A 272,373-nucleotide genomic window follows, 5' to 3' on the forward strand; every position below is an offset into this window, starting at 1 on the left:
ATCTACTGTGATGTTGTATATATGAAGATCAAAATACTACTAGAGCAATGATACTAAATGAATTTCCTGTTTGCTTCAGTGGAGTCTTCATTCAAATTTTGCGACATGACTACTAATGGTTAATACAGGGGAAATATTTAGGGGGTTGCTCCCCCAGAGCAAGAGCTCCCCTAAAAAGAAAAAATACCCCTCAAAACACCCCCCCCCCCGCCCTTAAGGGGGCATCCCTGATTAATGTTATTGTTTTATGGTACCTTCTTTAACACTGAGTAAGGAAAGTACCTTAGTTTTATGGGAACATTCTTTAACAATGGATTTTATATTTAATCGTTTAATATTGAAAGTAAATGAAGTTTACTGTTTTTTGCCAATTACTTTTTCTTAAGAACAAATATGGTGACGCAAAGGTTATTTTCTGTCTGTTCCTTTTTGGCATCTTTATTATGTTGTCTTTTCTTTGATTCGTTTATCTTTCTTTCAGGTTTTTTCTTTTTTTTTCTTCCGTCCATATCTTTGGTCTTCTTTCCATAATTTTTCTTTTTCTTTTCTTCTAATGTTGCCTGAAGATGAAGCTTGTATGGGGAACCCGTCAAAATGACGGTTTTTCCTTTTCTCTTGTCCTCTTTCGGCTGCAACTTGCTCTCAGTGTATGGGAGTAGTACCCGGTTTTGCCCCGCACATACAGCTTCCATAAAAAAAATGCCGTCATATGACTATACAGGACGCTACAAACAATTACTTAAAATGATAATGAAGGTAATTAAATGTTGTACAAAGACAGCTATATGCCTTTACTGTTGCAGAAGCAGGATTGTAGTATAATCGGTCTTGTTTTGTTCAAAAATTTTAAGAAAAAACTACTCAAACAGAATTTTCGACACAGAAACGAAAGAAGCGAATCTAGTGCGTTCTAATTTAATGGCCACTGCTTTTTCATCAAGGTGGAAGGTAATTCCTCTCTTGTCTACGTGATTGCAGCGCTTACAGGGGCTAGAAGGGGGTACCCGGTTTGCTCCCGACTTCCCTGTTTTACCCCACTTTCCCCTACTTATATCAATTTTTATGCACAACATGCATGAAGAAAACATAAAATAATTTCGTGTTCTGTTTATAAAGAAGAACTGGCTATGATAGTCTTTTGGCGGTCATTAAAAATTTTTCTCTGTAATTCTTTGCAGAGCATTAACGCATCCATGATCACTTGCGTCATTTCCATGATAGAATCTTCCTTCACTAACAAATCAGAAAAATGATTTCTATTGTCTAGGAATGGCTCAAAATTTTCAATGTGAACGTTTTGGTTGTTTGTCACCGAAGTCGTTATCCTCGTTGGCTTTGTCCTCCTTTGTCACTCTTAAAAGCTCTTCTTCGGTGAGTTCTGAACTGTATGAGTTTAATAACTTTACTTCTGGAAACAGCTCTGTAACCAATCGCATAAAATTTCTCCGGGGGCCCGAGTTCGGTTATTAGCACGCCAAAATGCAGTTTATTACTTGTAATCTGCAATCTTTAGGAGTTTGTATTTTGAAAGAAGGGAAAATTTTATCTGTTTGCATTGCTGCATCCACGTAAAACCGAAACTCATCCTCGTAAAATAAAATAAAGGTGTCAAATCTTAAACCGCGTATAATCGAAAACCCCTTAAAATAAACCCGCGTAAAACAAAGGTCTACTGTACATTTAATTTACTGATTTTCTACATAAGTAATAAATACATTAGTTAAACTATAATTGAAATCAACAGGCGGCGCAGTGAAAAATCAAACATCCCTATGCGTGAGAATTAAATATTATTCAAGATAAGATTCTCCATCGAAAAAGCACCGTTCATGCCAAAACCACGTGACCTGTGACAGCTGACGAAAGCTGGTCTACGTAGCCACAACGTATGAAATTTAAATTTTCTTAGATTTCTCCGGGACCCCTCATTAGAGTCAAACAAAATTAACATGGGACCATCTGGAAAGTATACCCTTCCAAACAAAAAAAGAATTTTTCAAATCGTTCCAGTATTCTTGGAGTAATACGAAAACATACATAAAAAGCCGCAAGACGAAATCATGACCTCTTTTTTTTTTTTAAGTCGGTTGAAAACGAAAGATAGTATGTTCTATATGAACTTATTCGGAATATATTTTTCATTTAATTTTTTTCTACATACGTTTGCAATATTGTTTAACTTTAAAAGCTTAGATGTGGCAATCATGAATCATTATTTTATAAATCGTATCTAACTTCATATAAGAGTTTCTTACGCCAAATACTTTTAAACGAACTCATTTAGAATATGCTTTTCACTTTCAATTTGCCTTCTTTGAAAAAAATAACTTTCTTTTTAATATCGCTATTTTTTATTTTGCATTTAGCCATAACAACCATACCTTTATTACCGCATCCATATTACTATTTCTTTATACGCCTTGTATTGCCTAATTTAGAAAGCTACTAGTCAGAATATGACGGCTGCAGATTTCTTCTCCATTCCATTTGTAGAAACAAGAAACCCTGTTCTATCGCAAATCTTGCGAAAAATATAATTTGAATTCAAATGAATGCCAGGGCTGGATGCCGGATTTTTTGAGCAATCACGATTGCTTATTGCTTTCATTTGACTGTTTTGATGTCCTATGATTTTATTTTCCCGCCGAATTTTATATCCCCCCCCCTCTGCAGCATCACTGTCGACCGGCCGCCTCACGATGCTGCTGCTCCAGCGAAAACCGTCTCCCCGTTGCGTCAATATCCTACACTTACACGCATACATACACGCACGTACACACACAAACACATACACACACATACATACACCTACGCACACATATATACACCTACGCACACATACATACACCCTGTGCACATACACATGCACACACAAACACATACATACACACGCATACATACAGACACATACACATACACACACAACTACCCACACAATTATGCCTGAATACAGACCCAAACACATATGCTTACGCACACATACACATTGCCCCCCCCCCACACACACACAAACCCTCATACACACAACTACCCACATACTCATACTTGCACACAGATACAAACACACATGCCTACACACATACACATACCCCCTACGCACAAACACATATAACCCCCCCCCACACACACATAAACACACACGCCTACATACACACACATTCATGATTGCGAAAAACATAATTTGAATTCAAGAGGTCAAAATTCAAATTAATTTTTTTTTCCTTTCTTTTTTTTTTTTTTCGTCATCCGTCCTCCTCTGTGTTCTGTGTTGGTATTCACAATACATAAAGAAAACTGATCAAACGTATCTCCATTAGATGGGAGTGTCACTTTGACTTATTCCATTTTTCTCGGTAACCACGCCATGCTCTATTTTTAGAACGCACGTGACAGATTTCTCGGATGATGCAGATTCGCGAAGGAAGTTCATTGGTTTCCTACGCAGAGGGATGAAACGTTTTATCCACAGTTATTCATCTTGAGAACTTGATTTACAGCAGCTAGCATCCAGATTGGTATGGAATATTACTAAACGAATTTGGTTATTGTGCAGCTCAAATAATTACTTGCATTCGAAATAAAGAAAACATATAGGATAACACCCCCAGTAATTCGCAGGTCACCAGTGATTGGCACTTCCAACAAAAATGTCATAAAATAAGATTCGTATCGAATCTTTTTAAAGTAGAAGGCTATGTATCAACTGAATGTACATTTATTTTAAAGATTGTAACTTGAATTCATATTACTAAATGGTAGCGTGCATAGAAAAGAGAAACAATTGTGGCTTTGTGTCGAATCAGCCATTTTTGTTGCAAAAGCTTCTTCTCCGGCTTAAGGGAAGCATGCACATCAATTTATTAAAATCTGACTTAAAATTCATTTTAAATTTTATTTGTCGAAAGTTTTGTTTAGTTGAAAGGTGTTACTTTGAGTGGGTAGAAATATATTTTTGTCCCTTCTTGGATTTTTGAAATAATGATGGATGCCATTTAGTGGTGCTTCAATTTTGCTAATCTCCAGTAATTGGCACATGTGCCTATAAACACAAATGTTTTGTGCAATATGTCACTAGTTGCATCTTTGATGCTTTTGCAGCAACTATATTACATGGGTTCTACTATTGATTTGAATCCTACAGAATATACTGTTAAATTTTTAAGAGAAACAATAAAAAACAAATATGTTTGGCCATCAGTCAGATATGGTCCCTTAGAATCCTCGGCTCAATGTTCCTTTTTTGTGGAAACAGCTTTAAATCGTAAAATCGAAACTGCATACCGACTAATGAAACAGAAATAATCTCGATATTTTTTCCATGTAACACTCCAAACTTATTTTTATTTCTCTAAAATACTTTTTCAACGTCAAGATGTGTGATTTAGCATTAATTAAAGCAAAATTACCTACTTTAAATTAACATTAATTATGTTTCTTATGATGATAAAATTTGTATGTGATCTAAAAGTGAAAAATAAAGTGAATAAGCGAAAATCACTCATCCCTCCCCCCCCCCCCCCCCCCTCCCGATGTAAAATAAACACATTCTTAAACTAAAATGACTAAAAACTCTTTAAAAACGAAAAACAATTCTTTGCAATTTGAAATTTTTCGCCAAATAAAAAAAATACAATAAATTACATTAACAGTATCTTTAAAATGTAAACAAATGATTGCGCAACTCTATTGTTTATAGCCTAAGTCGCCAAGCCACCACGTTACAACCGATCTGTTGTTTTACAACCGATCTCACTGATCGTACAACCGATCAGTGAGAGAAGCCAACTCCGATCGATTAGTGGTCCGATCTTTTAAACCAAAACTTTTTAAGTTTCATGTATTGCCTAATTTGTTCTTTCCACCAAAGATAAAGATCTTCCACGTCACTGATCTTTTGTGCACAGAACTACCCTGTTGTAATTTATCTGGACGAAAATAAAATTTGTTTCATCTTTAAATTCAATCACCTTTTCCTTGAATAATGTACTGATTAGTTTGATAATCCTTAAAGTATTCTTGACATTGGTGCCCAAAACTCAGATGGATTTGAGCCGAGAAACAAATGTTGCTAGGTACGGTACTTTCTGATCATTTGGTTAGGAAAACTTAAAGCACCGATCCCCCCCGGTCACATGGTTCAACTACGACGACAAAATAACGTTTTGCGTGAACCTTGCAGTACTTTACTTTAAAATATATCTCGGGACCTAAAATCGCTGCTTTCAAGAAATGTGAAGGCTTCACTCTCAATCTTTCTACGTTTTATTCTATTCTCAATTGACATACCACAGTAAGAAATTTCATTACAAAAAGCAGAACTGGCTTTCTTATTGTCCTTTGGCAACGGGTTAAATATTTATTTCAGTTCTCGCTCAACAATAGGTTAAAATAAATATTAATCATTTGGGAGATATAACCATCCGATGCTTAAATTAATTAGTTAATTAACAAAAACGTTTCCATCCATCGCGCTTCGAAACCATGCTTGCCACAACTTAATTAGACACAAAAAATTTGATCAAAATCGGTCCAGCCGTTTAAAAGCCTTATGGTGACAAACGTACGCACAGAAGATTTTTATATATTAAGATTTTTATAAAAATATCATTTCAAATATTTTTAATTTTAGTGAACGAAATACATGCACAGATGTGCATTCTTTAATGCAAAAATATTTGCAAGTGAATATTTTTTTTTCGAAGTAATGAAAACAGAGGTAAGTTTAAGGACAAACTCTTAAAGTGCCAATAACTGGGGTCGTTACCCTAGTTGACACTCAATTTTACGAACCTCTAATTTACGAACAGAAGTAATTTTACGAACTATTCGTCGTTCCCGAAAAATCTCAAGTTAATCCCCTATTTTTTGGGGGGGTGGGGAGAACCCAAATTGATGTGCTTTAGATGATCTGTTTGCACGATTTGGTAGCGTATGTGTGTTATCCGGTTGCAATAATGAGCAATAATTTTTTAGCTTTTACACACATCTTTCACATAAACAGTAATCGTTTTCAGTTATTGTATAAATGTATACAAGTATTACGGATTTTTTTTAAAGCTATTTCATGCACTAATATCTTTTTAATCTATTTTTCGGACAATTCGTGGAATTCGCTTATCTGTAGTTATCGTGCCACCCTATTCATGAAGTGTTGAACACATAAATTAAAACTTGAAAGTGAAGATAAAAACAAATCATATACCTAAACAATAATTATTTCACAGTAAAACCTTGACGTCGGAGTCGGAGTCCATCTCGTTTTGGGGAAAAAGAGTCAGATTCGGGAGTCGAAGGGTTGTAATTCAAAGACTCGGAGACGGAATAGGTCATTTTCCCTCAAAACCCGCAATTCTGTCAATATTTGTGGAGTGGGACTTATTTTGGAATAAAGAGTCGGATTCGAAGACTCCGAGTATAAAACTCTAAGAGTTGGAAACAGCCATTTTGCCTTCAAGTCTAAATATTTACCAAAGCTACGAAGTCGGAGTTTGACTAATTTTTGGGTACAGGAGTCGGAGTCTGAGTCGACTGCCCAAAAAATTCTAGGAGTCGGAGTCGGGAGTTGGTCATCAAGAACTATTTCCAACAAAATTCATTTGAAGTAAATCCACTCTGCCACCTTATTCCATGGATAATGGGAAGTTTACTGTATATTCCTCCGTAGATACTAATATTAATATATTTTTAACATTTGTAAAGGTAGCTGAAGCAAAAAAGATTTAAAAACGTGGACGTCGAATGATGTACGTCAAATATAAATCAGTCAAGTAATTTTATTTACTACGAGCTTCTAAAGATAGTAGTGAAATTCTTCATAAGGCGAACTCTTGGGCAAAAAAAATATTTTATAGATGTTTAGGGACTGCAATACCGGACTGAAAACTCAATACTAGTATTCAGTATTTTTAAAACGTGATATCGGGATACCTGTATTTGAAATGTTCTCAAAAAATGCTTGAAAACATTGTTTCGCTGCCATATTTCATAGTTTTATACAAAAAAAAAGAAAACAAAAGAAAACGTTTTGTGAAAAATATAAAATGAAGGAACAAATGTCATAATAAACGAGCTGATGTGTGCATCACATAACTTCCTTTTACTCCAACTTAATGTCATTTTCTCATTATTGGCAGTTTTAATATGATTCAATAGTTTACTCTAAATAACCAACAGTAGCCAAATTAAAACCAGATTTTTAAAAAAAAATCGTCAAATTTTCAATGAGTTGCCGACAAAACTTAGCGACCCCAAGACTGGCGATATATCGCCAAGTGTCCGCCAAATTATAACACCACTTGAGTTTACATCGAAATTAACAATGATTTCCCCCGAAAAAGGGGCAAAAGACCCTTTTGGAGCATCCGAATGCAACCGAAAAGGAAGGTGCACAACTAGACCCCATTAGGAGGTTATGTACCAAATTTCATGTTTCTAGGACATTCCGTTCCTTAGTCATGTGACATACACACACACATACACACATACGCACATACATACGTACATACAGACGTCACAAGAAAACTCGTTGAAATTAACTCGGGGATCGTCAAACGGGATATTTCGGGTGTCTGTACGTTCCTAGGCACATATCCACGTGTGATCGGGTTGAAAAAAAAACCTCAACATTCATTTGGGGGTGAGCAAAATGGAAATTAAGGCCGATTTTTGGGTGAAAATTTTTTCAAGAATACAATACTCCTTTTTTTTTTGTAAAAGGAAGTAAAAATCAGTTATAGTAAAGAAAGTAATACATCTATTGATTTGTCTCTAAGCCTGGAACTCATTGTAGAGCTCAACTTTTCACAGTTGAAATTACTGTTCTTGAATTCACGCAGGTCGTTGTCACTGCTAACAATGCGGATACATCTCTTCTAATTGTCGAGAAGACCTTTATCTTCAAGAAATTCAGCACCCCCCCCCCCATGTCCATTTACCTTGTCGTGATGGGGGGCTTGCGGTGTGGTGAGTTCGGGGTGAGCTCTTCGGCGGAGTAGTGACCCCCAGTTGCTCTAACAGAATATCGGCGGGAGGGGATTTTTTTCCCTTCCTTCCCTTATCGCACTTACCAAATTCGGACGAAAACCCCTAAGCCAAGTTGTGTTAACCGTGCCGATGGCTGCTTGGTACACTTCTCCCCTTGTGCGGAGCGTCAGAAAGACTCGTTCAACTCTGCAAAATTTTTCATAATCAAAAGAAACGAAAACCTAACATTCACTGCTGTATCCCATTCTTAATTAACAAAGCTTTAATAAATCTTATCAGTGAGTTCCAATCAGTAAAAAAACTACGCACTGGCGAATGATTAGTAGAAATTAAACCCCTAAACAAGTAGAACACATACTAGACATAAAACAATTAAGCTCATATCTTTGTATAGTTACAGTTCACTCAACTTTTAACTTTTCTCCGGGAATCATTTCAGAGCCAGACCTTTTATTTACATCAGAGAAGGAAGCTCTAGAGGAAATGAAAGATCAACACGTAAGTGGAGTGCAGAGGATCACTATCAAACGCAACGGCGAAATGCAGAAAACGAAACATATCATTCTGACTTTTAGTACGTCTATCCTCCCTTCACTTGTCAAAGCTGGTTATCTCTCTTGCCCAGTGAGACCTTACATTCCAAGTCCACTACAGTGTTTTAAATGCCAGCGTTTTGAACATTCCAAGCTGTCATGCCGTGGTACAGGATCGTGTGCCAGATGTGCTGAGCCCGGCCACGACAGCAATGAATGCAAAAAGGAATTTAAATGCGTCAACTGCAAAGGAGACCATCCCTCTTACTCTAGAAAGTGCCCTAAATGGCTTTCCGAAAAGGAAATACTAGTTATCAAAACCACTCAAAAAATATTATACCCAGATGCGAGAAAAATTGTCCAAACTCGTACACCTACAGCTGGACTTTCATATTCTGATGCTGTAAAAAAAGTATTCAACTTTACAAGCACACAGACTGATCCTCCAGTAAACACAATAACCAATAATAAATTACCTAACACACCTAAATCAACAAGTAAACAGTGACCGACATTATCTTAAAAGCAGCGAACGTTGCTATACCAAGAACCATTAAAGACAGGATCAAATTTCCTAAACCTTGGTGGAACTTTGATTGTCAGGAGGCTCATAAGAAGTAAAAAAGAGCATGGAACACAGTTTGTCGTTATCCGACCACACAAAACCTTGTAGCACTTAAACGAGCTCGTGCCGAAGCTCCAGAAAAGCCGAAAAAGCCAGCGGGGCTCGTGCCAGGTTTATGTCAGCACCATCCAAGACAGTATGGGGGAAAATGAAAAAAATCGCTGGCAACTACAATACATCTTTTGCTCCCATTCTAAAGAAAAATGGCCAACTTTTATCTGACCACAAAGTAGTGGCTGACTGCATGGGGATTCATTTGGCAAAAGTCTCCAACGCAAATCACTATTGCTCAAACTTTTTAACTATCAAATCCCATAAGAAACAAAGAGTTCTAGATTTTAATTCAAATATTTTTAATCAATGCAACACAAAATTTACTAAGAGGCGCAAATTTTGAACACCAATTTCTCCTTTTGAAATCAGGTGCAGATACCACTTTTGCGCTTAGCACGGCAGTATAGCTCTCACTAGCTGCCTATGTAAAGTAATGGAGCGAATGGTCAACGCAAGACTCATGTGCATTCTGGAGTAGCAACATTTGCTATCTTCATATCAAAGTGGATTCAAGCGTGGCAGATGCACGTTTGACAACCTGCTGCTTCTTGAAACATCAGTAAGAGAAGCATTTCTTAAACGAAAACATCTTGTGAGCGTTTCTTCGACATAGAAAAAGCATATGACCGTACCTGGAGGTATGGGATCCTCAAAACCCTGCACGAGTATGGGTTGCGAGGTAACTTCCCCATCCTTATCTCTAATTTTTTAAGAGATAGAACTTTTCGCTTACGTGTCAAGTCTGTTTTGTCGGATACCTTCATTCAAGAAGAAGGAGTTCCCCAGGGAAGTGTACTACGCGTAACGCTTTTCATAATAGCAATCAATAGCTTAATCGAACAACTGCCTCCTGCTGTCAAGGGTACCATGTTCGCTGATGATTTTCAAATTTATTTCTCCTCATAAGTATCATTGAAAGACAACTTCAAATAGCTATTAATAAAATATCAAAATGGGTGGAAGAAAATGGTTTCACTTTTTCTGCGAGAAAAAAATATGTAAATATCAAGCTTTCGTACTTATGTGTGTAAGTTGTGCTGATTTTCATCTGTTGTTGGCAGTTTTGGTGTCAATTGTCAATAGAGTTTAGAAAATGCCGCAGAGATGTCGTTTACCCGATTCGTTAAGGTGGAAGGCAGTTAAGTGGATGGAAATGGAGTTGTCGGAAGCTAATGCTGCTAGACGTCTCAATCTGCCTCGTAGTGTTGTTCAGCGACTTTAGGAGCGATACTAATCAGAAGATTCTCTGTCCAGAAGACCTGTTGCTGGCCAATTATAAGCTACAACACTTGCAGAAGAACGTTTCCTAGTTCTTTCGACCCGAAGGAGAAGAACCACTACTGTGCCGCAGCTCGTCGCAGACCACTTTGAGCATCAGGAAGAAGAATTTCTGCTACTACGGTGCAAAATCGTCTTCACAATGCAGGTCTCTATGCAAAACGACCAGTTGTGTGTGTTCCCCTCAACGGACCACAGCAAAGAATCCGCTTATGTAGGCAAGATAACATGTTTAATGGACCCAGCAGCAATGGGCTTCTGTGCTGCTCACAGACAAGTCCAGATTTACACTGGAGAGTGATTCAGGGAGTCTGGTGATCTGGAACGAACGGCGCAATAGATACCATCAATCCAACGCTGTTGAAAGACCACAATTTTAGAGGTGGTGAAATCATGGTTTGGGCAGGGATTTCGCTTGGTGGTCATACTGACCTGCATGTGTCCCATGGAGAAACTGACTTGTCTGAGATATCGGGATGAGATCCTTGATCTGTATGTCCGCCCATATGCTGGTGCTATTGGTAATGACTTCATTCTGATGAATTAGAATGCAGGACCTCACCGAGCTTGGATTGTTGAGGAGTATCTTGAGGATCACGGTTTAGGAGGAATGGAATTGCTAGCTCAATCTCTAGACCTGAATCCGATAGAACATCTTTGGGAGTATCTTGGCAGACAGGTTGATGCTTTAAATCCTCCTTCAAGGTCGTTACATGAGCTGTAACAAGTCTTACTCTGTGTCTGCTCTTCGCTTCCTATTCCGGTGTCCGACAACTTAATAAACAGCATGGAAAATCAAAAATAAAATCAACCCTCTCATTAATGTTGTGAAAGTGACTCATGTGTACGCCAACCTCACTTGAATCCTAAATTACCTCAAAAAATTGTATTTACTTCATTTCATCTTGGATTTCATATATTCTAGTAATGAGCTGTTCAAAATAAAGCTTTGAATAGTTGAGTTATATTTCGTGTGTGAAACTATCTAGATTTTTCCTTATTTACTTGCTTTCAGCTATTCATATCAGCTCCAATTTCCAATTAGATTGCTTGTATTAAGCACGTACGGAGGGGGGGTGACCTGATGTCAGTCTTCAAAGGGGCTGCAGATTCTGAAAGTTTGAGAACCCCTGTTCTACATCATTAACATCATCTTACACTATCCATTAAAACATAAGCAAAAGCAAATTTACATCAGAACGAAAAGAATAAGGGTACTTAACATTTAAAGAGGAAGTGTCTTCTTAAGATAAAAATAAGCAGAATCACACACTAGGATGATGGGCAAACCATTTAAAATAAAATGACTCATTACTACTTAATAAAACGTACTTACAACTTCATTGTTGTTGGATGATAGTTGGGGGCAGGTGAAGGAATGTGGGAATGCATCATATCCGATTTCGAGTTATACATATTTTATTTATATGCAGTTTTATGTTCTTCTGGCCAACTACTGGAGCCTGGTCGTCTACTGGAGCACTTACCCTACATGGTTTGCCCAAAATTTCGATAAATTTCGTATGAATGTAACTAATTTATTATATTTTCAAGAATTGAATAGAAAGAAATATAGAAAAAATATCGTGGTATATAGTAAAAGCTATTCGTACTAAGCTGTTTACCACCTGTTTCTTCTCTTAAATTTTCAATTTAAATTTTATTGTCTACTTTAGAATTAACCTAAATATAGCGGTATTAAGATTAACCGTAGTGTTTGATTTTTTTTTATCAAGAAATCAAATACTCATTTTATTTCATTCTTTTTAGTGAGAAACAAGCTTGTAGAAAAAATCTTTAGATTAGAAAAAAAAAAATTTTATTTAGAAAGTTTTCCATTCAAAATTTCTTTGAGGTGACTCATCTTGAATTTTGAGCCACATTTACCAGTTGCTTACCCTTATTAAAAACAAACTAGAAAAAGTATTCACTTTCTTTGCAATATAAACGCGTTGCACATAAAGAGAGAACAGCTTGTATTTGCCGTTAATCTGCTCTAAGTGTTGCAAGTTTACTTGCTCAAATTTAAAAGATTTTGAAAAGGTGTAGTAAAAAACATTTTTAAGCTGATGACTTAACTTTCATCAAAGAAAGCTTCGAAAACCAATATTATTCGAGAAGTTTCAAATGCCCGAAAATCACAAGCATAAGAATGCTTGCTTAAGTTCAGCCTCGAAATTAGTTTGCTAGCTTAATTAACAAAATTAACATTATAACTAATAATATTTTTCATTGTTCTTAGTAACAATTAAAAAGCGGAATGGGCAGATCTTACGATAGTCGGTGGAGTTTGTGCAAAAACATTTCACTTCCGGATACCAGCATGAAATTTTGTACAGCACTTATGTTCATATAAGAGAGCAAAAAAACGCCGGGAGGCAATCGATTGGAGGTCAAAACCCCCTGTGGTGACGTCATCAAAATGGCCGCCATGTATCGGTTAATACGTCGGTTTAACTGCTTAAAACTCCATAATAGGTCATATTTTTGTAAAATTCAAATACATTATCTGAAAGTCGTTTAAAAAAGCTCTTCAACAGAGCTTAGTTTTATTTTCCACTAACGGTACCCGCACGGCTTTGCTCGTAGTAGAAAAATTAAAAGGTCATTTCATTCACCTGTATATTTACAAACAATGAATGATGAATTTTTCCCCAATTTGCGATGTTAATTTGCTCGGCCATTTTACGGTTCCTTCCTTCCTCAGTTGCACGACAGCCCTGGGTTGGCCCTGGCCTTCTTAACATTTTTTATGTTACCGTTCCACGTTATGATAATTTTGTAATTTACTCGTCCACGATATGATAATTTGCTCGGTAAAATGTTCTTAAAATTGAAAAAGAAAAAGAACAAAATCGAATTTTCGAAAAATCGCTTCGAGGTGCACACCCCCATGCTACAAACAAATTCTCTGCCACATTTCATGAAAATCGGCCGAACAGTTTAGGTGCTATGCTCGTCACAGAGAGACATCCGGACAGATATCCCGACAGATATAAAGACAAACTTTGAGCTTTATTATTAGTAAAGAAGACAAATAGTTTAATAATTATTACAGTATCAACGTGAAAATTGATAGGAAAACAATGACTTTCCTGTGTTCTGCAATATTGGAGTAAAACTTTTACTGTAATACCTGCATTATAAAAGAACCTTCCCAGTTTCATTAAATTTAAATTTGCATTTCATGTTCAAAATGGATCGAGAACTTAATTATTAATGCTATCGTATAATAAAACAATTTTGTTAAAATGCTTACATTTTAAACATATAAGAGAAATAGACGAAAATTACATATTTTAATAACAAAGAAAAAGTAGCTGTTATAACGAAAACAGTAATAAGTTTTTTTTAAGGAACGTTTTACGTATTGCACTAACCCTCACAACTACAAAGAAGTGTACAATTCAGACCTGATCTGACGCATCGACAGCGTGTAGACAACTCTTTGCACTTGCATGATATAAGTTCCTGTAATTTCTGCATGGTTATTTTGGGGTGTGCATACCAAAGAGGTTCAAATTCTTCACCGATTTTTTTCCATCCCCACTGATATGGATCCAAGAGCTGAAAATTTTGCTGAAGACATTTTGTCCGTAGTAAACACTGCAATATTGTTCTCTTAAGGTGATGCAGAAAAACGTTGCTAGATGCTGGAATACAATCAACTGGTCTGTTTTGCTGGGTGAAGAAAATTCTCTTAGCCTCATTTACGGTTTCCATTGAGCTTGTTGAATGATGCGTCAAGACTACGAAGCGCTGAATAAGTAGAAAATGCTCATCTTCTTCATTAATGCTCTCAGGTACTTTAGTATAGTACAAAAAAACTTTGTCAACATCTCTAATTGCCATCCACATTTTCCATGCAGTACCTAGTTTTACCAATGCTGGCAAAACTAGACACCGTGTGCTCATGTAAAGGGATGGGAAAAAGGTAGAAGATCTGTAACACCTTGTGGAACTTTAAGGTGCAAAACGTGAATGGGAAGATACCGTAGATATTTTCCACTTCCATACTCCACACATAGCTCTTGCAGTTTCGGAACTCGGAACATAGCAATCACTACATCATCACTGTCAACAGTTTTCACGGTGATCTTTACATGACACAAGTATTCTATTGCATGCTGCACATAGAGGAATAGCCTCGCACCGGCTTCTTCGTGGGATACGGGAAACATGGTTTCAAAATTGTTCTTGACTGAAGCAATTGCAGTGTCTTTGTACGAGCATACAACCTGCTTCCCATCTCGTAGATCCATCTTCACGAGATTTTCTGCCAAAAATTCGAAAAGCTCCACTTTATTTTTATCTTTCGCAAGAAATTTAGTAAATGACTTCGGTATCAAAACATTGGATTTAATACTTATTCTTGGTCCAGATCCTCTCCATTGTCTCGTGTTGCTTTTCAAACTTCCTTTTGAATACCGGTCAAAAACCAAATCTACCCTATGAACACTTTTTCGTCTCATTAATATGCACGGCTTCATAATCTGATCGCAGTATTATAGGACAGTTCGAGCAGACAGAGGAACAAGCATGTGAATCAGTGCAGCACCATCAATGAACAATTTAGTTCCGGAATAGCCGTCAAAACCAGTCCAGTTGATTGAACGATACAAGAAACTACGCCGGACTTTTTTCTTGATTTCCTAAATTTGCCAAGATTGGATATAGAAGGTAGACACGAGCTGTTTTCATGAGAAAAAAAATTCTTTTACATCCATTTGAATTGGTTGGCAGGCAACATATAGCTTAGCAAAAAGAGTGCTGCCCCTCCTCAAATTAACAATGTTTTTCTTGTCTTTGGACTGAACAGAAATATTTTTCTGCTCATCAAGAGGAGATTGTTTCTTTTAATAACATCATGTATGGATAATTTTCTTAACACTAAGCGATCTTCTACAAATGTATTGAATTGACTTGCGTTAACATCACAGCAATGGCACTTTCTTCCGAGAGAATAATTTTGTTGCTGTTTACTGTAGGTAAATCGTCATCTTCGAAAGGATTCCCGTGTTCTTCAAATGTTTCAACTAGGCTGGAAACATGAATTTCATACCGAATAAAAAAGCTTCTAGAATCTTCATGTATCTAGTATCTAGCTTTTCAGTAGTGACGTCAGACTTTTGGCTCTGATTTTCTTCAAACTCCCCAATCAGGCACACAACTTCCGGTCCAGCAACCATCCATTGTATTAATGACGCCTCAGGACTTAAACGTGATAGATTAGTTGATGATTTTTAAATTAATTTGTTGTTTTGCTCATGCAAATGGTCGTGTGCCATCCTGGAAAATTTCCTCTCAGTTTTGGAGCCAGATATATTTTTCCTATGAAACTCTTGAAAAATAGCTGGATGCATCTCTACTGCTTCAAATTGCACAGAAATACTGAAGACCATCGGGCATAATTTGTATGATCAAACCAAACATCCATGGACATATGTTCTCAAGAGCGACAGTAAAGTCTGAGAAATTTCCTTGACGAATAGTACGCATCAGATTTAAAAGTATGCATTCTAGCTCCACGGTGATCTTTCAGTAAACTGAGGCGATTCTTCTGATCTTCGCTTAACCCAGTCTGTATATATTTTGTTTATATCTCTTTTCGATTTTGAAACGCTTTCTCTAACAGAACTTGGAAAGTGGTTACTGCAAAATCGTGAGCGTGTCGACTTCACTTCACATGCGAAACTTTTTGTGTTCTTTCTGCTCTTCCTGATGTTGTAACATGAACTTCTACTAGGAGTTCAGTTTATCCACTTCCTTCAATTCATGTACCTATTGCAGATAAAACAGCCATTTCTATATGTGAAGACCACCTAACATGACCAACATTTTATCTTCGCCATACTCATTCAGCATAGCCCACTGAATAGATTTTAGCAGGGGTAGATGGGATCTAGATTACAAACATTCTATTCAGTAAATATTTTACTTTTTCAAAAGCACATGAAAGAAATGATTGCAAGCTATGTTAGTATTTTGAGGTCAACATGGACCAAATGAAGGAGAAAAATTTATTCTAAAAAATATTGAGAGTTTTAAATACGTTTTGTTTATTGTAAAGGACGTAAAGGAATGAATACAAGTTATATATATATATATATATATATATATATATATATATATATATATATATATATATATATATATATATATATATATATATATATATATATATATATATATATATATATATATGAGAATTTTAATGCTAGATGGAACCAACAATTGAAGTTATCGATTTCAATCCGTATAATAGAATTATATGACTCACCTTAATTTGATATTATTTGCTACAGCATTAACCAGTCAAATATTCAGTTATTGAAAATTATATCTGAATAATAAACATATCACTATGGAATTAATTATTGCTGAGAACAGCAGAACTGGAAAGAAACGAGCTAGGCGGACTACAATCCAAAGTTACAGCTTGTTGGCGGGGAAAAAATCGAGTAGTCGTTCTGATTTTTGCCGCTAGACGGCAAACGTTCGCACTTGCAGGAGAAGTGAATTATTGTGTGACAATACATCTATGTATTTAATCCGATAAGGAATTTTTAATTAAAAGTTTCAGAGCGGGTTAGATGAGGTGAAACAGTTGGAATAATTCAATGAGAATGCACCCCCCTCCCGCCTCATGTAGTTACGTTTTTGCAGTGAAATTTTTAAAACTATTTACTAAGGGGGGGGGGAGGAGAGAGAACAAATGCATATTTTTATAGTTTATTTTAGAGCTTTTATTTAGTGTACCTATTTTTTACGGAAGAATGATTTCTAATGGCGTTTTGAGCAGTTAAACGAAACTTTTCACCTTTTCACGACGGAAATTTGGATGACCGAAATTTTAATAACTCTAAAACTACTTGTCTTAAGAGGAAAAATCAATCTCTGTTAAATAGATCTTTTAAAGCTCTTTCAGATGATACACATTCATATCACAATATACATATCTATAATGTAGTTCTAAGCAGTCAAACGTACGTACTCACCTTTCCAGACGGCCATTTTGATGACGTTAATTGTAATAACTCTTAAACAATTAGTGATAGGAAAAAAATCCAATCACTATTAAATAGCTCTTTTAAAGCGCTTTTAAATGATATACTTTAATATCGCAATATTAAGATCCATAATAGAGTTTTAAGCAGTTAAACTAACGTACTTCTCTTAATAAGGCGGCCATTTTGATGACGTCATCACAGGGGGTTCATGACCTCTGATCAAATGCCTCCCGGCGGATTTTTGTTCTTAGATATGTACATAAGCATTGTGCAAAATTTCAGACTGGTATCCGGAAGTGAAATGTTTTGGGTATTTTTGTCACAAACTCCACGGACTACGAGAGAGAAAGAAACTCTTAAGAAATAGTCTTTAATAATAACAATAAGAATGCGGCCTACGATAAAAAGTTATTCGAAGAGTTGGTAGATGTCAAATGCAGCATTATCCAGCTAATTCACTTGTACTTCATGCCCAGAAAATAGGCAGCATTGTTTTTGCATTATTGCGGTAAAAATATAATAAATAAATAAAACTTTAAACCCCATAGGACAGAACAAGTATAGCGATTAGATATAATTCACTTGCACTTCATTTCTGTAAAACGAGTTATGCCGCAGTTGTACTATTATGAAAGAAAACAAACTTTACAGTGTTTGCTTAAAACTGAACATCGAATTCAGATGATGGAAGTTAAAACTGCTGATATTTTTTTAAGATAAAATATGTCAAAGTGTATAAACATTTGCCATTTATATTTTCAGCCATTAAGCTTCCACTAATTAGGGAATGGGGTTGTTTCTTTCAGTCAAAAGCACCTTCAGTCACTGAAATTGATTGAATAAGCAAAAAAATAGCATGGAGTGAGAAAAAACTTTCATTTTCCCAATTATTCTTTCGCGTTTCCACGTTATGGTAATCAAAAAGCGAATTAAATATTGCGCGCTACGCTTAACATCAAACATATCGTTGCCAATACACGTGAGTAAAGATGCGAATTAAATATTTGGCTCTGTGAATGGCAACACTGAATGGCATTTCATCATTTGTGGTGTCACACGACAGAAACATAAACAATGAAAGCACGCCGTTTTAATTATTTTTTTAAAAATATTAAACTTAGTTAAATTATTTAAAGAATGGTCAGATCCTATGTTTTTAAGCATGCTCTTTCAGAAAAAAATATACTTTTAAAATTTTTGAAACGACCCCATTTTGCAACAGAAGTTGCTCTGCTCCCGCTAAAATATTCGTTTGGTCAGTTTTCCCACGTGCGACTGGCGTTGCCGAGGAATCCACCTTGGCGTAGCAACACGCTGTTCTTCTACTCGACTCAAGTTGATGTCGCGAGGGGCAGGTGATAACCCAACCTAAAACACTGGTTTCCTAGGAGCGAGTCGCCGATCTTAAACGTCGCTCCTCGCCATGACGCTGAAATCAAAAGTCAAGTGGATTCCAGCGTGACCATTCACGACGTCGATTTAGCTCTTGCGCGCATGCGCAGAAGAATCAAGTTTTCCCCCACGGTGTGGAGCAACGCCGACGGTCATCGTATTCGCTCCTAGGAAACCAAGGCTATTTTTAGCTACCGTCGTGTCTCTCTATGGCATCGGAACTCCTAAACGCATGAACCAAAAAAAATTTTTAATTAAAGATATTCAATTAAAGAATTACTTGGTCGAGAGTTTCTTAGCTAGAAGTGTCCAGCCTACGGCCCGTGAAACATATCTGGCCCTTTGTCACAATTTTTCTCCTTGAAAAGTTACTTGATTAAAGGTGTCTTAGGACCTTAGCTATGATTTTTTTCAGTCGGCTTATTTTCTTTTTTACTTCCTTCTAAATAGTAAAGGAAGTATGTATTAGCGAAAAAAAATTCACTCAAATATCGACCTAAATTTCCATTTTGCTCAATCCCGAATGAATGCTGAGATGTTTTTTCGACCCGAACACAAGTGCATACATACCTAAAACGTATGCACGTCTGAAATATCCATTTTGACGATCCCCTAGTTAATTACCACGAGCTTTCTCGTGAAGTTCGTATGTACGCATGTATGTATGTCACATAACTCACAAACGGTATGCCGTAGAAAGTTGAAATTTGGTATGTAGAATCCAAGTGGGGTCTAGTTGTGCACTTCCCCTTTTGGTTGCATTTAGATGTTCCAAAAAGAGTCTTTCACACTTTTTTGGGGGAATATTAGTGTTAATTTCAATGCAAACTTCTGTAAAACGCTTTTTTGCATCGGTTCGAGACAATAGCACTAGATTATCGCAGCAACTGTGCTTGCATGGATTGAGTTCATTGTGCTTTCTGTTTAAAAATTACGTGTTGTTTGTTCATATTTAAGCAGAGTAACAAATGAATAAGGTGAAAATATTTTTAAAGTCCTTGCGCACTCCAAGACACTATTATCATTAAATTGACGTAAAAGGAAGTCATGTGATGCACATATCAGTTCGTTTAACATTTAATATAATTTTAGTTCTCTCTGCAGCAACACATGTCTAACATTATTTCCAGGCGAGTAACTCTTCTCTTCTTGCTTCTTTGCAGCCACTCTGGTGATCATGATCAGCGCCATGCCAGCGGTGGCCGTCCGCCGGGAACGGAAGAAACAACGAGCGGCGGCGGCGGCGTCGTTGGCGGGGAGTCGGCGAGGCAGCCTCTCGTCCCTCCCGTCTCCCTCCACCCGCTCTTCCAGCCTCCTCTCCTCGCCGCTCTCGGTGCCCGGCAACTACTACAACTACTTCAGCAGCCAGCGGCCGCGACGACCCTCCTCCTCCTCCGCACCCGCCCTCCACACGCCGCCGCCCGCGCCGGCGTCATCGGCCGGCGCTCCCCCGCCCTCCCGGCGGCCGAGCGCCAGCGTGTCCACCATCTCCAGCGCCGCCAGCAACTACGTCAGCGCCCTGCACCGGGTGCACGAGCGCCAGATGGAGACGCGCCGCGAGCGCGCCCGCTTCCTCGTGTACACCGGCTCCGTGCTGATGGCGAGCGGCGCCGCGCTCGTCGTCATCGGACTGGCGGCGCGCGCAGCCGCCGCGCAGACCGTCGGCGCGCTTTTCCTGTGCCTCGGCGCCGCCTCCTGCCTGGTGCGCGTCTTCTGCCTCGCGCCGCGAGAGGAGCTGCCGCTCGTGAAGCGCGCCCGCGCCGTCTCGGGCCAGTCCATCTACGTGCCCTCGTCCTCGGCGCACCCGAGCGCCGCCACGACGCCCGGCACGGACGACTCCTCGACCACCTCCTCGTACTACTTCTCGGCGGTGCCCATGCACCGCGTGCCCCCACTCCTCTCGCCGGAGACCCCGCCGGCCCCTCCGCCGCTGCAACCACCCCCGCCGGTGGTGGTGCCTGGGGTGCACGGGGCGGTGGGCAGCCACAGAAGCAACCCCTCGAGTCTGTTGACGCCGATGAGTCTTAACAGCATTCCGGAAATGCAAGTCTTGATCACCGATGACAGTCAAAGGTACTGAGGCCCCTCCATTCCCCGATATGCGCGCGCCGCGGTCACCTGCTCACACCACCCTGTGCGCCATTTGCTCCTTCCCTTTCAAACACCACTGCTCTTGGGGGGGTTTTTATTTTTAATTCTCGAGCCAAAAAATAAATAAATAATTCCCGAAACAGGCTGTTTTTAATGCCTTAAATGTCACTATTTTTTTGCGGAAAAGAAATAAGAAAAAAAGTGAGTGATACAATATAGTTGAAGTATGAATGGTACTTGAAGATTAAAATACTATCCATTTTATTCGGAGATGACTTAATAACAGTTTCTGTACATTTTGAGGGCATTATTTTTGGTAGTTTAATAATTTTCGCAGCATATTTTTCAATAAAGAGTTTTCATTTCTTTGACGCCCGTACTTAATGTTTGATTGGTTCGCTGCTCACTGCGATGAAGATACCTGTTGTACATCGAAATTTATTAGACGATGAAAACTGATTGAAAATTAAGTTTATATTCATTTATATTTTGCTATATTCCGTAGAATGGTTAGAGGCATATTGATAATATTTAAGCTATATAAATTTTATTATTATTTTTTTAATGAATCTTTTAAGCTGTAACTCTGCTAGAAGAAATTAAGCTAATTTTTTTTTCTGATTAAAATATGGAACATAAAAACTTTTTTTTTAATTTATTTCCCATTCTTGCATTTTACTTTTGTTTTACTTTTTCTTTTGATCACAAATACAGTAATATTTATCTTCGTATGTATTGTTGATGATTTGAGTGCATGATTCCAATTCGTAGTTAAAAATTGGCGCTCTTCAGTGTTGAATTTACTACTAACTTATGTTGAACTATAGTCAAGATTTTCTTAATGTTTTATTATGACGTTTGTAATTTATGTTCTATAATTTGTAAGGTTTTTAACTTTACTTTATTTTATTTTGCTTACTGTTATGTATGTGTATTTTGTTTTGTTAATAAATCTTATCTATCTAAATAGTCAAAAAAGCCCTAACCATTTCTTTACTAAGTAAGGTGTTATGAAAGGAAATGAGTAAAGTAAAATAGCCACCAAACTACAATAGAGAGGATTGAAATTCAAGTGTTTTTTTCTTTATACCGTTCGAAAACTTATTTAAAATTTTCTATTATGTATTCACTCATTTGCATGTCAATATTTCAATATTGTTTTTACGAAATTCAGTTTATTTCTTTATTAAATCAAAATTTCGGGAAAAGTTTTGTCAGCTAAATGAAATTTATTAGAAACAGTTTACATGTATATATTTTTTAATCTTCCATACAGGAATAGTAGTAATTTCCATTCTTTCCAACAAAATTGTCCTTTCAACCTCTAATTTTATTTCGAGAAAGAGAAAAACACATGTTCTGATTTATTTGCGTTTCAAAAAACGTAGAGAGCAATATGGTATTTTTTTATTTTTTAAATTTATGTTTTTCGAAAAATGCTCAGAAAATCCTAATTTAATTCAATTAATATCTTTGCGACTTTGTGATGCATGTTCCGAAAAAGGTTCTAACTATATGGCTAAGTAATAATGAGAAATAAATTACCTTACCAAAATTCATTTATTGTAAATTTATGTTATTTCTCCCCTAACATTTTTCTTCTAAAATAACTATATTCCACTACTTTTTAGTAGTTTTATTACAGATAAAACTACATTAGTACAAAACCTTTAAAAGGAAAATGAATAAATTTACACGTTCTTAATTTTATTCCAAACAGCCTGGTTTACAGTGAAATTTGCTATTATAATGTTTAATATTCATTTTTCCAATCTTTTAACTTAGTTTTCATGACAGCATTTAGGGTTGAGGTGGAAAACTTTACGTTTGGTGCTATTAGATACATCGAATACTCCGTAGAAATTGCACGCGTGAAAACATGCTTTTATACGTGAATTTTGAAACAGCACGTGAAAACATGCATGGACACGCGAGGTTAGAATGAGTTCTAGAATTTTCGCGATTGAAAGGCGCGAGCAGATGACAGACAAACGATTTTTCGTCATTGTCCTTTCTTTCTTTTACTTTTTTCTTGGACAGAAATTTCTGACAAGTGAAATATTGCCTGAATATGTGTGGAGCAATTTTAAATGATAATTTTAAATATATTCATTAAACATTTATCTTCTAAGAACGTTATTTCAATAATTAGTAATTATGAAACTTCCGTAGTTAATAAATATTTTTCATAAAAACAAAAATTAACAGAGTGCAAAAAACTTAGGACAATACACACAGTTTATTACAATCCTTTGTCTATTATTTGGAACCATATTTGCAACTAAATTTAAGAAATAATTTAAGCTCCTTTCATCATCTAAAACGTCGAACATTTTCCTTCACTAAAATTTAATTTTTATTGAAAACAATTCATTTTAAGCAGTTCTTCACTTCAGTTCCCCAAACATGATTTACAGATGTCTCGCAGAAAATGAGCATGGTGGCTGTTACGCTAGCATATTGGAAAGTGCGCATCGGCTTCGATAGGCAGTAGAAACTCAGAAGCCGTAACGTACTAATTAAACAAATCTGCTCGCTGTGAGTGTGACAACTGAACACTTTTTAGAGATATTTTGTTTTCTTCATAGGCATCAGGATAGGCGTTAGTAAGAATAGATAAACAATTTTTCATTTGATGCACGAATTCAATATTTGGGTTTTACCTTTTTGATAGACGTTGCTGTTTCTACGTAAATTACTAGAATTTCCCATTGGCTGTATCAAATTTTTTTCTTATTACGGTATGAAGCCCATTCTTAGCAGTTTTGAATCAATACCAATTTTTATCTGAGATCCTATTTAAAAGTGTCTTAAAATTCTCAGATAACCGCGTATGTGCAACTTTGCGTGCTTGCTAAACACAAAAAGGGTTAGATTTTTTTAAAGAGAATTCTCTTGAAGTCATATTTTGTTAGGATGTAATGCAAGGCCTGTGCTAGTGCAGAAAATTTCTTGTGCAAAAATTAAACCTGCAATAAGTTCGGGTCTGTCATTTAAATCACTTTTTTATTCACTTCTCAAGGCACAAGATTCCAGCGAGATATCACCAGACGGTATTTCGAAAATATTTTTATTAATACACTGTAAAAAAAAACTGTAAATTTTGAAGAAGTTATCCGTATTTTTTACAGAAAAAAACTGTTCGTAATAAAATACAGGATTTCTCTGTTTTTTTTGAATCTGTAACCGGTTATACTTTGTTTTTCTTCGAATCTTCGAAATTTCGCCCGCGTGTTTGGATTTTGGTTCTCGTGCTCGAGTTTTTGATCTTATATTTATTTAAAGCGAGTAAGTCTTAAATCGTTTGCAACTTCCATTTCATTGCATCCTAATCAATATTTTATTATTATGTTTTTTTGTCATCTGTGACAGAGGCATATTCGGAAATTTACCTTTGTATACATGCATTTCGTAGTAGTATAGTAAATATTGAAATGATTTATGAAAGTATAGTTTCATTTTTTTAATCTTCATAAATCAGCTTGAATAAATAATAAAAATACGGAAGATTTCTGTAAAATAAACGGAAGAAAACTGGCGTCCTGGCTGACAGTTTTTTTCTGTAAATTTTACGGATTTTTTTTACAGTGTAGTTACGATATGGTCAAAGTGCATTTGTCCTGCAATAAAGAATACTATTCACGTTACTAGTGAAAGAAAAATGTGGTAACTCAAGCTTTTTTGACGGAATATTACTCATCATCACACCTACTTTCGCTAACTTTTTTTTTACCCATTATTGTTCTGCTGATATTACAGGCATTGTATTTTATCCTTGTATTCCGCTAAAAAGTATGTTACAGCTGTGGGAATATTCTATAGCCTCCACAAATTCCTTGCATTTTAAAATTATTTTTTATTTTTTTAAATATTTTATAGATCAACTCTATGTTAGTTATTCCTCTTGAATGATTTAAAAAAAAAATTTTTATCATTTTATGTAAACTAAAGAAGCATTGCAAAATCGAAAATGATTTTCACACACGCCATCTGTATTGGGACCAAATGATATCATTTATTTTAATAATAAATATTATATTATTTTGCTTCAATATTTGCAGTTATAATATTTTTAAAAATTAGTTTTATGTATCTTGTATGAATTCAATGTAACGCAACATTTCACATTTCGTCATAATGCACTGCTTTATTTATTTTTTTAAATGTCAGTTGCTTTAGAGAACAATGCTTCATGAATTTTTTTAATAACAACCATTTTATTCCATTACTGCATTTATGCTTCTGCGTTTTTCTAGCAAATTAAAGTTACACAGCTATGTAGTTATTCCAACCTTTCGGTAGAAGAAATAGAGTAAACATAAAAATGCGGAAAAATCAAAAAAAATGTTCGTTTAGTTATTCCTATTCAGTAAAGAATCAATAAAATGTGTGTACATAACATAATGAACTTAAGGTCCGTGATTAATCAGAGCCTATACGGGGACGTCCACACATGGAGTCGTGATTTCAGGGAGCAGGGTGGTTCATGAAACTGACAATTGTCATAAAAGGGAGTAATAAATAGTTTTTTATTTTACTTAAGATCAAACTTTTGAAAAATATCGCCATTTATCAAACAAGCACAACAAAACAATAACATCTAATAAGGTGTAATTTTTATCAAAATAAACACTAAGATAATTTTTATTCATCCTTTATTGCACTGAATCTGAAAGCGTGAGAAGGCAAAGATTAAAACTTAAAGCTGTTCTGTAACACTTACCATACAGTGGCGTAGCCAAGGGAGTCCAGGGGATCTGGACTCTGCCCGAAACGAAAAACCAAAATTCAAAAATCAAAAGGTCCATTTCACACACATAGTTGCACAGTACACGAAAACTCGATTTCGAATACATGCAATTGTATGTTTTTTCTACTCCTGGTAAAATATAAGAAAACTTAAATTTGAAAAAACATTTTTTGTTTTCTTTTTTCACTAGGAAAAACTAAATTATTTCACAAAAAATGATATTACGACAAAATACATTTACAATATAGATCCTGTAAAAGCAACTTCAAAGGCAAAACAGCTTTTGTTAAAACGAGCTGATGTGTGCATCACATGACTTCCTTTTACTCCAATTTAATGACAATAGTGCCTTGGAGCAAATAAACACTTTAAGTATTTTTACCCCAAGTTTGTTGCGATCCGAAGCAAAAAAAAGTTTTATACAGATTAATTTTCCCAATATTGGACATTCTAATGTAATTCAGGGGCGGCAAATAGGGGGGTCAAGAGGGGGCGGTTGCACCCCCAAATCTTTTGAGCAGAATGATAGAAAATAGGTGAATTCAATTTATGTAAGTCGGAAATCCATGTTCATTAAAAAAAAGTCTCCTGGTTTTCAGTAGCTATTTGATGAAACTCGACACATTCCTTGACTAGAAAAAGTGTTTTTCGTTATTGGGATGATGACTTAGAAATTCATGAAACATTTTCTGGCCTTTTCTGAACATAGAAAATGGATAGAGAACCATGGTTAATTTTAACTAAAGAAGACATTTCTTCAAATAGGCTAAATATTTCATACTTGCGTGCCCAGTGTAACGATGGTATGTCCAATATGAGAGGCTCGTGCAAAGTGGTGTTGCTACATGATTTTCAGAAGAAAATTCCTTGATATTTTACAATCACTTTTACCCTCATTTTTTAAGTGTATATTTATTTAATGAGTGTTCATCGCTTTCTTCTGCTAGAAACACGTTTCAGCTGCTCAATGCATTATATGTTTTCATAGAACCTTATTAAAAATGCATGTGATTATTGGATTAAAAAAAAACATATCAACAAATACCTTTTTTTGGGACTCTATAATTATGCAATCTCGGAGTGACACAAGTTGGTCTTCAAGAGTTAAAACCATAAATACATTTCTCTATAACTTCAAAGCAGCGATTCGACGACTGGAAGAATTATTTCATTCGTGATAAAGCTCATGCTCTTTAGCATATATGACTACGTTAGAATTTTTATTCAATTTCTTTGTATTGAGGAAAGTTTTTGAAAAATGTTTTACTATATCAAAACATCTTCAATCCGCTACCCTTAATTTTTGGACTATTCAAGCCACAGTTCAATCTAACAATTGATATGTGCACCATACTACCATACTTCAATCGACAATTGAAACTGAAAATAAGATTTTTTATATAGATATATATTTCAACCTAGCGTGAAACTTTTCAAAAAAAATTCTTCCTCCGAGCCAATTTTAAAAAAGCGAAAAAAAAAAAATCCACATGATGATGTCAAGTCAAACCTTAATTTTTTAATATTTTGTATAAAGTAATAGATTCAGTTTCGAATGAAATTAACACAAGATTTGATGATAATTATTTTTCTGTATGGTCAGCTCTATATTATCTGGATTGGATTTTGAAGACAAAAAAAAATTGTTTCAATTATGAGTATTCAATTTTTAGCATAAGGCAAGAAAAATTACAAGCACTATACCGACAGACCGGTTATCACATCCAGAGACTGCAGTTTGGTCCTTGTTATGAACTCATCATTCTGGAATAGTGAATAATTGAGCTCGAGGCAGATGACATCTCCTTGAAGCCGAGAGCGCCGATGAAACTAGATTATTCAATGATGAAAAATTAAGCCCCTCACAATTTTTGAAGTTGCCTGGGTGGTTTTGAAGAGCTAGATGTAAAAAATGTTTTCATACATAACTTTGTTACTTCAATTATTTTTAAACTATTCCTATCAACTCAGTCAGTGGAGAAAGATTTTTTTATGTCTCAGGAGGTTAGAGAATTATTTTCGAAGGATAATGGGCAAAAAATTCAAGCGAAGTCATATATGCTAAAAGGCATGAGCTTTCTCACCATCTTTTCTATTTAGCTGTACTGGCAAAACAGCACGACACTGGGCACTGATTAGTAACACGATTCCCTGCTCTTCCGAATTTCAAAAAACATACATTAAAACTTTTCCAAAAGGTATAAAAACTTTAGTATCAAGATGTTTTGCATGATAACTTATTAGAAAGTTAATCAAAATTTTAATAGTTTCTAAACACTAATTTTTATTCATATTAAACCGATTTTATGACTACTTCCTGTTAGCTAATTTGCGTTTGGGACCGCACTGTGGTAATACCTATTTCAGAAACTCGACCCCCCAAATAAAATGCTGAAATGTCGCCCCTGATGTAATTCAATTCTCTCTAAATATTGCCAATAGTGGCCAAAATGAAATCGGATTTTTTAAAAAAAAGTCAAATATGTCGCCAAGTTGGCGACATTACTTGGTGACTAAAAGCTTGGCGATATATCGCCAAGTGTTTGCCAAATTGTAACACCACTTGAGTTTGCATTGAAATTAACAATGATTTCCCCCCAAAAAAAGTGTAATAGACCCCCTTTGAAACATCCAATTGCAATCAAAAGGGGAGGTGAACAACTAGACTCCACTAGGAGTCTACATACCAAATTTCAACTTTCTAGGACATACCGGTTTTCAGTTATGCGAGATACAGACGCACATACACACACACGCACATACGCACATCTATACGTACATTCGAACGTCACGAGAAAACTTGTTGTAATTTCCTCGGGGATCGTCAAAATGGATATTTCGGCGTGTCTATACGTTCTTGGGCATATATCCACGTGTGGTCGGGTTGAAAAAAAATTTCAATATTCATTCGGGGGTGAACAAAATGAAAATTAAGGCCGATTTTTGGGTGAAATTTTGTTCACGAATACAATACTTCCTTTATTTCGTAAAAGGAAGTAAAAAGATTGGAGTGAAAACGTTTAAGGACGAAAAATATTAGTTTGTTATAGGATTTTAACCAAAATCGGATTTGAGGTCATCTGCTATTGAGTTGGGTTTTTTCGTTTTAAAAAACATTACATATAATCAAACATCTTCCGAAATGAAATACTGGTTATTCCACCGTTGCCATAAATGGTTCTTTTCCGTATTGGCATAAGAACAACGACTTAAATGTAGGTATAAGCTTATAAAGATATACTAATGGTGGAAAGCAGAATGACAACTATTTTTCATATGCACGTTCGAATATACTTATTTTGGTTTTTCGACAGCACAAGTGAGTACCGTGATATCTACAAAATGAACATTGTACTTTATTAAGTGTACAATGTAATGCGAAAAGCACGTTTTAGTTCCTTACAAAATCTTTTTCACTTTTATATTTTTAGTCAGTTATAAAAATTCAATACTTTAATTACAGTTATAAGTTTTAGTTAACTATTTTCTTCTTCTGCTTAAGTAAAACGTTTTTTAAGGCCTATTAAATCCTTAATGCGTTATCAGAAAAATTTACTATCTTAGGATTTACCTTATTTTTGAAAAAAAGAAGGGGGCGGGCAATATGTACACACATTTCATTTGCTTCAAGTTAAACTGAATTGATAAAATGCAGCTGTTATATTGAATTTAAAAGTTACTTTTTCAGAAAATCAGTTAGCCAGAGGAAAGAAAATAAGAAGGGATTGTCATATTTTTCTAAGTACACAGACTTGTTTATCGCTTCTGCCTTATGTTTATCTAAAGATACCAGTTTATCACGTTATGCATTAAATAATTTACTCTAGTTTATTTGTTTTAAAAAAGTGATATTTGTTGCGCTCTGCAGATTGCTGCATAATCCCGCCAAATATCTATGGCTGGCGCCAGTCCTGATCTATTCGAATAGTAATAATGAACTATTTGTCAAACTTGAGTCGCACATCAAGTTATAACTGAGTGTAGGTGAATTGAACCGGTAGGACGAGGATTCTGCTATTTGTCAGTTGTACATATTTAAAAACAATAAAGAAAATACATCTTCTGTATACAAGGAACAGATAAAACTTTCTCTAGTTTTTTAGAGAGAAATTTTTCATTCAGTAGCTAGGGTAGTAGTAGGTGAATTATCAAAAGGTTGCTGATGTTCAGAATGCTAAAACAAAGAACTGGTCGCCATCTTGGTTTTTAATCTTGAAATACACACACAAAAAAAAACATATTACTTTTCCACCACTGTAGGTGCCAAAGCTGCAATCCATCGCCAATTCGTGAAAGGATGGTGTGTGGATTACTGCAAATTATTTTATTGTTACAGTGTCCGTTCCACGGACAGTTGTGTTAATCATTGATGTATCAATGCGTATTGAAAATTTGTATGCATAGAAAGCATTTTTAGAGAGGTAGTTTTTGTTTCAAGTATTCAATGGTGATTCTTAGTCACAGTATACTGGTACATTATGGTATTTTAAGAGTCATGCATTTAAAAAATATATGTATGTATTCCCAAAAAGAAGTTATATGTGTTTCTGATTTCTGATTATAATATATTTGTATGTAATGAAATATCAGAGCAATAACTTGAAAATGATTTTCATATTATGTAGCTTGTGCTGTAAAACTGTAAATAATTTTATCTTACCGATGGTTTGATATGCATACAGGAAAGGTTCTGCGTGTAAATATCTGTAAAAAACGCTCATGAGAATTTTTAATGAGTATAAATTTTTGCCAAAACTGTTGCCACTTCCTATGTAAAATATAACTATATATTATTAAGGAAAAGGCGTTGATACTTTTAATACATGTGTGAGGCATTTGATGAGAGACAATTTCGTATTAATTAAAATTGTAAAAATGGGGCTGTCAGAAAATAATCTAATGTTTCAGGAACCATTTAAAAGAAGGAAATGAGTCATCAATCAGTTTTTTTTTTTTTTTTTGACAAATTGATCATCAAACTGCATGAATTCGCTATAAAAAATCGTCAATAGTATCAATGCTAGACAGATTACTCATCAGAGCTGTGCCCAAATGAATAATTTAACTCCCTTAACATTGCGAAAAGTTAATTTTGCCACAACAACATAACAACTCAAGGGACACTTTAGAAAATTGTGAGAAGCGAATTTTCTACAAATTTACAATTCTTTCACAATAACATAACAACTCGAGGGGCACTTTAGAATATTGAGGGGAATTTTCTCCAAATTTACAATTCTGGCACAATAACATAGCAACGCTAGGGGGACTTTTGAAAACTGCGTGAGTTTTCTCCGAATTTAAATTTAGCTAAACACACGAATTCTAGGCAACCTATTCTGCCAACTGAGATGTCGATTGAAATTTAAATATGGCAAGCCCTTGAACATTGCGGATTTTTGTTTCAATTTAGTGAAGTTTCATAACTTCCATTTTCTCCCTACTCAACAAACTGGTTGCAAAATATCTGACAATTTCAGCCATAGATCTAGTAAAAAATTATTTTGCCATGTCATTTCTATTATTTGTGCTTTCCAAAAAGGAAGACCAATATTCCTTTTAAACTAGGGATTCATGACCTTTGACAATCAATTTGACAAGAGAACGCAAGTAATTAATGTGGAGACCAATACAGTTAACCTGTTAAGAGTTTGTGGTACTGAATTGAGCGTGTAATCATCAAAAACATAAACGTTGATTGTTTTGTATAAAGTTGCCAATTGTTGTTAGTGTTGTTATGTTTTAAATATTTATTGTTTGTAGATAAGCTGCTAAACAGTAGTTGCTGCTTGCTGTATGCCATGTTCTGTTGTTGATAGATATATAACATGTAAATGTAAAACAACTACATGTGTTAAGTATTTTCATTGTGTTTCATGAAGTTTTGCAAGAAAGAATAATTAGCACAACTTAAAGACGACAGATTTGTGCTGCTGTTATCTAATCTAGAGTGCAGAGCATTACAGGAAACTATTCAGAAAATAATTGTTAGTTTGATTTTTCCTATAGTTTTCATTTTTTAAAAACGTTCTGTAAAATATCAATACATTAGCAGAAGTGACTAAATCTTATCCAAGTATGGATAAGATGTAGTTACTTTTTGGTTCATTCTATAATAGCAATAACGTAAAAGTATGATAAAAGTTTTTTTTCCCCAAAACTGTTCGTGATTATGGGTAACTCTTCAAACAGTTTTAGTGAATCACTCTTATTGAAATCACTTTTTTCTTTTTAAAAATATGTACTGTTCCATACATTGTTTCCAGTTCTATTGTTTAAGGTAGGCGAACACACTAATTTTCGAAAAAAATATATTTTGAAACTTTGAGAAATTTCGAGACCCCAGTGTTATTTCTAAATCCGCAATTGTTTTTTAAATCGATTAGTTATAGAGAAAACTAGAACAAATTTACTAAACTCAAATGCACTGCTGCTTATAACTGAAATTTACTTTTTCTTTCTTTATTTTCTTCTAACCAAGTTTTAAAAGTTTTTATTTACGCCAACAGCTCTAGCAAAAAAAGTATTCACTCTAAAGATTAGAAACTTAGCAAAACTGGTAATTGAACATATAACTGGGATATAAACCTCGAAAAATTAATGTACATGAAATATGTGGTTTTGAAATAATGATCAATTAAACTTAGGAGGCAAAAAGCATGGTTTTCGGGGGAATTTTTCCAATATTTACCCATAAAACCTGTTTTTAGTAAATTATTTCCAAATTGGAGGGTCATATCACTCTCTGGTATCTGGTAACGAAGAGATCGACACAAAAAATTTTTAAATTATGAAAAGGTGTATGCACAGAAAGTGTTAAAGGCAAGTTTTAATCGTTCCTAATTTTGTATAGTGATCATTAAATTATAAATGGCGTCATGTTCCATGCAAATCATTATCGAATATTTTAACTTCAATTTAGTACCTGATGATGAAATGACTTCGTCTTTAAGTTGGCTAACTTATTCAAAAGAAATTTCGATATGTTCCAGTTTTATTTCAGATGAAATCAACATTTTATTCTTCAGATTAATTAATTTAAAAAAAGGTTTTAAACTCTGCATGGAAATTGCTTTTGATGATTTAAAATGTGAATCATGTCTTGAACTGTTTTGTCATTTTATTCGGCAAAAATGTAGCATTAACGGGTTTCTTTGTTTGATTTGTGTGCATCTAAGAGCATATTTTATAAATATTTTAATACAAAATTATCAAAACTATGGTTAGTTACTTCAAGAAAAAGGAACAACAATTTCACAATACAATTACATTTTTGTTTTTCAGTAAAGTGTAGCTAAAATAAATTAAGTTCACGGAATTGTATCATCAGGATGTTCAAACTATTTTTGAAAGCAAAAGTTTTCCATTAGTCTTTCTGTTTAGTAACTTATTTGTTTAGAACATCTTACTTCGTAGGACCACCAGTTGGCAATACTACTATTATCATGTTTAAACATTATTCAAAATTTATATACAAAAAATATTTATTGATCATTTCAATTTTCTTAAATAATTATATCTAATATTATTATAAACATAAATTTTTCTCAGCAACAGTTTTTGCATTTTTTTGAAAATCTAGTTTTTAGGAAACCCAATGCTTTAATCAAAATTAAAGCATTTTGCTTAGAAGAATAAAGAAGATATTTATCCATTATAAGGCGCTTTCAATTGAAATTCAAAAATCTTCGTTCAAAAAACTTTTCGTCAATGTCATTGTAAAAATATTTTCATGAAAAATGCATCTAAACGAGCAGACTGAATGTGAATACTTAAAACAATAATTTCTCAAAAATTAACAAGGTATTCGTGATAAAATATTACATTACATTTTTCAAGTTTGTCAATCATTTGGAGTTTTTGAAAACCAAACATAGCCATTTTAGTACCTTGTTTTTGCTGTTAACTGAACATTATTAGTTAAAGAAAACTCCTTTTTGTTTGGGTTATGCTTAATAAGCAAAAATTGATTTAAAATGAAAGATCGCGACCAATATAATGAATAGTTAAGATCGAATGCGTACGTTTTTTCTAACCATATTAATTTCATAAATGTATGTAAATTTACGAGTAGTGAGGGTGGATGAGACGTTTAACGAACTCAAAGATGGTTGACAAATGGTAATAATTGAACTTCACCGTCTGAAAATAGAATGCAACTGTTTCTGAAATCCGAAATTTTATTCTGGTTGACAACAAAATCCGGTTTAAATAAGGTATTTTGGTTTATATTTGTTCCATAATGTATATTATTGACGCCCAAATTCAGAAGGTTTTGATAAACGATTAGAATTCAATATTTGTTTGACATGGGGGAGGGGGGATCTACTTTTTTTTTTTTTTTAATTTTAGCCGTTTTAGTTTCAACAGTTTGTATTAAAACAAATACTCTTAACGGTAGAGTAAAAAGATTGAGAAGGGGAAAAAAAAGTTTGGCTGTGTCATGTTTACTGTAAAATTAAAACAAATGTTGCCAAATTTAAATTTCAAATACAGGCAGTACAAAAGAAATTACTTCTGATTCTATTTAAACAAGTACTCCTCCAGAAGTTTGCTGAATGCGTTTTGATAGGGGATTATTTATTCTACGGTTAAGTATTTAATAAAAATAGAATCTATGACACATATGTCGCTTAACTATCCTCAATTTATCAGGAAAATATTCTTCTCTTTATTTACCTAGAGACACATAGTCTAAAGTTTATCTCTAAAGTTCAGTTCTGGCTTTAACTTCATAATTCTTTTCACACCAAACCAACGGGACTGATATTCTAATCCCTACGTGTGGTTTGCATCTACCTTTTAAAATTTTCAGACAATTCATGAGATATCAATCAGTAATAAACTATGCATTCCAAGTATGTAGTAATTCATCTGTAACAATAAAAAAAAAACTTTCATTAAAATCGGTTTAACAGTATACGTATTTAAATTTAGATTAAATAATTTCGATATTTCTCGTTCACTAAATTTACGGTCTTTTCCATTTTATACCATTACACAATGGTTATTAGAATGTTCTTCCACTTGCAGTGGTACTCTTGAGCTGTTCGTTGAAAGTGATAATGTGTACTTTTCTATTACATGAGATGTCACACTTTGAAAACCAAGCAATAATGTAATAAAGGTTTGCGACTTAAGAAGGTATTTAAATATTCGCACAATCACATTTTAAAATTATTTCACTCTATTTACTACGCATCGCACAAATCATCATCCACTATTTTGTATTTAAATTAATTTTATCTCATTCACAGCAAACTTTTTTATGAAGAAGGTTGCGTTTGTTGATCGACTGGTAGCTTACCGGTCGGTTGATCACATGACAAATTATGACGTCAGCTCCAAAGCTTTAGCATGCGCTGATGACATTAGCTGTCATTTGATCAACCGAACGGTAGCGACCGGTCGAGGTCCACGAACGTAGCTTATAGTTTTTCTACACAAAAAGCATAAACGATGCTCATGGTAATTGTTTCAAAGATAAAGGGAATTTTCGGGAAAGGGGCTTTAGCAAGCAGAAGCTCAAGCGATCATCGTATCACAAAAAACCACGATGCTTTAATAAATTCACAAGAGAAAAGATTTAAAAAAAATATATATTTTTTTAAGCACTAACAATAGGAAATAAGAATTTAAATTGGCAAAATAAAAAAAATAATAATCTTTTGGTATTACTTACTCTTATACTATTGCTAATCATAATTGTTTCCGTATATTGAACATCTGCGTCTTAGGAATAATGATGCTATCAAAAATTACGATTAGAGTTAGGGAAGATTTCTAAAACTCATCATTATTTTTTATTAATTTTTTTTTCTGTTTTGTTTTTTGTTTTAAATTTTCTTAAAGAAATTTTATGATTGAAAATTTAACTTATAAGGGTCAACGTTAAAGCGGTTAACTCTGGCCGTTTATTTGTATTATATTACAAATTTCAAAACGAGATCTGCTTGTTTCTTTTTCACTCAAATAGATGAAAAAATTATTTTGAAAAATAAAATACGTAAGTTAGCTATTGAAATTTTAAAATAAAGAAAATACAAAAAATGATCATTGCAATTATACCAAAAACAAAAGTCACTTTATCATGTTTCTTACATTTAATGATTTAGAAAATACAGATGGAGTAAATGAGTTGAATATGCAATTTTTTTAAGCTAAGTAAATAGCTTTTTTTAAACTTTCAGAATACTGTTAATAAATATTATCAAAATTTCTTATAGTACAGGTTAAGCAATACAGAAAAGCACGAAAACTTTTGATGAAACTGTGTATTCAAAACTTTATAACATAAAAATCAAATGGCATTTAAGCATCATTTTAATGATGCTGTAACGTTCAATTCATTAGAAAAAGAAATTCATAACTTACAAGAAGTGCAGTAAGAATTTTTCATTCCGTAGGTGAAAATTTATGTTATTTTATTCATTCTGCTTTTTAAAAAATCCAATGAGGAGATTAATTAAAAAATCCAGAGAGAGGACGAAGAAAATAAAAGTAAATATTAATGCACGATAGTCGTCGTCTCTTAGCTTAATGTCTCTGTTCTACTTGATACTTGAAAAAAACTTCCTGCATTGACGCATTACGTAATACAAGGTGATGGCAGTTAAGGAAACATGCAAAACAAAGATGTAAACAAGCAGCAGATCCAAAGCATTTAATCACTTTTTGGCAAAACTTCTGTACAAGCAATATTTAAAGTTCTAACAGATAGAAATAAACAAAACACCTCGCTAAATTATTTTTCAAATACAACGGACTACGAATACCGTAGGACTCTTTATGTAGTATTGATTTAAAACTATCTAAGTTATGGAACAGTTCGCATCAAAATATGTGTGCGTAAAATCATAAATTTCTCAGAGTTTAGCATTAAAAACGCATTGACTATTTCCTTCATAATTTGTTCACCATTTTTTGCAAGCTATGATTTGTGTTCTGCCCGCCAGTCATCACAGTAGCAAGTACTGCTTGACAAAAACTATCCAGCACAAAGCGTTGTGAGTACCGCTGCCGGAGGGTGGTCCCAATTTACGTGTTGTCAGTTGAAACGAGGAGAGTCGGAAAGCCGACGCTGTTAGTTCATGTTCACTTGTGAACAGTGTTAGAGTTTATTTCTTTATCGACATGTCCACGATATTCATTATTGTTGCATAGAAATAAATTTACTGTTTTTATAACAATAAATATGTGTTGATATTTCTTTCTGTGTCTCATATCTTATTACTACAAACATGACTTTCAAAACTACCATACAAAACTGAATAGGTAGGGGAAACTAGAGACACTTGACCCAAATTTTGGTTTTTCATTTTTGAGCAATAACGATTGCTTATTGCTTTCATTTATTTGACCGTCCTTGATGTCAAGTTCATTTTTCAGAAGGACCAGGGGCCTCTGCAGCACCGCCATCCACCGGAGAACGGAGCTAATCCTCTGGTCCTAGCCTCCACTAGCAGCACTGTCCACCGGAATCCCCTCCTCTAGGCGGTGGCATCCATGTCCTGCATACACACACTCCTACATACAAACAAGTCCTTACACACACACACACACGTAACCGCCCAGGAGGAGGGGCAGGCTTGGGAGGACAGGAGCCGTTTCTAGAAACAATAGCCTCCAATGAGTAGGGTCCTGTCGCAACTCGTGATTGAGAAAAACATAATTCGAATTCAAAGTGTCAGAATTCAAATTAGATATATAAACACAGCACTCACGAACGCTAATTATTTTCATTTGACCGAGTTTGATGTCCGTGACTTTTTCAACCTCCACCGTCCTCTGCAGACGCGACTCCTCCCGGTAGTCGCTGCTCGTGGTCGATAGCGTCCATGTACTAGACACACGCATACACACACAGGCGCCTTTACACACACAAACACGCCAACGTGCATACACACAGATCTACTCACACACACAAGCTTACACATAAGCAACTATAACACGTAACCGCACAAGGGGAGGGACAAGAGCCTTTTCTAGAAACAATATCACTGATGAGTAGGATCCTGTCGCAACTCGTGATTGCGAAAAACACAATTTAAATTCAAAATTTTAGAAATCAATTGTTGTTTTTTTTTTTTTTTTTTTTTTTTTTTTTGTAGAATAGTTTGAACGTAATAAAAAATATTCCAAAATAGTTTGCCATTTTTTACACTGTTATGGCTAAAAATAATAGCATAATTCCAAGTAGAAATGGTGCAAAATAATTACATTCATCAAGTCCGCAAACTGGTCAAGTGTCCCTAGAGCTAGGGTGTCTTCACCCAACACTTAGGGAGACATGACCCCCCCCCCCCTCATAAATGGAAGAAGAATAATAGCTATATAAATCAAAAACTCAGGTTTGATGGTGTTTTTTGTTGAAATAAGAGATACTTGAAGTGAATATACAAAATGTTCGCTCTTTAGGCGAAGTGTTACACATGTTTTTTTTTAATTATTCAGCTGGAGAGCCGAAGTCGGATTCAAAACTTTATCAGATCAGACCTAAGCAATATTTCAGTTATTTTACTTAGTAACACCTCATTGAGCTTAATATTTGTTAAATAAAAACAATTTTTTAGACCAAAATATTATATATTATAGTTATTCATTAAAAAAAAAAACCTGGCCTTCATATTGACAACATTAAAGTCATTGCATGAATAAAAGCAAATCATTAGGCCTAAATGACAATAGATTATCTATTCAAAAATAAAAATTCATTGAAAAAACATCAAATTTAACAAACATTTCAAAATAGTCCTTTGATCAAGTCTCCCGTTCTTAGCATGGGTCAAAGCTCCCTAGTTAGCTTTCTTTTGTTTACCTTAAATTCTTAGCAACTTAGATTAAAGTTAATTAAAACTGTTCATATCAAAGTGACTAAAGCATGCATACTTTTAAAATTCATTTCCCTCAAAACTGGAGGATAAAATCTAAAAAGTTCCAAAATTTTCAAACTTTACTTTTTAGGTGCAGTATCATTTAACACTCTGAATTTCTTGAAAACCACTAACAATTTTGAAATGGCTTGCCCTGCAAAATACTGTTGTGTGACTGGTCGACCGCAATAATATGACTAAAATTTTTTCCCCTAAATATCTTTTTTCATGGACAAAATCATAATGGATCAAGTCCCCCTGTCAAACCTCTCTAATTTCCCCGAATTGTAAAAACAGTTTTTGAGCTGTAAAAAAGTACGTTTTTTATGTTTGATAAAGTAAGCCTACAATAGTTTTATTCAATTTAAAAAAAAATACATTTTTAATCGTTGCCAAACAAATTTCGAACCTAAATTTTATAAATATCTTGAACTCTATGTTTAAAGTTACATTTTTCAATCATACATGATCCATTTGTTTCATACTTAATATTAATTAAATTATTATTATTTATATTTGAGGAAAATTTTTAGGAGAAATTAGTAAACATTTGTAGCAGCGTAACTTTCACAAAACACTATTCTGTATGCTTAAGATTAATAGAGGAAAAGGTGTAAATATGGGCACCCTCTTTTGTTTTTGATTTAAAATTACTTTTGATTCGAAAAAAATGTAGATTTTTGTCTTTCATAAACAATTACAGAAATGTTTTTTTTTTTATTCAAAGTTACTTTTAATTCGAAAAAATGTATATTTTTGTCTTTCATAAACAATTACAGAAAGTATCCTATATGTGAAAAGGCGTAAAAATGATTGATATCAATGATTTCATTTCAAAAGTGGCGACTTACAAAAAGCTTTTAAAACAGCATCAGAAGAAATGGGGTATAAATATGGGCACCCTTCAAAAAAGTCACCAAAAACAGTTTTAAAAAAAATTTAAAAAAAAACAGAACAAAACTATACAAGATTGTAGAGAACGTGTCTTTATTATAGATATATATACACACAATGGAAAAATATTTACAGAAATCGCAAACATGACCGGTTCTTTCTCAGCTTCAGCACAGTCTAACTGTGCCCCATTTGACACACTTAGGGCACGCATTTCACCCACAACTCCTCTCGAGTGTCTTCAAGGAACTTACCCTCCCGAAAGATGCAAGTTGCATCGCTTGAGATATAACTCTTGTGGGTTTAAAAGAAGATGCGGTATAGCTATGTGCACCTTTTTAATGGGGGTACATATTAACATCAAATGCATCTAAGAACGGTGGACACTATCACATTGAACATAAAAGCGTGCGTGCCTGACTAAAGGCATGCTTCAAAAAGTAGCTTAACATCTCCGCTTTCCAGTTTTCACTCTGAAATTGGTTTAAACCAAGCATAAGAACATGAAAAGAAAACGATTCCACATACCTCTAAAAAGTTTGCCGTCTAAAAAAACATCAGTTTGCACAAGAACTCAAGCTGCATCCACACTGATTGAAAGAATGTTTCCAACTGATCTCTGCTATCTTATATTAGTAAATGGCAAAATATACAGTCCTCACCGCCAGTCTTCAGTAGCCCTTTATCTACTAGATAGGGGTGCTAGTTTTTACACCTTTTTCTCTAACTATAGTCTTTTCTAGGGTATAAACCAGAGCTTAATTTGCATAGGAACTCACGGAAGTTCAGTCCAGTGCACTTCTGTTCAATTTTCAAATTTTTACGTTTTAGTCGAAACTTAGGTTTTGTTTGCCTTTTTATCGTCTATTGCACTTCAGTTTTATGATACAAGCTTGCTTATTTGGATTTCACAGAAAAGAAAACACGGAAAAAACGTGAAATTCTAACCCATTATTGTTCGCATGGAATCCAAAACGCGTTTCTTCAAACATCTCGAAAACTCATAGGTACAGATTCTGCGCTTTTCCTTCCGACTACAGTAGAGGACTTCTGCACTTTTTTTTTTTTTTTTGGTAGAAGTTAAGCCCTGGAATAGACTATGCTCATAGCAATAAATCTAATGAAGCTGAAGAAGTTAAAATTACAATACATTTCAAAAAACATGAAAAAAAATGCAGTCGATTTAGGCTAAAAGAAGCAGACATGATAGTCGTTTGTTTCCTGTAAAACGTCATCTCAGGTCCGCAGTTAGGTATCAGAGCACCCGCGTGCAAAACAGAATATGTCGCCCCCTCCACATAACAGGCTGGTTCACCAAAAAAGTGGGGGGGGGGGCGTAGCAAGATGTTTGATAAAGGTAGAGCACTTGACTTGCATGGCAGGGCACTTCATAAGATTACTTTAATGGGGGTAGGGGCATGACTTTGGGGGCCTAAATTTTGTCCCGCAACGTGGTATACATAGCGGATCCAGCGTTTTGTTTTGGAGGAAAAGTCACTGTCAGAAGATGATCACAGAAATCAGGAAGTTTGCAAAATATATAAAGAGAAAGAGAATTAGTCAATGTAATATTCGTTTAGAAATTGAGAGATTTTTTTTTTTCGAATTACAGTTCTAAAAACCTAGTTATAGAAAAGCCTTGGTAAAATTAGAGAGAAAGGAGGTTCGAAGGACATAGAATAGAACTTTTTCGAAATCAAAGTCCTACAAAATATTTGCAAACCATCTTCTTTTAACGTTTAGGAAGAATATGGTTCAGGAACGTTTTCCTAGTAATTCTTTGAAACTGAAGTTCCGAAAAAAAAAGACGACCTGAGGGCTCAGGCGATCTGCCAGAATTTTTTTAAAAATTCAGATCCTTAAAATACAATTTAGGACCTTGTTGACATTAGGAAAAGAATGGGATTCAAAAGTATCGTCCAAAAATATTCAAAACTGAAGTTCTGAAAAAGTAATCTAAGACAATCTTTGGAAAGAGAAAGTTCTTAGACTTTCCACGGGAAATTTTTGAAATTAGTCTTAAAAACGCAATTGTATGCTAAAACTAGGAACAATAAAAGAAATGATAGCATTTAGGGGCCCTTAATTAGCCCGGGCAATTTCTAGATATTGAAAGTGCCAAAATGGAAATCTAAACCATCTTCCAGATGTTAGAAGATGGAGAAGGAAAGTTAGGAGTCTTGGGTATACTCTCCCGGAACTTTTTTGTAACTCAAGTCTTAAAAACGTAATTGTAGACCAACTTACTAACTTTGAAGATGTTTGTGAAAAAGATGGGGTTTAGGTTAGGGTCAAGACCATCTTTCAGAATATTTTTGAAATTGGACTCACTCTTAAAAAATGCAATTGTATTCACCTTTGGTGACGTTACGGGAAGGGATGTTGATCGGTACACTCCTCTGAAAACTTGAAACAATCAAAATTCCTAAAACACAATTGCAGTCCATCTTAGGCACTGTTGGTCGAGTGATGGGTGAGCTCTTCCCTGGAGTTTTGGAAGAAACTGAGGTTCTAAATGCGCAATCGTAGATCATATTGGTGACGTAGAAGCAAGAAAACATTAGGTTCTGACTGCCTCCTCCCTTCCCCTTTTCTAGGAAAAAAAAATACACACATATATATATATATATATATATATATATATATATATATATATATATATATATATATATATATATATTAGGGTGATCCTTATTTATATATGGGAAAAAAAAAATTTCGGAATTCAACAAGTGACGCCCCCTAGTTTTGTGACACTATAATAAAAAGTAATCGGTGCAAAATTTGAATTTGATCGGTCAATAATAACACATGCCCCTAGGACGTTAAACTTTAACACTTTTGATAATTTTCACACAAATCTTCGAGTTTTTACTTCAGACCCTGTACATCGTTTCTCCTAGGCTTGCAAAATATTTTTACAGCGAGGGTAGCACTAAAATTAATCTTTTTAATTACTTCATATCGTCTAAAGGTTTTACATTGAATAAGAATGAAATATTGCTTTAGGAACTTTACCTTAATCGTACACTTTTCTCTATTTATCTCAATCCTGTGCATTTTTTTCCCGATAGTCTTGGAGTGTCTGTAAAATCCTAGATTGCTTTTGTGACTCATATTTGGCAAATTGATTGTGAAATTCTTCGATTAATTGTGCTCCTCTTTCACTTGTATCATTCACAACTTTTGGTGTTTGTAACTTATCAAACATTTTTACTGACTTGTATTTGATTCTATAAAGAAGAAAATCTTTAGGGTCTGGTGGGGTAAAGTGGTCATAAAATCGTAGGTTTTCAACTTAGGTGGATAATAAATACAATAAATTCTTTAAATACTTCAACTTTTTTTGTTATTATTTTACATTGCATTATTAAAGAACACGTACATTGAATTTCAGGAAAAAAAATATTGATTTTAAATAGTTTTATAACATTTTCATTTCCCTTTGTATTTATGACCACTTTACCCCATGGGGTGGGGGAAAGTGGTCATAGCATGGGGTAAAGTGGTCATAGTTAAAAAACTACAAAACTGTTACACATAACCTTATTATTTGTATATTTTGGTTATTTTTATAGTTACAAGTATATGTACGAGTATATGCGGGTATGCACGAGTATATACGTGTCGTTTAAAAAAGAGTAAACATGTTCATATATGAATAAATACATGTATACATCAGATACATGCATGCATGTGCCTACTCGAGTATATTCGTGTATACACGAGCGTATAAGCATGTATACGTGATTGCCTACAGGAGTGTATACGTGTCTACACGAGTATATACGAGTCACGTGTATATGCGAGTATATACGCGCAAAACGAACATCATTTGCGTGTTTGCACATGTATCTCGAGTATATATGTGCATACCTGAGTTTCTGAGTATATACGTGTATAGTCGACGTATGTACGCATATATAAGTGTACATAGATACACTACTGGCCATTAAAATTGCTACACCAAGAAGAAATTGCCAGAATGAAACTAAATTTTACATACGTGATAATAAAATTGACATTAGAAAGTGATTACAAAATTAAAGCAAATTGATCATTTATGGTTGGAAAAATCTCGAATAAATGGAGGTTTAAGTACCCTGTTAAGCCACCTCTAGCGTGAATGTACGATGTACTTGAAGCGAAACAATCGGGCATTGAGACATAAGAGTCTCCTACGATATCCTGCGTCATCTCGTACCACAGTTGCTGTAAACGTGCCACTCATTCGATCAAACTCATACGTGTTAGCACTCACGACGGGGCTCCCAGGAACCATTTTTTAACATGACAATGCTCGGTCAAACACAGCAAGGGTGTAAAGGGATTTCCTCTTCCGCATTATCACTTTCTCTGGTCTGCGTGATGCTCTGGTCTGCGATTTGTGACTTGTCACAAATTGAGCATATCTGGGATCACTTGAGACGGTAAATTGGACAGCCTGTAAATTTGATCAAATTAGTGGCGCGTTTACAGCAACTGTGGTACGAGAAGACGTAAGACATCGTACGAAACTGCTGTACCTCAATGCTCGACCGTATCGGTTCTTAAATTCCAACTAGAGGTGGCGCAACAGGCTACTTAAACCTCCATTCATGTGAGATTTTTCCAGTAATAAATGATCATTTTGCTTTCATTTTATAATCGTTTTCTAGTGTCAATGTTGCCATCACGTGTGCAAAATTTTGTTTCATTCAGATTATTCCTTCTTGGTGTAGCAATTTTAAACGGTCAGTGGTGTACTTACATGCATATACGGGTATACACGAGTTAATTCGTGGATATATCCAGTGCGTGTTTGGTACGTGCCTACTCACGTATATATATATATATGTGGAAACAAGAGTATATACTTATGCTTACGTGTAAACACGATTATATACTTGTTAGACGTATATACGTACATTTACGTGTAAAACATCAGTACATGTATCCACGTATATCTACGAGTATATCCGCTAATATACATGTATGCTTACATAGTGAATCCAAGATCTTGGGCAAAATCTAAGGGGTGTGAAAGGGGAGGATAAGAAGCAAAGAATCGTAAGGAACTTATGGTCGTTGACGCGCTACATGCACACAAAGCCAGAAATCGATGGAATGAAAACAGGTCACAAATTTGTTATACAAAGATGATTTTACCCGACATTTTAGTTTTTAAGAAATATTTAGACAGTTGTTAAAAAGTAAGGCCTGTAGTATCTCTAATACACGCATCGCAACAAAGGCGCAGCGACTGATGAAAGTTTTTCAAGAGTCTCGTAATTGCAACAGAGTGATTACGACGCATGTATTACAGATGCCGGCCGCAAGTTTCATCAATGACTTTAAAACTCTCTTAAGTTCGTTGTGTAAAATTGTCTTTTTTGTAATAAATTTGTGACCTGTTTTGCATTCATTAGTTTCTGGCTTTGCGTGCATGTAGCGCGTCAGCGTTGAGTTTGTGGCCATATGTTTCTTATGTGATTCTTACTTCTTATCCTCCTCTCTAACACCTTTTAAAAATTTGCCCAAGAGTTTAAAACTCACCCTGCATGCATGTATATCATATGCTAGTATGTAAGTGTCAGCTCGAGTATGTACGTGTATATACGTCGTGTCTATCTGAGTATATAAGTGTTCGTATATGTACGAGTATAAGCGGGTATATACGTGTATAGTCGAATGTATATCTGTATAGATAAAAAATACTACGAGATACCCAAATACGTGTTTATTGGTGCATTTATGTGAATACGTATATATACGTGCCTACACGAGTATATGCGTATGCATGCGCATATACTCATATATTTAACCTTGTTTACTGTAAAAACAATACATATTAAGTGAAATTAATATTTAATTGATACCTGCCTTATACTTAAAGATTAAGTGATTTTAAAAGAACAATATTCGTTAAGCCTAATATTATGACCACTTTACCCCATCTTACTAAAATTGTTCTAAAAAATTATTCAAAAGAGATTCAGCTAACTGCTAACGAGTATGAGTTCTTGAGACATGTAGGAAGCTTCCTGCGCAGTCAATCTGTTCATAATTCTAACAAACAAAATTTCCCAAGGAAGTTAAAAAAGGTGTTTATATTTTTAAAAAATTCATAATCACTCAAAATATTTTTTTTTACCAAATAAAATTTTGCCAGTTGTAAAATTTTGTATTCAAAATGTAGTTTCTAACTGCACTACTCTAAAATAAAATTTTCACATTCATTCGAACATTTATTTTTAAGGTATAGCCATTTATTTGAATTATGACCACTTTACCCCATTGACCACTTTCCCCCACCAGACCCTACTAAGAAAGTATTCCAAATCATCTACTGTTATTTGAAATTTTTTATACAGTCATCAGACACGTCTTCCTATTCATCAAGCATTTTTTTGAAGAAGTCTTTTCCTATCTTCAAAGTTAATTCCTTCATCCAATACGGACAAAGCTACTAGTTCATCCCCTAAGTACCATAAGTGATTTATGAATTTTTCAATCACTGCTTCTGCTGAATGTTTGTCATCATTTTGTATGCTGCAGGTTTTTTAGACACTAGACATATTAATTTAAAAGGCCTAGAATGGGTTGCTGCGAAAAACTATATCTTCATACAACATTTAACTGTAAAACAGCATTTACGAGCACTCTCTTCATTTAGTGTCAATTTAAATTGCTTCTTAAATATATAAATTTTCAAACAAGAAATTTCTTTTGCCACCCCTCTGGGTCAGGGATAAGCTCCAGGTTTCCGAAAACATATCCCTGTAGGAGGGAGGATTTCACCAAGAAATATTATTACACGTTATGAGAATTCCCTGTAATATTTCTTAATTCCGCTTTCTATGAACAATAATAAGTCATCAAGTTCTTCTTTTAGAATTTAAGTGGTATGTGTAATTTTTGAATTTTAAAACGCTTAAATAATGGAATATCGAATCTAGAACTAAGAAAGGCAAGAACTTCTTTAAAGACACTCTGCAGTACGATTTCAAGTGCATGATGATAGCAATACAAATGCAATATATCACCGTTCAGCTTTTGCTCTAAAAAATTACATGCACAATTTATACGGCCGGTGTTGTCAGCCGCTGCATAAAACACTACAGCTTGAACAGTTAGCAATAAAGAGCAATCATCTAAGATATCATATACAACTGAAGAAATATCTCAGAAATTCTGAGTAGCTGTTCAACATTGGAACCTGAAGCTATCATGGTAAGCCTATCGTCGTTTTTTTCCAGTTACATCAGAATGTAGCTTTGTATCCCAGGGAATAACTAAAAAATCTAAATTTAAATTCATGAAATCTGATTTTACCTCGCGAAGATTTTCTCTTGCTCTCTTAAGGGATGTACGATTGATCATAAGGTTATTTCGATTTGAATTTATGCATCTACAGAGGCTGTCCATAAATGAGCAGCATCTTTGTCCCTAATATTTCATTTGTCTAACATTGATGAAATGCGAGCAGATCTCAATAGTTGTCAAGCTTTTTAGCGTTGTGGTAGACCAGATATAGAAAAAAGGTTCAACAGGTTAGGGTGGATACCCATTTCGGTTTCTAAATCTTGCGAATTGCAAGAGGAATTTGATGCTAATAAAGGACTATGTACTGAAATAGAAAGCAGTTTAAAGTATATATTTTTACATTATTCCGATCTGGAACTTCTTTTTAAATTTAAATTTTAGATATGGAAAATAGAATTTATTTTTATGGTAGGGTAATCGAGGATTTTTCAAAATTTAAATTATAAGAATGCATAATCATTTAAGTATATAACTAAAGAACAGCTAATTAAAATATAATTGTCATTACTTATATTTATAGCATGGAAACCTAGTGACCCTATTTGCCACACCTATTACATACACAGAAAATTTTCTGAATCAACACCCCCAAAAACCTGGAGGAGGCAATTTGTTGTTGTCAAAAATCATTCATTAATGGCCTAGGCCATTCATTAATGGCCTTCAGAATCCCTTGTGTCCATCTTGGTGGAAAGAAATGTTCCCCTGCCGCTTGGTTTGAAACGAGCGCGAATAGCGTTATGCCTGTCCCAAGGCCATTGGTGTACATGTACCCTATGTAATATGTAAAATTTTACAGAATGAAAGTGAGAGAATGGTTGGTCTGGAAGTAGCAACATCTATTGAGGTTCAAAATTACTTTAAATATGAAACCTAGGAATATTTTTACATAAAAATGAGAAAATCCGCAATTTTTTCTTTAAAACTCAAAAAAGGGGGCCCTAGGGGCACGTGTTAATATTCATGGATTGACTTAAAATTTTGCATGGATCATTTATTTGTATAATGGAACAAATTGAGGGGGCGTCGGGTAAAATATCTACAACTTCAAAAATAAGGACCAACCTAATATATATATATATATATATATATATATATATATATATATATATATATATATATATATATATATATATATATATATATATATATATATATATATATATATATATATATATATATATATATATATATATATATATATATTAAAGTGGTCCTTATTTACATGGGAAAAAAAAATTTCGGAATTCAACAAGTGACGCCCCCTAGTTTTGTGACACTATGATAAAAAGTAATCGGTGCAAAATTTGAACTCGATCGGTCAATAATAACACGTGCCCCTAGGCCGTTGAACTTTAACACTTTTGATAATTTTCCCACAAATCTTCGAGTTTTTACTTCAGACCCAGTACATTGTTTCTCCTAGGTTTGCAAAATATTTTTTACAGCGAGGTAGCACTAAAATTAATCTTTTTAATTACTTCATATCGTCCAAAGATTTTACATTGAATAAGAATGAAATAGTGCTTTAGAAACCTTACCTTAATTGTACATTTTTCTCAATGTATCTCAATCGTGTGCATTTTTTTTCCGATAGTCTTGGATTGTCTGTAAAATACTAAATTGCTTTTGAGACTCATATTTGGTAAATTGATTGTGAAATTCTTCGATTAATTGTGCTCCTCTTTCAGTTGTATCATTCGCAACTTTCAGCATTTTAACTATATCTCTTCCCTTTAAATAGCTTCCTTCATTTTGCCATGAATCAGGATCAAATAGGAAAACATCTTTTGGTGTTTGTAACTTATCAAACAGTTTTAATGACTTGTGATTGATTCTATAAAGAGGAAGATCTTTACTAAGAAAGTATTCCAAATCATCTACTGTTATCTGAAATTTTTTACACAGTCATCAGACACGTCTTCCTATTCAGCAAGCATTTTTTGAAGTACTCTTTTCCTATCTTCCAAGTTAATTCCTTCATCCAATACGGACAAAGCTACTAGTTCATCCCCTAAGTACCAGAAGTGATTGATGAGTTTTTCAATCACTGCTTCTGCTGCATGTTTGTCATCATTTTGAACGCTGCAGGTTTTTTAGACACTACACTTTATATCAATTTAAAAGGTCTAGAATGGGTTGCTGCGAAAAACTATATCTTCATACAACATTTAACTGTAAAACAGCATTTACGGGCAATCTTTTCATGTAAAGTCAATATAAATTGTTTCCTAAATATATAAATATTCAAACAATAAATTCCTTTTGCCACCCATCTGGCTAACAGATAAGCTCCAGTTTGACGAAAACATATCTCTGTAGGAGGGAGGACTACACCAAGAAATATTATTACACATTATGAGAATTCTCTATAATATTTCTTAATTCCGCTTTCTACGAACAATAATATGTCATCAAATTCTTCTTTTAGAATTTAAGTGGTATGTGCACTTTTTGAATTTTGAAGCGCTTAAATAATGGAATATCGAGTCTAGAACTAAGAAAGGCAAGAACTTCTTTAAAGACACTCTGCAGTACGATTTCAAGTGCATGATGATAGCAATACAAATGCAATATATCACCGTTCAGCTTTTACTCTAAAAAATTACATGCACAATTTATATGGCTGGTATTGTAAACCGCTGTACAAAACACTAAAGCTTGAACAGTTAGCAATAAAGAGCAATCATCTAAGATATCATACACAACTGAAGAAATATCTTTGAAATTCTTAGTAGCTGTTCAACATTGGAACCTGAAGCTATCATGGTAAGCCTATCGGCGTTTTTTTTTTTTTTTTCCAGTTACATCTGGATGTAGCTTTGTATCCCAGGGAATAACTAAAAAATGTAAATTTAAATTCATGAAATCGGATTTTACCTCTCGAAGTTTTTCTCTTGCTCTCTTAAGGGATGTACGATTGATCATAAGGTTATTTCGATTTGAATTTACTGCATCTACATAGGCTGTTAATAAATGAGCAGCATCTTTGTCCCTAATATGGCATTTGTCTAACATTGATGAAATGCGAGCAGATCTCAATAGTTGTCAAGCTTGTTTGCGTTGTGGTAAACCAGATATAGAAAAAAGGTTCAACAGGTTAGGATAGATACCCATTTTGGATTCTAAATGTTGTCAATTGCAAGAGGAATTTGACGATAATAAAGGACTATGTACTGAAATAGAAGACAGTTTAAAGTATAGATTTTTACATTATTCCGATCAGGAATTTTTTCAAATTTATATTTTAGATATGGAAAATAGAGTTTATTTTTATGGTAGGGTAATCGAGGGTTTTTCAAAATTTAAATTATAAGAATGCATAAACATTTAAGTATATAACTAAAGCACAGCAAATTAAAATATAATTATCATTACTTATATTTATTACATGGAAACCTGGTGACCCTATTTGCCACACCTATTATATACACGGAAAATTTTCTAAACCAACACCTCCAAAGCCTGAAGGAGGCAATTTGTTGTTGTCAAAAATCATTCATTAATGGCCTAGACCATTCATTAATGGCCTTTAGAATCCCTTGTGTCCATCTTTGTGGAAAGAAATGTTTCCCTACAGCTTGGTTTGAAACGAGCGCGAATAGCGGTATGCCTGTCCCAAGGCCATTGGAGTACATGTACCCTATGTAATATGTAAAATTTTACAGAATGAAAGAGAGAGAATGGTTGGTCTGGAAGTAGCAACATCTACTGAGGTTCAAAATTACTTTAAATATGAAACCTAGGAATACTTTTACATAAAAATGAGAAAATCCGCAATTTTTTCTTCGAAACTCAAAAAAGGGGGCCCTAGGGGCACGTGTTAATATTAATGGATTGACTTAAAATTTTGCATGGATCATTTATTTGTACAATGGAACAAATTGAGGGGGCGTCGCGTAAAATATCTGCAACTTCAAAAATAAGGACCACCCTAATATATATATATATATATATATATATATATATATATATATATATATATATATATATATATATATATATATATATATATATATATATATATATATTGTTACAAATTCTGTAAATAGTAATTATTGTAGGAACGTAACCTGTAAATAGTTTCCCGTAATGAATATACAACCCCTTTTTCATTCGGCTAAAGTATACGACCCCTATTTTCTTTCTTTTCATTGATAACGGTCTACTACTTTACAGAAGCGTGTGGAATATTTGAGAAATTTCTTTTCGGTGTATTTAAGCCGTTAGCGATGGATAAACAGTCAGTTTCGATTGAGGATTTCGAACCGAGAGCATTTTGCTCTGTTTATAGCGAGGCATTTCGCTGTGTTGTTTTCGTATTTGGAAGTAAATACGTGTGTAAACGTTGAGTTTACGGTGTTGTGTGATAATTGCTTAATTGCTGCTGAATAATTTAGCAGTTGTTGAAGATCTTTCCTGTACATAGTGTAAATAAATTTCCTGTGTTTTTATCAAGAACTGTGTCATCCTTTCAAGAAAGTGGAAGTCGCACCGAAACCGTTACAATTTGGCGCCCAACGTGGGGCTTCTGCTGGACTTTCTTGGAGTAAGTGTGACTTTGGACATTTTTTTCATAAAGACTTTTTGAATTTGGACTTTATTTTTATGGTGATTACTCGCGCAATGGATGAACAATTAAAACAACTTCTTGACGCAATCAACTCTGTAAAAAATGATATGGCGACTAACCAAGAACAATTAAAAAATGAATTGGCGACTAACCAAGAACAGTTAAATAGTGATTTAACTGCTAAAATTACTACAAGTCAAAATGAAATAAAAAGTGACCTAACGTCGATGAAAACCATGATGGAGAATCAACTAACCGCCATGGGAGATAAAGTTGATGCTCTGGAAGAAAAATTTGATACTGTGGAAGAGCGTATCGCCAATGTGGAAAATAAGTTGGAAGAAGAAGACAAGAAATTTACTTCATTTAAAGAAGAAATAATTAAAGACATGGAAAGGAGATTGGCGACCGCGAAAAACAGCTCTGTACAGTTTTGCGCTCCCACATCTGTTGCTCGACCGTCCATTAAACTGGCCACATTTGATGGGAAAAGTTCGTGGCAGAAGTACAAGACCCAATTCATGATAGTGGCGGAAGCGAACGGATGGGACTCTGCTACCAAGGCCTGCCATCTTGCAGCATCCCTGAGAGGTGGCGCAGCGGACATTCTCAAGACCCTTCCGGACAGCCAGCGCCTGGATTTCGCCGCCCTCACAACTGCGTTGGAGCTTCGCTTCGGTGAGAAGTGCCAGAAAGATTTCAGCCGACTCCAGTTGAAGTCCCGTTTCCAGAAAACTGGGGAAACCCTGCAAGAGCTTGCGGCGGACATCGAGAGACTGTCTCATCTTGCTTTTTACGACTGCCCTGCGGATGTTCGAGACAACCTGGCACTCAACTACTACATCGACGGGGTTCGAGATCCGGAAATCCAGAAAGCTCTACGGATGGCGGATGTCAAAGACCTGAATTCTGCCGTTGTGTATGCGATGAGATACGAGGCCGCCCAAGAAGCAACCCGTGTGGATCGCCATCTAATCCGGACTCAGGAAGCTGATGAGTCTGATTCCAGGTCGTCCCACCTCGCTGAACTTGAGAGACAACTCGGTGACTTGACAAGACATTTGAGCAGCATAACAGCCCAAAAGAAACAAGAGCAGAAGTGCTGGAAGTGCGGTAGTGAAGGACACCTGCGAAGGAGTTGTCCGGCTCGCCAAGCTACGCGAGGGAAGGAAATCACCACCACTAGAGCTCTGCAGATTTCCTCTTCTAGTAGTGGCAGTGATGGACTTTTCATTTACGCACATGTAAATGGGAACCCCTGCAGACTGATTGTTGACACTGGAGCCAATGTGACAATCATTAGGACAGATGTGGCTCGTGAATTTGGATTGAAACTGCTGTGGACATCGCCACGCGTAAGTCTCCAGACTGTGACTGGTGACAAAATCGAGATTGACGGTAAAGTGGACTTGGAAATAGTGTTTGGGAATGCCACCTACCATCATACGGCATTCGTCGCTAATATCACGGACCCCTTCATTCTCGGATTGGACTTTTTGAAGAAATATGACTTCACTCTCGACTTCAAGACTAATGATCTGCACTCGATGAGAGAGGACATAGCCGTTTTCCCTGCAGAAAGTGATGTAAAATCCGCTCATCAAATAATAGCCCAAACAGATTTATCGATTCCCTCAAGGTCAGAATCATTAATACCTGGCTCCCTTGAAGAAAGCAATAGTTTTCGATTTGGACTCATTGAATACCCTAACCTAAGCAATAGCCTAAAAGGAGTGCTGGTAGCATCTACGCTTGTGGACCTTTCTAAGGATGTGATTCCTGTTAGAGTCGCCAACGTGAGTGAAAGGCCAAGGAATATCCGAAAAGGTGAAGTGTTGGCAACTTGTACTCCAGTAAACTGCATCATTAGAAGAATCAATTCCCCCGAGACTGTGTCTTCCGAGTCCTTGACATCGAAGTTAATTGGGAGTGCACCCTTATCGAAAGATCAAAGAACTGCTGCGGAACAATTGGTGGATGACTTCAAGCATCTGTTTTCATCTACATCGGAGGATGTTGGCCGTACGAATTTAACGCAGCATAGGATCTACACTGGAGAACACCCCCCTATTAAACAGCATCCAAGACGACTACCGTTCGCCAAGAAGGAAGAGGTTGAGACCCTCCTGAAAGAGATGAAGGAGAATGATGTAATCGAACCGTCATCCAGTCCTTGGGCCTCTCCCATCGTCTTGGTCCGAAAGAAAGATGGCTCCACCAGATTTTGTGTCGATTACCGACGACTGAATGAAATCACCAAGAAAGACAGTTACCCTCTTCCACGGATAGACGATACCTTGGACACTCTTTCCGGACACAAGTGGTTTTCGACCCTGGACTTGAAGAGCGGCTACTGGCAGGTTGAGATACACTCTGAGGACCGAGAGAAGACAGCGTTTACAACTGGACAAGGCTTATGGCAGTTTAAAGTGATGCCCTTCGGCCTCTGCAATGCACCAGCTACGTTCGAGCGTCTTATGGAGACAGTGTTAAGAGGACTCTCTTACGAATCCTGTCTGGTCTACTTAGACGATATCATCATCGTGGGACGCAGCTTCGAAGAACATCTGGCAAATCTTAGGAAGGTGCTGCAAAAGCTTAAGGAAGCCAATCTGAAGTTAAGCCCGTCCAAATGTAATTTGTTCCGCCGGGAAGTGAACTACCTTGGTCACATCATCTCTTCTGAGGGTGTACAAACCGATCCAGAGAAGGTATCTGCGGTCAGGAGTTGGAGTCGTCCCGAAAACATCCATCAGTTGCGAAGTTTCCTGGGGCTCTGCACGTACTACAGGAAGTTTGTGAAGGGTTTTTCCAACATTGCACGACCTTTGCATAAGCTGACGGAGAGCAAGCAAAAGTTTGAATGGTCCAAAGAATGCGAAGATGCATTTCTACGACTGAAGGAGGCTTTAACGTCAACGCCTATCCTCGCCTATCCTCAGCCTGAAAAATCCTTCATCCTGGACACTGATGCGAGCTACGAGGGAATTGGAGCTGTTTTATCCCAAGAAATTGACGGAAATGAACATGTCATCGCTTACTGGAGCAAATGCTTATCAAAGTCGGAGCGAAATTACTGCGTCACCAGAAAGGAGTTACTGGCCATACTGGCTGAAAGCTGTAGAACACTTCCATCATTACCTCTACGGCCGAAAATTTCTGCTTCGGACAGATCATGCCTCGTTAACTTGGCTTTTGAACTTCAAGAATCCAGAAGGCCAGATAGCCAGATGGATACAGCGGCTCCAGGAATATGACATGGAGATCAAGCATCGAAAAGGGTTATCTCACGGTAATGCTGACGCTTTATCAAGGAGACCCTGTCCTGAGAACTGCCACTATTGTTCCCGAATCGAGAAACAGTATGGAACGACTAGCCCTACCGCCTATCAGGTGACAGTGACTCCAACATCATCAGAACCTGATCCATGGAGTGATGACCAAGTTCGAAAAGATCAACTTGAAGACCCCGACATAAAACCAATTTTAGAGTTCATGGAAAGTGACAGTCGACGCCCTAGCTGGCAGGACGTTTCCATCTTCAGTCCTGCAACAAAAAGATACTGGGCTTTATGGAATTCGCTCCATTTACGGAACGGCGTGCTACACCGAAAATGGGAATCTGACGACGGCAAAACATCTAGGTGGCAGTTACTACTTCCCCGATCAAGGATTTCAAATGTTCTGAAAGAAATACATAGTAGTGCGACTGGAGGACATTTTGGTGTCTTGAAAACCCTCAATAAAGTTCGGGAACGCTTCTTCTGGAGCAAGGCGAAGGATGACGTGGAGAAGTGGTGCCATTCTTGTGACGCCTGTGCTGCTCGTAAAGGACCGAAGAAAAGAAGCAGAGGGAAGCTACATCTGTACAACGTTGGAGCTCCTTTCGAACGAATTGGGATCGACATCCTGGGTCCTCTACCAAGAACTGTTGATGGGAACAAATACATTCTTGTTTCCATCGACTACTTCACCAAATGGCCGGAAGCATATCCCATTCCAGATCAAGAGGCTACCACCGTAGCAGAGACTCTAGTCCAACATTGGATCTCGAGATATGGAACCCCTTTGCAGATTCATTCCGATCAAGGGAGGAATTTCATCTCTGCTGTGTTTAAGGGCCTATGTAAAATTTTCGGAATTGAGAAAACTAGGACAACACCACTACACCCACAATCGGACGGCATGGTGGAGAGATTTAACCGCACAATCCTAAATAATCTCTCGCTTATGGTATCCAGAAATCAACAGGATTGGGACAAGAAGCTACCTTTGTTCCTGCTGGCCTACCGCAGTGCTGTCCACGAGACTACCGGATATGCCCCATCTCAGATGCTCTTCGGACGAGAGCTTCGGCTACCTTGTGATCTCGTCTTCGGTCGTCCTCCGAATGCGCCTGCATCGCCTGAGGAGTACATCCAGGATCTCCAGGCCCGGTTGGAAGACGTTCATAACTTCGCACGAGAGCGAATCAACATCGCGGCGGAGAAGATGAAGACCCGATACGACACAAGGTCTACTGGACATGAATTCAACGAAGGCGACAAGGTTTGGTTATGGAATCCCATCCGACGGAAAGGTCTGTCACCCAAATTGCAGTCGCATTGGGATGGACCCTACAAAGTCCTTAACCGACTAAATGACGTCGTAGTGAGGATCCAAAAATCACCTAATGCAAAACCTAGGGTTGTACATTATGATCGGTTAGCCCCATACTATGGCCATAGTTCATGAGTATTACGTAAACAACCATGGTTGATAACATAAAAGTTGTAGATAATTTTTGCTTTTAATGTTTAGTAATATTTCTTGTTATTATTGTGTTTTCTGTATCTGTTAGTTATTAATTAATGTGTATATTTGTAAACTTGTGATAGAAGTTTGGCACCCTTTCTGGGGATTGTACTGCCCGGACGTGCAGTCCTTAGGAAGGGGGCAATGTTACAAATTCTGTAAATAGTAATTATTGTAGGAACGTAACCTGTAAATAGTTTCCCGTAATGAATATACAACCCCTTTTTCATTCGGCTAAAGTATACGACCCCTATTTTCTTTCTTTTCATTGATAACGGTCTACTACTTTACAGAAGCGTGTGGAATATTTGAGAAATTTCTTTTCGGTGTATTTAAGCCGTTAGCGATGGATAAACAGTCAGTTTCGATTGAGGATTTCGAACCGAGAGCATTTTGCTCTGTTTATAGCGAGGCATTTCGCTGTGTTGTTTTCGTATTTGGAAGTAAATACGTGTGTAAACGTTGAGTTTACGGTGTTGTGTGATAATTGCTTAATTGCTGATGAATAATTTAGCAGTTGTTGAAGATCTTTCCTGTACATAGTGTAAATAAATTTCCTGTGTTTTTATCAAGAACTGTGTCATCCTTTCAAGAAAGTGGAAGTCGCACCGAATCCGTAACAATATATATATATATATATATATATATATATATATATATATATATATAATATATATATATATATATATATATATATATATATATATATATATATATATATATTCAATTTTAAATGAAAAAAAATTTGGGGACCCTTTGACGTGGCAAAGGAAAAAGAAATACCAGTTACGAGCTCTAAGAGGAACATCCTAAGTTACTTGGCGAAAAAAAATGTTTAAACCTAAAAGTTTGTTTCTGAACTTAGAAAAAACGATCTGCAATGAAATTCAGAACGATGAGTCTGAATTCGGCACCCCTTTTTCGTGGTACCAAAAAAGGAGCTACTGGTTACGAGCTTCCATAGATAGATCCTAAATTTTTTGGCGAACAAACATACATGCTTGATTCTTAACTTTGGGGGAAAAAAATTGCAATGAGATTCAGAACGATAAGTCTAAATTTGGCGCCCCTTTAGCATGGCGAAGGAACGTACTAGTTACAAGCTCCTCACAGGAATATCCTAAGTTTGTTTTTTGGAGAAAAAATTGTTTAACACACTTAATGCTTGTTTCTTAACTTTGGGGGAAAAATCTGCAATGAAATTCCGAACGATGAGGCTGAATTTGGCGTCACTTTAGCGAGGTGCTAAAGTTGCACGCCCGCTTACGACGGGCCTTATATCAACTAAAAACAAAGTCTACAAAATTTCCAAAAATATGAAAAACACTTTTGATATGTTTTGTGACAGCTAAACTGACAGAAAAATTAGTTTTGAGAAAACACGATTTGTAAAGCAAGGGCAATGTATTTCATTCGGAGAGTATTTTCGTTATTAAGAATAAAATATAAAAGAATGAGTAATTAGTTTAAATATATTAAATGAGATACAAAAGCAGATTGACCGATACCGCATTTTCAGCAGACAGCAGTGTAAAAAAAGTTTTGAAAAACTCCGGCATTTAAAACTGTACTTCCGGTTATGTAGAGTTAACCTCAATCTACACACTTGAATAGTCACAATTAACTTTCTAATTAAGGTTGGAATACAATTCAAAGTAATATTACAAAGCTTGAGCTGACTGAGTTTTATTAAAAGAGGCAAATTGAAAAATCAAAATTTTAGCCGAAAATCACGTTTTGAGATGTAAAAACACATTATCTGTGGGACGAAGGCATAAAAGATTCTTAAAAACATGGTTTCGTTTGCAAACTTCGGGGCCTAAAAAAAGTGATATTTTCTGAATCCTTAGTGTCTACAGATGGAAAAAAAACATAATGTTCACAAAAAAATAGTGCCTCATAATTTTTTTACAGGCCATTAGAGATACACGAAAAGGAGTGAAACTGGCGAGCAAGGGCAGACAAATTTTAAATACATAAAAAATATTATACATGTACATTTAAAATATTATGCATGTATGTTAAAAGAAATATGCATGTACATCAAAAATAGCTTTTTTGCAGAAGCAAACTCTTTATTCTGAAGTATCATCGTCAGAATCACTGAATTCATCTATCCTGTTTTTGTGTATAGAGTTATTTTCCTGACCTGAGAGTTTATACAGCTACAGTCCGTAGAGGAAAATTATGTGCATGAACAATTTTACGTCTTGCATGTACTACATCTCTTCGAAGAACATCGAGTTTTCGGGCGTGCACAGGAGACCAGTTTTTGAACATGATCTGATGCAATGGGAATAGTGCTCCACTGTATTTCAATACTGCTCGCCTTTATAGTCCACCCAATGTTCTGATGAACTAGGAGCATTGATTAAATCAGAGGTGTTCAACCTACACCCCGCGGATCAAATCTGGCCCTTAAAGCTGACCCATGTGCTCCGTCGTTGTATTTAGTGTTAAAAAACGAAAAATATATTCTAAAACCTTACAAAACTACTAGTTATCTTCTTTCGGTATTATGAATTTTGAAGTCAAGTAGTCTTAAATTGATTTCTGAAATACAGATACAATAAAATAAGCATGTAGTATCGTTTCCCTTGTTTTCCCATGCTATCTAGAAACACTTAAATCATATAAATAAAATTAATATTTGTTCTGGCCCACGATATTCCTGTTAATGTGTGTTGTGACCTGCAGGTAAAAAAATGTTATTCACCACTGTATTAAATTATTCAAGCATTAGCAATGAATATTTGCTTGATAGTTAGTGCACAAACGAGGGGATATGGTAGGAGTCAGGAATTGGTTCTTTTTCCCTTCAGCTTCTGAGCCTTGTAAAAACATTTGCGCTTTAAATTCATCTCATTTTGATTCAGTCATATTTATCTCTGACTTTCGTCAATGTTAAGTCTACGAGATATGGTATTTCTACATTTATTAATAACTTTCTTTTCTATTTTTTGTCACCAAAAACTGAGAATGTATTCAGAATATACTCCATTTTTTCAATTTTTGGTGACATAATGTAATTTTTCGCGTTGTCGTTAATGTTAAAAAAAAAATTAACTGTAGAAAAATGCCCTTAAAATGGTTAATTTAAAAAAAAAAGTCTTTTGTAAAAATATTCTTTATGAAGAGCTTTTTCCAACAAAGTTTTTCTTAAACAAATCCGCCTTTCAGTTAGCATTTTATATTTGCATTAAATTTTTCCCGCAAGCGCTAATATCAAGTGTTTTTTGAACTGTTCACAGTTGAACGAAAAATTATTCAAATCAAAAATGAAATACCGGAATTAGGTGTCATCGGGGAGATCTTTCCAAAAAAACAAAGTTTGTTTGAATCGAACGATTTGTTCAAAAGTTTTTTTTTGGGGGGGGGGGGAGTACATAGGTCGACCGACAGACAAACTTTTTCCCTATCTCAAATCCCTAATTTCGAATTTGATACTTATTTAATTACTAGCAAAAATATCCGGCGTTGCCTGGGTCAGTAATAATTGTGAGAAACAATCGCTACTTTTATTCATTTTCTATTTTACGAGAAAGAACTCAAAACACACCGTTTTGACGGGATTAAAAATTGAACTTCTTCCTTACCCATAAAAGTAAAATAGCAATAAGTATGAAGAACGAACAAGTATTCAGTTAGAAACTAAAGCACGACATTTAAGTATATAAAAATTTGAAGAATTTCCAAAATATGAACTAACAAAAACAAAGATCACAAAAAAAAAAAAAAAACCGCGTGCTTTATTTATTTAAAAAAAAAGTACACACAAACAAAAAGAAAAAAAAAAAGCTCTCTACTATATGTTTCCCTAAGTATGCAAAAAGTAGTTTCCAAATGTTTAAATGACTTTAAACTCATGTTTGCTCCGGAGAAGCCTTGGTTCAAAATTTTCATTTGATTACTTTTAATATTGCTATTGTTGGCAACGAATTTTTGTAACAATGAGTTTTATATTTAATCATAATATGGGGAAATTATATGAAATTTACTGTTTTTCATCATTACTTTTTTAAACTAAGTTTTTTAGGAATAAATTACAGCCTAAGTTGTTCCCTGATAATGCAGCTATCTAAGGTGAAAAAATGGTTCAAATTCCTTCCAGTAGTTTTGAAGTTTACCCCGGACGCATATAAGCTACCTTTACTCTTGTTCGGGCATATGAAAAAATTCAGGCCCTCTCATTGGCTTATTCGAGTGTCAATCAAAGCTTCAAAGCTGTGACTTACTGTAATATTGCTAGTCGTCTCTCGCAGTGTTTCCTGTTTGTAATCTGCTAAATACGAATAAGCATTTGCAAATGAGATCTTTAATTGAATGTTGCTGACAAAAACAGCATTATTATTTCCAATCAATTTCATCCTTTGCAAAACAAATCAAATCTGCTTTTGAGAAACTATACTTCGAAATAAAAATAGGTGGCGCCATCTTTAAGCAAAAAGTGCATTTTTTGCGACGTCGTTTTAATTTAAATTGAAGTTATTTTAAAAATAATTCTTATGGTAAATTGTTTTGTTGATGGAAAAGCGAATTTTGCAATTTTTCATATTCTTAATGATATTTAATGCAATTTAAACAGCTCTTCTTAAAAAAATGATTACCATTTAAGTTAATAATAAATACTTTTAGTGAATAATTTAATACATAATAATTTCTAATATAATTTTCTATTGTGCCAGTTTATTTCTAGCTAATTTCTATTGAATATGAGTTAGCAGCCGAGAATAAGACTTCCAATTGAATATTGAGGGAGTCTAGCGAACATATCCTTCTTGTTTTGTATTAATTTCAAAACTCATAAAATAAAATAATGCTCTGCTTTAAAATTAAAAAAAAACATGTAAAATATATAATTAAATGAATAAATAGCATTATCCTTAAGCAAAAAATGGCGTTTTTGAAGAAGGTAATATTGGAATTTAGTTATGATCATTTGCCAACTAATTCTCAATATAAATTTTTAAAATTAAGCAGCAAATTCTTTATCTTTTAATATTTTTCATAATATTTAAAGTTATGTAAAAAGGAATAGGTAATTTAAACCCATGAATGAAATAATTGAAAATAACATTAAAAAGCAATTAAATATAATTTATAATAAGCAAAAATTATATATACGTTATTTCAAGTCAAATCACTTTCTAGTAAAACTTTCAGAAGTCGCACATTTTGACACCTTAAATTCATTTATTTTTTTAAAAAACATTTATCACACACAGTTGATGAGGCAATTTAAGAGAATTTCATGCAGTTTCATTTACTATCTAACTTAAACACATTAGGGGAAAAAAAAAAGTTTCCCAAAATTCTAAAACTTGAAAATTCAAACATTTTTGAGACAATTTTGAAATCAATATATGACTTTTAATGTATTGTAATAAATACAACTAAATTTTTTAGACTGGGCCCATGAAGAGATCAACCGCTGCTAAATATTTTCAGCAAAAATATCAAAAAAGGTTTTCCTTATTTTCTTTCTTTTTTTTTTTTTTTTTTTTTTTTTTGCTGTACTGCTGATTGATAAGACGTTTCTGGTTTCATGAATAGTTCTGAAAACATTTGAATGTAATCATTAAAATACAATAAATACCATATATTCATTGAATAAAATTTGAAAGTATTAAAAAAAATTTTAATTTTCAATCTTGTGAAAATATTTCTTTTTTTGAAAAGTGTCTAACTTAAATTGTATTTAAAACAAGCTGTTTTACAACTCTGTGTCTCTAGTAGAACTTGAGAAGTTGAAAATTAGGGTAAACACACTTTTATAATTTGCATTTTTTCCCTTGATGTACATATTTTATTAATAAAAGTGTGTATGTGTGTATGTGTAAGTGTTACAAAACTTCTTCGGTTCTGAATCGTTTTGCAACTGTTTTATGAAAATGTAATTTCTCTTCATATGATGTGGAAGAATTACTATTTTAATAATACTATGACTTTCTAGTCCAGTCACATGTACTTTAAAACCAACAGGGAACTAATCATAATTTATTCATATTGAACTCACTACCTGTTTTGCAATATTTACTATAAAGTAAATATTGTAAAACAGATGTACATAATATATCAGACAGATACAATTAGAAACAATAGATATAGCTTCGAGAAAGAAGAGTTATACAATAAAAAATTTATTTACTGGTACAAGAGCAAATTATGTTAGAAATTAACATGTATAAAATTTTTCACAATAAGTATTTATTATTAACTTAAATGGTAATCATTTCTTTATACGAACAGCTGCTTAAATTGCATTAAACATCATTAAGAAAATGAAAAATTGTGGAACTCGCTCTTTAATCAACAAAATATTATTTAAAAAATAATTTAAATTAAAACGTTGTCGTAAAACATGCATTTTTCGCTTAAAGATGGCGCCACCTCTTTTTATTTAAAAGCATAGTTTCTCAAAGGCAGCTTTCAATTGTTTTGCAAAGGATGAAATTGATTGGAAATGAGAATGTTGTTTTTGTCAGCAACATTCAAATAAAGATCTCATTTGCAAATGCTTATTCGTATTTAGCAGATTACGAACAGGAAACACTGCGAGAGACGACTAGCAATATTACAGTAAGTCACAGCTTTGAAGCTTTGATTGACACTCGAATAAGCCAATGAGAGGGCCTGAAATTTTCCTATGCCCGAACAGGAGTAAAGGTAGTTTATATGCACCCCGGACATCCCCACAGAAGTAGCCATTTATGTATATAGATGAGGATACAATTCCTAAGAAAGCAATAAATGTCATACTTGCTCCAAAGAAACCTTGATTCAAAATTTTCATTATGATTACTTTTAATATTGCTGTTGTAATGCAACGAATTTTCGTAACAATGGGTTTTATATATAATCATTTAATGGGGAAATTACGTGACATTTACTGTTTTCCATCATAGCGTTTTTAAACTGAGTTCTTTAGGAATAAATTATAGCCTAAGTTGCTCCCTGATAATGTAGCTATCTGTGGTGAAAAAATGGTAGAAATCGGTCCAGTAATTCTGAAGATTACCCCGGACATACATACATACATACATACAGATGTAGCCATTTATGTATATAGATTTTATCTATTTTTTGACTTCTTTTTGTACTAAGCAATATTTTTACGATACATTAACCTTAGCTCATCATACCATCTTTCATGTCCTTATTTATTTTATTTTACTTTGACGAGAAAGTAGGCTAAAAAGGAACTCAAAATATCGTTGTAATCAAAAAGCAATGTTATTAAAAAAGGAAAAGATAAAACATCGTGATATGAAAGTGAAATATACTTTTTAATTTTTAATTTATCGTCTGCTAATGTTTAATTTTATAATATTTTTTAAACATGTATTGGCATTTGTTAGAGTTGTTTATGTTCTTAATTATTTTGTACGTCAATTATTGCTATTCGCAACTCCAGATCTCGAATACGTTACCTTGCGGTGATTAACAATACTACCGAAAGAGGTAAAACATTCCATTCCACGTGTTTCATTTGGGGTAAATTACAGGCTTCAGACAGTTTATGGTGTAATGTAATTTCAGAAAGAATAGAAAAGAAAGCATCCCACAGACACAATGAAAAATTACTGTCATTCACTAAGAACCAAAGCAAGTTAAGTTACGGTGTTTTTTTGTTTTACCTTTTTCATCCGTCATTAGACAGTGCCTGCAGCGCACCCTATAGTTTATTAGAGTTGCGAATTCGGTGATTCATTATTATTTTTTTTTTTTTTTTGAAGTAAAGTGCCTTCTAATTTTTTGTACTTAAGAATGTCTATGTGCACTGGCTTTAGTGTAATAAACGAAATCTTGAGATTAAGATCATTCAGAGCTGCGGATTATACAATTTTTGATTTCCTTTTAGTTACAAAATTACTAAACAAAAGTAAGTAATTTAAAACGTATTAATATATTTTTCAACGAAAAATTGAACAAAACAGTAAAATTTCGGTTGGAAAACTGTTTATTAAATTTTTAGATCATAAATATTGTGTTTAATAGCGCCATTTAGCAACAAATTTTTTTATGTAAGTGCTAAGTCCACGGAACATAGTTCGATTTTATCCTGTCTAAAATAAGTATTTAATGATTTAGAAATAAGAAAATGTGGGAAATATCAAAGAGCCGCGGCGCGGTCAGTCTAATTTTCATCGGGGCAGACTTGTAGTTGTAAAATAAACGCGTGTACATATTCCAATTGAAGACATAGGTACAGTTCATAAAAAATGCAAATGAGATTAAACATCCACCCTGAACTTTTAATAATGAAGAACGATTCTTTTTCTATGCTAAGAGTCAAGGATACGCCCAACCTATTCAAATATTTAGCGAAAAGTCGATACCAAAATTTTAGAGCCTTAAGAAGATCAGTCATTTAGTTTTTAGTTATCTCCGCTTAATGTTACGTTTTATGGCTATCAATCGCATATTGTTGTTAAAGTCCCTCGGTCCCGATTTACCCAATTGATTTCTTTTTAAAAAATAGCTTTATGTGATCACTAGCAGTACCCGCACAGCGATGCCCGTGCTAAAAACTTAATCGAAGTCCGTTGAATAAAAAAATTGACGCCCCCTCCCACTCTGATGTGAAATGATCTTTTTTTTTTTTTTTTTTTTTTTTTTTTGAACGTATTCTGAAATCGTCTCTATATTGCTATTGAAGTACAAATTTTTAATCCCTTACTGCGATTTAAAATGTTACGAAATTTGCGGTAATCGTTTTGGGATACCTTGGATAAGTTTCTCCCTCCCCTCCCTACTTTGTAAAACTGTGTGTTACTAATTTTGTCGAAGAGATAGTGTCGCCAAATACTGAGATACTTCTGGTGACCATGAAATGATGCTATCCGAAATGTTTCCAGAATAAGTAGTAATTTTTTTCAATTGTGTTTGAAATTGTGCGCAAACTTGTGTTGTTTATGGATTTGATTAGTTTAGTTGGCGGATCATTTTACATGTTAACAAATGATATAAAGAAAGAAAGATTAAAGAAATGGCGATATTTCGGTTACATGGGGAAAACAGAGAAACAGTATTCGCGTAGTTTTTAGCTTCAAAAACAGCGACAATTGAAAAAATTCCCTCATGCCTTAGCGATCGAAATGATTCCGCAAAAAAAGTTTGGCGAGATTCTTAATAGTCGATCAAGCACCCAGTCAACACAAATAAATTTTTTAAAAAAAAAGCATTAATTGCCTCAAAGTTGCGTAAAACTGGAAAATAATCAGCCAAATCCATGTATTATTTGCCTATCTTGTGCAAAAAATCTTACTTTAAAACTTAGCTTGAGAAAAGCCTTGAACAGTCAGACGAAAAGCAAAAATAGTAAACAATTGTGTTATCAACAGGGAGTTGAGATGATACCCTAAATACTATATTGTGTTGAGGAAAGCCTTCGAACATGGAACTAAAAAGCTCATAACTCATTTTTTATTCGACTAAGAAATTTGAAACAGGTGCCATCTTCAGCAGAAAAATCAGAGATTTCAGTGGATATATAATGTTAATATGTGCAAGTATTTTTTCATCCTCATATTAGAGAATTTATACGAAAATTGGGTTTTATCGCTCCCTAGGGGAGTTTTGCCCCCCATAACGGGGTGAAAACTACCCTATGTGTTATTCTGTTGCATAAACTATATTATTGTAAAGTTTCATCAAAATCCATTCAGTAGTTTTTGCGTGAAAGAGTAACAAACATCCATCCATACATCCATACAGACAAACTTCCGCATTTATAATAGCAGAAAGATACATCCATACAGACAAACGTCCGCATTTATAATAGTAGTAAGATTGCATAGCTTCAGTGACGGATCTAGCCGATCATTTTGGGAGGAGCCATCCGAAAGTTTTGATCAAACTCCAAAAAATGTATTAAAATGAAGTTTTAAAAACTTAATTTTATGATATCTTTAGAGATTAAAATAAACAATTAACCAACGTTTTGAAGCACAAAAATTGTAAATGTTAGGTCAGGGGGATAGGTTCAGGAATCTCGCACGAAAATGTTTCGAAATCGAAATTTCCGAGTAACTTTTGAGAACTCGTGTCCCAAAAACGCTTTTTAGGTTATTTTTGATGATGTAAGAAGAAAGGTCAGGGTTCGGGTGCTAATCCCAAAATACTTTTGAAAATGAAACTTAGAAACCTAAATATTCTGCCGTTACATGTTGAGACATTAGACGAGGGGTGCTCTTCTAGCTCTTCTGCTGTCGAGCCTAAAAATGCAATTTAAAACTTAGGGATTTAGACAATGTTCGCTTACATTCAAGGGAAAGTGAGGGGGCTTGGAATATTTTCCTTATATAATACTTTCCTGGAAATATTTTGCCACTGAGGCTCTAAAAAACCAATTTGAAGTTATTTTGGGCGTATTACAGAAAGGGATTGTAGATGGAAGATTCGTGAGCTCTTGAAAAAAATCTCCAAAAACCTCATTGTAAAGCTATTGTCCGTAATTAACGGAAGGAGAAAAGGGTCCTATCGGAAAACGGTTGTAATTGAAGCCCCCCTAAACAGGCCATTTAAACCGCTTTTAGGAAAGCAAGTTAAGGGATATGGGCTGGATAAGCTAATCTCAGTTGAAAAACATTCATAATTGAAGTCTTAAAATGCACTTTTTGTTTACCTTTAGCAACATTTGTGGAGGAGCATGGGAAAAGAAGAGTTTTTCCCAGAAAAGTTTTGAAATTAAAGCCATAGAAATGCAAATTTAGGTTCTCTTTGGTCTCGTGAAAAATAGGTTTACACTGTGGACAGCAGTATTTAGATATCATTCAAGTGTCTAAAGTTGGAATCAAGAAATGATGTAAACGATGGAGCAAAATTTTGAAAATAACTGTTCCGAGGAAAGGGGATATATATAGTTGAAGACTAAAATTATTGGAAAACGCATTAAGTGCCTTTGTTTTGAGCAATCACGATTGCTTAATGTTCTCATTTGACTGTTTTAATGTCCTATCTTTTTATTTTCCCACCGCCACCCCTCCGCACCCTGTCACCGTCGACCGGGTCCTCACGATGCTGCTCCTATAGCGAAAGCCGCCTCCAGGTTGCGTCCACATCCTACACACACGCGCACACATACACAACTACACACACACGCACACAATTTAAAATCAAATGTTACATTGTTTGGACACTACAGTTGCTTCTTAGAAAAGGTGGTTTCTAAAATCTAAACAGTTTCTCAATCTAATATGTACAAATGAGAAAATTTAGAATATTCCTGAAACAGAAGAGCTAGCAAGCAATGCATGAAGGAACAAGCAATGTTCATGAAACTTTCATCTATTTTTTTATATTTTTTTAACTGGTTTACCATGTAGTAACTGGGGTAGTGGGAGAAATTCGACTGAAAAAATAAGTTTCGAGAATTAGGGCCAATTTGTTTTGCAAAGCTGTGACACTAGGTACAAAATCTATGTTAATAGTATTGGCAAGTAAAATTCTGGCACTTTCTTGAAGCACGTGATAGTTTCGATCACAAACAATTTAAAAGCATATAAGTGAGCAAATTGAAATCAGAAATGCCTTTTAATTCTGTATGTCACTCCTCTTTCCTGAGCACCTATATGATTTTTCGTCCTTTGTTAGATTAATCCAAACATTACGAGCATCTGCAATTGAAAAGTTCCCTTCTCGAACTAAATCAAGGGCATTAGCATAGGATTTTATTTTTTTAAATGATGAAATGAAGTTTAATTTTTTTAGTTTACTTAAACAAATGTCATTTAGCAATCACTTAAGTAATTAAAGATGTTTTTATGCTTTTGCCAGTTTCTGCCAGTTTTTACCGGTTATAACCAGTTTCTGCCACTGGCACGGCAAAAACTAGTTTCTGCCGGCAGAAAGCCAACCCTGGTATATTTACAAAGAATGTATGGTGAATTTTCTCGCCAATTGGCTTGTACCCATGTTAAGGTTCTACGTTATGATAATTTCGTAATTTATTCGTCCATCTTATGATAATTTTGTTCTAAAAATTGGAATAAAAAAAGAACCACATCGAAATTTCAAAAAACCGCTTCGAGGTGAGTAGGGGAAAAAGGACAGTTCTGCTGCAGCAGGGGCAATCGGGCAATGCATTGCCCCTGTAACCTGCCTCCTGCTCCTCTGACCTCCCCGATTGCGCCATCCCTCCGCCGTCCATTGCGCCTGCGCCTGGAACTTGAAGAAGATAACGGAGGTTTTTCGCGCGTCCACGTTTCGCACGACCGTGTTTTCGCACGACCACGTTTTCGCGCGCCCACGTTTTTTGGACTTTGTCGTTTTTTAGGGAATGGCAACTCTTGTTGTCATGACAACCGAAGTTTTCGATTGGCAACACTTGTTGCTACAGGAATCGAACACCCAAACTTTGAGTTAGTAAAAACGTATGCTAACCACTATGCTATATTTCCCGTTACTCTTTCAGTCTTAATGTGAATCTGTACCATGACAACGAATATTACAATTAAATTAATTTTAAAACCATCAATTAATTTACTCTTTAGTACTAATCATGGCACATCATTAACTAAATTTCAGCTCATAATTGAGACTATCATCATTATTATTATTTTTCATAATAACACAGTTTTTCACTTAAGTAAAGATTTATTTAAATACAATCCATTCGAGATTTTAGATTTATTTCAATGCTTTGTGGACTTGAAATATATTTTAAACTTTGATTTTCTTTTTCATGCATTTCAAACTTTATCATTTTTTTTTTTACAACATTGATTCTTTGCATGAATTTCAAAACTTGCAATCAATTTACTCTTAGCATTAATTAACACTTAGGATTAACAAATTCTCACGGAATCTTTTAAAATCATCTTAAATATGTTTTTTTCTTTTTTTTACTTTTATACAACAAAATATTTTTTCTAACTTGTTAAATTTTCTTAACTAATTTTTTTTTCTTTGTCAAATTTACAAAATAATTTTTCTAACTTGTAAAAATTTCGAAAAAATAATTTTCTTAACTATTTTTTTTTTTTTTTTTTTTTTTTTTTTTTTTAACTTTCATACGACAAAATATTTTTTCTAACTTGTTAAAATTTCGAAGAAATAATTTTCTTAACTATTTTTTTTTCTTACTCGTAATTTTTTTTTTTTTATTACAAATAAAAATGAAATCAATTTTTTTTTACTTTCATACAACAAAATATTTTTTTTTACTTGTTAAATTTTCGAAGAAATAATTAACTTAAATATTCTTTCATACATTTTGAACTTTAACGTTTTTTCCTGTCATTTAGCACTTTGATTTTTTTTTTTTTTTTTTCCACTATTTTAGCGTTTTTCAATTATTTTCAGTCTTTAACTATTTTCTTACTTTTTAGTCTTTAACTAATTTCAAGCATTTCAAATTTAGATTATTTTTTCGTGCTTTCGATTTTTTTAGTATACTTTAGAGTTTGATCATTTTCTCGCTTGTTTTTACTTTTTCGTTTTTTTTTCCCCGATATTTTTAAACTTAGAAATTTTTCACAATTAGTGACAGGAATCGAACCCTCAAATTTTTCGAAACATTATCAAGTCTACAATTTTCATCCAACTATTTATTTAAAAATCTTGCAATCAATTTACTCTTAGTAGTAACTAACACTTATCATTAACAAATTTTCACGATTTTAAAAAAATCAAATTAATTTTTTCCAGTAAGCAAATTTTACACTCAAGTTACATTTCATCACTACATATGCTTTTCAAGAGTTTCATTTAATTTATCACATTTTATTTAATCAACTCTAATAATTATTTTTTGATTAGTATTTAACTTAGTCATTTCATCGCATAGTATTTTACTTTATTTTTTTTTTTTTTTTTTCATACAAGCACTTTTGTTAGAATAAAACAAAATTTTCACGAAGTAGATTCACTTTAACTATTTCATTTATCCAATAATATTTTATTTTACTTTACCATACTTTACTATTTTACTTACTGCGTTTTACTATTTATCATTCATTACAGCTTTTCCAAAATATTACTTTACAACCAACTAATTACAATTTATAAATTTCAGTTTTATTTAATTATTTTTACCTACGGTAAAATAAAACACATCACATAAAAATGTTAAATATCAATGAAGAACCCAAGAAATGTTAAAATTATAAGTCGAGTATCAAAACTTCATGTCTACAATCCTACAAATTTTAAAAATAGACTCACCGAAAAATAACTTCTACTGAAATTAATTTCAAAACTTACAATCAATTTACTCTTAGCATTAATAAACATTTATCATTAAGAAATTTTCATGGATTTTAAAAATCATCTTAAAATTTTTTTCATGTAAGCAAATTTCGCGCTCAAGTTACATTTTATCACTACATATGCTTTTCAAGAGTTTTATTGAAATTATCACATTTTATTTAATTATTTTTTGATTAGTATTTAACTTAGTCACTTTATCGCTTAGTATTTAACTTAATCATTTTATTTAACTTAGTCATTTTCTTGCTTGTTTTTACTTTATCGTTTTTTTTCCCCCGATATTTTTAAACTTAGAAATTTTCACAATTAGTGACAGGAATCGAACCCTCAAATTTTTTAAAACATTATAACGTCTACAATTTTCATCCAACTAATTTAATTTAAAAACTTGCAATCAATTTACTCTTTGTAGTAATTAACACTTATCATTAACAAATTTTCACGAATTTTAAAAAATCAACTTATTTAATTTTTTTCCAGTAAGCAAATTTCGCACTCAAGTTACATTTCATCACTTTATATGTTTTTCAAGAGTTTCATTTAATTTATCACATTTTATTTAATCAACTCTAATAATTATTTTTTTCATTAGTATTTAACTTAGTCATTTCATCGCATAGTATTTTGCTTTATTTTTATTATTATTTTTTTTTTTTTTAAATACAACCACTCTTGTTAGAATAAAACAAAAATTTTCAACTTTCATGAATTAGATTCACTTTGTCTATTTCATTTTCCCGATAATATTTTACTTTAACAACTAATTTCTTTAACAAAATCGACATCATTTACTTTATAGTCTTTATCCTTTTCGAACAAAACATTCAAATGGTCATCTATGCGTTAAATTAAGAAACTTAATCTAAAATTTGACAAAATTAAGTTATAACTAAATACTGAGTAAAATTAAGTACAAAAGACTAACCTTTTTGGGGTGAAATCCCTCAAGTACCAGCTATCGCGATGTTATTCAAAAACAATGAATGAAATTGTAATAAGTGGATTGTTAATTATAACTCAATCTCACAAATTACAACAACACGCATGTTTTATTTGAAATCGCTGCATACGGCTGGCTCCCCATCGTCGATTTGCAGAAGGCATGCCGTGATATCGGCAAATCAACGCGGCTGTTGAAAAAAGCTACCCTTATCCTACAGCACTTCGGATAGTCCACACACACCGATGCAAATTGAGGAAATGACTTTATCAATATTGCTATCTACCCCTTTACCGATAACAGATAACAAACCCCACGTGCGAGTATGATTCACCCCTTAGCAAGCGCGTCTTGTAATTGTTGTGTAATTTCGAATTAATTTCTTTTTCATTTCAAACTTATAAAAAAAATTTCCAACTTGTAAGAATATTTCTTTCAAAACCAGATTTTTGATTCAAAACAGTATTTTTTCAAACTTGTAATATTTTTCTACTTAGAAAATGAAATCAAATATTTTTTTTTCTTCAATAATATAAAATGTTTTTAAGAAATAATTTCTCAAACTTGTAATATTTTTCCACTAATTAAAAAAAAATCACCACTAATCAAAAAATTTTTAATCTTACAAAAATAAATTTTTCCGCAAAAATATTTTTTTTTCAAAACAAAAAAAAATAATAATAATATTTTTGTAACACATTATTTTTTTTCTTTTCAATCTTTTTTTTTTTTGCAAAACTATTTTTTTTTTTTTCAAAAATTTTCAAACTTACAAAATAAAATTTTTTTCAACTGAATCTTCAAACGAAATGATTTAATTAAATTTAAAACTCAATAACACTTTACTCTTAGTATTAATAACCAATAGCATTTAACCATTTACTCTTTGCACTCTAAGTATTAATTAACACACACGCATTACAAATAATAATAATAATGTTTAAGATACTTACAAATCATACACTCAAGCTTTCAAATATCCATCTAGCATGTTATTGTTCATTCGTGTGAGGGAACTTGTAATTAAACTTTACTCATCAACCGAAATTATAACCGAAAATATCACATTTTTAGCACTTAATATAATTCTACAATTAACAAATTGGTTTTAACTTTGAATTTAAGAAAAATAAAAACTATTACACACTTAGTAACATATCTATCAATGTATATTATTTCATGACAAATCACAAATAGGTGAGGGTCTTTTATCGATCATGTAACCAACTAAGTTAAGAAAGAGCGTTCTTATCTCATATGAGAATTTGAAGGTCTATATTAAAATTTTTCTCCAATATAAGTATATAGACACGTACGAGTTTGTGTATGTGAATATAACTGTGTATTGTTTTCAAACCATGGACATGTTTAAGCATTATGCTTCTAATTTTGACTTTCCACTTAGCATTAGTCGAAGTCCTTCGCATGTATTAATTTATTGAAATATCACAAAAATTATATTTTCATTCAGTCTTAATTACAAAACCATACAATAAGATGAAGACAACACCGATAGTATAAAGATTACTTACAAGAAAGTGCATATAAAAAATATGTGTAAGAGTGATTTCAAAGTATAATCCATCAACCATATTCAACAACTCAATAAAAACGCAAGTCTCTTTTAAAATGATAAACACAATTTATTCACACACATAGTAAAAGACAATTAAATAAACTTACATCTTTAAGTAAAACTCTTCAAAACTTTCAAGTATATTTTTAACATCGATTGCATCAAATAAATCAGACACAAGACAGTTTAAACATGGACTATCAACATTCAAAGTAACGAAGTCACGAGCCAAGTTTTCCCAATTAACATTATAAAGAGCCTGTTCGAAAAAAGTGTCGAACTTTCGACCCCTTGTTAATGACTCACATTCATGCACTCTCATGTAAAAAATGAATCCATTTTTACAATCCACACATTCTTTTTTAGAAAGGTAGTTTATGTTGCGTATGAGCTCATCAAATAGACACTTACGTAGAGAATCAGCCAATTTACTAACTTCTTGTGATGTATATGTGCTGATTTTATCACATCGACAATCACAGGGATATTTTTTCTCAATTTCCGAAAGGATGTACTCTTTTGGAGTATAAGTCATAAGTTTGTCTTTGACACTACGTGAGATACAAGGGGACGCGTAACACAATTTGTCAATCTGGCTTTCCAAAAGTAGAACTCTATCAGGCATCAACTGGAACACTTCTCGTTTCAGTTTGAACAATCTTTGCACACTAACACAGATGTTACCATTCGCACTCTCGTTGAATACATATAAGTCCTTTTTTATAACAAAAGCGAAATCACGGTCTTCGATTAATTTTTGATTTATATTTTTACGTAGGCTTGAAATAAGTGATCTCCACACATCTGGTTCTAAGGAAATACCATCCTTAGTTGGTCGAAGAATACCATCTTTTCCACACGTATATCTTCTAATATGCACGTGTGTACGTTTCCGAAAAGTATTCACTAAAGTGAAAATACAATCACCCAAGTGTATCATATCATCAGGCTGTGGAGAGGCCTCAATGCTCATTTTCATGTTCGTTGCATCCATCTGTTCATCTTCAGGCTTCAAAGTTTCAGATTGATTTTCACCAACGTTAGTCATTCTTAACTCTCATAGGATTAGGGAGTCACAATACTAAAATAACTTCCTATGAACTTAAAAAAATAAATCTAACTAGGTTTTAACACTAGCGGGTGAAGAAAAATCCTAAGCACATAGAATAAAATTTCACGACGTCTTTCAAAGCTCAGAATCACTCTGAAAATGATTCTCCAAACATCCACTATAAACCAATGAATATTCACTTTAATCAATGAGAAGTGTACATAAGTCTCTTGCTACTGACGTCATAGAATATCACACGAACTTTTGAGCAGAGTTGAGTTGTTTTCCACAGTATTCAGATTTTTAGAAAATGACTTCCAACTTCATCCTGACCTACTACGAGTAATTTTAAGATGGTAGCAGGTTTTCACATCACATCGAATGTCGATGATGTTTCGCATCTCGCGCATGACATGGTCAATCATGTGTAATGAGGAACCTGCATGGTTCGGGTAATTGCGGAACGTTGATTAATTTGAATAGTCTTCTACTTAAAACTCCCAAAAATCAACTCAGTTTTTAAAAAAACGACTTGGATTCTTCAAAATTACAACTTAAAACTAGCTAAAAACGGGACGAAGCTCACGTGACACAAAAAGAGGAGGAGCATGCACAACGTCAAGATTCAGTCTCTGGGTTAGAAGAGAACCGGTTCCGAAGTAGTCGAAACGAAGGGATAGGAGTGCAGCGTGGTTTGCCGTTGTTTATCGAAAACAAAGGTGCTCTTATTTTGATCTTCAGAAGAGGAAGAGGTGTATATCCTCGTTCCTCGCCTACCCTTAACCCCCGAAATTCTTACAACCAGAAATCTGACTTTGAATTGAACATCAATATTTTATTCACAAGTAAATTACTTCAAAATTCTTTACACAATAAATTAAATACAGAGCACTTATCCACACCTCTATATGTCATGGTCGTACGGCTTATTGAGACACAACCCCCCTCCCTTTGAAAAATCCGACACAAGAAAAATTCATTTTGAGCTGTACATCATTGACTAATTCAAAATAAAATCACTTTAAAGTAAAATTTAAAAATTAATAAGGAAAACAAAAATGAAAGATTTATTTCTATGTTTAAAGATACTAATCAGAATTTTACAAATTAGACTAGTGCCAGTGACTGCAGTGCCTGACTAACTAAAAGTGAGGCCAAGGCCTACAGTACTTTGGAAGCCCTTCTCGCCTCCCCCCCCCCCAGTCCATTCCATCACTTTAAGGCAACGCTAGATAATGTTTAACACTTACTTAAAACATGATTTTTTTTTTTTTCATTTTTACAAAAATGCATAATTGTTTAATGCTGTGCATAGGTTTTTTTTTTATTATTCGGGACCCCTTAGAAAGATGAACTCCAGGCCCAGGGCCTAGTAGACCTGTGCCTCAATCAAGCCTGAGTGACTGTCACAGCTTGCAAGAGATGCTGACATTCATAAAACAGTATTTGTGTTCATTAATGAGGCAGAGCTAATGAACACTATTTGCCATTTAAGCCATGAAAAATAATGACGCTCAAAAAATAAATTAAGAAGATATCAAACAAATTGCTGAAGCCAAGCTAGGCAGATACCTCTCCCCGCATGGAATATGGGGGAATGAACCTTCTTAATTTAATACTTTATAACATTCAGCATATATGAACTTTACCGTTTTCTATCTTTTTGTTTGTCAAATTTACGCGCTTTTTTTTTCCTAATGGGGTTGTTTCCATCAATCAAAAGTACTACTTTTTGTCACTGAAGTTAAAAGAATGAAAAAGAAATAACACGGAGCCAGGAAAATCTTTTATTTTCAAAAAATTTAATTTTTAATTTTTCAAATAAGGCGTGGTATTCTCGACGTCAGAAGTGATGAACTTTGGCGCATACTCCACTGGCGTGCTGAGTGTTTACGCTTGCTGTCTAGCGCGTTTCCAGGTTTTTATAATTCAGAAGCGAATTAAATATTGCGCTCTGCACTATTGGCATTTCATCACTTGTGATGTCATGTGCAGAAGCGTAGAAAAGAAATTGAATCTGCGCACCGATTAAAATAATTTTTAAGAATATTAAACTTTGTCAAAAAATTAAAAAATGGTCAAATCCTATGTTTTCAAGCATGCTCTTTCAGGAAAATATTTCTAAATTTCGAAAACAACCCCATTCTCTTAAAATCTTTCTTTTTTTTTTTTTTTTTTTTTCTTTTTTTTTTTTTTTTTTCTTTTTTTTAGCCTGTTAAAATTTATATTATTGATCTGAAAAATAACACGTAATGTGTTAGGTTAACAATTGTTCATTACTTTTTTGCTTTTAAATGCTTAGACATGTTTTCAGATTGATTTAAATGCGTACTGAATTACTTTTTGATTGCTTGTTTTTTATCTTGTGTAGTGACATTTTACATAAGTAACATTAATATTTTTAAAGTGTTCCTCTTTTCGAAAATTGTTTTTGAAAAGCGATCACTTAATAAAGTTTCATTTACTAGTTTTTTAACATTTACTACATATGTAATTCAGATTTTTTCATTCATTAGCAATTAAATTACAAAGACGTTCGTCTATTGTTCATTAAAATTACAACGAACCACCTTCATTTCTTTGTTCGTATGGGGGGCGCGGGGGGGGGAGGTTAACGTCATGTCTTCGCACGACCCTCGTTTTGTACGCAGAAGTTAGAGCAGAGCTAAGTAATACAAATTAATAAATGAAAACTATATTAACCTTTATTGTAACCATTTTCGAATTTTATACTTTTTAAAAATATGTTTTGAAGTAAAAAGAAAATATGATTTTAAATTTAAAATTTTTCAGAATTTATTATTTCTTCAATACCTTTCTTCCTCATTTTTATTGTTTGCTCCTAAAGTACTTTATTTAGTGCTTTATTTATTTATTATTATTATTATTCATGAATTTTGCAGACTAGAGATGCAAATCATTCAAAAATCCCCTTCGTTTTTTTTTTAAATCTTAAAAATTACTATGAAATTCAAATCGAGACTTTTGATTTCAATAACTGTTTTGAATGCAATACTTGAAGCAGAGCAAAATGAAATAAATCAATACATGAAAAATAACATTCTATGCTCAAAGAAAACAAACTCGTTTCAGTTTGAAGAATAAAAAAAAGGAAAGAATAGTGATCAGGAATAGCTTTTATAAAAAGCAAAACAATTTTATGTAATTAATATACAATTCTGATAGTTTCTGTAAAATTATTTTTGCAATAGAATAGTGAAAAATACAGTTTAGTATTTCTCCCTCTCTCTTTTTTTTAGTAGTACTAATTGCATTGCACTATTTTTAACTTCTCCTCTTGGTTCATTAAAAATATTTAATTTGTTGTGTACGATGCTGAATTTTTGCTATGAGGTACAATATAGTACTTGCTTTTCGGCAGTTTGTGAAATTGAACTTCTATGGTTTGTGCGTGGAGCTATCTTGAGAATACTAGCAATGTTCTTCTATACACGCACGTGCGTCCCGTGCCAGAATAAGGAGCGGGGTGCGGGAATGAATCTTGACGTCATCAGCGGAGATGGGGAAACTAAGGGGGCGGGGCTAATCGGGAGACTTTAAGAATTAATTAAAAAATTACTAGCAGTCCGAATGAACTGAAACTGGTGTCTATCGTTATAAAATGGCCTAAATTTTCATTTAAAAAAATTAAAAAAATGCATGCAGGTTCCTCAATCAAGTTTCCTCCGTTTCTGTTTGTGAACGTACATGTATGCTTTGCATCCAAAAACTTTCAAATGACCCAAATTTGGCTTTTGTCCGTTCCAAAGTTCGTAAGGGGTCTTCGGAGCTGCTTTTGTAGGCAATCGATTTTGAAGATAATTTGCTGTTGAAACTGCTTCTGCCCAAAAACTTTTTGGTAACTTTGAGTTTATAAGCATAGCAATAGTCATTTCAAGTAGAGATCTGTTTTTGCGTTCAGCCGTTCCATTAGAAGACGGTGAGTAAGGAACTGTGGTTTGATGAGAAATTCCTAGCTCTTTGAAGTAATTTTCCATTTCTTTGTTACAGTATTCTCTTCCATTGTCGGATCTTATTGTTTTAATCTTCATTCTGAATTTATTAGTTGTTGATGATACGTATTCTTTGAATTTATCAAAAACTTCATCTTTTGAAGAAAGAAAATACACATGAGTATACCGCGAATAATCATCAATAAAAGTTAAAAAATATCTTTTTCGCCTAAACTTTCAACTTCAAATGGGCCTGCTAAATCAGTGTGGATTAAATTTAAAATCTGTTCTGATCTATAATTAGCATTCTTAGGATATGGTTTCTCCGTTAACTTAGCTTTAATGCATGTTGAACAATCTAAGTTATGCGAACAGTTTTTAATTTGTATTCCTCTTGCTAAGTCATCCTTCATTATTTTCTTGATCGCTTCAAAACTTCTGTGGCCTAATCTTTGATGCTATTTTAAAATACAGTTTGAATCCGAGCAAGTACCATCTTTTTCAGATACGGTAAACGATCTTTCATCGCTTTTAATTATATCCAGTTTGAATAAACCATTAGTTGGTTCTCCTTTCAGTATAATCTTATTATTTTTCGTAACTGTGCATTTATCACTTTCGAATTTGACAACACAACCTTTATCAGTACACGCTTTTACAGATAATAAATTGCTATCTAAGTCTGGTACATATAAACATTTTCCAACTTGATTCTGTTTATTGTGTTGTCAAAAGTTTTCACTTTGAAACGTATATCACCAATACCTTGAGATTTTAGTTTCTCCCCATTCGCAATAGTAACACTTTGCTTCTTACTTTTATCTAGCTGACAGAAAAGATTTAAATTAAGCGCCATATGTGAAGTAGCACCTGAATCAATCAGAAATTCAGTATCTTCTGCTAAATTAGAATATTCATTTGTTATTAAAACAGATTCATCTAACTCACTACAGTAAGTATCCCCGTTATTTAGTGCATCGGTTTCATTCCTGTTATGTATGGCTTCAGTTTCCCAAGCACACTTGCTTCTTTCTTTATATTTTACTTCCGCGTTGGAATTATTTGGCTTGTACTGACCTTGAGCGCTGTGGATCTGCATTCGTTAGTGAAATTTTTATTTTTGTAGTTTTGTTTCGGCTTCGAATCACGAGAGGCGCCGCCTGCTTGTTGATTTAAATAATAGCATTGATCTCGAAAATGGTTATTTCTTTTAATTTCCCTTTTACATATTCTAAAGTCAATTCATCTTCCGATTTACTTTCTATCGCAGTTATTAAGTTACTGTATGAATTTGGCAATGAACATAACAGAATTGCTATAAAGTTATTTTCTTTCACTTCTTCGCCAATGCTTCTTAATTTTTCCGTTAATTCTAAGACTTCGGTAATATGATCTTGAATTTTTGAGTTTTCATAGTATTTAATAAAATATAATTTTCTGAGAAGAAATAACTTATTTGTTAAATTTACTCTCTCATGTACGGATTTCAAATGCTCCCAAGTTTCTTATGCTGATTTGGAATGCAGGACATGTATTATTTGCGAATCGCTAATATTTAGGCAAATTAAAGCCCTAGCGTTTCTATCACCTTTATTCCATTTTTCATCTACTTTTTCCGGTTTTGCTTCGAACACGACATCATATAAGCCTTCTTTAATTAAAAGTTGTTCCATTTTAAACTTCCAAATTGAATAATTGCCATCATTAAGTTTGTCAATATACACAGCATCTTTTTGAGCCATTGTGATAAATTGAAAGATATATGTGAACACAATTTAAAATACACAATAACAATACTTATAGAGAAAAAAAAAATTCTTCATTAAAGAACTAGTTTCTTTTTTCAGTTTTTACACTTGCGCCTTTTTTTTTTCTTTTAAGTCAGCCATTTGAAAAAATATACTTATTTTTCAAAAGGTTAAGTTTCATTTTGAAACATTTACGACTTTAAATTTACTTAATTGAAGTTAAATACTAAACATCAAAATCTTCAATCGCTTCAGTCTCATAATCAAATGTTACTTTTAATAACAAGGCGCAAGTTCGATCCATATATTTAATGAAAGCAATGATTATATACAGTGTGATGAATATATTTGCATATGAAAAACATTATGAACTAAAATATATAATACATAATCGCCTACCTTTGGTAGTGCGTAGAAAGAAACATGTTGTATAGATAATGGCTGACTGGAGAGTACTGCGCAGTTCGCTACGCTATTGTTACAATTTAAAAATGATATGAGTGCGTTTATTAAAGACGCTTAAGGCGACATCTGGTGATCTGAAAAATAGTTAAAGGAATTAAAGTTCTACATTAAGTTTCTGCAAGCAAAATGTTCTATCATTTTTAAATAATTCTTTTTTTTTTTCTTCCACTTTGCTCCTTGTTCTGACATTTCTTTGATGGTTGTGCTTGTAAGAATGTTTGGGCTTCAGTTTTTGTTTTCTCGCATTGTGTTACTTTAGGCAATGCATTGAAATCAAAAACTCTAACAGGCTTCTTTGGTGTATCGGAATCAGCATTTGCCATAATTTCTGCTTCGTCTGGAGGGTTTATATGTTGGTTTTCTACTCCCAAGGTCTGAAGATTAGCACTATTATTCTCAGTTTCAGAGTCAACTACGTCATAGTCCGCAGAAAACGAGAAAATTATGAGACTCGATGTCTCATTCCTTAAACCCTTTATCGGCATTTCCAACTGTAGCTGCTTTGCAGTAGGCGGCGCTCAAAAGCTCACCAATATTTTTTTCTGTGATAGTTTATTCTTGATAAATGGCCATTAAGTTGTCACATGCTTGGCTATATATAGTATAGGGTTTTAATGGGCAGAAAAACGACGCATCAGGAGCTAGAGACGATGCGATGGAAAGGCAACCCAACCATGATAATGTTTTTTTCACTACAATATAAGATAGCCTGAAAAGCTATGTGAGATTTATGATTGTCAATAATCAACAGAGCAGGAGATTCTTTGCTTGGTTTAATTCATTCAACTGGTCATTTGGTCATCCTGGTCACCCGTTTTCGAACGATACCTCCCTAAATTCAATGGTGTTTTCCCATTTGGTTCAAAAATTTCTCCACGGGAGGCTTCCGCCCCACTGACCGAAAACACGATTGACCAATCCGGTGTCTTCCGACTCTACGTAAGGTCTGAAGGGAGGGGCTTAGGTGCTCGGACATTCAAGACTGTTTTCAAGATTAAATTTCTAAGCTTAACAATCTGGCGCCCTAGCTTGGCGCAATTTTTAGCACCATTCGCGGTTCAGGGCAGGGGTTGCCATTGAAAAGTTCAACGTGGTAGAGAAGAGAGCAACTGAGCCACAAGTCGGGATTCCGGGGGGGGGGGGGGGTCCTTCTGAGAATTTCCACGTGGTGAAACTGGTTGCACGTGCCTATGCAAAATAGGGGCAAGTTCATTGAAAGCAACCGTCAAGGTTAGAGACTGGAAATAACATTCGACTCAGGCATCCAGTTCCAGGGAAAACCGTCGTCTCCAATTAATTAAAAAAAGAACACCTTAGTAATAAAATATTTAATTCATTTTAAGGAAAATAATAAACACTTATAGTTTGTTTTCGACTGAAAAATTAATTATAATGACTTGATTAATTATTTGTTTAAACTAAAAAATCAAATGCTAATTTAAATAACAATCTACTTTATCAAAACCAATAAATAATATTTTATTACAAAAGAGCAAATAATTGCTTTTGTAAAATAGCTACTTTTAGCGTTCATTGAATGATTGATCAAGAACTTGGAAGCTATTTTTTCTAAATTTTATTGAATAACAGTTGTAATAATTGATAATTATGCATATAATCAGATGTGCATTTAAACAAAATTCAGCCGGGGGGGGGGAGGGGTCGTATTTGACGACTTTGCCAACTAACTTTAAAATACATTACCATCTCGAAAACCACATTTTCTGGGTCTCATATGCTTCTATGTTCTCAATAAAATTCAGTATTATTAGACGATCGGATCAAAATATTCACTTTTGAATTTAGAGATGCACACACCTGCAAAAGTATTTCATTTGTGTTTGACTTTTTTGAAAATTTCAGTAAAAAGAAAAAAATGATCTTAAAAAAAGTTGTATTGTACTTTTTGTAAAATGTGCAGACAGAAGTTTACAACTCGTATTAATTCATAAACACAAGCGTTTAGTAAGCCGCACTTAAATTGTATGTACCTCAATAATTTTATTTATATATTAGCGAAAGGGCAAAAATTGGTGGAATGCATGGGTTTACAAATGTTATTCTTTTTTTTTTTTCATAGTAACTTTTTTCAAACAAAACACTCTCTGTCTCCCACACACCAAAACAGTTCCAGTCCAGCTTCCACTCTCAGAGAAGTCATTATTAGCATATAAAAATAAAAATGAAGAAGTCAGGAGAATTGCGTTACATTAAATGACTAACTAATGGGCATGGTTTAGGGTTTTTTTAAACTTAGATTGTTTTTGAACTGTGATGTTGCAGTTCTGGTTCTTGGGAAGAATTGATTCTCAGAGTGTTAGAGCTTAGAAATTGCAGTCTTATAGCTGTGAAATTTTCATCCGTAATTTTCAACTACGGTTCATACATTTTTCTGACATAAATTGAAATGCACTGGTTTGAGCAGTTATGGTCACTCTAGTTTAGTAATGGCTGAGGCATACACAGAAATTTTGGAACCCGTCTAGAGATGTAAAATTTCCGGAAATTTTGTAGTGGTTTAAAAAAACGGTTTTTTACCGGTTTTTTTCGGGAAAAAATGGAAAAATTGATTTTTTAATAAATAATAATAGGGTTTCTCATAGCTCTGTGTTTCTAGGAACATATAAAGGGTTAAACATTAAAAAATATATGCAATCCACACATCTTTTTCTACTTGACAGAATTACAAATAACAGTAAGTTTCATTACAAAAAGAAATAAAAAAAACTTTTTGTTTTCTAACTGAGAACTTTTTGGTCAAACACCAGAAATAAGTCAAGTCGCCATTCAACCAAGTATATTGGGTAATATATGTCTGATCATAACAATTACATTTTCTATTTTAGATCGCCTTTGACTTGAAATAATAATTGTAATTTTTGACTTTGAAACATGATTGATATTGTTTAAAAGAAAAATAAGTATTATTTCCCTTCCTTACAATGTAACTTTACTCTCTGAAGATGAAAGTTATTGTTTTTTTTTTTTTTTTTTTTTTTTTTTTTTTTCAATCCAGTCTAAGTCTAAATCAAAACTAAATTGGTTTTTCTTTTCCATTTCCAACAGAACCCCCAAACCAAAACCGCGTAATGATTTCTAAAGCTGAACCAGAACTTAAACTGGAGTTTCAGTTTAAGAAGTCATACCTACACTTTTGAACAAAACTGAGTTGTTGTAACCAAATTGTCTCTATTTCGTATTTACTTAATGAATGAAATGTTTGATTTTGTGTCATTGTGTGCATCAGGAACTTTTTTTTTTAAATAAATTCTGAAGAAAAAAAAAAGAAATCTGAATCAACTATACGGAAGAGTCGAACTTTAAAACATAATCTCCCTGCTTAAGCTCAAATACAGATTTCACTTTTGTACTTAGCACGGCAGTATACAGGGTGCGGAAAAAAAAAAGCATTTCGGACAAAGATTGCGTCATCGAATGTAGGTAAAGTAATTTCATTTTGAAGAGTGTCTTTTTTTTTTTTTTTGTTTCTCACTTTATTAGAAAATAATTTACAATATGTGTCCTAGTTTATGTATTGTTTTTCGGTTTTCTTACAATTTTAAGCAACAGACCTGCTATTTTAAAGTTGTTTAACCAAGTAGAATGACAATTCGTTTGCTTGTTGCGCCTCGACAAACAGTATTTGATGCGGTATGCCGTTTCAAGTGACTTAGAAATCATAGTCGATGTTCGGAAAGCGTACAAAAACGAACGGTGGACATTTCAGAAAAACACCGCCAAAATCCGAAGTCAGGCTTTGCCTGTGATGAAATCAGCACAAGCGACAAAAAATCTCTCTTTTTTTGTGGATGAGGGTCATAAAATGAATCAAAAAGTGTACCAAAAGGACATATTAGAAGCTGTTGTACTTCTGTGGACCTAAGAGCACTTCAGTACAGCAATGTAGACTGGACATTTCAACTTAAATCCACACCAGTTCATACGGCCAAAAAGACAAGAGTGGTGCAAGGCGCATTGTTATCGACTTGATATCATCTTTAGAGTGAACGCTCTACTCGCTAGGCCTCAATCACATTTGTTACACTGTATGGCCTGTTTTAGAGTCTAGAGTCTAAGGTTTACCTTAAACTACACATAAGTTTGGACTCTCTAAACCAATTGCTTCATATTTTTAATTGAATTATACGGAAAATTGCTTGCCCGGTTTTTTTTTTTTTTTTTTTTTTTTTTTTTTTTTTTTTGCCGCAGTACATTTGGTTCACACAGTCAGCAGAAACATAGTTTTGTCGTGATTAAAGTTATGCTTGTTTGTTTTATGAAGAAAGAAAATAAATTCTTCACCAAGGATATTGGTTTAATTTTTTTTTGCGAAAAGTATTAAGTGTGTTTTTTATCTATATGCAAATTATATTATCATGCAATAACTTGCATTATCAAAGTTGGACAGAATTTTAACATACAAGGAGGGGGTGGGATTGCATCAGAATTTAAGTATGAGAAATTTCTAATCACTTTTTGCTAAAAATTACAATTAAAACTCCTGAAAACTTGAAAAAATTCAATTTTTCCGAAGTGGAAATAAACCCCTTCGGAAAAAAAAACGTTTTTTTTTCGGGAATTTTCCGGTTTTCTTCCGATTGTTTTCATCTCTAGACCCGTCACATTTGACTTCTAAGGTCTCCCTTCCATATTGCTTACTCCTAAGATGCTAAATATATTTCAAATGGTCATGCTGGCTGAGTTCAATTATTTTCATGAAATACACAAAACAGTATGTTAAAACTTTTATTTTTCTTGCAACATTATGAAATTTCAAGTTACCAATTCCAGCGTATTTAAATTAAAAATTGGATAAATAACCCCCATTTTTATTAAGCACTTCTCTACTTGGCCTAGTTGTTACAGAAAAATCTGAGGCCTGCTTTCGCTTATATCTCAGCAACTAAACGACTTGGAGATTTTGGTATTTCTCTTAATGATTTGCTTAATTTTAAGGTACAACTTAACGCAGAAAAATTAAAATTCCAAAAAAATTATTTTTTCGGTTAGGATGGAAAACAGCAAATTTCATGTAATACCCATTAAATGTTTGAATAGTAAAACCCATTCTTACAAATTTTGTTGCCTTGCAATAGTATTGTTAATAGTAATCACAATGACAATTTTTAATCGAAGCTTCTCAGGAGCAGGAATGAAATTTATTCATTGTCATTGCTTTTTGGGGGTTTTTATCCTCATCTATGGCAATAATCGATAACGAGGTTAAGTAAAAATGACATATTAGGATCTTTATCACAAAACTTGTATGTTGTGAACCATTCTTTTGCTTCTCAGCAACTAGATCACTTGCAGACTTCGGAATTTCATTAATGATTTGTTTAATTGTAAGATACAACTTAAAGCTAAATAAAGACTTTGTTTAAAAACGAAAATCTTCAAAAGAACAAATTTTTTTAAAGAATACTAAGCACTTCACACAATGCACTCAAAAGGACAAGACTTTTTGGTTCAGAAAGGACAATTATATCAGAAAGGACAAAGTATTTCTGTAGTTTTTAATTATTCCAAGAAAAAGACTTCAGTAACGAAAAAAAAATGCGCTCAAGTCATTTCAAACCAAACTTTCCCATTGAGAAAAATATGCATGTTTCAACACTCAAATTTATCATTAAAAGCTAGATAATGATAAAACATTATCTACGTGACTTGAGCCGTACTTTTCTGCGTTTGTGAAGCCTTTTTCTTGGAATGCAAACTACACGGATATTTAAATTGTCCTTTCTGACCCAGAATAGTTATTTTGACCTTTTGAGTGCACTATGAAAAGTGCTTAGTATTTTTTAAAAAATCTGTTATTAATCGCATTTTGCAAAAGCGATTTTTGACAAATCGCATTCAAAAGGTTCATTTAACCAGGGCTACGGAGTCGGACGGAAAATGGCCGACACCGAGTCCTAGATTTTTTTTATCCATTCATTTATTTATTTATTTATTTCAATCCCCTCCCCCTAATGGGAAGGGGTTAAACCTCAAAACATAGATTGAAATACTAATTCCTTTTTATGAAAATTTAGCGTTGTACCTAAGATGCATACAGCGTTAGAAATTAAACTTGAATATCGAATTTTCCAATAGTTAGGATTTTAGAAGTAAGATTACTTTGAAATCCCATGTTTTTAAATAATTGAAAAGGATTAATTTGCTCTCACCATCAGCGCATAACATATGGATGTTGATCAAATCGTTTGCTTTAAATTTTTGAAAGCTGTAACTTGAGAGAGAAAAAAAAGCCTTTTTTGCTAAGTCAAAAAACCTTTCTTGAGAGGGTGTGGTCAGCCCAGGGTGACATCCATCTGGTGGGTGATGCCCTAAGTTCGTTTCAGAGTTCATAAAAACAATAAATACTTTTTTTCTGAAAAATTTTCCCCATAAACCTTAAATTATACTTCATCTATAAAATTTTAACAAAAATAGGGCACTATATTGTGGGGAGAGGCAGGGTACATTGTACATGTACGTCTGGAGCAAGTCGTACACAAAATGTGAAGGTAACATATTGTGTCATAAATAATCCTGCATTTATCTTACTCACAAATACAAACCCCAGTTGCTTAAAATATCATTACAAATTAGAATTTATTGATGTGATTTGCTGCTACTCATTGGTAACTTATAAACAATTCTATCAATAAAATTGTGAAATGAAATTTGAAACATTCTCAGATTGTTTCATTTTTTATTATTAAGTGCAAATTAAACTTTGATTACAAAGACTAATTTTTAATAGGTTGTTTTTATAATCAATATTTAATATCTCAATAGGTGTAAAAATTAGAAATTAAAGTGCTACAAAATTTAAAATGCAATTGTTTTTCTTTAAAAAAAAACTTTAGCTGGACATTTTATGCATGGAGGTGTGTTACTACATCCCTGATTTTAAGTAAAAAAATTAGCAGTTAATGTAAACTCGCAATAAATTAAGGTTTCACATTTATTACTAATTAACATTATGGATTCTTTTCTGGTTATTGTGTCATTTGTTTAAAACAGTAAAACTAATGTAATGTGTCAGAAGATTTAATAAACATTTAAAAGCAACAAGATTTAAATTTATGGTCTATGCATTTTTTAAAAATATTTAAATTAATTTAAATGAGAAAAAAATAATAAGTAAGGATTTTAATTAATATTGTAACATGGTATTATACTGATACTTTCATTCATTGCATAAAAAATGTTTCTTTGAGAATTTTCAAAGTTTTAAATTTGTTCACTATGCGGTTGTTGAATGTTGAAGTAGGGGAATGTGGGACAAAAAGTGAATAAGAGGGCAAAGTGAAATGCTGAAATATTTACTCTGCTTTTAGCACCACCTTTCTAGTAATATTTTAACTATGTAGTAAAAAAAAATGTAGCCTATTCCAGCTAAGAAAAAATTAACTCTGAAAATCAGCAATTTTCAAAAAATGATTCTCATGTTGTAATATTTTATTGTAAGTCGAAAATTATTTTTGGTATTATTAAATGATAAATTTCCTGTAATTAACAATTGAAATATTAATTGAGACCTAATATTCGGTGCAACATTCATTTAGTTAATATTAAGCCTATTAGTATTTTAATTATTTTGTACAGTTAGACAAGTACATGCGGGGAAAGTGAAAAGTTAATTTCGTTTAATTATTGAATCATTCATTGAATCTTTTACGTATTTTTTATTAATTACGTTATTAAAATACCTTAATTTAGTAATTCACTTATTTTTCATTCATACACTTATTTTCTCATTCATTTACTGTTTATTCATCACTTGTTTATTTGTCCTCATACATTAATTAATTTAATTAATTATTCGTTTATTTCCTTTAGCACCTTTTTGTTTATTCATTCAATCTTTTATTTACTGATTCCTTTGATCAAAAATATTTTTTATAATCGAATAGAAAACTTTTCATTTCAAAAGTATTTCAATTTTCACTTTGCCCCCTTGAAAAAATAAAGCGAAAATTCTTTCTTGAAAGCTAAAATTCGCCGCCGAAAATGAAAAATACTATTACAATGCAAGTTTTATTATTAAATACAATTCTTCCATGTACTGTAATTTTCAATACAAATTTCCAATTCGTTCATTTTGAAAAAGCTGAGTCAGCTTAACCATTTCACTTTGCCCCACATTCCCTTACCCTGCCAAAACAAATAATCGGTTCGTCTGCCGATATACAGTATACGAATACCAAGTATTCCATGCATCTCTATAAAAAAATAATAAAGAAAGAAAGAATACGGGACTGCTTTTTTAAAAACTTATGTACAGTTTGTTACAGTTTTATTTTATTTTTATCCTCATTCCGGCAACTCTATCAAAATAAGTTTTTCATTTATGTTTTTCCTTTATTTATCCTTGTTGATTTCTAGCTGCTTTTTTTCATTGTGCTGTACTCTAATTTTATAATCTGAACACAGGCTGCAAAGTTTTGATAATTTCGATAATTTTGTAACCTTCTCTATGGGAAAATCATTGTGTTTTATTAAAAATAAAGTAGTATTTATAACCAGTTAATCATTCATTTGTCACTAAAATAATTTTAATTCACTTAAGACATTAATTATGCAATTAGTTTATTATTATTTGAAAATTTAAAGCTTAAAATATAATTGTGTTGTTTTTTTTTTCTTTTATTTCCTAGGTTGGCAATAAATACTTTCATTATCAATTTGAGCGAGAAAAGTAAAACACGCGAAAATTTCGCCACATTAATACGAGTCTTTTCCACCTTTCTCGCACCCAATATGGCCGCCACTCACTCACAGTGTACTTCTGACGCGACAATAGGAGTAGATAACGCCATGTTCCCACCTGTATTCCTACCTCCATGTCAATCAATCCTTCTACCATGTATTGGCATTTATCGATATTTAGGAATCGCCAAAACAGTTTATTTTAGACAGTGGGCAAAGATGGCGATGGAGTGGCTCAGACTTTCAGATCTCTTTGTTAAGAAGGAGGTGCTGGCCACGTGGTTTCGATTGACAAGATGCGTCCTTTAGCCCCAGAGGAGCAGAGCAAGTTCGCGTGGACAAACACACAGCGTTTACGGGAATTTAATAAAGTGGACAACATAGCTAGTTTAATAAACTCCGAAACACGGGCAATAGGCAAGCTCGTCATCTTGCCCCGCGTTGCTGCCCGTCATCTTGCCCCAGACTGCCTGTTTGAACGGACTATTCTCCATTGCCATAAAAAAAGTCGATTAATTGACATTTGGTCATGGTAATAGGTATAGTATTTAAACTAAGTTGTTACTCATAAATACTCAAGAGACACGATATATCCTATATGTATATGCAGCAGAGCTTATTTACACATGCATAAAAGTTATACCGTGGCAACGGTAAACAATCAGAGCTTCAGAACTAACTGATCAACGAACTAGCTCAAACTGATAAATCCACGTTTCGTCACCTGTAACTATATCCCAGACGCCTCTATCTTTGCCATCGTTGATTTCTTTTTTCCCCCATCATGTAGCATCATTCTACACGAACATTTTTTTTGGCGTCACTCATTGTGTGAGGGGTCCATCGTGAGCAACGCTTTCACAGCAAAAGGTAATCGTGCAATATCGCATTGACGCTCCTGGAACTAATCTTTAAGATGCTAACTATGTCCTGATGAGTTATTCTTGGGTCTTTCATTGAGACCGCACTTTTTCAACATTTTCTTCTGTTGTCGAAGTGCTCGGACGTCCGTTTCTAAGGATCTTTTCCCAAGCTTAAATTCGTTGAACCAGTTAAATACCGTTCCACGTAAAGGAGAAATATCCGGGAAGGTGGAAGAAAGGATTTGGAAACACTCCGCTGTTGTCAAACCATTAGAAAAATCATAAAAAATCATGGCGCTCCATCTTGTCTGTTCAACTCCATTGTCGCAATGCAGAAGCGGCGCGTTCGAAAGAAGAAAAACCACGCATAAAAATTCTTCGGTTGATCTTATATGGTGCTGCCATCTAACATAAAGTATTGAAGGTTGAAACTATTGATGGGCGCTAAACGTTAATTTGAAACTTATTTTTCTATGCGAGTCTAAAAACTTTTTGAACCACCTACGCATTGATGCACTTGAGATAAAATCGCCTTTTTTCTTTATTTTCTGCTTTATTCGCCATTTTACTTTACTCGTTGCAGTTAACTTACAATTTTCTAATAATATATCCGTTATTAGTAAAGTTTTGTGTAACTTGTTTGGGCTTGACGCTTGAATGACAAAATGATTGGATATTCCACTTTCTGTCCCACAATTCTGCTAAAACTCTCGCTTTCTCACGCTTTCTGTCCCAAAATTATTTATAACGATACCTTTTATCACTTTTCTGGCAATCCTTTTGTCTTTATGGGGGGGGGGGGGGGGAGGGACAGTTTAGAAGGCCGAAATTTTAGGGGGGTTCGTGATTTTTTTAAATAGGAAAATAAAAATCAGAATTTCTTGAAACTTAGAGAATATTTTATTCATATTTTGAAGTACCCCTTGCAATTTTTTGAAATCATTTTCAACAAAACTAGTGGAGTTAGAAGCTGCTGTCCTTGGGCCACACCAGCAATAACAAGCCATCAGAGCTTGTTGCTGGTGTGCATTATCGAAGCCACAATTTTTGCCTGTAAGCATTGCATTTTTTCTTTCTCGTTAACAACATATTTCCCTAGAATATCAACTAAATTGTGATCAAAAAAGTTAAAAATTGCACGTTTTTGAAGTGTTATGTTTTTCTACATTTTTTTTTTTTTTTTTTCACATTTCTTGAAATTTAAAAAATATTTTTATTAGGAATATAATCAGAGTTGGGTTCGTATAGAGTATAATTGAACAAAGAATATTCACACAAGTTTTCAGAATTATTTATCAAAAACTCTTTGAGCTGGAATGCACATCAGTTGAAAAAAAGTTGTTTCGTGAAAAACGCGTTTAAAAAAAAATGCTGTGAATGTTTTCGAATCTTTACCGTCACTTTAAGTGCTCATAGCATCGGAACTAATCGGAATTTTTCACTCAAAGTTTGGCAACATATTCACGAATCCTTATATATTATTTCTCTAGCCTGTTTTTGGTTTCTACGCGAGATCTTCCCCAATCCTTGATCGATTTCTTTGATTTAACCCTCATTTTAAAGCTTAACGTTTAGGCTACTGACGAAAAATAGACCCAAAGTCTACAAATTGTTTTTTCTGTTAAAAAAAATCCTATTTTAAAGCACCGAACTGAGGTTTTCGGTTAAATTTATAAGTTTAACTTGCTCTGTGATTGGCAGAGCAGAATAGCTCGATTGGCAGAGCGATCGACTGGTAACCAGAAGAACGAGTGTTCGGGCCCCGTCCCGGATGATCTGCATCGAAAAATTAGACAAATACCATGCATAACAAGGCCACTTATAAACAATAAATAGCAGAAGTGAGGAAATAAAATAACTGAGTTAGAACGCTCCTTGCTCTTAGGAAAAGTTATGCAATCTGTAGCTCAGTTGATTCTTAATTATAAAGGTTTTGTTTTTAAAGCTTTGGCTCCAGTCAGAAAAAAAAGCATGATGTAAGCGAAAAAGTGTCAGGTTTAAGATTTCAGACTACAATGGAATATTCAGTAAATTACGGCCCAATAGCCAGGGCTAAAGCAGAAATACATGAAATACACCACCAGCTCAGTCATTTCCAGCCGAGGACTGCAGTTTCCTGCTTATTAGCACTCATCAGCCCGGCATAGGAAAGTGACTGAGCAGGAGATGGAAAACCTCTTAAGGAAGTCAAGAGTGCCGAACAAACTGGTAGCTAATATAGAATTATCGCAGACCAGACGAATGACCGAAACAATGGTTCGGTTCAGCTCGAATATTGAAGGCAAGGCATGGTATATTCAGTAAATTACCACCCAATTGGGCGGTAATTTACTGAGCTTCCATCTAAGCAATAACGGTTCAAGCAGTCTGCGTAACAAATTGTATAAATGTTGAAAAACAAAAATACCTCTCTTCAATATCTTATCTTATGTACTATTTCTGTGGGTTATTTTTCTGTCGGTATACGAGATCATTATATTTTATTTCTGTAGCCTGTTTTTTGTTCCTACGCGAGATCTTCCTCAATTCTTGATCGATTTCTTTGATTAACCCCTCCTTTTAAAGCTTATCGAGCCGGCTAATAACAAAAATCAAACGGTCGAAAAAATCAATTATTCGGAAGCGCCCCTTGCTCTTGCATAATCTTGATGCAGCCTGTAGTTCTTATGCAGATTTTTTTAAAATTCAAAATTCGAATATAATTTCCATTTTTTTTGCATCGCTATCGGTGAAAAAAAAATCACAATTAAACTTTTTTTTTTTTAATACAGCTCAAAAGCACTGGGCTTAGTTGTTCGATTTCATTGATAAGTTTTTTTTCGGTAGAGCGTTCGGCTATAAATTAGCTGAACTTCGGGTCCGACATTATAGCTAATTTAAATTAATATTACGCCTTACAGATTAATATTACGCATAGCATGTATAGTGCAGCTCTGGTTAATTGAGCTGTAACCTTGACTATGTTTACCTGTTTTAGGAGAGTTTAGTGAAAAATAGACGTGTTATTGGCTCACATTTTAGTTGGAATATTATTGAAAAACTACTAAGAAAGTTTTTCAACTCAATTTAGCATCAATTACCGCTTGCTATTTACCGAAACAGAGGTAAACATTGTCAGATTCAGAACTAAACTTTACAGAGCCTCACAATACTCATTACAACTGATAATGCACTTAAGGCAATAACATAAACGCGACGGGAATGCTTTTGGCATTTCAACTCTTTTATACAGGCTACAGTTATTATACAGATAAATTGACTATTAATCAAAGGGTGTTCTTTCTTTTATTTAAAGCTTTAACTCCGTTCAGATTACTAAGCATAACGTAAGCATAAAAAAATATTAGATTAAAAAATTCAGACCTCAAGGGAATCCTTTTTGCGCAGAAAAACTCTTCATTGTATGCTGAAAAGTAAATTTTGCTGTTAGCAATGTTCGACCTTTTTTATAAATAAACTACTATGCCAAATTGAAATTACGAGTTTTACCCAGTAAACCTTTAACTATTTATTCGAATACGATGTAAAACATTAAATTTATTATCAACTTCAAAAATAAGAAATATTTTCTTATCCTCTGTTTTCGGGCGGGGAAAAAAATGCAATTTTTCTACGTTCAAAAAATTACACTTAAAAAACGGATTCAGTTCAACTGGTTTTAGTTTTGAATTTTAAGTGTTCGATTAAAAGAAAAACATGTGCTGGCATTCAAGCCGTAACAGTTAAAGCAGCCTGCTATGAGAAATTGTATTAACTTTCAAAAATAAAAACATTTATTTTCAATCTAATTTATTACTTCTCTATAATATTATTTCTCTGGAATGTTTGTTTCAATCGTTACGCAAGATCTTCCTCATTCCTTAATCAAATTCCATTTTTTTTTTCCAAATAATTTTAAAGCGTATCAGCTGGCTAATGACAAAACATAGATGCATGACCTTTTTTTTTTTTTTTTTTGGCAAAAAAGATTTTTGGCTGTTTTTTGTTACACATTGCTTCAATGAATAGCACTCGAAAACGAAGGCGAAGTTGCTCGGTTGGTTGTAGTGTCATGCTGACAATCAGAATGGCGCCTATACATATCTCTTTTATGCCTCTTTTTTTTTCCATCACAGGCTCACATAGGCAGGATTGTATTTGCCAAAAACCGTTTTTTCACATGCACAACTACTGCTTTTTCACGAGTCACTCAGTCACACTTTAATGATACTTATGTTTGCATTTAAAATACGTACAACCAAAAAGTGAGCAATGATTACATCATCACAACGTTGTATTTAATGAGGTTTTGTCGCTGATGTCATTAAATTACATGCCTTCTTTTGTGCATTTACTTTTTTTTTCTGTTTACTTAAATCCGTTTACTTTTTTCGATTCTTCTTCATAATGTTCTTCTTTAAAATTTTTAAAGAGAGAAATGCCACATGAAACGATTCGAAGCAGAGTGCGGAGTTCCGCACGAGTCGACTAGTAGTTTACATACTAACATTTTATGTTTTATGACTCAAAAAAAAGTCTGTTTTTTGACCGGTCTAAACTGACTTCCGCCCTTAATAATAGGTGTGCGACATCGATGTCGATGTTTTGGAAACATCGATGTTTTCGTTAAAACATCGATGTTTTACTTTCGATGTTTTTTTCATGTTGATGTTTTTTGTATTATAATTAAAAATTATAGTAAAATTTGCTCCAATTTTCTCGCTAGGTAATTAAATTTACGTATGGAATTGCTCCAAAAAATTTCATTTATTTGCGCACATTAAAAAATATCGATTTTTTTGTATAAAGGATGATTTTTGGAAAGATCACTACAAGATGGTAAAAGATAACTGGAGGGTGAGGAAGAGGTCAAAGCTATTGGAAGAACTCGACAATGGTAGTCTGTTGCCAGTTCTTGCAGTCGATTCTAAGACTCCAATTCCTAAACTAAAGGAGAATCCTATATATAACTACGGTCAATATTATAACTGTACAAATTCAGAACTGTTAAAAGTTGTGTCGAAGTATCTGATAGTGATGGCGACTTTTGTTTCATTGGAAAGAGTTTTTTCTCTGCCTGGTGGAATGATCAGCGAAAAGAAATGCGCTTAAACACCAAATATTGGGGATTACTTATCGTCTACCCAGGGGGCGGATACAGACTAACATTTTAGGGGGCTCATGCTAAAGAGTGACCCTCATCCCTCCTCGATGAATAAACTTATGATTTTTGGTAAGAAAAATTTCTGAGACTGCTTAGGTTTTCCGTAATGCAGTAGTATGGCTGATGATCGGCCGATGCATGATGACGTCATTTTTCAGTTCACAGGCATTAACACTAGTGCGGTGATGCCTTAACTCTTAACTGGATGCTTGCTATCCGCTTCTCCTGGTCGGAATCGTCCATGTCCTATACACACGCACGCTCACACATGCCTACGTGCATACACACAGGTCTACGCACGCACACAAGCCTACACACTTACACACACAACTATGCACACGTAACCGCCCAGGAGGAGAGGCAGACTTGGGGGGGGGGGGGGACAGGAGCTGTTTCTAGAAACAATAACTCCAATGGATAGGGTCCTGTCTCAGTTCGTGATTGCGAAAAACATAATTTGAATTCAAAATTTCAGAATTCAAATTAATTTTCTTTTTTTTTTATGGAAATGAGCATTAGCAAAACTTTTATGTGAATGCCACTACCTAATTGAAAAATTATCAGTGTACACCTAAAAACTGAATAATTCTTACCTGTTTTCATCATATAGGTTTAAGTTAAGTAAAACTACAGTGAATGATGCTTAAATGTCAACTATTTTTTTTTATAAACAAGCAGAATGATAATGATTGGGGAAAAGGTTGAATGAATCATTACTAAATTTCAATAAATTTGCTTCAAAAGTTGCCTTTTATTGTCACCTTGACAATTTTTTGGTTCTTTAAAATAAAGCTACATTCTTTAGTAAATTCATGTTTCTAAATCAGATACTTATTTTTAAAAAAATAAAAACATTTCATAGTAAATATATCTTTTGATTTAAATGTACTTGTTAACTTATTTGTACATTTTCAAATGCATATAAATTAATAGGTTCAGAAATTTCAGAACATGTACCAGTGGGTCGCATGGATTAGTTTTGCGGGCCGTATATTGGCCACTACTGTTTTTGAGCATTAGAATTCCCCTATTTCTGTATTCTATCGCGATGACTAAAGATTGTCCAAACCTTCAACAAATTGAGATAAACTCGGATAAATTTTAAAATAAAGATTTAGGAGCGATGGAAACGAACTTGGATGCAATGTTTTTTGAGATCGTTCAATTTTCCAGTTTAAATAGCTTTTATGGTGCAATACTAAATCACTCAAGATTTCTAATGCTCTTTTTAGCTACTGTTACTTTTTCCCAGAACATTTTTCCATGACTGAAAATAAATTTCCATGACTTGGACTGAAAATTTCAATTTTCCATGACTTTTCCAGGTCTGAAATTTGCTTATTTTTTTTCCAGGATTTAAATGACCCGTACGAACCCTGTGGTATCCCCCACTGTACGGTGAGCATGTCGTGCAGAGATATCAGCCACAATTTTTTTAAAAATTAACGAAGTCGTCCAAAGGAACAAATTGAATGAACGGATCAAAAGAATGAACGATCCTCTAATGAACGGATCATGAACAATGACATTGCCCACCTCTACTAAATTTGGCGTTAATTCCATTATCTTTTATCTAAAATTATCTTAGTAACGTAATCTGTAAATAATTTCTTGCAATGTACATACAACCCCCTAACATTCGACTGAATGATACCGATTTGTGAATGGAAAAAAAAGAAAATATGAGAAATTTGTAGAACTTTGTAGGATTTTCTAGATATTTCTTCGCTCGGTATAAAACGCAGGGCTGTGAATGGGGGAAGTCAGTTTGTTTTCTAACTGTGGAGCAGTGGCGGATACAGCCGGCGGGCAACCGGGCATTTGCCCGGTGGGCCGGTTATGCTTTGGGCCGATCAACTAACAGCAAAGTATTTCGGGCCTGCTTACTAACAGCAAAATTTAAGTTTTGCGCGCGTGTGTTTAGAATACCGCAAATTCGCAAAACACAGCCTCAGCTCCCCTCTTTGCATGGGCTACACCTTGCGGGTGGAGGGAGGCAGGGCCGTCACCAAGAGGGGGGGAGGGAGAATTTCTGAAACGGGGCTGTCCAGAGCCTGAATACCACAGAGACTGTCTAACTCTGGGGCCCCATGTACCTAAGGGGCTCCACATTTTTCGAAGAATTATGCATAGCATTGCAACGATGTGAAAAATACATGTATTAAAAAAAATTATGACCTATTAGTTGGAAAAATAACTTCTTTAAAGGAGAATTTTTAATCATTTTGCCAGTAACGAATTTCCTTGGTCACGATTATAAGGGCCCAAAGGGGATTCATAAATGCACATAAGTGATTTATACATAGTTGTGTGATTAGACAAAGATGCCTCCAAAAGTGCATTCGTGCTTTAAAAATTTAAATCAAACACTGCATAGTCTTCAGGGGACCTCCAAATTAATATGGACCTCGAGCCTTACTTTTAGTTAGTCGGGCACTGGGGCCGCCAATATATTTTTAGTGGTATAATAAAAAATAAATGAATAAATTAAAAAAAAAAAAACGGGAAACCTTAGCGGCAGTAAAAAGTTAAAATACTTTTGGTTTCTTTGACGCTTTTATTTATAATTGCTCCAAAATGCAAATTACAACAAGGGCCGACGTGAGGTCCATGTCAGCTTAATTTTTAGAACAGGGGCCCGGCTCAGAATTGAACTCGTGCAGAGGGTAAAATATCCTAATGGCGAAAGGTGTAGAAGGGGGCCTGTGAAAAAAATTGACCTATGTCATTTTTTTCCCTTTTTGCTCTCGGTGACCCTGTTTTATAACAATTGGAATAAAAGTGACAAAATATTTTTTCCGTAAAATTATTTTAAAAAATGCAATTTTAAAATACGATTCAGGACCATGAAAGACTCTACATTATTAAGGTTATCAAATCAAAGGCCGCCGAAATGTGAGTTTCAACCTTTTTTTTACGAAACATAAAATTTTCTGTACGCTGTACAAACTCAAGGGTTTTGGGCCCCTCAGTTTAAAAAGAAAATAAGTTGATAAAAAACCAATGTTGAAAGAATTCCGGTGGTCCCCAGAACCCCCCCCCCCCATCTTAATATCATCGAAGATCGCCTAAAATTTAAATTTTTGGACTTCAATTTTGAATAACTTCATAAGAGAACAGCCGAATCCACTCCAGCCATAACATGGAATTCCAATTTCGAAAATTTGCTGGAGGAAAGCACTCAAACATCTCCCATTTTTTAACACTCCCAAAGATGGTCTAAAACTGTGTTTTAAAATTAACAGTATCAAACATTTTCTGGGAAAGTGCCCCATCCCCTCCTCTCCCAGAAACCTACGCTCCCCTAACATCACCAAATATTGCGTAAAATTGAGTTTTTAAGAGTACAATTTCGAAAATTTTCCGGGGGAAAGGTCCCCTGGACCCCTCTATTTCAGATTCAATGTTAATCTTTCCATTAAGATTATATTGCTAATATATTAATGACTCCCAGAAGCCCGAAAGCTAAGTCCACTTTCTCTCTTTGTATTGATACATGCGTTTGAAAAAAAAAAAAAAAATTAAGGGGGCTGCCAAACTCGTACCCGACCCCTCCCACCAGGTTTTTGACCTTGTATCGAGTCTGGGGGTCGTCAGGGTCTGGCAGTATAAAAAAGGGAATGTTTATGACAGGGTCCAGTAATGTGTGTTTGTGTCGAGGGGACCAATCACGTTCTAAGACGGCCCTAGGTCTTTCACCCATGAACAATCGCTAGATCAGTTTCCCAAAACAGGGCAATTAAGTTACTAGTTATGACTGCAGAAAAGGATATGCTAAACAAGCAGTGTTATCATTATGGAAATATTCAATCAAGTTCCGGGCATTATAAAAATACTTAAAAATAGACAATTACAATCACATTTTCCCCCAAAATAAAGTTTATCTAATACTGTATCAATTTGTTCACCATTAAAGCGCAGAAGTGTTCTTATTTGTTAAATTTCGTTTAAATAAATCATATTTAGTTGTTAAGAAAAATTTCCTCATATTTAAGTGATATCCCAATCGTTAAGTAAAATTTAATATCTATAAGTGCTATGGGGCCGCAACACCTCCTAATGCCAGGGCCGATTTTATCGACCAATCCGCCACTGCAGTGGAGCCTTGTTTTCAGCATTCTGCTGGAAGTGTGTATTAGCCTTCGCGCTGTGTTTTTGAGTATTTTGATGTGAATACGTGTGGGATCATTAAATTTACGGAGTTAATTCATATTTGCCTAATTGCTAAGGTGAATTGAGCAGTTGCTAAGGATATTTCTTGTACATAGTTGTAAATAAATCTCCTGTGTTTTCACAAGAACTATGTCGTTATTAAAGAATTTCTGGGCTGGAATAAAGTGGCTGGACTCTTAACAATTTTGGCGCCCAACCTAGGGCTTCTTAAGGACTTTCTTGAAATAATCTGTGTGACCTTGGACATTTCGTCTTGAAGACTACCTGGACTTGGACATTTTATGTGAATAGAGTGAGATGGCGGCTAATCAAGAACAACTAAAAAGTGATATAGTGACTATAGCAACCATTTAAGAACAAGTAAAATGTGATTTAACTGCTAGGATTGCTACAAGTCAAGGTGCAGTCAGAAGCGACCTGACATCAATGAAAACTTTAATAGAGAACAAATTGACTGGCATGTACAATAAAGCTGACGCTCTCAAAGAAAAAGTTAATAATGTGTAGGATCCAATCACCACTATGGAAAACGACATGGAAAAGATTCAAGAATTGGAAAAAAATTATCAGCATCCAGAGCTAGTCACTTTGTGGCTTCAACCACGGTTTCTCGGCCGTCAATTAAACTAGCTGCATTTGAGGGTAAAACTTCTTGGCAGGTATACAAGACCTAGTTTGAGATTGCCGCCGAAGCGAACGGATGGGACCCTGTCTCCAAAGTCTACCATCTTGTGGCATCGTTGCAGGGTGATGCTGCCGATATTTTACAGACCCTCCCGGACAGCCAGCGCCTGGATTTCACCGCTCTCGCATCTGTGTTGGAGCTTGGCTTCGGTGAAAAGTGCCAGAAGGACTTCAGCCGACTCCAGTTGAAGTTCCAGAAAACCGGGGAAACTCTGAAAGAGCTAGCGGCGGACGTCGAGAGACTGTCTCATCTTGCTTTTTTGCGACTGTCCTGCAGATGTTCGAGACAACCTGACACTCAATTACTTCATCGAAGGTGTTCGGGATCCGGAAAACGAGAAAGCCCTCCATATGGCGGATGTAACCCACCTGAAAACTACTTTGGTGCATGCGATGAAATGATGAAATACGAGGCCGCCCAAGAAGCAACCCGTGTGGATCGCCATCCAATCCGGAAGCTGATGAGTCTGATTCCAGGTCGTCCTATCTCGCTGAACTTGAGAGACACCTTGGTGACTTAGCAAGACATTTGAACGGCATAAATGCCCAAAAGAAACGAGCATAAGTGCTGGAAATGCAGTAGTGAAGGGCACCTGCAGTAATGAAGTTAACCGGCTCGCCAAGCTACGCGAGGGAAGGAAATCACCACCACAATGCTGTTGCAATTACTTTTTGTTGGCGAAAATGTAAAAATTACAAGCTTTGAATTCTTTATTTACAACCCTATTTTCGCTATTCCATTCTTCATAAAAATACTCTCCTGATACAAAGGGTGGCCAACTTGTGATGATCATACTGTAATTACTTTTAGCTTGCAGAGGGAATGATGAAGAATTGTATACTTGTTAAAATGTGGCAACGAACAACTTTGTTTTGGCGAAAAAATGAGCAATAACGAAATTTAGATCTTTTTAAGATAAAATTTTGGAGTACTTATGTCTGATCTATGAAATGGTGAGAGGAAACAAAAATAGTAATTTTACGACAGAAATGCTTTGAGAAAGTTTTATGCAATATTTTTTTTACCATTTTCTAATGGAAAATATAAACTACTCACATGAAGGAGAAAAGAACATTTATGCGAAATCTATTGACTTTTATTCTACAATCATTTATATATTTATCATTTAAAAATACATATCTTGAATTGTCTTTTAGCCCACATGATGACAAAGCCTTTTCAATAAATTCAACTGTTTGAAATAAAAATTTACAAAGAAATTGCACAAGCATAGAGGAGAATCAATTTTAGGACATTATTTAAAAGATGATAGAATAAACAATATATTACATGAATTATTCTGTGTGGGGAAATGACAAGATCAGATAATTCTTTTAGCTGCGTAACTGGCACAACAGTCGTCAACAATCAGGAGGGATATATCCGTTTAGCTAATTATTTTCAACTGTATAAATGAGGTAAACAAAGATTTTTTATTCACTAGTGTAATAGCCATGTTAGTGTAGATTTCACTAACAATAGAATATCATGCCCTGTCTGAAATACTGCATCATTAAAGAATATGAATAATTGACATTTTTGCATTTAATGTGACTCGAAGTACTATTATCCGTAAAAATTACTTACAACCACTTGAGATATTCAATAGTAAATTTATGCTTATTTGACCTATGCAGTATTGCAACAGGGGTGTGATAAGACAAAAATGTGTGCATAAAAAGCAAAAATTTATACTAACCTAAAGTGCTTACCAAATGAAAAAGTTAGTGCCAGTGAAAAAGTTAAAGTGAGGTACAAGCACTTTTTTTTCTGGTTAAAACCTCAGGATATAGTCTGAATTTTATAACTTGGGAAGTTCACATTAAACTGTACAGTAAAATATTGCAAAAAAAGCAGTTGATAACTATTTCTTTATTACTTAACTTATTAAAATAATGTGCTTGTTTCTAAAATTAAAAAACGGGAAAAAAAAAACAGTGGTATGCTTTTTAATTATTGCATTCCTAAAAAAATATTTTCCTTTTGTACAATTATAATCAAGATTTTTTTACTTACTTTAAACATATAGAGAATTTACCAAAAAATTACTATAAAAACCGACTGTTTGAGTAAAAGAAAAACAGATGGTAAATATGTTTTTGCCGAGATAAAAAGGAGTTTAAATTGTAGGATTATATATATATTGGTTACATAGATATAGTTTCGAAAATTTAAAAGCATTATGCGTCAAAAATAACCCAATTTTTAGTCTCCATGTAATATTAGCACACCTTTATCAAGTATTGTTTTACCTGTTTAAATAAAAGATTCATATTTGTAACTATGATCTACGGATGCTTCACTTGCCAAATCGATTAACTCCATAAAACAAAGTCAAGAAAAGAAATGAAGAAGATAGTGTTGCCCTTGTGTTAGATTTTCTGCCATTGCAGGATCAGAAATGTACTGAAGCAAAAGTTTAATAAAAATTCACATTCTAAGCATTGATTGATTAAGCACTTTTAAAGCAGAAATGAGTTTTTTTTTAAAGTGGAGTTAATCACTTTGGAAACTCAGGCATCCATATATCCATAAATACTTTCTTTTTTCACTTTTTAATTTAGGAAAAAATATACAACTAAAAAATAAATAATGGAATGATATAAAATTCTCATGACAAACACTTTTTTACAATGTCTTACTCTGAAAGCGGCATTAAAAAAGTGATATGACATCTTATAATCTCATTTCAATATACTACATAACAAAATTTACAAAACATGTTGATGTGCAATTTTAATCATACAACCATGCAAAACTTTCATTTTAAATAATATAATAAAATAATTCATTTCAAATAACTATAAATATTGCTCATTATAAAAAATATATGCATTTTATACAAAATATGAGGGCAAAATTGAATATTAATTACAATTCAAACGACAATATAGAAACCTGCCAAGCAAAAGTGTTTAAGTAAACACAATACAAAACGACTCACGGTGCTCAAGTTTTTTTCCTCAAAACAAAAAAGACAAACAATTACATAAAATTTTGAGAACAGAAAATGCAGTGAATATTGTATTTACTACATAAAAAATATAATAATCACCAATATTTTGCAAATTTAATGCACAGCTTTATCACACAGGTAGCATAAAATGGGAAGCCCTTAAAATTGCTATGAGAATGCTTACATGTGATATATTTACAAAAATTCTGCTGTTTTAATTGTAATACATTAATTAATAGGGCAAATGGTTTAGCACAATTTATTGCACAATATTAAATGAAACTGAACAGGAAATGCTTCAACTAAAAGAAACTTTTCAAAAAAAATAGTGAATATGTTTTTAATGTATTTGGAAACCCTTGAAATTCTAAACAACACATTTTATTTCCAAAATGTCAATGAAACTTGATAAGACTCAGTCAAAATACATTAAATATAACACTGCAAAGCAAGATTAATAATTATTTTGACAAAATGATAATTTATTTCAAAGTATCTTAATTCATATGATTTTTATTTAGTTTCAAAATAAGAACAAATTTAACAAGGTTTAAATGCTGCTTCAATTCCAACTGCAATAAATCATTAAAAATGTACAAAATTATTAAATCTCTTTTAACAAACAGAATATGTTACTAAACAAAACAGAATAAATTTCAAAACTCAGTTCTGCTGATCTTGTAATATTTTGAGGGTATTTGTTAACAACATTTTTAATGCTAAACAAAATATATGACACATACAAGAGCTTACACAGCATAGGAAATTCACCCAATGGTACAAGGTTTGAGATGTTAAATGTTCATCTCAAAGTACCAGAGCAAAAAGAAAGAAAGGAAAAAAATGTCAATCACTTTCTTTAAACTAAAAGCGTTTCATACTATTCATGATGATAGCAAAAAAAAAAAAAAAACTTGGTGCAGATATTGTTAAAATAGGTACATTTTAATAAGTATAATGTATAAAAAACGCAATACACAATTAGATGTTTGAAATTCAAAATGATATTTAAGTATTGATGAGTAAATAAACGGTGTAGTCATACAAAGTACATTCAAACATTGTGTAAATCAACATATTGTTAACAGAATTGAATTACATCATCAAATAAAACATGTAAAGGGAAAAGGACAAAAGAGAAAGAATAAAAAGAAATGTGTCATTGTGTGTAATTTCACGAGAAAAAAAAAAGAAACAAAGGCAGTGTATGGTTGAAAATGGATGTCAAAGCAGGGAAACATTATGATCATACTTGCCAACCTTTGAAGAAAAAAACAGGAGATTCCACTAGAGTATAGGTGATTCACCAACGATATATTTTACATAATAATTATTAAATTATGCTTTTAAATAACATGAATTCTAAACTTAAAGTGAAATTGGGATTTTTCTGAGATGTAAACTAATTGGTAGCAGCAAGAAAAATACAAATACTGCAAAGGAAAAATCAATTAATAAAGAATGAAGTCTCTAAAATTTCGTACATTCTCCAGTTCCTATCAAAAAAAGTAGCTACAACGATTTAATTACAAAAATTCAGAAAAAAATCAATATATTACTAAAATAAAATATAAAATAAGTAAGTATAGGGTAGCACATGTTAAAAAAAACTTCAAACTTTCAAAATAATTCAAATATTTTCAAGATGCAAAAAGATTGAAATCTGATGCAATTTTCGGCAAAGCATGTGCTTCTTTCAACCTGCAATGTAGAAATAAATTTTTACTAAACAAGTTTTTTATCCGAAAAATTCTTTCAAGTAAAATAACTAAACAAAGCAATTTTATTCAGTACACTGACTTTTTTCGAAAAAAGAAAAAAAAATTGTAAGTAGTCAGATTTTTTAACAAAAAAAAAAAAAATAAATAAATAATTTTCGCAGCACACAAATAAATATGGAGAAAATAGAGTTAAATAATTTTCGCAGCACACAAATAAATATGGAGAAAATAGAGTAATTAATAGCTACCCATTTCTGGCAGACCTATATACTATGCTTAGGAGGGAGAATGGTGCAGAATCGTCCTTAAATGTAGCTTTGTTGCAATTTGGAGCAGAAAACTTTTTTTGGCGCTCTCTAGTGTAATTGTCATAGAACTCCTATCTATGGGAAGAAATTTGGTTTCAGTCCGTATTTTTACTCAGTACGCACTATATGGAGTTCAACCTTCCCCTGACATAGGGGAATGACTAGAAATGGGTGCCATCTACTGGAGAGAAAGTGAAACATTTTGATGATTGATTGAAAAAAAAAACTGAAAAAATAAGAGAAAAAGGTGGAAAACGAGAAATTAGGAGATGGAAGCAAAAAACGGGAGTCTCCAGTTAAAAACAATAGAGTGGGCAAGTATGTATGGGGTTCTTAATTATTTCTATCTTTACCTCACCAATACATTTTTGCAAATTCTCAGTTTCATAATACTTTAAGATATCACTAACATTAGCAATCCTCAGAAGGGCGAAATTTGATTCATTAGCAATTTCATTACGTGATTTGACTTTAATTAAGGAAAAGATTCTAAGCTGTGCCATGAAATAAAAAATGCTCTATTTCAAGTGATCATTTACTTGCATTTCATCTTTAGTTTACATTACAAATCAATACAGTAAATCACAACTTAACATTACTTACAATAATAAAACTTTCAGAACTTAAATATATATGTAGACAACTTTAATTTCAAATACAGTTGAACTCTCTTAATATGATCAGGTTTAGTACGAAATCACGGCTAAAACAAACATTTTGTTCGTTAATTTTGGTTTGCTGTCTCATTACATTAAATATTTCACGTATAATACGTACATTAAATTGCTAATATCGGCTAACTCCAACAAAAATTTCTGACCTCCTTACCTAGGGGTACCATTAGGTTAAATAATTTAAATTTCTCTTTTAGAAATTATTCATCATTATGTTAGGTAGTAGAAGTCCCATTGTGTATCGAGAAGAAAGTATTAAATATGTTGCATAGAAAATAAAGCCTGTATATTTGTTTACCTGTGGACATATTAATTTACTCGACAATAAAACTGTTCATCTTCCATTGTGGATTACAATCTATTCCGCTATTTTCAATATTTTCCAAAAACATTCATTTATAAGAAAAATTGATTTTTTCTGAATGCACTAAAAGTTAGATCACAATGTATGTATTATTAGAAATATTTTTCAAATGTAGGTAAGTATTCCTTTGTTTTTTCACGGTATCACTCATTCACGGTTGTTACGAATAACGACTAATACAAACAAATTCTTGGATTTTTGACATTTCGTATTAACCGAATTCAACTGTACATTAATTTTCAAGTTCTTTTCTTTTGATACTTCATAATAAAAGTAAGCAGATCAAAACATACATGCTCCCCCCCCCCCCCAACTGTGCTTAGAATATTGTATAAACTATTTCTGAAGAATTTTCACTTTTAAATTATAGAATTACTTATCAAAACATCCAGCTTAATGAGCAATCTAACTTTTATTGTTTGTCAAGCATTTAAAAAAAAATTAATATTTAACTATGACACATATTGCTTATGGTTAACCATTCTTGTATAAAACTTTAACAATAAAGTAAGACATCAAACAGTTAAAATATTTAAAAGTTAATACAACCTAAATTAAACCTTTAATTGCAGCATTCTTTCACATATTTACAACTTGCTTAGCAAAAATAAAGAGCGGTGATTGCACTTTAAAATAGTTCAAACTTAACTGTTTAACTATTCACCAAAAAATTATTTTACAGTTTAGCACAAAAGCCTGCTCAAAACATAGTAATACTTTCGTTTGAGGTTATTGGCTTCAAAAGGAACACATTTTTAAACAGCAAAAGAACTAATGTATTTAAACAAAAAACTGATACTAAAACAGAAACAAAGAACATAAATTACAGTGCAAAATTCTTTGGACATCAAGATTTTAAAAATTAAAAAAAAAAAGGTATTTAAAAGTGATTTGGTTAAGTTAAGTGAAATTCTGCAACTCGAAGGTAAGTTTGATTATTTTTTCTTTTTTCAAAATTAAAACAATATTGAATTCATACTGAGTTCAATATTGCAAAAGATTTTGAAAAAAATTGTGAAATACAAAAATTGTAAAAAAAAAATGTCTTGATATAAACCAATATCATTTCTAATTTTATAATGTTATAAAACAGTTAACTTGATCTTTTAATAGTATTCAACAAACCTGATTAAAAATTTTCTCGGATATCTAAGAAGTTTGCATAGCATGACAACAATAAATTGTATGTCAAATCTATTCTTCTATGGAAAAACAAGTTCATAAATTATATTACAACTAAAAGTATTAATATAAACAACATCAATACATTACAAAAAAAAAAGGATAAATGAAATAGAATGAAAACAAGTAAAGAAATCCACAAAATGAAATAGTGAAGGAAAATGAGTGTCCCTAAATGTGAGAAATACATGAAGCAAAAAAAGGAGGAAAAAAGGAAAAATCCAATGCTAATGTCACAAAGGAACTAAACGAAGTTTACTGATAAAACTAAGGATTTTAGAGCTTCAGGAGATAGCTTGATATGACAGAAGAAATTAAATTATACTTGGAATAGAACAACTGGACAATTTTTATGCAATCCAGAATGTTCCCCATGAGATGTAAAGGAAAATGAGAACTTATAATACAGAATATCTACAATTTAGCCTAATGGAAGTAACTCTTTTTCAACTGATAGATAGCAACAAATCGCTTTGAAGTGTTCTTTTGTTTTGACAAAAAAAAAAGCTAGTCTGTAACAAATCTGCCAACGAATTTGTGCTAGTCATCAGGTTTAAGCTCTTTTATTTGTTTGATTAGATAAGCTTTTTCATCATTAAACTGTTCATCATCAGAACGATCAGTATGAAAATTCGATAGGAAGTCCACTAGTTTATCCTTGTTTCGAAGCAAAATGTCTAGCACTGGTTTTGGCTTGTTTGGATTTGCAACAAATACCTAAAATATAGAAATTTAAAACATTAGAAACTTAGCAGTCAGACAAATAAGCATCAGCATGAATTAAAAAAATACAACTAAGATCCACAAAACTTTTAAACAAATTTAGGAGCTACTTTATTTTTTTAAGGCTGAATTAAAGAGATAATTTTGAGTCCTAGCTGTTTTCTACATAGCAAAGAGTTTAGTAAAATTTAAATGTACATGTACTAATACTAGAGGACCCGACAGACGTTCTGTTCAAACTTTATAAATTGAAAAGTTAAAAAATTTCAATAAACTATCAAGTGTTTGGACTATTTTGTTGCAAAAAATAAGTAAAAGAAAATGATTTAAGCTGCTTGGTGTTGGAATGCATATATTTATTACAACAAGATTTATCTAATGCCCACTGAGCAGTTGTTTTATTAACTATTTTTTCTCTCGCACTTGATGGTTTATTCCTTCAGCCATACTCAAAGGATAAAAAGCGTGCTCAGATATGAAGTGTAAAAAAACTAACAACACATCTAGAACAAACGGGAAATCCCGCTGCAACAACCCCCATATGAAAAAGAATAAAACAATCGAAAGGATATCATTTAAAAAAATGATAAAGGTAAAAATAGTTCTCTGAATAAGGGCGAAAATCACTCATCCCTCCCCCCCTCCCGATGTAAAATAAACACATTCTTGAACTAAAATGACTAAAAACTGTTTAAAAACCAAAAACAATTCTTAGCAAATTGAAATATTTCGCCAAATAAACAAAAAAATACAATAAATTACATTAACAGTACCAAAATGTAAACAAATGATCACGCAACTCTATTGTTTATAGCCAAAGTCGCCAAGCCACCACGTTACTGTAATCCAGCTTATCAGTGAGCGAAGTCAACCCCGACCGATTAGCAGTCTGATCTTTTGAACAAAAACTTTTAATACCATATATTGCCTAATTTGTTCTTTCCACCAAAGATAAAGATCTTCCACTGCACCGATCTTTTGTGTACAGAACTACTCTGTTGTAATTTATCTGGACGAAAATAAAATTTGTTTAGTCTTTAAATTACATCATCTTTTAATTTAATCTACGTTTTATCAATTCTCAATTGACATCACAGTAGGAAATTTCGTTACAAAAAGCAGAGCGGGCTTTCTTATTGTCCTTTGGCAACGGGTTAAATATTTATTTAAGTTCTCGCTCAACAATAGGTTAAAATAAATATTAATCATTTAAGGGAGATATAATCGTCCAATGTTTAAATTAATTAACAAAAACGTTTCCGATTCGATCCATCGCGCTTCGAAATCATGCTTGCCACAACTTAATTACATACAAAAAATTTGATCAAAATCGGTCCAGACGTTTAAAAGCCTTATGGTGACAAACGTCCGCACAGAAGATTTTTATATATTAAGATGAATTAAGCTGTAAAAATCCATTAAAGAATTATTCAACCCAAGCACAGTATTGAAATAGTAAAACAATATTTTAGACATACTGTGCAATGCAAGACAAGATTTCAATGTATTCAGTTTGTAAAAAAGTTTTAAATCCTTCACACCTAAAAACCAATATAAGTCTTTTGATAGAATAAATAATGAGGAAAAAACAAGGCTTTTACTTCAAAAATATATTTTGGGGTAAGTCTTTAAAAATATATTACATATAATGATGTGACGAATCATTAAAAAATGAGATCCTCAAATACGGATCATTAGTGCCAAAATTTGTGAATAGGGACACAAATACGGATCTCAAATTTTTTTCACCCAATTCAATTACTCAAGTGTAAAATTTGTAATGAACGGCATTCCTGTCAGGGGGTCAAGGCACTGTTTCTTTCTAAAATTCCATCTACTGCGAAAACATAATCAAGAATTTGTTGTATTCTTCTTAAAAGAAGTCTCCGCTAAGATTAGGAGAAAATTGGGAAGAATGGGACAGAGCTGCATTTATGCTTCGATAAAATGTAAAACAATATTTCTAGCTTGCTCAGCAGATGTAGGATGTAGAAGCAAGAGTCTATAATAAAGCTGCTACTGGACAGGCTAGAAATAATTTTCACCTTTTATTTTGCCATAAATGAGGCACTGACTTCTGTTTCAAAAAACAATTGGTGAAAACAGTGAAACCCCCGCCCACCCTTTCTCTTATTATTATAAAATAATGCCTAAAATCGCTTTTTGGGACATCAATTTCTAAAAATTTAGTCTCTCAACTTATGCAGCATTTTGCAACATTAGAGCATCATTCTCCTACTGTCAACAAAGAAAGCATAAAACTGTATTTTCCCAAGCTTTAATATCGAAAAAATTTTAGAGAGAGCCACTGATGCTTCCCAGTTCACCAAATAGTCTAAAATTGCGTATTTAGAAACACCAGCCTGCGAGCAACATAACTATTTTTTTCTAAAAATAACCTAAAATTGACTTCATTTCCAGAAAACATTTTGATTGGAACCTCTCTCGCCTTTCCTCTATCGTTGCTAAACTTAGCCAAAACATATGTTTAAATACAGTTCCAAGACATTTCCAGAGGAAAAGTGCCAAAGATAGCTTTCAAATTGTGTCTTAGGCTTCAATTTGAAAAACTTTCTATTTCTATAGATGACAACTGAATCACCCTTCCTCTCTTTAACTTGCCAAAAAATAGTTTGCAATTGCTTTTTTAAGAATTGAATGTCAAAAAAAGTCCACATAGAGACTCTTTCTTTTTAACGCCAAAAAAATTCTCTAGAGGGGCAGCACATCAGGTCTTTTGCACGCCGGGCGGCCGACACTCTACGACTGGCCTTGGCAGTAGTATCAATAAAAATTTAAGTTTTTTAGTTTTCATAAACAAAGTCTATTATGCAGATAGCTGTCTGACTCTGAAAATACGCAAATGACCATTAGTGTGAAGTGATATAAGTCATTAAATATGGCATTTCATATTTCTGCAAATTGTTCAGCTAATGTCAATTTTTTCTGTTCAGATTGTCTTCAGGTGCCAGTAATTACCCTGAATATGAATACAGGGATCTGGGGCTGCATAAAAATGTAGATTGTAGACGCTGTTGAGCGATCAAAAATTGCTTATTAACTCCACTTGACCTAAGTTAAAGTTGTTCTGATTTTTCAGATCGCCATGACGACGAGAATAATCTAACTCGCTTGAACATTTATTCAGAGGACAAATATTTGTCGCCATGGTTACAAATCGTTTGCATTCCTTCAAGACCTTACTTAAGCAGAATTTACTTTTTTAAAGAAGAGGGAGGTGGTTGTAAAATGTACGTTTTTTAAGAAAACTTCATCTAAATAAAAAATTTCTAGATTATTAATTCCCATCATTTAAGATTGATAAGAAATAAAATATGTGACATTATATGCAGTAAATAATCTTTTTGATTAGTGAACAGAAGAATTTCGGCCACAAAATCCTTATTACAGCATCCTAATCATTTCTTTTTTTATAGTTATGCCTCGAATTACCTGTTGTAAAAAATCACCAGTCATAATATGACAGGTACAAATTTTCTGGCCATTTTCATTCCATTCTATTTGTAGAATCAAAAAACTTTAAAGAGTACGGTCCAATCGTAATTTGTAATTGCAAAAAACATAATTTGAATTCCAAATGCAAAAATTCAAATGAATGCTGGTTCTTTTCTTTATTCCATCACCCCCCCCCCCCCAAAGTCTATTCCATCACCCCCCCCCCCCCAAGTCAAATTTAATATTTTAACTCTGAAACTTATTTTGACGTTTTTTTGCAATTAAAATTATGCATTTAGTACCAACGGTTCAAAAAATTGAAGATTATTCAGGATAAACATATTCTCCGATATCTTCATTTTCATGAAAATTGTGGCTAGCAAAAATAAGTGCTTTTCGATACATAAAATTGGGGCTTGATTGCAAACAAAAGAAGTGTGGGAGTCCAATAATTTACATAACTTGTTTTCATACCCAAATAGAAAGCATTTCATCTAAAATCATAAAATTCTGATAAAATTGAAAAGTGCAGGATTTCCGTTCCAGTGAGCTCCCATGCAAACTAACCCCTGCACTAAAGGTAAAGGTTTATGGTCGCCACTCAACACTGGCGACTCAATTTTCAAAATTGGCGACCCCAAAAAATTTCTACAGTTGCCACTTTTTTGAAGGGTTATTTTTATTTTAGATCCCAAGAAAAGAATTCCACACCACTCCAGACATACATCAATACAATAAGGCTATAGTACATTGCTTTGGAAGAACGCCTGGGGATTAACACTGCCTCTCAGCAAAGAAAGGGGGAAAGCTGTAGAAAAAAAATGGACTAAGTGGAGTAGCTGTGGGAGGGGGTAGAAACAAAGTTTCAATTACTCTCCATGCTGGAAGGGGGGAAGCAGGTGCCGAAAGCTCGTATTTTCTCTTAACAAACAATCCACCTACAATCCACCAGGAAAGAAGTTGGGGGGGGGGGGAGATCGGGGATAAGGGAAGATATATTTTTAACTCGGAAATACGAGTAGACAGTGGGTAGCCATGACAGTGGATCTCGACATTAGAACCTTTCTGCTTCTCTCACAACGTTTCTGCCTTGCGCGTTCGTTTTGCGGACTTCAGTTTATTTTTTTTAACATTGATGCATTAAAAGAAAGTATAATGGCGAGCAAAAAAAGAAAATTCACAGATAATGACTGTTCAACTCTAAAAATTACTTCGTTTTTTGTAGAAAAATGATGAGAGTAATTCTGAAATGTAAGTCAATCTCTTACTTTTTTCAACTTTTTTTTCTAAAACAGTTATATGTTTTGCTTTAAATCTTGAGCTAAGAGTATGAAAATATTATGCAAAATTGTGGTTGTTTAAAAAAAAAAAGGAAACAACATAATGTATGTTTTTTTACGTTAAACCCTTGAATGTTGTTCCAATCCTATTTGATTCCCAATTAACTCAAACAGCCTTCATTCTGAAAACCATCAAAATAGGAGGACAAATTAATTTAAAACTTAAAAAGGCCACTTGTTTTTGATCAAACAAAGCCCCCACCCCCCGCTCTTTTGTCATTTCTTTGCCATAATCAATGTTTTATGTTGTTCCATTAATCCTGTACTTCATTAAAAATTCTATTCATCATTAAAAAACAGAAAGGAAAAAAAACTATATTTCTATAAACAATATCCTATATTTCTGCTGTGATGTGGAAGCTAATACTCAAGATCGATTAGAGATTAGATTTTTCTCGAGATCGAAAAAAAAATCAACTAGTGTTTTTTTTAATTCCAAATTAGGCCCAATTTCCAAATAAATTCCCAAATAAGGGGGTGAAAAATTACTTGCACAAATTAACATTACATATTGTTGAAAAAGGTAGAATTTTCTGCGTTCTACCCAATTTGTTTCAATGCTCAAACTTAATTACGGCGGGAGTTATTTGCGTTTTTAGCTGGAATTTTTTTAGGCTTAGCTGAAATTTAGGCATTACTTTCATCAATAAATATTCAGAGAAATCCCTCAAATGCGGACACTAAAGGGACAAATTTTTTTGTCCACAATAGAGAGGTGTCCGCAAGACAGGGGTTTAATAATGTTATTTGGATTGGAACTAGGTAATTAAAAATTGTCCATCTAAGAGTGGTGTCCACCTGTGAGGGGTGCCCGTTAGGAAGGGTTTTACTGTATTAATAAAAAGTGAAGGAATTGTCCCACAGATTTCTTTTTGACATCATTGGAAAAAGCGACTTTTTTTACTCCAGATCTATCTCGACTTATGGTCGAAAAACTGAGCTTTTATCTCGAAAGGAAAAAAAGTTACAATCCTAATCAAGTTCAAAAAATTTCATGTCCATTTAAATTGTTAACCATTTTTTTTCACATTTTGATTCCTTAAATTTATTTTGTTTTTCCATGCTTACCCTTTTTAGATCCATTTTTCGATTTAATTTCTTAAAAGTATTTTAATACAGTAGACCCTCGTTTTACGCAGATTTATTTTATGCGGTTTACAATTTGACACCTATATTTTATTTTACGCTGATGAGTCTTGGTTTTACATGGATGCGGCAATGCAAACAGATATTTTCTGCTCTTTCAAAATCCAAACTCCTAAATATTGCAGATTACATCTAATAAACTGCATTTTGGCATGCTAATAACCGGGCTTGGGCCATTGGAGACATTTTATGCCACTGGTTCTAAAGCTCTTTCCAGAAGTAAAGTTATTAAACTCACACAGTTTAGAACTCGCTGGAAGAAGAGCTTTTAGGAGTGACAAAGAAGGACAAAACCTTTGAGGATACCAACATTGGTGACACACAACCAAAAACATTCATTGAAACTTTTGAGCCATTCCTAGATAATATAAATGATCTTTCTGATTTGTTAGTGAAGGAAGATTCTATCATGGAAATGATGCAAGTGATCATGGATGTGTTAATACTATGCAAGGAATTACAGAGAAAAATTATTAATGACTGCCAAAAGATTATCACAGACAGCTCTTCTTTATAAACAGAACAAAAAAAAAATTTATATTTTCTTCATGCATGTTGTGCATAAAAATCAATATAAATACACATTAAACTGATGGTACAATTAGTCATCACTAGAATGAATTATTTTTTTATCTACAGAACCTAACCCCTATTTTAACACTACTGTTAGGTCTCAATTCCTGCGGTTTCGATTTACGCAGCACTTCCGTGGAACGTAAGCCTCACATAAAACAAGGGTCTACTGTATCTGTCATCATTGTTTGGAAGGAAAATTTTGCATGATGTTTTTTTTTTTTATTTATTTATTTAAGCCTGATTGTTGAATATACGTCACTTGACAATTTTTATTTTCAAAGTAGTCTGGGCAAAGCCAGGCAACGCAGCTAGTATTTAATATTACAAACATTTTATTTTTTTGAAGTATTGAGATGTGTAAATGTTAACTGATTTCTAGAGGCAGCTATAGTTGGTGTTGCTTCAGAGCTCTTATTGCCTTGGAAGTTCTGGGCACCCAACGCCTCGTATATTTCCATGATTAATATAATTTATATTTCTTGTTAGCATTCCCTTAGCATCACTTCCATAATATTTGTTAGTTCCCATCCAGAATTTTAAATAAAATATACAAATTTAAATCCCCCCTTCTCGTACTAGAGCGTTGTTTTTTAAACTCGGTAAAACTGGTAGCCACCAAGTTTTTCTAGTCTAGTGGCCATAAGCCACTTGAAATGGCTCCTGACAAGTTCTTCAAGGGGATTTTTTTAAATTCAAGTTTGAAATTGAGACCTATTGCTGTGTTTGAAATTTGCCAGTGAAATTTTCTGCTAGAGAATATTTCTTTGTTCCTTTGCTGAGGTTTTCTTTTTTTCCTTTCCATTTATAAGTTTTTTTTTTTTCTTTTAACTTATCAATGTAACTAAGAACATACTTAAGATATTTGCAGATCCCGAAGTGGTTTTTTGAGGGGGAAAAGTAGGAAATAAAGAATCAAAAATTAAAAAAGTAGGAAAAATAGGAAAAAAATCACTTAAAAAAGTAGGAAAAAATAGGAAGAGATAGATAGGACTACACACACGTCAAGACTACTGACAATCATTAGTATAAAAAATAAACTGGTGAAAACAAAGATATTAATTGCAAAAATTTGAAAATAAAATCTAAACAAAGAAACACCTTTCACCAATACAGTAATAAAATTTTTAAGTGTAAAAGAATAAAATGCAATATAGCGATCGCAAAAAAACAATAATAATAATAAAACTCTTATTTTGGTGCAATAAAACCATTTTTGTTAAAGATTTGCTTTGTCAAAAACGAAAACATTTCTTCGAGAGCATCCATTTATGATTTAAAAATACTAACACTTTCAGCTTTTGTTATCATAAACTATGATACAAAAAGCAAAGCAAATATTGAATCAGTTTTAGTTAAAAATAATCATGCATTCTTGCATAAATAGAGATGTTTGAATTTAAAAAAAAAAAAAAAAAGGAAAACGACTGAAAATGCAGAACTAAAATAAATGTGTTTTTAAATGTGGGACATAAAATTTATAATAAAATAATAAACTAAAGAAATAACGAAATAAGTCAACTAAAAGGTTTGTACTATGTTATGTATTTTTAGCATTCAACATACATTTTTGTTTCAGGCACGTCATTTATGAGAGTCAATTTCTCCCCTCCCTGGCTTTGGAAAATTAATGCTTAGCTATACAAGTTTGTGCACTTTTTGTTGTTTTCAGATAAAATTTGCATTCAGTATACATCCTTCACTAGTTACCTCCGGGGGAGGCAGGACCGGATTAGCCATAGAGCAGAAGGAGCAAATGCTACGGGCCCCGCGCCATGAGAAAAAATTCCAGAAAAAAAAAATACTTTCCGTACTTTAACCCGTTTAAATTTCTCTATCTTTCTCTTTTTATTTAGATTTAGCTTTTCTAAATGCTCAGGTAAATTAAAAATCTTATTTTATTGATAGATTGCTTTCCAGAAATTTCTCCCAATTGAAGTCTTTAAAAACGGAATTTTAGTTGATCTTTCTTAGTGGAAGGAGAAAAAACTCCGTTGAGTCAGAAAAGTTTCAAAACTGACCTAAAAATTACAATTTTAGGCAAAGCTTGGAGATCGGAGAATTGGGTTTTCTCTGGATTTTCTTTTATTTTTCCAAAATGAAGTCAATTTTAAGGTATCTTAGGAAATTTAAGGGAGTCAGGGTCCTAAAACTTTCAGCTATTCAAGCCTAAAAAAAAGAAAGTTTTGGTGGTTTCATAACAATTGAGGAGAGGAGAAGGGGTTCTTTCCTGAAATTGTGCTCAAAACTGAAGTTAATTTCAGGCTATCTTTGGGAGGAAAGGGTTTAAGGGATTGACTCATGGTATAGCTGAAAACAAAATTTCAAGCTATGTGGGAAGATTAGAGAAAGGGATGAGGGTCTGAACTCCCCCAGAAACAATTCTGACTTCAAGTTTCAAATCGTGGTTTTAGATTATCACTGGAGACATCGGGGGGGGGGGGGGGGAGATACGAGTTTGCTTCGCAAAATGTTTGAAACAGAAATCTTCAAGACGCAGGCTATCTTTAGTTCTAAATTTAGGTAAAGAGTGATACTTTGGAGCCTTTTCCTCCAAATGTTGAGAAGCTAAGTAAGTAGGTGGGTATTCTTCTTTGGAAATTTTTTAAAATTTTGAAATCGAGATGGTTTAAGGGCTTTCTCCGGAATTTTTCGGAATTTAGGCTCTAAAAACTCAAATTTAAGCAATTTTTGTTGCAAATTCTTAAAGCACAAATCCTAAAACCACATTTTAAGGCTCTCTTTGGTGATGTTAGACAAGAGAGGGGTAAAGGTTACCACCCAGAAATTGTTTAAAAGTGGCTTTAATCTTAAAACTTTCGAAATTGGAGTCCTGAGAAGGTAATTGTTAGTCATCCTAAACTTTTTTTTGGTTACTTAACTTCATGTCAGTTTATCACCCTCAAAATTTGCCGTCCGTTACAAGAGCCCGTAGATCCGGCACTGTAAACAACAATGAGCAAAATTAAGAGATCATGATAGAAGGAAAGAAAAAGATTTTGAGACGTCACACTTATGCTGAGCGAAATAAATGAATTGTTAAGAGAATATTATCTTTTGACGAACTAAAATAATTATGTATAGAAGAAAGACTTTATAAATATCGTTTTTAATTTTTTCCTCTGAGTGGGAGGGAACTAAAAAGCTGCCACCCATGCCCCGAACCTAGCCCCTTTCTTTGCAGCCAAAAACATTTTTATTCGAACTTGAAATTCAGAAAAATTCAGGAAGAAAATTGTTTAATATAATTGAAAACCCGCTAAAACTGCTTTCTGGAATTTCAGTTTCGAAAAATTTCTATGGGTGTAATCCCGAGCCCGATCCCGTCCTATAATGTCGTTGAATAAGGTGGCCTAAAGATGCGTATTTTGGACTATAATTTCGAAAAATTTCAATGGGAGTGTACCTCTCCCCCTCCAACATTGTTAACAATGGTCTAACATGTACTTTTAAGACTTAAACTTCGAAAATTTTCCGTGTTGCCTCGAAGAGTGTCTGAACCCCATCCCATATCGAAATGTAACCCACGATGGCCTACTGTCTAACACGTTTTTACAACTTTACTTTCGAGAAATTTCCAGGGGATGGCTTTCGCGAACTCCACCCCAAAATCACCAAAGAGCGTTAAAAAAAAAATGTCATTTCAGAGTATATAATTTCAAGAATTTTTGCTTAAAATTGTGTTTTTGGATTAATAACAGATAATAAATTCAAAAATTTTCCAATGGGACCTCCTTGAACACCACTCTTTCCTCTCTCTACAACATCATTGAGGGTAATCTACAGTTCTATTTAAGACTTCAATTTTAAAAAACTGCCTGGAGAGTCGCTGTGAACCCAAATTTTTTTCCTTTGATCTTACCTAAGATAGGATGCAATCGCGTTCTTTGACTTCAGTTTCTCCAAATAATGGCCTCCGAAAGTCTTCTTTTCCTAGTATGATTAGGAATCGTTAGAATTGAGTTTTTAGAATTGAAATATCGAAATTTTTCCGGAGGCAAGCGTTTTTGGAATTAAAAGTTAAAAACGTGTAGTAACGGGAAAACGAGGGGCAATAGAAGGGGATCATAACCTTCGTAAAGCTCTTAAACTATATCTACATTTCTGTATTCATGCATGTTATAAGTACACCTCCCGTCTCCATGAAGAAGTGCTATATTGTTTACTATATCATTCGAAAACGAGGGCCCCTTGGAATTATTTGCTACGGGTCCCGAGCTGGCTTAATCCGGCCCTGGGGGGAGGGGGGAATCAAAGTGACGGGACAGTTCTAATTTTAATCAAGCTATAAAAATGAATATTGTTTTAATGGTTTGATGATTTTTACTTCCTTCTTGTTCCAAATTTTTTGTCACGAAAAAAAAAGGGAAACATCCATGCATGGTAAACATAACATTTTATCAAAGACAAAGATCAGTTACTAATGTTTCTCTGTGCATAAAAGGGAAGGCATGTAGTTTATCTCAATCCTCACCATACAACAAAAATAATCATTCGGAAATTGTTCACAAAATTGAAAGTGAGGGGGGAGCACCTGGCATCAAATGCCTGCATATATCTCTTTCTCCCCCACTCCCTTTGATCAGGCGCACTAAGTACAATAACTTACAGTAGATACGCTGCATCGGTATTATTGCCGCACCCCAAAAAGAGTAAGAGACTGTCAAAAAAAAGTTAAATGCTCAGAAATGTCACATTGCCATAAACACAGCATATAAAAATGATGAGCAACTCCTCGGTATTGATGATATATCAGAGTAGAAAATACCCATTAAAAAGAAAAAAATACATATTAGTTTGTGGCTCTATCCCCCAACTTTTAAAAATGTGAATTAAATAAAAACAAAATATCGCATTTAAGTTGATTTCCGATATTTCTCCAAAAATCGAGAACGTTTTACCCATCCAGGTTTTGCCGCCTTTTTTTTTTTTTTTTTTTGCAAATACTCTTTGCAAGGAAAGAAAATGAAATTTTATAAATTTTATAATCAGTTTACAATTTAGAATGAACAATAATCATATTTATGTACGAAAAAAGTTAGTTTCCGCGATTATTTTTGAAGTGGTTCGTTTTTGCGAATTTCTGTTATCTGTCACTTTTATGTTGTACTCAGTGGAGGATCCAGCCGATTGTTTTGGGACGGGCCATCCGAAATTTTTGAACAAACTCCGAACTCCCCAGAAATTTTATTAAAATGAAGTTTTAAAAACTCAATTTTCGGGGTATCGGGACATTAGGTGAGGGGGTGGATTTAGGAATCTCCCTCGAGAATGTTTCAAAATTTAAATTGCCGAGTAATTTTTGAAAATTAGGAAATTAAAAACGCATTTTGTCTATTTTTGATGATGTACCGAGAAAGGTCAGGTTTCAGGTGCTGGCCCCAAAATACTTTTTGAAAATAAAAGCTTAAAAGCCAAAATATTCTGTCATTATACATTGAGAAGTTAGAAGAGGAGAGAGGTTCTTCTAGCTCTTCAGCTGTCCATCCTAAAAATGCACTTTTAGGTAATGTTTGCTTACATTTAAGGAAGAGTAAAATTGCTTAGAATCCTTCCTTCCTGGAAACATTTTGCATTTAAGGCTCTAAAAATTCGCTTTTTAACTATTTTTATACATATTTTAGAAAGGGATGGAAAATTTGTGAGCTCCTCCAAAAACCTCCTTTTAAAGCTATCATCACGATATAAACTAGGGAGGAAGGGGGTCCTATCAAGGATAATTTGTAATTGAAGTCCCAAAAAATTTCATGTAAGTTGCTTTTAAGCAAGTTAACTGATAAGGGCCGGATAAGCTAGTTTCCGTTGATATTTTTGCCAAATAAATGACTTAAAATGCAATTTTTTGCTACATATCAAGGCATTTGCGAAAGGGCATGGGAAAAGGGGGTTCTCCCCCTAGTTTCGAAATTCAAGCCATAAAAACGAAAATTCAGGCTCTCTTTGGTCTTGTGAACAATAGGTATACTCTGAGAACAGCAGTATTTAGAGATTGTCCAAATGTCTGTAGTTGGAATCAAGAAACAGGGTTCATACCCTTTAGGCAGAAAAAAATTCAAGCACTTTTCAAGTACTTTTCAAGGTAAAAAATTTTGTTTTCAAGGCAATATCATAAATTTGTACTAAAAATATTGTATGCAGGTTTCATTTACTACAAACACATGGAAATAAGGCAATAATACAAAAAAGTATAGGAAAACAAAATTGCTTTTTCTACAACGAGAGACGCTTTGATGAAAGATCTACTGCGTTGAAAGTTTTTCTGAGAATGTTTGAAAAGTTTGGTCATAAAGAGAAGCAGATACCAAGAGGTTTAATTTTGAGGTTTTTCAAAGCTTGCAGCAGTCAGAGGTTTTTTATGTTAAGGGTTTTTTATGTAAGAGGTTTTGTATATTTTCTAGAATCAGCAAATTAAAAAAACCTTTCATAACTGCTTTTAGCTTTTATGGGAAGAAACTAAAATACCCAAGTTCAATGGCATTGCCAGAGAGGAGTTTTTTAAGTCACTCCCCCCCCCCCCCCCCCGGTTTCAACATTTATTTCCAATATCTATACAGTGGTTTATTACAACATAAGGGCGTTTAGGACAAAAACACTACCCAGAAAGTTACTTCAGTTTGCACTATTAAGTTCTAAAAATATTAGGTTTGCAAATCAATTATTCGTATGTATTTATTAGCTGTTCAGCCAATAAGGCATTTCAACTGTCCTCGAGTAAATTTAAAAATTAGGAAGTAAGAAAAGTTTATGAAGTCCACAGTCCAGTCGCTACACCTCAAAATATACAAAAGCAGCTTAAGCAGTGATAAATACTCTGAATGCAAACTTGAGCCTATTCAGCTTTCATTGATTAACTTGCAATAGAGAATAAATGTGCAAGTTCACATTTATAGAGCCATATTTCGAAATTGAAAAGATTCACAAGAAGTTGACATATATTATGACAAAAATAGTTTTATTTTGGGAAAAAATGGGTAATTATTGAAATTAGAATTTAAATTTAGAAAGGCAATAATATTCAGGTGTAATTGTGATTTGTGAGTTCATAAAAAATTACCTGAAAGTTTCAAAGAGCAAAATGGGGCGAGGGGGGGGGGGAATAATTTTTAAAACTAAGACCCCTATTACTTGAATATACATATGTACAACAATAACTTTTGCTATGCATACAATTCATAAAATAGTTTATTAAGTCAAAATATTCTGCATAGAAATACCATGCCCAGTGCCTGTTGATAACCAGCAACAGGCACTGGGCCTAGCTAGGCTGGTACAGGTCAATTTATTAGATCCAAATGAAGATGAATGACCCTCCTTAAGCTATCTACCCCTTTGCTGATTAAAGCCTCTTTCAGTAAGCTCCAAGTACCCACAACCTCAATAAAGTAGTAATTTTGAACATTTGAGGAAAAGGGGAAAATTGGAGATATAGGGAGGTAAAAGCATAAAAACGAACACTACTGGATTTCAAGTGAATAATCATAACACAACCACCCCTGTTATACACCTTATTTATTTTAGTAGACATAAAAAAATGATGTACCTATAAATAAAATTATATAAATCAACGTTATATTTAAAATACAAACTTTAAGTTAATTTGTTAGGTGCTCAACTGCTGAAATTTAAATTTTTTAAAAAAAAATCTGTTATGAACAAAAATTAGGTAAAGATAATCATTCAAAATTGCAAAAATAAATAAGCAAATAATTAAACAAGACCAAGGTAATAAATTCTTTAACTCTTTAGTTATTAAAATAAAAAATAAAATAAGCTAATCTGATGTAGCAGTGTCAAAATAACAACTAATTGCCAAAAATATAAAAATATTTACAAAATGCAAAAGGATTGAAATCTCAAACAAGGGAAGCAAATTTTCGCGAATTAAGTTTAATGTTGTCATGTTTCCCATAAAATAAACTTATATTTTACCGAAATTAAACATAAAATATGCTAATCTACGGTAGCAAATATGAAAATAACATCCCACTAGTGAATATATATGCAAGATGCAAAAAGATTGAAATTTCAAACACGAGAAGCAATTTTTCGCAAAGTTTGAGTTCGTTCGACGTGGCATGTTTCCCATGAAATAAATTTATTTGTTTTTTATTAAAATGAAACAAAAAAATATACTAATCTAAGGTAGCATATGCGAAACTAACATTTGATTAGCCAAAATATTTAAATATTTGCAGGATGCAAAAAGATTGAAATTTCAAACACAAAAGCAATTTTCCACGAAACCCGAGTACGTTCAATGTTGTCATGGTTTCCAAATTAATTTCTTTGTTAATTAATGAAATCAAACAAAAATAAACTAATCTAAGGTACCATATGCCAAAATATCTTTCGGTTGTAAAAAAACATCAAAATATTTACAAGATGCAAAAGGATTGAAATCCCAAACACGGAAGCAATTTTTCGCGATGTTGCATACTGAACACATGTTCAGAAAATTGCATTGGTGAAATACTTTTTTAAAACTTCTAAGCACAATTCGTTGATTTTTGCGAGAATTTAAGCACTAAGAAACTTTTTCAAGGTTTTAAAACTTTTTCAAGGTTTTCAAGCACTTGAAAATGAACTTTTTTTTTTCAAGCACTTTTCAAGGTTTTTCAAGGGCGTACGAACCCTGCAGAAATGATGTAAAAGATGGAGAAAAATTTTGGAAATAAAAGTTTTGTTTTGAGGGTAGGGACATAATTTATCTCCCAATGAAGGCCTATGCTTCTTTTTCAGTATAACACATGTGTTAAATTTTGTTATCTTCTCATAATATTTTTTTTCTTTTTTTTTCTTAAAAAAAATCCCACAATCACAAGGCTTTGGGAGGGGTCATGGCCCCCATGGTCCCTCTCTAGATCCGCCCCTGGTTGTACTAACATCAATAAAATATGTACAGTGAACAAGTTTTTCATTTTTTGCTTCCTTATGTTCCTTTTAAGGTTTTACATTGCCTTTCTGTTTAAATAGAGCTCCATTTCACTTGTAATCATACAAAAAATTGGCGAATAAGAAATTCGGTTTTTCCCGCATTTTTTGAACAGTCGGCCGTTTACTTTAATTAAAGCTTCTAATTGACGGGTAAATAATATATGATTGCATCAGAATGTGCCAGTATCTTTTTTTTTAGTGTCATTAATACAGTAGGACTGAAGTCGGGGCGATAAAAAGAAAAGTCGATCATAAACGCCGCAACGGCAAAAAGTAACTTACGAAAATTTAACTTTTAAACATGCAAACACCACCGCTGTGGCGTTTCTTCCAGAAATTAATGTAGTCAGTCAATGAAAAGCTCGGGATCTGCTTGCTTCTGATACTTTTCAAAATCGAAACATGTAGAAAATTATCGATGCGGCATGGTAAAAATAAGAATCAATGCACAATTAGAAGTGCAATACTAAAAAAAGAAAAAGTAGGAAAAAAAAGGAAAAAATAGGAAAATAAGGAGAGAGCTCTAAAAAGTAGGAAAAATAGGAACTCTTTGAGGTCTGTATTTGCTTTTCCAACTAAAATTCGGCTCACTTTTTTGTTTTTGTCACTAATGCTAGAATGTTGATTATTTTCACAAAATAGGATATTAGTAAAAACTTTCAAATGCCGACATTGAATTTCACAAAAATAGGCAGTAAGAAAAATACTGGACAGACCTTTTGACATACTTGTTGGCAGAAAAATGAGCCTCTTTAAATACAGTTAATTGTGCCACTGTGTTTGGCACTATGTGCATTTGCAAACTAACATTTTATGCATTAATTTGAAGTCTAAAACTAGAATGAAAGGATGGAAATTTTTGTTCCATTTTGGCATCTTGCTACTACTGTTTAAACCAAAATGAAAAAATAAGTTTCAAAAGATGTAATCTAAACTATCTCACTAGACATATTTGTGAGCCAAATCTTAGACATACTTTCTTACATTATATCAGCATGAGAACAGAAGTTAGCTAAGATATTGTTAAGTCAGGGGCGTGCAGGGAGGGGGGGGGGGAGAAGGGACACCTGCTGTCCCAGGCCCGAGCCTGAAGGGGGCCCAATATTTTTAAAAGTAGGCTGACATGTAGAAGTAAACAATATGGAGGTGTGCTTGGAAAAGTCATTTGTCACGGGCCCCAAAATTTCTGGGCACGCCCCTCAGTAAAGTTACAGCAATCACAAATACATCACAAAATTCAGTCAGGGTTAATACTCAATTTGGATAAAAAAAATTCCAAGATCTTGTTATACAAAGAGAATAGTACTATTTAATGCAAAACTTGCCAACTTTCAGAAATGGGCATTAGAAAAACTTTTATGTGAGTGCCACTACCTCATTTGAGCACTTACTAGTGATTGAAAAAATATCAGTGTACACTGCAGAAACTAATAAATTATTCTTATTTGTCTTTATCATATTAATTCAAGTAAAGTAAAAATATAGTGAATGCAAAACACTGTTGTTTAAATGTCTAATAAATATTTAATAAATAGGGAAGAATAGTAATGAATTGATAAAAAATTGAATGAGTCATTACTAAGTTTCTAATAATAAATTCACTTCATAAAATCATTGCCCTTTGGTGTCAATAGAGCATCCAATCACCAATGTAACTTGACAGTATATATTCGTTCATTAAAGTAAAGCCACATTTTTTCAGTAAATTTAGCCACAACAATCAGTTTTGTGCGTTGTATGTTGGGCATCACTGTTATAAGAGTATCATTTTCTAAAGCCTTCAACAAAAAACTCTAATAAATTTAATAATGATTTTTTCTTTACAAGTAGTTGAAACGAACTTGAGTGCTTAATAGGGTGATATTGATTTTTTTTTTGTTTGAGGGGGGCGTGGAAACATCAAAAACGTGCAAGCCCGCTACTAAAGAATATAAAATATAAAAAGGGCTGAAAATAATCATGAATTCAAAATTAGTGATGCCCCAGTAGTAAAATCACATTTAAAAAAAAAGGCGAGCGACTATTACTGAAGAAAATGAAATTGGATTCCAAAACTCGGATTTGTTTTTGAGATTGTTCAAGTTATACGCAATATTACTAAACCACTCAATATTTCTAGCCCTCTTTTAGCTATTGATACTTTTTTTACTGCCCAAGACATTTTTCCATGACTTTAAATAAATATCCATGACTTTTAATAAAAATATTAATTTTGCACGACTTTTCCAGGTCTGAAACTTAATTTTTTTTTCATGCCTTTTCAGGATTTTCCATGACCCATACGAACTCTGTTCAGTGTGCATATAATGATTTGACCCTCCCCTGTGGCCCTAATCCTACAATTTCTTGTCTTTGTGGTCTGCTGTCTCTTGCGCATGCCTGACATAACACATATCAATTGAAAAATGCATTAGAAACCATTACATACTAGTCAAAAATATTTCACTATTTATGCATTCCAATTTCTAATTTGTTTAACTTATAACTGAAAACTTTTCAAAAAATATAATACAAGTTATATAAAAAATATACCTTAAAAACATGAAATGCTTCGAATTGTATGTTACGACTTCTTTCTTTCAACATATTCATCATAAGCTTTAAATTGTCTGGAGAACTAATGTATCTTGTCATAATGGTAAAATTGTGACGATCTAATAATAGCTCCCCTAACAACTGTAAGGAAAATCGTTTTGATTATTTTCATGATAATCTAAATAAAAAATATAAATGCAAATAATCAGTAATTTCAACATAATAGACTAAGTAAGAAACAAAAGTAGCTATGTATAGTAAAAAGAACATGTATGTGGAAGACATACTTAAACCCATATCAGTGCATCAAACAAAGATCATACAAACTACAGCCATTCAGGACAACTTAGAGATGCAATTTCTTTATTTTAAACTAACCCTCTCATATTTTAATAGTTTTACTGTATTTTTTATTGCAAAATGGAAGAAATTCCTAAACCATTGCACATTTACCCAAAATAAGAAATAATTGCTAAATTGTCTTAAAATGACACATTAGCTGAGTTTATAGCTGCAAGCTGTCCTGCCATTTAGAATACCTTTGTACAATGTAAGAAATTGGGATGCAAAGTAAATAATTTCAAGTTAAGTAGTGCAACGTTAATGTAGCAAAATGAAATTTCTAAATATTTAAAAACTGCCTTGTTAAACTTAGCAACATCACAAGATTTATATCATTTAAAATATTGCACAGAATAATACAATGAAGAAAGAGCACAATTAACAACTTCAAAATAAGGTTCCAAACAATAACTTTAAGTTTTTAAGTATAATATTGCCTGCATATTTTTTGCAAAACAAAGAGTAGAAAACTTATTTCATAGCCATGCCAGATGCATACAGCACTGAGCCGTCTGATTCTCTTTTGAATTTGGATACACAGTGAAGTACCATTTAGACGTTTTTGAAAGGACTGTATGACAAGAAGTTCCGTCTAGAACTAGACGAGCCTACTTTCCCGTATACTCATACTACTTTCTAGTACCTGATCAATATTCTCAAAAATAGCTAAAATCGCAAATTTTTTCAAACGTATTTTTTTAAATATTTTAAGCTGATTTCTAGGAATAAAATATTCCTTACTTTTCTTGAAAAAAACGAACAAATAAAATAGCAGCACCTTTTAAACAAAGCAGCTAATACACTTCTTTCCATTAAAAATTTTTTTTAACAGCTTTCAAAACGAAAAAATAATAATAATAATTTCATTAAAATAAATACATCATATAAAAAAAATCGTTTCTTTTTCCCCTGTTGCCAAAAATAATTTTTTTAACGAATTAATGCACTTACCAAAATAAAAAAAAAACAATAAAATGTCAACTTAAAGAAATAATTTTCATTGTCAAAAAAAAAATCGTCTGCGCATATTTTTCGAGTTTATTCACCGAAAACTAAATACCTAAATTAAAACTTTAGCGTGAAAATAAAAACAAATCATATCAACAATAATTATTTCACAGTTAAAACCACAGCAGCGGAGTCGGAGTCGGAGTCAATCTCATTTTGGGATAAAAGAGTCGGAGTCGAATATCCAAGAATCGGAGTCAGTCATTTGTCCTCCGTGTATAAATGTTTGCCAAAGCTACGAAGTCAGAGTCGAAGTCGGGGAGTCGGAGTCCGATTAATTGTCGGGAACAGGAGTCAGAGTCGGTGTCAGGTGCCCCTAAATTCTCGGAGTCCGAGACGGGAGCAGGTCGTCAAGAGCTATTTCCAACAAAGTTTGTTTGAAGTAAATCCGCCTTTAAGTTCGGAATCTACATTGACTTTCAGTTTCCCCTTAGGCGCTAATGTTAAGAGATTTGAACTGCTCAAAATTGAACGAAAACTTGTTCAAATCAAAAAGATATTTTCGATACATGTTTTTTATCAAAAGTTTTTCCCTACAAAGTTTGTTTGAAGCCACTTCGCTTCTAAGTTCAAGATTTATTATTGATTTGAATTTCCCCGTAGGCGCTAATGTTAAGTTTTATTGAACAGTTCAAAATTGAACGAAAAATTGTTCAAATCAAAAAATGAATTATGGGAATGAGATGTCCTCGCGGAGATCTTTCTAACAAAAAAAAATTTGTTCGAATCGGACTATTCATTCAAAAGTTATTAGGGGGGGGGGGGGGCAGACAGACAGACCGACAGACAGACATTTTTCCCCATCTCAATACCCTACTTTCCAATTTTTTATTTTTCAATATTTATCTAACTATTTTATTTATTTTTGACTTTTTTTTGTTTTTTGGGATATTTTTAAGATGTATTAAGCCTTCTTTCATGCTTTTTTCTTCTTTCTCTGATTTTTACTGGGAAAGTAGGCTAAAAAAAAAATATAAATTGAAAAATGTATAACAGGTATGCATTAATGTGTATTAGACTCTATAGACTATTATAGGTATACATTAACGTGTATTTGCTGGGATCAATTTAAAAAACATATAGTTGATAAAAACATATAAAAGATAAATGTATAAACGGTGCTTCACTGTATTAAAAACTTTGAAATGGTGCAAAAAAAAAAGTGGAATGGCTCGAAATTCCCTGAATGACTGTAAAGCAGAAATTATCTTTTTGGAATGTCATATTACAAGTAAATTAAACCATTCTATTGTGATGTAGCTATTAAACAATTGCAGAAAAAAAGGGAGAGAATGTATTAGAAAAAGGAGCAAATTACTGTAAAGTGGAATGAATTAGTGGTAGATTAAATGAAAAACAATAAAAATATAGTTGAAACTGACATTTAAAAAATCAGCCACTTTGAGCCTGAGTACAGTAGCATTTATCAAATTTGGGGCTTTCTTTAAAAATGTATTTTATTTGCGAGATGCAATTATGCTGTTTGGTACCAAAACAAGCTCAATTTATGAAGTTTTTCAAGGTTTTTTTTTTTTTATAATTTGATCTTTTTTTGTCACTATCATGCTACAAACTTTTTTTTTTTTTTTTTGCAGAGCTCAACTTTTGTCCTAAATTCATAGCGTAGTAGTTAAAAATACTGCATGATTTCAATTATTGAAAATGTTTTCTAAAGTAGTTTGCTGCCCAACAGAAGTCCATTAGCAGTTATGCCTAGGTTTGGCATTGATTGGCAAAAAACAAAAAATTGGATCAGTTTGGAACAAATTTCTCTTTTAATCAGGACAAAATCCAGTTTCACTTAAAAACTAGCTCAATCTATTGTTTCACTCACCACAGTAAAAATATAAAGGTAACAGCAACAATATTATTATAACTACCGTATATTCTCACGTATAAGTCGAAATATTTAGAACAAAAAATGAGGTTAAAAGTTAGGGTTAAAAGTTAGGTTTACTTATACGCGGGGCAGAACTTGGAAAAAAAACCACTCGAAAATATGAACATTTTCCCGATTTTAGACCAACCCTTTTAAGCAGATGCTATAGAAGAAAATAATTACACATTCTGGGATAGTTTTATATGGTCTGACTGTGATAGAAGGACGAAATAATTACAGTAACCCGCCGACTATGCGAAAAGTGCAGAAATTCCATATTTGCGAATTTCTTCCAAGGGTCATTCCATACGAAATGAGCAAAATTTGCAAAAAAGTGGTGGCCGCATGGTAACAGATTTTTATGAACTTTGGTATACAGGTTCCTTTTATGCCTATATAAAAATATCTGAAATATTTTTGCTTAAAATTTTTTATTCGAATAGTTACATGCGATTGAAAACTGGTCAAATTGAAAAGCATACTCATAAATGCTAAATGTTGCACTTTTGAAGGCTTGTATCTTATTAACTATTTTATGAAAACATAAAAGTTATATGTTGTTGCAACCTATGGAGTAAGGTTATTATCAGTAAAATTTTCAAAGTTATTATAGTTAACTTTTAACGGAGTTTCAAAAACTGAAAATATTTCAATTTTCTCATAATTAAGCATTTTATTTTTTAATCTCAATCTTTAAGGAATGCATTAGCTTTGATGAAATTAATACCCAATAATGTGCTAAGTATCATAAAAGAAATACCTTACTTTTGAAGTTGTATTTTAACTCCTTTGTCTTCAAAATCAGTTTTAAACTTAGTGACATTTTGTAAAATGATGATTTTCCCTTTCACATACACACAAAAATTCAAATGAGGGAAAATTCGGACAACTTTAAAATTTTACAAGAATATAGAGCTGTGTTTCTACTATTTGCTTGAAGAAACTCGAAATTGGTTTTTGATTTCCAAACGTAAAATAAAATTCAGAAAAATAGCATTTTCTTTCTGTTTTATGGGTCAATCCATACAGGTTCGACGGATGGGTGCGCTCGACCAGTTTTAATTTTTTTTTTAAATTCATATTCCTAAAAGCTGCATATGAAAGATGTTTGAAACCACTTTTATTTTTTCTCTCAACTGGACCTTTCATTTTTTAGAGGTCATCAAAACTAATTTTCGAAGTCAAAAATGGGACTTTTAGACCTTTGCATCTTGGCCAAAATCTAATTGAATTACATTTATGACATTTATTTTAACGCACTGATGTTAAAGTGCATAAGTTGATAGTCTTACATGCTGAGTTACGTAGCTGTAAGTTAATTATTAAAATAATGACAACAGCTAAAGGTTAAAAGCCAAATGCAAAAATTTTACTCATTTCAAAGGGGGATAACTCACGTAGGGGACGGAAACACAAAATGAAATACGGCAAAAACTAATCACTGTAACCATGCTAAAAAGAATATGTAACTGTTGCTGTGTGTCTGTGTACCCTTTATAGATTACAGCCCCTCAAAAATCGGAAAAATGACAAAAATTACATTTTTAGACCCCTATAAACCAAAAAGGGATGGAATTAAAAATAAAATTTCTTGGCCAATTGAATATTCTAGTCAAGTACTATACATGTTATACATATTGTTTTTTGTATTTGGTATGTTTAAAAGATATAGGTCTTTGAAATTAAGCAATTTTGCTAGTCAATTCACACACTAAAACAGAAATAAAAAGTAAAAACTTTATGGCACCTTCTTAAATTACGTATATTGAGCCCTATATAATAAATTATACTGAAAAAACATATTGTAATTTTCAAAAAAATTATTTTAATTTGATAACTTAGAAATATTTGAACATGAATGACTAGTTTATACTGTATGGAACCTGTATGGATTGACATTTATGTGAAATTACGAGAATTCAATGAACTAGATAAACGACTCAATGACGCAAAAGCAAATAAAACTAACATTTATTTCAATTAAAACGAGTTGATGTGTGCATCACATGACTTCCTTTTACTCCAATTTAATGTAATTTTCTTATTATTGGCAGTTTTAAAATGATTCAATAGTTTACTCTCTAAATATCACCCACAGTGACCAAATTGAAACCAGATTCAAAAGAAAAAAAAAATCGTCAAATTTGTCACCAAGTTGGCGAAAAAACTTGACGACCAAAATGACTGACGATATATCACCAAGTGTCTGTCAAATTATAACACCACTTGAATTTACATCGAAATTAACAATGATTTCCCCCCAAAAAGGGGCAAAAGACCCCTATTGGAGCACCTGAATGCAACCAAAAAGGAAGGTGCACAACTAGACCCCACTAGGAGTCTACGTACCAAATTTCAACTTTCTAGGACATTCCGTTCATTAGTTATGCAACGTACATACACACATATGCACATACATACGTCACGAGAAAACTAGTTGTAATTAACTTGGGGATCATCAAAATGGATATTTCGGGAGTCTGTACGTTCCTAGGCACATATCCACATGTGGTTGGGTTGAAAAAAAACTCAACATTCATTTGAGGGTGAGCAAAATGGAAATTAAGGCCGATTTTTGGGTGAAAATTTTTTTCGCGAACACAATACTTCCTTTTTTATAAAAGGAAGTAAAAATGTACATTTCAGCATGTACTTCATAAACATGCTTTTGAGAAAATGAAACACGAAAGAAATGGTTAGTTTTGCTAAACTTACAAAATAAAAAGAAGTAACTAATGAAATTTTTCCTTAGTTCAAGTTACTCTAGTAACAAATATACGCTGATACCAATCATTAAAATTTAGTAGCATTTAAAAGACACTTCAATATGTTACGTAAAAAAAAATTGAGTAAATTTAGAGCATTCCCTCATCTTGAAAAAAACATCTGAAATAGAGGGAAAAATGAAATTTTCGTAAATTTTTTACTTTTTAAAGTACGATTTCGTCATCAAGAAATTCATAAACAATTACTGAATTAGAGCAGATAGTTAGTTATAGATAGTTTTTTAATCTGAATCATTTTTACTGTTATTTTTTCATTAAAAGAGCTAGAAGAGTGATTTGAAATCTGAAGTAAATTGGCAAAATTTCAATCTTTGTTAATATCTCAGATTCAAAAAAAGATCCGAATAAATTTTACTTTGCTCTTTCCCAATAGAGATTTGTTCATAGAATGCAGAAATATTTATTTTTTAAGTGTACGTTTATAACTTATGAAGTTATTGAGTCACAAACTGGCAGCAATGAACTCTGAAAATTTAGGCTTAGCGTAAGCATCAACTTCTAATTTCAATAACAAAGCAACAAACAGTTTTTAAACTTCCATACTTTGCATTCCCTCATAGATATGCATGGTTTACCTAAATAAAAATTTTCATTGAAATCTGTGACATGTCAGCCACAGCTGATTTGCTCATTTCGCATGGAATGACCCCCGAGTCAAGATTTAATGCTCATTTTTTTAAACAATAATGTAATATAGCTACAGTGCAGAATTTTATTGATAATAATTCAAAATAAAAGAAACAAATAACAAATATCGCAACAGCAAAATCGAACCCTTTACAAAAATCAAAATCGCAGAAGTGAACCCTTTTTGTGCAAAAGAATAATATTCGGACGTTTTTTATCATAAGAACGTTCATTACATTTCATTTTCCATCTTTTTATAACACTTATATTCAAAAATAGCGGTAAAACGTTCCTGATTTTTCCAAAGTAGGGGCTCAACTTATACGCGAGTTTTCAATTTATTCCCGATTTTTCACCTAAAAGGAGTGGGAGAGTTCGACTTGCACGCGAGATTGACTAATATGCGAGTATATACGGTATTGGCGCCTAGCTCAGGGGGAAACTAACTTTCTGTCAGTGGACTGTATATGCAATTTTTAGACTGTGTTGATGAGTTGTTAGTGAAAAAACAAAACAATTTATTTACAGGGAAGGCATTAGATGATAAAACAAGATTAGGATTTGCTTGTGTGCTTGCCAGTTAAGATTGGGAACGAGAGCCATATGACTGCGTCCGTTGATGTTTCCTGAGCATATCTGAAGGAGATGTGTTTTCACTCACCACTCCGAAAAGGGGGCTTTAGGGGTGTTTGGCGAAGTCAAGAGCCAAGACCCCAAGCATTGCTCAACAATGCTCTGGAACGCACGCAGAGGCGTTAACATGCCGCCCGGCATTGCAATGTTTAACATTCAGCAAATTTAAGAACACTTTAAGTAGACTGAACATAAATACTTAAAAATTACCAAAAATGAATAATTACCAAAATAAAAACACATACTAAATATGACACACTGTATGGTATACATATTGAGGAATGCATTGAAATAAAATAACTACAATCACAAATATTTCATTCAAGTATTAATAATAATGGGGTCATTTCCAAAATTTTAAAGTATTATTTTCTAAAAGAGCATGCTTAAAAACATAGGATATGACTAATTTTTAATTATTTAACTGAGTTTAATATCTTAAAAATTATTTTAATCAATGTGCTTTAATTGTTTACACTTCTGCCGATGAGATCACAAATGACAAAATGCCATTCACTGTTGCCAGTCGCAGAGCGCAATATTTGATTTGCATCTTCAATCTCATGCAACAATATGGTAGATAGCAAGAGAGCATGGAGTGCAATATTTAATTCGCTTCTTGATAATCACTGGGGTCAGAGTGGTGATTTCAAAAATTTTAGGATACAATTTTGATAAAATTTTAGAACATTTTTAAGACAACAAATATCAAGTTTTTTTTTTTTAACTAAAATGCAATTTATAAGCTTGATTTTCTTAAGGGATGATAAAACGTTTCAAATTCAATCTTGAAAATTACGACAGAAAGCATTCAATCTTTTATTCTTCAACACAGAGACCATTATGAAGTAAAAATATATACTACTACCAGTAGGATAAATGTGTATCCAATTGCTTCTTTACTTGACTTGTTGAAAAAGTATTCTTAATAAGGAGGGATTAAAAGTAGGGTACAAGTCAAAAATTTACTACGTACTCAACTTTTATTAGATAATTTGATACTTTTTGATATCTCAGAATGATCAAAAATATCCCTGTAAATTAAAATTAAATCATTTAAAGATGCAAAGGAATAATTGTTTCTTACGGCAACTAAAACTACGAAAACCTTCACTAACGAAATTCTACACTGAAGTGAATTTGGAACAAAAGCTTTAACCAATTTGTTTTCAGTAGAAAATGGAATTTAAAATACAGCTTGATGTTTCAAGCTACTTGTCAACCTATTATGTCACACAGCATCAGTATGAGACAATACCTATGAAAGTCCTTGATTATCAAGTTTGGAAAGATAATGTAAAAACAGAACAAAATACTTTAAATTCATCCCTTTCCACATGGTACTATGTGCTGATTTTGCATGTATTTCTGTGTGCTTTTTCCAACCACAAGGAAGATAATTTCGTTTCCCGTGGCATTTTAATGAAAAAAAATTACTATTTATATTTTTAAAGCAAAAAGTTAGTGACTAAATTTAAAAATTATATGTGCAAGAAGATCCAACTTCATTGAACAGAAACACACAGCAAGCAGACTCTTAGTACACTGTACAAAATCTCGGAAAACTCTCTGAATATAAAAAAAGCTTTCCGTAATACACAGATTCGTATGCCCTCAGCAGTTTTCTGCTCTTATCAAAAACCTTTCCCGTTTAGCAAGAAAGTAAGAGTCCACGCATGCGCAGCTCACACGGCAATTTTATAGTCCAGCACCAAATCCAAACTGAAACTTTCGAAAGCACGCAATGAAAACAAGTGCTGACTCATGTATGCGAAGTAACACTCATCAAGGGGATTAGTTTTGTTCCTCGCATAAATTCACTGAAGATAATTTTAAAGTCTTACATTTTCTTGCTTATGTATCGTCATGAGATTGAATTTGAAGCTATGTCACTTATTTTTAAGTACGAAGTCCAACTTCTCGACGCATGCTCGCGGAAGGAATACAAACTGAAATTAAAACTGAAATAAAAATTAACTGAAATTAAGGTAAGTCGCTTTGCAACTCTTTTACTTTAAAGAGATTTAGTTCATATAAATCTCGTTAAAAAAACTATTTTCCTCAGTATCATTTTTTCGTTGTGAGCTGTTGCAATTTGAAAATATTTTACATTACATAGAACACATATTTAAAGTGCAAGTGTGTCTAGTTTTATTCTGTAAAATTTATGAATTGAAGATTATAAAAAACTTTAAATAAGTGTTATTGTGTACTTTGTTTTTATGTGTCAATCTCAGTTAATATTTTGCTGAACATTTATGTATCAAGCATTATGAATTAAATGTTATAATATGCAAATTGTCAGGTTTGATAGTTCGCCTTTAAGGTTGCATGTTTTCATTCTCTTGTAAACAGTGTAGCTAGATTGTATGAAGTAAAAAAAAAACTATCTCTTGTAGCAGAGCTTCATTAGTACAATTTATTTTAGTTGCAATGTACCTCCCTTAAGGGAGAGAAGCTGCAAATATAACAAACAAGAATTATTTCTCAATAATATATTTTTGTATATTTATGAAATACACAAGCAATGAATAGCAATGAGAAAAAGAACATTAAAAGTAGCAATTATTAGAATAAAGTTGAAAGGTTGAATTTGGAGGTCATCACCCGTGGAAGATTCGATAAATATGGTCAAAAGACCAAAAGATATTAAACTATTTACTAAATAGAGTGTTTAAGCTCTAATATATGCATTACATTGGGCCAAACGCACCATATGCTAAACTATATGCAATAAACAAGAGCTTAAACCTAAAATTAAAAGTAGGGGTTTTTTACCTCGGCTAAATTAAGAAATAAGTCCCTATAAAGTAAGACAAAACAACGCAAGTAGAAGCACAAATTTGTAAATTACAGCAGACACGTGTTTCGACGTTACAGGGAATGCCTTTTTCAATGCAAAAAATAATGAGCTTATGGATGAAAAGACATCCGTGTCTGATTTTGTTTATTCTCATTTGGTTTTGGTTCTGCTTTTGATTACAGTCGAACCTCGTTAAACCGCCAACCTTAGTGACGGGCCAAAAGTTGGCGAAACTCGAGGGTGGCGGTTTAACGAGGTTTCCCCCTATTCTTCATAAATGCATGGTATTAAGAAAATATAGTTAAAAATATGTATTTTCCTTCCCAACTGATCTTTGAATCATAACAGAAAATGGATACTAAGAAAATAAATAAACCAAACACAAATATTTAAAAGATAAACTTACCAGCATGAATCAGTTTAATGTTTAAAAAAATAACTATCTAAAGTGCTTTGTTTTTTTTTTTTTTTGTTGGGTACATAGCTCATCCACATTTTTTTCAAGACGGAGTACATTGTTAATCATTTCTCTGTCAGTTTTTTCATTTTGTTCGAAGTAGAGTCTAAGTTTTTTGACGTAATCCTGTGCTTCTTTCCCGGTGATTTTTGGTTCTGATTCCTCTTCGTCACAATCCAATTCGCTGTGATCTGATACTTCGGGAGCTTTAAAAAAATTAACTGTTTCTTCATCTGTCAACACTTCAAATATTGGCTTCTCATGGTCAATGTTTAAAAATTCATCCGCATTCATTTCAAGGCTAAGCACCTCATTCGCTTCTTGAAATGTTTCATTAAAAGCTGTAATTGCAGGGTCTTGAAAAATCTGTTGGTCAACATTTGCATCGGCTCTTATCAATCCGGTATGTTTCCAACAGTTTTTGATTGTGTCCTCACTTACACAGTCCTAGGCTTTTTTTGCAAAGTAAATTGCATCTTTCAACGTAACATCACATTTACGATTTTCATTTATATCCTCCACGGTTTTCTTTACCAAAAACCGTCTGTAATGGGCCTTAAACGATTTGATAATTCCTGCATCCATTGGTTGCAGAATTCCTGTGGTGTTCGGTAGCAAAAATTCTATTCTCACATTAGACAGTTTTTTTAATTTGTGGCATGGTGCAGTGTCGAGAATTAACAGCACGTTTTTTTTTTGCATTTTCATCGCGTTGTTAAACACATTCACCCAGTCAGTAAATTCAACTTCATTCATCCACGCCTTTTTATTGAAACGATACTTCACATAGAGTTCCGGACGAAAATTTTTAAAGCAGTGAGGCTTTTTCGCTTTACCGATGACTTCTAAAAGTCGTTTGTCACTACCATCAGCATTTGTGCAGTGCACAGTTGTTATCCTGGTTTTCTTCTTCTTCACACCTTTTTCGGCTTTATTTGAAATCGTTTTGGAGGGCATCATCGCAAAGAACAATCCAGATTCGTCCATATTGTAAACATCTTTCAAGTTGTACTCTGCAATAATTTCAGCTAGCTTTGTTTTCCCAGCATTAAGTTTTGCGACATCAACTGTAGCAGTCTCACCGTGACGAGTGTGCAAACACAGGCCATTCCTTTTTTTAAATCGGTCGAGCCAACCGTTACTGTACGTAAAGTTTTCAACGTTCAGTTCTTTGCCAAAAATTTTTGCTTGTTCCTTTATAACTTCATCAGTCACAGCACCGTGATTTTCGTTCACTTGGGTTATCCACATGAGTAGAGCATTTTCCAAATTTTCGTGCTTCCCAGTTTTTATCTTCTTGACTGTATGTAATGATTTCTCTAATCCTAACCACTTTTGTTTCTCCTGCAGAATATCTCCAACGGTTCTTCGACTAACTTTTTTTTCCAGAATATCGGAGAAATGATTGGCAATAGATTGCTGGCTTGCAGCTTGATTTTTTTCCTTAAACTCACAAATTAGAATTTTTTCGTGCATGCTTAAGATAGTTTTCGACATTTTTACACTGCGAAATGAGAGAGCAGGACGTTATAGAACGCTGATAACTAAACAAGAAACAACAGTCGTTTGCAAAACCTGCATAAGATGTCAAAGGTTTAGCCTCACCCCCTCCCTCCCCCAAGCCCCAAACCAGATCCAAGAAGGGGTGGAGAACAGCTGAGTAAAGGCAAAATGTTAAAATGAAGAGTAGAAACGTGGAAGAGCTGATAAGCTCAGGTTAAGAATTCTTGGAGACGTTGAAAACAATGCTCCTTGGGGAACTGAGCTTCGCAGGGGACGGATTAATGGTTAAATGGCCAGAAAGTAAAGGTGGAGAAGAATGTTGACAGAGAGCGAAAGAAAGCTGGACAATTACCTGGTGACTAATCTAGGGAAATTTGTAAAGGGCAACACATTGTGGGCAACAAGAAGAGGCAGGTGCAAGTGATGGCACATGCATGATTTCTGTGTACGTAGTCACGCTCTAGTAAATGGTTTATCTCCTACTTTGAACTGTCTGACATTCTTTGAATAGAGGGCATTGAAAAGTATCCATTGTATAGTCTATCTTCTCTAGTCCTGCTTTCAATATGGCGGTTTAAACAGTTATTTTAACATGCTGAGTATATAGTTTCCATGGAAAAACAATGGCGGTTGGCGGACAGTGAGGTGGCGGTTTAATGAGGGAATTTGTACTACATTCCAATACGGAATGGGTTTTTTTTCAGTCTTTCTTGGCGAACTAAGAGGGTGGCGGTTTTTCGGGGGGCGGTTTAACGAGGTTCGACTGTATGTCTCAAATCAATAGGTTTGCCAATCTTCGGATTAAGAAATTTCGTTTTTTGAACCATTTAAAATTTCTTCAAGAGTGTAGGCACAAGAAAATTATTCTGAAGTTTATTTCTTTGAAATGTAATTTACCACGTTCTGTCAAAATTGACAAAGTAATCTTTCGGTCGAAATTGGCTTTACTCAGAGCTTCGATCCAGGAAACTAGGAAACATTTATCGTTTATTGAACGTGAACTTTATGATTTACATCTTTCGGTTTCCAATTCCATTCCCAACTTTAACATTATTGACAGAAATTCTTGGTCTAGAACCCTTCGTTCCTCTGATAAACATCAAATTGTTTTGAAAAAGAAATTAGCTATGCTTTGTAAATCTTCTCATGTCGTTCCTCTTGATAATTTACCTGTTGTTAATAAGAATGTTGTTGTTAATCTTTCTAGCGTTCCATTAAGTAATTCTCAAATTGAGGCTCTAAAATGTAATGATAATTTTTCTTTGAGTGTTAATCCTTCTTTTTCAAAGTTTATTGCTCCTGTTGAGAAAGCTTTTAAATTTAGTGCCTTAACTTCCTCTCAAATTGATTCGATTCGGCATCTTATAGCTTCTAATATTGACTTTAACTCGAAAATTTCTAAACCTGTATTTGCTAATACTGTTAGCCGTTCTGTTAAAGACTTAGTTTCGAATTCTGATCTGGTTGTTACCAAAGCTGACAAGGGTAGCCAAATTGTTGTTCTTGACAAATCATCTTATGTTGATAAAACTAATGATTTGATTTCTTCTGGGCCATATGCTGAAATTTTTAAAGATCCTAGTGATAAAGAGTTAAAAACTATTTCATCTGCTGTCAAGTCTGTTATGTCTATTCCTTCAAATGTTAAACGCTCTGTTGTTCCATCTATTGATAATTGTGCTAGATTTTATGCTTTACCTAAGGTGCATAAAGCTGGTATTCCTTTCAGGCCGATTGTTTCCACTATTGGTACGGCTTCGTACAAACTTGCAAAATATTTAGTCTCTGTGTTTTCTCCCCTTAGGAGTCACAATTTATTTACTATTAAAATTTCTGTTGAGTTTGTTAAAAGAATTCATAGTTTCGTTCCAAATAATTCTTTTATGGCTTCTTTTGATGTTAACTCTTTATTTACGAACGTTCCCGTCGATGGTTCATTGTTATGCCTTCGTAGAAGACTTTCTGAATTTCATTTCACCAGTACAGAAATTGAGGATTTAATTTTCCTTACCCGTACTTGTCTTAAGCAATGTTCTTTTGTTTTTAATGGGAAATTTTATATTATGTTAGATGGTCTGGCTATGGGAAACCCACTTAGCCCCATTCTTAGTGATATTTACATGCATTATTTTGAGGTTAAGCTGTTCCAAAAACTGCAGTTTCAATTTTATGTTCGGTATGTTGATGATTGTTTTGTTCTAATAAACCAGAATCAGTTTGAGAGTGATGAGGTTTTATCTATTTTAAACTCCATTGATCCTCATATTCAGTTTTCTTGTGAGAAAGAACGGAATAATCGCATTTCATTTCTTGATGTACTTGTTTCTCGTACTGAAATTGGTTTTGAAACTACTGTTTACCGCAAACCTTTTGCTGTTTCTTTACCTCCTCATAGACTATCGTCTCATCCTCCAAATCAAAAATATTCTGCTTTCAATTCTTTTGTTTATCGCGCAATTAATATTTGTTCTTTGTCGGAACTTCTTAAAGTGGAACTTAATTATTTTAAAGCTGTGGCAATTGATAGAGACTATCCGCCAACTTTGATTGATTCCATTTATAAAAAACTTTCAAATAAATCCCAAACTAATGTTCTTAACCGAACCTTCATCAGAAAGAATTTGGTTGTTTTGGCATTCTTTCCATCTGTAAGCTATCAGGTTGCTAAGATTCTAAAACGTTTCCAATTCCAGGTGGTGTTCTCTCCTATTAATAAACTTTCATTCTCTTCTCTTAACCCTTCAAGCGGCTGTGACGTAAAATTCCTTCACCCAGCGATGTATCGAAGAGCGGCCGTGTCGAAAAATTTCGCCATGAATATTCTTCCATAGAATTTTACGCCGCAGCCATTCTCGAAGCGGAATATTCAAGGCCAAATTTTTTGACACGGCCGCTCTTCAATACATTGCTGGGTGAAGGAATTTTACGTCACGGCCGCTTGAAGGGTTAAAGATCCTATTCACCCTCTTAATTGTTGTGGAATTTATAGAATTAATTGTAGTTGTAAACTTACCTATATTGGACAGACTCGGCGTGCTTTAAAAATTCGCTTGAAAGAGCATCAAAATTATGTGAAAAAACAACAATTCAATAAGTCTAGTATTGCTCAACACTATTGGGATTCGAATCACTCTTTTGATTTCAACTCTTATCAGATTATCCAAAAATGCCCCAATTCATCAGATCTTGACTTTTGGGAATCCTTTCATATTTTGAGGAACAGTTCTAACTTAGCTAACGATCTTAGTACAGTTCCATATTTTTCTAACATTTGGCTCCCATACCTTTAATACTGTCCTTTCCCCATTCCCCCCCCCCCTTTTTTTCATTCATTTTCACCTATTTTCCTTTGTTTATTTTTACCTTTTTGTCTTGATTGACAACCCCCCCCCCCCAATTTTCTTCTATTTATCTTTATTTTTCCTTTTTCCGAATATTGTTTCTGTTTATTTTATTTCATGGTTTTCCATTCAGCTTTTCCTTTCTTGCGCTTCACGGTTACTGACAATTTCTTTTCTTTTTGTTTAAGCTTCGGCTTAATCTTTGTCCAATTGAATTCTTTCTTTCTGGGTTCGTACCTAAGAGAAAGCTCTTGGCCTTTGCTTGCATTCCTATTGGTTCCTGATCGGTTTATAACATTGTCATTGGTGTTTGGCTAATCCGCAGTTTTTATCTTTTAAGCTGCATGCTTATCTGCTCTTGGCTTTTGTCGGATGTCTTTTCATCCATAAGCTCATTATTTTTTTGCACTGAAAAAGGCGTTCCCTGTAACGCCGAAACACGTGTCTGTTGTAATTTACAAATTTGTGCTTCTACTTACGTTGTTTTGTCTTACTTTACTGTTCAGCACAAAGGTACTTATTTATCTTAAGTCCCTATAATTTGTCTTCCTCAGCACAGTACCTACTGCATGCATATTAGTTTAATGTAGGACAGTCAGGAGGAATGAGTCAGTGGTAAAAATGGAACAGCTGCATTTACATGCCAAAATAAAAAGTAATATTATTTCATGTCATTGTTTTAAAAGTGATCATTTTTAAAAAACTATGTTATTAATATACAATATGGGGAGAAGACGAGGGGCGTTCACCACGCAGACTGTGCCGTTGACATTTTCAGGGGATTGCTTTTTCAAGGGGGGGTGGGCTATTCATAGCATTTTATGGGTGCACCATCACTCTTATGGTGGGGGGGGGGATTCTCGTATATATGAAATGGAATAATCATGTAATAGAGTTCAATGTTTTAATAAATAAAATATATATTGCATTTTGTGCACACTGTAAAAATAAAATCAGTAACCTATTTGAATAAGTATTTATATTTGTGATGAGCTGGAAAAGGGCAAGACCAGAAGAATCAACCCGAATGGATCCAGCAGGGGGACTTGGTGTCATATTTAAATTCATCAATTTCTCTGTTGGTACTTTTCGGTACACTTTGTTCGTCAGAGAAATTGACTTGAGGTGAACGAATTCCGGAACGAGAAGGGTAGGTAAGTCCTGTCAAGTTTTATCCGAAGAGAAAAGCTATCAAGTTTGATACAAGATATGTTTTTAAGTTCTGCATTAAAAATACAATATGTTGATAGTTTTGTCTTGAAAATATTGAGAGAAAAACTGAAGTTTAAGATTGTTTAACAAACAATCCCCACTTTTCAGAAGGTACCCCCCCTCCAATTCCCCGACGATTTTGTGATTAGGAATGAAACTACTAGATTATTTCATAATTTTTCAAAAATTTATAACTGTGCATATGTTATGCTGTTAACCATGCTATTTGTCATTAGAAATTCAAAAAAAAAATCCAAGAATGATTCTAAAATTGCTTGTATTATTGCTCTTAGATATGAAAGAATTGAAACTGATATGGTATGCAATACTATAATAAAGAATTATATTTTAGAAAAAATCACGGAAAAAGGATTCCGAAATTCTCGGAAACGTTTTTGAAAATTGTTTGGAGAATTCCAAAATACTCGGAAACGTTTTCGAAACTTTCATGAACCACAGCTGCACAGAATACTCAGAAACATTTCTGGAAATTACGGAAAGAAGATTCTGAAATACTCAGAAACGTTTCTGAAAATCACAGAAAGAGGATTCCGAAATACTCAGACACGTTTCTGGACATTACACAAAGAGGATTCCGAAATACTCGGAAACGTTTCTGAAAATTAGAAAGAGGATTCCGAAATACTCAGGCACGTTTCTGGACATTACAGAAAGAGGATTCCGAAATATTCAGAAACGTTTTTGAAACTTTCATGAACCACCAGCTGCACAATATACTCTTAAACGTTTCCGGATTTTTTTTAGTGTACTGGAAGAACAAGCTAATGTTCAGACTACAACAAACAGGGCTCCCAACACATTTTAGTCATAGAAAAGGATAAAAGAGGACCAATTTTAATCAAAAAGAGGACTAAAGAGGACAAGTTAGGATTAAAAAGAGGACTTTGGGAGGACCATTCACAGTTAAACCCAGGGAAGCACCAACATACAAATTAGCTGCCTGCTGCTAAATCCGTGAAGATAATTCATTAATTAATCATAATAATGATTTTTAATCATACAATTTCTTTATCTCCTTCTGTAAAAAGCACAAGCTTTTTAATGATTGAATTATATTATTTACGCAAACATTTGTATGAGGGGGAGGGGGCGACAAGCAAGCATGAACGATGTTACCGAAACATTTTAATTGAAAAATAAATTTTCTACTAATTAACAGGTGAAAACTGGCTGATTTTAAATAATCCGCTTTTAGTAGTTTATTTACATGCGAGAGTTTATGACTAAACATCCAACCCAGGAGGTAATTTCTGGCAATGCTACTGCCTAAGTTTAAAAAAAAAAATAGAGGTTTGCAAATCATTTATTGGTATGCTAAGTATTCCAATAATTCCTTCATATGTATTAGTTGTTCTGCCACCAAGATATTGTAACTCTCTTAAAGTGTATCTAAAAATTTTTAAAAAAGAAAATATTTTATTGAAGTCGTCACACAAAAAATATGCAAATGCTATTTAAGTGGTAAATACACTGAATGTAAATTTGACCCTTGTTTTACTGAATAACTTAATGTAATCAATAAATGCACTGGTTCAGATTCATAGAGCAATATTTTTAAATTGAAAATACTCATTATGAGTATTTTCAATAATTAATAAGGATATAAAGGAATACAATAGTAATTCAATTTTTAGTTATTTAAAAATAAATACTATAATCTGAGGTAGCACATGTCAAAATAGCTTCCAGTTTCCAAAAATATTAAAATAATTACAAGATGCAAAATGATTGAAATCTCAAACACGAGAATCAAATTATCACGAAGTACGTTCAGTGTTGGCATATTTTCCAAAAATATCTTTTTTATAATTTACTAAAATTAAACATAAAATATGCTAGTCTAAGATAACATATGTAAAAAGACCATACGATTGCCCCAAATATTAAAATATTTACAAGATGCAAAAATATTAAAAATCTCAAACACAAGCAATTTTCCGCGAAATCCGAATAAGTACTTACTGGGACTTCGGAGAAAATTGCTTTTGCCGAACACATTGCACTAAAGCAATGTTGCCATGGTTATAAAAATAAGGAAGTTTATTAGCAATTAAAATTCATCAAAAAATAAGCTAATCTATGGTGGCGTATGTCAAAATAACTTCTGAATGCCAAAAATATCAAAATATTTACAAGACGCAAAGAGATTGAAATCTCAAACACGACAAGAAAATTTTGGCGAAGTCCAAGTAAGTATGATGTTGCCATGATTCCGAAAAGAAAAGTAGTTTGCTATCTATTAAAATTAAACATAAAATAAGTTAACCTAAGCTGATGTACATCAAAATAACTTCATATTGCCAAATATATGAAAAAATTTACAAGATGCAAACACGAAAAGCAACTTTCGGCGAAGTCCGAGTAAGTTTGATGTTGCTATGGTTTCGTGAAAAAAAAGAAGTTTGTTATTTATTGAAATCAAACATAAGATAAGTTAACCTAAGGTGCTATATGTCAAAATAATTTCCGATTGCCAAAAATATCAAAATATATACAAGATGCAAAGAGATTGAAATCTCAAACACAACAAGCAATTTTCGGCGAAGTCCGAGTAAGTTTGCAGTTGCCATGGTTCCAAAAAAAAGTATATTATCTGTTAAAATGAAACATAAAATAAGCTAATCTAAGGCAATGTATGTCCAAATAACTTCTGATTGTAAAAATGACAAAATGTTAACAAGATGCAAAAAGATTGAACTAGTAAGCACGCGATGCTGCATATCGAGCACAAGTTCAGAAAATTGCTCTGATGAAGTATTCTTGAAAAATATTTAAGCACAATTCAATGATTTCCTACTGATTCCAAGCACTAAAAAAAAAACTTTCACATTTTTTTTTCAAGGTTTTAAAACTTTATCCAAGCACTTGAAAATGAAATTTTTATTTCAAGCCCTGCTGCAAGCGCATGCGCGATTTGACATCATAAATCCTCCTCCAAATTTCTCCATTTGCTAGATTTGCATGCAGTAGCGGTTGAAGGGGGAGTAATGACGTTATCCTGAAGCGAAATAATACAGGAAAGTTAGGTTTAATAGAAAAAGGTGCCAATGCCGCGTGTTTAGGCGTAACAAACATCAGCACACAGTATCCAGGGGTGATTGTGACTCCATAAAAAAATACCTGAACTTTTTTTTCCAAGAAGAAAAAGTGTTTTGATGGGCATATATATATATACACATTACGTGTATGTATACATTATATTATGTATATAAATAATTTATATACATAATTATTTGTTGGGACTAAAACTCGAATTTTTAATTGGACTTAATACGTCCATGTGCATGGTGGGAATTAAATTCTTTAAATTTTTCTCATTTCTTAAAATTTTTCAAAGAATGTTTTATTTTCTCCTTTGTATCTGAATCCTTAATTACATTCATTTACTAATACATTAAAGCCTAATACACCAGCATTTTTTAATGATTCCCGGTTTCTTTTATGAGTATTTGTAGAAGAATGTTGCAATAATGCCTTCACACCATCATTAGCATATGTAAAGGTCTTGTTGCAAGAAACATAAAAACAAAATCCAGCCCTAACAATTTTTTACGCTATATTTCCATCTTTTCATTGTAGGAATCCCCTCTGTTTAACCATTCCCAATTAAACTTGTTCTTCTTTCCTGCATCGATGGAGCCGATATCTTCAGATCTATACAGATACCTCATTTTTTAAATGAGAACATGCAAAGTTCAAATAAATAAATTTATCAAACAAAAACAGTAGCAAAATAAAAAGTAAGAGTTAACTACATATTAATAACAATAAAGTATAATTAGAATTAGTTCAATAACAACAGAACGCACGCAGATAAAGATCATAAACCAGAATATAAAATCAAGGAAACATTTGCATACGATAAATTCCTCCAACTGCAATAAAGAACAAAGACAGGAGTCCCACTTTTCTCTTCCTACCTTCCCCAAAAGAAAATAAAACTAGCCACCGATTTCACCCCTTCCCAGTTTGACCTTGAAGCACGTGTGAAAAATACCATTTTCAGAAAAAAAAGCAAAAGAAGGAAAAATGTTCCTATCTAGCCTTTATTCCATCCTCCACCCCAGCTGTTCTTCCATAATTACCATCGAGTTTACAAAACATGACCGTAGCTTCCGCTTTATACCAAACAAAACGTCTTCAATTTAGACTTTAGACGTTTCATTAAACATCGCCCTAAATTTTACAAAAGTGAGTTTTTCTGAAAATATAGAAGTTCCGGTATTTTCGAAGATGAAGATACCGGAATTCAAGATGAAAATACCAGAAATCCGGTAAAATACCGGAACACAATCACCTCTGCAGTATCTTTTAACATAATGAAAACTTGTAAAATCTGATTTTTAAGCACAAATAATTTTCCTGTATATAATCCGCGGCGGCGTATAATTCGCGGATAATACAATGCAAAAAAAATGAAGTTTTGATGTAACCAGGGCTCATACTCAATTTCAGAAATAAAATGAAGGAGTTTTGGAGGAGTTTTGAAGGAGTAAAATGAGATTTTGAAGGAGTACCAACGGGTTGTCCTTAAATGATGTCACACTTTTTTTTGAAACATATTTGACCCCTTCACCCTTTTTCACAAAGTGTCACATGTCATTTTTTTTCATAAAGATATTGTCAGGGATGAGAGTGGTCAGAGAGCAAAAAGGAGGAAATCCCCCCCCCCCCAAAATTGTAAAACGGATGATATAAAAAAAAAATTGTGAAAGGGATGATATCCAAAACCGCATTAAAATAGAACCTGAAAGCCATGATATTCAAAAAAATCAACAAAAAATGTATAATTTACCAGTTTTAAAGGTAATACGTATTTAATTAGGTATGAGTAATAATTTTGTATAATTTCTGCATTGTACCATTTCTTTGCAAGGGTGTTTATTCCTAAATAAATCTAAATTTTGAAAAAGAGGCAACAATTTCTAACCCCTGAGTCCTTCAATAAAGGGTTGGGGGAGCTGGATGTCAATCTTGGCTGCATCACACAATAGTGTCAACTTATCATATTTTTTAGAGAAAAATACATTTTTTCATTAAAAACATTTGAGTTTATAGTGTTAAACGAGTGAGAACATAAATTTTAAAATTAGATCTGTTTGTAAAGTAAAAATTTACAACAGAGAAAAATCTAAAATTTCTTTGTGACATACTTTTGTACATTACATTACTTTGTACATTACTTTTCATAGTAAGAATTGAAAATAAATAAATATATATGTATATAAACGATTGGTTATCTTTTCCTTGCATTGGAACCCAAAATTTGTTTTTCAGAACTTTCTAATAATATTTTGGAATAATAAGAGCAACTTGCAACAGCCTCATTTAATCATGAAATTTCAAAACTTTTAACAGGTTGTAAAGCCTAAACCATTTGAGATTCACCATAAATATTTTTTACCCTTTCTTAAATACACAAAAAAAGTAACCATGCCAAGTTACAAAAAAATTCGAGACTGTGGGTGCTAAGCCACATTTTTTGATTGAGTTATGCATTTTTTTTCTAAAATAAATTAAAGAAATAAAAATATTACTGAAATGATGAATAAAATAAGCAGATATAAGGTAGTACATAGTAAAAACCCACCCAACAACAAAAATAATTGAAATACTTTCAGGATGCAAAAAGATTGAAATCTCAAACGAGGCATGCAACTTTCGGTGCAGCACGTGTTTTACGTCGTTGGCTTGATTCCAAAACGTACGTTTTTGGCGGATACCGAGGAGCATTAAGATTCAAGGGGAAAAAATAGAACAAGTAAGAAATCGGGGACCAAAAATTTCAAAAAATCGTATTTTTTTCCGATTTTTGAGAAAAATAAGGACGAAAAGAGGCAAAAAAAGGAGGGAAAGGAGGAAAGGTTTTAAAAACTAACAGAAAAAGCTGGAAAAATCTCATCCCTGTATTGTTATAACTGTGTGATGTCACTCTTTGCCAGCCTCTCTCTTCCCATTGTCACAATTTCATGAACCTGTCCTCCCCTCAAGGCATGACATCACTTGTGGATGACCCTTTTTACAATATCATAACTACGATTTACTAAACAATTATTTTTTTAACACAATCAGTTAACAAAATACACCTACTTAAGTATTTTTAAATAATTAAAAAATAATTAGACAAACTGACTTTTGCTGCTGAGAGTGTGGTGGAGAAAAAAACAATTATCATAAAACTTGAAAAAATAGCCAAGCACCATTTAAGCATGTTTTACTTCACCTATGAAATGTCTTAGTCATCTAATAATGTTTCACCTTCAACTTTTATGACTTCTATGATCAATTTGTAAATCACATCTTTATGCAAAAAATAAATATACGAAATTACTGCATTGAAATTGCCTTTATGCCTTTGCCCTTGTGGCGAAGTTAAGTTATCAAGCAAAGTATTTTAAGTTATTGTCATAAAGGAAGATTATGCAGCTTTGAACTAAAAAAGAAAGAGTTTTGAAGGAGTTAAAACCAAAATGAAGGAATTTGAAGGGCCCTTTAAAAAAGTTTCCTAAATGAAGGAGTATTGGAGGAGTTTTGAAGGAGCGTACGAACCCTGTGTAACTTTTGAGGTATATTCAATATTAAAAAACAAAATAATCTAAAAAATAAAGATTTTCGCTCGAAATAGTCATTATAGTAAGCTAATTACTTGAAGACAAAACGTCAAGAAAGGAGCAAATGGTTTAATCTTGTGCTCATGAAGGTTTCGTTCTTTACTCTATGTTGTTTATTTTACATATCCTGAATCGCGTAAGAACATTCAAGCTATGAAAAATAACCAACATACAGGCAGGGGTTAGGATCTCTAATGGTGAATCCTGCTGAAAATATTTTTCAATGCATTGGTGTTGAGAAGAAAAAAAATGCACAGATAACCTGCATCTCATTTATTTTCCACTTTTTTAACAGATAATCCACAGATTATATACAGGAAAATACTAAAAACGGGCTAATCGGACTAAAATGATTAAAAGCGGTCTAAAACGGACTTTACCGTAAAAAACGAACTTTGGCAGGAAAAGCGGACCATTTGGGAACCCTAAACACAAAATAAGCACTATAAAAATAAATATTATTACTTCCTACCTGGGGACAATCCATTTAAATTTTGCTCTCTATATATTTGGGTTCTTATTTTCTATCTTTTTTTTCAGAAGAGAAATGACTGCAAGAGTTACAAAGAATAGATAAAACAAACAGCTTTATATTGAGCATCTGTTTTGGTTAACTGCATCACCCCCCCCCCCTTTTCCCCAGAAATAAAGCAGCAGCAGCATATACTTTTCTTTTTATCTTTTAGAAAAAAATTCTTTCGGTCAACGAAGTTTATTTTGTCTTAAAATCTTAAAATACAGATATATCAACATGAAAAGTTTCATTTTTATGTTGAATTTCCCTTTTCTGCGCAAGTAGGGAATAAGATATAAAAGTTTAAGAAATTTTAGGATAAAACTCGAAATTTTAAGAGTTTTAAGACAACTCCTTCCCTTGTAATCATAATGTGGAAACGCGGTAGACAAATGCCCCAAGGACATCATTTGTGATGTTATAAAGACTACGCCTTATTTTCAAAATCGGACATTTCAAAAAATTAATTAAAAATCAAGTATTGGGAAAATTAAAAGTTTTTTCTTGCTCCATGTTATTTATTCTTTTGCTCATTCTATCAATTTCAGTCACTAAAAGTAGAACTTTTGACTGAATAAAACAACTCCATTCTACTCGACACTAAACATTTCTATTGTTCTATCAGCAGCACACAAGTTTTAGAGATTGATCTCTTTTTTGTTACCCCAGTTTTTGTTCGTATAGAGAAAACGCTTACCTTTTCGTCAGGCTTGGGAAGGACTTCAACGGTTCTGCCCCTACAACAATTTATTTACCGGGAGATTATTTTCTTTAATTAAATCCATTGAACCAACTGTAACATTATTTGTTTCTGACTGCTACTTAGATATTTGTTGCGGATTGTTTAGACAATCACACTTCTATCGCTTCCATATATATTAAACAAATTTAGTGTTTCTTTGCCACTTCCCTAATCTATTTACATTTAATCTAACAGCTGAGGCTCAATAATATAATTAACTGGTCGCCCAATTAGGAAATGACCTGGTGTCTAAATTTCTAAATCATATTCTTCAGTCACTGACGACAAGGAGTCAGTTGCCAAGAACTCAAAATTGCTTCTACCTGACACGCGGAGAAAAAAAAAACAGTTGACAGATAAAACGTCACATTTTCTAGCTACCTACTTGGCGAATTAGAGATGATCATCAACAGACTGTGAGCTGTTATTGGCTGGCGCGTTCGATTCAAATGGATGTAATAGTCCATGCTGCACCACTTGAAAAAATGAAAATATTTAATAATTTATAGAAATTATGACAAAAGGTTACATATGCATGGATTTAACAAACTAATCTGATTTCTAAAGCAAAGTGAAGAATTTCACCCAAAATTTGGACATCGTGCTAAGGACCACTTCTTGTGCTTGGTCTTGGCTGATTTCCCCATTGCTAAGAAAAGTTACTGTAGAGCTATAGTATCCATATACATACCCTCCCCCAGGCTGGGCAGGAAGGTGCCACGCGCAACTTGCCCTTTGATTCTTAGAACACGACCAACTTCCCATTTTATTGGTAAAAAGGCACCCTGATTCTTTTTGTTCATGAACTTGTACCCTTTTGGTTTAAGATTCTTACTAGGAAAAGGAAGGGAGCCAGTGTCCTCTCCCCTAGTTTTCCTACAATTTCTTTCTTCTAAGTGATAATAGGGAATATCCGCCCCTCCCCTCTCCTCCCAACTGGATTGCCATTGACCTGATTTTGAGAAAAGCATGCTTTTCATTATTAATTACCACAAACGAAAAAGTGACCTGGGCATTGTAGAGACTAAACAATGTTCTTCCAAGGACCTTTCACCTTGGGAACACTACTGATAAGACACTGCTGAATTCCCAGAATCACTTTACTCCTTGCCTCAGGGGTTTCATCACCTCTTTATTATTCAATGATGGGGGGCTGTTTACACTAGTTTCCCATGAAGAGAATACTGGTTGTAATAATTCCTCTTTATTGCTTCATGACAAGGGAAGTATTTCTTTGTCCAATTGACATGTGTTTTAAGATAATTCTAACTCTTCTCTTACAGCTAGATAAACGTTAGGTTAGCCCTGCATTTTATAATCTTTTATCCAAATTCAAGTTTTTAATGGTGATTTTACATTTTGAATTAGAATTAAGCAGGTGCATTGGAGCCCCACAAATCCACAGACTCAAAAGCCATCAACATCTGAAATCTGCATAATTCTTTATTTATATTTTATTTTTATTTCAATCTATAATAATCTAAATCGTGACTATTTGATGAAACAGTTGTTTTTGCGCATAATTCGTAGATAATAAGATCTGTTTTATTATTATGCATTATACGCACAATGAGCATTTTTTGGTCGGAAAAATACGTTTGTATTTTTGCTCACCAGGAAACATCACGAGTTCAGTAATCATGAAAAAAGTTAAAAATGGTCGCATTCGAAAGAGTATCTTTAGAAAAAAATTTGACCCAAATATTGTGTGCCCTCGTCCTTTTGTTTTTGAGATATGGGGGGTCAAAGTCTGTCGAAATCTTACGAAAATTCGCCAAATTTAAAGACTTGGCAAGAAATGGAAAATACCACGTGATTTCATCGCCTGCGTCTAGCAAGACTCTCATTTCCATTTCTGGTCATCTGCAAAGCGCGTAAACGATGTTTCGAATTAACCCTTTACTTGTGTGGGTAAAATTAAAAAGTAACTATGAAGCCTGTGAAATGGAAACTAGAGAGCTTTATCCAGAGGAGCTACAACTTTATAACGAAATTGAACGCAGGATTTAACTTTGTAATCGTGATAATAATGCATTTCAGAATTTAAGTGCATTTCAAGTGTGTTTTACTTAACTAATTTAAGTTTGTACTCTTGTAATGAAATGTGTTGTAAGTAATTAATAATTATGTACGAGAATTAATATGACTAAGTAAAAAAAAACATGCTTATTAAAGCTTATATATTGAAAATAAAATGGATAGTTTTTGATGTTGAAAGAATATGATCATGGATTGTAGTATCCCAGCTCTTATTTATTTTTTCAAAAGTTATTATCATTCATGGAGTTTTATTGTCTGACCACTGCTAGCGAAAATGTTTAATTTAAAATCGAAAAAAATAATAATTAAAAAAAAGAAAATAACCGATAGTAAATGTCAAAAATTTGCACAGCAAAACTATCGATGTCGGAAATTACTTCATAACAGATTCTTATCAAGAATTTTATAGTCCACGTTCATTACAACAACCCCTGCAGTTCGAAAAAGTCTGTCACTGCAACTGAAAGTCGCTATAACGTAAATGCACATCATATTGCATGTTATTTAGTCATTTTTAAAAATACTGAAGTCACTTTTACCAATCATGTTTCACGTTAAAAGGGAATTCAAATATGAGCAAAATAAAAATTAATACAGTTTTTTTTTTTATTTGACTTGTTAGAGGGTTTACACATAACTTGAAAACGATACACATAACGAAAAACACACTGGAAATAACTGACAGAAATCGTTTTTTTTTTTAATTTGAGAACATGGTTTGAAATCTTTAAAAATGTCGTTTTCTTCGTATTTAGATACTGACTTCAGATTTACGACTTTTCAAAAAAAAAAAAAAAGACTTTAAAGTGTGTTTACCGTTTCTCTACCGTTATCATATTTTTTTCAAAACAGTTTCATCATCGAAAAAACTCTTTCAGTGGAAATATTTCACCCGCAGAAGCATAAAAGTTTTAAACATCAGTTTTTTAACAGTCTTAAGAATAACAAAAAATTCCATTGTTTTTACAATAAAATAAAACAAATATTTCGGGCTGTGGCGTTTTCCCTTATACAGTTGCACGTTAATATCCCGGAACACAAGCCCCTAAAAATTTCAATGCTGCAGTCTGTGCCACGACACCCCGCGCCATGGTAGTCACCCCTAGAGTCCCTATAGGAACTCTAGTCACCCCGAGTAAAGAATTAATGCGATATTTCTCACACGCTTTGGTGGTGACCAAATATGGAAGTGAAATGTCTTGTCAGATGCAGATGTTGAATTCGCGCCGTACCTTCCATTTCTGAACAAAACTCGCTAAATTTGGCGACTTTACTAAAAATTTCGGCATTTTTTAAGACATCATATTTCGATAACGTGGTCACGAGGGCACGCAGTTTCAGTGCCATAAACATGTTTTCCAATGCTCTTTCGAATGCCACCAATTTGGAATTTTTTTGAATTTCCTTGATCGTGATGTTTCCTGGTCAGTATACTTCACATTGTGTGCTACTGAAAAAATAATAAGAAATATCGAAAACCGAAAGCAGATGCTAAAAGATTGCTGCAAATTTATAGAAAAAAGCTAATATTTCGCGTGACACGTGGCATCAAAGAAACGCAAAAATATGACAAAAATACAAAGAATTCAGCATATAAACACCAAATAAGAATGATTTTGGACACTTCAATTAAAAACAAATGACTTAACTATTGAAAATACATACCAAGTGCTTCCTAACTGGAACTGTTTGTTGGTTTTTTTTCCTTATAGCGGTGGTTAGTCGAAGAACAATTATTACTTTTGGATTTTACAGTTTTTTAAGTTACAGCTAGTAACAGCTGAAAGAATTAGTTATCTTTTTTAAAAATGATTATAAACTATTGAATTATCCTAGGTAGTAATTCATGAATGTTTCAAAGTTTTTATTGTTACGATAGTAAGACATTTAAACCCCGGAATAACAGTATATATATCCTATGACTATATTCAGTAATGCTTTGAAGCAGAGCATTTTTTAAGGAATTTTCACTAGGAGACACAAATTAACATAAAGACTGTAACCTTCCCAATAATTTCGATCTTTTCTTAACAAAAGTATGCATATTATCGTCGCCTCTAATTGGTATATACTGTAATAAGTACTGTTTGTTCTCAGGCAATTGTATCGAACTGATGGTTTAAAAGGAAGCTGATATGAACCTAATCATAAGTATAATATTACATCCGAAGTTAAAGGCTCCCCCAGAAACTTTTCGAATTTGTAGTCTTAAAAACTCATTTTAGGAGATCTTTGATAATGTTAGGGGAGACGAGGTTTGGTGGCGGCAGTGGCGTAGCCAGGATTCTAATTTAGGGGGAAGGGGGCAGCAGCGGCGCTTCTAGAAAATCGTTTTTTATTTTGGGCGGGAGGGGGGGGGGGGGCACATTCAGGGATCAAAGTGACCAACTGATAACATATAGGACATTTTTTTTACATTTTACAAAAATTGTTAGACATACCTTATTGATTCTTTACTGTACTATAAAAATTTAAATTTTGCATACGCAAAAAATAAATAAGTAAAAACGATGATAATATTATGGGAAATAACAATTTATTTCAATTAAAAATCAAAATAGTTTAGCAACAAATTACATAGAACTGCTGACTCTGAGAAGCTTTTTAAATTTTTTATTACCAGTGTATGTTATAGCTTGCCCCGCCTCAATGTCAAGTCTTAATTTTTAATTTCTAATTCCCCTCATCTATCATTGCCTGAGCTGAATTAATGCTTTCGTTACAACCTCTCAGTTTATCTCAAGAAGATTTTTTTTGTTACATCACTCAATTTAGTTTTATAATTTTCCTTCTTATTTCTTTCAGTTTTTTTTCTTTCTGTTCCATATATTTCAAGTGTGCTGCTTTGCACAGCTGGATCATTTTTTAAATTCACATTAATATTTTCCACAGGGAGTTTTACGTCTTATCACTCTGAGAGCAATAATTGCATCTAAATTCATGTTTGGTTTGTCACTACTAGTGACTAGTCAAAATTCTTTGTTTAAGCCTCTCTCCTTGGAAGTTTGGCCATAAGAGAAAGTCAGGACAGCCTTAACAAATTTGGTCAAATAAGGGTAGTGCAGATTTTCATCCTTCAGGTTAAAGATGTCATTCCAATACTTATTGACGGGGTTATCTGCTATATTCTTAGGAATACCTTCGTCATTGATGTACATTAGGGTGTATCAAAAAAAAAAGGAAAATTGTTTTGTTAAGTGGCACATCCTCATATTTTTCCTTTTATGTCAAAACTAAAAAAAATCACGTAACATCAACAACGCCAATGGTGCCGACTTGCGTCTGAAATTGTGAACCAGCACTTATGTACTAAGCTGAATCCAGAAATTTTTTTTTTTTTTTTTGGAAATTCGAAATTTTATGCTGGTAAAATGTTGCCCCTACAGCCCTATGTGTAACAAAAACATTTATCCAAATTTAAAAATATTAAGGTATACAGCAAAAGCCCTTTTATTCAAAAAATTCAATTTTTCCATCTTTTTAAAAAATATATACATAAATTTATATAAAAAATCAATTACAAAAATTATTAGCGAACACTTGTTTAAATCAACATTTGCAAATGAATAATAAAAAGAATAATGTATTTAAAATGAAAAATTTAACTGAAACATGGAAAAAAAAAAAAAAAAACATTTTAGTGTACTATGTGAGAGAATTAAATATTGCATGAGAGCAAAATCTCCTACTTATAATGCTAATTACCTACTTTATTATTTATATTTTTCAGCTTTACAATTTCTAAAATCTTACTTTATGTTTTTTAAAAAATATATAGAAAAAAAAGTTTCTTGAAGAAAGTTATAAGTTTTAGGCTAAGTGCAGGACAAGGGCGCCCATATGCAAAATTTTAAGGGGGGGGGGGCTCGGATATTTTCTCCATAGTTTAGCAGGATATTTTCCCCATAGAAATCGATTTCAGTACAGATTTAGAGTTATTTAAAGTTTGACATTTTTAATAAATTATTCATTAATTGCTGGAGAAGAAATGTTTTTACATTTTTGCAAAGAAAAAAGTACTAAAAGCAAGGAAGTTCTAATTTCAAAGGCGGGGAGGCTTGAGACCCCTCTTGCCCCCCCCCCCCCATATGGGCGACTTTGGTGCAGGACACTTCAATATTTTTTAACTTGAAAAAATGTTTTCGTGGTACATTTGGGGCAATCAGGGCAACGTTTTATCAACATAAAATTTCAAATCTTTTATTAGATCTAACTCAAGTAAATTTTCACCAGTTTTCCCTTTAAGAGCTTCGTTTTTGATGACGCTGGGCATAACTTTCAATGAAAAGTGACATAACTCGTTATGCATAAGGTGTAAAATTCCTCTGGGGTACCAAAAAAAATAGGATTTTTATTGGAAATATAGGATTTATAGGAAATATAGGATGGTTTTTGACCTTTTTTGAAAAATATAGATTTATAGGAAATATAGGACAACTTTCATCCCTGCAGATTGGCAAATAAATTTCCATCTGATAGAAGGGGCAGGGGTCCAAGGATTCTCCTCCGGAATTTTTTTTTTAAATTGTTGCATCAAAATGCAATTTTATACTTTTTTTTGTTGAAAGAAAGCCAGAGGCAGATCAGCAGATGAAACTGAAACCTTAAAAACATGATTAAAGGTCTTATATTTATTGACGTTATGCTAAGGGATGGACTTTGGGACTGCCCTGACTGGTTCTTTTAAAAAAACATATTAAAATTAATTCCCCCTCCCATACTCAAAAATTTTTTAATTTAAGATCTAAAAATGCAATTTGAGACAAACTTTGAAAATTTAGAGAGAAGGGGACAGTGGCACAACCATAGAATAGTTTTATGGGGGTACCATTAAAGATTTTTTAATTTGATAGGGAGGTCCGGGGGTCCACCCCCGGGAAAATTTTGAAATTTTAGTCGACTTAGTTTCAGATGATCTCTGGTGATATTGCGGGGAGTAAAGGTTCTGGCGGCCTTCTGTGGTAATTTTTATGAATTCAAGTCTTAGAAAAACTATTACTTGTAGATATGAATCTTTGCGGTGAAAGTCTTTCGAAATTGAAGTCTGAATTATTTTCAAATAAAAAAAAGAACCGACTTCAAAAAACAAAAAGGAACTGAAAAGTAAAAAATAATGGATCATACTTACATATGATTTTTTACCCAAATGTTTAACTCAAATTTATTTTACAATTCCTATACAAAAATCAACTAAACTAAACACTGATAAATTAAACACTGATTTTTATTACCCTACGATAAATTATTTTAATACCTAACTAATTATATACGATCTCTTAATTTTTAATAACCTTTTGAAGTCGGGGCCTCCTATAAACTACTACCTAACGTAACTGACAACCCACTAGAGTTGAACACTAATTTAACTAAACGCGAAACTGGTCTTTAAATCTAAACCTACTCAGTTACGTTAGGAGGCCTCGAATTCAAAAGGTTATAATGGCCGAAAAAATTAAATTTAAGCATAAAATTAGGCAATCTAAGACGGGGTATGCCAAAATAACTTCCGATTGCCAAAAATATCAAAATATAACCAAGATGCAAAAAGATTGAACTCGGAAGCACAGGAAGAACTTTTTTGCGATGCTGCATATCGAATACAAGTTCAGAAAATTGCACTGATGAAATATTCTTGAAAAATATTCAAGCACAATCCAATGATTTTCTACCAATTTCAAGCACTAAAAAAACTTTCACGCTTTTTTCAAGGTTGTCTAGCACTTGAAAAGGAAACAATTTTCAAGCACTTTTCAAGGTTTCCCAAGGGCGTACGAACCCTAGAGAAATATCGGTAGCACCCTGCTTGTATTTGACGTCTTAAGTCCTCCTCCAAACCTCTCCATTTGCTAGATTCCAGTGGCTGAAGGAGGAGCAATGACGTCTATCTGAAGGGAAACAATACGGAAGAGTCAGATTCAATAGAAAAAAGGCGCCGTGGCCGAGTGTTTGGGCATAATAGACTTCAGCACACAGTATTTTATGAAGTTATGATGTTAAAAAGTGGTCTAAAGCAGACTTCACCCTAAAAAATGGACTTTGGCGGGAAAAGCGGACCATTTGGGAGCCCTGCCTACTTTCCCATTAAAAGTCTGAAAACGAAGGAAAAAACATGAAAGAAGGATTAATGCATCTTAAAAATATTATGAAAAACAAAAAAGTTAATAAATAAAATAAATAAATATTGAAAAATTAAAAATTGGAAAGTAGGGTATTTTGAGATGGGGGGAGGGGTCTGTCCTTCCCCCTTAACCCGTAATAACTTTTGAATGAATACTCTGATTCGAACGAACTTTTTTTGTTCGTAAGATCTCGGCGAGGCCACCTCATTCCCATATTTCACTTTTTCATTTGAACATTTTTTCATTCAATTTTGAACAGTTCAAAAAAACTAAACATTAACGCCTACGGGGAAATTCAAGGCAAATATAAATCCCGCACATAGAGGCGAATTTACTTCAAACAAAGATCTTGATGAAGAACATGTAAAGGAAATATTGCTTGCTTTGATTTGAACAATTTTCCGTTCAATTTTGAACAGTTGAAATCCTTTAACATTAGCGCCTACGGAGAAATTAAAAGTCAATGTAGATCCCAAACTTTGAGGCGGATTTGCTTGAAAAAAATTTTGTTGGAAATAGATTTTGATGACCAACTCCTGACTCAAATTCCTAGAACTTTTGGCCTATCTCCTGTACACGAAAATTAGTCAGAATATGACTCCTAAACTCCAACTCCATAGCTTTGGCAAAAATTTAGACACTGAGGAAAAATGACGCATTCCAACTCTTATAAATTTAAAGTCTTCGATTCTGACTAAGAAAAAATTGGCAGAGTTACGGACTTTAAAGGAAAATGACCAATTTTGAATCCGAGTCTTTGAATTAAAAACCTTCACCTCTCGACTCTGACTCCTTCACCCAAAAATGAGACTGACGCCGACTACGACTTAACAGCTGCTGCAGTTATTTACTGTGAAATAATTTTTGTTGATATGATTTATTTTTGTTTTCACTCTGAAGTTTTAAATTTATGTATCCTGTATTTATGTGTAATTTAGTCCTTTATGTTTTAACATAAAAATAAGAGCAGACAATTTTTTTTCCTTCTGATGGTGAATATTATTTTTTTAAGATGACATTTTATTGACTTTTATTTATTTTTGCAAGTTCATTTACTTTTTTTCTTTAAATGATTTTTTAGTAACTAAAGAAAAAAACTTTTTTTTTATATATATAGTGCATTTATTTCACTATTTTTGAAAGCAATTAAAGATTTTTTTTCAATGCAAAATAATGTATTAGCTGCTTTGTTTAAAAGGTGCTACTACCTTGTTTGTTTATTTATTTTTTACATGAGCAAAACATATTTTATTTCTAAAAACCAGCTAAAAATGTTAAAAAGTTATGTTTCAAATAATTGGCGATTTTAGCTAATTTTGAGAACATTGTTCAGATACTAGAAAGCAGATATTGGTATGGGAAAGTAGGCTCATCTAGTTCTGGGCAGAACTTGGTGTTCAATGTAAAAATAGTTGAAACAAAATCAAAATAAATCAAAAACCCATCAAAATTTAACATATTTTTTTCTTGAAACCCAACTGCCCCCCTCCCCCCTCAACCCCTTCTTTTTAAAAAATAACAGCAGCAATGAAATGCAAAAAAGAAAGCGAAGGGTTCATAAAATAGAGCAGGATAACTAACCTCATTTATTTGTTGAAGCTATCTAAAATTGTCTTTTTTTTCCAAAAGGCCCATACGTCGCTTTTTTCTTCTGAACTAAAAGACAACTTTATAGCGGAATTTAAAAAAAAAAAAAACTCGCGTTAGAGTAGAGAAACGAAAACTTAGTACAAACAGGGTCTGTGAACGACATTCGAGTACGCGAAGATCATTTACTCTGCTAGAAACTAGGGCTCGACCAACGGCATTTTTTGGCCGATGGGCCGATGCCGATTGTTCAAAGATGGCCGATGGCCGATTATTTTCCTCCAAATGGCCGATTGCCGATGGCCGATGCTGTTGGCCGATGGCAAAAAAAAAAAAAAAAATCTAACAGAAATAAATTGATAAAATTGTCAGGGATTTAAAGGATCATTGATTCATTTCACTTTACTTCCTTTCTACGGATAAAGAATTGTAATACTCCCAAAAAAAAATCAGATTTCGACCTAAATTTTTATTTTACGATCATCCAATTTAAACTTCACAAGTTTTTTCTGCGGATATGTACATGCATATGTACCTACCTAAGAACATATAGATGACCGAAATATCCCTTTTGAAAGCCTCCTTAGTTAAAATTATCGCAAATTCTCTTGTGATGTTTTCATGCGCGTAAACTTACATCACTCAAAAACGTTATGAAATAGTAAGTTGATAACTCATACGTAGGTAGTATAATCTAAAAGTTCGAGGACAAGTTGTATAAAAATTTACCGTGAATCTATCTACAAAATAGTCACCTTGAACAACTATGCACTTCTGCCACCGTTCGTATAGCTTTTAGAATGACTCCTGGAAGACATTTATCGCAACATCCTGTAAGGGCTCTTTCGCTGCTGCTTTGACTTCATCGTGGGGAAGAAGGCGACTTTCATGTTGAGGATGCACGGTTCGATTGGTCAATACTCTGATATGACAAACCAATAACATCACGTTTCGTCGGACTTAGCTCCGTGTGACTTTTACCTGTTTCCAGCAAAAAAAATATTTGCATGGACGCCGCTTTCTTCCGTCAGGAGAAGATAAAGCTGCATCACAGAAGATAGTGAAAAATGGCTTCCAGGAGTTTTTCCAAAAGTTATATGAACACTGGCAGAAGGACATAGTCCCTCAAGATGACCTTTTGTAGGTGGATGTGCTTCGTAATGTGAACTATTCTGGGTAAGGTTTTATACAGCTTATCCCTCGAACTTTGGGATCGTACTACGTACAATCTGTATAGGATGTAGTTATGCTTCTCCTTTTTTGACTGCTGTATGATGGAAGACAAAGAACAACAGCAAAAAAAAAAAAATGGAGGAAAAACAAAGAGACTGTTTAATAACCAATTGATTTTTTTTTAAATTGAACTTATAACTAAGATTTCAGTAATATTTTAATAATGTTTGGATTTAGGTAAACTAAACATAGTTAAAAAGCATTAAATTATGTTGTTTAATCATTAAAAAAAAACTATGAAACCGTCAACAAATTACGCTATTGAAGTGGAAAGATTGCACATAGACATTTTTTAGTCATCAAGTTAAACAAAAAAGGTAACAGATAAAGTACAATATTAAATCATAATAGGAATACTTTTATACTTATCTAAAATTTATGAATAGAAAAGTTGGCATTTTTCATAAAATGTATAACAGTGGCGTAAATTTTGCGGAAAAAGGAAATAGCCACGAAATGGGCGAGATTCTTAAAATCAGCTACAATAAACAAACTCAATATTTACCCCAAGTTAATAACTGAATACATATACATACTACTTGATTTGATGTTTGCACACGTAATATTGAACAATTTGATTGATTAATCTTTTATGGAGCACTACAAACACGTTCAAATTAATTTTTTCAATTTAACAATAATATTCTGAAATTTAAAAAATTGCATAGTAGAAAATCCTTGAAATTTTTCTATAACATATTATTAAACACATGATGAAAACGAAAATAACTTATTCACTGATTTTATATAAATACATAAAAATAGTTACAACAGAAAAAAAATCGATCGCTATTAATGATGCAAAAAAGGTGGCGCATTGCAAAATATAGGTGAAACAAGTATAAAAAATACGCAAAATGACATTTCTTGACCAAAATAAATAATCGCTAAATATTTAAGAAATGCTTGAAACGACGAGGGCGGATTAGGGGGTCACCCTCTAATTTTGGAGTAACTCACAATGTTAAACTTCGGCCCCAACTTCAGCTTAATTTTTTTAGTACAGAAGCGCTATCTCCAACGTCTCGGAAGAGTTTCTGAATCTACTTCAGCATTTCCGACGAAAAATTCAAAATCTCTTTGTTTTCCAAATTATGTCACAATTCAAAACGTCTTTAATCAATTTCTAATTAATGCTCTTAACTCTTCCTAAACAACAGATAAAACTTGAAAAAAAAATCTCTAATTAAATGAATGGTGTTAGTTTTAAACAACTCAGAAGTACAACTTTAGTTTAATTTCAGAAATTGAGGGAGTGGGAGGAGGAGCACGCAAGTGTTCTCGGAAATACAAAAAAATAGTCACAAAAAATAGAGTTCAAAATAATAATAAACATTGAGCAGAAACACCCTTTTAAAACTTGCACCCGAGTTTGTTTTGACGTGCAGTGGCGGATTTAAAATGTAGCAAATGTTGCAATTGCGCGGGGGCCCCATAACCATAGGGGCACCGTAGGAGTTACAACAATGCTTTTGATAAATGTTTTACAACTTCTGTAATACGGCCCCAAAATATATTTCGACGGGCCCCAATCTTGTAGCTCCGCCGAAGCGATACAGAAAAGACTGCATTACTGTGATTCATATTACAAACATCGAAAAATTAAAAATTACCGTTGGTTCAACGGAAATCGATCAAAACAAAACAAAACCGGTTTCGCCATCTCAAATTTGTTTACACGGTCTTCAATTCGGTAATACAGGGTGTACCAAAAAGAATCATCCGGAAAAAGAATCCCCAACTGGAGACAGATTCGAATGATTACATTTACCAACAGGATGGGGCACCGCCACACTGGCATCTGGCAGTCCACAAATTTTTAAATGAAACGATTCGTGATCGGTGGATCAGCCGCACTAGACAAAATAACAAATCCTTACATTTCTGGCCTCCAAGGTCACCGGACCTTACTGTATGTGATTTTTTTCTTGTGGGGATTTATCAAGGACTCTGTATATGTGCCTCCTCTACCAACAACAATGGATGATCTAAGGAAGCGCATCACAACAGCAGTGGAATCCGTAACTCAGGACATGCTCGCTGCAGTGTGGGACGAGTTTCAATACCGTTTAGACATATGCCGTATATCTAAATGTGGACATATGGAATACCTTTGAAAATGGAAGGACATATGGAAACTTTTTCAGTTTCCCTTTCATCCAAAAAAATTTGTAATTGCATATGTTTATTACTGTTCGAAATATAGACATGCCAAATCAGATGATTCTTTTTGATACACCCTGTATATCACCAAATGATCGTCAGTCTGAGACGCTATATTAGTTTTGCATTGAAGTAAGTAATTAATAGCCACAAGAAAGCAGTTAATAGGCTTCTTAGAACATCCGATCGAAAAAAAAAGGGAAGGTCACAACTGGAACGTGCGCACTTCCCATAGGCGAAAATTTAGCCTTCTACAGCTTACCATTTTTTAGTTATGACTTATGAGAGATACGTGCATCCAGCCGCAAGAAACAACGCAATAATTAATGTGTTTGGTACCTGAATGCAGTATTAAAAACTCCTTCAGGGGTGACTAAAATATAAATTCATACTGAAATTGAAGCAAACAATTTTGTTTGAAAACAACAACTCCCTTTACTTTGTATTAAAAAGTAAAACAAAGGTGTTTTTTTTTTTCAAAAACATCGGCCAATTCCATCGGCTTTTCGATGTTTTTAAGGCCGATGGGCCGATGTTTCCTGCAAGTTAGCATCGGCCGCCGATGCCGATGGCTAAATTGTTGAACCATCGGCGCCGATGCATCAGTCGAGTCCTACTAGAAACCTCTGGTAAAGTACAAGTTTCAGCACGCAAATTCCCTTTTCTTAAACGATTCCTTCTTGAAAGCCATAAAATAACAATTGTGGTGTAATCGCCAGTCAGCTTGAAGCATAAGCTAATGATAAGGCTTCTAGGAAAACGACCCTACCTTTGCATTTGGTCTCTTTGGGAAAATAACTCTTCTTGTCTCTTCAGATTCAGACAGAAAGCAGAAAATGCTTTTGCTGAGGGTGAGGGGCTGTCGATTGAAGAGGTACAAGTAGATTTTGTTTCGGCGTTTTTTTAGGAATTTCCGACAGATGGCCATTCAAAAAAGGAAAAAAAAAAAGCAGGGGTCAGTCCAGGATTTTTCACAGGGTCCGTCTTTTGCAAAAAATCAAATAATTTTGCAAAAAAAAAAAAAAATTGTAAAACAAAATTTTAGAATTTTGAAATGGCGCAAACTGCATCAGTGACACTTAAAGTTGAATGTTTTCCCTCTTTTCTGTTGAGAATATCATTCATGAGTGTTTTTCGAGCATTCGGGGGGAGGCGGCTTTGCTTTCTGGGGGATGGGTATCCCTCAAGTATCAATATTTATTTACCATTCTACATTATGTTAAATTATAATAGCAGAGGCAAATCCAGGATTTTTTTCCCACTACCTATTTTTGTGAAAGTATTGCATCAAAATTCTATTTTTGTGAAAGTTTTTTTTTTTTTTATCAGCATTGATTTTGTGATCTTTATAGGCATATTCTAATTTTTGTCTCAGAAAATTAGAGCAATTTAAATGTTAGTTTGAAAAGTGCAAATGTCATTAACTAATATTTCGAACTTCTTTTTTTTTTGGGGGGGGGGGGGGACTTAAGAGATAGGGAAAATATCATTGTATCTCAGTTCAAAAAGCTTTGTACTGTGTACAATTCAGGAAAACACCATCCCCTAAAACTGATGCTAAAAGATTGCTTAAAAGCAATTTGGCGAAAAACAGTGAAATTTGAGTTTAATACTATGAAAAAGCTGTTACCTAAGCGATTGTTCATATAAATTATCTTAGCATTTTATTTTATGAGTAAACTATGTTTTAAACAGAAAAACATGTTTTCTATTTTAAAACACAGGTTTTTGTGAAACTTTCGTTTTTTTTTTTTAAATATTCTTTCTAGAATGTGTCGATTTTCAAAGTTAGTTTTGTGAAGCTGATGATTTTATAACTTGAATTTTGTGAAAGTACCGATTTTAAAATAAGATTTTTGTGAAAGTACCGAAAAGCGGTAGTAAAATCAATCTGTATTGGGCCCTGAATAGAAATGTTATATGTATAGTATTTAAAATAATTGTAAGAAAGAAATTCAAGGAGGGGTTCAGCATTTTACTTTTTGTACCAAGACACTGTTAAGGAGCACAGAACTTCATTTAAAACTTTTAAACTCCATGATTTTTAAAAAATTAAAAAATATTTTATTTGTTTACCTCTTAACAAAGCGTACTAAACATTGAAAATTTGAAAAATCAGATAACTATAGCGGATGCAAAAATATCGCAACCCTCAGAGTGAAAGCATCAAAAGTATAAAAATGTCTTTTAAAATAAATATTTTTGATAAAATTATTTTCGAACTGCATTTTAGAGTCCTATGATAAACATATCATTAATATCTGGACACTAGTGATGGGCATAATCGAGTTCTCATAATCGAATCACTCGATTATTCAAGATCATTCGAGAACTCGATTACCACGAGTTCTCGATTATCGTATTTCGAGTTCTCGATTACCACTTTTCGAGTTCTCGAGCGATGAACTTCTCGAGTTCTCGATTACCACTTTTCGAGTTCTCGAGCGATGAACTTCTCGAGTTCTCGATTATCATTTTCTGAGTTCTCGAGCGATGGACTGCTCGAGTTCTCGAATATCACTTTCCGAGTAATCGAGCGATCAACTGCTCGAGTTCTCGATTGTCACTTTCCGAGTACTCGAGCGATCAACTGCTCGAGTTCTCGCTTTGAACTTCTCGAGATCTTGAGTTCTCGAGATGTTGAGTTTTCGAGATGTTGAGTTCTCGAGATGTCAATAACTCGAGCAATGAATTTTTCGACCGATTTGATAATCGAATGAACCTCTCAATGTAGTTGACTTCTGATAGGGGTGCCCACCTAGAAAGTGAGGGTGGGGGGGGGGGGTTAGGTCATGGCGTAGCCTGTGCCATTGACATTTTTAGGGGCGGTGTTTTAAGGGGTATTTTTCATTTTTTGGGGAGCTCTGCGATATTGAGGGGGGTGCGTCTTTGACCTCAGGGGGGTACCCCTGCTTCTGAAGTGATTCAGTTGCAGGGGCGGATCCGTCATTTAGGGGATCAGAGGGCTGGCTTTGAAAAGTTAATGATTTTACTTATGAATGGGCATGGTTTTTGTTGTCTTCCGAAAAAATTTGCATTGAACCCTTCCCCCAGAAAAATTTGGAGTGACTGACGGGCTGCGCTGCGGTGCCCACAGGGGAGGTGGGTCATGGCACAGACTACGCCATTGAAATTCTTAGTGGACGTTAGTCTTTTTTTAGGGAGTATCCTTCTTGAGGGGGGGCTCCTGATTTTAAAAGGTGTGCCAGCACACTTGAGGAATAGATACCCTTGCGATCTAAATGGTGTTATTATCAAATAATTGTCTCTCAAATGTTTCATTCGAATATTGTTATAATTGAATGTATGCTGTCGAATGCTTGATTTTTAAAAGATCCTTTGGGATGCTTTGGTAGTCTGATGATATGTTTGGTGGAAGTGAAGGTTGGGGGCGCTAATAAGGTTCTAACTTGAGAGGCATTAAAATTATATTTCAGGTAAAAAGCGGAATCTTAAGTTGAAAACCTGAGGGGACGTCTTCCCCCTTTACGTCCACCTTCGACTATACCATTGGGTAATGATACAAGTGTAACAGGTGTTAACAAACCCTTTAGAGTCCAAATATACACATTACTGCAGACACGTGTTTCGGGGTTTCAAGGAACCCTTTTTTTTTCAACGCAAAATAGTGAGATTGTGGATGTAGGGACATTACTGGATGTCTTTAGGGACCATTCATTAATTATGTAAGGGTCCTGAGGGGGAGGGGTTGGAAAAATGTCTATATATTTGGGGGGGGGGTTCAAACCCATTCTTTTGTAATATTTTCCAAGTCGATGTTTTACATTTGAAAATGCGCGGTCAAGTGATTTGACAGGGATTATATATTTCATTTGCGTCTGGAAAATAATTAACGTATTAGGATAAGCTGTTTCTAATTTATGAATAATGAAGAATGAATAATGTTAAACATAATAAAAGAATCGCATTATGCATGGCATGTTTTATTTTTAATTAGTATCGCATCATATACAAAAAAATGTGGAAAAAACATTCAGTTCTAAATTCATACTTTCTAGTAAATATTTAATTACACAAAAAAGTTTAATTTTAAAATAGTAAATTTAATTTCGATTCCAGTGATGTTAGATTCGTTATTTTATTATTTTGAAAAACGAAATGGAATCTTACGTAAGAATGGGGGGGGGGGGGGGTTGAAAAATCTTCCGTACCCTTACATGGGGGGGAGGAGGGTCAAAAATTGCCAAAATCATCCTTACGTAACTAATGAATGGCCCCTTACATGCAAAAGCTTACTATTTTGTTGAAAAAAGAGCACCTTAAAACTCCAAAACAATGTTTCTGCAGTACTCTGTATGTTTGGGATACAAAACGTTTGTTATTTCATGTTACTTCTCGGCACAAAGGTATTTATTTATTTCTTAATAAAACAAGTTTTACTTCTGTAATTTCTAACTGTAATTCCTTCTTATGGGTGCAAATAAGTTTTGACACAAACTGTGGGATTGTAATTTTTAGGAGATTTTGTCTCTTTTGGGGGTATTGCTCTTGAGGAAGAGCTTCATAGGTGTTGCGCCTTCGCTCTTGGGATGGATAGATTTGGAATGATTTTAAAATCGAATGATTGCTTTTCGCTTGCTTTATTCGAATGGGGTTATAGTTGAATGTTTGGCGTCGAATTTTTGATAATTGAGAGATTTCATAATAATCGAACGATATTTTTCGAACGAAAATTGTTAATTATCATATGAGCGGATTTATGGAGGGGGATGCGTTGTGTGAGTGGCGGATACAACGGGAGGGTCATGGGAGTCATCACGCCCTACCTCCCACCCTAAACCTACAGTATCTGTACATATTGTGTTCAAACACTTCATGCATAAAATGTAAACGATGACAGTATCTTTTCATTTCATTAATTATTTTTCAAAGTAAATATTTGAACTACTACTTCGTTTCATTGCTCATGAAATTAATTTGCAACGTTTATCTCCAATTAGGTGCCTTATTCCTGATCGATTTGATGCTTTTTATTGACTCCCAAACACGTTCAGACATTTTTCGTATCAAAAACGGGAATTGCGTTCATGGGGGTGGGTGAGGGGTTTTCTTCAACACGCCCCCCCCCACCCCATAATGGTTTTCTGCATCTGCCCCTGGTGTGATTCGGCGGTGAAATCTTGAAACAAAGGCTAGAGAAACGCTTTCCATACTGTTTTGAACTTGACAGTTATTAAGATTAAATATGTACAATTTTCTAGTATTGCACAAACTGTGTAATTGAGAATTTAAGGTGGTCTTAGCTCTTTTTCGGATCATTGTTTCTTAGGGGGAGGGGGAGGTGGAATTGTCATAAGAGGCGCGCCATTGCTCACAGGAACAGACGAACACCTCTGTCACTCTATAAGGTTTCAGAATCAAATAATTGCTTCTGAAGTGCTTTTTTTTTTGGATGGGGTTACTCAGAGAGCTTACTTCGTTAAGATAAAGGTTTTAAAACGATTGTTAACGCTGTGTGTTGTTAACGCTGTGACAACCATGTCAAAACGTTTGTGAAACGTTTTAACGCAATGTGTTTATAATGCAGTGGTGCCCATCCCCCCCCCCCTGGCGATGACAATCATCCCTCAAATGCGACGAAGAACCCCCAGAACGAGAGTCCCCTAAAATAAGACGAAAAGCCCTCTTATAAGTTACTCTCCCCTCTTAAAAATTCAATGGCGCGGTATGCGCCATGGATCCTCCCCCCTCCCCCGCCCTCTCTCTCTCGTGAGAACCCTTGTATAATATATTGCTTGTTGTCGAATGTTCGGTTATCGAGCGTCTCGGATAATTTGAAAATCCAATACGTAATCTGCTTTTCAGAGAAACTTGGTAATCAATTTGTCCTTTTTGAGGACCAGCGCACGGAAAATGAAACGCAGCTACGAAACCTTAAATTCCGAAACGTACCGTCGCGAACCAAAGCATTTTCAGCAGTTTTGCCTCATACTTTACAAAAAAAAAAAAAACTCATAAAATCAGCACATCAATTGACTCCAAATTTTTAAGTTGAGTAAACAATATACTAATCAACATTTATGAAAATATAAGGAATATGACATTAAAAATATAAGGAATATGACATAAACAGAAGCGAGTAAAACAAGAAAAACATTTAAATTCAACTACGCACACAAAAATAAATGCTACGCACACAAGAAGTCACAAATATCTTGCGCATAGAATTTAAAAAAAAAAAAAAAAAACAATATGTATAAAATATAATTTTTATTAAAAAAATGGGTCAAAGAGTGGAAGCTAAAACTAATCCCACACGACAATCTTCAATATTTCTTTTTAATGCATTCAGAAACATTTCAACTTCACTCTCTGCACTTTTAATTACATATTTAATTCAGCGAATGAAAAATAAAAATAAAAAAGAGCGGATCAAGAAAGAAAGAAAAAATCATGAATTCAATGCACTTCAAGCCACACTTGTAACTTTCAATGCGCCGGGAATCCCAATCTTCTGGAAAACGCAGCCAGAAATATTTTACCCTCCCACCTCATGTATCAGTCAGATTAATATAGTTCTACTAACAAGAACACACACACACACACACACAAAAAAAAAAAAAAAAGCAATAAACAAGAATAAATGAGTCCTTTTGCGTAGAGCAACGATTCCCCTACTTGTTTACATTATTAACTTCATGTTTGAGAGATTGAAACCGTTCGAAATAATCACGTGATATCTGAGAATCATTACTTTAAATGCATAGCCGTTCGAATAAATCACTCAAAATGAATGTAAAAAAAATAAAAATCGAGAAATCAACCCGTTACACAAATTGAGATGGAAGGGAGAGGGGGTGATAGCGTATCATTTCAATCACTCCGGGGAATCCCCCTGAGGGCCACCAAGAGTCAAGGGCCCGTTGCCAGTTTTTTAGCCGCCACCCATAAACTTATAAAAGTTTATACTACTCCAAGTCGGGTCGTCCAAATGCCGAGCTCCTAGTTTTTGATAAGCTAACAGTAGTGTTGACAAGCAATGAATACAATAACTTCTAAAAGCCAGGAGGGTTCACCCCTTATACCCCTAAATGATAGTCTTAATGGCACATTCTTATTTCGAGCGTACCCCTGCCAAAACAACTCGGGAATTCAACTGTTCCAAAAGTTAAGGGTATCCCCCCACCCCCTTTCGCTGGGCGATATGGCGCACCCTATTAAATGTTACGGGGCATCCGTCTAGAAAGAGCTCCCCCCAACTCCCAAAATGAGATTTAAAAATCTCTCAAAAAATCACTTCTAAAAATTTCAGTTTCGCAGGCTGCGCTATGGACCCCTCACCCCCCCTCCCGAAAATAAGATTTAAAGAACCTTCTCAAAAACTAGACCTCATAATTTTAGTGGCACTGGCTGCGCCATGCCCCCAACCCATTCTGAAAATGAAATAAAAAACACTCTGAAAAAACCGGCCACTGGCTCAAGCTGCTCCATGCCCCCCCCCCCTTTTAGTAAGCACCCCTGTAGCAGTAAACTCAATTCTGGAAAAGCTCAGAAAATGAACTACTTGATGACTACGACTAATCGACTACGACTGATCGACTACTCAGAAAATGAGTACTCGATTCAAACGTCTCGAGATCTCGATTCAAAAGATCTCGAGAAGTCAATCGCTCGAGTACTCGATTATAAAGATCTCGAGAAGTCAATCGCTCGAGTACTCGATTATAAAGATCTCGAGAAGACAATCGCTCGAGTACTCGATTATAAAGATCTCGAGAAGTCAATCGCTCGAGTACTCGATTCCAAAGATCTCGAGAAGTCAATCGCTCGAGAACTCGATTCCAAAGATCTCGAGAAGTCAATTGCTCGAGTTCTCGATTTCAAAAGATCTCGATTATCAATCACTCGAGTGATCGACTTGAAAAGTTCTCGATTATCAATCACTCGATTATCAGAAGTACTCGATTCCCGAGATCTCGATTATCAAAAGATCTCGATTATGCCCATCACTACTGGACACAGTTGAAGCAAAAAATAAATAAATAAATAAAATAAAAAATAAATCATCGATTCAGCATTTTAATTTTTGACTCACAAAAAAATGGATTTCCGCTTTAAAAACTTGAAATAAGCGCTGTTACAAAAATAAAGAGACTTTTCATTTACTTGCATCCTAATAAAGCAAAGTTAGCTTGAAAAAAGAATATGATTCTCATATCGGATGTAAAAAGATTGCATTTTTCAAAATGTAGGTTTCCTTTTTAGCATCGAAAAATCAAACCCATATAACTTTCTCCCAAAATAACAGTTAAACATCACACTGGCAGATGCTATGTGGTGATAAGTTTGCAGTTGGTAACCCTATCTGAAGCGATCACATTTTCCCCCCACCCCTACTATCCCTTGCTTGAGCTATATTATTGTTTATTAAATCATGAGCGGGGAGAAAAGTGCTTACGATGAACACTATTCAGAGAAGGTTATATAAAACAAACAAGCAAATTTATAAATCAAACTGACTTTCAGCTGTTAATTTCTTTCAAAGAAACCAACAATAAGCATTATATTTATTTGGCCGTAGTAGTTATTCATCGCTTGCAAGAGCATCACAAGAGGTCTGATTTTTTTTTTTTTTTTTTTGCAAAATTAGCAGATTTTGTATAAGTTGATCAAAAAGGTTCCAAACATTATCACTTTTGTACACAGAAATATGCTGTGGAATTTTGATTTAAGATTTGCACTTTCAATAAACAATTTGTGAAAGATCCGTGTTTGTTTATGAGACTTTTGTGAAGTGTCCGTTTTGACTGATGGGATTTTGTGAAAGGTCCGTTTTGGTTGCTCGGATTTTTGTGAAGGGTCAGTTAACAGACCGAAATTTCTTCTGGCCAGACCCCTGAAAAGGTTTTGCAAAGATTTAAAATCAGTTTACAAAAATGAGGAGTGGTCACAGATTGGAATTTCCAATGTCGCCCAGTCGCAACATTGGTGTCGTGTAGTCCCTATCTTAAAAAATACTCTGCCTTGAAGCAATAACATGCCTTTTTGTTTCCCTTTCTCAAAAAAGAGCCCTTTGTTAGAAAATGTTAGAAAACAGCACCCTGCCCTTTTTTAATCCTGAGGGAAGGTCTACCATATAACAAAAAAAAAATAATAATAATGCTAAAATTTAAAATCTTGTGTTTCAACTTTCTTTCAAAAGCAGCATGAACTTTTAGGACAACCCAATATTATGGCACCATTAAGTTACGATTTAGTTGCTTTCAAATATTTGTTTATTGCTGTTAAATTCATTAAAAAATTCCTTAGTTATATAAACAAAACAGTGAAATAAATTGCACAGCAGACAGAAAAGCTATACTTATACTAAAAATAATTTACCTTCAATGACTGCCTTTTGGTGACATAATTTTCTGAATTTAATAAATGCTGGTAGTGGCTGAAGACTCTGTCATAATTCATTTCGAGAAATTCAGAGCATAGGACTTTGTGCCTAGTCAGTAACTCCTTAGAAAAAAATAAATTAATAAATCATTTTTCAAAAACATAACATTTTATTAAATGATGGAATGGATTAGCAGCATAGAAAAAACCATGATTTAATGATTGTCAAGGGACTGAAAAAAGTTATCATTAAATCAAGGATATCGTTAAATCAAGGAGCATATACAGTGTTCACCCTAATCCTGGACCAATAGCCAATTTCTAAGCCATTAGAAATAAGTGCATAGTTCAAATTGGAAAAAATCTTGAAATTGCATAAGGGTCATTCCATATAAAATCAACAAATTTTCAGAAATTTTCGTGTTGCATCATTTTTTATTTTGATGAAATTTGGTAAATAATATGTACCAATATTCTGTACTCACACAAACTGTTATGTTTTTTTCCCGGAAAAATTTTATTCCCTAGATATAGCTATTTTCTTGCTCTGTGGATGAGTAAAATTTGACATTGTTGATCCTTTTTCAAAAAGCTCTAGTGAATTTATTTAAATTAGTAAGAAGATCAAACACGTCTTATTTTAAAGTTGAAAGAATTAACTCTTATTTGTGCATAAAAAGAAAAGATTTAAGTTAAGCCTAATTAAATTTTTGGCTGTCAAATCATAGTTGAAAAAGAGCCATTTTCGTCATTTAGGACCTAAAACAATGGACTTTCAGTAGGAAGCTAACTTTTTTATGCACATAAAATTGCAAAAGGTCATTTTTCGAAATTTGCAAATAACATGTGAAGTAAAGAAAAAGATTAAATGCATGAAGACAAAATTTCAAAAGAAAACGGAAAGAACAAAAATTGCCAGAAAGGAGAAAAAGAAAAATTTAGATAGGAGCTTTTGTTTTAGCAAAAATTGTAAAAATAACAAAGCAGAGCTGTATAAGAATTACATTTATGCATAGGTATCTCGAAAACATAAGTCAAACTAACCTTAAATGTAGAGAAGGCATCGGACGCAATGTCAAAAGTCGACACTTCAACATATCTAAAAAAATTATAAAATTCATCGGAATATAGAATAATTTTGGCTAATGCTTCATAATGAATGCACTCTCTTAGCATAGTGCCACAATTCAGAGCTATGTCTTGCTTTTCATACCTGCAATGTATTAAAATATGTTTTTTTTAGTACAAACTAATACATACACACATAAAATATGAATCAAATTATAAACACAAGCATAGGATAGCAGAAGAAAACTAAGAAAAAAAGAAAGTAACTAAAATAACTTCTCAAAGACTTAAGTTTTTTAATGTTAAAATGTTTTACAATTAATAACTACTTTTTACATTGAAAAATCAGCAAATAACAACGTACCGTAGGATGGGATAGCTTTGGGACACTTTTCAAAGTTTTACTCTGTTCCTATCTTTATTTTCAAAGTAAAAAAACTTAAAAATGATGAATATGTCAGTTGAGTATTCATTTACAAGGTATAGTAAGAGAATAACTCTAGTTGTTATGGAGTTTTATAAAAAGAGAAAAAAATGTCCCAATCTTACCTCATTGTTTGGGGTAACATTGGAACAGTGCTTTATCCTCATTAAAAACAGTAGGAAACATAAGTTTGTACTGATGTCACCTCACTATTAGTATATAGGTGCAATATTAAATTTAGTTCCAATTAAATTTAAAATTGAACCCTAAATACAAAACAAAACGAGCTGATGTGTGCACCACATAATTTCCTTTTACACTAATTTAATGTTATTTCCCCATTATTGGCAATTTAAATGTGATTCAATAGTTAACTCTCTTTTTACTCTCCAACAGCGGCAAATTAAAACCAGATTTAAAAAAAAAAATTTTTTAAAAATCGCCAAATTTGTCGCCAAGTTGGCAACCAAAGACTGCCGATATATCGCCAAGTGTCCGCCGAATTATAACATCACTTAAGTTTGCATCGAAATTAACTATGATTCCCCCCCACTCCAAAAAATGAGCAAAAGACCCCTTTAGAAACACCCGAATGCAACCAAAAGGGGAGGTGCACAACCAGACTCCACTAGGAGTCTACCTACCAAATTTCAACTTTCTGGACATTCCGTTCTTGAGTTATGCGACATACATACACACATACTTACATCCATACATACGGACACTACGAAAAAACTCGTAATTAACTCGGGGAAAATGTCAAAATGGACATTTCGAGGGTCTACATTCTTAGGCACTTATCCACTAGGGTGGGTCAAAAAAAAACTCATTTTTTCATTTTGAAGTTGTAATAGCGCAGAAAAGTTGCAAATTATAGAGACAATCAAACAAAAGGAAAAAAAGAATTATAGAAATTCATTGACATCTTCCGTTTGCGCATGGGGTCTAAAATTTGACAAAATATGAAAAAAAACAACATTTTAAAGATTTTTTTTTAAATTTTTTATTTAGATGTTTTCTTAATGTAATAGTTTGTAATGTCTTTGAACAGAGCCTTAAACATTGTATTTAAATTTGGTTTCAATCAGCTAATATCTTTCGGTCGCGCATGGGCCCCAAGATTTTCCAAAATAATGAAAAGTTACATTTTTATGGGTTTCCGGTATTTGATGAACAATCAATATTTAAATATAATAGATGAAGTATTTTTTCAGTAGAACTGAAAATGAGATTGGAAAAAAACTGTCAGGTTCAGTCAATGTTTTCCAGTAGCGCAAAGCCTTAGAAACTATCGTGCGCAGATATAGGACATCAATCCAGACAACGTCACTCGCCTCTCCTCCATGCCATCCCTGCCTTCCTAGAACCACGTTAGCTGTCTCCCAACATTGTTTTTTCAGTCTGCATATATCAGTAGTGATCTCTGTAAACTATTATTTAGTTCAATCTAGCTGTTTTCATTCTGCAATTCTTTTAGTTTTCTGTCATGATATATGCCTGGGCAATGGGCAGTTTGTCTCTGTTGGCCTCAGAAGACCAATTGATGTGCAATGATCGGTCCAGGAGAAATGGGCAATGGAAACTGAATTTCAATTTAAATAACAATTTATTCAAAACTAGTGTAAAAGTGTAAATAGTGATAAACATAAGTTTATCCTAAATATATTATCAGTAATTTATTATATGTATCTCATAATTTACAAACAACTATAATCATGTAAATGTAAACTTACTGGGAATGTTCAAGGTGAAATAACCTAACGAATTCACTTTACTAAGCAATCTCATGATAAAACAACTTCTGGTATGAATGAAAACAAACCGGGAATTTCTGCTTTCGCCTTCCGGATCAGATGGGAAGATGACATCATGATTGTTCTATCATGTTAAATGAAGTTCTCGACTGATTTGCACACGTCTCTTTCCGTACATGGCTGACATGTGACGACACAGTTATGCTAATCAGGTACGCAGTATTTATAGAGACTTCAGCTGTTGAATCGCTCTCTTCTTGTGTTTGGTTTTAGTTTGATTGCTGTTAAGATTGCAGTAGAGGGTTTTTCGACTCTCTGGCATTATCAAGCCATCGAGTTCCCCGTTTATATTTTATTAGGATGTATTAATTGAAACTTAGTTTTTGATCGTCGATAGATATGATATGATTGAATCATCAAATATTATCCAAACTTAGTAGTCGTTGAATATCTTGAATTGATGTTAGTATCTAGGAATGCAGATCATGGAATCTTTTTCAATACGATCTTCGGTAATAGTAAATTGGAATTAGTAACTAGAAATAAGATTGAATTTAGAAATCATTTTAAATGAAGTTTAATTTTGAATATGGCTTTGAGTTAGTAACTTTTTCTTTGATTTTAATTTATATAATTGTTATTCGTTAATAAACATGTTATGTTTATAATAGGACTTTTTCACCACTTAGTTTAAGATGATTCACAAAACAGAAAAACGAAGTTCAAATTGATAGTTTGCTACTCTATTTACGCATCACACTTTGCTAATTTATTAGCTTTGAAATATTAGTATTCTTAGCAAAACTTGGACTATTATTACTTATGCACTGAAGTACTATAGGGGCATTCCAAGGTATTTTTGACATTTATGTAGAGTCCGTAACGTGACCTTTTTTGCCATAACTTTTTAATTTACAGTTTGATTTGCAAATTATTTTAATTTGAGCTGGTGTGTTGGTAGGAAAAGATCAAAATAAAATAATATGCTAATCAAACAGTAAATTAAAAAGTTATGGCAAAAAAGGTCATGTTACGGACTCTACATAAATGTCAAAAATACCTTGGAATGCCCCTATAGGAAAAAATCAAATAGGAAAAACAAACATTCAACATTATAAAATCAAATCCCCATAAACAAATTAAACAACATCCCCCCCCCCCCCAACAAACATCGCCAAGAAATATCACATATTCAATTTCACTAAACATCAGTTCTAAAACACCCTTAATAAATCGATCCTAACACAATGCCACATTGTTAGTACTGTCCAGGAAAAAACTATTGAAAAAGTTCATACCACTGGGAGTTCACGCACTAACACTTGGCACACAAATCACGAAGGTTACATCCACCTGTAAGATTTACTGTTGAGTTGAGAAAAAAACGTCCACTTGTGACGACAGACCATACAATGTCAATGGTCACTCCATTCCAGGCTCACCCATGCTACAGTAGAAATCTCCTCTTCGTATGCAGCACAGGAAATTATTTACCTGGGTTCCAAGCAACACAGGTTCAGTAATAGAAGACACACAGTCTATGAGAGGGTGCCTCATCCCACACTGAATCCCGTATGGTCCGACTGGCTCCAAAACCTGATATGAGCCGTCTGGATCTTCCGGCCCTGTTAGGCCTAATTCTCAAATCATGAACTCTTTAAACCTCAATTCCTTTTTTTTTTTTTTTAAAGCGCCTTCTAAACATAGGGTACTATTTTAGAGCACTTTTAGCAGGAAAACAAATCAATATTTTCACATTTCTCACAAAAAAACTTCCACGTCCTCTGCGTGGACAAATCAATCCGAGCTCACATGCTCACTTCAAAACAAAAACCGATAACTGCAGCCACGGAACTAAATGGTAAGAGATAGATTGATTGACTTGCTATTTAATCAGTCTCTGTTACACCCTATGCAACCTTGTGACATCGTCAAAATTTGCATCTGATACATAGCATAGCCAACTCAACTCAAGACTGTTTACAATTTTAAATTTGTTTTCTCCTGCTATGCAATCAGCAAAAGGATCCTCAACTTTTGAGGTCTGACTTCACGTCCGCTGATGGGCGAAACACATGATCAACTGTCAGGTGTTCAGACATTGGGGATTTCCGCACGCTCGCCGGGTATTTATGTCATTTAAAACTGGGAATCCATTTCTATCAAATAGTTTGAATCAATAAGTAAGTTTACCAATATTAAAATACACTCTAGTTTTTTATGAATCTTTCCAAGAACCTTTAAAAAAAATGGCTTTTGCCAACAGTCTCCTCCATTTCAATGAGTTGCCATTTCGCCACAAGTTTAAGCTCTTGGATGGCAAGAAAATGGAGCTCAGTACTTTTAAAGGGCCAATTGGTCTTGGTGAAAAGTTTGTTGGCTGTCTGGAACATTACTTTCAAGCAATTCCCAGTGCACCCGCAGACTATTGACTATTGCATAAAACTCGTCATGGTAGTCTCAGGAAAAGTTTGTCGAGCTGAATCTCGAGACGGATTTATAAGAACCACCCTGCTGTCCAGATCAATCATACCTAACTTCATCAACAAATAGGTCTTCAAAGTTGGGGATTGCGTCACTGTCAATGTGTGTGTGATTTGATGTCATCATCGTCACTGATTTGTACCAACAATGGGGAAGAAGACAATTCACAGTACATCCAGTTGACCATTTTCTGAGTATTCTTGCAAATAGAAGTTGACTTTTCCGTGAATGTTCTGTTTTCCTTCTTGGATCTGTCTTGACTTCAGAATTCTTCGAATCCCGAGCATTTATGTATTTGTCGTCTTGAGTCATGGAAAAACAGTAAGTTTTCTGGGTGAGCGAAAAAACCATTCTGTTGGATCACAGGATTGACAACATAAAGCAAAGGTTTTGGCAAGTACCTGATATAATATTGTATTGCTTGGTAAACAAGCTTTGGGCCGTCTTAAGATGGTTTGATAGAAAACCACATTGGCATGAATTATTTCAATATAAACTAGACTAATTCTTGAAGTTCAGATGCGAGGCTTTCTTCACTTATATACACATTCTGAGAGTTCTATTTGCCCTTGTTAACCACCTCGAATGTGATACACGCCGAGGATTTCGTACAGCCAAATCGTCTTTACAGGTTCTTGATTCAATTGCCTTTGAAATATCAAATTAATGATGCTGATCTTAGCTGAACGCGTTTTGGTCCATCTCTGGGACCGGGCAATCAATGCTCTGAAAGTTAACTACCAGAAGGTTCTGGCAGTCCACTAACTTTTCCCCAATTGACCCTTTAGAGATACTAGATCCCGTTGTTTTGCCATCCAAGAGCTGAAACATGTGGTGGAATGGCAACTCATTGAAATGGAAGAGACAAACTCAGACCTGCCAACCTTGAAAAATGAAAAATCCTGCAATTTGCATGAGAAAATCCTGCAACTATTACAACGAATACTAAAAAATTGTGATCAACACATATTACAACAAAATTGAATTAATACTAAGGAAACAAATTCTGTAATATTTACCAGAGTTAATTTTTTGAGACATCCCTAATATGATTGAATACATCCCATTGATTTTTGTTCTTATTTTAATATATATTTTATTAACATCTTGGTTATAATAATAATGGTTTTATTCCAGAATAATATTTTACCATACATATTTGAATAATTCTTTAATTTTTACTTAATGCATTTGCAGTGCATGATTTCGCTGTTCTCAAAAAGTCAGAGTCAAATTTCTGATCACAGCAGTGACCCCTTTGATTTGATTTGTTTGTCAGTAAATTTTCTATAGTTTCTCGGCATACTAGATCTAAATTTTGTGCAGACTTTAGTTACATAGCTGAAAATCCTTTCACACTCAGCGTTGCTTTATGCGGAATAGTTAGTATCATGAGCATGATTTTTGATAAATAAAGAAATTTAAGAGCACCAACATCATCTTTAAGATCAGATATTAAACTCCATTGAGTGTCGGCTATTTCCTCTTCTAATTTTTCTTTAGGAATGTCTTCAAGCTGAAGACTACAAAATTCAGCCTGAAGTGTATCTAAAAAGCTTCATCCTCGTTAGGAGCATCAATAGCTTTTAAGCAGATACATGGAAACTTATCTACAAAAAAACGTATAGTAGAAAATGATGCTGTTTCTATTTGATTTAAATTTGCTACTTCAGCATTAAAATATTTCATCATCAATTGGAAATTTTTGAATGATGTAATCACATGATGACACATAAAATTCTCAAACACTTGAGAAAAATTTAATCTTCTTTGATGGAGAACCAGATATTTTACCAGAAACTATTTTTTCTGTGCTTCTACCAATGAAAATGTCTTGATTATATGATGAATGGATGATCAACACTGTAAGACTTGTTAAAGATAGAATTATATTTTCTTCCAGACATCGTCAAGTTCCACCAAAATTCAAAACTTTTCCGAAGCTTGCTTAATAACCATTGCCTACGCACTCCGCTGTCTGCAGTAGCTAATGTAAGCAAAGTAGCAAGCGCGCGTGAACACGTTACTTGGCACGATGCCAAACATCTCAAACCATCCTGCTGAGCGTTGAATTTAACGCCACGCAGAGCGATCTATGACGTCATGTTGAATAACGATCGTTAGAAGGGTGACCAATTGCAGACTGGCGGTAGGGCGAGGCCTTCGAGATAAGAAGGCCATCCAACTAGCAAATGACGTCATCGTTCGTCGATCCACAATGATATTGGGAAGTGAGCGCTTTGATTAGTATTTTGGTTTAATTAAACTATTTGGTTTATTTATTATTGTCTTCTATTATTTTAGTAGTATTAAAACTTCTAACTTTTCATTTGAAAACATAAAAAGGAACCAATAATCATACATTAAAAAATACACTGAGCTTAATTCATAGTATTTCACATAAAAACATTTATAAGTCTTACAAAGTATTCAAATAACTAAACACGATTTTATTTTACAATCTTGTAAAAACAAAGTGATAAATAAACATAGTTTTATTTTTCATTTGAAATTTTTTTTAACACTAATCGCATTTTAACTACTCGTATATTGTATTGAAACATTGAGTCTTAAGAAGTATTCAAATAAATGAATGAACTTTCATTTTACAATTACATCAAAACAAAAAATAATTTTACCATTGTATTTGAATAAGAATAATATGAAATTTTAAAATATAAATAAACATTTTTACTAAAGTAAACGAGAAACATAACTGCAATATGTTTCAAAGACATAACATCAAATTAAAATACATAATACCAGATTATTAATGTTAACTTAGCTTAGCAAATTTATGCTTTTAAAAAGACATGAATGTTTGGGTGCCATCCCCCAAAGTAAACGGTGCCCTACCTCCTTCAATTATGAAAACTTCAAGAAAAATACCCCATAAACATCTCCCCCATCTCCCTTAAAATTTCAAGGGCACAGTTATTTATAACTATAGCCGTTGAAAAACTATCATTATTACGAGACTATGATTCCTACCCCTCCCCCCTTCGGTGGGCACTCTCGAAAAGTTACACAGGAATTCAACTTGAAAAATGTTAATTAAAGAATGAATTATACAACATCATGAATACTGTATGTTGTACATCAAAAAAAAAAAAAATGTATTCAATATCAAAGCAGCCTTTTTTTTTATTTGGAATTTGGCTACTTTTCCATTTTCAGCTTTTTCTGCTGCTAATGATTCTTGTGTAGGGGGGGGGGGCTTTAATAGTTCATCATTTTAGGCTTTTGAAAAATTATTTTAAAGAGCATTAATTGATGACAAAGTAACCTTTTTCAAAAAACTTCTCATAGAATGACCATTTTATCAACTTTCTTCAATACTTAAAACTCCATATATGTTAAATTTAGATCAACATTTTGAGTAGGCTCTTTTAGGAACTCAGTGTGACATTTTTGTGACAGGGGGAAGGGAGAGGATAACAAGAAGTGTGACATCATGCGTTGTTTATAACAATATGCTCATGTTGAACAGCGTTACATGTAACAAGGAGGGGGGGGGATTTGTTCAAATTTTTGCAACATCCTTTGTGGACAGCCCCTTAATTCAATTTATGTTACAGTTTCAGAGTTCCTGAAAGCTTTTTAACAGAAAACCCCAAGGAGTTCAAAAATTATATAGTTCAAGACATTTTGCCTTTTTTAAGCATAACAAACAAGCATAGAGCATTTGGCAAAAACACGTTGTATCCACTGCTAAAAAGTAATCTTTCGCAAGCCCAGAAATCATGAATACCGTTAACTCAACCACAATTTGTACATAAATATCATAAAACTTAAAGACAACAGTGCCAAAAAAAAAAAAAAAACATTTTTTTTAATTTGTGCACAGAACCAGCTTGTTTGAATAACATTGCAGGGGCATAGTTGGGGGGAAATGTTTGAGTATCGAACCCACCACCTCCGGCGTTCAAAGCTAATCTTCTTACCTCAGAACTACGGAAGTCCATCAAGGAATGTTTTTTGATCAAAATAACACATGCTAGCGTATGAAACAATTTATTCGAAACCGAAAATATAAGATTAGTTCAGTTAAAAGCCTGTTTCAATAAACTTGTTTACATATTAACTGAATATCAACACCAAGTTATGTTGCTTCTGATAGCAACAAGTATATTCGCGGAAAATTTTGACTCATGTATATTGTCAGCTTGGAAAATCCATTTCGAATAAATGCGTGTACAAGGTTGAAAAAATAAAGAAATAAAAAGTTGCAAGTTAACCGTTTCAAATATTAAAGCAGTATGCTGAAATTACAAATTACAGACAAAGATATCAGAAAGGAAACTGACAATTGTTTGTGTAATGGAGGAAAAGTTAAGTAACCTTAACTGCATGAAGCATAAAATGTTAATTTATTTATCTGAGAAAAGTACTTACCTCCGAACTTTAAAATTTATTCCATGAGGCGCCCGATTTTTTTATTCTCATGCAGGTTGTTCGGTAGCGCAAATCGCTAACTCCCTTTCACTCAGCACACACTCAGACACTTACAAGACTTATTATATATATTTTAATTGCCTCTACATTCCGGTACGTTTAAAGGATGAGATAAATCCAACAGTATTGTGTTCAAGAATGTGCATCCGAAGTTACATATTTCCTATTTCATCTATTTCAACCAGAGAAAGCAGCACTACTGTGTGCCTGCAAACTGCACTGCTTTCAAAGTTTCGCGCCAAGTTCAAAGATCGACGACTGGTGGCGTAACGAAGCGGGGGGGAGAGAAGTTGTCTGGCCTGTTATCACGTGGGTCTCGGGTAGGGAAAGGAAAGTCGCCGTCCACAACGGAAGAAAATTCGAATCCGTACACGTTCTTTTGATTACCGACGGGAAAATTAGAGGAATTCCGGAAAAAATCACAAAAAACCGGTAACCCGGAAGATGAGGCAAAAATCCGGCATTACCGGGCTAAATCCGGAAAGTTGGCAAGTCTGCAAACTGCTCATTGCACAGTTATATATCATGACAAAAAACTACAAGAGTTGCAGAACTAAAACAGCTAGATCAAACTAAACAATAGTTTACAGAGATCACTCTGACAGATGCAGACTGAAAAAATGATGTTGGGCGACAGCTGACGTGGTTCTAGGATAGCGAGGATGGCGTGGAGGGGAGGGCTCCCAGCCATGTGAGTGACGTTCTCTGGATTGCTGCCCGACGTCTACGCACGACAGTTTCTAAGGCTTTGCGCTACCGAAAAACATCGACTGAACCCGACAATTTTTTTTCCTATCTCATTTTCAGTTTGACTGAAAAAATACTTCTTCTATTATATTTAAATACTGATTATTCATCAAATACTGGAAACCCATAAAAATGTAACTTTTCATTATTTTGGAAAATTTTGGGGCCCATGCGCGACCGAAAAATATTAGCTGATCGAAACCAAATTTAAACACAATGTTTCGAGGCTCTGTTTAAAGACGTTACAAACTATTACATTAAGAAAACATCTAAATAAAAAATTTTTAAAAAATCTCAAAAATTATGTTTTTTTTTCATATTTTGTCAAATTTTAGGCCCCATGCGCGAACGGAAGATGTCAATAGATTTCCATAATTCTTTTTTCCCTCTGTTTGTCTTTATAATTCGCAACTTTTCCACGCTATTTGTTGGGGAGAATTTTTAATCTAATAATATCTCCCCAATATTTCCATTAATACTAGCAGAGTGAGTTCTGAAATAAGACTAACAAATTATTTCTAACTTGCATGACGTTTATTTAAACAATAATGTAAATAGTTAAAACACTCTGTAAATGATAAAAATAAATACTAAGAATGTAATTTCTCCACATGCTATTTTTTCACGAGATAACTAATACAGCAATGCAAACTGCATGACTATCGACTAAAAACTTTGATGAAGAAACCCATTAGGAAATAAGTTAACTCCAGCTCGTCATTTTCAAGAAAGGCGATAGGCATGAACAAGCAAGTTCGAATACCGAACTAGCGACCGCCTACAACGATGAGAGATAATCAAAAAAGAGCAAGACAGGGTTCATACTCTATTTGGATGAAAAAATTCCATGACTTTTCCAAGACTTTTTCATGACTTCAATGAAAATTTTCATGACCTCGTTACACGAAGAGAATAGCATTATTTAATCTCAAACTTGGAAATATTTGAAACTGAGCATTAGCAAAACGTCTATATGAATGACACAGCCTCATTGAAGAACTTACTCGTAATGGAAAAAATATAAGTACACTATTAAAAAACTAAACTATTCTTATTTGTCTTCATTATATAAATTTAAGTAAAGTAAAAATGCAATGAAGCGAATATGATGATGCTTAAATGTCTGATTTTTTTTTTTAAAAACAGGCAAAATGATATTGAATGGGACAAAGGTTGAATGAGTCATCACTAAGTTTCAATAAATTTGCTTCAAAAGTTACCTTTTAGTGTCAACAGTGCCTTTAATTATCCACGTAACTTGACAGTATTTTGGTTCTTTAAAGTAAAACCACATAGTTTAGTTCTCTCTTTCCATGTTTCTAAACCAGATCTTTTTTGAAAAAATCATTCAGTAATGAATCGATCTTCTGATTCAAAAGTATATTTGTTTTGTTTACAAATTTGCATATTTTCAAATGCATATAGATTAATAGGTTCAGAAATTTCAGAACACGTTTAATTCCCAACATTAAATATAGCAGTGGGTCGCATGGATTAGTTTTGCGTACCTTATGTTGGACACTACTGTTTTAGAGCATTAGAATTCCTCTTTTTCTGTATTCTATCTTCTGACTTAAGATCGTTATTTTCTAAAACATTCAACAAATTAAGATAAACTGTGATAAATTGAATAATAAAGTCCTTACGAGTGATGGAATCAAACTCGCATGCAATTGAATAGCTTTTTTTTTTTGAGTGGGCGTGGCAAAACTAAGAATGTGAAATTTTGCTACTACAGAATATGAAACATAAGAAGTGTTGAAAATAACGGAAAATTCAAAATAAATGATGTCCAGGCAGTAAAATCACATCTCAAAAAATGGCAAGCGGCTGCGACAGAAGTGGATGCAATGAGATTTCAAAATTCAGATTTGATTTTTGGATCGTTCAATTTTCCACTTTTAATAGCTTTTATGTGCTATATTGTTAAATCAATCAAGATTTCTAATGCTCCTTCAGCTACTGTTCCTTTTTCTTTGTCCAGGACATTTTTCCATGACTTGAAATAAATTTCCATGACTTTCAATGAAACTTTCAATTTTCCATGACTTTTCCAGGTCTGAAATTCTGTTATTTTTTTTCATGACTTTCCAGGATTTCCATGACCCGTTCGAACCCTGGCAAGAACATAAGCCGCAAGCAGTTTAAATATCCACGGGTCATTAGCATATCCGAGTCACGCAAACGGACACTTGTCACTGCTATCGTTAAGCACATGTGCTATCAGATTCCTTCTAGAAGCTTCCATGTGACGTCATCCACTACGGAGTTCCCGTCAAATGTGACGTCATCCACTACGGAGTTACCGCCAAAGGTGGACGAAAGTGAAACCAAACATTCGGTCAATTCGACCGATGTGAATGAGTGCTGATAAGAGTCTTTTACCCAAGTCATGCAGAATGATTGTTAATACATTGTAAGTAACGAAAAACATATTCTTTTACTTTGGTGTTGTGAGGTGATGAGATAGGATTATTTACTGTTGTTATTAACAGGCATTTATGCCTAACACTATTACAACTTCAAAATAAAAAAATGAGTTTTTTCAGCCCACCTCATTATCCTCGTGTTGTTGGGTTAAAAAAAAAACTCAACATTCATTCAGGAGTGAGTAAAATGGAAATTAAGACCAATTTTTGAGTGAAATTTTTTTGTGAAGACAATACTTCCTTTTTTGTAAAAGTAAGTAAAAAGAGACATGTTGTCCAAATTTGTCTGGTGGGCAACGATCGCGTCGCAGGGCATGTAGTCCGGTTTGCCCTCTTTCTCCGAGCTGTTATTAAAACTTATAATAACATCGATATTTCTACACTAATCACTTGAAGAGGGATTAATCAATGTGTACACAGAATTGAATGTAATTTGGTTTGCACACTTCTTCAGGCACAAGCGAAAGTTTCACTAAAACAAGAATTTTGCAAAACTAATGGCTAGAATAACTTTGATGTCTCAACGAGTGCAGTAGACTAGGGTTCTGACAACTGCTGTCAGAAATCAGCACAATACAGTTGACTCAATAGATGTGATTTTCAACTGAACCAAAACAGTGTGTCCCACAGAGAATCCTGAAAACTAAAAAATACAAACTGTCCCAAAGTTAGCCCTCTTAAAGTTACTAATTTGCTTCACAATCAAAAATAGTGAATTAATCAAGATCTTAAATTTGTAAGAGACAATTGATGTTCTAAATGTGTAGTATAATTATATTTTAAATGACAAAAAAACGAATAATTTCAAGCATTGAATAATAATAAATATTACAAAACTGTATTTAGTTGAAAGAATGTAATTAATTTATATTCTAAAAATTACATTAATGAAAATATAATATTACCCTTTCATTAAAGTAAATAAAATTTCTGGCTTTGTACAGATATATTCTACAGTAGGTAACCTTGTTCCAATCTGCCTTCTCAAAATATTACTAAAAATCTGAACAACATCTTTCTTGCCCTAAAAAATAGATCTTCAATAATAAACCACATAAATTTTACATACTGACTAATATTATATAAATACATTTTATTGATTTTTCACAATTCTTAGGTGCAATCTGATCAGCAAAAATAAATGAATAAATAAAAAGGTTTTCTGTATATATTATAAAATGTGGGGGGGGGAGGCAAAGCATTTAATGATATTTTACCAGTGATAATAAATCCCTTAATTTAATGACGATAGAAATAATCCTTTTGTATTACCAATTTAGGTTAAATACTCATAATGCAACACAAGTGTTACTGCTAATTTCATAACCAAATAAATTAATAATAAATAAGAGATTTTTTAAAAAAATACTAAGCACTTTTGAAAATGCATTCAAAAGGACAAAATAACTTTTCAGGATCAAAAAGGACAATCTAAGTATTCCTTTAGTTTTCGAAAATTCCAAGAAAATGACACCACAAACGAATAAAAGTGCAGCTCAAGTCATGAAGAAAATTTCTTATTATCTTGCTTCCAATCATAACTTTGAGTGTTGAAACATGCATATTTTTCTTATTGGGAACTTTTGGTTTAAAATGACTAGAACAGTAATTTTCTTCGTTTGTGGTGTCATTTTTTTGGAATTTTCGAAAACTAAAGGAATACTTAAATTGTCCTTTTTGATCCTGAAAAGTTATTTTGTCCTTTCAAGTGCATTTTGAAAAGTGCTTAGCACTTTTTAAAAAATTCTGTTATTTTATTCTTTTTAGCCTAAATGTATTTCAGAAATAGAATAATTTTACCATCACAAAACTTCACCTTATTTTTTCATCTAAATGCTCGGTAGTAAAAAGGAAAAAACCTATATACCTGTCTAACTTTAAGCAGTTGGCACTAAAATTTAGTCCTTGTTCCTCTCTAGGATTTATGCTTGCTAATTTCATACTTGCTTCAGAGAAACTTTGATTCAAAATTTTCATTATGATTGGCTTTTAACATTACTGTAGCAAGGCAACGAAATTTTAACAATGGGTTTTATATTTAAACATTTAATGGGGAAATTACATGAAATATGCTATTTTCCATCCTAACTGAAATAATTACTCTATTTCAAAATTTTAATTTTTCAGCATTTAGTTGTACCTTAAGATTAAGTAAATCATCTATAGTCCGGTCAATTTAGACAATTGAAATAACAAAAATTCCGGGAAAGCTAAATTTTTGTAGGGACCTTGGGCTTACTATTACAAATAAGGTGCCAAAAGTCCCCATCGATCCCACGTGCACTTAAAAAGTTATTTGGGGTCAAAGGTCAAAATTTTAGGTTTTTTTGGATTTTTCTCAAAAACGGTAAGTTTTATCGAAAAGTACCGCAGACCAAAGTTGTAGATCTCAAAATTCTCTATAAAAATGGTCCTTATGATTTTTTTCTCCAAGCTTCCCAGATATTGCGTACTCTCAAAAGACAGCCAGCCATTTACAGAATCCCCTCTACTCGCGTGGCCTTGAATAACATCTGGCTATTCTAGTCCGTGTGGCATCGTTCACGTACCCAGAGGTGCCCAACTCACTAAGAGCAAAGGCGCACCCACCTCATTTTTGCGGAAAAACCCCCACCAAAAGCATGCCTCCCCCAAATAAAAAATATTCCTCAAAACAATCCCCCTAAAAATTTCGATGGCGCAGTCTGGGTCATGACCCCTCCTAGGGGGTTGAGGGCACCCCTGACGTACCTGCTTCTTTTAGAGTTAAACGTGCAGTTCGAGTGAATAAACGTATTTATCACAAGGGTCTACTGTTGTTTGTGCTGATCAATATTTAAGAAAAATGTAACAATTTTGCTTTATTCGCAATAAACTTTTGACTGAAGGTGAAACTGTTGTGCTGGGCAGTTATGGAATGCCAACTTTAATCGATGCAAGTCTCGGGAGAAGTTATAAGAATGCTGATTATTTAAGAAGTCAAAAGTCCCTTACAATTCGCGTGGATTGCAGAAAATCATACACCCGGAAAAATTCAATCTCTGCAGCAACGTGAGGATAAAGAGGCCAGTACTTCAAAAGTAAGTCCTCCTCGTACTGAAGCGCGATGAAGTGAATTTGAATCCAGCTTTTGTTTTTAAAAACACTGCTTATTTTGTGGCTGTAAAGCTGAGAAGATGAAAACGCAGAATAATGAAAGAAAAATTGATAAAGCAGCGACTAAATCTTACTCAAAATTAAAACGTGCAAGAGCAGCTTTTGACACACCTCAGAACGATCTTTAGCTAATTTTAAAAGTGATTCTTTAAATGTAAGTGTGAAAACTTTAAATTTTTCTGCGATAATTCTGCGTTTTGTTCTTCTCAGCCTCTTCATCCGCTTCCTCGCCACAAAATAAGCAGTGTTTTTTACAACAAAAGTTGGATTCAGATTCACTTAATCCCGCTATTGTTCGAGGTGGACTTACTTTTGAAGTACTGACCATGCTCATTAGGGTGGATTGAAAAAAATAAAAATCTGATAAACGCTAAGTAATAGCACGGAAAAGTTGCCTTTTGTAGAGATATTTGGTTCAACAAAAGGATTTTGACCGCAAAAAATATCTTGAGGTGTCGCTCGCGCCTCGAAGTTGACCATAAATGCGTAAAAATTGGAAAAAGTTATAATAAATTCATCAAATATCAAAATTTGAGAAATTTCATGTTATCGCTTTTAAGAGCAGACTTTTTGTGTAGATTACACATTGCATCAGATCATTTTAATAATAAACTGTATTTTAAAGTTCCACACATGCGTTGAGTCTTGAATTTGACCAATACAGTCAGAATTGAATAACATCGTGTTGCTCCGTACTTAGAGAAAACAAATTAGAAGTTATGATTTATAAAAGTTTGTTTTCATATTAATTCTTACATAGATACGAAAAAAAATAAGTAATAAAAGCATTTCTTATCTAGTAAAAAAATGTTTAATTCTCCACTTAGCAGATAACTTTGGCTCAAAATGCCAATTTTTACCTATGATAGAGACACAAAAGTTAAGTATAAAAATTTTTAAATAATGTGGCTTGCAACAGCCCACATCAGTCACCCTTTGAAAACAAAAGACGTTGCTAAAGAAATTATAATGGGTTTTGAGCCCTCAAACTGTAACCACATTGATTACAATAAAACATAAGTTTGGCATGCGAGTTGAACTATTTTACTTCTCATAATTTTCAGTCTTGATTGAAATTGTGGATTGATGGTATTGTGGCTTAATATTTCTATATTCTAATCTGACTCGAATAAATCCATCCCTTTTGGTTAGGCAGCAAACTGTACCTGACATTTATTTTTATTATATTACCTATCGTCTCACTGCATTAGTATGACACGTGAGGTTTTGAGTACCTGACACTTCTTTTTCTTATTTTACCTATCGTCTCGCTGCTTTAGTATGACGTGAAGTTTTGAAAACCATGCTACTCAGTAGGTACGCCACCAAGCAATTTCTTTCAAAGTTTTATCGGAAGTCCACTTTTTGAAAGAGGGAGCTGCCGAGTTTTACCAGTTCTGCTTATCGTTGAGCTCATAGCAGTCTCTCTGCTTCAAAATTGAAATCTGGAATTATACATGTTCATTGTCCATCTTCGAGCTGATCGTCGTAATCCGTCTTGAAACAAGTTCTCTGATGATGGTCATCCGCAATGCCTAGTGTTATATTTTTTAGATTCTCAAAGTAACCAGTTTGCAGAACAAGAGCTGATGTTCTAAACATAGTACAATGGCAAATTTAAAAAATTCGATTGTATAGCGAAAATTTACAATTTCAGATTTAAACTTGAGTTCTTTGATAAGCAGAAGTGGGAAACTCGGATCATCTTCTTAAAAAAGGAATATCAGATAAAACTTTAAAAGAAATGGTGCTTGAGGACGTAACTACTGAATTATATGATTTCCAATACATCACGTTATACTAAAGCAGTGAGACGATGCGTAAAATTAGACAAAGAAGCGTCAAAACACAGTTTGTTTGTCTAACCAAGAGAGATGGATTTCTTAGAGTCAGATTAGAATCCAGAAATCTTACTCACAATGTATCACTAAGGCCAAACATTGTTAGACGTCAAGATAATAATGCGACTCGCCAGCCAAACTATGTTTTATTGTATGAAATGTGGTTACAGTTTGAGAGCTCAAAACACATTTAAAGGGGGGGCTGTTTTGAAGGGTAATTTTTCTCAGTTTTTGGAGGGGGACTCTTGCTTCTTGGGGGGGGGGGCTAAGCGATATTGAGGGGTGCGCCCATGCCCTTAGTAGGTCCGGCTCCTTTGGGTACGCGAACGATGCCACACGGACTAGAATAGCCAGATGTTGTTCAAGGCCATGCAAGTAGAGGGGATTCTGTAAATGGCTGGCTGTCTTTTGAGAGTACGCAATATCTGGGAAGCTTGGAGAAAAAAATCATAAGGACCATTTTTTATAGAGAATTTTGAGATCTACAACTTTGATCTGCGGTACTTTTCGCTAAAACTTACCATTTTTGAGAAAAATCCAAAAAACCTAAAATTTTGACCTTTGACCCCGAATAACTTTTTTAGCGCACATGGGATCGATGGGGACTTTTGGCACCTTATTTGTAATAGTAAGTCCAAGGTCCCTACAAAAATTTAGCTTTCCTCCCGGAATTTTTGTTATTTGATCACTATTTTTAATGTCTAAATTGACCGGGCTATTAGTGAAATCCAGAAGTCTCTAAGTGATCTAGTTGCTGAAATATAAGCAAAACCAAGCCTCAGATTACTCCGTGACAAACATATCAAGTATAATAAAAGTGCTTGAAACAAGTTTAACAAAAGTTTACGAATGACTTACAAATATATTGTGTACTGTCTGACATTCATCAAAAATAGCTTTTATTATTTACAAAAAAAAAGAAAAACTTTCAAAACAAAAACTAATTAATTCGATAAAATAACTCATCAACAATCACTAAGAGAACAATGTGATATTAGCAACAGAGGGATAGCTGTCATAAAATAGCTGCATTTTCTATTCGGGTCATTCCATATTGAAATGAGCAAAAAATGACAAAAAGTGGTTGCTGCATGGTAACAACTTTTTATGAAATTTGGTACATAGGTTCATTTTATTCATCTAAAATATTTTGGCTTCTTACTTTTTAGTTGCTAGATGCCATTGAAAATTAGATAAATTGAACAGCAGGATTTTTACAAATGCTAAATGTTGCATTTTTGAAGCCTTGTATTTTATTAACTAGTGAATGTATGCATAAAAGTTGCATATTGTTATAATCACGGTTCGCCAATATGTATCAGTCAATATATATCATGATCAGTAATACATTACGCAAAATTTGTGTATGTGATTATATACATAGTATGTCATAATATGAAAATTTATGAGGCTTGAGAGTATACACTATATGTCTAAAAAAAGGTTGAGTGTATACAGCATATATGGGGGGGGGCATCGGGAACGCCACTGACTGTTGAATAACTTTTCAAAAAAAAAAAGAATGAGAAGTAGTAATGAAAAAGCAGATAAAAGAAAAATAAAGAAGTTAACTCAAAATAAATATATTCACAGTAAAAATTCATCATAAATCTATTTTATATATTTCACTCTGAAATATATGCATAAGTATTGTCATTTTGTACTAATTTCAGGCAAGATTTGAGAAGGAAGGGTTGGGCAGATTCTCCCATTTACATTTCTAAGAATGAAATTTCAGGCTGTCTTTGGGTATGTTAGCAAAAGAAGAGAAAAATTCAGCATCCCTCCCTTGCTTGGAAATTTTTCAAAACTTAAGTTTTAAAAACACAGTTTTAACTTTTTGGAGACATTAAGTGAGAACGGGAATGGGCGGGGCCGGGGATTAAGTGATCTTTTATGGAAAAATTCCAAAATCAACATCCTAAAGATGCATTTTTGGCTATCTTTGAACACATTAAAAATCTTGAATAGTCAGGATTTGAGTCTTGCTTTAGCAAATTTATATTGAAATATCAAAGTTTTAACAATATAATTTCAGTCTATATGTTGAGACTTGATTAGAGAGAGTGGACGTTTTCTTAAGGAAAGTTTTCAGAGTTAAAGGCCTAAATATGTACTTTGAGGCTGTGTTTCTTGACGCTAAAGGATAAGGCAGTTTGGTGCTCTGGCCGGAAATTTTTCAACATTGAGGTCTAAAAAACGTATTTCTAAGCTTTCTTTGGTAACATTAGGGAAAAGGATGAGAGATTCAAGAGCTCTTCCGCCTAAAAAAAATTTTTGAAGCTCACTTTCGCGGTGATGGACAACAGAATGGAAGTGGGAGAGGTTCCCAACTGCAAATTATTTGAAACTGAATAAGTTAAACGCAATTTCAGACAAAGCTAAACGCAATTTTAGACAATGTTCGGCCAAGTTAGGGGACCAAACCAAATGTTGAAAAAATAAAATTTAACTTACCTTCCAAAAGGAGTCTACTAACACGCGATCTAAAGTTGGATAGATTTCCTACTTTCAAAAGCGAGTAATCGGAAATACTTCTCTATTTCTTTTGAAGTCTTTAGAAATGAATGAGAAATCAAAGTAAACTCTTGTAACATATAAAACCACTTCTGGATGGGCAAGAAATTGCTTTGTGTACCATTTTAAGCCTCCCCTGCCCTTTCCTACTCTTGTTATTATTTTTCAGAAGCTAAAAAAAGGGGGGGGGTGCATTTTTGTCCAAAATTTATAAAATACTGACTAAAATTTAAAAACTTAAAACTTCCACGTAACAAAAAAAAAAGAGTATCACACTTAGTGAAATAGATGATAGCTTTATTAGTAATGTGCAGCAACATAATGTAAAAGCTTATTTGGTACGAATTTTTGACTAAAAGATATGAGTTTTTGTTTCTATATTTAGTGAATAATAAATAAAACTTTTGTAACTAAGAAAATAAATTAAAAGATCTTGCAATGGGTCAAAAAAATATTGTTAAATGATTAAGTGCAGTATTTCATATATATATATATATATATATATATATATATATATATATTATATATATATATATATATATATATATATATATATATATATATATATATATATATATATATATATATAAACTCACTGGAAAACACAATTTCAAGAAAATTTCTGATATCAGGAACTACAAAGTGAAAAAAAATCTATAAATTGTACACTTAACCCCAGTCAATTTTTAGTTTAAAAAATTTTTTTAGTGAAACCCAGAGCTCATTTAGAAGACTGTTTTAATTACTAATCAACAAAGATTTTTTTCATGTACAGAAAGTAAGTTCACTTATATTGCAAGAACTTATGATAAAAGTTAAAAGCAGCAAATAAAGATAACAATTTAAACATAACAAGTTTTTTTTCCTATGATACTACTGCTTTACTTTTGTTCAATGTGTAAAAGCAATTTATTTTACTATTTTCAAAGAATACTCTTACATTTATGAGCTTAATTAAAGAGAAAGTACCAGGGGATACAACTGTTTTGGAAGGTCAAAAATACTGACTTCAGTAACCAAAATTTATTAAATGCTGATTAAATACTAACATTTTTTTTAAATACTGAGTGACTAACCTAAGAACAATAATCAGCAATATTATGCATTGTAAAATGAATGCTTATTTGAATTGTAATGTATGGAAACGCCTAACTTGTAATGTAAACCTAAAGTTTTGACTAAAAGTTGTAAGTTTAGTTTTACGTAATTTCTATATGATGATAAGCACGGACCTACAAAACTTTTAAAAGTTGGGAGTCGGGGAAAATTATTATTCAGTTTTAAAGACATATTAAGTGCTTCTGAAAAAAAAAACTGGTTCTCAGGGTATCTTTTTAGTTGCTGTCAAATTACTTTTTCTTTTAAAATCACTATAAAATTACTTTAAAAAACTCCAAAATCAAGAACAAGAGAGAGAAGGTAAAGTATCCATAAATGGTACATTTAGCGCCGTACATTTTTTAATTAAAGAAAAAACAGTATATATTTGTTAGCATGAAAATTATTGTACATACTTCAAAAAAGCATTAAGCTTTATGTTTGAAAAAAGAAGATGACGAAGAGAGATTGAGAGAGAGAAAGAAACTTAACAGCCTAAAAAGAAAGTTTGACAAACTTTTTTTAGTAAAACCGAAACATCTCATGTTAAGAAGACTTTTGATTACAAATAAGAAGCATTGGGTAGAAATTGAATTCCCTTGTATCACAATAAACGTATGAACACAGTGAAAGTTACGAGATATTTAAAAGAAGCATAAAAGTCTATTTTGTTTTTCTTGATAATAGTATACAGAAAATGCGTCATCCTCTTCTTTCTTTGTTACTTTGGGGAAAAAAATGAGAAAAAAATCAATTTTTTTAGAAATTATCAACTATTTACAGTGTACTACATGATTAACGGTTTTGTACACACTTAAAAATAAAATATACACTATGATCTTATGCAGTGATAATTGAATATTTTAATTGAGGTAAGTACTACATGATGTGTAACAAAAAATTTATTCTACTATGAACTTTAAAGTATAGTGGGAGAAAGAATGGCTTCTTTAAATTAACAAAATTTAATAAATAATATAAAGAAATTTTTCTGTTGTAATAATATTTATGTTTTATTTTATAGGTATTAGAAGCCATTTTAATCAGATAAATTTAAAATAAAATTATTTTTCTGGAAAATTTATTAAATTTTTTCCAACCGAATTCTTGATTATCCTGTTTAAGTTATTGCATAAGCAAAAATGAATTTCATAGCAATTTAAACATTTATTGTGGAAATAAAGATACATATCAAACATTATTTGTTAAAAAGAAAAAAATAAAAAACATACGCTCACTCGATGTAAATATTTGCAAGAAAAAATTGCTCTTAGCATGGTTAATTTCTTTAAAAAAAGGATTTAAATCAACATTTATATCAATTTTAAAACATTTTAAATTTCTCATATGTACATTTAAAATATCCAAATTTGAAAAATATTTGTCATACGTCAAACCTGCTTTTTAAATATGTTTGTTCAAAACAAATCTCCTTGTTAGCATGAGATTTATATTTTTCTTTCAATTTTCCGCTTAGGTACTTATGTCTCATTTTTGAACCATGGGGGAAAAAGGGAATGATATACCCTACCCAAAATTTTTTTGAACAAGAAGGTTTTTTCCAATAGGGGGAGGGGGAGCGATCAGACAGATCAACAGACACACATTTCCACGTCTCAATAACTTACTTTGAAAATTTTTATTTTGCAGCATTCATTAACTTAGTTATTTATTTGACAATTATTTTCTTTTAAGAAATTTTTTACAACAGACTAAGCAATTTGTTCTGTTTTAAAAACATATTCATGGAAAGTAGACTAAAAAAAAGCTAATAGCAAATTATTTTATAAAATTATACAAACTTTACCAGGTTGGCAAAATTAGGTTGCAGTATTGGCAATGTCTCGCTTTTTTGGCATCTTTTTATTAAAAAAAAAAAAAAAAAAAAAAAAAAAAAAACAGGGAAATACCACAACTGATATTTTTCTTAAAATGAATTCTTGGGCAAATTTGCAAAAAAATACTGACTTTCCTGACTAAATTTTGGAAAAACTGACCAATATGAAGAATACAGACCAGTTTTTCGCCCTGAACTTTCCACTGCTACCCCCTCACGGAAAAACAAGGAATTGTTCTGGTATGCTACCAAGAAAGACTCTTGTTTGTATCCAATTAATTTTATTCAGTTAGTGATAAGAAAGTCTTACATTTCAATGAGATACGGTCAGTTTGCCACCTCTAAAAAAGTGCCACCCGGGGCGGACCGCCCCCTCCGGCCTACCCTAGCTACGCCACTGCCCTTACTTATTACTCAGCTAACAATGAACTTCAATACATACAGAAAGTTTTCAATTACCGAGACTTTTGGCAATTTTTCTGATTCTCCAGAAAAAGAAAAGTTGAAGGAAAAAAACTTTACAATAATGTTTGTTGTTACAATAATGTTATAAACTTTACAAGATGTTTAAAAGTTGTTGTTTTTTTTTTTAATTTAAAAAATTAAAAATGTTATTGAACATATATCATTAGCATTTTAAAACACAATAATAATTGCAAATACAGATAAAATTACAAATATTAATTTACTTCAAAATCTATTCGTGGCAAGTTTTGGACAAGAAGCAATAACATATTACAGTTGTACAGTTCTTGAGCTAACTGTGCGACTGCAATATCTGAATTAGGCTCTTGATCACTGCTGCCATACAACATTGTCTTCATAAGAGCTAAATGTTTTGAAACATCTTCCTGTGCCTGAAAAAATATATTGATTAAAATTTAAATAAGTTCTTATGCGTTCAAATTTTTAAATAAATAAAGAAAACTTTATAATTTAATAACATGAATAACATAAAACTTTCATTCATTCATCTATAACACCTTCATCAAGTTTTAAATATAAAGCAGAAAAAATGAGCAACTATAAAGCTAGAAGGGAAAAATAAAATATCCCTGACCTATAACAAAATCTGTTGTATCGTTCCTGATATAATAATTTTAAGATTTTGTCTAAAATCGCAAGTGTGAGAAATGATCACAGGGCTGCCATTTATGGCAGCCTGTATTTCGGCCCAAGAATTTTTTGAGGCAAAACCAAAGAACACACTAATCTTACCTTTTTATTAATTTTAACATTTATTGAATTCAAAAAATCTGAGAAAATCAAGGCAACAGCCTGGTCGAATTGACCTGAATTCTACCATACATATAAGAAGAATTTTGCTAACATGGCACACTAGTGCCTTCCCTGGATAAATTTTATACTTTTGCATAGCAGTGGCATATCTGTGAGGAGTGAGGGACCAATTTTCGTTCCAGATGATCCTTCTTTTTTAAGAAAGGGGTAGCATTTTAGCTTTTGACAGTAAAAGAAATACTATGAAACATAGTTTAAAGAAGAAAAATATATACAACATAACATATTATATGTAAAAAATTTAAAGGGGGAAACAACTTCTCCGTCAAACAATACAAAAGATTGAACAATAAATAAATACCTTTGTGCCGAGGAATAACAGGAAATATCCAACGTTGTTTAGCACAAATAAACAGATTTCAGAATACACGTTGGATATTTCCTGTTAAAACAAAAGAATGTCTAAAACTATTTTTAGGAGACAATTTCAAAAATTCTCAGAGGGCGAAGTGTTGGAGAAGAAAGGAGGAGCATGCCCCAAAGGTTTAAGACAGGGTTCATACTCTATTTGGATGAAAAAATTCCATGACTTTTCCAAGACTTTTTCATGACTTCATAAAAATTTTCATGACCTTGTTACATGAAGAGAATAGTACTATTTAATATCAAACCTGCCATTTTTTGAAAATGAGCATTAGCAAAACTTCCACGTTAATGCCACTATCTCATCCAAGCATTTAATAATTGAAAAACAATCAGTGTACACCTAAAAAACTAAACTTTGTATATGTCTTCTTCATATAAATTTAAGTAAAGTAAAAATACAGTGAATCAAATATAATGATGCTTAAATGTATAGTTTTTTTTATATGTATTTTTTTTTTATAAACAGGCAAAATGATAATGAATGGGACAAAAGTTGAATGAGTTATTACTAAATTTCAATAAATTCGGTTTAAAAGGCTTTTAGTGTCAACAGTACATTTAATCATCTGAATAACTTGACAGTACTTGGGCTCTTCAAAGTAAAGAAACATTCTTTACTAAATTCAAGTTTCTAAACCAGATATTTATTTAAAAAACACATTCAGCAGTGAATATATCTCCTGATTCAAATCTACTTGTTTACTTATTTGCACATTTCAAAAGCAAAAAAATTAATAAGTTCAAAAATTCTGGAATATAGTGTTTGATTCTTGACACGGAACATAGCAGTGGGTCGCATGAATCAGTTTTGAGAGCCATATGTTGGGCACTACTGTTTTAGGGTATTAGAATTCCACTATTTATGCATTCTATCATCTGACTCATGTCTTTATTTTTTTAAACCTTCGACAAATTAAGATAAATTTAAAAATAAATTTTATACAAGTTATGGAAACGAACTCAGATGCAATTGAATTGCGTTTTTTGAGTCCGTGTGTCAAAAATCAAACACGTGCAAGTTCGCTACTACAGAATATATAAAATATAAAAAATGTTGAAAATAATATTACTTCAAAATGGGTGATGTCCAAGCAATAAAATCGCATTGCAAAAAAAAAAGTGTGGCAGCTACAGAATGGATGCAATGAGATTTCAGAATTCAGATTTATCGGGATCGTTCAATTTTCCAGTTTTAATAGTTTTGGTGCAACACTGTTGAATCACTCAAAATGTCTAATGCTCTTTAAGCAACTGCTAATTTATCTTTGCCCAGGACATTTTTCCATGACTCTAAATAAATTTCCATGACTTTGACTGAAAATTTCAATTTTCCATGACTTTTCCAGGTCTAAAATTTGCTAAAATTTTTTCCATGACTTTCCAGGATTTCCATGACCCGTACGAACCCTGTTAAGAGCACCAACGGTTACCATTTGCCACATTAAGACCTAGTTTTAAACTAGTATGTTGTGGCCATCACGAAACTTTCTTCTATATTTTTCTTTTTTTTTTTCTGATCCTTCCCCATGCTTGACGAGGAAGCAATATTCCCAACAAAAACAAAATTACACATGCAAAAACTTGACTACCATCCCAATGTCTGAATTATTGCAAAAGCAAAGCAAAGAGCGAAAATTGAAAGTTATTTTAAAAGTCTTGCTTGAATTAATTACAAATATTTTATATGTTAAAAAAACATAAGATGGCAACAATTAAAAATTTTAAATCATTGAGATAATATTTCCGATCATTTCTAGAGACGTACCGAGTAGCACTTTGGCCGAGTAGCCGAGTACCGAGTACTCGGCCTTTCATTACTCGGCCGAGTACCGAGTTACCGAGTACTCGGCCTTTCACTACTCGGCCGAGTTACCAAGTACCAATTATGTTTTAAGAATAACCACCGACACACATGTGATGAATTTTGCACTTATTGGAATAGTTGTATAGACCTCCTTGTCCATATAACAGTTTTTAAAACTAAATTCCTGCTGAAATGTAATTACGCATTTAAAAAATTTTGTTTTTTTGTCAAAAATTTTACAAAAGAATTGTTTTTAAAATTAAAAATAAATAAATAAAAGGTATGATTAATCAAGTTGGAATTAAAACAAATTATACCAATCTATTATAGTTCTAGTCCGCCAAACATAAACAATTTTTAAAAGAAAATAAAACAAATGTGCAGGAACACTGCAGACACGTGTTTCTGCATTACAAGGAACGTCTTTTTCAGCGCATAAAATGTGAGCTAAAGAATGTAAAGACATTCGACAGAAGAATCCGACTTTTGGCGGATGCCTTTAAATCCACGAGCTCACATTTTGTGCATTGAAAAAGAAATTCCTTGTAATGCTAAAATACGTGTCTGCACTGCTTTTAACATTGTTTTATTTCCATTTATTTTTTTAAGCAAAGGTATTTTTATATTTCTTATAACTAATTTTTGTTTGTAGCAAAAATCCATTTTTAATATAAAAATTCCATATTTTCTACACTTACTTTTTTTGCACAATTTTTAATAAATAAGTTTTATTAACTTTGGGGACATTAAGACTAATTCCATTAAAGCATTACAAGCTTCATTATTCTCAAAATTTAAATTTGACTTGTAAATGATTGCAGAAAATTATATATGCTTGCGCTTTTTTATAAATTTTAATATCTGTCTTGGACAATATTCAATTTTTTGCAACTACTCGGTATTGGCCGAGTATCCGATCAAAATTGGGCCGAGTACCGAGTAGTTACCGAGTACTCGGTACGTCTCTAATCATTTCCATTCAATTAAAATCACGAGAAATACGCAGACGACAATCTATTACGATTTATCTTTCTTATTGTTGCATTAATAAAGCTATTTATATTCAAAAAAAAAAAAAAATCAACACCTCTTGGAGCGATTGGCGTCAAAATTGAACCAAAGCCTGTTTACATATGGATTCACATATATTCCAAATTTCAACCAGAACGTAGCATTACTTCTTGAGATAGGCCACTCACAATGGAAAAAAAGAACGGGCGATTGCGCTACCCCCTTTTTAGCTGTTGACACCAAAATAAAATCAGCTCTTATACCCACTAAGGACTACTTGCCGATAAGTTTTTCTTTCATTCTGTTCATTATTTCTTGAGATACAGCAGTCACAATTGACGACAAAAAACGTTCTATAGCTCAACCCCCGTTTGAGTTATTGACACCAAAATTGAATCAGCACCTGTTCCTGTTAATGGCAACATATGGACCAAATTTTGTCTGATTCCGCCAGTTGCTTCCTGAGGAATAGCAAGCACGCGTAACTCAAAAAACATCCCATTGCTCCACCCCCCTTGGAGGAATTCGCGCCAAAAACCAATGGGCACAAGTTCACATAGGGGCACATATGTGTACCAAATTTCGTTCGATTTCATGCGGTAGTTTTTGCTGTAGAGCGGCCACAAAAAACTGGTCACACACAGACGTGACACACACACATACACACACACATACATACACACACACATACACACACACAGACAGACAGACATTTTCAAAAAATAGTCGAAATGGACTCAGCACACCTCAAAACGTTCGAATCCGTCAAAATTCGAAATTCGAAAATTTGCACGAATCCAATACTTTCTTCTATCTATTAGACATAGAAGAAAGTAAAAATAATGGTGACTCAATAAAACTTCCTCAATTGCCAACATTTTCCCCATTCAGTTTCTAAAAAAATTCCTGGGCTGAACTGGGATTATGCACCTATCCCAACACAGGTATAAGAGTGTGCAGAGAGCAAAAACGAGGAAATCGAAACATTCATTGAGAAAATACACGAAAAAGACTATATCAAAAAAGCTTCCAGAATAGATAATACCCAAAAATTCAATGAAAAAAGTGTTTGTTTTAAAGATTTTAAAGATACAATGAAAAACTTTCACATGCTTATTTGCTTCAAATATTTGGGAAGAACTTCACAGCTTTCCATCAAATGATGATTACAAAATTAGTTAATCAAAAAAGTTATAAAATCCCAAAAATTTTAACAGGCTGTAAAACCTAAACCATTTTAGATTCTAAAAAAATATTTTATCTGCTTTCTTAAATTCATAGAAAGAGCAAACACGCAAAATTTTATGAATATCAGAGCCTTGGCGTCAAACCATGTTTCAGTTTAGTTCATTTTACATGGTATAAACGGAACACTGAAATAATATTAATAAATAAATAAATAATAAATAAAATAATAAATATAATACAATTAATCACGTTACGATAGCATATAATGAAACACAGATGGTTCTGCATTTGATGCCACTCTATTTAACGACTTTCTCTGTTTAAAGCAGGGTTGGCCGGATTCGACCCAATGGGTTTTTTTTTTTGAAAAAACCCATTTAAAAAAACACATTATTTAGCCCACTTTTCAGTTTTTTGAAATTTTCTGAGAAGTTTATTTAAAAAATTAATTAATTTAAATACTTTCACAATTTAAACTTCTTTTTTTATTTGTTCTTCACCACAGACAATGGACATAAAAAATGAATTTTGAACTTTAATAGTATTTCTTAACTTTTAACGGCATTAAAAAAATACTTCAAAGATTTTAAATAAATATATTTCACTTTTTTCTTTAACTGGTCAATAAATAACTCAAATTATCTTGTTTAATTCCTGTCACGTCTGAATCTCTCAATATTTGTAGATTGTACAGAGGAAACTACTCTTGCTAAAAAGCTTTCATGTGAATTATTTTGTGCAAACCAATACATCACAAATCTCGAATAAACAAGGTACAGTAAAACCCCTCCTAACGGACACCTCTCTTATGCGGACAATTTCTAATTCCCCCGATTCCAACGCAAATAACATTACTAAACCCCTGTCCTGCGAACACCCCTCTATTGTGGACAAAAAAATTGCCCCGTTAGTGTCCGCATTAGAGAGGTTTTACTGTATATTTTTTAGAAATTAGCTGGTTTTACAAACGATCGGACAGAAATCGGAATAGGATGTACAGTATTTTCATTATCTTACGAAAAAGTTTAATACTTTTTACTCTGTACACGGAAATAGAAAACCAGGCAACATAAAATTCAAAGAAATGTCTTAATTAAGTTGGAATTAAGTAAAAAGGGATTTTTAAACTACTTGAGGTTCTACAGTAGTTTTGCATTAACAAAACGAAATACAATAAAGAGTCATTCCATGTCAAATCAACCAATCACTCAAAATGACCATCTCAGATTTTCATGAAACTTTCAGGGATTATACTGTTTGACATTCTAAATTCAGATCTACTTTTTAAAAAAATCGATCTTTTTTGTTTAATGAGTTATTAATTTTTTAAATGTGTAAAACTCACGTTTTTTTACTCATCTGTTGTGCTTAAAAATGCTACAATTTTAGTTCTATGGGGTCAATACAGTTGGTTAACAGCTCATTTTAAAGAGAATTGCAGGAGGTTTATTTTGACATGCAACTTGCATATTTCTCTTAAATTTTTAGTTTTTTTTTATTTTAAATTTTTTTTAAAGTTAGTGTTTTTTAAAAATTTTGAAAAAAAATATATGTTTTTCAATGTGTTTTAATAAATACATCCTAAAAATTTCAGAGTGGGGACATGATGGGATCAGCATTTATAGCAAATAATGCAATGACACTTTTTTTGTATAAAAAATATTATTGGAATTTAATAATGACCTTTTAACCAAGCTTTAAAGAAAAAAAAACATGATTGAAGCAGGGAATTCAAAAATTATTTCTTTGTACTGCTGCAATCCATTTAAGAAGTCTGGGCATTACTATTACAAGAAAAATTTAAGAACTGTGAGTAATGTATCAAAGCATCATAAGGAAGTAATTGAAGGCTATAAAATATGTGATACTTGCCGCAAAGCTGTACAAAAATTACCTTTCGTTACCTCAGATTATAAAGAAAGTTCAGATGAAGCTCTGAGTGAAACAGATCATGAGACTGAAATTTCAACTCCAGAAAAGTTTAAAGCTATTGAAATTTTAAATGAAAGTGTTGGAGTAATTAATGAAACTCCCATAAAAGAAGTAACCCCAGACAAAATTAACTAAGATCACTGAAGTTTTAGGAACTCAACTATTTGGTTTAAGCTCAAAAAAATCAGATGATCTCATAAAGTTCGATTATGATAGTGAAATAATTAGCCGACTTAAAGAGAAATTCTTCAGTACAACTGACAAAAGCTTAAAACTTCAAATTTTAACAACACTTCCAGAAAGTTGGACCTTAAAGCAAATAGAAAGCGAATTTAAAGTGACAAATTTCATTGCTAGAAAAGCTAAAAAACTCATGAAGGACAAAGGAATAATGTCTGCTCCTGATCTAAAACTCGGAAAGGCATTAAGCCCAGAGACAGCGAATCTAGTGAAACAATTTTATGAATGTGATGAAATCAGTCGTCAGATGCCTGGTAAGAAATACTTTGTTTCTATTAAAGTGGATGGAAGAGCAATTCATCTCCAATTTTTTTAATTTTAAATACCTTAAGAGAATCTTATGTGCTATTCAAAGAACATTATCCTGATAAAAAAAATAGGCTTCTCCAAATTTTTTGAACTTCGTCCAAAAAATTGTGTTTTTGCTGGATCAGCTGGAACACAATTCAGTTTGTGTATGCGCTATTCACCAGAATGCAAAATTGATGATGGCTCGTGTAAGTTACCAAAATTGATTAACAGGGACAAACCAATCAAAACTTATAAAGACTTACTTAGTTTAATGATTTGCGAAATTCCTACAGACAAGTGTTATTTCCGTCAATGTAACAACTGTCCAGATACTAATAATTTGAAATTTGAAGATTCGTTTGAGCAAAACAGCATTGATAGTGTAACATACAAGCAGTGGAGGCAAATTGATAATAGAACTGCACTCGAAGCAATAACAAAACAAACTGATGATTTCTTAAATTGTTTGTTTGATAGCTTACCCAAACTGCTGAAACATTCTTTTATTGCTAGCAAACAATCTGCTTATCTTTGATATATGAAAAAAAATCTGGTTGAAAATAAATGTATTGTATTATGTGATTTTGCTGAGAACTACTCTTTCATTCTACAAGATGCTGCACAAGGATTCCACTGGAACAATGCACAAGCAACGATACATCCTTTTGTTGTATACTACATGGAAAATGCCATGTTACAGCACCTGAATTTAGCTATTATCTCTGATTGCATGTCCCATGATACAGTTGCTGTGCATTTGTTTCGGAGGCTTATGATAGCATACTTAAAGCAAAAATTGCTGCAAAGAGTACACAAAATTCATTATTTCTCAGATGGAGCTACATCCCAGTACAAAAATAAATCGAATTTTGTAAACCTCTGTCACCATACTGCAGATTTTTCTATTGAAGCAGATTGGAATTTTTTTGCATCATACCACGGGAAAAATGCTTGTGATGGTATAGGCGGCACAATTAAGCGATTAGCTGCACAAGCAAGTCTTCATATGGTCTATAATGAACAGATTATGACCCCCCGTCAATTATATGAATGATCTAAAGACAATATTAAAAATATCGATTTCATATATTCAAAAGAAAAAGATTACGAAAAGGAATTAGCATTTCTGAAAGCAAGGTTTGAAGAAGCCATAACAGTGAAAGGAACTTAACAGTTCCACAATTACAGACCAAAAAACAAAAGCACAGTTTTCGTTAAATATTACTCTTTTTCACACCACACAAAAGAGATAGTAAGCAAACATGATGATGCTGATGATTTGGACTTGAATGATATAGTTGGTTTTGTAACATGTGTACATATAATAATGAATGGTGGCTAGGTTGTGTTTTAAGAATTGAAAATGAGGAGGTTAAAGTAAGTTTTTTACAACCTCATGGACCTTCTCCATCCTTTAAGTACCCTCATATTCCTGATGTATTGGTTGTAAATAAAACGGAAATACGAACCAAAGTTGACCCTACAACACAAACTGGAAGGGTTTACAATCTCTCAGAATCTGAAAGTTCAAAGGCGAGTAAAAAGCTACTTTCCAAACTGAGGAGATGAAAGACTTATCTGCCACAAGGTATTTTTATGTATCGAATTCTACTTTGTGTTTATACTGTTACAAATCTTGTAAATAGTAATTATTGTAGGAACGTAACCTTTAAATAGTTTCCCGTAATGAATATACAACCCCTTAACATATGGCTAAAGTATACAACCCCTATTCTTTTTATTTTCATTGATAAAGTTTGATAACGGTCTACGCATTTCTCGAAGCAGAAAGAATGTTGTAGAAAATTCTTGGATGTTTATAAAAGCCGTTAGCGATGGATAAACGGGGAGTTTCGATTGAGATTTTCGAACTGAGTGCATTTTTGCTCTGTTTATAGCGAGGCATTTCGCTGTGTTGTTTTCGCATTTGGAAGTAAATGCGTGTGTAAACGTTGAGTTTACGGTGTTGTGTGATAATTGCTTAATTGCTGATGAATAATTTAGCAGTTGTTGAAGATCTTTCCTGTACATAGTGTAAATAAATTTCCTGTGTTTTTATCAAGAACTGTGTCTTCATTTCAAGAAAGTGGAAGTCGCACCGAATCAGTTACAATTGGCGCCCAACGTGGGGCATCTTCTGGACTTTCTTGGAGTAAGTGTGACTTTGGACATTTTTTCATAAAGACTTTTTTTTGAATTAGGACTTTATTTTTTTTATGGTGATTACTCGCGCAATGGATGAACAATTAAAACAACTTCTTGACGCAATCACCTCTGTGAAGAGTGATATGGCTACTAATCAAAACCAATTGAAAAGTGATTTAACGGTGCTGAAAAATGACCTAGTTTCTAACCAAGAGGAAATTAAAAACGATCTTACTTCGGTAAAGACTGTGATGGAAAATAAATTTAATGAGATAGAGCATCGAGTTGATGCTATTGAAGGAAAGTTTGAGGCAGTTGAAGGCCGATTCATCGCAGTGGAAAATAAAATCGAAGAGAAATTTGAAGAAAAATTAAGTTCCGTTGAAGGCCGATGCAATGCTGTAGAAAATAAACTGGAAGAAGAAAATAGAAAATTTCATCAACTTAAAGAAGACATCTTTAAAGACCTGGAAAGGAGATTGGCGACCACGAAAAGCAGCTCTGTACAGTTTGGCGCTCCCACATCGGTTGCTCGACCGTCCATTAAACTTGCCACATTTGATGGGAAAACTTCGTGGCAGGTTTACAAAACTCAATTCATGATAGTGGCGGAAGCGAACGGATGGGACTCTGCTACCAAGGCCTGTCATCTTGCAGCATCCCTGAGAGGTGACGCAGCGGACATTCTCCAGACCCTTCCGGACAGCCAGCGCCTGGATTTCGCCGCCCTCACATCTGCGTTGGAGCTTCGCTTCGGTGAGAAGTGCCAGAAAGATTTCAGCCGACTCCAGTTGAAGTCCCGTTTCCAGAAAACTGGGGAAACCCTGCAAGAGCTTGCGGCGGACATCGAGAGACTGTCTCATCTTGCTTTTTACGACTGCCCTGCGGATGTTCGAGACAACCTGGCACTCAACTACTACATCGACGGGGTTCGAGATCCGGAAATCCAGAAAGCTCTACGGATGGCGGATGTCAAAGACCTGAATTCTGCTGTTGTGTATGCGATGAGATACGAGGCCGCCCAAGAAGCAACCCGTGTGGATCGCCATCTAATCCGGACTCAGGAAGCTGTTGAGTCTGATTCCAGGTCGTCCCACCTCGCTGAACTTGAGAGACAACTCGGTGACTTGACAAGACATCTGAGCAGCATAACAGCCCAAAAGAAACAAGAGCAGAAGTGCTAGAAATGCGGTAGTGAAGGACACCTGCGAAGGAGTTGTCCGGCTCGCCAAGCTACGCGAGGGAAGGAAATCACCACCACTAGAGCTCTGCAGATTTCCTCTTCTAGTAGTGGCAGTGATGGACTTTTCATTTACGCACATGTAAATGGGAACCCCTGCAGACTGATTGTCGACACTGGAGCCAATGTGACAATCATTAGGACAGATGTGGCTCGTGAATTTGGATTGAAACTGCTGTGGACATCGCCACGCGTAAGTCTCCAGACTGTGACAGGTGACAAAATTGAGATTGACGGTAAAGTGGACTTGGAAATAGTGTTTGGGAGTGCCACCTACCATCATACGGCATTCGTCGCTAATATCACGGACCCCTTCATTCTCGGATTGGACTTTTTGAAGAAATATGACTTCACTCTCGACTTCAAGACTAATGAGCTGCACTCGATGAGAGAAGACATAGCCGTTTTCCCTGCAGAAAGTGATGTAAAATCCGCTCATCAAATAATAGCCCAAACAGATTTATCGATTCCCTCAAGGTCAGAATCATTAATACCTGGCTCCATTGAAGAAACCAATAGTTTTCGATTTGGACTCATTGAATACCCTAACCTAAGCAATAGCCTAAAAGGAGTGCTGGTAGCATCTACGCTTGTGGACCTTTCTAAGGATGTAATTCCTGTGAGAGTCGCCAACGTGAGTGAAAGGCCAAGGAATATCCGAAAAGGTGAAGTGTTAGCAACTTGTACTCCAGTAAACTGCATCATTAGAAGAATCAATTCCCCCGAGACTGTGTCTTCTGAGTCCTTGACATCGAAGTTAATTGGGAGTGCACCATTAACGAAAGACCAAAGAACTGCTGCGGAACAATTGGTGGATGACTTCAAGCATCTGTTTTCATCTACATCGGAGGATGTTGGCCGTACGAATTTAACGCAGCATAGGATTTACACTGGAGAACACCTCCCTATTAAGCAGCATCCAAGACGACTACCGTTCGCCAAGAAGGAAGAGGTTGAGACCCTCCTGAAAGAGATGAAGGAGAATGATGTAATCAAACCGTCATCCAGTCCCTGGGCGTCTCCCATCGTCTTGGTCCGAAAGAAAGATGGCTCCACCAGATTTTGTGTCGATTACCGACGGCTGAATGAAATCACCAAGAAAGACAGTTACCCTCTTCCACGGATAGACGACACCTTGGACACTCTGTCCGGACACAAGTGGTTTTCGACCCTGGACTTGAAGAGCGGCTACTGGCAGGTGGAGATACACCCTGATGACCGAGAGAAGACAGCGTTTACAACTGGACAAGGCTTATGGCAGTTTAAAGTGATGCCCTTCGGCCTCTGCAATGCACCAGCTACGTTCGAGCGTCTCATGGAGACGGTGTTAAGAGGACTTTCTTACGAATCCTGTCTGGTCTACTTAGACGATATCATCATCGTGGGACGCAGCTTCGAAGAACATCTGGCAAATCTTAGGAAGGTGCTGCAAAAGCTTAAGGAAGCCAATCTGAAGTTAAGCCCGTCCAAATGTAATTTGTTCCGCCGGGAAGTGAACTACCTTGGTCACATCATCTCTTCTGAGGGTGTACAAACCGATCCAGAGAAGGTATCTGCTGTCAAGAGTTGGAGTCGTCCCGAAAACATCCATCAGCTGCGAAGTTTCCTGGGGCTCTGCACCTACTACAGGAAGTTTGTAAAGGGTTTTTCCAACATTGCACGACCTTTGCATAAGCTGACGGAGAGCAAGCAAAAGTTTGAATGGTCCAAAGAATGCGAAGAAGCATTTCTACGACTGAAAGAGGCTTTAACATCAACGCCTATCCTCGCCTATCCTCAGCCTGAAAAATCCTTTATCCTGGACACTGATGCGAGCAACGAGGGCATCGGAGCTGTTTTATCCCAAGAAATTGACGGAAATGAACATGTCATCGCTTACTGGAGCAAATGCTTATCAAAGTCGGAGCGAAATTACTGCGTCACCAGAAAGGAGTTACTGGCCATAGTGAAAGCTGTAGAACACTTCCATCATTACCTCTACGGCCGAAAATTTCTGCTTCGGACAGATCATGCCTCATTAACTTGGCTTTTGAACTTCAAAAATCCGGAAGGCCAGATAGCCAGGTGGATACAGCGACTCCAGGAATATGACATGGAGATCAAACACCGAAAAGGGTTATCTCACGGTAATGCTGACGCTTTATCAAGAAGACCCTGTCCAGAGAACTGCCACTATTCTTCCCGAATCGAGAAACAGTATGGAACGACTAGCCCTACCGCCTATCAGGTGACAGTGACTCCAATATCATCAGAACCTGATCCATGGAGTGACGACCAAGTTCGAAAAGATCAACTTGAAGACCCCGACATAAAACCAATTTTGGAGTTCATGGAAAGTGACGGTCGGCGACCTAGCTGGCAGGACGTTTCCATCTTCAGTCCTGCAACAAAAAGATACTGGGCTTTATGGAACTCGCTCCATTTACGGAACGGCGTGCTACACCAAAAATGGGAATCTGACGACGGCAAGACATCTAGGTGGCAGTTACTACTTCCTCGATCCAGGATTTCAGATGTTCTGAAAGAAATACATAGTAGTGCGACTGGAGGACATTTTGGTGTCTTGAAAACTCTCAATAAAGTTCGGGAGCGCTTCTTCTGGAGCAAGGCGAAGGATGACGTGGAGAAGTGGTGCCATTCTTGTGACGCCTGTGCTGCTCGTAAAGGACCGAAGAAGAGAAGCAGAGGGAAGCTACATCTGTACAACGTTGGAGCTCCTTTCGAACGAATTGGGATCGACATCCTGGGTCCTCTACCAAGAACTGCTGATGGGAACAAATACATTCTTGTTTCCATCGACTACTTCACCAAATGGCCGGAAGCATATCCCATTCCAGATCAAGAGGCTACTACCGTAGCAGAGACTCTAGTCCAACATTGGATCTCGAGATACGGAACACCTTTGCAGATTCATTCCGATCAAGGGAGGAATTTCATCTCTGCTGTGTTTAAGGGCCTATGTCAAATTTTCGGAATTGAGAAAACTAGGACAACACCACTACACCCACAATCGGACGGCATGGTGGAGAGATTTAACCGCACAATCCTGAATAATCTGTCACTTATGGTATCCAGAAATCAACAGGATTGGGACAAGAAGCTACCTTTGTTCCTGCTGGCCTACCGCAGTGCTGTCCACGAGACTACCGGATATGCCCCATCTCAGATGCTCTTCGGACGAGAGCTTCGGCTACCTTGTGATCTCGTCTTCGGTCGTCCTCCGGATGCGCCTTCATCGCCTGAGGAGTACATCCAGGATCTCCAGGCCCGGTTGGAAGACGTTCATAACTTCGCACGAGAGCGAATCAACATCGCGGCGGAGAAGATGAAGACCCGATATGACACAAGGTCTACTGGACATGAATTCAACGAAGGCGACAAGGCTTGGTTATGGAATCCCATCCGACGGAAAGGTCTGTCACCCAAATTGCAGTCGCATTGGGATGGACCCTACAAAGTCCTTAACCGACTAAATGACGTCGTAGTGAGGATCCAAAAATCACCTAATGCAAAACCTAGGGTTGTACATTATGATCGGTTAGCCCCATACTATGGCCATAGTTCATGAGTATTACGTAAACAACCATGGTTGATAACATAAAAGTTGTAGATAATTTTTTTGCTTTTAATGTTTAGTAATATTTCTTGTTATTATTGTGTTTTCTGTATCTGTTAGTTATTAATTAATGTGTATATTTGTAAACTTGTGATAGAAGTTTGGCACCCTTTCTGGGGATTGTACTGCCCGGGACGTGCAGTCCTTAGGAAGGGGGCAATGTTACAAATCTTGTAAATAGTAATTATTGTAGGAACGTAACCTTTAAATAGTTTCCCGTAATGAATATACAACCCCTTAACATATGGCTAAAGTATACAACCCCTATTCTTTTTATTTTCATTGATAAAGTTTGATAACGGTCTACGCATTTCTCGAAGCAGAAAGAATGTTGTAGAAAATTCTTGGATGTTTATAAAAGCCGTTAGCGATGGATAAACGGGGAGTTTCGATTGAGATTTTCGAACTGAGTGCATTTTTGCTCTGTTTATAGCGAGGCATTTCGCTGTGTTGTTTTCGCATTTGGAAGTAAATGCGTGTGTAAACGTTGAGTTTACGGTGTTGTGTGATAATTGCTTAATTGCTGATGAATAATTTAGCAGTTGTTGAAGATCTTTCCTGTACATAGTGTAAATAAATTTCCTGTGTTTTTATCAAGAACTGTGTCTTCCTTTCAAGAAAGTGGAAGTCGCACCGAATCAGTTACAATACATTTAAAAATTACATGCTCGAAGTTTCTGTGCTAGTTCTGTTTACTGAACTTCAAAGGAATAAAAGATAACCAAAATTTAAGATTTTTTAGAAATTTAAAAGTTTTTTAATTAATTGAACTATTTATAGTTTTACTACAAAATGTTTATAATATTATTTAAAAAAAACTAAAACATGTATATTTTGAAATAAATTTAAATTGTTAAAAATAGTTTTGTGCATTTAAAAAAGCATTTTTTATTTATTTATTGTTTTTTTTAATTTTTAAACAAAAATGCTAAGTAGCACCATTGCACAGTGTTTGCGCTCAACTATCCGTAACATGGGTCCCAGAGACCCATTAATGAAATAGATTTGGGTCCTTTGGTGGAAAAAATGAGTCCCTTAAATTTTAAGCAGAAAATCTTAGTGTGTAAATGAATAATATAAAAATATTTATACTTGGGGGGGGAGGCATGAAATAAAATAAATTGGTTATTTTTGCCCTAAATTTTTTGTGATTTTATCATTGTAAAATTATTTTCAAATAATACACTTGCAAGACTCAGTTATGTGAGAAGCTATTTGGTCAGTTACAATGAAATTAACTCAAAATTTACTTTAAAAATGGGTTTTACCATAAAATATAAAACAAGTGCCTCTGATTGATCAAGCAAAAAGCACTCTCTTAACTTTTGTTTTCCTGGAAATTTTTCTTAGTGAAAAAAGCAAACAGATCCCCCCCTCTTTCCCAATTATCATTGGCAATTACATAATAATAATAATAAATCGCAAGCGAATGAACCCAATGCAAAAATCGCGATCGCAAAAACGAAACATTTTCTCATATGAGTGTGAAAATTGCTCATTTGCAATCTTAAATCAGTATATTTGACTTTATTTTGACTTGTTCAAAATATCTGTTTTGATTTTTGTTCTATTTTTAAAATCGCGCCATTTTGAAAATGGCGCGCAAAAATGGCGCGATCGATTAATACCCGACTTTTGCAAGTCCAAATAAAAATAACCCATCAGAAAGAGATGAATTATTAGAAAAAGAACAAGGTTAAAGTTGCTTTTGTATAAAATTCAAGTATTCATAAGCAATTTAACAAGAAAAATGTAAAAGTTCCGAACTCTTTGTGTTTAGCGCGATCTGGAAAATGTTCGCCATTTTTTTCTCCCCTCTTTTTATTGGGAATGCAAAATGATGATTTTCAAAAGTAATTCTGGTTACATGAATGCCAAATTGCAATATTTTTACTGTACAATTGTCTTGTATTAATCCTGAAGATTGCATTGAAAACCTCTCTCATTTTTAGTCTTCATTTCTGTTTTTAGGAATTTCCTCAAGATAAAAGTTGAGGGAAAGCTTATTCTTAGAATACAGTACAATGGGCTATTTGTGAACTTGCTCCCTGAGCTCTGCCCAGGATGTCACTGTAAGCTCCAGTCTTATCACTAAAATTCCATTGACTGGTCCACAATTGGGGTGTGTTTGAATAGCTGATAAACAGATAGGGTCATTTTAGTCCCTTTCTGTTGATTCTCCTGGTCATTTTGAAGCTTAAAAGCATTTACTAAAATAGATCTTTAGCATTTTCTCAAATTTTTTTTCTGGTTCTTATCTTTTGGGTTTTCTAGGTCCCTGGGACCCGATTTTTTCGCGAAAGTTGCGTCCCTTTCCCGCGAATTTGCGTAAAAAACCCGCTATAGCGCGTAAACGCGAACCCTGCATTGCATTATATGCTATAACTGCTGATCCCATTGCAAGTTGCATAACAAATTAAAGCTCATGCAATTATCTTTAAAATGAGCTGTTAACCAACTGTATTGACTCCCATAGAACTAAAATTGTAGCATTTTTAAGCACGACAGACGAGTAAAAAAATGTGAATTTTTACACATTTAAAAAATTAATAACTCATTAACCAAAAAAGATAGATTTTTTTAAAAAGTAGATCTGAATTTAGAATGTCAAACAGTATAATGCCTGAAATTTTCATGAAAATCTAAGATGGTAAATTTGAATTTTATTTATTTTTTTTTTTTTTTTTATTATTATTATTTTTTTTTTTTTTTTTTTTTTTTTTTTTTTTTTTTTTTTGTTGATTTGACATGGAATGACCCTAAGTAAAATGCAAAAAAAAAAAAAAATATGTAGTAATTAAAAACGAACAATAGACTTTATCACTTAAGAAGTAACTTTGCCTTAACTGTTGGCAATCATGGAAAATAAAAATCTGAAACTTCCCCATTCTTGGGTTTTGTCGTCTTTTATACTTTTCTTCAGAAAACACTGAATTTTTCAGCTTTTTTTACCCCAAGACAATTTTTGTGCTTTGTCCATATACTTACGCTACAATATGCTACAAGTACCCCATACTTTTCCTAAAAAGAAGACAAAAAAACACACAATTATTTTAAAAAAAACCCAGTTTTACTTGGTTTTTTTGGGGTTTTATTTAAAAACCCCCAAAAAAATGGATCCATGGGCTTTAAAAAAAAAAAACGGGCTTTTGCCAACACTGGTTTAAAGACTACTTTCCACGGACTCAGACCCTCCACTGTCGTTTTAGAAAAATTGATTAAGAATACATTATACTTAAGGTTGATTTTTGTGGTTCCTCGAAATTCTTTAAATAAAGAATCAACTGTACCTTAAAACTTTCAAAATGAATTAAATTTTATCAGGATGCAAAAGAATTGAAATCCCCAACAAGGCATGCAATTCTCGGCGAGGCATGTGTTTCTATGCGGCATGTTTCCAAAACATAGGCAGGGCAAAACATAAGCATCCAGCATTTTTTTCTCACTACCTATTTTTGTGAAAGTTTTTTTTTTTTATCAGCATTGTTTTTGTGAAATTTTAGACGCATCCTAATTTTTGTAAAAGAAGTAGTGGAACAAGTGCAATTTTAGTTTGAAAAGTGTAAATGTCATCTAGTATTATTTTTAACAGGTTTTTTTTGGGAGGGGGGGTCTAAAAACCTAAGAAGTACGAAGAATACCATCGTAATTTCAGCTTGATGGTCTATGTACGGTGTACAATATAGGAAATTATGAGAAAAACGGTTCCTCAAAACAGATGTTTAAAGATTGCAATAATATTGCATAAATACATTTTGGTGAGAAACAGTAAAAAATTAAATAAAATACTACAAAAAGTTTTCTATTTAAACAAGAACATCTCAAAACAAGATTTTTGTGAAGGTACCGAAAAACGGTAGCAAAATCAGCCTGTATTGGGCCCTGATAGGTTAATAATGGAAATTAAGGTAGATCAAGGAGGTAAAATAAGGAAACAGGGACGAAAAAAATAAGAAAAATCATATCTTTTCGGATTTATAAAAAATATAGAATGGCTCTGAAATCTGAAAAAGCCCTACAAGGAGGAAAACGTTACAAAACAAACACAAAAAGTTGTAATTCCGGCAAAGGTGTTAAAAATCTCATTCCTACCAACAGGATGGAAGCCAATTTATCTTTTTTATGGGGGGGGAAACACTTTGGGGGGGGGGTGCAATGCAAGGTTGTTTGGGTTTTGGCCGGTGGTTCATTTCGTCATAGATCAAGTCTTTAAATCCGGCTTGGCTAAACAGTTTTTCCCCGTTTTCGGCATTGGACATGGATATAGGAAATAATAAAGATTAAAATGAAAAGTAATGACTACATAATAAACAAAAATATGAAACAACAATCCCTTAATCAGTCACTATTCATTATTTAAGTAAACAGTTAATTTGACACCCTATGCAAGTAATAAATTACTGTATGTCTCAAAAGGTTGATCATATAATAAGAGAAATATGAGATTTTATTTTCTTAATATGTAATGCATCAAACAAAACAGTGTGAGTAGCACAATACAGGGTAAATTTGACCTAATCTGCCAAAAAACAAATTTCTGAGACTGATTTCTGAAATTCCTAGGATTTCTACACACAAAATAAGAACATATTTGAAAAGAGCAGACAAAATCCAATAAAATAACACTTTTTCATTGAGATAGTTACAGGTTTTAACGAGTTACAAGCTTTCAAACATTTAAAGTATTCAAAGTTGAATTTTCGCCAAAATTTGTAAACAGTATTTTCAAAAACAATTATTTGAGCTACAACCGGTCAAATCTACTAAAAACTGGTCCACCCCACCAGCTTTCAAATGATATCACAGTAAATCATGTTGTAAATGCAACTTCGGCAGAAATTAAACCTTTTGTTCGTAGACCTCAAGATTCAGAAAATTTTCAAGTGGCCAATGTCCACTAGACTCCAAAAACTTGGCGGCCACCAGTTTTACAGGGTTTTGAAAACAGTGCTCCAGTACAAGAATGAGGGGGGGGGGGGAGGATTTCAATTTGTATTTTTTGAAACAAATATTATGAAAGTGATGCTAAAGGAATGCTAACAAGAAATTTAAATTATATTAATCATGGAAATATAAGAGGCTTTGAGTGAAGGTTGGGAGTTCCTGAAGCAAATGATTCATTCCACCCATTTTAAAGTTTCACAACGAAAAAAAATCATTAAACCAAAAATAAAGTAGTGTACACAGTACGATGGTCCCACAGTGAAAAAAAACAACAACTAATTCCTTTAAAATCTTTTTGTAAATCATTGCAAACGCCATGGTAGTAAAAATCAACATGCACCTTTCAGGTACCTAGTTTAATGAAAAGAATTAACTGTAAGAGAATTAGCACGAAGGGAATCGAAAAAATATTGGATAAACATATGATTTAAATTTTTTCAATAATTAAGATTACTGGGATTTTTTTTGAGCAATCACGATTGCTTATTGTTCTCATTTGACTGTTTTTGGCGTTACGCTGATTTTTCCCACCGCCACCCTCCGCACCATCACCGTGGACCGGCTGGCTCCTCACAATGCTGCTCCTATAGCGAAAGCCGTCTCCAGGTTGCATCCATGTCCTACACACACGCGTACATACACACACACAAACACATACACACACGCGCACATACACACACACAAACACATACACAAACACATACACACACACAAACACATACACATACACACACACAAACACATACACACACTTACACACACAAACACATACACACACTTACACACACAAACACATACACACACGCATACATACAGACACCCACACATACACACACACACATACACAACTACCCACACATTCATGCATGCACACAGACACAAACACATATGCCTACACACACATACACATACCTCCCCCCACACACACATTCATACATACACATACACATAACCCGTACACACAAACACACACGCCTACGTACACACACTCGTGATTGCGAAAAACATAATTTGAATTCAAAATGTCAAAATTCAAATTTTTTTTTTTTTTTTTCGCACAAAAATAATTAACTACAAACCTCCTCCAGTAATATACAATTTGGCATTTACCAAGAATATATTTCCAAAAAAAACATTCTTTTTGCATTATTTGAACTAAGGGTATGGACACGGCGACATTGTCGCAGAATGAGAGAGTTTGTGCAGAAAGATTTTGCACTAAGGAGGGAAAAAAGGGATAGGGGAAAAAAAAGTCAGCAATAAAATCATTCTGCAGAACAATACCAAAGGATAGCTGTTTTAACGGTAAAAAATTTAACTGGACTATGAATTAAGGAAAAGACCAGATTTCCTACGAAATATAAAATAATTGCGACGTTTTACAAAAAAAAAACTTTGATAAGCGCCAAATCGAGCGATCATTGATGACTGGTAGTCTGCAACATCGGAGATCGGGAGGTATGGTATGGATAGAACCCAGTTCTAACCAGAACTTCTCACCACATGGAGCGATTTTAAAGCAACCCTGTGTTGATCAAAGAAGAGTGGCTGGCAAAGCACATGTTTGTGCTTGTTTGTGTGAAAGACTTGTGCCGACTAGCTTTTTTTCACCTCTGTAGAAAAATTAATTTAAGCCCTTAAAAAATTGCTTATTTGCGGTGTCGCAAGTTGCAGCAACAGAAAACAGATGGAATACTTGATAAATTGTATTCTATTTTGGGCTGACCAATAGTTATTCAGATAGAGGTGCTTACATGAATGAAAATCTTCTCTCTTTGGAGGAGTTATAGAATTTTTTTCTAAATAAATACTCTAATTAAATTCTTTTTTCTTCGTATGATAAGGGAACTTTTGTTTGCTCCTGTATTTAATTTAAATTCTTTTTTTCACATGAGGAACATGGCAGGGGTGCCCACCTGAGGGGGGGGGTCATGGTGCAGACTGGGACATTAAAATTTGTAAGGAGGGGGGAGTTGTTTTGAGGGGTATTTTTTTCATTGGAGGGGTCTCGATATTGAAGAGGGTTGGCCCTTGCCCTTAGGGGGTGGGGGGCAATCCCGCAGTGGTATTTCTTTTTTGCTTTAGTATTTTAATAAAATCTTATTTTCTTCTGGGGGTGGTTGAATTTTCAATTTGTTCTGACTAAAATGTGTTTTTTAATTAAATTTATTTTCCTTTTGAGGAGAGGGGGATACTTTGTTTATAATATTGTGTATTGCATATATTAATTTTTTTTATAGGAGGGTGCCCTTTATTTATTCATTTTTTCCTCCAAAATCACATGATGCATGTTTTAGTTTGTTCGTTTTTTTTTTTTTTTTTAACTGTAATGCATATTTTAATTAAATTCATTTTCCTATTAGGGGAGGGGGATACTTCCTTTTAGTTGTGTAAAATGCATATTTTAATTTAGTTTATTTATGGGAGGAGGAGAGGTGATCCTTATTTATTTTTTTTCAAATCACATGCATGTTTTAGTTTTTTTTGGGGGGGGGGGGAGGGAGGAGGGCACCAAACTGTAATGAATATTTTAATCAAAAATTATTTTTTCTTCAGATCTTATTTTTTTGAGCATTGATTAGATGTTGCATCTGTATTTTTCGGGTGTTGCGAACTACAGATAAGTAAGTGCTAAGAGACGAAGACTGAAAACTTAAATATGAGAGTGGGATCTCTGTTTAAACAATCACCCCTGCTATAACATAATAATTTACACTAGCATTACATAAATTAGCATAATAATTTACATTGCTTTTGGTTAGATTTGATTTTTTTCTCCACTTACCAATTGCTGTTACTATGGTGTTAATATTTTTTACCATATAGATTTAGATCAGGGTTGACAAGTTTCTGCCAAGGTGGTTAAAACCACTGGTAGAAACCGGTTAAAACCGGCATGGCAAAAACCCCTTTCTGCCACATTTGTGGCAGAAACCGGCAAAAACTAAAAAAATGACATAAAAGAAATCTTTGATACCCAATAGGAATTTAGCACAGGAAAATAATGAAATGTTAGCCAAACCACAATTTAATTACAATATCATTTAAAAACCAAAAATTATGTTTTTTGCCCTCTGTAGCTGTCTGTAAGAAAAGGTGAATTCAAAATATAAATTTTCTTAATTTAATATGAATAGAGGAGAAATAACAGAATACTCTCGCAAAAGAAGAACTAGATGGCAATGCCATCAAGGATACAGCAAAGATTCATGAAACTTTCATCAATTGTATATATTTTTTAAATAAAATGATCCACTATGTAGTAACTGGGGTGGTTTTAAAATTTGACTGGAAAAATAAGTTTTGGGAAATAGGGTCAATTTGTTTTTGTAAAGCTATGATATTAGGTATAAAATAGAGGTTACTATCGGCAAATAAAATTCTGGCATTTTTTCTTGAGCAAATGATAATTTTAATCCCAAGCATTTTAGATGACACGTATAAGCTAGCAAATAACAATCAGTAACTGCCTGTTTAAATCTGTATGTCACTTCTTTTTCTTAAGCGCCCTTAAGATTCTCGTCCTTTAGATTAATACAAATGTTACGAGCATCTTCAGTTAAACAGTTCTCTTTCTGATCAAACTAAATCAAGGGCAATGAGTTTTATTTTTTATAATGATGAAATAGAATTACATTTTTTAGTTTACTTAAACAAATATCATTTTGTAATTACTTGAATTAATAAAGATGCTTTTTAGTTTTTGCCAGTTTCTGCCGGTTTTTACCGGTTATAACCAGTTTTTGCCACCGGCAGGGCAGAAACCAGTTTCTGCCGGCAGAAAGCCAACCCTGATTTAGATCAAGGTCCCCCCCTTTTTTTCCTCATAGCGAAAACTGAAAATCTGTTGGAAGCCCTGATACTGAACTTCAATGCTTTTCGTTTTCGCATAAAGGAATTTACCTAAACAAGAAGTTGTGTGAAATTCGTTAATAAATAAATAAATTTTTCACTTTTGAAATGAACTGCACTTAAGTTTGTCCATTAGTTCATTTTTCACTTCATGGAGCATTCTTGCAGAAAGAAATTAAGTCCAGAAAATTTGTCGCAGAAAGTAAAATAAAATTCTGCCACAGGGGGTATGACCAAACATGGCGACTACGTTCCATACGCAGCATCTCTATGTTAGGATGACTATGAAGGGAAAACGATCAAAAGACTGGCTATTTGGCTTATTATTTAATCTGATGCGATTGAAGATTAAAAAAATACAACAGTTATTCGAATAAATAGAAACTAGCCCCCGTTGTTTAAACGATTTTCAATGGAACATATTCCTAATCGATTGCGAGTATTAGCGTCCACATCACAGCAGAAATATAAGATATAACTTATAGAAATATAGTAATATAGTTTTTTTTCTTTCTATTTTAATGATGTATAGGATTTTTAATGAAATACAGGATTTATGGGACAACATGGAACATTGATTATGGCAAAGGAATGATAATACAGGGCGCACAGGGGGGGGGGGGGGTCAAAACAAGTTGCCTTTTCAAGTCTTAAATTAAATAATTTGACTTCCTATTTTGACGATTTTTTCAGAATAAAGGCTGTTTGAGTTAATTGGGAAACAAATAGAATCGGAACGACCTTCGAGGGTTTATGTAAAAAAACATACAATATGATGTTTTTTTTTTTCACTTTTAAAGAGCCAAAATTTGTAAAATATTTTCATACTTTCAGAACAAGATTTAAAGTTTTAGAAACAGATCAATAATTAATCCTTAAAAAACTACAATTAAGACAAAATAGTCAGTTTTTAGCACATAAGCGTCTAAATCAGTTAGAATTTTTAAAAAAATGTTCTGAAGATAAAATTTCGCATTTTTCCAGAAAATAATTACGAATTACCCAGGAAAAATGGCATATTTTTCGTTGTTATCAATAGTTTGCACTGCAATAAACATCCAATGACATTTTCGGAAACTTAGGCTCTTAAAAAGTCTTGTGTACGGCTATCTTGGGAATGACCAAATATGGCGGCGACGACAAAAGTTAAGAAATAATTTTTTGAATTTGTAGCATGAAAACAATTTAAAAATAATAAATCTTCGTGAAACTACAATTCAGTTGAAAAGTTTTTAGCACATTTGCGTCCAAGGCAATGAGGATAAGGTTAAGTGTTAAGAACAAAATTTTTCATTTCTCAAAAAAATTACATATTTAAAATAAATTAAAAAAAAGAAAAAACAAGTTGCAGCACATTTTGCGTTTTTTTTCATTAGTTTGAAGTTAAAGGAAACATCCAATTCTGCTTTGTTTTTGGAAAGTTAGGCATTTAAGCATCGTGTCTACTTCCATCTTATGAATGATCAAAAATGGCGACTACGTTTCATTCGTAGCTGAAAAGACTTTTTGATTAAAAAACGATTTTCCCAATTGACCCTACCATCCGCATGTGCTTTAGATGCAGGAAAATGTTCTTCTCCCGCTAAATTTGTGCATAATTCCTGTTCACCCTAGAAATTTTTTTCTTTGGAACTATTAAGGGGCAAAAATGGCGTCCAAGGTTCTTTTTTATTTCATTGCCAGCTTCATTTTGGCTCAAAACTTTTTTTTCAGGAAACATCGATAAAAACGAAGATTAGAACTCAAGGGACAAAATTCCCAGAGAAAAAATTGGATTTTTGGGGGGGGCAAAATCTGAAATTTCCCTGAGTCGATCAATTTCCATGACAATTCCAGGTTTTCCAGAGCGTACGAACCACATTTATTAACCGTATTTTCCTATGTATTATCCGCGGGCGGCATATAATCTGCAGGTTCTAAAATGGGCCTGAAGAAAAAAAAAGTTTCGTATAATCGGAGGCGGTGTATAATACAATGTAAAAAAATAAAGTTTGAATTTAATATACCATTTGAGCAACTAAACTAAAAACATGAAAAGGTAATTATTTTGAAGAAATAATTAAAATTAATCTGAAATATAATCTAAAATACAATGATTTCTTCTTGAAATCATGATTATAGTACGCTAATTACTTGAAAAACGAAGAGTCAAGACAGAGGAGCAAACGCTCTGATCTTGTGCAAATGGCTTCCTATTTCACTGTATTCTTGCTTTTTTTTACATGGCCTGAATCGCGTAAGAGGAACATTCAAGCAACGTAAAATAACCAACATACAGGCAGGCAGTGAGAAAGGACATGCAAGTTTTGTAAAATAAACAACATTCAGTCGGAGTATGGTCTCTATCGGTGAATCCTTATAGTACTGATGCATTGAAATTCTTTTCTTGGGATCTAAATTAAAATAACTCCCAAAAAAGTTGGCAACTGTAGAAATTTTTTGGGGTCGCCAATTTTGAAAACTGAGTCGCAACGTGGCGAGTTGCGACCGTAAATCTTGACCTTTATTTGTTCGAAAGATTAAATTCAGTGTTTGTCCAAAAATGGACTAGTTAACGTGCACAGCCCTTTCAGTAAAAAATACCTCCTCAAATTTCTATCTACATCTGTTTTTTAACAAAACAGATTTTTTATATATGATTATGATAAGATGAATATGTTTTCATCCTGTTGTTTGTCAAAATATGGCCGGGTGTCGAGGAAACTTGTCCGCTCTCTTGGATTCTAAGTGCGTTTTTCCAGTTTTCGTTTCATATCGCAAAAACTATTTATTTGCGGGCGAAACAATTTATGATGAATTAAAGATCACAAAATAAATTTTCAAAAGGTATTTATTGAAGTACAAAAATGCTCTATACTGCATTCATGGAAGGAATAGACTAGATGTAAACATGGGCACTCAAAAGCAAAATTTTAAGGGGAGGATCAGAATTAGAGAAGTACCGAGTACTCGGTAACTACCCAGCCTATTCGGCCAATTTTTTGAGTGATCAGTACTCGGCCAAATTTTGATCAGATAACCGGTTAATACAGAGTGGTTATAAAAGATTGAATATTGTTCAAGACAGATTTTACAATTAATAAAAAATAGAAAACTGCATAAATGCGAGCTTATGGATTTAATGACATCTGATAAAAGTGGGTCGGATGTCTTTACATTCATTTGCTCACACTTTATGAACTGAAAAAGATGTTCCTTGTAATGCAGAAACACCTGGCTGCAGTGCTTCTGCACATGTGTGCTTTTAACGTCGCTTTGTTTGCTTTTAAAAATGATTTATGTTTGGCTGGCTAGAACTATAATAGATTTCATATAATTCATTTTAATTCCAACTTGATTAATCATACCTTTTAATTATTTGTTTATTTTTAATTTTAAAAATAACTTTTTGGTAAAACTTTTCACACAAAAAAAATCTTTTAAATAATGCTAGTTAAATTTCAGTTGGAATTTTGGTTAAAAAATTATTATATGGACATTGAGGTCTATACTACTACTCCAGTGAATTGAAAATTCATCCTGTGTGTGCCGGTGATTCTTCTTAAAACGTAATTAGTACTTGGTACACTGCCGAGTAGTGAAAGGCCGAGTACTCGGTACATCCCTAGCTCAGATATTTTTCCCATGATTAAGTAGGATATTTTCCCCATGGGAACCGATTTCAGTAGATTAGAGTTATTAATGTTTGACTTTTTTAATAACTTACTCATTAATGTCTGGAGAAAAAATGTTTTTACAGTTTTTAAAAGAAAAAAGTACTAAAAGTAAGAAAGTTTTAATTTCAAAGGTGGGGGGGGGGGCTTGGGCCCCACTTGACCCCCCTTCCCCCCATATGGGAGACCATGGACGTAAACAAAGATAAGGGTCATTCAGAGATGTCAATCACATGTCTTTGGACAAGAAGAAATTCGTGCTGTGTATGCAAATAGTGTTAGTTTACTTCTTTTTTTATTCCATTGAAAATCCCCAAAAGTGGCCCAAAGAGGCAAACTTTCTGGCAACTTGTTAATAAACTTTTGGTCTACCTTTTCTGTGAAATTGTAAAACATTTTACTCAAATAAAAGTTTTCATGTTCCTTTCTCCTTCTACTACATAAAACTTAGTAAATTAACTACATACATGAAACTTGGGAACAAAACAATTATGTTACTACAGGTTATAATACTAATAAATATATAATGAAAGAGTTACCTTTTCAGCTTTCTTGTCCCCCTTTTCTAAGGCAACAATAGCTTCTCTTAAAACCTTGACCAACTCACTAGGACTCTTTTGAGACTTCCCAAACAATGGCATAATTGCTGAAAATCAAAGCAATAAAACTCAACATTTGTAACATGGCACACCCTATGGTCAAATTAAAAGAAAAAAAAAGCTTCATTTAAAATTTTTCTTCATATTTTTCTATAGTAGGGAAATGGCTCCAGTAACAGACATGCATGATACAGATAAACTTAACATTTTCTTACCAGAATAAATTTTTGTCTCCATATTAAGCCACAAAATCTTATACTTTTCTCTACAATGGAACATTTTAAATATGAAGGAGTTTTTCGATCAATACCGATTTTTATAGTATCAGTTTACATCAGCAAGTTATGCAGCCACATATGTTGAAACTATAGAGAAGCTGGAAGATAGTTTTTCTCTTTATTAAATGCCTAATTTACCAATAGAACTGTTCCGAAAAACATTTCAAGCAGAAATTTGAGCTTTGTTATGTCACATTAATGGAAGGAAAGTTTCGATGGCACTTTTCTGCCACTAGCCATGGCAAGGGATATTAAGGGAGGGGGGGCCTCAGATATTTTCCCCCATGGGAACCGATTTCAGTACAGATTAGAGTTATTAAAATTTGACATTTTTTTATAACTTATTCATTCATAGCTGGAGAAGAAATGCTTTTACATTTTTACAAAGAAAAAAGTACTAAAAGCCACCACTTGCCCCCCCCCCCCCCATGGGCGCCCTTGGTGCAATTGATGGCCTAGGTGGTACTCTGAAATAGTGAATGAGGGGAGCTACCATATCTAGGAAAATTGACCTTCATTTTGCTACAGAAGAGTTCACTGAAATGGCTACAAAGATTTGTCCAAACATTCATTCGATATATGTTTCAGAAGAAAATAGTATCAAACAAGTCTACGCTGAGGGCACCAAAAAGCATTCAAATTAAACCAATTCTTGAAATAAGGAGTTCCAGAAAACTATTGGTATACCAGATAAAAAGCTTCGTAAATATCAGGAGACACAAATAATGAAAATGGTGAGAGAAAAAAATTCTTTCACCTCATTCAAAAGTTATTATCCATTATTAAAATTTTCATTAAAAAATGCTACACTTTGAGACGGTTAATCCTCATTTTCTAAGAAACTATAAAAGATACAAGCTTAAAATTGGTCTTGTTTAAAAGCTCTTTCAATTGCTTTAATTTGATGTGCCACTTGATAAAATAAAAAAATATTTATTTCAAAATTTAATTTAATTTAATTCTAACTTCTAACAAAAATTCATAAAATTACTTTTCCTCTCACATCTCACCAAGTTTCATAAGTTTCATAATGGGATCAGTTGATACATGGAGGACAAGTTTCAAATAACTGAGAAAATATGGGTTATCGCACTAAGTAGTTAATTTTTTATCTACAAAAAAAAAGTTAAAATAATTCAAAGTGTTAGAATATTATAATTAAATCTGCTTCATACATGTTTATTATTTCATACAAAAATTTCTTCTTAGTCTAATTTGTTCCTGAGAAATAACTAGTTAATTAATAAAAATATTAATCATCTAAATCTCATTTTAGTTGGAAAAAAAAGAAAGAAAATTGTTAAAAAAAGGTAAGAAAGAAAAATGCAAAAGAGGGAACTCAAACAATTAGCAACACCCATTTCACCCCCTTTGCTAACAAAATGCAGGAGTGCCCACCTAGGGTCGAAGGGGGGGGGGTCATAGCGCAGACTGCGCAATTGAAATTCAAGGTGGGGGTTAAGGGGTATTTTTCTTTTTGGGAGAGCACTAGCCTTTTAAGTGGGTGGGGGCTTTATAATATTTAGGGGGGTGCACCCTTGCTCTTAGGGGGGGACACTCCTACAAAATGAAACAGGATGAGAGGTGGGCTATGGACTGAGAATGAGATGATTTAATCCATCCAATGGTTTGTTCCAGGACCCTCTGTGTTTGCTTGAGGTGGCAGTAGTTTGTGACTTTTCCAAAAACTCTAGTTTCGTTTTCCAAGATGAAGAACAGTCTTATCACTAGAACAGAAACCAAGCCATAATACATCCTTTTGTTGTATAATACAGTAGTCTCAAAAATCCAAGGTAATCGGGGCTCATGTCACCTCAGATTAGGGGCCATAAAATGATAAAATAACGAATCCTACATTTCTGGAATAGTTATTAAATTCACTATTATTAAATTAAACCTTTTTGCGTAAAGAATGTTCATTCAACATTTTTTGTATATGATGCAATACTAATTAAAAATAAAACATGCCATACATAGTGCAATTATTTTACTATGCAATACACTATTCAGTCTTTGTTAAACAAAGAAAAAACAGCTCATCCTAATACGATTTTTTACCGCCCAGACGCAAATGAAATATAATCCCTGCAAAACCACTTGACAGCACAATTTCTAATATAAAATATTGATTTGGAAAATATTACGTAAAAACATGTTTCACTCAACCTCCCCCCCCCCCCAGAGCAAGAATAGCTAGTGTGTAAAATATACAGAGAATTAGCCCAGTGAGACTTTAAATTTCCTTTTTGACTTTTACATAAAATTTAAGAAATCCACCTGTGAAACAACTTTGTTCACATGTACTTTTCGTTTTTCAAATTTTCCATACTGCAACCATGCTTAACATACATGAGAATTATGGATGGTCTTAGTCAGTGGTTGGAAGTAGCGCGTTACAAGTAGCGACGCTACTGTAGTAGCTACATTTTTTTGTAGTTTGTAGTGTAGCGCACTACTTTTGTAAAAAATTAGAGTAGCGATTAGTTTGCTACAAAAAAAAGTAGTTTGTAGCAAATTCTAAAAACTACTTTTGAATAAAGTTTCAAAAAAAAAAAAAAAAAAAAAAACGAGGTTTTAAACAATCTGACTGCTGTAAGTCTTACGCGAGTAAAACTTGCATCAATCAGATTCGTAAGACTGAAAAATACGAGCTGTCATCAGACATATTTTGACGCAATATGTTCTATCTGTTAGACGCCATTAGTTTACTTGACGTCGAAATGTTCACATTTCCCGAATATTTGCCTTGAATCGAGCATGGCTTAGAAAGAAAAGAATAATAACTGCCAAATAGTATCACGTTTGTGTTTTCTGTCAGCAGAGAATGTCCCGTGGATGAACATTTTAGATGTCAATGAGATTATTGTGCCAAAATATCCTCCTAATATGGAAGCTACTGTTAATGTTACAGAAAAGGATGACATTGAACTGCCTTTTGGACGGCTAACAATAAATATTACAGTGTAATAAAAATGCATGATAACGGAAATGTTTCCGTTTCATGCAAAATTTGCCCGCTAAGCAAAAAGGTATGAATGTCATCCGCATTTACCATCGAATCTCTACTTACATGAGAGATAAGTTCCAAGACGTAGGTTGATATTTCGCGTTGAGGAAAAGAGTATCTATACGATTTTTTTTATGAACGTACGAATTATTTTAGACATTTGTAAACACCCCTTAAACTATTTCAGCCGATTGCTTAAGTTCATTTTTTCGAATTTAAACGTAAACTGACATTTTACTGTATTTAAAAAGAAACTTATTGGATAAAAAAATATGGTTAGGGTGCACAAAATCAATGGGAGAGAATAGCATAAAATGAAACAGTACGGTATGTGTAGTATGTAGCAATAATAAAATGCAGCACTACAATAGTACTGTACAGTAGATACAGTAAAATTATATTCGACGAAATTTTTACTTGTTCAAGAGTATCGAAAATCTTTTAATTTCTTCAGTTGTCAGGAACTTTCTATTATTCCCTTTAAAACTTTAGGTTAACAGCCTGCTTATGTGAAATAATGCTTCACCAACTTCATATTTAGAATAAAAAATATGCGGATTGGCGATTTGTAAATTAACAAAGCGATGTTTCGACTAGTAGTGTGGGGTACTTTTTCTTTCAGTGATGCTGAAAGGAAAGTCCATTCCCGAAACTAATATTTAGTACTTAATAAAGAAGGTGATACTTAAGCATTGCGATTCCCTTCCCAAAATTTTCGTGTTACGGGGTGAGGAGTTCGCGTTAGCTACAAAATTCGTTACTCGAGATTGCTATTTAGCCACTTCGCGTGTCAACACTTGCACATTGCAGTAAAGTAAGCATTCTTAGTTATTTTTCATAATTCGATATTTATTAATATTTGACAATAAATACTCGTACCGCTTGGTATCTTTAAAAAATTTCTTTAGTTTTTCTTTTTTACTGATTGAGGGTTGATATATCAACAAAATAAAAGTCAGTTATTAAATAGTTTCAGTTTTCGAGTTCATTTGGTAAAATTGAAAAATGCTCTTAGTTCTTTTTATCAGTTGCGTATAAGAAAGAAGATTGAGACTCCCATAATGAAAATTAAGTTTTTCTCTTTTGTTTAAAAGGTGTTTCTCACCATCTAAATCTTATGTACATATACACTATATGACCAAACGTATTGGGACACTTTCAAAAATTTACATTTTTACGGATTTCGTGAGAAATAAACGAACAATTGCTCTGTAATTTTTTCACATTGAAGGTATACCCCAGCTGCCATTTTCCAACAAAAATTAAGTCTACTATTAATTTAGGAGACGAGCAACAAATTGAAGAAACAAAAAAAGTTTTTGATCATTTTTCATTGTAAATAGCTGGTAATAAGCTATAAATTTCAGAAACAAATTCTAGATAGATTTTAAACTTATTTTTATATTTACGTGAAGGTATCTCTTATACCCACAAAAGACATAAGCATTTCTTTCGAAAATGCAAAATTTTTTTGAAGATTTTCTGCTCATATCATGCTGAGTTTTCCGTCAAATGCTACTAAACTTTCAGAATATTTGACAGCATATTAGAGAAACATAATAATACAATTTGAACTTAAAATGTTGAAAATTTTCTGAAATATAAAAGGTTATAACCAATTAATTTTTCACTTCGCATGCGCGAAAGATATCAATTTATAACTTTCATAATCGGAAGCCTAGATACATTCTACAACTCATAAAAAAATCTCATCGTGATATCTTTGAAATGTAAAAAGTTATCAGCGATCCTAATGAGCCAAATTTTAATATTTCTTGGCTAGATGACGAATCGTGAGGGATCATTGGCAAATAATCCATTCTGATTATGAATCACTCTGCAACGATAACAGGAAAGTGTTGCCAGTTTGCAAACGACCCCTTACCATTCATCGCCTATCCAAGAATTATAGAAATTTGGCTCATTAGATCGCCGATAACTTTTTGAATTTTAAAGACCTCGAGGTGGATTTTTTTATGAGTTGTAGGATACATCTAAGCTTTGAATTATGAAAGTTATAAATCGCTATCTTTCGCGCATGCGCAGTGAATTAAACGTTCACTGCGCATGTTCGAACGTGATTAATTGCTTTAAAAGGTTCATATTTCATTAAATTTTCAATATTTTAACCTCAAATTTTATTCTTATATTTCTCTAATATGCTGTCAAATATTCTGAAAATTAAGCAACATCTGACTTAAAACCCTGCTTGATTTCAGCCAAAAACCTTCAAAAAAATATTGCATTTTTTAAAAAAAAAATGCTTGTATCTCCGTGGGAGATACTTTCAAGAAAATATAAAAATAAATGTTTGATAGTTTTTAAACTTATTTCTGAAATTTAAAGCTTATTCCCAGCTATTTACAAAGAAAAATGATCAAAAACCTTTTTCTGTTCCCTCAACTTGTTGATCTCCTAAGTGAACAGTAGACTTCGCTTTTATTGGAAAATGACAGCTGGAGTATACTTTTTATGTGAAACAAATTACAGAGCAATTGGTCTTTTTTTTCTCCAGAAATCCGTTAATATATGAATTTTTAAAAGTGTCCCAATACTTTTGGTCATATAGTGTATGTATTTTGGTCATATAGTGTATGTATTTTGGTCATATAGTGTAGTGTATACAGGGGTGATTGTGAGTTCATCAAAAAATACCTGAAAGTTTCAAAGCGAGACCCGGGGGGGGGGGGGGGGTAATCTTTGACCCTTATTACTAAAGTGCACCTTTGACATAGTATTAAATAGTTCTGAGTCAAAATATAGCGTGTACATGTGATTAAATTTTTAATGGGTTACAAAGTTACTTTTGAGCTGGCGTTATACAAATTATCTTGACATTTATTTGTCCATCTTAAGGGATTGGTGTCCATCTTAAGTAGAGACGTACCGAGTAGCACTTTGGCCGAGTAGCCGAGTACCGAGTACTCGGCCTTTCACTACTCGGCCGAGTACCGAGTTACCGAGTACTCGGCATTTCACTACTCGGCCGAGTTAACAAGTACCAATTATGTTTTAAGAAGAACCACTGACACACGTGATCAATTTTGAACTTATTGGAATAGTAGTATAGACCTCTTCGTCCATATAAAAGTTTTTAAAACTAAATTCCTGCTGAAATTTAATTTCGTATTATTTAAAAAGTTTTGTTTACGTCAAAAATTTTACAAAAAAAATTATTTTTAAAATTAAAAATAAATAAATAAAAGGTATGATTGATCAAGTTGGAATTAAGACAAACTATACCAATCTATTTTAGTTCTAGTCTGCCAAACATAAATAATTTTTAAAAGCAAATAAAGCAAATGTGCAGGAACACTGCACACATGTGTTTCTGCGTTAGAAGGAACGTCTTTATCAGTGCATAAAATGTGAGCTAAAGAATGTTAAGACATTCGACAAAAAAGTCCGACTTTTGTCGGATGCCTTTAAATCTACAAGCTCACATTTTGTGCATTGAAAAAGGAATTTCCTGTAACGCCAAAACACGTGTCTGCAATGTTCTTGCACTATGCTTTTAACGTTGTTTTATTTCCCTTTTTTTAAGCAAAAGAATTTTTATATTTCTTATAACTAATTTTTGTTTGTAGCAAAAATCTATTTTTTATGTAAAAATTTCATATTTTCTATACTTACCTTTTTTGCACAATTTTTAATAAATAAGTTTTATTAACTTTGGGGACATTAAAATAAAGATTTATTCCATTAAAGCATTAAAAACTTCATTATTCTCAAAATTTAAAATTGACTTGTAAAATGATTGCAGAATATTAAATATGCTAGCGCTTTTTTATAAATTTTAATATCTGTCTTGGACAATATTCCATTTTTTGCAACTACTCGGTATCGGCCGAGTATCTGATCAAAATTTGGCCGAGTACCGAGTACTCGGCAAATTGGCCGAGTATGCCGAGTACCGAGTAGTTACCGAGTACTCGGTACGTCTCTAATCTTAAGGCTCTTGCAGGTATATTTGATGAGTATTATGTAATTTTAAAAAATTGCGGAGGTAGGGAGATAAAAGTATAACAAAAAAAAAACATAATTCCGGTATTTTCGAACATAAAAATACCTGAAATACGTCCGAAAATACCGGAAATTCGGTAAAATACCGAAACACAATCACCCCTGTGTATATCTATATGAAATTTTAATCAAATCATGACTGCATTTATTTACATTTTCAAGTTGCCGAGTTGCACTTCTTGAATGAAATATTCACTGTCAGGAAAAGATTAAAAACTTGAAGGTTGAATTCCTTCAAATTTTTAAATCCTTTCTTGCAGCGGATATTCGTAAAAAATGTTTGAAATGGCTCAGTAAAGGAATGACAAATAATTCTTAGTCCATGTTCAAGTGAGCAAACTTATTAATCTAAACCAGTTTTCTAATTTTTTCGTTCAATCTTCAAACGATGTGTATGCGTATGCTTTTTATTTATTTATTTTTTTTTAAAGTAACGAAGTAACGACTACTTTTCAAAAGTAGTTTGTAGTTGCTACATTTTGAAAAAAGTAGTTGTAGTTGTAGTTAACTACATTTGTAATAAAGTAGTTGTAGTTCACTACGAAAAGAAAGTAGTTTTTCTAACCACTGGTCTTAGTTTCTTTTTCAGTAACTTGAATTCTAAATAAATATTTAAAATACTACCAAGATATATAACAAAGTTTTTTTGCGTTTTTTTTAATTGTAAAACTTAAAAAAAATCAAAATATACTTTTTTAAACAATCCTTTATTAATTTTTTTTAAATTTTAATATAGACAATTTAATGAAAACAAAAGCTTTATGTATAGAATATAAAAATAATCTGAAACCATTTAAAGAATTGAAGATCTAAAAATGCCAAATTTTGGTGACGGGCGTACTGATAAATACTTTACCATGGATCTGCTCAATTACTTTCATCAAATAATTATTATTTTTTAGAATGGTGTTGTTCAACTGAAACTAAAAATATGCCTATATTTTGGGAGTTTTCTGCTAAAAAATAAATTTATGGCATCATTTTAAGCCAAGTTTAGTAACAGACATACCAAAGTAAGATAAATAAATACCTTTGTGCTGAATAATAAAGTAAGAAAAAACAACGTCAAAAAAGCACAATTTGTGCTTTTTTGAAGTTGTTTTTTCATACTACACCAAAGTAAGTCAGAAAAAATCCGTAGTTGTTGAAAAAACTTTATAAACTAATCAAAACATTACGCAAATAAAACAGGTAAAAAGAAAAAATGTATTTGATATTTTCCTTCTTAAATATGTAGTGTAACTTATTACCTCTGTGGTACTGCTGATTTCTAACTAATTGATAGCCGCATAAACATGATTTTAAAACCAAAATTCTGTTGCAAATATAAGCATTATTAATACATATTCAAAACCTGCAAGCTTTCGCCTTTAAAATGAGGTATCATACAAGTTTTTACGGCAAATTTGAATTTTTGAGAAAAAGTTTAATTTGAGATGATTTTGCCCAAAAGCTAATATTTTTTTAAATCAAAATTGGAGAAAGGGTTAAATTTTTGTTTATTTTTCCGATATATCAGCTGCACAGTACAAAAATAAAAAGAACTTTTAAAATCTATGCCGCCACGGAAGAGATTTTGGTATTAAGGCTGAGTGGCATATTTCTTACACTGCAGGCCCATGTGAAGGGCCTGCAGTGGTGGTACACTCAAAAGGGAAGCAACAAGGGCAAGTCTTAAAGTGCCATGGACAAGTCTTTAAGTTCCATACAAAACCAAATTATGACACCTATGCAGCTGTACCAAAGGGCAAAATCTGACCTTTCAATGACCATGGACTTCAGTTTCGCCACCTAAGATGAATGAATATATTGAAAATGCAGAACAGCTCCCTCATCGCTTTCAGCAAGCAGTGCCAATACCAATTACCCGAAAGTTGCATGCTTTTATTCCCTCCAGCTGTGAAGCAAGGGTGAGTGCCGAAACATTTTCATTATCATTCATCAACCGAATACTCTGTTGTCGAGAAAGGGTTATTTTAACGTTGAAAGATCTAAATGGATATGTCATTCCAACAGGCCGGACAAACTTTACAGCCAAAGAAAGAACAAAATGGTAAAGATTGTGCAGCTTAGAGACTAAAAAACTCCGATAAACAAGGGACTATGCTGATGTTCTTTTTTCTATAGAATGAGTTAATAAAATTTTTTATTTACCTTTTTTTTTTTTTTTTTTCAATTATTATATTTCATTCAATTTTTATGTCAGTGTAAGTCACTAGAAAGTTTTACAGTACTATTAGCAGTATACTCATAGTTAACTGGGCTGATTTTTATAACTTAGAATAACATTTGATTGATCTATAAGAAAACCATTTGTCCAAAATGTGGGAGTTTGGATAAATATCTGAAACTTGTCCTCTCAGTATCATATGATCCCATCAAAGTCCCATTATGAAATTTGCTGAGATGTGAGAGGATAACAAAGTAATTTTGTAAATTTTTTCAAAATTTTAAAACTGTCCATTTTTGAACAATTTAAACTTTTTAATTTAATTAAATTTTAAAATATATATTTTTTCAATGTTATCACGTTGCACATCAAGTTAAAGCACATTTAAAGAGCCTTAAAATAAGACCAATTTTAAGCTTGTTTCTTTCATAGTTTCTGAGAAAATGAGGATTAACCGTCTCGGTGTGTAGCACTTTGTAATGAAAATTTGAATAATTAATAACTTTTGAATGAGGTGAAAGAAAAAAAATTTCAGCATTTCCGTTTATAACGAAGTTAAATCTTTTCATGTACTAAGTTTCATCCAGATCTGTTACCATCTGTCCTAAACCATGTGATGATTTGACACGGAATGACCCGGGCGCTCAATTCTTGTTTTATGATTCAAAAGGATCACAATTCTGAGGCATACATTTCACAAGGGTCAATTCAGATACAAATTGGATCCTCTTTGTGGGGCCTTCACTAAATTTTATTCGGGAAAGCGGTTGTTTCACAAAATTGTATTTCTTAAAATTAGACCTTTCACAAAATTTCATTTGTTAAAAGTTCTTTTATCACTTTTAAGCTCATCAATTTGTCTGAAAGCAAAACATCAGTTAAACTCCAGCTTTCAAATCATTCCCAGTGAAGTCCTTAAGGCCCCCTTAAAGGATTTCAGATTAGATTTGTGATAAAAATATGCCCTATAGGATATGACAGGATTATTTCACAAAAAATATATAAAGAGAAATGACAAAAAGAAAAGGTCTTTTATTCACAAAAACAAAAGTTAACATAAACAAACAAAAACCTGGATCGACTCCTGTTTTAGAACAATAACTTTAACATTCAGCACATTAGAACATTTTCTCTTTTTTAAATATTTTCCAAATTGTTGAGGTTTTTTCTCTCTCTATTTACTAAACCAAGAAAAGAGAAACTTCCAACTTCCACAAAAGAAAAGAAATTATCTAGTTACAAATTAAAATAAAATACGAAATTGAGTTTTTGAAAGCATTTTCAAAATCAATTTTATTTTTTAAAATTGACCAATGGTTAACATTTACTCATTGATGCATCAATTACATATTAAAGGCATCAATTTCGTTCCGTATTTTCTACATATTAATTTATTACAACTTTAGGAATCCACAACAGAATTACATGTTTTACAAATAATTTTTTAAACACCTAGATTTAATCCTGCTATCATTAAAACTTTTGTCGTTCATTAATTTTAACATAAATACGTATTAATCACAATAATAAACGTAAAACAAGGAATTAACTTTATTTAATTAAGCACTGTAATGTACATTTTACTACGAGAAATTTCACGATCACTAGATAATTTAAAAAAAAACTAAGCAGAACAGAAGGTCATCGTTATCAAGTCTCTAACCACGAACAATAAGATTATTTATTCCCAACAAATATAAATAATAAATATTGTTTCCTGTCATATATTGGGTAGGATTCATACAAAATGATAACAATAGCAGATTGAAGCTAAAGGTTGACATAACACACAAGATGTACCTACTGCGAAGTAAATTTCTACACCTCAAACACCAAGTTACAATCATTTGAATGTATGTTTAACCATGCGATACATTAGTAGAAATCAAGTGAACTTACCCAAGAATTTCTAAATTAAATCTGTTGCTTAGGGTGAAATAAAATATCGCACTATTACACATCAAACTTCCAAAAACCAAATATTCTAAAAAGAACTAAAGTTCAAGTGTTGCCATTCTCAAAAACTAACACAATAATATGAGTAATATTCATACCACGGAGTAGAAAGGACATTTCTTCCTCCACACGTTCCTATTAGAGTTCTTATAGGGACTCTAGTTCCTGCCCACACGGTGAGATTTGCGAGCCAAGAAACTTATTAAAATCAGAAAAATGTGACAATAAAGAGAGTATTTCGTATCAAATAAAGCGTTCATCATTCTTTTGTAACAGTCTTACGTAAAAACTTTCAAAAGATCTCTCTCCTATATAGAAATAAGAGTTTTTAAACTGAAACAGAGGCGGCGAGTGGAGGTGTCAAATACTAAAAAATAACGAAGTGTGGACTGTCTTTGATAATGGTAGGGCAAAAAAAAGGCTCTTACCGGAAAAATCTTAAACTGATGTCTTAAAGACGCAAATCAAAATAGAGTTTTTTTTAAGTTTTAAAATATTTTTAAACGTCTTTTAAAACGTTATTTCAGGTTTCTCTTTTATTGACTTAGGAACGAAAGGGTTCAGAGGTTCTCCTAGTATTTTTTTTTTTTTTTTCTAATTGATGAAATCCTCAGAACTCAAACTTGAACTTCCTTTGGGGACTTCAGAAAAAAGATCTCCGGCATTTTTTTTCTCCTAAATTAGTCTTAAAAACGCAGTTTTACGCTATCTAGGGGAATTCTCTTCCTGATTCCTTCCCCTCAAACTGGAGTCTTTATAACGCAAATTTAGGTATCTTTGAATGTAAAGCTAGGAGAGAGTGCGCTCAGGATTTTCTCCCGGAAATTTTTCAAAATTGTAGTTTTAAAACTGAAATTTGAAACAATATTTGGTGATGTAAATGTTCAGGTAATATCACTCAAGTGTTTTGAAGTTGAAATCTTAACTTTGAGGCAAACTTTTGTAATATAGTTTAGCCTTGCCTATTTAATTATTTCATCAAATGTTACTTTTAATATAATTGTAAGTGAACGTGACTTTAGGTTTTAAAATATTGTCAGAACGACTTAAGATGATTTAAATGTTGTAACGTAAAGCTGTTTCCCCAAATTCAACTAAAATAAAATGCATATTAAACGTCAAGGAGTCTCAATACATCATATGACATGGTGGCAGCTGAAAACGAACCTATATTCAGCAATCTTGACATAATAAAGGTTAGTAGTTATGCAATATAATAAAAGGTCAGTTAATAGATATTTTCTGGCTATTGTGAAACTAAGTGTTTAATGCTTGATTAAAGATTAGTATACTTCAAAAATGGAGTTGAAAGCACCTTCAAGTATGAAATTATCCGGCAATTTGTCCGAGAACTGGAGTAAATTTAAGCAACGTTTTATGCTTTATTTGGAGGCATCCGATAAAATAAGGAAGCCAGATAAAATGAAAGTAGCTTTATTATTAGGAATAATGGGGCGAAGAATGTATAGACATATTTAATAGCTTCAAACTTAGTGAAGCAATTGGAAATAATTTCAACGAAGTTTTTAAATGCTTTCGACAATTATTTTCAGCCAAGGACAAATACCGTGATTGCACGTTATAAATTCTTTAATAGCAGGCAGAAGGAAGGTGAATCTGTTGACTCATTTGTCACAAATCTGAAAAATTTATCGAAAGACTGTTGCTTTGAGAACCAAGAGGACAGTTTAATTCGAGATTTATTAGTAATCGGTGTACGAGATTCCGCGATGAAGGAAAAATTGCTCATGGAAACCGAGCTAACTTTGGGAAAAGCTATAGAGTATTGTAGGGCAAAAGAAGCCAGGTACTAAACAAATTCAGATTATGACTGAACATTCGGACTGCAATCCGAAAGACATAGATGCTGTTAAGGATAAAAATAAACACGGGGAAAGTTTTTAATAGACATAAAGGAAATAATGACAGCCATCGCAAGATGGAAAAAAAGTTGTTCCAAATGTAAAAACGGTTCATGATTACAGAAAATGCCCAGCATATGGGAAAAAATGCTATAATTGTTCTCTTTTGAACCACTTTTCCGTTGCATGTAAAATGAAAGAAAAAGAAAAAGAATAAAATAAATGAACTTAACACTAATGATAATTTTTCGACATCAAATGAAGACGAAGACAATTCAGTTAAACTAGACTCAGTAAAGTGTCAAATTAATACTTTAAAGTCAGAATGGAGAGAAAATGTTTGCATAAATAATAAAGAAGTATCTCTCAAAATTGACACTGGAGCCGAGGTTAATGTTTTGCCTTTCAGGATCTTTAAAGATGTGAAGAAAAATGAGAGTTTAGAAAAAACAGTGAAAAAGTTAACATCAAACACGGGGCATAAACTGAAAGTTATAGGAACCTCTAAACTGATGTGTAAATTTAAAAATAAATCAGAATTGATTGAATTTTTTATTGTTGACCAAGAATCAAGTGCGTTATTAGGAATTGAAGCTTGTGAAAAAATGGGATTTGTTCATAGAAACTCATCAGTTAATGTTGATTCTGTGCTTGGTAAGGATATTGTTAAAGATTTCCACGAAGTGTTTACTGGAAAATTGGGGTAAATTACCATACGTGTATAAGATCAAGCTCGATGCCAGAGCTGAACCCAAAATTTCAGCTCCGAGAATAATTCCATATTCACTAAAATTGAAAGTGAAGCGTGAACTCGATAAAATGGTAGACCAAGGTGTCATAGAAAAGGTTGTTGAGCCGACTGATTGGGTACATCCTATAGTGATAGTTCAGAAACCAAATAATCAAATTAGAATTTGCATGGATCCTCGGATGTTAAATAAATACGTTAAACGAGAACACTATCCTATTCCTACACAACAGAGCTTATTTTCTCAGATTGAAGGTGAATTCTTTACAGTTCTGGATGCATCTTCAGCATTTTTACAGATACCCTTAGATGAAGAAAAGTTCAAATTTATGTACTATTGCCACTCCATTTGGGAGGTTCAGGTTTCGTAGATTACCTTATGGCTTATCGAGCGCTCCTGAAGTATATCAAAATACTATAGAATCTATTTTTTAGAGATTTAGAGGGTTATACTTGTCTATATTGATGATATCTTAGTTTTTGGTTAAAACTGAAGAAGAACATGATAGACGACTCAAAGCAGTGTTAAACAGAGCCAAAGAAGCTGGTTTGAAACTCTCCCAAGAGAAAAGTCAAATTAAACAAAAGTCTGTTAAATATTTAGGATATAACTTAACTAATGAAGGAGTTTCAGTTAATGACGATAAAATTAAAGCTATTGTTGATTTCAAAGCACCTACTAATAAAACAGAATTGCAGAGATTTTTAGGAATGATTACATACCTAGGAAAATTCATCGAAAATCTCTCAGACAGAACAGGAATATTGAGAAAACTACTGAGTAAGAGGAGTGAATTTGTTTGGACTAGTAATGAACAAAAAGTGTTTGAAAATTTGAAGAAATGTGTATCCAGTGCACCTGTTTTAGCGTACTATAATCCTGATTTAAAATCTACTGTCCTCTGTTGATGCTAGCCAATACGGCTTAGGAGCAGTTTTACTACAAGGAGACCACCCAGTTTGCTATGCATCGTGTGCGCTTAATGACACTCAGCAAAGATACAGCCAAATAGAGAAAGAACTTTTTGCTGTTGTGAATGGTTGTAAAAAATTTCACTACTTTATATATGGTACTGATACAGTTGTGGAGACAGATCACAAGCCTCTTCTTGGATTGTTGAAAAAACCAATTGAAAATCTTTCGCCAAGATTGCAAAAAATGCTTTTTGAACTTTTAAAATACAGAATAAAACTTGTATATGTCCCAGGGGAAGAAACTTTATGTAGCAGATGCTCTGTCTAGAAGTCCTACTAAGGTCTATGCAGACACAAGTTTCTTGGAGGGAGGGAGCTGCAACTGTACATACTATTCTATCAACAACAGATGAACGAACAACTGAAATGCAAAATGCTGTAAAGGAGGATGAAGATCTATCCAGATTAAAGTTGTTAATACAAAATGGATGGCCAAAAACAGTTTAGTCAAGTTCCAGAAAAACTAAGACCTTATTGGAATTTTAAAGAAGAGTTACATGATAGTAATGACTTGATTTTTCTTGGACATAGACTTGTTGTGCCGAAGACCATGCAATCCTACGTGTTATCTAAATTACATTCTGCAGCACCAAGGTATCACTACATGTCAAAATAAAGCTAAAGTATCTTTGTTCTGGCCGAAAATGAGGTGAACATATTAAAGATTACGTGGAGCGATGCCAAGTCTGCCCAAGAGCGCCAAACTGCAAATCAGAAAGAAACATTAATGCCTTATGATATTCCAAAACTACCTTGGGAAGAAGTAGGCGTAGACTTTATGTTATTTGGATGGAGATAACTTCTTACAAGTAATAGATTACCATTCAAAATTTATAGAATTAAGGAAGCTTAACACGAAAACAGCTACAGCAGTGATCAGTGCACTTAAACAAATATTTCGTACACATGGAATTCCACAGAAAATACATTCAGACAATGGCCCACCTTTTGAGAGCCAATTATATTTGTCATTTTTGAAATTATATGATATTCAACCTATAACATCATCTCCTAGATATCCAAGATCTAATGGAATGATTGAAAGATCAATAGGAACAATGAAGAACATCCTTTTGAAAGTCAAAACTTCTGGAGGCGATCCTAATGTAGCAATCTTGGAGTACAATAACACGCCAAAATTTAAATTGCCTTCTCCAGCAGAAATGTTGATGGGAAGACGCTTAAGGTCAGTGATACCCCAGAAGACAATTTTACTAAAGCCTTTATTTTCCACTAGAAGCTCCATTCAGCAACTCAAGGAAAATCAAAACAAGCAAAAATATTATTATGATTTTTCAACAACGAAATTAAAATCTTTAAATGTAAAAGATCCAGTGTATCTGCAAATAGATCATCGTAAATGGATACCAGGAACAATTATAGAGAAACACAGCAAAAGATCTTATTTAGTAAAGTCCGCAAAAGGAACTGTATATCGCCGCAATAGAATACACTTAAGACCAAGAAAGTTAGACGATTCCATCCCAGCGAAACAAGCTGTTCCAGTTACTCCTAAAATGGCGAGACCCAAAAGAGCAATTAGACCGCCAATTCGTTTTAAAGACTATGATTGACTTTTGATTTTGCTTTGAAACTTTAAGCCAAATTTGAATTTTTAATTTTCCTTTTTTTCGTTTTATTTTATTGTTTCATTGAAAAGAAAGGGCGTGTAATATAGTTTAGCCTTGCCTATTTAATTATTTCATCAAATGTTACTTTTAATATAATTGTAAGTGAACGTGACTTTAGGTTTTTAAAATATTGTCAGAACGACTTAAGATGATTTAAATGTTGTAACGTAAAGCTGTTTCCCAAATTCAACTAAAATAAAATGCATATTAAACGTCAAGGAGTCGCAATACATCATATGACAACTTTGATGATGAAAAAAGTGCGGGGCAGTCGCCCCCCCCCCCCCGAATACCGGCCTCTGAACCGAAAAAATGCATGTGTTAATCGGAGAGTGTACAATATCGGATTTTCGTCCAGTCGGTCTAGGAAGATTGGGCACCAAGCATTTTAGGCGCCGAACACGTTGGGCTCAATGTTCCCGGCACCCAATATGCTCGGCGCTCAACGTTCCCGGCGCCTAAAGGTTTCGTCATCCAATCTTCCCATTTCGTCGTCCAGTACGGACGTTATATGTGAATACAACAGTTTCAAAAAAAATCATGCTCTTCGAAGCAAAGCAATCCAAAGAAATAAATTTTGCTTCGTGACTGTAATTACAAGAATTATGCTGTTCCAGCCGAAATGGGAGATTGGGCGCCAGGAACATTGGGCGCCGGGAACTTTGGGCGCCGAGCGTTTTGGGCGCCGGGAGCTTTGGCGAGGCCTTCGAGATTAGGAGGGTCATCCAACTAGCAAATGATGTCATCGTTTGTCGATCCACAATGATATTGGGAAGTGACCACTTCGATTAATATTTTGGTTAAATAAAAGTATTTGGTTTATTTATTATTGTCTTCTGTTATTTTAGTAGCATTACAAGTTCTACTTTTTCATTTGAAAAACATAAAAAGGAACCGATAATCATACATTAAAAAATACACTGAGCTTAATTTATAGTATTTTACATGAAAACATATATAAGTCTTACAAAGTATTCAAATAACTAAACACGATTTATTTTACAATCATGTTAAAACAAAGTGATAAAAAAACAGTTTTATTTTTCATTAGGAATTGTTTTTTAACTAATCGCATTTTAACTACTCGTATATTTTATTGAAACACTAAGTCTTAAGAAGTATTTCAAATAAATAAATTAACTTTCATTTCACAATTACATCAAAACAAAAAATAATATTACTATTGTATTTGAATAAGAATTAAATGAAGTTTTAAAAAATAAATAAACATTTTTACTTAAGTAAACGGGAAGCATGACTGCAATATATTTCAAAGACATAACATCAAATTAAAGTACATAATACCAGATTATTAATGTTAACTTAGCTGAGCAAATTTATGCTTTTAAAAAGACGTGAATGCTTGGGTGCCATCCCTCAAAGTAGACGGTGCCCCTACCCCCTTCAATTATGAAAACTTCAAAAAAAAAAAAAAACATCTCCATCTCCCTTAAAATTTCAAGGGCACAGTTATTTATAACTATAGCCGTTGAAAAGCTATCATTACTATGAGGACTATAATTACGACCCCCCCCCCCTTCGGTGGGAACTCTCGAAAAATTACACAGGAATTCAACTTGAAAAACGTTTAAGAATGAATAATACAACATCATGAATACTGTATGTTGTACATCAAAAGAATGTATTCAATATCTAAAAACAGCCTTTTTTTTTTTTTTTTTTTTTTGGAATTCGGCTACTTTTCCATTTTTAGCTTTTTCTGCTGCTAATGATTCTTGTGTGTGGGGGGGGGGGTAATAGTTCATCATTTCAGGCTTTTGAAAAATTATTTTAAAAAGCATTAATTGATGACAAAGTAACCTTTTTCAAAAAACTTTTCATAGAATGACTATTTTAGAAACTTTCTTTAATACTTAAAACCTCATATATGTTAATTTTAGATCAACATTTTTGCTGAGTACCCAAACAGCACAAATCGTCCCAAAATCGTAGAAGTAATGTAACATCAACGTGATCACATGTACCGAAATCCTCTTAAATTCGTAGAGAACTGGTTGATAAAATAGCAAAATGTCCGCCCAGCACAGCGATTTTACGTGAAATCGCTGTAGATATGATATGACTTTCAACATTTTTGGGAGCAATTATCAACGTTTATTGGATGCTTACAAAATATCAACGATATTTCTATTTTGATTATATTGTTCTCTGGAGGAGTTTTCAACGGATTTTAGAGGTTAAATAGATTTATCTACTAATATTAGATGAACTAACAACCTGTTTCAGATGATTTATCAACGATTTTCTCATGTGTTTGTGTCACGAAATATCTACATAAATTGCATCTTGGTAAGTTACCAATAATTTATAGCCTGTTTGCACACTTTTTGAATGTCTTAAAATCTTTTTTACCCTCAAACTTTTTAAAATATACTTAAGATTTTTTAAAAAATCATTTGAATGAAATTTAAATTTGGAATATAACTCAATAAAATAATTAAAAAAGACAAGAAAATGAAATAATTTTTAAATTAATTTCAAATATAAATAAATATGTATATTTTATTTAAATAATTTAAGAAAATAACTATTTCTAGCGTTTTAAAAGAGTAATTTTAAAGATTTAAGACTTCCAAGAAACATGTAAGTAATTTATGAATCATTGATAACCTATTTTGTGTTCATATTTAAGTAGACAATAAACCATTTCTTTTGTATGCACAATTCACAAATTTTATTCCAGCAACAATCTGAACAAACAAACAAAATAATAATAGTAATAACATGAGAACTTTTAATTCAGAGCTATCTCTACGTCGTTTCTACGATCAGAACATTGTTTTTTGAATTTAGAAAATATAATTTTAAAAAACTTAAAAAGCAGGCAATTACTTACTTCATGTTAATACAAGAAATCGCTAATTCTTTTACACACTCACGCTCGCAACAATACACAACCCGACAACTGACAACGTGGAATACTACAGTCAGTAAATAGCCATTTTTCTAAACTGAAATTGTTGCGCATGAGCAGATTAAACAGTTTTCAGACATGTAAAAACTCGTCAAAATGATTACAAAAATTAGAGATACGCTATATACTATAAATGTAAACTTTCAAACATATTTTGGATTTATTTTGAAACCTGTGCCAATTTCGTACTTTTGTCAACCATATTTGGAAAAGCCCAACTACGTGAGGAAATCTACATCGCGTCGATATCCGTTTGTGATATGTCATGAGTTTTGCACCAGTTCAACGACATAACAACGAATATTGGAAGGTCTGTGCTGTCTGGGTATGCTCTTTTAGGAAATCAATGTGACAGTTTTGTGACAGGGGGAAGGGAGGGGATAACAAGAAGTGTGCAATCACGCGTTGTTTATAACAATATGCTCATGTTGAACAGCGTTACATGTAACAAAGAGGAGGGGGGGGGGGGAGAATTTGTTCAAAAGTTTGCAACATATTTTATAGACAGCCCCTTAGTTCAATTTATGTTACAGTTTTCAGAGTTCCTGAAAGCTTATTAACAGAAAACCCAAGGAGTTCAAAAAATATGTGGTTCAAGACATTTTGCCCTTTTTTAAGCATAAACAAACAAGCATAGAGCATTTGGCAAAAAACACGTTGTGTATCCACTGCTCAAAATTAATCTTTCGCAAAGCCCAGAAATTATGCATACCTTTAACTTAACCACAATATGTGCATAAATATCATAAAACTTAAAGACAACAGTGAAAAAAAAAACACATTTATATCTTTTTAATTTACGCACAGAACCAGCTTGTTTGAATAACATTGAAGGGGGCGTAGTTGGGGGGGGGAAATGTTTGAGTATCGAACCCACGACCTCCGGCGTTCAAATCTAAATCTTCTATCTCAGAACTACGGAAGCCCATCAAGGAATGTTTTTTGATCAAAATAACACATGCTAGCGTATGAAACAATTTAATCGAAACCGAAAAATATAAGATTAGTTCAGTTAAAAGCCTTGTTTCAGGTAAACTTGTTTACAATATTAACTGAAATATCAACACCAAGTTACGTTGCTTCTGATTCGCAACTCCAACGAACTATAGGGGGGCACTGCAGTCACTGTCTAATGGCCGACTTAAAAACTAAAACAAACGCATGTGGTAACGAAGAAAATGCTAAAAGTGTTGTGATTTCTGTTCGTATGTATGATATTTTTCGCTTTATTCTTTTTAAATTAATTTTCAAAGTCTTGTGGATATTCTGTCCCACGTAGAAAGAAATGAGAATTCAAGAAGCATTACTAAACGTCAAAGATTAATGCAAACTACGTAATTCGTAGTTCTAAGCAGCTTATTTCCACGATGTTGAATTCGATATTTATCAATTCTTGATAAAATTAAATAATAATTGTGGGCCTGACAAGAACAACAATTAATGCTAGAAAATTCAAATATGACATTAAAAATTATTTATCGAAAGAAGATGATACTTTCACTTATCGAATTCTGTAATCTTACTACCATTTTATTCCACTCATGATAAAAATTAAAAATGGTTTTAACTAAAAAACGCGAAATCTCGCCAAGACTACTTTGCTCGCACAATACTAAAACTATAACCCTAAACAAATTTGGCGAAAACCTTTCAGCTGAGAATAAAAGGAATAAAGTAAATTCTTTCTCGGTGAAACATTTTTCATTTTGTTTCTACGATAATATATTCAAGAAAATATTTTGCATACCCTCCATTCCAACTAAATGCTGCTGTAAAAGATGGTTAGTTAAATTAATTTCAGATTAAAAAAAACTCATATTCTTACAAATTCATACAAAACAATAAAATTTTTTACCTTGTATAACGTTATCCAAGTTTGTTAATCCAGTTTTCGCTTTCACTATTTTCAATCAACTCATATTTTAGAAGGAAATATCCTAGTAGCACATAACGTACGACGATATCGTAAAATTTACCAATACTATATCGCTGCGTCATCGGGGGTCACGATTATAAAACGATGTCTAATCCGACAGAGCGTGCGCTATCGTAACAATATCGTATTCGATATTACAACGATAACGGAAGCGTCATTGTGTCGTCATCGTTTTGCCCATAGTTCCGATATCTCCCTATATCGTTTATGCGTCATTGTAACGATAACGTAAGCGTCATTGTGTCGTCGTCGTTTTGCCCATAGTTCCGATATCTCTCTATATCGTTTATGCGTCATTGTAAACGATAACGTAAGCGTCATTGTGACGATATCGTAAGTGACATCGTGGCTGTCATCATTTGGTTGACTATTCTGATCTATCACCCCTATTTCGCTTTATATGTCGACATCGCTAGCTGTAATTAAGATCATCTTTTTTTACAAAGAAATAATAAAAAATCAGGTTTTGCTCCCCCCCCCCCCCCCCATCTCAACTCTCTTTCCTTTTTTTTTATTTTTTCACTTTTTCGTAATTTCATTAATTTTTTTTTAAATTATTTATTCGATAATTTATTTATTTTAATTATTGTTGCTATTATTATTTTGATAGAAAAGATCTGTGCCTATGCCAATGACACACACACAAGCTAAATAAATAAATAAATGAAAGTAAATTAATAATTGAAATTAAAAATAAATCAATAAATTTTAAAAAATGAATGCTGCCTCCCCCCCCCCCCCCCTTGCTTTTTTTTTTTTTTTTTGATGCCGCAACTTGCGCCATAATCTTCCCCTGTGGGTACCCTTTGATAAAAATTAATTGATAAATAGTTTAATCAAGCTTTGTTTAGTTTTAAATAGGGTTGCGGAGTCGGAGCCGTTATTAATTTTGGGGGGTGAAGGAGAAGGAATCGAACGTTTGAAATTTCAAGAGTTGGAATGCGTCATTTTCTCCCAAAGTTTGTAATGCTGCCTGTGCTTGCAGAGTCAGAGTTTGAATCAGTCTGATTTTAAAGTAGAGTAATCAGAGAGTTGGTCATTTTTCCTCCCACTTCGCAGCTCTGGTTTTTAAAGAACTATTTTTAAAAAATATTTAAACGTTAATTATAAGATTAGAAATTATTCTGATATAATTATACATGCGTAATAAAGACTGCAATGTTAAACAAAGTAGAAAAATACGAATATTAATAACAAATTAACCTAAAAGATTTCAAATAGGTTAGATAATGCAATATTTTTTATTGAGAAGTCACAATTGTTTGTGGTTTTACTTGAACGTTGAAAGACATTCTTTCCTGTTTGAACCACCCCCCCCCCCCCCAGAAATCCACAGACTGGTGCTCCTCCTGGGGCTGTGGCATCCATGTCACCTGACCTGGAAGAGATTTCATTTATGCCGGACCCACTTGACTTTATACAATCCTTTGTAGACATCCGGAACCCTGCGCACAGCATCTGGCATCCAGTTCCCTGCATTAATTTGAATTTTGACATCTTGAATCCAAATTAAGTTCTTATCAAATTATAATTACAATAGGAGGCATTTGTAAAAACAAGAATCCCAAAGAGTATGATCCTATCATAACTTGTGGCTGCGAAAAACATAATTTGAATTCAAGATGCCGAAACTCACATGTGTGCCAGGGATTGTACTCTAAATGGTGTGAGCTAAACATTAAATCTTTTTTTTTTTTTCTTTCCTTTTTTCTAAAAAAAATAAGGGTAACTTTTTTAACATGAACTAACAAAAACCTCTGAGGACCAGTCAAATTTTTTCTGTGAACCAGTTTTTGGTCCTTGGGACCATTGGTTGAGAATTGCTGATCTGCATAGTAAAATGAACACTTACTTCACAAAATTTCTTTACTTTACCTGATGCACTAGTCAACAGCAATAGCTATTCTTTGGGGTTATTCAATAGCAACCAGCAAGGTCATTAAAATGACAAAATAAAATTTTTGCCTATCAAAATCACCCAGCTAGTGTTGAAATTAATTTTCAAAACTGCTGAAAACATACTTTTTTCATTTTAAAAATATTTGACTTGCTCAAAATGCATGTTATTGCATTCAAACAACTACAGGCATCATATCCCCCTACATAGTCAAACTTTGGCCAAGAGCTGAGTATTAAGGGACGGATACAAGGAGAGGATCATGGAGTCACTACCCAACCTAAACATCCACAATCGCATGCAATTGTCATTTCAACCAATGCCTTTCGATTTTTTTTCCACAAATTTTACAGCTAACATAACTCATTTATGGTTGGTAAATTTCAAAAATGCAAACAGGATAATTTGAAAGACTGAGATTTCTACAGATTAATCATACACCAGTCACCATTAGCAAACATGGATAAACTTACACCGACAGGAATTGAAACCATGGCCATCCAGCCGGCACGGATCTGTAAATTGTAAGCGGCCCTCTTCAAAAATTTTGCGGTTGTCCCAGCGGCTCACTGGATTGCCCCCCCCCCCCCCAAACGATGAATTTTTAACCAAGTGATAGTTGCTTGTTTCTACCTGTTTCAATATTTCTTCTCAAATTTTGGATTTATTTGTTCAAGTGTTTTTATTTCATTTTTATTCTTATATTATAGTTTATTGATTTTTAACTTACCTGTTTAAGCATATCGAGGTAGTTATGTGGGTTTTTTAATGTTGATTTTGTTAAACTCATTTTGTTTATAAGTTATGTCAGCAAAGAAACAAGTTTCCCATAATTTTACAGCTCTCCGAGATTTAACCAATCTTTTAATTTCAATCCAAGTTTAAGAACCTCAAAACTGTTTCGGTTTTGAAAGAATTTTTACATTACACGGAATCAGCTTAACGTAGTACAGGGTAGGGCTTTCATTCTATAAATCTTTCAAGTTAGGCTTACATTTTTGCCCGCTTTATAGGTTTTCTCCCAATTCGTGAATTTAATCATGAGTCAAACTGAACAATGCTTCATACACTCAATGGTGAGATAAATTTACTTTACCTTTCGTTAGTTGGCATTCTCAGCTTCAATGCCATTACATCTGCCTCCAGCTTGGTTATTCACTATTTTAGACTGATGAGTTCTAATAAGAGCGGAACTGCAGTCCCTGGATGTGATAACTGCAGGCTCCGATCTGCATACCCCCTGGAGTGGGGGGGGGGGGGGGCACGTCCTTAAGAGGTTTTAAAAAAAAACATGAGCACTACAACTTATTAACGTTGCAAATTTACACTGTTGGCCTTTGAGGGGCGGGCATACAGATTTTGTTGTAGGAGGGCACAAAATTTATAGTTACAGGCCTCGATAACCGTGCTGTATTTCATGTATTTCTGCCTTAGCCCTAGCTTAGGAGTGGTAACTTACTGCTAAATCACTCTATATTTGTTATTGTAGCCCTGATTAAGACCACTTAAGGAATTTCGCAAAACAGTTTTAACTCAGGAGTGCCCAGCCCCCTTAAAAATTACGAAGACCCCCCAAAAACCAAGAACCTCCCTAAAAAGGTAAAAAATACCCCCTAAAAACTTTTTGGACGCAGTCGGCACCATGATCCCCCCCCCCCCCCTCAGGTGGTCATCCCTATTTAACTAAAGTTAAATCTGTTTTAACCCTAATTTTAGTTTACGGCAAAATTTAACCAAGAGCCAAAAAATTGAAATATGATAGCCTTCCTCTATTTCAAGAGCAAAAAAATCAGAATACTATACTACAGTCGACTCTCGATAACTCGAAAGCTTATAACTTAAACATTCGTTCATTTCGAAGTTTCCATTTGGTCCCAAAATAATTAAGTTTTTCTTAATACCAAGTTGTTTCTATGTCTCAAATGTACCCCTACGACTGCACTATAGTCTTTTCTTGAAATGGCAGCAAGAAAAAACAATAAGAATAGACGAAATGTTTTGATGGAAAATTCAAGTTTTTTCTCGCCCGTTGAGGGCGGAAAATATTGTTTTACATTTTTACGTCAATAATTGTTCTTACTAATTTCAAATTTATTTAAAAAATTTCTCAACAAAAATATTTGAAAGCTGATCACTATTATTCAATTACCCAGGAAAATTATTCGATTAAGCTGGAGTCTTTAATCAGGCCGGATTACACAATAGGCCACCCTAAGCCCTGGGCTAAACGTGCAAGCCGAAAAGGGCACACGTCACGGGAAAAAAAATTAATAGCTTGTTGGGGAAAAAAAAAAAAAAACTGGCATGCTATTATGAAGAAGCAAAATTCAACTTTATAGATATGCAACCAGATCTTTAGACAGAAAAAAAGCTATTTGAGGAGAGCTGAGAGGGTGTATGCTTGAGTCGAGGTCCTTTTCCAGTAAAAGCAGATAATTTTCAATATCTTTGATTTGAACAATAATTTCTTCAAAGTATAGCTTTGCTCAGGGTTAGACTGGGTCCTCTCGAAGAGCTCACAGATTCAAAGGCACAAAGAAAAAGAAAAAAAAAAATGTTGCACAGGTTCAAGAGAGAAAAAGTTTGGGGATGTCCCATGACACCTCCATTGGGCGCGCCTCTGCAAGACATATCACCTATTTTGCACAAAATATTTGCCATAGAGCTGCTTAAATTCTCTACACACACCATTAATTGCGTGAAAGTTTCAAATTGATAGCAAATTATATACACAGTTTTATATATTTTGCTCATAATTATATCGGTTATCGGAGTTTTGCTGCCAACATATTATTTTTTGGAGCATTTTTATTCAAAATTTCATCACGAAGACCCCAACAAAGTGGATAAAAATACATGGGATGCCCCAAAATATGTTTTAAATAGAAAAAATAAATAAATAAATAAATAAATAAATAAATAAAATGAAGAAAGTAATTTAGAATATGGTAAGGAAGAGATACTAGCAGTTATAAATGGTCCTAAGGTAAAAAATGAATGGTGAACAAAAGTGTATCAGGAAATTCAAGAGACATATTTAAATTTAAGTAAATAAAAAAAAAATACATAAGATACCCACCTCAGCCCAAAGTATCAATATTTCCTTTTTCAGGGGGAACAAAAATTTGAGATTGAAATTTGAAAATTCCTTTATGGGAAAACTAAAAGTTAAATATTTTTGGAAAAGAAAAAGTATGGCAGGATGCTTTACAAAATATTTTTAAAAATAAAAAATACAGTAGGCTCTCTGTTTAACGACTTTCAAGGGACCACAAAAAATCATCCTTAAGTAGAAAGCGTCCTTAAATAGAATGCTTTTAACATTATAGTGGACTATCTTGGGACCGTGAAAAGCCGTCATTAAACAGAGAGCCAACTGTATATATTACGGACAAAGCAAAATACGAGGAAGGAGGCCTTTTCTGAGCCTAACCCCATTGGGGTGGGGGGCTGATTTCGATATAGTTCGGATGTGAGGCGGGGCGTCATTTCAAAGTTTGGCCTAGGGTGTATATGGAACTTAATCCAGCCCTGTCTTTAAAACTGCATCTATGGGGAAAATTTTGGTTTCAGGAGGTTTTATTCATACAATCGGTGTAGTCATTTAATCTGTTACCCCCATTAAGTGACAGTATCTTAAAAAATTTATTCTGTTCTCTGTAAAGTTATTTTTATTTAATACATATTAATATTTAATTTATCCAAACTATGCATGTTATAATAGTTTATGTATCGGGCACTATTCTTGAGAAACAAAATAAAAATTATACTCGAGAATGATAGGAAAGGAAATTACGGTAACTTGAACTGCTGATTATTGGAAGGTTTTAACCCACGTTCTTGGGACTTTGAGTTACCGAGAGTTCACTGTATATATTGGAATTCTATTTCACTAGCTTTCTTGTCTGTTGTTTGCAACCATAATGTAGAATTTCAGGCAGTTCTAGTGCGCACTAAGCCCATCATTTAAAATTTTTTCACGGGGAGCGAGGCAATGGACATATACACATTGCAAATGTTAGGAAAAAAACAGTACAGTAACGGCTCAATGCAATAGCTTTGGGACAAATATATTTTGATAACAATAATCGAAAAGAATCCAGAAAAAAACAACATTTTTTTCAATTAAGCATGCAATATGCTGTAAATTAAAATTGCAATCAGCCAACTAAACTGTTTTAAATTACTAAATTAGCAGAAAAGAAAAGCAGTTTTTTCCATCAATTAAACCCTTCCACCGGTGCTTTTTGGCCTATTTTTAAAACAAGATCTTCTGTGTTTTTTTCCCGCAAGGACAGTGTACTGAGAAATACTAAAAAAGGGCACAGGGTCTTCTTAAAATGCCAGGGGAGGGGGGGGGGACATAATAAGAAAATCAAAATTTATTGGGGAAAAAATGTCAAACTATAATTCATCTTTCTGTAGAATATTCAAAATTGCAGCATTTCTAGTAATGAGATGGGTAATCCCAGGAGCAGGCAAGCATATCAGCCATTTTTATTGTACCGTTTAAAAAAATACTAAACCTAGTTATATACAATGCAAGTGCTTGTTTTAATGGAATTTCATCTGACATAAATTTACTGAAGCAAGCTTTGCATAAGGAATTAAATTTGTGATTTAGTTTCAATTAGCAACAAAAAAATCATGTTTCAGCCTTAACAGCGTTCCATTACCTTGCATTCAAACTCACTGTCGCTAAAACAATGTTTAAATTTTAAACACAAATTCATTATTTTAGAGTTCGACTTTGAATTTTAGAGCTTGTTGACACAAAACAGTCAAATGTCATAATGTAGATCCCGAAAATGAATTATGAAATTTTTCACGTTCGCTCAGGGGTTGCCAGAAACTCGGGGAAGTTTCCAATCATGCCGTTGCTATGCGCGTTGCTAAGGAAGAAACAACATAGGATCTTCGTACGAATAGGGTTAGAGCGATGTTTAATTGATGGTTTCTTGCCAATTAAATGCTTAAAATAATTTTTTTAGTGGTTTCAAGTCACATATAAGCTACCTGTAGACATCATTTGACGAGTATCGATAGTTTTTACATGTGAATCGGGTTAAAATTCGACAAAACATAGACTTATGTGGAATACAAGTGTTCTTTCTAGAGTTATACACTCTTCTTATTATTATTTCTTTTCCTTTGGGGGAGGGGAACAGCTCCGCCATTTGAGAGGGTCTGGAAAGACATTGCCCCCCTCCCCCGCTTTCGGAAAATTGCTGTATTTCTATAAATTTTGCGCATTTTTTTGTCTTTCGATGCAATATGCATTTATTGTATATGATTTAACCCCCCCCCCCCCTTTGCAGAAAAATTTGAAATGACGATTTTTTTTTTTTTTTGAATCCCGTTTAATGTTTTCTAAGAATTTGATTATAATTATTTTCTTCGGGCGGGATTTTTTTTTTCTTTTTAATGGTATAAGTAATTTTTTGTTTGGGGAAGGAGAATTTTTCACTTTTCTCGATTGTGATGCTTGTTTGCATTGAATTTTTTTTTTTTTTCGAATGGGAGGAGGATGTTAGGTTACATTGACCTTATTCTAAATGCGAGTTTGATTGGGATATTTTAGTTTAAAAGTTTTTCTTCTGCGAGAACACACACGTAATTTAAGTTAAACTCCAATCGAGCACTATTCCGAATAGGAATAAAAACTAGCTTGAAGAAATTGATAAAATTCCCATTGTAACCTAGAAAAAAACTAATATGTATATCCTTGTCCCCCCCCCCAAAGAGCAATTACTTAAAATTACGCGCAGCAAGAAGAAATATCCCCTCTCCCCGAAGAAAAAAAGAATTTAATTGAATCTATGCATTGCAAATAGTAGAACAAACTGAAATTTTCAATGTATATTTATGTATATTGATACAAAAAATATGTATAACAAGTAGAGTAAAGTAAAAATCCCCCGCCTCGGAATACAAAAAAAAAAAAAAAAAAAAAAAAGATTAAAATACTTGTGACAATTTGAAGAAAACACGCAATTCTCCCTTTCCCCCAAAGAGCCCGAAGGAATGGAGTTTCATTAAAATATGCATTATTACTGGAACAAATTCAGAAAAATTCTCCCCCCCCCTCCAGGTATCGCTGACTAGGCTGACATGGTCTCTCGTCTTCTAAAGAAAAGAATGCATACAATTCAATTAAAACTACTCCTCTTCCTAAAAAAATAATAATAATTAAATTTCGCTCTAAACTTTGAAAGAAAAATCTCCCCCCCCCCCAAGTCATGATATTTCAATATTTCCTAGAAGGGTACGTGCAAAAAGGAATAAGTCAATGTACGAGTATGTTGCGTCGAAAAACAGCAAAAATTACGCCAAATTTATAGAAATACAGTTATTTTCCAAAAGGCATGAGAGGAGCAATACCTCTCCTGACCCTCTCAAATGTCGGACCTGTCCCCCTCTCCCCCAACGAAAAAGAAATAACAATAAGAAGAGTGTATAACTCTAGAAAACACACTTGTATTCCACATAATTCTATATTTTGCCGAATTTTAACCCGATTCACATGTAAAAATTATCGATACTCGTCAAATGATGTCTACAGGTGGCTTATATGTAACTTGAAACCACTAAAAAAATTATTTAGACCATTTAATTGCCGAAAAACTATCAATTAAACATCGCTCTAACCCTATTCCTACGAAGATCCTATGCTAATTCTCCCATAGCAACGCGCATAGCAACGGCATGATTGGAAACTTCCCCGTGTTTCTGGCAACCCCTGACGTCACACTAAACGTATCTAAGCGCGAACGCCCTCTGGCTTCTGGAAGAAGCGAAAAATATCGTTGTCATTCCTAAAAAAAAATGAAAAAATATGAAACCTATTTTCGAACGTAGAATAAGTTATTTTTCGAAATTTCTTGTTTAGAGAGGAGTGACTATCCAATATAAATGGGTACAAGTAAAAAAAAAAAAAAAAAGAAATTACAATGACGTACGACGATATCGTGAAAATAACCAATCCTATATCGCTGCGTCATCGGGTCACGATATAAAATGATGTCTAATCCGACAGAGCGTGTGCCATTGACAAAATCGTCACGCGTCATTGTAACGATAACGCAAGCGTCATTGTGCAGTCATCGTTTGCGATATCTGCCTATATCGTTTACGCGTCATTGTAACGATAACGTAAGCGTCATCGCGTCGCGATTAGAGAAGTGCGTGAAATTTCAAATATTTGAATTTTTTTATTAAAACTGAATTATTTTTGATTTATTCCATTTTATTCATAAAATAACTGTACAGTTTTGAAATTTGACTATTATAAGCAATTTTGTAAAATGCCGTTTCGTGTGATATCGTGCCGATGACGAGCTATACAGTAGAAACGATATACGATATCGGGTAGATGAAACGATATACGGCAATGACGTACAGATGACGCTAAGATATCGGGTGCTACTAGGGATAAGGAAAACTTACATTATTTTGAGAAGCTCGAGAATACTACTAAGGGACGAATTAATTTCTGTAGCTGAAAGCAAACTAAAACTCGTCGATTGCGTTAATAAATACTCAGAACAAACTGCCTGTGTTTACGTCAACAGACACACGTGGAACGCAACGTGGCAATGTTTTAGTTTCATCGGCAGTTTTGTAAATCACCGCAAGGTAGCGTATTCGAGCGCTGGAGTTCCGAATAGCAACAAGTTTATTTGCAGAAAATTTTGACATATGTATATTGTCAGCTTGGAAAATCCATTTCGAATAAATGCGTGTACAAAGTTGAAAAAATAAAGAAATAAAAAGTTGCAAGTTAACCGTTTCAAATATTAAAGCAGTATACTGAAATTACAAATTACAGACAAAGATATCAGAAAGGAAACTGACAATGGAGTGCATTAGTGTGACGTCACTTCCGAGCTGCCTGGTTCAGCAGTTTGTGAACCATCATGCCGTTCCTATGTTATCTCTACGAGGAGCTAAGTGAGATCTAATATATGTGGAATTATGAAAAGATTTATCTATTTCTTCTGTTTAAAAATCACTTATTTCAGTACCAGGTAAGTTGAAGTATCAAATGCAATCAGTCTTATGTTCATTTTAGGCACAGATTTTATTTGAGAATTAAATAAAGTTTTGTTTACGTTCGCGTAATGAATCATTGAGCCACCATTCTGCATGTAGTGTTACTATTATTGTCGCAAATTTTCCTTCAATCAAAAACTATTTGAATTGATGAAACTACTTCCATATTAAATGAGTAAAAGTCTCCAAAAAATCCGTAATTCACGAAATTTTTGGGGGTTTTTTTCGGTTTTTCAGAATAACATAAATGTTTGTTTACATTCGTAGAGATGTAGTGTTGGTGGTAATTCTGCCAGTTTTTTAAAATATTCTGCATATTTCAACTCAGTTATGAAACTTTTTATGACATTTCATAGTATGTTAAAGCATCATATGCAATGCATATATCAAAAAATTTTGTTTATCATCACTGAATGAACCACCATGCTCCACGTTGTGTTGCTACTATTTTTAACTCTAAACGAATTCCTCACACATTTTTCTCCCATTAAAAGCGAGTTATATTGAGATTAAATAAGTCAAAATCACAAAATAAACGGCATTTCCCTAGTTTTATGGTTTTTTTTTCTGTTTTTTACAATAAAATGAACGTTTGCTTACATTCGTGGTACCGATATCCTACGTTATATCGTTTACCGGTTCTGTTTATTCTGCAGGTATCAATTTCTTCCTAGAATTTATTAGCCGTAAGTTTTATTATTTTGGTTCAAAGTAAGTTAGAGCAAGAAATACAATAATTTTAAAGTATATTCTATGTTCACTTAATTACCCATGTTCCATGTTGTGATGCTTCAATTTTCACTGTTCACTAATCACTGCAGGTTTTTCTTGGATTACAAAACATTTGCATGGGTAAAAGTTTTAAACTAAAGTTACAAAATACATATACGTATTCCATACATTTGATATACCGCTATTTGTTCTTGACAGCAAGACATTTGTCCGCATTTGTTGAACCTATATATCATTTGCTGTGTAGTGTTGGTGTTATTTTCTACTTTTATTAATTTGTTCTTAGTATTTTATTACAGTCGTCCCTTGTACTTTGTGCTTCGACTTTCGCGGCTTCACTACATCATGGTTTTTTGTAGTTTTTTTTTCCAAATATAGTAATTAGCCTTCCTTATGCACTCGTGTAAACTTTTTTCTACAAAAGAATTACAAAGTATATGTCTTTTAAATAAGGTAAACTTTTAAGTAAGGTCTGAGGGGCAAGTTGTAGCAGTTAAGGGAGTGGAGGTATAAAATTGCCGAAGAAAGTGTAAGGAATCGCTTTCTCATTTTAATCGTTAAGCACTAACTGGAAAGTATAAATCACTGTATTATTTACTTAGGGGATAAATACATCTGTAAATGGTGTTGAACTAGCTTTTTAAGTTGTATATGTAAATGTAGAGGAAGAACAGGGGCTGCTATGGCCACTAATGGGCAATTGATTCATCATTGAACAAGTTGAGGTTTCTCATAGACTAGTAGTAGTGTATTCAGTAATTTCATGTAGTAGTAGTGTGTAAGAACTGCATGTGTGTATATTTTATTTCTCAATAATTAACAATGTAGTATCTATTACGTCTAACATATCTAATTTTCTCATATTTTGTGCAATATATTAAGTAATACAAATGTAATGGTGGCTAAGGATGCTGTTTTATGTCTAGGGGGCTCTAACTATGATAACCTATTTAAAGTGCCATAAGTGAATGTTATGCGCTCTAATTAGAAAAATATATACAGAATCCTACTTCGCGGAAATTCCGTTATCGCGATAAAGTCTGGAACGAATTAACTGCAATAAATGAGGGTTGACTGTAATAGGTTTACATTTAAAAAAAATTATGTGATTGCGACAATACCCAAAGTAGACAAAGTGAGGAAAAAGGGCAACTCTGCATTTTGCTTCAAAAATGTAATGGGATTCTAGGAAAAGTGTCGGTCTTTAAGCCGTTCTACACTGGCTTTTACTATCAAAATTCCAAGTATTTTGTTACCTAATACATTCAGTATAAGACTTTTAGCCAACACTCATTTTTCAATGTCATTAAAGATGATTTCTAAGAATATGTGCTGAAAATTGCTTAAATGAAATGTGTTGTTTACTTATAAATCTGATAATTTTTGAATATTTTGATTGGAACATTTTATCTGCTTAGTTGTATTTAAATACATCTTTTGATATATTCCTTTTTTCCTTCAGAACCGTGAATTTTTTGTACCCGTTTGCAATCACTTCAGTGAGCGTGATGGCTTAGATTCCCAAAAGATGAGAAGCAGAAAGAAATTGGAACGTAAATATAAGATAATTTAGTTTTATTATGTTAATATCTATGCATAATTTTTTAAATTATTTTATACAATAAAAATTAAAAGTATATTTAGTTAAAATCTGTTGGGTCATTCAAGAACCTGACATATTTATTACTTTTTACCTATATTACTGCTAAATAATTATATAAGTAGGTATCCTGCAAGAGAACTCACGTGAGGAAATCGAAGAGGTAACTTCATTCGAAAATTTTAAATACTGTCAGCCCCGTTTAATCGGGTAGCTAACCTCCGGGAACCAAATATTTTCCCTTAAACGCAATGTTAACAATCCCCACTTAGTCAAATAATAATTTTCTCGGACAGTCAAATAATATTCATCGGTTTTTGCAAAGGTTTTATCTGATATATTTGAAGGAAGGTTACGACCTCCCCCCCCTTCTTCCTCTGAATCCACACTTGTGGTTTGCATTTTCTGTGGTCTTCTTTGAGAGAAAGGTTACCATATTTGGTTATATATCAAATTATTTTGATATTTGGTTTTGAGCTTTAAATGTTACCACAATTGTCATTAGCGTGTATTAAAAAATATATTTGATCCCACAGTTATAATAATTTCCTTGCGTTACTTTTACTAGTTCGTGTCACAGACACGTTCTGTATTTGTCAAGAAGTATGCGCAAAAAAGTTTTAATCACGTTTTTCCTCCCAGACCGTTTTTTAATCTCGACCTGGTAGTATACCCTAGCTCCTATATAGGGGATATATTTAGCTTTATGCATGGTAAATGAATTTGATTAGCAAATAGGGATGTACCAAATATTTGTTGGTATTGGGGTCACTGAACTATTTGACTCACAAAACAAACCGAACATTAGGTTCTGCCGAATAACTTAGCAACTGTAAATAATTGGACAATTTGTTAATAAACCCGTATTTATGTATACAATGAATTAATGTTATAGTATACAGATTGTTACTTACTAATATTTTCACATTCAAAGTAATTTTATTGTTAGCACTTAGATATTACATTTAAATTTCTTTGCTTTTCAGTTTCCTTTCTTCTTCTAAGTTTATGACGTATGGCATTAACATAAATTGAGGCAAAGTATAGAAAGTGCCGATTCAAATAAGTATTCTTCTGAACAAGAGAGCAGGGTTGCCAACATTTCAAGAATAGCAAGAGGAGCACTGAAAAAAATTGAGAGCAGCATTTGACCACTTTAGCATAGCATTTTAAAATTGTCTTAGGTAAAAGGTATTTAAAATTGTATCAACAAAGTATTTAACATAGTCGCTAACTAAGTTTTAACATACATACCTGTGAATTGTTGCACTTAACTAAAGAAAAAAACTCGGAAATAACTAGGAAATAGTTGGTATGGTAATGGTAAAATTGGTTATTTTTTTAATAACAGATAGGTGGCCTTTTTGGCTTTTTTAAATTCCTCATCACCAAACATAGAATTGTAGCAAAACTTATCCCCTGCCCTAGAAGCACATTTTTCAAAAAGCAACTCTTGTAATGTGTCATATCTTAGGTTGCAACGGTAATCAGTAACATTTTGACGAACAATACTGAAGACATGCTCTTTCGATCATCTCAATTAGGGAAGAAAAAAAGAAAAAAAAATTTAAAATTGAACGAGAATGTCGGAGGGGGCAGAGTTTTAAGATTTAGCGGAGCAACTACGCTCAAAGCGGAGAGGTTGGCAACCCTGAGAAAGTAAACTATTTTAGCCGTTAGTGTTAATATTTTTTCTGTTTATCACTGTTGGTTTAAAAAAAAAATATTTGAATATTTTTACTCAAAATAGCTCAATTTCCTAACATAATTTTATTTTCTTTTAGTTTCCTGCTCGATTCTCGGATGGAAGAACATTTCCAAATTGACAAATATCCTTATTTTTACAGCTTTATTGCATGCATATCTAATGTAAAATTCCCTCAAAAGTTCTTACTTAATATATTCTTATTTTCAAGGCCAAACTCCACAGAATGGAGTAACAACCATCTTTTTTAAACCTTTCATACTAAAAAAGGATTTGTATGCAGCATTTTTTCCTTCTAGGTCATCACAACCGGAGTGTCTGGAGTCATTGACCTAGCAATAAGTTTTTCATATGAACTGACATTAGCTTACAGCTTAAGGTGTTTGTATTGAAAATGTACATATTATAAATGTATGCAAAAAATAAAAAGTTTTATGTAAAAAAAAATTGAATATTTTTGCACAAAATATCTAACATTCAAAAGAATTATACTTATTTAAAATATACAAGTTTCCATACCTGTCTTACTTTTTATGCCTTTCTTTTTTAACGGGTATTTAATTAAGAAATGCATTTATCCTCAAAGTGAATTATTTAAGTATAAATTTTTGGGAAACTCTCTTTTGAAAGACAAAAGTAAATGGGATGGACTATTTTTTTTAATTAATTTTAATTGTGTTGATTTAATAATTTTTTCCTATCATGAATGTTTACACAATTATGAGTAATCTAATGATGTAAAGTTGTTTTGGTTTATGCTGTCCCTGCAATGGTAACCGATGTAGATACATTGTTTATCCAATGTTGTTTTGGTAGGAAGATTAAAGAGAATCTTTCCCCCCCGACTATTTTTCACTAGCTTCCAATATTGTTATGTTTTCAATACAGGCTTCTCGTACGGTAGGGGAAACTGCTCACTCACTTCATAGAGCTAAATATTAATGATGGATTGAAAAGTGATTTTTACAGGGTGGTTTAATATATATTTCATAAAAAAAAAATTACAAATCTACTTGTTAATTGGAAATGGGTAATTTACAATGGTCATCCAATGAAATTTTTAATGCTATGTTTCATATTTATAGAGGCTCTTTTAGCAAGTAATGTTAAAAACTAATATAACCCAATTTTACAGTACAAGTACAGCTTTGGGGACCCTGAAGCCTCTTCATTTCTATTAACCCCCACTTTTGTGGTGTACCAGCTGTCTATGATTTTCAGGAATCCATTAAAAGATATCAAAGGTTCATATAAATTTGCATTGCGGTAAGCCGCTGCATTTATTTACATTTATTACATTTTTTTTTTTTTGTCTACATTCTGTTTTCTGCCAGATGTCATCAATAAGCTCACTTCTTTTGCATTGAAGAAAAGGCCTCCTCATAACCATGAAATGCATGTATGCAGTATCTGTGATGTATCAAATGTAGCTGAGCCTTGTTTCTGTAGTCAGGTGTGACAAATCAAACCATTTAACAATGCCATCTGAAAAAGGAACTAATATATATTCACATTTTATACTAACTACCAAAAATGTATACACAAAAGACATTATGATAATAAGAATTGTAGAAATATAGGAAACAAATTTCATTTTCAGTTAATAAATCTACTACAACCATATCAAGTAATTTAAAGAAAAAATCATGGTATGGAACTGAGATTTTGGAAATTTAAACCATGGTGATGCAGTTGTTGTGAATGGTACAGATAAAAATCGGCTGTTTTTTTAAATGTGACAGATAATAAATACTACTGATTCGATCACTCATTCCAAGGATAATTTGAAAATTTGGAATCTGTACCTAACATTTTTTCTTAATTTGAAAAGTTGTACCAATGTTCTAAAAAAGGTAACAGTAGGAATATTTAAACTATTTTGCTATTTTCATTCAAGAAAATCTACAAAAAAAAAAAAACTATCTAATGTATAAATATATCATAGTGCATTTTAAAAATGTAAATGAAAAACATGTCTTGTAAAGTACATACAGTCGACTCTCAAACCCACTGACCTGAAATCCGCAATTGAAACAGTGAGAAGCAAAGGGATGTAAGTGCCAGATTAAAAATTTGGAGCCAACTAGAGGGCAAAAGGTAGGTGAACCTCTCCTCTGTTTTGGGGCAAGAGATATTACTAGTGGCAGGAGGGGTGGGGAAAAGACACCTGTTGGCTCGAGCCTGAAGGGGGCCTAACACATTGTTTGAATAATATGTCTATCATAATTATTTTATGCTAGGATTTGTACTGACTGACAGATTTCACTACTTCAAGCTTTCTTTCTCGTGGTTTTTTTTAAATGTAAGGTATTAAATTCTTTCAATTTCATTTAATACATAAAGCAATTACTTTCAATTAAGTGTCATTGATTGAAAAAGTTGGAAAAAATCAATATGTGAGAAAATAAAACAAGTGCAAGTTCTAGAACACTGAATAATAAAAAATAAATACACATAGCATTATACGTTTAATTTTGTTTGACCTAGGCTATTTTTTTTCCTTAAAACAGCTCAGAAAATGATAGAAGTAAAATTAAATGATCATTATGAGCTGTAAATAATCGAAATAACTCAAGAATGCTACAACAGAGAACAAATTATAAAATTATTGTTCCGAGAGCTTTTCTAAAGTTTCATTACCTATACAGTGTACAACTTTTCTTTCATGCTTGCATGAACATTCCCCATAATATATAAACCATGAGCATCATAAAGGAAGGACATCTTATTTTGAAATTCTGGAGAGTTTGCTTCTTTAGCAAGAAGTATTCTCTCACCAGCACTTTTCTCGAGATTTGAAAAAAAACCAAGTTCTGAAATAAAAATTGAAAAAAATTCAGAACTTTTCCATGAATTCAACTTCAGAAAATTTGTACACGAAACATTGAATAACAATTTGTAAATCTGTATTGTGATATTTTGTGACATATTAAAAACTTGTAAACGTTACGAAAAAAGGTACATTTTGAAATGTATGGCTAGTGCCACCACTCACAAAACTAATTGCACACAATGTTTTAAGTTTTAATAACTCTAATTAATTTTTGACAGTTGCTTTGTTAAATGTTGAATACAGAATACAAAATCATAAATATTTCACATATAATCAGATATGAAATAAAAATCCAAGAGTATTCAATATATGCTAGTAGCAGTTTTAGAAATCCTTAGAAAAAGTAACTAGCCCGTTAACAGAATGAACACAAAATATAGTTAAACTAGAAATGTGTTAATACATCAAATTGTAACCATTTTACTTAAATTTTAATTTTTTGTAAAATCTTCAAAATGTAGTTATTTTTGGCTTTAATTAAAAATTCATCCGAGAAAAATTTACCTCAGTTTAATCAAACACAATTACTGCAAATTAAAAATAAAATTTTAAAGCTGTAAATAATATGATGTTTCTGAATTAGGGATGATCATCAACTACCATTGTTGGAGCAAGCCTAACTCGACACCCTGACAGCATCACAATGCTGTGATTAGGATCTGCGTAGACTTCACAAGGCTGCCAGGTTAGGTTTGCACTGACTTTAGTTTCAGGGACTTAAACCCTATTTCATGGTGGTGGGACCAGGACACCGGATTAAGATATCAGGAGGCCCTAGGCTGACGAGGTTCCTCTGTAGTCAATCCTTACAATTTTAACCATTAGCCAAAATAGTTACGGGCCTTTTGGGATCCTAGGCAACAGCCTAGTTTGTCAATTCGGTAATCAGGGTTTGGGTTCGACAGTTTTCACTTGGACTAGCCGACCGCCAGTGATTTCTACCGTTGCTCATAGGGGGGGAATTATTAGCATACTTGCCAACTTTTGGAAACTGGTATCAGTAAAACTTTTTTACTGATAACGCCTTCCATCCAATTTAAAGTTTTGTTAAATTAAATTAAGAGGAGGTAATCTAGAACAGTGGTTTTCAACCTCTCTGAATCCATGTACTGCTCTAGCGTATCATTAACTATGCGTAGCTCCAACAACTTTTTCTTCATCGAAATTTATTAAACATCTCAATTTAAAATTTTATATGCTATGAGCATGAACAAGTCACACACATGATTTTCGAGCCCTGGCTTTAACTTAGTTGGAGAGGTAATAGAATTCTTATCTAAAAATACTATAAATTACAGCAGAAAATCAGATGGTAAATGAAATAATTCAGGACAGGCAGATATCGGCTGTACAAATGCGAACGCTTGTCTTGGTCTCAAAAACAAAAGCAGTACATAAAATGAATGAAATGCAGTTCATTTTGTTGACTCTGACTGATCTATTACCAATGCAAATGGTTTTTAATGTAAGGAAAACCTGCAGTGGTTAGTGAAAATTGATGCGTCACAACACAGAACATGGGTATTTTAGTGTTCATAGACAATAGCTTGCATTTATTTTTTTAACTTATTGTGAATCATAAGAATAAAATTAAAGACTAATAAATTCTAGGAAGAATTTAATATCAGTAGAATAAACGGTACCAGCATAGGAACCATAATGTAGAAGGATTTAGGTACCACGAATGTAAACAAACATTCATCTTATTTTAAAAAAAAAGAAACATAAAATTAAGGAAACACGGTTTACTTAATCTCATGTGAATAGCTTTTAATTCGTTAAAAATGTGTAACGAATGTGTTTAGCGAGAAAAATAATAGCAACACAATATAGAACATGATCATGGTGGTTCATTCAGGGATTATAAACAAAACTTTATGCATATGATGCTTCAACACACAATGAAATGTCAAAAAAAGCTTCATAACTGAGTTGAAATATGCAGAATTTTTTTAAAAAGAGGCAAAATTACACCAACACTAGACACCTCAACGAATGTAAACAAACATTATGTTGTTAAGGAAAACCGAAAAAAAACCCCATAAATTTCGTGAGATACGGATTTTTTGGCGACTTTTATTCATCTAATATGCAAATTTTTCATCAATTCAAGTAGTTTTTGACGGAAGGAAAATGTGTGACAATAACAATAACAACATATGCAGAATAGTGCCTCAATGGTTTAATACGCGAACGTAAACAAAACTTATCTAATTCTCAAATAATATCTGTACCTAAAATGAACATAAGACCGATTGCATTTGATACTTCAACTTACCTGGTATTGTAATAAGTGCTTTTTAAACCGAAGAAATCGATAAAACATTTTCTAATTGCACATATATTAGACCTCACTTAGCTCCTCCTAGCATGGTGGTTCAGTTCAATACATCAGTCAGCAAACGCAAACAAAACTTTATTTAATTCTCAAAAAAAAACCAGAACCGAAAATGACATAAAACTTGTTGCATTTAATACCTTAACTTACCTGGAATCCAAATAAGTGCTTTTCAATGCCAAGAATTTTGAATGATATCTTCTAATTTGGCAAAAAATAGACCTCACTCAGCTTCTCCGTAGGAATAACATGGGAATGAAATGAAAGAAGATGACGTCACTGAACCAGGACTAGCGGAAGTGACGTTTTTACTAATGGACTCCATTATGAGTAATCTAATGATGTAAAGTTGTTTTGGTTTATGCTGTCCCTGCAATGGTAACCGATGTAGATACATTGTTTATCCAATGTTGTTTTGGTAGGAAGATTAAAGAGAATCTTTCCCCCCCGACTATTTTTCACTAGCTTCCAATATTGTTATGTTTTCAATACAGGCTTCTCGTACGGTAGGGGAAACTGCTCACTCACTTCATAGAGCTAAATATTAATGATGGATTGAAAAGTGATTTTTACAGGGTGGTTTAATATATATTTCATAAAAAAAAAAATTACAAATCTACTTGTTAATTGGAAATGGGTAATTTACAATGGTCATCCAATGAAATTTTTAATGCTATGTTTCATATTTATAGAGGCTCTTTTAGCAAGTAATGTTAAAAACTAATATAACCCAATTTTACAGTACAAGTACAGCTTTGGGGACCCTGAAGCCTCTTCATTTCTATTAACCCCCACTTTTGTGGTGTACCAGCTGTCTATGATTTTCAGGAATCCATTAAAAGATATCAAAGGTTCATATAAATTTGCATTGCGGTAAGCCGCTGCATTTATTTACATTTATTACATTTTTTTTTTTTTGTCTACATTCTGTTTTCTGCCAGATGTCATCAATAAGCTCACTTCTTTTGCATTGAAGAAAAGGCCTCCTCATAACCATGAAATGCATGTATGCAGTATCTGTGATGTATCAAATGTAGCTGAGCCTTGTTTCTGTAGTCAGGTGTGACAAATCAAACCATTTAACAATGCCATCTGAAAAAGGAACTAATATATATTCACATTTTATACTAACTACCAAAAATGTATACACAAAAGACATTATGATAATAAGAATTGTAGAAATATAGGAAACAAATTTCATTTTCAGTTAATAAATCTACTACAACCATATCAAGTAATTTAAAGAAAAAATCATGGTATGGAACTGAGATTTTGGAAATTTAAACCATGGTGATGCAGTTGTTGTGAATGGTACAGATAAAAATCGGCTGTTTTTTTAAATGTGACAGATAATAAATACTACTGATTCGATCACTCATTCCAAGGATAATTTGAAAATTTGGAATCTGTACCTAACATTTTTTCTTAATTTGAAAAGTTGTACCAATGTTCTAAAAAAGGTAACAGTAGGAATATTTAAACTATTTTGCTATTTTCATTCAAGAAAATCTACAAAAAAAAAAAAAACTATCTAATGTATAAATATATCATAGTGCATTTTAAAAATGTAAATGAAAAACATGTCTTGTAAAGTACATACAGTCGACTCTCAAACCCACTGACCTGAAATCCGCAATTGAAACAGTGAGAAGCAAAGGGATGTAAGTGCCAGATTAAAAATTTGGAGCCAACTAGAGGGCAAAAGGTAGGTGAACCTCTCCTCTGTTTTGGGGCAAGAGATATTACTAGTGGCAGGAGGGGTGGGGAAAAGACACCTGTTGGCTCGAGCCTGAAGGGGGCCTAACACATTGTTTGAATAATATGTCTATCATAATTATTTTATGCTAGGATTTGTACTGACTGACAGATTTCACTACTTCAAGCTTTCTTTCTCGTGGTTTTTTTTAAATGTAAGGTATTAAATTCTTTCAATTTCATTTAATACATAAAGCAATTACTTTCAATTAAGTGTCATTGATTGAAAAAGTTGGAAAAAATCAATATGTGAGAAAATAAAACAAGTGCAAGTTCTAGAACACTGAATAATAAAAAATAAATACACATAGCATTATACGTTTAATTTTGTTTGACCTAGGCTATTTTTTTTCCTTAAAACAGCTCAGAAAATGATAGAAGTAAAATTAAATGATCATTATGAGCTGTAAATAATCGAAATAACTCAAGAATGCTACAACAGAGAACAAATTATAAAATTATTGTTCCGAGAGCTTTTCTAAAGTTTCATTACCTATACAGTGTACAACTTTTCTTTCATGCTTGCATGAACATTCCCCATAATATATAAACCATGAGCATCATAAAGGAAGGACATCTTATTTTGAAATTCTGGAGAGTTTGCTTCTTTAGCAAGAAGTATTCTCTCACCAGCACTTTTCTCGAGATTTGAAAAAAAACCAAGTTCTGAAATAAAAATTGAAAAAAATTCAGAACTTTTCCATGAATTCAACTTCAGAAAATTTGTACACGAAACATTGAATAACAATTTGTAAATCTGTATTGTGATATTTTGTGACATATTAAAAACTTGTAAACGTTACGAAAAAAGGTACATTTTGAAATGTATGGCTAGTGCCACCACTCACAAAACTAATTGCACACAATGTTTTAAGTTTTAATAACTCTAATTAATTTTTGACAGTTGCTTTGTTAAATGTTGAATACAGAATACAAAATCATAAATATTTCACATATAATCAGATATGAAATAAAAATCCAAGAGTATTCAATATATGCTAGTAGCAGTTTTAGAAATCCTTAGAAAAAGTAACTAGCCCGTTAACAGAATGAACACAAAATATAGTTAAACTAGAAATGTGTTAATACATCAAATTGTAACCATTTTACTTAAATTTTAATTTTTTGTAAAATCTTCAAAATGTAGTTATTTTTGGCTTTAATTAAAAATTCATCCGAGAAAAATTTACCTCAGTTTAATCAAACACAATTACTGCAAATTAAAAATAAAATTTTAAAGCTGTAAATAATATGATGTTTCTGAATTAGGGATGATCATCAACTACCATTGTTGGAGCAAGCCTAACTCGACACCCTGACAGCATCACAATGCTGTGATTAGGATCTGCGTAGACTTCACAAGGCTGCCAGGTTAGGTTTGCACTGACTTTAGTTTCAGGGACTTAAACCCTATTTCATGGTGGTGGGACCAGGACACCGGATTAAGATATCAGGAGGCCCTAGGCTGACGAGGTTCCTCTGTAGTCAATCCTTACAATTTTAACCATTAGCCAAAATAGTTACGGGCCTTTTGGGATCCTAGGCAACAGCCTAGTTTGTCAATTCGGTAATCAGGGTTTGGGTTCGACAGTTTTCACTTGGACTAGCCGACCGCCAGTGATTTCTACCGTTGCTCATAGGGGGGGAATTATTAGCATACTTGCCAACTTTTGGAAACTGGTATCAGTAAAACTTTTTTACTGATAACGCCTTCCATCCAATTTAAAGTTTTGTTAAATTAAATTAAGAGGAGGTAATCTAGAACAGTGGTTTTCAACCTCTCTGAATCCATGTACTGCTCTAGCGTATCATTAACTATGCGTAGCTCCAACAACTTTTTCTTCATCGAAATTTATTAAACATCTCAATTTAAAATTTTATATGCTATGAGCATGAACAAGTCACACACATGATTTTCGAGCCCTGGCTTTAACTTAGTTGGAGAGGTAATAGAATTCTTATCTAAAAATACTATAAATTACAGCAGAAAATCAGATGGTAAATGAAATAATTCAGGACAGGCAGATATCGGCTGTACAAATGCGAACGCTTGTCTTGGTCTCAAAAACAAAAGCAGTACATAAAATGAATGAAATGCAGTTCATTTTGTTGACTCTGACTGATCTATTACCAATGCAAATGGTTTTTAATGTAAGGAAAACCTGCAGTGGTTAGTGAAAATTGATGCGTCACAACACAGAACATGGGTATTTTAGTGTTCATAGACAATAGCTTGCATTTATTTTTTTAACTTATTGTGAATCATAAGAATAAAATTAAAGACTAATAAATTCTAGGAAGAATTTAATATCAGTAGAATAAACGGTACCAGCATAGGAACCATAATGTAGAAGGATTTAGGTACCACGAATGTAAACAAACATTCATCTTATTTTAAAAAAAAAGAAACATAAAATTAAGGAAACACGGTTTACTTAATCTCATGTGAATAGCTTTTAATTCGTTAAAAATGTGTAACGAATGTGTTTAGCGAGAAAAATAATAGCAACACAATATAGAACATGATCATGGTGGTTCATTCAGGGATTATAAACAAAACTTTATGCATATGATGCTTCAACACACAATGAAATGTCAAAAAAAGCTTCATAACTGAGTTGAAATATGCAGAATTTTTTTAAAAAGAGGCAAAATTACACCAACACTAGACACCTCAACGAATGTAAACAAACATTATGTTGTTAAGGAAAACCGAAAAAAAACCCCATAAATTTCGTGAGATACGGATTTTTTGGCGACTTTTATTCATCTAATATGCAAATTTTTCATCAATTCAAGTAGTTTTTGACGGAAGGAAAATGTGTGACAATAACAATAACAACATATGCAGAATAGTGCCTCAATGGTTTAATACGCGAACGTAAACAAAACTTATCTAATTCTCAAATAATATCTGTACCTAAAATGAACATAAGACCGATTGCATTTGATACTTCAACTTACCTGGTATTGTAATAAGTGCTTTTTAAACCGAAGAAATCGATAAAACATTTTCTAATTGCACATATATTAGACCTCACTTAGCTCCTCCTAGCATGGTGGTTCAGTTCAATACATCAGTCAGCAAACGCAAACAAAACTTTATTTAATTCTCAAAAAAAAAACAGAACCGAAAATGACATAAAACTTGTTGCATTTAATACCTTAACTTACCTGGAATCCAAATAAGTGCTTTTCAATGCCAAGAATTTTGAATGATATCTTCTAATTTGGCAAAAAATAGACCTCACTCAGCTTCTCCGTAGGAATAACATGGGAATGAAATGAAAGAAGATGACGTCACTGAACCAGGACTAGCGGAAGTGACGTTTTTACTAATGGACTCCATTGTTTGTGTAATGGAGGAAAACTTAAGTAATCTTAACTGCATAAAATGTAAATTTGTTTATCTGAGAAAAGTACTTACCTCCGAACTTTAAAATTTATTCCATGAGGCGCCCAGCTTTTTTCTTCACATGCAGGTTTTTCGGAAGCGGAAATCTCTGACTCATTTCACTCAGCAGACACTTAAGACTTATATTATATATATATTTTTAATTGCCTCTACATTCCGGTACGTGGAAAGGAAGAGATAAATCCAACAGAATTGTATTCAAAAATAGCATCCGAAGTTACATATTTCCTATTTCATCTATATCAACCAGAGCAATCAACACTACTGGCACTGCTTTCAAAGTTTCGCGCCAAGTTCATAGATCGACGACTGGTGGCGTAACGAAGCGGGGGGGGGAGGGGAGTTATCTGGCCTGTTATCACGTGGGTCTCGGCTTAAGTGCTTAAGCACTTTGGGCGCCGAGCATTTTGGGCGCCGGGAACTTTGGGCGCCGAGCGTTTTGGGCTCCGGGAACCTAAAGGCACCGAGCATTTCAGCCGCCGGGAAGCGAATTTTGAAACCCTCTCAATATTACAGTGCATTGGCGAAATTCGAAAGCTGCCAAAATGTTTGGCGAGAATTTCGCAGTGCTGCTCTTTGCGGACTCTGCTCAAGCGCCTCTGCTAGAGTCCCTATATAGGGACTCTAGCAGAGGCGCAAGGCTAGAGGGGGGCTAGATAGGGGCTAGGCAAGAGGCGCAGAGGCTAGAGTCCCTATATAGGGACTCTAGCCTCTGCTTGCAACCTGTGTTTGAAAACAAAGTTCAACGTTCGGTTAGGGACCGAACCCTTCTGTAAGCGTCGCATATTGACCGTTCCCAAGCGGTAATTCTGTAAGCCACGCTATGTTTTGTAAGACGGCTTGGTTTCTTAATATTACAAACGATCAAAACGAAAATTTAACTTACAGAGTAAAAGAAATTACTGATGAAAATGCTGCAAATGTGGGTTTAAAAATTTTTTTTTCTTAATTTAATTGCGGATAATCCCGAAAAAAAAGAGGGACAGAACAGCCGATTTATATTATGCGAATTTAAAACAAAATGTGAAAATTCATGTGCCTAAAGGTTTAACGTTGTAATTAATAATTTAATAAACGGTCTAATTGATACAACTATATCAATTAGATAACTTTATATGCAGTATTCGGGGGGGGGGGAGTACATATATATAGTGTGAAATGTAAGTCAGAACAGCTCTTTTACAAAAGTACTCCAATAGGTTTTCTAGTTTTTTATTTATTTATTTACTTTTTTTTCTTTTGAAAAACACAAAGACACACACACATATATATATATATATGGCAATGATTTTTTTTTTTTGGTGGTGGGATTGTGATCGCTTCCTTTTTTTTGGGGGGGGGGGGGACACATTCACCCTTAGTTTTATTTACCCATGTTTTGTAGCATTTTTTAAAATTAATTTTCTGTTTAGTTTGTTCTTTAAGTTTTGTTGTTTTTTCCACCAGTACTTACATGTTCTTTACGTAATTGCTAGGTTGGGCCTTTTTTGGTTAAAGATTTTTTAGATTGTATTTGTGTTTTAATCAGGCCCGTGTCCAGATTTTCATAAAGGGAGGGGTTTTAACCCTTCAAGCGGCCGTGACGTAAAATTCCTTCACCCAGCGATGTATTGAAGAGCGGCCGTGTCGAAAAATTTGGCCTTGAATATTCTGCTTCGAGAACGGCTGTGGCGTAAAATTCTATGGAAGAATATTCATGGCGAAATTTTTCGACACGGCCGCTCTTCGATACATCGCTGGGTGAAGGAATTTTACGTCACGGCCGCTTGAAGGGTTTAATCTTACCAGTGTAGGGAGGGGGAGAATTCAACCCCCTTACAGCTTTTAGTTTTACGACAAATTACTGATCCCAGTATGGCGTTTATTCACATGTAAGGACTGCTGTATTCTTGAAGGATACCTCTAGCTGTACAAGTTACCAAAGTATTCCTTCGTTTCACAGATTCGCTTTGATCAAACTTTGCTTGCTTCTTTTTAATTAAATCTGTTTACTATATAGCATATTGCAGTGAGTAT

The 272,373-nt window shown here is 33.5% G+C and overlaps 2 protein-coding genes and 3 long non-coding RNA genes across 5 annotated transcripts; 2 read left to right on the forward strand and 3 right to left on the reverse strand.

Annotated features, from left to right (window-relative positions):
• The first annotated feature begins 20,052 nt into the window (after positions 1–20,052).
• On the forward strand, positions 20,053–20,955 carry LOC129234681 (uncharacterized). Its single transcript, XM_054868728.1, has one exon. The coding sequence runs from the start codon at positions 20,053–20,055 to the stop codon at positions 20,953–20,955; it is 903 nt and encodes a 300-aa protein (XP_054724703.1).
• Positions 20,956–107,087: 86,132 nt separating this feature from the next.
• Positions 107,088–235,964, reverse strand: LOC129230715 (protein Mo25-like). The gene is made up of 8 exons (XM_054865138.1): positions 235,887–235,964; positions 224,450–224,556; positions 197,019–197,186; positions 186,807–186,925; positions 173,585–173,753; positions 172,538–172,663; positions 125,572–125,715; positions 107,088–107,584 (listed from the first exon to the last, which is right to left on the reverse strand). Exons 2-8 carry the CDS (start codon positions 224,549–224,551, stop codon positions 107,408–107,410), a joined length of 1,005 nt encoding a protein of 334 aa, XP_054721113.1. The 5' UTR covers positions 224,552–224,556; positions 235,887–235,964; the 3' UTR covers positions 107,088–107,407.
• A 19,867-nt stretch (positions 235,965–255,831) lies between these two features.
• LOC129234682 (uncharacterized) lies at positions 255,832–260,258 on the forward strand. Its single transcript, XR_008581560.1, has 3 exons — positions 255,832–255,954; positions 258,174–258,264; positions 260,096–260,258. It is a non-coding gene; the product is annotated as an uncharacterized LOC129234682 (long non-coding RNA).
• Positions 260,259–261,426: 1,168 nt separating this feature from the next.
• Positions 261,427–265,425, reverse strand: LOC129234683 (uncharacterized). Its single transcript, XR_008581561.1, has 3 exons — positions 265,338–265,425; positions 262,657–262,829; positions 261,427–261,501 (listed from the first exon to the last, which is right to left on the reverse strand). It is a non-coding gene; the product is annotated as an uncharacterized LOC129234683 (long non-coding RNA).
• Positions 265,426–266,204: 779 nt separating this feature from the next.
• Positions 266,205–270,204, reverse strand: LOC129234684 (uncharacterized). Its single transcript, XR_008581562.1, has 3 exons — positions 270,117–270,204; positions 267,436–267,608; positions 266,205–266,279 (listed from the first exon to the last, which is right to left on the reverse strand). It is a non-coding gene; the product is annotated as an uncharacterized LOC129234684 (long non-coding RNA).
• Positions 270,205–272,373: the final 2,169 nt, after the last annotated feature.

The sequence above is a fragment of the Uloborus diversus genome, chromosome 1, assembly GCF_026930045.1.
Source record: "Uloborus diversus isolate 005 chromosome 1, Udiv.v.3.1, whole genome shotgun sequence".
Lineage (NCBI taxonomy): Eukaryota > Metazoa > Arthropoda > Arachnida > Araneae > Uloboridae > Uloborus > Uloborus diversus.

Excerpts from the sequence above, each read along its gene's own strand:
- LOC129234681 (XM_054868728.1), top strand. The coding sequence starts at position 20,053 with ATGATCAGCGCCATGCCAGCGGTGGCCGTCCGCCGGGAACGGAAGAAA.
- LOC129230715 (XM_054865138.1), bottom strand. The coding sequence starts at position 224,551 with ATGCCATTGTTTGGGAAGTCTCAAAAGAGTCCTAGTGAGTTGGTCAAG. Across the intron at positions 186,926-197,018 it reads TGCCACGAATAGATTTTGAA|GGCAAGAAAGATGTTGTTCA; the intron begins GTAAATTAATAT and ends TCTATTTTTTAG. Across the intron at positions 172,664-173,584 it reads ATGCCTTCTCTACATTTAAG|GAGTTACTGACTAGGCACAA; the intron begins GTTAGTTTGACT and ends TTTTTTTCTAAG.